At 37.8% G+C, this 288,358-nt stretch overlaps 2 protein-coding genes across 3 annotated transcripts; one reads left to right on the top strand and one right to left on the bottom strand.

Annotated features, from left to right (window-relative positions):
* The first annotated feature begins 64,048 nt into the window (after positions 1-64,048).
* Positions 64,049-83,883, top strand: PJA2 (praja ring finger ubiquitin ligase 2). Its single transcript, XM_080362818.1, has 8 exons — positions 64,049-64,249; positions 67,559-68,585; positions 70,094-70,279; positions 71,681-71,866; positions 74,600-74,711; positions 81,840-81,954; positions 82,253-82,365; positions 83,545-83,883. Exons 1-8 carry the CDS (start codon positions 64,051-64,053, stop codon positions 83,674-83,676), a joined length of 2,070 nt encoding a protein of 689 aa, XP_080218944.1. The 5' UTR covers positions 64,049-64,050; the 3' UTR covers positions 83,677-83,883.
* Positions 83,884-128,175: 44,292 nt separating this feature from the next.
* Positions 128,176-287,981, bottom strand: FER (FER tyrosine kinase). Of its 2 annotated transcripts, XM_080363145.1 has the most exons (20): positions 287,946-287,981; positions 276,564-276,636; positions 274,205-274,463; positions 269,878-270,051; positions 267,325-267,424; positions 253,359-253,542; positions 250,700-250,837; positions 249,601-249,720; positions 242,874-242,996; positions 239,277-239,466; positions 214,659-214,751; positions 208,092-208,295; positions 204,430-204,552; positions 187,447-187,503; positions 184,459-184,574; positions 182,752-182,846; positions 168,248-168,371; positions 135,917-136,071; positions 132,313-132,435; positions 128,176-128,490 (listed from the first exon to the last, which is right to left on the bottom strand). In XM_080363145.1, the coding sequence occupies exons 3-20, from the start codon at positions 274,409-274,411 to the stop codon at positions 128,348-128,350; spliced, it is 2,469 nt and encodes an 822-aa protein (XP_080219271.1). In that variant the 5' UTR covers positions 274,412-274,463; positions 276,564-276,636; positions 287,946-287,981; the 3' UTR covers positions 128,176-128,347. The 2 variants fall into 2 exon arrangements, with proteins under 2 accessions (XP_080219271.1, XP_080219272.1); XM_080363146.1 differs by lacking the exons at positions 128,176-128,490; positions 132,313-132,435; positions 135,917-136,071 and adding an exon at positions 160,477-160,564.
* Between the last annotated feature and the right edge of the window lie 377 nt (positions 287,982-288,358).

Genomic DNA, 288,358 nt, shown 5'->3' with positions numbered 1-288,358 from the left:
TTTCTTTGTTCTGAAAAAATACCTTAGCTAAATACTTAGCTGAAGTGTAAGACTTACTTGTATTTCCTTTGAAATATTAGGTCCATAACTCTTGTTCTATATCCTTATTGTAGGAATAGCCCATTCTGAGACTAAAGACCAGATGAGCATCTTTCGGTCAGTCAGCTAATATTTTTCTTTGATTGGGAAGCTTAAATTATGTTAATGATACTTGTGATTTCTGCAACCATTTTTCCATCATCATCCAGCTGTGAAGGAAATGGGAAACAGGAGAGGTGCCCAAGGATTGGAGGAAAGCAAATGCCACTCCAGTCTTCAAAAAGGGCAAAAAGGAGGACCCAGGTAATTATAGACCGGTCAGCCTCACCTCTGTCCCTGGGAAAGTAATGGAACAGCTTATCCTTGGTGCCATCTCAAGGCATATCAAGGATAAGAGGGTTATTAGGGGCAGTCAGCATGGCTTTACCAAGGGTAAGTCATGCTTGACCAACCTCAGAGCCTTTTATGAGAATGTAACAAGGCGGATGGATGATGGCAGAGCGGTGGATGTGGTCTACCTTGACTTCAGTAAAGCCTTTGACACAGTCTCCCACAGCATCCTAGTTGCTAAGTTGAGGAGGTGTGGTCTAGACAATAAAGTGAGGTGGGTTGCAAACTGGCTTAAGGAGAGAAGCCAGAGAGTGGTAGTCAATGGTGTGGAGTCTAGTTGGAGACCAGTATCTAGTGGAGTACCTCAGGGGTCAGTACTGGGGCCAATATTATTCAATATATTCATTAACGATTTGGATGAGGGAACTCAGTGTACTATCAGCAAGTTTGCTGATGACACTAAGCTGGGAGGAGTGGCTGACACGCCAGAAGGCTGTGCTGCCATCCAGCAAGACCTGGACAGGCTGGAGAATTGGGCGGGGAATAACCTGATGAAATTTAACAAGGGAAAGTGTAGAGTCCTGCATCTGGGCAGGAACAACCCCAGGTTCCAGTATAGGTTGGGAAATTACATATTAGAGAGCAGTGTAGGGAAAAGGGACCTGGGGGTCCTGGTGGAAAACAGGATGACCATGAGCCAGCACTGTGCCCTTGTGGCCAGGAAGGCCAATGGCATCCTGGGGTGTATTAGAAGGGGGCTGGTTAGTAGATCGAGAGAGGTTCTCCTTCCCCTCTACTCTGCCCTGGTGAGACCCCATCTGGAATATTGTGTCCAGTTCTGGGCCCCTCAGTTCAAGAAGGACAGGGAACTGCTGGAGAGGGTCCAGCATAGGACAACAAAGATGATTAAGGGAGTGGAGCACCTCCCTTATGAAGAAAGGCTGAGGGAGCTGGGTCTCTTTAGTTTGGAGAAGAGGAGACTGAGGGGTGACCTTATTAATGCTTATAAGTATATAAAGGGTGAGTGCTACGAGGATGGAGCCAGGCTCTTCTCGGTGACAAACAATGATAGGACAAGGGGTAATGGGATCAAGCTGGAACACAAGAGGTTCTACTTAAATTTGAGAAGAAACTTCTTCTCAGTGAGGGTGACAGAGCATGGAACAGGCTGCCCAGGGAGGCTGTGGAGTCTCCTTCGCTGGAGACATTCAAAACCCACCTGGACACATTCCTGTGTAACCTCACCTAGGCGTTCCTGCTCCAGCAGGGGGATTGGACTAGATGATCTTTTGAGGTCCTTTCCAATCCCAAACATACTGTGATACTGTGAAAGGACGAGTGAGACAAACAGGCATCACTCATATTGTCAGTTTCAGGCTGCCTTTTAAATTATACATAAATTAAAGAAATCCTGTCAGCAATTATATAATTCATTACACTGCTTGTTCAGTTTTTTTTTTTCCTCTTAACAGTGTCCTGAGTGGACCATGATTGCACATAGTTTGACTCAACCACAATGACAGGCTGTCTGTTTTCCTTTAGCCATATGAGTGAGTTAAAAACTGCAGTTCAAACATCAAATACTGTCCCAAAGACTGGCAAGCACTAGGTATTTCCATGCAAAAGAACCTTCTACTGACCCTATGTAAGATAAACTACCTCTTTGAAGGTTTCATCCTAATGTTTCATAGTGAGATACTAGTTTAAACGTCAAATAAATATATTCTTTTAACCTTTCCACTGTTTGTTAGCAACACTTTCATAACTGTGCTGCAGACTTGATATGTGTGGGAAGTCCAAAACTTCTGTGTACCCGTCACATTTTGTGGCGATGAGTCGTAGCCCCTAATTGCAGCATGTTCTCACAGCACTGTGCAGCACAGTATCGTTGTATCAGTGTTGTTGACATATCTGCAATCTTATTTTGATGCAAGGTCTACAGCTTGCAATACCACACTGCATGAGTACTCATCTTTTAATTCTTTTAATAGGACCTATTGTTTTGTCTGCTTTTCTTCTTCTTACTTTGTCTGTAAGTTCACATTTCCTATCATAGAATGGAGAAGACATGCAGAGGAAGAGAGTAATCCCAAGGAATAGAGGAAAATGCAGAATATTAACAAGGTCACAACAGTATGGTACACTATTTTAATTCATAAAATGTGAGGCAGTCTAAATGCTTCCTGACACATCATTCTAATGACAAATACTATAATAAGAAACATAAATGATACCAATTGTTCTATTCACTTGACAAGGATTATGAAAGCAGAAACAAGTACAAAATTAATCAGTTCTTTTTGTATAATTGTATCCATGTAGTGGTCTTTAGACATGTTATTTAGAATGACTAAATAACAGATGTAACTTAGATGTTAACAATAATTTTAAAAATGGGGAGAGATTTTCCTTAAGTTGATTATTCAATTTTTTAAATAAAAACCATTAAGGAACAAGATTATTGCTAAATCATTTTCTGTTCATTTCAGTATAAATTTTTTTCTGGCATAGTTTGTTGTGTTAACTTCCTTCTTTCCAGGAAAGGCTTCACTGGAGCAAGAATCACATTTAACTTGAGAGGACAAAATTGATCAGAATTTATTAATAGGTTTCTTACCATGCCTGCTAGTATGCTGCCAGACTGTTCTTCAGTATCCTACATATGCTAGAGCGCATTTTTATTTGTACCCAATCATGTTTTATCCTGTTTTGAAGACTGCATAGAGCAGAATTTTTTGGTTTTTTTAATAATGATGCTATTTTCAATGTAATCCATGTGTCAGAATGGGAACTTTAGTGGGACAGAGTATAGCAAGCAGAGAGTATGTGCTCCTTCAAGCAGCCCCACTACAGTAGCTGCTGACACTGAACTGATTAAGAGCCTTTTAACAGTGCAGTTGAGGCTTACCGTGTGCTCATCATAGTCACCTCTTCAACCTCGCTAGCTCCTGGCTGTATGAATATTGTAACTGGTTTATGATGTTTAACCACAACCCTTGCTCAGAAGACAAAACTCTGGTGGCTGTGAATAGCCTGTCCATGTATATGTACCACAGCCCTGGTGCTCAAGTGCTCCAGGCACTCATGCCTGTCCCGTTTGGCCAGCTGTACTCCCTGAAGAACATGCAGAGCTCTGGGTGTCCTTGGGCCTCCCCTCACACAGCATGAAAGGGAAAGATTACCTGTGCCTGAAACTACAGTATGCAACAGTTTTGAGATGTGTGTGTCTGTTCAGCAAACATTTAAAGGCCATAAGCCTGCTGCCTCTCCAGAACTGCCAATACTCGAGTGATAGAAGTATGCTGTACAGTTCTGCAGAGGAGCACCTTCCTCTATACCATTTTTATCTAGTGATAATGGATGTCTTTATGTTAGGATAGCAAACTTACATACATCAGTTCTAGAGTCAAAAAAACATATCTAGTCAGAAAGAGTTCGCTTAACATTTGACTCCTAGAGCTAAGAAATATTTGGTAGGTTGAGTAACACTTCTTGCAACATGGAACAGACTGATATGGGTAACAGTTTGCTGTCATCTTGCCTGTGTCTTCACCTTCTTCCCCATGCACTATACGAGGTAGATGAGACCAAAATAAAAAGGAGCCATGAAAGAATCAAGCATCTTATCTGTTGTTGAGTATAATCAGAATAAAAGGAAAAGGGCACATGAAGACATTTCATATTGCTAGCTGAAGTTTTAAAGGCTTGGGTCCAGAATGCCTGCAGGTCCCAGGCATATGATCTTTTCCCTGGCCATATATTCCCTTTTCATACATGTATCAGGTTGATGATAAGGCTTATTCTTGTATAAGTAGGCAGTTTTTGAAAAACAGTACTCCCCCGTCTTATTTTACATTGTAAGAATATGCATAAGGTTTTCACCTTGACCGCTACAGTTTTTGATCAGATTGTATTATAAGCCTAGGCTATAAGGCTGTAGCTGTTAATGCAGTGTTTTGTCTCACACCAGGGCAATCACACACAATAAACAGTGGAGTGAGGTCGCTGAGTATTCCACATCCCTCCTTATAGCAAAAAGTGAGCAAGGAAGAGCTGCTAATGTCTCTCACAGGGATCCCCTGGGATGCGGGTGCACATCCTGTCCAACTACCATCCTTAGTGGTCACTTGGGAGCCATAAAGAATCACAGAATAACAAAATACTTTAGGCTGGAAGAGAGTTTAAGAGACCTCCAGTCCAACCCCCTGCTCACAGGAGGGTCAGCTGTGAGGTCAGATCAGGTTGCCCAAGGCTTGATCCACCTGGGTCTTGAAAACAAGCACAGAGAATGCACAACCTCCCTGGACAGCCTCCTCATGGGGAAAAAGTTTTCTTCCTTTTGTCCAGTCTGAACGTCTGTGGCTGCCATTTGTGTGCATTGTCTCTTTTCCTCCTGCCATGCACTGTTGTGAAGATCCTGGCTCCATCTTCTCAATAATCTCTTAATAACTATTTGTTGTTATTTGGTCCCAGCAAAACCTTATCTCCTTGAGGGTGAAAAAGCCCAGCTTCACTGCAGTTGATCAATGTCTTTCTTGCATTTGGGGCCAAACAGCTGCACTGGATACATACCTGCTGGACTCAGGAGTGCAGAGTAGAGGGGGATGTTGATTTCCCTCCATCTACTGACTGTGCTCCTACCAGTGAAGATGAAAATTATGACGGACTGTATTCCTGCATGGGGTTCTTCCTTCCCAGGTGCAGGACTTTGCACTGCATTGTTTCATTTCATGAAGTTCCCATTGGTTATTTCCTACAGTCTGTATAGGTCTCCATTCAATGGCAGCTTTACAGTCTTATCTGTCTTCTCAGCTTTCCGAATTGTAGGGTATGAAACTCATACAGCTGGGGAGGCTGGCCATTTTTACTACTGCAAATAACAGCCCTTTAAAGAGAAGCTCTTAACTCACATGCATTTCCAGTTGATGAGGACTCATAAACTTGTTCAGAGCACAGCATTCCCCTTACAGATTTGCATAAATTCTCCCTGTTCTTCTACACAAATGACATGGGACCTAGTAAGTCATATTTTTATTAATCTGCATGCAGTGCAATTTTTATTAATCTGCATGTGTTGCAATTTGGTCAATAAAATAAACTTTCTCCTCATTTGTCAGTAAGGATTTAATTTCAAGCACTCTGCACTACCATAACCTTATAAAACTACAAGCTAGAATGGCAGTATGGGGAATAGCTATCCATTGTTTAATGGTTATTTATATGGAGCATCTCATATAAATCAATGAAAGCATTAATGTAATTAAAAAGATTGCAATCTCATTCTGGAATTCTGTTATATGTACATGATATTGCATACAAATTTTAAAAGTATGCTGCAAGTATTTTGGTTTTGGTAGTGGAGGGAGGGGCCTATAGGAGTGACTTCTGTGAGAAGCTTTTAGAAGCTTCCCCATGTCCAGTAAAGCCAATGTCAACTGGCTCCAAGACAGACCCGGCCCTGGCCAAAGCTGAGCCCATCAGCAATAGTGGCAGTGCCTCTGGGATCACATAGCTAAGAACGGGAAAAAACCTGCACAACTGCAGCTGATGAGAGGAGTGAGAATATGCGAGAGAAACAGCCCTGCAGACACCCAGGTCAGTGAAGGAGGGCAGGAGATGCTCCAGGTGCCAGAGCAGAGATTCCCCTGCAGCCCGTGGTGCAGACCATGGTGAGGCCAGCTGTTCCCTGCAGCCCATGGAGGTCCATGGTGGACCATATACCCATCTGCAGCCTGTGGAGGACCCCACAGCAGAGCAGGTGGATGCCCAAAGGAGGCTGTGACCCCATGGAAATCCCATGCTGGAGCACGTTTGCTGGCAGGACTTGTGACCCCACACGGCACCCACAGTGGAGCAGTTCAGGAAGAACTGCAGCCTCTGGGAAGAACTCACATTGGAGAAGTTCATGTAGAACTGTCACCCATAAGTGGGAAAGAGTGTGATGAGTCTTCCATCTGAGGAGTAAGGAGCAGCAGAGAAAACATGTGCTGAACTGACCACCAACCCCATTGCCCATCCCCCTGTGCTGCTGGAGGTAGAAAAAAATCAGGACTGAAGTTGAGCACAGTAAGAAAGGATGGGTGGGGGAAGGTGTTTTAAGATTTAGTTTCCTTTTTTTTCATTATTCACTCTTGATTTGATGGGTAATAAATTGAATTAATTTTCCGAAGTTCAGTCAGTTTTGCCTATGACAGTAATTGGTGAGTGATCTCTCTGTCCTTATCTCAACCCACAAGCCCTTAGTTATACTCTTCCTCCCCTCCAGCTGATGAGGGGAGTGTTAGAAAGGCTTTGATGGGCACCTGGCGTCCAGCCAGGGTCAACCCATGACGGTTATCACAAGGTTACATTGGTGTTTCAATAATTTCTGTCTTAATCGACCCAAGATATTAATCCCTACATTTAAAGAGTTCATAATATTGACGCCAAATCCTCCTTCTTCAGAGAACCAGTTCCTACCACAATAAAGGCAAGTTTCCCTTTGTTATCTACAAAATTTCCCCTTAGATCTCCTTCATCTTGGCTCTGTCAATTAAGAGCCATCTACTTGTACTTTTCTCATCTTGGTCTCCTTTTGGTTATTCCATGACTATGCAGAACTACTCTTTACTTTGTGATTTCTAACATATTGGCAGTTTTCCCCTTTGCCACTTTATTTAGTCCGTGCCTCACCTCTCAGTCCATATTCAAATGGTATGGACCACAGTCACCTTCTCCAGTTTTGTAACTTCCTCTTGATGCTAATACTACTCTGTTGAATCAATTACAAAACACTTACCTCTCTCTTTTATATTCTAACTTTCATTTCTTTCTAATCTATCACACCACTTTGTCATCACTTTCTGCACACACCAAATACACTGTTGTCAGTTCTGCAAGGTTTTATCTTGCTATGACTGTTGTTTTTTGGAAGTATTTTATGGAATTTTGTATTAATGTCACTATACAAAAATAAATTTAATTGTTACATTTTGTCATTTATGCCTGAGTGAGTGTGTATGATGAAAAAAAACCCAAACCACCACCAAGAAACAAAAATAAAAACCACAAACAACCTGAATTTCAAAGTCTTCACAGGATTAAGATTTTTGGGATTTTTTAATTACATATTTTAAGAATTACATGCAGTGGAGGAACTAAAAAATGTGGCTAAATGAACTGCATATATGTATAAAGTAACCCAGTATGCTGAAATAACAGAAAATAAATTAGATATAATCCAAATTAGTGAGGATTATTATTATAGTGAATTAATAGGCAAAAATGATAAGAGTGAGTCATATAAATCTTATTTTCTATCAATAGCTCCAGCAAACACTTAGCTCCATAGTATTATAAAACCTCACTCAACAGCATTAAACAAATAGGTGTGCTCAAGGTTCTCTTGCATTTACATTAGAAGAATGGAAAGGTATGTACTGCATAACAATGCATGTACAGTAAGCCAAAAGACAGACAATCATAGGCAAATTTAAATGTCTAAAGAAAAACAGATGTTCAGTGGAATAACAGGAAAGATACAACTTCAGACATGTAGTATAAAGAGATCAAGACTGCCACAAACAGGAAGTCCAAAGAGGATGCAGAGATGGCATACTTATAAACAATAATAGCAATCCTTGAAAATATGAGAAAGATCTGTTTCAAAATGGGAAAATCTGCTACATTTGATTTTTTTAAATACTGTGACGCAATGAGCAAAAATACCACGTTGAGAAGATATTATGGTTCACACCCTTCTCTCTGGAGGTGGAGAACAAATTAAATGGCAACTCACCTCTTCAGTAGCAGAATGATGGTAGGTTGAAATGTGGTGCTCTCTCCCAGTTGCTCTCTCACATCAGGTGCTTCAGAGCATGTGCCTCACAGAATTTTTCAACTGAAAAGCCTCAAGTCTCCTCAGTAAAATCCCCCACCTTCCACAGCAAATTTTACATTAAAATCTCCTTCACATGTGGGAGATTCTTCTCTTGACTGCTTTAAGGATCTATCTGTATCATATGTTGCAGCTCCCTAAACTTGTTACAGAGTAGAGAGGAAAAGGAAAATGTAGGTTATATTGAAATAATCCAAAACAAATATCATAGCTGTAGGTTTGGTGATGGTGGAATTTATTACTCACATTTTCTTTTGTTATTGTCTCTTTCTTTGGAAAGGAACATTATACATTAAGACTTCACTATCCTATCCCCTCAGCACCCTGTTTCTCTCACCAGAGGTATGTGGTTCTTCTTCCACGCTAGAGTCAAATGGCTCAAAAAGATTGATTCTTTATTTTTGGTAAGAAATCAGAATGTGATTGTGTTGCATTTTTCTCAGAATATTTCCGTTTGATGCCTGGATCATGTTATTTTATTTCTTCCTTTCTGTGTCCCCATCACTAACAACAGAAACCCCACCTGGGTTAGAGTTTCTAGCTCTTTAGTAAGTACTATAGCAAAGGATGAGAACTCCTGAAGCAGAAAGACTTCTTCCCTACCAGCACCAGAATGACAAAAGTCACAAGACTGGCTTAGAAGAAGTGGAGTTTGCAATTTGTCATTTGCAAAGTTACAACACAAACTATTGAATGCTATCATTATTCAGTAAGAAGGAAATATAAATATATCTTAAAATTTAAACATATTCCCAAGACTGCTTAGAATTGCAGGGAAGCAAATGCCACCATTACCCCCAAATTTTTATTATGCCAACATGTTAATGGCTAACAGATCATCATAACATATTTACCATAATCAGTCAGTGTGTTATAGAGATATCTGCATAATATACACCATATCAAGCAGGTAGCTGCTACAGGAAGGTGTTTGTTTATATGGCTAACTAGAGCTTGCAACTTACTATTTTTTAGAATGACTCATACTGTGGCTTTGGAGTCCAGGCTTTATAGAACATACCTGCTAGGAATCTGTAATAAGCTGTCTTTGAGATACAACATAATAGCTTTTTCATTTTTAAACAGCTTCAAAAAAGATTTCCTGAGTACCAAATGCTTCATTTAGTAGTGCAGAATTTACACTTTGACCAAAATGACCAGTTGCTCGAAAGTACTTTTCAACTGATGCATAACAGTGAAAGAAAACAAGCAAACCAACAGGAAATTATCAAAAAGAAGCATGTTTATGTAAGATATCATTATGTAACTACCTGTTTTCACTGTAATAGCAAGCCACATACCATAGACCATCTGCATGCATAAAATATTTCCACCTACATGGCATGAGGCTTTGATAGTCCTTTGTGGACTCCTTTTTGGTTTGAAGTGTAAATATGATCTAACTGCTGTGCTTTCACTTTAATTTCAGTGGTGCTTTTGTCCTGAGCAATTTGAGTTCACTGTCATTTCTTCTAAATAAACACATTGAAAGAGATTTGCTTTTTCAGGATCACAAATATCCTAAACATGGGATTTACAGTTTTTGTATACTTCACCTGTTTTATAGATGAATAATGATAAGACTTGAGCCTACTTTTAGAATATTTCTTGTAGAAGTCCACTAGAAAGTTACACCAGAAGGTAGTGTGTCACTTGACAAGGAATTCCATACAGCAATGTAACAAGAAGTCACTCATAAACATAGCTTTAGTCTTTATGGGATACAGTTGAATTTTCCATTACAGTGAGAGCAAGACAGAGGTATTTGGTAAGAGTCAATAACCCTTTCACACCACAGAGTCCAAACATTCAGCATTTGAGGGCAAGAGGAAATGGCCATAAGTCATGCCAGAGGAGGTATAGATTGGATATTCGGAAAAAATTCTTCACCAAAAGGGTTGTCAGGCATTGGAACAGGCTGCCCAGGGAAGCAGTGGAGTCACCATCCCTGGAGGTGTTTAAAAGATGTGTAGATGTGGTGCTTAGGGACATGGTCTAGTGGTGGATTTGGCAGTGTTAGGTTAACGGTTGGACTCAGTGATCTTGGAGGTCTTTTCCAACAAAAATGATTTTATGATTCTGTGATTTTATGTTATGGATGCCTGGTTTCTTTTCACTGGTTAATAAAAGATTTGGTACACTAGCCAGGAATGCATAACTTTTGAGACGTTGAAGTGCTCAGACTTGCATAGGAAGTCTAGGAAGAGTTTCATCATTTTCTTCAGTCTTTCTCTCTGCTGTGGAATTGACTGTCAAGTATTTTTTGTTCTCTTTCTGCTTGGTGGATTTTCCGTGTGTTTTACACAGTAGTGCATGTTGCTTACCTTTCCTGAATATATTCAGTACTTTTCTTGATCTAAACAAAGGAAGTGATTATAGCCACTGTTATTTTCTAACAGGTAGTTTCATCAGATTTGTGTACACCGGTACAGTGTTGCAGTAGCCCAGATGTGAAATCCTTAAGGGGCCATGCTTATAAGAACAGTCCTAGCCTGATTTTAAAATGAAAGATAAAAACATGGAAACATTTTTCCTGATCTAAGAGTTTGTAAAAATCTGTTTCACAAAGTCTGTCTCTTAGATATGTTTCTTTTGACAATATTTGAGTTCCAGTAGGATATATGAAAGGTGTATAAAAAGAAAAAGGATTTAACCATGTTCTTGAAAGTGCTGTTATGCCCATCATACGGAGATAACAACCTTCATGCTTTCTCCATAGGACTGAAGTGTCTTTAGGTGTATCAGTAAGAACATATTGGGCAGACATAACCTTAATCCTAAAGCCAGTCCCTCTGTCTCCGGCAGCATTTATTCTTCCCCTTTTTGGCAGAACTACAAGGTTAATTTTAAAAAGCCACTGTACTGTATCCTGCAATCACAAGAAATTTCCACAAAGTAGATGAGTAGAAAGTGGAGAGTTCAGCAACCTCTGTATGTATGTTTTTATGGGAAAAGATTTTTGTTTCTGAAATAAACTTCAGGAATCAATTTTCAGTGGGTAGACACCTGGATGTATTTGTCAAAATTGGACAAGAATTATAGCCCTGAACATACAAATCAATACCTACCTACAAATGCCTACCTAGCATGTGACATTTTCAGTCACTTATTTTGCAACAATGTTGTTCATGCGGTTTTGTACATACATCTTTTGTTGACAGACATCAAGACTGACAAACACTTTTAAACACAGTTCTACCAGACAGTTAAGAATTGTTTATCTCTGCTTTCAGAGCGAGAATATGAACAATTCTCCCCTGCAGCCATCTTCTTATCAAAAGGCAAAAGTATGGTTTTAATTTGTGTTTACAATTTCTGCCACATTAGTAAGATTTCAGCAAATTTGTGAAAGCAGATCAGAGAGTAAAACCTTTATTTAATTTTAATACTAATATTTATAATCTTAAAATAATAATAATAATTTATTTGCATTCCTATTTTTATCCATAGTAGGCTCAGATCAGTGGTTTTCTTCACAATGAGCAGTACCTTAAAGCACAAGCACCTCTAGTGACTTCTGTGAGGTTTACCATGTAGTATAGCTCAGTACAGCAAAGCAAAAATGTTACAGGCTTGTACTATGCCCACAGCCATAAATTCAAGGCAGGTGCTTCTGAAAGTAATCATAAGCAAATAATCACTTATATTAGTTAACATCAGGAGAATGTTTTCAAAAGTATAATTATGTATCTATTATTATGGAGTAAGGAAATAGGGGTACATTTTGGAAGAGTATCAGAAGTTAGTGGCATATTTCCAACTGGAACCTTTAGCATTTTAGAGTCAATCATCTGAATGAGTCTGAAGAGGGATCACCAGTAGAAAGCTTTCTCTATTATAGATCTCACTAGGTTTGTCAAAAGGACATGGCCTCTACGGGATGAGACCATATATGCAGTTTCCAGGAAGACTATGGAGGTGTGACAGTGCAACCTGGGACAGAGGTCTACTATTGCCTTTTCTTCAGTGATTTAAGTTAAAATTGTCTTCAGCAAGTCTAACTTTCCCCAGATTGAGGTGAAATGGAGTAATTAAGTGCAGCTGTCTCCCTGAAGAGTTTTGTGCTGTCTGGGCTTAGGTGAGTTCAAATCGAGATGAGAACATAAAAAGAGAGCAGTCATAATGAATCAGACCAAGTATCTGTCAAGGTTTGATTGCAGGGTGATAATAAACTGTGGCAGATGATTTGTTAACTCCCTCTCACCCCTAGCCTCCCTAGGCCCCTCCCTCCCCACTAAATACAGATGATAGGAAGGCAAAGAAGGACAAAGAGAGAGTTGGAAAAAATTAAAAATATTTGACTAATGCTACTAATAAAATAGAGAAAATAATACAAAATATACAAACCCAATCTCGAATTCCCAGGCAAAGATCAGCACTGCTCCAGCAGCAGCAGAGCCTGCACCCAGAAGTCCTGGGTTGGACTCTGCAGCAAACCGGAACTGGATTCAAGGATGCAGGGTCTGTCACTAGGCCTCAGATTTGCAAGGACGGCAGGCAGGGTCCTTCCCAGATGTCGGCCATAGCCAAAGAAGGAAGAAAGGGATGAGATCCTCGTGATTTCCCGCTTTTATATGAAGTATCACCTGAATGGAATGGAATACTTAGTTGGTCAGCTTTAGTCACCTGTTCAGTTTGCTCCTCCTTGCGCCACTCACTTACAGGACGTGCATCCTTATCTGCAACCTGCATTCCATTGCTATGTCTACCAAAACATGTATCCACCTACAGAAAAGTGCAGTTACTAAGAAGACTTTAGCTGAAAGGAAAATTCACTAAGAGAGAAACTGGTCTTGTTTTTAACAAAACCAGGACAGCATCCTGTCCACTTAACCCAGTCTCCTGTCTCAGGCCTACATCCTAGACTCAGATATAGGGATAAAACAAGAACAGAGCAACTGTGCAGTGATAACTTCCAATAAGAGATCCTTTCATCTAGTGCTTGGCAGATCAGGAAGGCAAGACATTCCAGGGTATGAATTGTTCTTCTCATGCAAAGTCAAGCACTTGATATGTACAAAGTAAGGGCAAATTTGTACAAATTTAACACAAGTAAACAGCACCCTTGAATTGACTTTTAATAACTGTTAAAAATTACCTTAAAACTAATGCATGACATCTTTTCACCTACCGAGAAAAGCTTTTTGTTTCCTGCATATTTTCTCTTACAGAAGACATATATCCTTAGATAACCATCAGAAACAGCGCTGAAAGATTCTGAGCTGCCAGTAAGAGTCTCTAGATTGTACGTTTAGGGTAAATCATAGCTTTAGATACAGGAGATCATATTTAGCATAGACTTCATGTGATTTTTAGAAAAGTTCACTCAGAGAGCAATTGCCTCTTGTTGGATGATATATTTAAGTCCTTTATTGTTTCCGACAAATCACTTTGCTGCCAAAGCATTTGAAAAGTTCTCAGCTCTTCCGTGTCCAAGGTGCAATATATTTATCATTCAATCCTTGAGTGGACTTCAAGATATAAAAGTTTTTCAGGGTCATCTTCTAAAATATGATTATAAAATTATTCAAGCTTATAAGTTTATTTATGCAGTTATTTTTCCATGTCTTTTGTGTAAACTAGAAGTAAAATATTTGGTTAGGTAAATATTGGAATTAAGACTCCAAAGTCTTGTGCCTCAAGATATATGTTTGATATAATACATAAGTATAAATATACATGCACAGCTGGATGTTTCATATCGTTATTAAAACAGTGTGTGATCTTTCCTTAAAGCAAGTTACTTTTCTATCAGCATATCAGAAGCTAAGGATGGAAAATGAAGCTACATTGTAACAATTTTTTTAAATTTCAGAGATACTTATTAGTCTTGTCTTCTTTCCAATCAGATTTAAAAATTGTAACAAGTAAGCTTAATTACCTTGCAATAAAAGCAATTGATTTTCTTCAGAGACTTAACCATAGCGATTCAAAATATCATTGTAAATCTATAACATATAACAATCACTGAGACTCATGCTACAAATGTTAGTAGGGCTATTCAAAGCATAAATAGATGACTGAATAACTAATAGAGAACTGTCTAACACAAAGTGGTAATTATTCTTATTTGGACATATTATAGTCTACAAATATAACAGTAGAGAAGGACAAAAAACCACACTGTAGCATTTTTGTATTGTGATTGAGAAAATATTTTCTACACAAACAGAAAACACCTAAATCACTAAACAAATAAGAAATTCAGGCATTTCCATGGCTGATAATGTACAGTATTCCTGTGTTGTTGGCTACTGTACGGAGCCAAAAAACGGAGTAGGAGGACAGCATGGATAAGTAAGGAGCTTCTGTCAAAACTTGGGTGGAAGAAGGATGTTTATGTGATGTGGGAAAAGCGACAGACCACCTGGGAGGAATACAGGAAACTCTTAGAGTTTGCAGGGATGAGGTCAGGAAGGCCAAGCTCCACTTGGAATTAAATCTATCCAGGGATGTCAAAGACAAGAAGAAGGATTCTTCAAGTACATCACCAGCAAGAGGAGGGTTAGGGAAATCATAGGTCCACTGCTGAATGAGGTGGGTGCCCTGGTGACAGATGATACAAAGAAGGCAGAGTTATTGAATATCTTCTTCACTTCCATCTTTACTGCTAAGACCAGCCCTCAGGAATCGCAGACCATAGAGACAGGAGAGAAAGTCTGCAGAAAGGAAGACTTTCCCTTGTTTGAGGAGGATCAGGTTAGAAATCGTTTAGGCAAACTGGACAACCATAAATCCATGGGCCCTGATGGGGTGCACTCACGAGTGCTGAGAGACTTGGCAGATGTTATTGCTAAGCTGTTCTCCATCATCTTTGAAAGGTTGTGGAGAAGAGGAGAGGTGCCTGAGGACAGGAAGAAAGCCACCGTCACTCCAGTCTTCAAAAAGGGCAAGAAGGAGGACCAGGAAACTACAAGCCAGTCAGCCTCACCTCCATCCCTGGAAAGAAGATGGAACAACTCATTCTGGACATCATCTCCAAGTGGAGATGGAAAAGAGGAGGTGGAGGAAAAGAAGGTTATCAGGAGTGGTCAGCATGGGTTCACTGAAAGGAAATCATGTTTGACCAACCTGATAGCCTTCTGTGATGGTATGACTGGCTAGGTAGATGAGGGAAGAGTAATGGATGTTGCCTACCTTGACTTCAGCAGCGCTTTTGATACTGTCTCTCACAACATCCTCATAGGTAAGCTCAAGAAGTGCAGGTGGGATGGGTGCACAGTGAGGTGAATTGAGAACTGGCTGGATGGCAGAATTCAGAGGGTTTTAATCAATGGGACAGAGTCTGGCTGGAGGCCTGTAGTTAGTGGGGTTCCTCAGTGATGGATTCTAGGTCCAGTCTTGTTAAACCTGTTCATCAATGACCTGGATGAAGAGACTGAGTGTACCCTCAGCAAGTTTGATGATGATACCAAACCAGGAGGACAGGCTGACACACCAGAAGGCTGTGCTGCTATTCAGTGAGACCTGGACAGGCTGGAGGACTGGGCAGAGAAGAACCTGATGAAGTTCAACAAGGGCAAGCGTAGGGTCCTGCACCTGGGGAGGAATAACCCCAGGCACCAGTACAGGTTAGGGGGTGGCCTGCTGGTAAGCAGCTCTGCGGAGAGGGACTTGGAAGTCCTAGCGAACAACAGGTTGACCATGAGCCAACAATGTGCCCTTGTGGCCAAGAAGGCCAATGGTATCCTTGGGTGCATCATGAAGTATGGCCAGAATGTCAAGGGATGTTATCCTCCCCTTCTACTCTGCCCTGGTGAAGCTGCATCTGGAGAACTGTGTCCAGTTCTGGGCTTCCCAGTTTAAGAAGGACAAGGAATTACTGGAGGGAGTCCAGCAGTGGGCTATGAAGATGATGAGGAGTCTGGACCATCTTCTTATCAGGAGAGACTGAGCGAGCTGGGTTTGTTCAGCTCTTCTGGAGAAGAGAAGGCTGAAAGGGAATCTTATCCATGATATCTAAAGGGTGGGTGTCAAGAGGATGAGACCAGACTCTTTTCAGTGGTGCCCAATGATAGGATAAGGGGCAACAGGTTTAGATTGAAGCACAGGAGGTTCCATCTGAATATGAAGAAAAACTTCTTTACTTTGAGGGTGACAAAACACTGGAACAGGCTGCCCAGAGAGATTGTGGAGTCTCCTTCTCTGGAGACATTCAAAACACACCTGGATGCCTTCCTGTACCATCTGCTCTGCGTGAATCTGCTTTAGCAGATGGGTTGGACTAGATGATCTTCAGAGGTCACTTCCAAGCCCAACCATTCTGTGATTCTATGATGATTTGTATCCTGAAGAAAAAGAATGCTAGTGTAGGATGGAAAGGCTCAGGTACACTACTAACGTGTACCAATACAGACTTCGAATAAGTGTAAGAACTGTGGATCTTTCATTTTCATGGACTTTGCATATTTTGTCACTTAAAGTTAGACCTTGAATCAGATTCTTATGGCAGAGATTCTCAAAAAAGCTCATTGGAACTTTCAATAGTGTGTTCATGTTTACTCACACAGCTACTAGATTTGCTAGATTTACATTTGCAAATATATGAGTTCTGAGCATATTCATGGAAAATTACTCGTACAGACTGATATCAAAGTACAGTACAGAATGGGAACTCTTAGCCAACAGTCTTTCAGTGCACCCTTAAGTGTACTGCTACTCAGATTATCTTTAATCACAGAAAATGAAAAGAAACAGCTTTTAGCAGAAACCATTACCCTCAAATAAGAAATGAGAGAAATGAAGGGCATGACAGAAGTCTTCTGCTTTACTGTTAATTACTAGAGAATTAAAATGTTGTAGAAAAAGTGCTTCTAGGAATAGATCAATAGAATAGTTTTTTCCACAAGAAACAGAAAGAAAAAGCTGGCCATGACCTTCTTTTGTTTGTAACTGATGCAATCATTCATATAATGAGCTGCTCTTACAGAAAGCAGTGTACAAACCTCGCTTGTTTGCTGTTAAACACAGAATCCTGAAGAGTTGTAAAATCTATCTACCTACAATGAGGAGGCCACATCTAAATCTATTTTTCCTTTTTGAACCTTTAGTTCTTATCTAACAGTAAAACTATATCAAGATGTTTATTACCATGGATGTTTTTGTTTTAAAATATGTTTACATGAAGTGCAAGTTTTGTAATATTATATTTTTTCAAATAATTAGGTTACTAGCTTTTGAATTATACAGGACCCTTAAAAACATAAATTATATACAAATAATGCTGTGTTGACCAACCACATATGAGACCTTTGTGTTTATAATGGATGCATGACTGATAAACATAAAAATCTGTTTGCAGTGATTTATCTCTGGTGTACATGGCCAAATGTCTTTATGATTCTCATGTTGGCCAATTTTTAGGAGTGTGTCCCCAAACACAGTAAATCGACAGGCTCTTGCTACCCATGGCAACATTAACGTTCCTATAATCTTTTAAAGCTTTTTCATCTGTCAGTCTAGATACTGTCTAGCCAGTGACAGACTCTAGTTAGGTACAGCAATAATTCTACAAACAGTGTAGGTGTCCATCTGTGTCTTTCAGGCACAGTATTCATAATTCAGCAAATGCACTTGAATGAATTTTAAAGTCTCTGTGGACCAGAATGAGAAAAAGATTGCTGGGAGAGGTTATGTCCCATATTATCCTAACTGATACCATTGGAAAAAAGCAGGCTGTCAGACAAGCAATCCATCCTTCAAGTCTAAAAGAGAATCAGCAGGTTTCTCTTCAGATCTTCATATTGGGAAAAATTACTATGACTTTAAACAAAACTTTTCAACAATGTATAAAAGCAGATGAAGAAAAGATAAGATGGGGGAAAAAAAAAATAGAGCTTGCTTGCTTAAAAAAAAAAAACAAACAAGGAAGCTTATTATCAACAGCAGAAAAGGTGTGACAGTTATTAGTATTTGAAGACAAGGGGAGAGAGAGGTATTTGGTAGCAGGGCCCAGATGAAGCTGAGTAATTAGCTGGTGATGGCTTTTGGAAGAAATTCTAATGCATCATAAACCAAGGAGCTCTACTGAGTTGCTGATTTTCAGTCCAATACAATTAGAATATTTTGTTTTCTAAGCGATATTGATTCACTGCTATAGTTCAGTGGCCCAGGACAAAAGTGTATTCCAGTACTATTTTCTTTCGAAGTCATGGGGAATAAATTACTGTTTAACATTCCCTCATGAAGTAGATTACCTTCCACAGTCACATCCAGTGAGCAGTTTTCCTTGGGTAACAGGTAACCAGACCTTTTCATGCACATACCTCTTTCTTTTTTCTATATCCATGGTTTCAGTTCAGATGGAAATTTTTCAAGAAATAACCCCACTGTTTTCCCCTCAGGACCATCACCAAAATCTGATCTACTCCTTATTCAGTGAAGGAGTAAGAGGACCAGCAGCTTTACTTTGTTATGCATCTCGGAGTAAATGCTTACCTGTGCTATCCGCAGTCATGTATATAATCACCATGACTATTTGTTCCTATAAACACACTTAAATCCTAGTGGGTCCAGTCACAGCTAGGTAAATGTTTAAATATTTTGTTGGTGCTGTCCACCATGTTCTGTCCCTCACAGAATTTAGCATTTAGATAGATCTACTGGACAAGAGAGGAGCCATGGAAGGGTTTAAAATGTAGGATATTGGCACCCATAACACTTTTTTACAGGTACCAAGAAGAAAAAAACAAGAAATATAGTGAATGCTAAGCTTCAAAAGTTTATAGGAAATGTTGGAAATCTGTTTCTGATATTAACACTACGAGATAGCACTGGTAGGAAAAAATAATTATTAATCTTTTAAAATAGTATATCAACAGATGTCCTTTCTCAACTCTTCATTATCCATATGGCAGCCTTTCCTAAGTGTAAGCGTATTTGTCCATATGCAAAAGCAACCTCCTTAGACATTATGGGCTATCAAAGCATGACAGAAAAATGAATGTATTCTTTTCTATGCTCTCTTCCCTTTAAATCTGCTTCCTCAAAACAGCAGATACTTCCAAGGGCAAGTTCAGGGACTGGCTTCTCATATTAATTACCAGTGTCCTGGGTGAACCTAAAGGCCAGTCCAATCTACTGAGCTGCAAGTGATTTATTTTATAATATGTGACATAACCAAATATACTGTGTAATTACAGAATGTTTTCTGATGTAATTTAGTTTCAGCTGGTTCTGTATTTAATGAAAAACTTACATAATGAAGAAGTGGACAAACTGTATGTATGTAATTTGCAAAACTTCCAAAAAGTTAATAATAATGAGCACTACAATCATATTACACTCAGGAACATGAAAGGAATACTAGATTAAAAATGGATTACCACATATGTATATATATTTCATTGCATAGAACAAAGCAAAGAAAAGCAGTATAAGTTCTGATATGTATTTTTGCTGTGGAGACAGTTTACCCATAACTCAAATGAATCTGTAGCTCTTTCCTATGGACAACCCTGTGCAGACTGTTCCTTGTACAGTCTATATTCTGCAGTCTAATGCAATTCTTAGTTGATTTATTTTCAGTTATGTTCACAGATGGAGGCACAAGCTGATCTCCTGACTTTGAAAAATTTGATGTTCATTTGGAACGTGAGAAAAAGCTAGTGGTACTGTGATAAGGCCAAGACAAGATTTTAAGATGCTGACATACAGCTTTTCTGACTCACTGGGAAGTCTGCAGAGCCAGAGAGACTATGCAACACAACACTCAGTCTTAACTGTGCTTTCCCCTCAAGTTGGCAAGCAATGCAAGATTAAGCAGAACAAGTGACATCCAAAAAGAAGAACACATAGGTAATTATGCAAAAGCAAATCTCACTCAGTAGTGGTAGTACTGCTGTCCTCCAGAGATTGCAGCTTTGCAATTGTATGCACAAAGGATTCAAAATAAATAGCCATTCTCCAGGAATTTGCAGGCTGAAGACAGCACACAACACATTGTACAAGCCCACAGTCAAAGGAACGACGAAGGCACCTTCTTAGAATTATCTCCTAAAAAAAATGTCTATTGTAATGTCTCTCACAAATATTCCCAAAAAGAGATATTCCAAAATACAGAGCAGAGTTGGGCCAGTGATTACTGGCTTCTGCCACCTAATCACAATGTGCAGCTGCACATAATAATAGTGAAATTAATTTGAAGTTTATCCATGCAATAACAATGTTTCCTGGAAAATGTATGCATATTGCTTCAGATCAAATATGTGAACAACTGGTCAGTCTCCAAACAGGCAAGTTCTACAGCATTAGTAACAACTGTTTATACAAAGACAGCCTTAACCTCTGATAAAATATCATGTCTTCTTTCAAAGGAAAGGGCTACAGTGATATATTCTGTTGAACAAGGTAGAAAGGCTATGGCAGCAGTGACTAAAGCAATAAAGATCAATAAAAGTGACAGTACAATTCCAAAATGAATATGATTTTCTGGTAGAACAAAATGGCTCGCAAGAGATACTATAAAATGTAATTGAAAGTTCTGTATATGCCTACATTAGGGGCTTAATTCTTTGGAAAACACTACAGTTACTCTAAATGGCAATTCATGTTTAAAAAGTGTTTAAATTAATAATTGTTCGGTTCTGATTTATGAAAATTCGTATTATGTTTCAGAAGTTACAAGAATAAATTATTTTTGATTTAAGAGAAACAGAAAGTAAAAGAGTTGTGCAAATCCTTGTTATAGGTTAGCTTGTGCACTGGTTTGAAAGCACATGTCAGTACACATTGATTACATACAGCTGATTTTTCTATTATTATTAAATACACCTACTCCTACAATGTTTACTCCTACTGCTCCACAGCTAGTACTACCACTGATGATAACAATACAAAATGGAGAAGCACAGTTTTATTTAAGCAAACAATTTTCTGTTTTCTTTCATTGTACTTCTATTATTCTGGCAATTTAAACAAAAGAATGCATAGCTAATTGATCCTCTCGCAATCTGAAGACCTATTAGGCTCTAAGCTTAGTTGTATGTATTCGTACAGGCAATAACAGAAATCCTTTATTTGAAATGTTGACTTCTGAGAACCTGAAGGCAGAAGAAGGGCTGACAAATAATGAAAATTGCTCAAAAATCATTAGGTATTATTATAAATGGAAGTCTAGCCTGTCTATTAGAATGAACTGGTCATATACAGCCTTATATTAAACAAGACAATTGTCATACAAGCAGTGAATCCAGAAAGCATACTCTTTGTGCTATTTCTGTCAGCAGAATTTAAAAACTGGGGATGCAAAATAAGAAAGAAGGTAATGAAAGCATTAGTTAAAATTACGTTACTTAAATAAGGAATGAGGCTAGTTCTCTCGTGTACAGAGGACACAAAAAACAAGCCCTAAGGAATCAAGCCGCCTGCCTGGACCTCGAAGGGAGGCCAGAAGCAGGCAGCTAGAGAAGGGCTAAGAGCAGAGCCAGACAGGGTATTTCACCGGCAGTTCCGCAGGGGCTGCCCGTGCCCAGCCGGGGTCTGCAGCAGCACTCCTTTGCTCACCAGCCTCCAGCAACTTCGTGCCACAGGATGACAGACAGAAAGCAATGCAGAAAAATGCCTCAGAGGCTGGAGGTATCTGCACAAAGAAATTCAGAAAGATAAGATTATAGACTAGGGATCAGATTTTGTCACTCTGTGTCTGGAAAGCATGTAAAGCTTTATTCTCAAACTGTGAACAGGTTTGCACACATTTGGTAGAAAGCTTTCTTCCTTCTGTATTTACTAGGAACAAACTCCCAGTCAGTTTTGGTGAGGATGGTGAATATTATACCTTGCTGAGGTGCTCAGAGTCCTAGACAGCTTTACTAAGTGTCAGAGAATAAGAATCTGTTTTCACAGATTCACATAGATCTTATTATTTACCCTTGTATAATGATACTTGCATAATGGTCCCAGTTGTAGTTCACATGGCATACCTGCTGAGATCACTAATGCAGCATCTCAATGGAAATTCAATTTAAAAGGAATCTTTTATATGGCATCTGTGGCATACAATTTAATTCTATCAAGATTAGTTTACTGTCAGCCTCACTGATAGTACTGATAGTCTGACTATGTCAGCTTTATGTTTTAATATATACTTCATTTAACTTTTAGGCCCGGGCCAAGATAATCAAGAACTTTCTAGGTAAATTACTAGTTCCCAGTGGAAGAATAGTCAATATATCTACTTGATAGCATAGTTCAGGGGAAATGCAGGGAACTGGAGTTTATCTGCTTTATATCTGGATAATACAGTATTTACCTAATTTTAATCTATAACAAGTCTATAACTTACTGATGTACTAGTGCTCTTTGACACAGCATTATAATCAGGCTACTATGTTGGTAGCTTCACACTCTCTCTTTCCTCCTTTTGGACAGCATTCTGCTCTAGAAACACATGCCTGTCATAGCTGTGAGGGAGAAAAGGTTTGTGAGAGGGAAGAAGAAACCCCCTTACTGCTAGTAATGCAGACAAGTAAAAGCTGGTTTAACTGCTCGGCCTAGGAATGGAGAACCAAATCCAATTAATATTACGTGGGGATGGCTTGAACAGCACATGGGACAAACAGACAACACGCTTATTTGTGTACCACCCAGAGTTGGTCTACAAAGTTTGCTGAGGTCATGGAAGCAAATGCAACCCTGTCCTTTGGAGACATCACCTTCTTTTGGATCAGGTCCCAAGCAGAACAAATGTACTCCTTTAAAAGCTCTTAGTAGGGCTCTCTTATTTTCTAAACACAGCCTCAGAAAGAGAAGTGTCATTGAGAGTTCACCCTATGCATTCACTCGTGACAATATACGGAGCCTGATAAAAACCATGTTGGGAGACAACACCGGAAGCCATACTGCCATCTAAGTCATCTAGCTATGTATTTCACAAGATGGCACAAGTCCTCTCTTGTTTTCTGCTGCACAATGACGCAAATTCAGCAGCTTTCCCACCTACGTACTCTGAGGATTTGTCCTAGATCAGTCTGTAAAGAGTAGAACCAGCTCACCCAGAATCAGGCAGCAAGTTAGGATCGCCTTTCAAAATCCTAGTTGTAGATCAAGATATTTAGACATCCACACACACAAAGTCCCACTTCAGGTGTATCAATCTTCTACCACAGGGCTCTAGTATCTCAGTTCACCAGACAGTGCTGCAAAGGGTTTAAATGGATCAGTGACTTTTCTTGGTCACACAGAACCTGCTTGCAGTGGTATTTTATGGAAACCCTCAAGAACAAGTCATTCATTTCCAAGTTTCATCATATGGTGCTTTGTTGGCCTGGAGGAACTATACACATTGTCAATGATAGGGTGAATTTTCTTAATGGTACAAGAGCACAAGGCTGTGAGTTAGATAAAGCAACTGTTCAGCTGGAAAACCTTATGAAAAAATACTAGTCTCTAGGCTCAGGCAAATAATTTGAAGAAATATAGAACTGGGAGACTTTGCTGAAGAAATAGACATTATGATTTGAGGTTAATACATTTCACAAGAGTTTTACAGAGTGATTCTGACATTACAGAAGTTTTCAAGCTGTTAACATAAAACAGTATTTATAAGATACCTTTGAAATGTTTTAAAACGTGTGTTTGGAAACATTGATGATTTAATATATTTGATAATGACAGTGCAGTAATTACAAATTATTTTGCTTCCACTGAAGACTATGAGTGAACACGACCTAGAAGGAAAAGCAACTTTACAGCATTCAAAAGGAATAAGGAGCTATATCCAACCAGCATTACTTCTCCTTCAAATCCTTTAAGACTAGATTCTAGTGCCTTGTGGGCTCTAGAATGGAATTCCCGAAATATTGTACTTTTAAAAATATTTTTTCCTAAATGTTTCCAAAGCAGTTTATAGAAGAAATTTTGAAAGTTATCTAAAGCAGTAAAGCCAAGCTGCAGAGTGTTGGGCCCAAAACTACTGCTTTGTGAAAAACATGGTCTGAAAAGCTGATCCTGGGCAGGTTTCATTAAACCAGCCACTGGCTAAAACAGAGAAAATAACCACTTGAATGAATACATGGCAGAAGGGGAAAAAAATACTATGTTATTGCATGCATGCAATTGTTTGGTGTCATCCATGTATGTAAATAAAACAATAAAGGTAAAGCAAAATATGGTTTTGCAGCAATCATTAAGGTCTGGAATAAATACTGAGAAACACATTAAATCTATGTTTCCAGAGGATGTTCAGGTGCTTTTGTAAAATTAACATTATATATAAACACAAATCAGTGTTTAAGTGCCAGATGGTTAATGAAGGCCAGCCAGGCAACTTCCATAATTCACAGTAATGAGTATGGTAATGAACCTGCATTATAAACTGAACAACCGAGTGATACATAGTGCCTACTTGAAGTAACGAAGCATTTGGAGTGTTTGATATTACTGAAAGGTGTTACATTTCCACACACAAAAAAAATAGACAGGGAATATAAGTGATCCATTTTGTTAAGTTTAATGAAAGGATCCTCAAAGTTTTTTACAAGAATTATAAATAAATTTAATCACCAACAATAGCAAACAACGAGAATTAAAATGAAGCAACAGAAATCTAAACATGAAGTTAGTTCTACTAATGCTTCCAATAATGAACAGCTTTTCCATTCCAGCATTTTCTGTTTTCATTGCCTTCCCAGTGGCAACACAAGCTCCTACTGCTTTTCTGGGTCTTCATTTTAATGAAAGTTTGGTTTGGTACAACTATGATAGCCGGACATCTAGTACTCATCTGTGATAATGGATTGATGTAATGATATCTGCATATGCAGTTACAAGATTACAAGTTACCTGCAGATTAGTCCTACAGTTGAAACAAACCATTCTCACTGTGGCCTCTGTATGGTTACACTTTTAAAAAGAAAGCAAGGTTGAATTCTTTTCTCTGTTATTGACAGGGACCAGACTGGATCACAAAATTTGTTTCAAATACGCAGGAGATGGCTGGGTAAAAGGTGACGCTAAGACACAGTTACGGGTTAAGAAAAGCAAAGTCCTGTTGTTCTACCTGAAAGCTGATGACTTCTGTAGGTAGATCCACTTCTTCCATTCACAGATGTCTCTGGTGGGAAATCTATACTCTCCAGCTGTCAAAATGCTATTACCCTTCCTTACACACAAGCTTTTGTCTTCAGACCATGCCCGAACAGCTGCTTTCGTCTTTGCAGCAGATGCCTTCACCTTGACACTTTAGTTTTTCAGACAGCCTTTTAGCTTTCTGAAATGCTCATGTGGTCTGACATACCTGTTTTGCTTTTCCTTCAGAGTAACCTTCAAAGTAGCAAAACTGCAATAAAACAAAGGCTTCTTCCTTTCCTCATCTTCATGATTTTAACATCTGTTTTACCAGCACTCACATCTTCATTTTCAGGCTAGTTGTTCATGCTAGGTATGTCTTTTAGAAGAGATAAACCACAAGGTGCTGGCATTTTCATCACTCTACATCATTAGGTTAATAAACAAAGGTTCAGCAGGTCTATACTGCTGCCAGTTTCTAACATTTTAAAACCATATATTCATGGAAAAGTTTTTTTTAAAAAAAGAAAAAATAGTTAATTTTTTTTGGTTTTTTTTCTAAAGTCTGGACAAAGTCTTCTATTTGGGCCATAGAAATGGGGACTGAAGTGTAAAGTTTTCACTGGATTCAGCAAATCATCTACCACAGATTGAAATTCTTACTTTTTCACTGAAGTTCTTGCCCTACATCTTCTCGATCTCTTAAAGGTGCTGAAGCTTTTGTAATTAATCAGTTCATCATTTTCATGCCAACAACTTGTAAACTTTCAGGGTCTATTTGGTCACCTCCTTACGCCTTGTACAGGCATCATTCAGCTGGAGCCTGCTGATTTTTCTGGAGTCTGCAGCTTTTTCTGCAATCTGGGCTGGGAAGAAACATGCTTGACAGCATTTCACTAAGAGTCAGTTTAGAAATAAAACTGCTATTGAAAACAGACTAGTGGCATTCTGCTTCTTCCAACAGCCCTGTAATCTGCCTCCTTTTACTATTCTACATTCTCCTTCTTATCCTTATGTCTTGCCGAACAGATGCCATGACACTGTATTGTCAATAAAAAGCAGTTTGAGAGATGCCTATATGAAAATACGAGACTTCTGCAAAGTGGGAGCTCTCAGAAATGAGAGTTCAAGATTACCTTTGTATTCCTTTCACAGAAGGGTATCAGGGTGAAAAGATTTTGCTTTCACAGCCATATGCGTAAGATTAGACACCTAGACAAAACCCCATTTGTTTAAAGAAGTGTCAAAGCAAAAACAGTAGAATGATGAACTTTGTGCAATATATTTGCTTTAAGCATATTCTTCTTCCATTTCCTTCTTCCCTTTCATTACTATTATTGGGCACTTCAGAAGTCAATTTATTTGTCTACCTCATTAGTCCTTTTCTTGTATTTCATATTGTATTTCAGTCATTTCTGTACATTATTGTCTGCTGTTTGTATTTGCTTATTCTGCACAGCTTGATTTCCATTACCCAGTTAGTCTTTCTTTTGTTTCAAGCCATGTGGTTTCCCTGGATTCCTTTCTGGATATTCATTGCTTTGTTCTTTCTCAGCATTTCTACATGAGTCATTCATTTGGTTTTCAATTCTGTTGTTCAGGCGTGGTATATATTTTAGATGTTTTATATCACAAAATGTTCATAATTCTACTTTAAAATTGATGACTGTCATTATGATATTAATTTATTTACCTTTAATCTAGATGTACCGAGAACATTTTGAATATTAGTAATACGAATTCAACCATTATTTGATGGGAAGAGGATATTATTGTGTCAGTGTTACTAACAGACTTTGAAAATGCTTTTTCAATATGTTCCATACACAAACTATGTAAATAGGATAAATCAAATTTGATGACTGTAAGATTTCTATGCAACAAAAATACTAATCTTCTGTGGGAGGAATAATGACTGGTTACTAGTAAGACACAAACCTCTGGGACAAAGCTGAGAGACATTTTAAAATCCTAGAAGTAACAACCTGCAAGATTTCAATAGCTGCTAAGAAAATAGTCAAATAATAGGAATAACACATTACTGCCTAAAATAGTCTGGAAGTAACTTCAGACAGAAAACTTTATCCTGAATACTGGAAGGTTGGCTTTGCTCTCTTCCTTTATTGTACATGTCATTCTAACCTTCTTTCTCTTTGCCTTTTTTCTCACTCATCCTTTTCTTCCCCTCCTCTCTCCTTTTTCTCCTCAACATTTCTCTTTTTTCTCTCATTTCACTTGTCTGTATTGTTTTCAGACTCTCAGTACTCCACACATCTTTTATCTCATTCTGGTGTTACCACAAGGGGAAAACAAAATTAATACACTCTACAAGCAGGAACATCTAAGACATCATCTTGAATTAATAGTTTCAGAAAAGGATCGCTCGAATTCATAATATTATGAACTATGTTCAGCATAAATCTTCTTCTGAGTTTTTTGGGGGGGGTTTTGTTGTTGTGGTTTGTTGTTTTTTTTTTTTTTTTTTTTAAGTTGCCAGAATATACCTGTGTTGTCTTCTGGTATACATACATTTTTCCATTTAAATGTAAAAATAATATTTTGCCTTATAATTCTAATATACTTAGAGGATTATATATAACTACAACAACTACTACTAAAGCCTTTGTCTAATAAGTTTTATATATGTAGAATATGATACTTTATAAAATATTACATATAGAATTTTAAAGAAGTACAATTTCCCTCATGGAAGACAATATTAATAGTGCTGCTACTGTTGTTACTATGTGCAATGGTCTTGCAGATCCTGGTAATACCAAGATCTATATAGTTACAGAGCAAAGAAACTGCCTTTGTTTTGAAGAATTTGTAATATATTCATTTCATTCAGCTATATATAGTCCACTATAAAGTTACACAGTTTATATACTCAAGATGATTTATGAATAAATAATGTTCATACAAAACAACACCAGAAATATAATTTTAAAAGATAAATCCAATGGGATTTTTGTCTCTCAATGGGATTTAGGGTCTCTTGAAATTCAAGATTTGCGATTATAAAATCGTATTTTATTAAATGGCTCACAGTTATGAATTTAAAATGACTTGTCATTATTTCTTTTCAGTGTTATTTGTATAATCAGGTTGCTTCATTTGAGGGAAGTCTGGGACTAACTATTTCTTCTTTAACGCCTTCCTGAATACTCTGACACACTCTGAAAACATGATGTTTCTATACCTTCCATGGATTTTTGCTCAGACCTGTGTTTGTGAGAATGGCATGTGAGATCAGTACAACGGTCTCATAAAGACACTGTTATTTTTTGAAGAGCATTAATTACTGTATATATCATTTAAAACATGTAAAATTAATTGTGAAGGATACAGGAAAATGAAAAATGGATTCAGAATATAGAGACTTTCTTATGTGTGATTTGTGAAGGAGGAAAGCAGGGAAAATAAAGATTGTTTTCTGTCTTACAATGATTAGATAAAAAGCAAGAATAATTACCAGCTCAGTGGGTAGGCTGGTACAAAGGAAGAAACACTTATCAAGCAGTTGTTTTTCCAGCTTCAGCAGAATGTGTACATAAACACACATACCCACCCCCCTTGGTGAGTTTTGCTATCCTGTAAAATCTAATGAATTATCCTAATGGCATATTTTGATACATATTGTTCCATATGATTGGTTGATGTAATTTCAGGTTTTATATTGTCTAAGACTTAACTAATGGCTGAAATTCAAATTAAGTATAAAAAGGTAGGTATGGAAATGATGAGTGTGTTTTCCCAAGTCTTTCCAGATTAAGCTTGTTACCAGCATGAAATACAATGATGACTCCATTAATAATTCTTAATAATCTTGAGTATAAAATGCAGACTAATATGGGTAAAACCTAGTGAAATAAAGCTTCTGTTTCCTCACTTGGTATTCTAGTTTGTTCATGTAAGAGATTACTTATTTTATCAACTATTTATTCAAGTAAATTTCAGAGCAGACCTACAAGTTTTCTAAATCTAGTACAGCGTAAACACATTAATATTAAATAGCAGACTATTTTCTCTGAAATTGCTTGGTGTACCTTACATTCTTTGTCGAAATGCCCTGAAGGGTTTCATAGGTATTGCTCACAGGAAGAGGACCTTACGAAAACCAAGTTACAGAAATGCAGACTTGGTATCCAAGACACGAATGACCAGACCAACACAGACCAACATAAAAGACCAAATACGGAATTGGGCTTGTCAAGTCAGATAGTTCACTGTCTACAGTTTAATTCATTAATGTATGTCTGTTGGGAGTCAAATTCCTTCATAAGTGTTGCACAGACTTCTAAGTCTGAATCCATCAAAATACTAAGTTTTCTGTCTCCCCTATCAGCCAAGCTTCTGAAGTTTCAACTTATATATATAATTCTTGTTTATATAATTCTTGTTTATGTATAGAGTATCATTAGTTTTAAGATTAGGACAGGACATTTACAGAAATTAACAATGGAAATATATCAGCAAGTACTGGAGAGGAGGAAGCAGAAAATTTTAAAAGTATCCATCTTCTAGTCACTTCCTCCCAGCAAGAGGCATAGGGGCCATAAATTCAAGGGTTAGTATCAAGAGAGAAGAAACACTTCTGAAATTCATGGTCCACATCACCTGGGTACCAAACCATTCTTGGAACATGTTTGCTCCCCATTTTCTGTTCCCTGTCACTTAAACCATGCTTTATTCTCTTTAGAATATTGGGTGCAATATAAACCAAAGACTGTACCTGTACATACTCTTTATTCTTTTTTTTTTTTTTCGTTTTCAGCTCTATAAAATCTTTCACATCCTGTAATGATTTAAAGAACAAAACTATTTGCTCACTAAACTGTATGGTGTAACACACAGTTAACAGACTGTCCATGCTCCATGCTTCTTTCAATGAAAGATCAAATCATGTACCTAATGCCTTTTTCACTGGCACTAATTTTAAAACCAACATGGGAATACTATATGACATTTTACTGCTATTTGAGTTTGTTATTCTCAGTGATGCATATCCCATCTTGCATTTAAACAGATCTTAAAGGTTAAAAACACTCAGACTCAGTATTTATTATAGCAAAACACTCATTAGCTGAATTCTTTCAAGGTATTAATTTGTGTAAAAATAGAGGGTCTGTATGGTAGGGAAAACAGATGGGTGCAAAGCATAAGACAGTAATCCTCAAGCAGATGAGGATTTCCCAAACCAAAATGTATAACCTGTCTTCTCTTGATTCACCTAATCTATGGAAATTTGCAATGTATTCAGCAACCAGTAAATGTGGTCACAATAAAGATGGATGTTCCATGTAAGGGCATGGCAATGCTTATCCAGATGCTGCAAAGCTGTCTTAATTTGTGGCTCCTTTAGACCAAGAACAAAGCAGATTGCCTGCAACCATAGCTACTAGTTCAAATGTCAAACTTCTATCTTAAATGTATTATGGAGGCAGCAGCAGCTGACAGACAATCCAAGTATAGAGGATAAGTGGATAATGGAAATTCCAGGAGAGATCCCTTGCAACAATTGAGGAAAGCCAAAGGTGAAAAGAAATGCTACAGTCACTTGGGTGTGAATGTGAGTACTGCTGTCAGATTCTGCTGTCAGCAGTGCAAATTCAGTAATGTTTCTGTTGTCTTTCTGTTCCCCTGCCAAAAACAGACTTTTTTTTTTCCTCTTTTTTTTTCCTTTATTACTCAAAATGTAGACTACAGGAAACAACATCAAGCTAACATCTGACCATTCAGCAAAAATGAGAAATGCATCCAGGAATTCTCTGTTAACTGCCTCACATTGAAATGTACAGGAATTCTACTGTGTTATCCAGGTAAAGCAGAAAGCTAAGTCTCCTTTACATATGGAGATCCTCCATGAACAGACCTTCACAAGTCAGCACCAGTGCCTAGCACGATTACTGGGCCAGGTGGCAAAACACATAATTTTGTGTACCTTTATCTTTTGTTCTGTTTTGTACTGCTTTTGGATGGGATAATACTAATGGAGAGATCTGACTCTCCCGTTGCTTTGGAAGGTCAGTTCTGTTTCTACAAATCACCTTTGAGGGTGCAAGTGAAGATTTATTTACTTCTTATATAAGCGAAGCCAGATGACAGGAGGAAAATTCTAGAGAGAAGTCCCGCTGTGAAGCATAGGGGTAGGACAGAACAGTTCAACTAGAGAGCATCATTTTTTTAAATGTCACACTGACAGCTGGGGTGCTGAATAAGCTTGTTTGGGATATGAGCTGCCATTTGCATGTCTATGTGCTTATGTGTAATTTACATAGTGTTTTTGAGATACATTACAATTTGCATCACTTTTTCTAAAGTGCTTGCAATATACTAGATGAAATAATTATGTTTCTTTTCTGAAGGATTATTTTAAACCAGTACAGTACTTTATTTATAATTACAGAGAAAAGTAAGAAGTAAGGCATAAAGTAACTATATGAAACACTGTTTTGTCAGAGTTCTAACATAGCATTTGACCCTGGTGAACAATTCCTGCTCATCTTCCCTATGGACTAAAAAACTATTTTCCATATCCCAGGTTGCATTATAACAAAGTCAAATATCCTTTATATGTGTTAAAATTTGCAATGTCTCTTTTCTACTGGAGTTGCAATGCTCTGACAGTAGCATCAGTTACTTCAAAAGAAAATAAAAGTACTCCTGTAGCAAATGGCTTAAGGAGAAAAAATGTAGTTGAAGATAAATCTCCTTTAACTAAGAGAATACGTCAGTGTACCACTTTAAGCAGTTAAGGGAAAGTTAACCATATGAAGCTTGGCTTTAGCTGCCTTGTTTCAGATACCCAAGCTGGCTCATACAAAGCTAGTCAGGGCACGTCTGTAACATATTACAGCAAAAGTATACCTTAGCTTTGCTCCAAAGTTCATATAGACTTTTGAAAATAGCAAGGTTATAGAGTCAGTTTGTTTACTGACATAAAAAAATATACTTTTTTCCATTTCAACACATTCAATTTGGCTACCTATCACAAACAGTTGAAAAATGTATTTCACAAGCTATCTGCAAGCTGAGTAGTCTGACTAGATGGTGTAACAAAAGAAATAACATTTGAGAGACAAACAATTCGCCGTCTAGGTTTCATTCCTATAGATTTTTGAAGTAAGCTGATGACAGACTGGTATGATAGGCACATATAAATAAAAACAAAGAATTCTCCCACCTTAGGGCACCAACTGATCTTCCTGTAACTCAGTGTGGAAGTAGTCTAAAAGTCTAAATTTCAAGTGTTATTATTACCCTTTCCTCCATATCTTCTGGAAGTCTAAATAGCACATGCTCACTTATGCAGACCTCTTTCTGTCATATAGATAAAATTATTACAGTACTCCACGGGTTTTACAGATACTTTTTGGCTACATATTTTTAGATTTGCATAATCTTCACAAAAACCACAGGGAAATAATCCTTTTGAAACTATTTTGGAAGGCCAACCTGGGAAAAAGAGTGGAGTTACTTAAAATTGCTCTAAAAATTTTTCAGAAAGCTAACAATCTTGTAAAGTATCATATTACCCAGCTCTTTTCCTTGATTAAACTAAACCTTTCCCAAATAAATTTTAATTTATTAGAAACATAATCTATGAATCTTTATATAATTGATATTTACAGTAGATTAGGGACAAGGTAGAGTCTGCACTTATTTTAGATTTTAAAAACTTATGTCACGTTTCTGGGAAACATGCCTGCTTTGCACATGCTCCTTCAAATTTTATAATAATTACCTGCAGTGAAATCAGTGAAGACAGTACTGAGTCACAAGGACATCATTATTCGTGGATAAGAACATGGACAAGAAGATAGCCCTTTCCAGAAGCAACTTGTAGATAATGCTTTTTTTTTTTTCAGTTCTCTCTCCTTCGTGTCTACTTATAATGTAAGCACAACTTAAGAAACCAAATATGAATTCCTGAAACAAGTCCCAGTAAAACCCCTCACAATATTAAGATACAATGTTAATTTTTCAGAAATCATGTCAACAGCAACAGCTGTAAAAAACTAGCATTTGTCATGTTTTTCTGAAGCCAAGAATACAGATAGCCTATTAGTTTAAGCGTCATGCCACTATTCCTGAGTACAGCAGTATTATTCAGAGGGAATTAGCTGTAACTATGCCAGTAGGAGGGTATTTGCATGATGAAGGGAGTACAGATGTAAGAAAAGACTTTTTAATGCTTTGGGAACTGAGAATTTCTTAGAACAAATCTGTAGGAAAACACGTGCAAGAACTGCTACTGGTGTGCTTTCTTTCAAAGGCAGAACTGCATCTAAGATTAGGATACCATGTAGCACACCATAAAAATATAAGAAAAGCATAATTTACTGTGCTATTTTATTTAAACAGTATTCTTGTACAGTGGTTGTCCATTTTCCAGGAAGGCTGTTCTGTTTATTTTTTTTCTCACTAAAATGCTCAGAAAATGACTTACCCTTGAAGGATGTCTGTGGAAAAATTTGCTATGTTCTCATGAGCAGACACAGACCTAGTTGGGATATTTGGTCAAGAGAATAACTGGAGGCTAAACACCCATGGGGAAATTAGGAACAAATTGTTAAGCTCTTAGGACAGCACTCTGCAGCTTTCTTGACTTTTTGTAACTTCTATCCATTTGTCCTTTACTGATAGCAGTAATCCGTGGAGTGTAAAGTATAACCTTTGGAATGGTATCAGTGCTGGGCACCACGTCTGTTACCTGACCCCTGCTCCCAGTAGCAAGACCAACATTTGGAAAATGTGGATGGTATGGAAGAGCTTTGCTAACTATGAAATAAAACAGAGTACAGTGCAAGTTATCTGTCAGCCATTTTGGTAAACCATTCCTCAGCTCTAGCTGCTTGCAATTAACTTCCTTTGACTCTCTTTCTGCCTATCATCTGTAAAGAGAAAACACTACACACTGAATATAGTAATGAAAGCTAGTACAAGGTATATATTTCAGAAACCATATAAAATATAATTTAGTGAATTAATAATTCTATCAGACAGAACTGAGGGAGAAAGAGCAATTAGTGGCACTGACATGGGAAAAGGAGATATGGCATACAATACAGCTTGAACGTAGATGGGAAGCTACCAAGATCCAGATGGCAGGAAACACAGAGAAGAAAACGCTGATGTTAACAGCTTGCACAGTCTGCAAAGGAATAAAGAAAGGAAGCAGGTTAAAAAAGAATAAACAGAACCGATGGTAGACATAAAAGTTAGAGGTGGTTTTGAACTGGATTCTGAAAGGTCTGAGGAGTCATTTCAAGGTGATCTGTTTCTATTCTTAGTCCAAGCAGTAAGACTGGTTGCAGAGTTCTGCACATAAGCAGTTGATAGAGGAGTTACAAGGATGACAAAAGAGAACTAAAGGGAATGTAAAGACAAACAGGCCAGAAGATTTCAACACTGTTGGACAGTGCACTCAACAGAAACATGTGCTGACGGTGGTAAAAGAAGCATAGTTTGGGATTCAGGACTCCATTGCTCTGAGGGAAGTCAAAGACAAATAAGCAGGCAGCAGTCTTCTCAGAGTTCTCCTTAGTATTGTAATACGGCATCTTTAGCATCTTCTCGTGTTATTTCCAAATGAGGTCAGCACACCAGCCAGCAGGAAACACCAAATAACTTTTGCCAACTACACACAGTACCCACTAACTGCAGATGTAGCCTATAACTGCGAGAATTACTATTAATCAGATGCCAGTATTATTTAACAGCCTCTGGGTTTAACAACCTATCTCTAGTTTAAAAATACATTTTGAGCATTGAAACAGAATGGCAGAGTTAATTTTTTTCTGAAGTAATACCTAATGTTAGTGTCTAAGCTACTATTTCACACAGTAGTGTCCACACTTCTGAATACAGATATTTCCACCATGTGTTTGTATTGTGCTAAGTCAAATTCAGAAGTCTGTAAGACAGAAAGGTGGAAACAGCATAAGCATTTACAGAAGAGTTAAAGTTCTACTGACACACAAATGATTTCTAGCTCACTCTCACTTTTTAGAAGACTGAAGTTGTGCTGTTGCTTTAATGACATTTACTCAGCTGAAGAATACCATACAAACTTTTCCCTGCATTGAAAAAACACCACACAAAAATATTTTTTAAATAAACTGCTCACCAGTCTTTCTAAAAGAGACTTTCTCCCTACTTGAATACATCGGGTATTTATTTCCAGCTTCCCAGTTTACAGAATTCTCAGCATATTAACTTCTTGGCCTGTCAGCCATATGTCTGTTGACCTTATGGACTGTTGCCTTTACGGGTGTTAACCATATGGACAGATCCCACAGCAGCTGCAGTGGTGGATTACGGCAAAAGCCTCAGAGATAAGGAGTGACATCATGCACTATTGTTACTGTCTTTGCTAGCTCAGCAGTATACATATCCATGCAGCCAAACATTTCATGGACTTCCTTCCCATGTTGCAGTTTTTGCACACATGACCCCTACGATAGTCAGATAATTATCCAAACAGTTCAACAGCAGTGCTAATTCTGATTGTGCTAACTTGACTGAAATCAAATTAGTTTTCTTCATGCAGTTAGAAACTTTTCTTTTTCACAGCTAGCACAGTCATTTGGATTTAGTTTGGGAATAATAAGATAGCATCCTGGGACAAAGTTAATGTTTTTCTTCAAGTAACTTCCCAGTGTTTTTGAGTTGGAATGAAGAGAATGTAAGAACTTACTGATATCTTAGCCTTTGTCTGGGAGCCAAGGTCTTTCTGGTCCTTCTATGTGCAGGTGTGAAGCAGCTAGAAAGGGGGACACAGAGGTGACAGACCTGGACTGACATCCAGGCTGATCAGTGTGAATATTCCATGCCATTAGCATCATGCTTTGTATTTAACGAGAGGCAGGTTTTCCAGCTCGGTAGACCCGTTCTGGTTATACTCTGTTCCAGCTGAGTCCCCTTCCGGAGTTCCTTTAGTTAAGCCTTTTGCTGTTCCGCTGTTTTGCAGAGGCCTCTAGGCCTTTCCACAATTTTGGTCTTTTTTTCTCTTTCCCCCAGGATCAGCTGTTCAGGACCTGGGTCCTCTCTTCCCAGGAATGGCTGCTCAGTACAGAGAGTTCATGAAGAATTGCATTGAGCATCTTTTATTTTACATTCTGTTTTCCATTTTATATATAGTAGTAGTAGCATATTAGTATTATTACTTTGTTAAACTGTTTTTATCTCAGCCCATGAGTTCCTTCAATTTTCTGCCCTGTTTGGGGGTCAGTGGAGGGGAGTGAGTGAGTGGCTACTGTGATTTTGATTGCTAGCTGGAGTTAAACTGTGACACTGATATTCATATAAACTGCTTGTGTTAGATATTTCTGTGGTACACTAACAGCTGTAATCTGTATGCGTAATCCTCTTTATGCTGTGATGTAGTACGTGATACAGTATTCCTATCTTCGCTGGACAAAAAAAAAAAAAAAAAGGCAGCTAAATCACTGTAGTGTCATGAAACTGCAGCATATTAAAATATTTGTATCATGCTTTGGATACTTTTCACATTCTGAAAAATATGGATTAAATTGTATTTCCCAAATCCTACTCCTGAAGAAATTAAACTGGTAAATATAAAAAACAAACAGCCTACCACAGTACCAAGTTCACAGAAACGCACGTAACTGCACCGCTGCCAGGGCCTCCCCACACCTTTGCTGCTTTTCTACTTTTGTACAGTGTCCCTGGACATGACGTCCTTCAAAGTTGAAGCCCAGAACAGAATTTCCTTCATTAATATTCTTCCTGGCATCGCATCAGAATCAGTACTTGTAAAAATACACCAGGGATTGTATGATAGCAAGGAAAAGTTTCACTCCTGCAAGAACAAACTGATACAAATTAATGGCTCCTTACAAAAGAAAGTGATTAGTTATTTAAAAATTTTGTTTATAAATACCCCAGTACTGCAGAGCTGCTGAATCACCCCCCCTTTTTCTCTTTCTTACTAACAAGAGTTCTGCATCTTTTAGAAAACCCTCCGCAGCAAGCGCCGCGGGTCCCGGACGCGGAGCCCCGACAGGCTGGAGATGTTCCCGCCTGCTCCGCAGGCCCCGCCGCTCACAGGGCAGCCGCGCCCGTTCCTGCCCCTTGCTCCGCGCTCCCAACATGGCGCCCGAGCCCGGGGGCGCCGCCGGGGTTTCCGGCGAGGCGAGCCCGCCGTGGGTTGTTGCCGTCGCGCCTACCGCAGTGAGGATGAGTTTCGCCCGCTCTCTCACTGCGGGAGGCCGAGGCAGCCCCTCCAGGGCCGCCCGCTCGCACACGGCCGCTGCCGCCCCGCGTGGGGCCGCACAGCAGCGGCGCGGCGCCACCTGCCGGCCGACGGCGGCAGCGGGACCACCGAGGGGAACCAAAGGTCGTTCACTGCAAATATAAAGCTGCTGCCCACGTTCCCGTCCATGGCTGGCTTTTCATTTCCTCGCTGAGCGCCCCTCCCAAGGCGACGCACGTCCATACCGCAGCCCGGGCCTTCCATGCCCGAGCTTGGCCACCTCACCTGCCGGTGCAAAGGCCGCCCATCCCCGCCGGGCGCTCTGCAGCTCTCTGGGGCCAGGGTTTCGGGAGTAACCAACAGGATGAAGCTCAGAGGGGAAAAAATATCCTTGAAAAGAACTGCAGGGCAAGGTGGAGGCACCAAAGCTGGTGGTAAATTCACCTGCTCGGGTGCTTGCTGCCAGCACAGCACCTGGGAGCCCAAGAGGAGCTGCCTCACCTCCTGCAGCTGGGCGCACTGGCCAGCCTTCCGAGGCTGCACCCAGGCAATGCTGGCCAGATGTGGCCGATTTCTTCTGGAGCTGGAGATGTTGACCATTTTACACTGGCTGCAGCTGCTTCTCCTGAGAACTGATTTTGGGGGCAGCCAGCAGGTGTTGCCCCGCATCCCTGCAGCTCAAGTCCTAAGACCTTGATCTACTGCTGAGCATCTTCATCTATGACCAAAACCTCATGGTTTTGTCTCATTTAATAGCTGGATGCTTTGGATCATCATGATAGCCTGTAGGCTGTACGAGATACTTAAAGTTATCCTTTACTAGTAGCTTTTCTTCTTGTAAATGGCAGGGCTAAAATGCATATGGAGGCTCTGCTGGAAACCTTGACAAAGCTGGCTAACAGGCCCATTCGACAGCAGTGCAATTCACCCCTGGATCCTCTACAGATCTACACTATAAGGAAGCGGTGAGATAGCCTTTTGGCATAACATTTGGCTGCTGTTTGAACTCAAGTCTGCAGGAGGCTAGCTGACCATTTGTGACAGGTTGTACGAATACACTGCATACTGAATTATTTGAAAAATATCCTTCACTTTCTAAAACTTCATATTGAACATGTATGACCAGCCATCAGCTGATGTTCTTCTCTTGTACTGTGAGAATTCTCTTCCCTTGGCTCAGTACCTTCAGGCTCCAAGCTCTTCAGGGCTAGGACAAACAGTTATGTTTTGTCTGAAACCACAGAAAACATAAAACAGATAATAATAGATACGAAGTATTCACATTGTGCTTTGTTGTCTGCAAATTCATACATACTAATGAAGTACTCCAGCTTCGTATACATTTCCAGATCAGAGATGCCTGAAAATTATCTCCGTTTTTAAAATACCAGTTTTTCAGAATGAATAGCTCTACAGAAATGTCTACACTCAGGAAAAAAAATGCATTTAGAAATTAATAGATAAGGTGACAGTTTCATAAAGTGAAACGGTGAAATTCCGTTTTGGAAATCAGAGTTTATTTTTTTCCTCTTTCAAAAGCATAGACTATAATTTTTAAATTTTGTATAATAAAACCCCTAAAAGCCAGAAATATACACTGGTTTGCAAATCATTCACAATCTTCAGTCAGTCAGTCAGTCAGTCAGTCAGTCACTCACTCACTCACTCACTCACTCACTCACTCATTTTTTTAGCTGTATAATGTTTTGCTGAAAGGACTTTAAAAGAGTTTTTGCAGGCAGAGTAGATCACCAGGGTCTTTCAAGAACTTCTGCTCCAGTGTATGACTCTTCAAATGTAATTGTTGAGATCTGCAAATGTTGTGAGAAACATAATTTTATTTTATTCTGACACTGTTTGTAGTAGTGGGCTTTATTTTCTTCTATGTTCACTTTGAACAATGAGCTTCTAAAATCTGTAAATTATCTACATATAATAATGTTGCAATACTTTCCATTATTTATTTTAACATAAGAAATAAGACTTGGGAAATTCAGGAAGACAGCCTTTTATGTGATTTGTTGTTTGGTTTCTCCCTAAGGCCTTTTTCTGAAGGCAGATAGCCAGGCTAGTACCACCATATTTAATTTCTATTCTGATTTACACATGGACAGTAGTATTGGATCTCATTCCTTAATGTTATCTCTGAGGTACACAGACCTGAATGCTGTCTCTTCAAATCTGTCCTGTGGTGCAGCTTCTTAACCAGAGCTGACTGGTAACTATTCCATTCCTATGTACATGGTAGGTGGAAAATATCTGAACTTATATGCTTATAAAGGTAGAATGGTTGTTGGTAGACTTCTGTCTTTTGAAATTAGATGAGATGTCATTGCAGTGAAAGCATTCTTTCACGGTTTTGTGAAAGAATTGTATTGTAAACCAACACATTTTATTTGAAAGTGTACAGAGCAGTAAAAAAGATATAGGAAGTTAAGCATAATTTTGCATGTTACAGCAATTGTTTTAAGTGAGATAACTGTGGTTTGTATCCTTATTTACTGGCTTAGTTTGAATAAGCAATCTGACTGGCCAGGGAAGATTATGAACTCAATAAATAAAGAAAATTCAGGCTATGTATATATGCTACTTCCTTTGCCAGGAAAAAAATTAGCTTGAAGCATGTAATGGAAAAAAACAAAATAGACTTGGCTTTCACTGTATGATCTGTGAGTGCTGCAGAAGTTATGCTGAACTTTCAGATTCTGCCAACAGCCTCCTGATGTTTTACACATAAAAGATATGAAAACAGCCAGCAGTTTCTGAAGTATAGTGAATTATCTAGCAATCAATAGTATAGTAGATTATCAACAAACATAACAAGGTGGCTTGATTGGAAATATGCCAATATGTATATTCGGTTTAATATTTTCAAGTTGTCCTACACAATGGACTCTATAAAAATCAATTGCTTTTTTCTCCAAGATTTTGCAAAATTGCCATCTGGTTTGCTAGTTACATCAATAAAATCTTACAGGTGTTGTTACTGAAACAAAATTAACATAAGTAGCAAGATAATTCCTATAATAACTCCTAGACGGATTCTGGTTGGTGAAAAATCAATCTCTAGGAAATGAATTATGCCATCCTATTTAATTTGCAAAGTCACATTCTGAATTTTCAGCCCCTCTGTTAATTATGTTATTTGCATCATTTTTAGATCAGTTGTTCCATAAAGAGAAGAACTGACGGGTCTGGTCTCCAGTGGCTGTAAGAACTGATGCTGAACAAACATGGGAGTTATTCCACATGGAGTGGACTCTACTGCTGTTTTCACAGTGAAGTCTGTCCTACTCACTGCCTTTGAAACACCTAGAAGCTGAAAAACCTCTGAGGCAGACTGAAATATAATAAGATTAATGAGGAAATAAACTGCAGATATAACATATTTAACCATGGAATTTGAATATTTTAATTTTCTAATAGGTAAGCACCATCAGTTTTGGATCAGTTAACTTTCTGATGAAGCTATATCTGACATTTGCAGATTCTACCCTTTTTATAAATTAGTTTTCATTACAACAATATTTGCCTTTCTTAGATTTATGTTAATTAAAATGATAAAAAATTCTGCTTCCAAAACAAGGGCAGACTTTGTCTGCAACTTCAGCCAGAGTATCCAACACATTTCTGCTATGCAGTGTTAAGGAGGGAGGACCTTGTGGTATTTTCTCTGCAGCAATGTTATCAGTGTTAGGCAGTTGTCCTAGTTTCTCTGGGGTGGTAGAGGCAGAGGCTACATAATTACAGGGTGGGTATCTACAAGCAGACATCTAAATTCCTCCTTAGCCATACACATGAAAACGCACTATAGCACTACCTGCACAGAATGGCTTGTAAATATTCGGACAGTCTTGAGTCTGATAAAAACCGCACACTAAAAGGTATGAGAGACACAAATCAATTAAGTGTAAGCTAACTATTTTGGTGGTGAAGGGACTGACATCCCAATCTTAAGCCTGTTCGAAAATCTTAACCACAGTATCTACAGGTAAGATTGTCATTGGTTTAATTATCATCTAAAATAGGCTTATCCCCCTTTGTTAAGCCAGGACCTGTTCTGGTACATATGATAATGGACATACTTAAAAAGTTCTTTACAGTACTCAGATTCAGTAAGGAGAAAAATGCTGAAGTAGTGAAAAATAGATTCAAAGCCCTACAGAGTGGTGCACTGTACTGACCAAGGATTGTTTAACTTCAGCAGCTGAAGATGGACAAAAACTCAGTTCACCCTATCAAGAAAAAAAAAAAAAGAAGCAAATCAATGCTCTGTTGACACAAATACATACAACATCACAAAAAAACCAGACAGTTTTCAAAGTAATACTTTTTTTTTTTTTTTTAGTAGATTCTGAACAACTATTACATACAGGGGTGTGAAAGACATGCTTGCAGCAGCTATACAACTCATATGCATTTTTCCATTTTAGGATCAAGTTCTTCTACCATAGCACCTACTAAAGGAAAGAGTGCCTCAACACATTAGATCTGCCTTCTCTCAAGAAGGGTAAAGGAGTGTCTTGAGTAGTTTTGTATTCAAGGGTGTCAGTAAAAAAGCTGAAAGAATAATTTGGAACTTGGAAATAAACACAGTAGCCCAAACTTTACTGTCAGTTGCACAAATACAACCCCCAGGATCCTACTGAATTTGCCAGAAATGTAGTCAGAAGTAAAAATGCATCAACACTGTCCCTTCTTGAACTTGCATCTCTGTGCTTGAAAGCAGAATTTGGTTCAATACTTACAAATATATCTGCCAGATCACCAATGGGCTAAGACAAACTCCCTTTCCATGATGATTTAAGCTAAAATGCCAGGCTGTGAGCTGGAGATCCTGAGACGCTGTTGCATTTTCCCTTGCGACTGCTCAAGAAAGGTGATTTTTATGATCTCTGAGCTTGGGAAGGGTAATCTTTATCTTCTCAGAGCAGCAGAAATCCTTGCACTGTGCAAATTCAGAAGACATATTTATTAAGCTTTTGACAAGCTTTCAAAAAATTTTTGTCTTTGACTAGGCCAGGATTTATTTTTGAATTTAATCATTACCATGATACCAAATATGATAACATAGAAGACCTCTTAACTTTTCTAGCTCCTAACGGATTAAACTCGTTACTTATCTCTAATGCTTTGAGATCTCTCTCTCAAGAAACAAACACTTGTTAGCCTTAATTTCTAAAGTTGTTTCTTTTTGTCAAAACAGCATACCAAAATTGCATCAAGGTGCAGCAAGGCCTGGCTACTCTGCAAAAGAAGGCAAGCCAGGAGAGCCAAGTGTGACAGCAAGTCAGATGGGAGCAGTTGCCTCACTGACAATGTTGCAGGTGTCAGGATCAGGGCCAGAGATGATGACGACAGTCAAACACAGCCCAGTGTTGACCTGGCAAAGCTGTAGCGCTGAGTCAGGCTTGTTTGGGTCAGGGTCAGATTGGGGGAGGTCTGGGACTAGGTGCAGACCAGCTGTTGAACAGCTGTGGCCCAGTGGTAAAGCCACATCTGGAACAGCCCCATGAGAAAGGAGGGGCAAGCCCTTGCTTCCAGCTTTCTTCACTGCACCGGTGAAAGAGCCCAGCTTGGACTCAGGCAGCTGAACTTCTTCATTCTGCCAACTAAACACAAGAAGAGGAGTCACAACCGTGACAAACTGGACTTTGTGCCAAGATCTGGATACATAACACACATGCATAGACACACTGTGTATGTACTTCAATCAGGTCCAGAGAACACTGACAAAATTACTTCAGCTATTCTGAGCTTTTGTATCAGAAATACTTCGTAATTGTAGTCTGAAGAGCAAAAATTAACCATTTCAGAACAATGGTTAGGCCTTTCCAGTTAAGTTGGTTAGCTTACTATAAATGGCCAGAAGTGCAAATACTTAAAACTAGTTACGGAAACATTTTGCTATATAATCCTAGTATCACTGGTATTTTTTAAGCTGACAAAACCAATCATCCATTTCTCTTAGTATGCTTACAGGATGCAGTGTCACCATTTTACTGTGTTACAATATCACAATTACACACCTAAGAAGTTTGGTAGAGGGGATCAGTCTTGCCCAGCTACAGGTTTTTATATCACCTGTTTTGTTTGATCTTTCATGCCCAGTTTGAAAGTGTGTTGCATGCCTAGGGTGTACCAAGTTCAAAATAACAGCTGGAGCTGCTACAGTAGATGAAGATCTAGTGTAAAAGTAATTAGTTGTCTTTTAATGCCTTTTTTTTTTTTTCCAGGACAGAAAAGGTGGAATGCTTCTGTTTAAACATGCTGCAATTTAGGAAGGAGGTACAGGAAGAGGTTGCCGGAACCACAAGTGTAAGAAAAACAAGAATCTACAGAGTTAGCAGGCTTTGACTTGTTTTGTGCTTAGGCCTTCATGCATATGTTTGAATGCTTTCACAGAATCACAGAATCAACTGGGTTGGAAAAGACCTCAGAGATCATCGAGTCCAACCCTTGGTCCGACTCTAGTCTGTTTACTAGATCATGGCACATCTTTCCTGACAAAGAATGTCTTCCTGACTAAAGTCCTTCAAATTTTAATCCTACACTGTAGTGGTTGATGAATGAACAGGAATTATGCTTGTATATTGATTAGGAGAGTCTCAGGTCTGTAGCTATGATTAGTACAGTACCTGTTTGTGTGGTAGTTTTTCATGGAATTTCATGGTGGCGATTTTGTTTTGGTTTTGCTTCTTGTTGTTATTGTTGAATACAGAGCTGTTTGCTAGGATCTAATCATTTTCTGCTTCAATGTATCACTGCTGAAGGAGGTGAAATAATCAGAGACCTTCCTAGGAAATTAACTTTAAATTATTTTTATTTAGAGAATACTTTAGGACATAGAAAGATTGCATGGAGTACTTTGTTAATGCTTTACAGCCTGGGTATATCTTGGTTCATTATCATGAGATACAAATACAAGTAGAGTGGATTCAGTCTCTTTAAAGAAACTTCAATATGTTTTGGTTGCCCTGCTAATTTTTTGGTAGTTAGGATTTAATTTACTACTGTGAGTTATTCTGCAGAGCTCTGTTCTTGCTAACCCATAACATGAGGTACTTTAGGAAGCCTGAGCTGTAAAAACATGGCTGAACCATTAATACATACTGTATAGGGAATGTCAGCATAACATTGAAACAGGCTTCCTAGAGAGGTGGTTGATGATCCAGGCCTGTCAGTGTTTAAGAGGTATTTGGACAATGCCCTGTGTGCCCTATGGAGAGGTCAGGCAGTCAGACCAGATAATTGTTGTAGGTCTCTTCCAACTGAACTGCTCTGCTCTATTATTTCTGTTCTAAATAACTGCAATATCAAATATAGATTTATTAATCAGTTGGTAATTGCTATGAATAACAACCAGATCTCACCAATAAAGCAACCACTTAAATATTCTTATTCTTTAATAACTGGTTTCATTATTCAGACCAATTTCAGACTATAAGAGCAAGTTCTTTACATATTATAGTTGTGCTTTATCACCCAAGTAGATTATCTACGCAATGTAACCCAGAATAAAATAATATACCATTTGTTACCTTTTTAATTTTGGTTTGTTTTTGGAGATGTAAAAATGTCTGAAATAATAGATGTCCTGTTTAGAAGCTCAGTGGGCTGGATCTTACTGCCATGCAAAGAATAGTAAGTGACGTTAGCTATAAGAAGGAGAAATTATTTTTACTAAGCTAGTTTTAAATATTTGTTTATCTGCAGTACTGTTTCATTGCTTTTAATACAGAAAGAAATGTTTTGTTACATAAAATTGCCATAATGAATTAAGAAAAAACTTAAATCTTTTACAATCTTCTTTGCAATAGTGGCAGGAATCAAACTGGGGAAGCACTCTGAAGTATAAATGTAGGGAATAATCTAGTCATGCTGAAATAATTTTCTTAATCAGTTAAAAATACTTTAAAATCTCAAATTCTGAACATAGATTTATAACTTTTCCATAGGTGTTGGTATGTATTTTTAATTTATACTATATACTATGTATTTATACTATATTTTTAATTTATACTATAACTGTAAACCTAGATGTAAAACTAGATGTTGACATTATCTATATAAACCGCAAGGTATATCTTGTATACTGCTACATACTTGTTCTTAATGTTACAAACAATTCATTTACATGAAAAATCTTTCTGTGTATTTACTTACTCTTTTGAATACAATATGAATGACAGTGTGGATGTATCAGTGATATGGAGGTATCTTATGCAACCATTTAAAATTCATTAGAAAGAAACTGTTAGACTTCCTGGACTTTTGAATTATGTCTTTAATGGAGTACAATCATCAATAAGCAAAGCAAGCCTCCAGGAAGAATTCAGTCTTGCTCCCAGCTGAGGATATAAACTCAAGATGTTTTCATAGTATTCTTTTATTTAGACTGACATTTTCAGGCAAAATTTTTTGTATTTCCATGGAGTGATGGGGTGATGCACCATGAAGAGTATTCACAGAGGCTAATTTTAACCTTTGGTACCTAATTTTTCCTGTTCCCTTTTATGCCAGTCTGTGGGTGTGTGAGCTAGGTTCCATAAGAGTATGATTTTCAATATAAGCCTGACTTGAAGAGCTGTATCCTCTGCTGCTGAGGGATTTAAGCTATATTGATTGCAGAGCTAGTCTATGAACACTAGGATATCTTGATCTTCTTGAGTAACTCACATCATTGCCTCAGAGTATCTGAGTTTGGCTTTTCTGTCCCTCTGTCTGTCTCCATGCCTTTCAGTACTCCTTTCTAATAGTTTTAAACACTAGCTGTTTTTAGAAAAAAAAATGACAGAAGGAAAGAACCCTAGAATAGAATAGAATAGAATAGAATAGAATAGAATAGAATAGAATAGAATAGAATAGAATAGAATAGAATAGAATAGAATAGAATAGAATAGAATAGAATAGAATATAGAATATTTCAGTTGGAAGGGATCTTCAATAATCATCTAGTCCAACTGCCTAACCACTTTAGGGCTGACCAAAAGGTAAAGCATATTATTAAGGCCATTGCCCAAATGCCTCTTAAACACTGTCAGGCTTGGGGGACCAATTACCTCTCTAGGAAGCCTCTTCCAATATTTGACTAACCTCTCAGTAAATAAATGCTTCCTAACATCCAGTCTAAACCTTTCCTGGCGCAGCTTTGAGCCATTCCCAGGTGTCCTGTCACTGGATCCCAGGGAGAAGTGACTAGCATCTCCCTCTCCACTTGCCCTTCTCAGGAAGCTGTAGAGAGCAATGAGGTCACCTCTCAGCCTCCTTTTCTCCAAACTAGACAAGCCCAGAGTCCTCAGCTGCTCTTCACAGGACATGTCTTAACAGCCCTTCCACCAGCTGTGCTGCCCTCCTCTGGAGGCATTCAGGGACCTTCACATCTTCTTTGAATCGTGGGTCCCAGAACCACACACAGCCTTCTTGGTGAGGCCACACCAAGGCCGAATCCAGGGGACAGTCCCCTCTTCCGAGCACTGGCTGTGCTGTGTTTGGTGCCCCCAGGACAGGGTTTGCCTCTGGGCTGCCAGGGCACACACTGCTGACTCACACTGAGCTGCTGTCAGCCAGCACCCCAGGGCCCGCTCTGCAGGGCTGCTCCCCAGACACTGCTCTCCCAGTTCATACTTGTGCCCAGTGTTAATCCATTCATGGGCAGAATCTGGCATTTCTTGTTAAATTCCATGCCAATAATGATTGTCCAGTTCTTCAGTCCACCTAGGTCACCCTCCAAGGCTTCATGTCCAGTGAGACAGTCAACAGCACCTCCCAGTTTAGTATCATCACCAGACTTACTAATGGTGCATTCAACTCCTCCATCCAGTTTGTTAATAAATATAATGAACAGAACTGGCCATAGAATTGAGCTCAGAGGAACACTCTTGGTGACTGCTCACCAGCCAGATGTAGCCACATTTGCTACAACCCTTTGAGCTCTGCCATTCAGCCAGTTCTTCACCCAGTGTGCTGTGAACCCACTTATCTCACAGCTGGACAACTTGTCCAGAAGGATGCTGTGAGGAACAGTATCAAAAGCCTTACTAAAATCCAGAAAATCTACATAGAATCGTAGAATCATTTTGGTTGCAAGAGACTCTCAGGAACATCGAGTCCAACCATAACCTAACACTAAACCATGTCCCTAAGAACCTTGCCTAAACACCTTTTAAACACCTCCAGGGATGGTGACTCTACCACTTCCCCAAACAACCTGTTCCAATGCCTGGCAACCCTTACTGTGAATACATATTTCCTAATATCCAATCTATACCACCCCTGGTGCAACTTGAGGCCATTTCCTCTTGTCCTATCACTTGCTACTTGAAAGAAGAGACCACCACCCTCCATGATACAACCTCCTTTGAGGTAGTTGTAAACAGCAATAAGGTGTCCCCTCAGCCTCCTTTTCTCCAGGCCAAACAGCCCCAGTTCCCTCAGCCGCTCCTCATCAGACTTGTGCTCCAGACCCCTCAGCCTCCACCACTCCAGGTGGAGTGGTGGCAGGAGTATGGGACACATTCACAGAAATCACATTTTATTAGGTGCATGTTCACTTGTTTTCTTCTATGAGGATGAAGTTTATTCTCAACCTTGGTTGTCATGTTTCAACAGATAGATATTAGTGTTCATAAATTATTCATTCCTGATTGTTATATTTAGAATGCACACAACATGTTAATACTAGACAACTAAAAAACTTTCACTGTAGATGGAAGCAGGCTAGAATAACATCATCTAATACCTTTTTTTTTTTTTTTGAGAACTGGATCTGTTAATTATTGCAATGATACGAAGATACTTGACTTTGACGGGAGTGTCAAACAATGTAAGTGTATGTTAGTTGACATATTCCACATGAAGTTGATAAAAAGAGATTTCCCTAAGGAATGACTAATTGTTTTAATAAATGTTCAAACTTCATAAAATACTTGAAAATGGGGAGTCTTCATCACTATACACAATGTGCAGCATGTTTTCTCGGGCCTCGTTTTTGTATTGCACAGTCTGTGCCCTACCTTCATCCCATATGCTGTGCGCTTCTCCTTCGGCTTTCTGTATGCACACAAAATAGCACAGTACTTCTGGCATGAGGCCATTATGTTTTTCTTTTCCCTTGCTCTGCCCCTGTCTTTGTTTCCTCTGTAATATAAGTCTTTTTGCTTATCTCCCTCTTTAGTACAATGGATATCACCTGCTGGTTTGTGTAAACCTTTGTGCTACTGTGTGCCACTCTCCCACACTTCTCCGCAGTAAAACTTGAAATTGCTTTCTGCCTGCCTCTGAATAGCAAAATTTCCTTTGAAATTCAGATAGAAGTGACTGGCCCAGAAGTGAACTCACTCTGCATGATTAAACAACAGATTAAAAGGCTAACAGTAATTTATTCATTAACAGACAACGAATAAAGGCCAGAAACACGAAATCCGGGCAGGAACACCACTCTAGGTGAGCAACGGCGACGGGCGCCCTGTCACCCCGGAGGTGTCCGCCCTCCTCGCACGGCCCTAGAAGCGCAGGTGAGCGGCGCTCCCGCCGCGGGAGCTCACCGAGCTCACCTCAGTCGGTGAGGCCGCGACAAGCTCCCGACCTCCGGAGGTTGTAGCTACACAACCCCCACCCTCGCTAGGCAGCCCCCGGGCAGCAGTCGGGCCGCACAGCCCTCAAGAGGCGGCAGGTCCCGCCCGGAGAAGGCGCCCGCTCCGCTCCGCTCCGCACCGAGGCACGAGCCCCGCCCCACTCCGCCCCTCCGTGGGCAGCAGGTGCAAGCCCACTGTCTCTGTTCCCGCCCCCCCGCCGGGATTGGTCATTGCTTTTTCACACTGTCCATGTATTGGCCGCCGGTGGCGGCTGTAAGGGACCAGGATTGGCTGTAGTGCCGGACGCGGGTAGGCAGGCAGGCGACGGCTGCGGGGAGGCGGGTGAGCTGGGCTCGCGAGGGGTGGGTGCGGGGCCCGGCCCGGGCTGGCCCAGTCCGGTGGCTCGGGACAAGTCCGGCCCGGCCTGGCCCTGGCTGAAACCCGGGACTCTGCGTGCGGCCGCTGGCTGGGGAGGGAGGGCGGTAGTGGAGCCAGTCAGGGCCGCGCCGCGGTCGTCTTCAGCCTTCGGGGCGGTCGCTTGGGCTGCGGAGCGGCGGCTTCCCGTAAGGAACAGGCTCATGGGGCGCGGCCTGGCCCGGCGCAGAGGCGGCCCCGGCAGTCTTGTGCCTGAGGATATGGGCCTCAGCCAGTGGGCGAAAGAGAGGCCGAGAGAGTTCCGCGGCCGTCCCTGAGCCCGACGTGTGCCTGTGCGGGAGGGGCCGCCGGTGCGCGCGGGGAGGCCAGCAGGGCACGCGGCTGCGGCGCAGGCACGGACAGGCCTTCGGTTAAAGGCTTTTCCGCTTCTTGTGTTTGTTTGTTAACGAGCACACGCCACAACCACGTGCCGGTGACTCGGTGTCCCGGGGCCCAGGGAAGAGCCTGCTGCGCGGTGCGCAGGCCGAAGGGCCATTGGCCGTGGCAGGTGTGGCCGTGTCCGGCACGGCAGCCTCTGCGCGCAGCACAGCTGGGCGGCCTGGGTGTTTGCTGCGCTACCTCAGACAAAGTAAAGCTTCATGTGAGCAGGCTCTCCTCTGAAGTTTCCTTGAAGTCAGTTATGAAGCACTCACAGTACCTGTTTGTTGGAGGAGAGGTGGTCTGAGCTGGCTGTGAGCAGAAACACCCTAAAATTCAGGGACAGAAGGAACGTGTCTTGGGCCCAGAGTCCAGAGGAGATTTGTTAAGGTTCATCAGCCAAAAGTATGCGTTTTCTTATGAGCAAAAATGCATTGGCCTGTAGTAACACTGTGCAAGATGGGTTTTGCACCTAGGTGACAGCGTCCCTGTGGGTGTTTCCTGTGTGTGCTTTGATGCTGCCCCTTTAGTAGGTTCTTTTGAACTGCTTGTCTTCAGCTGTGGTGACTGGTAGAACTGGGATCTCTCACGATACTGTGCACTGCAGATGCTTGATTGGATACTGCTGGTGAATTAACACTTTTATGAAGAATATGTGTCTGTTTTACAGCATTTTAATCTGCATGGTGCGCAAAGATGTAAAAATGTATAAAATGTTGGTATTATAACTGTGATGCTGAGTACTTTATAGGATGTGTTTGAAAGTTTAGAGGCTGCATTTAGTTCCTTTTTCTATACCCAGACATGTTCAGACACTTTGTTTTTGCAGTGTGGTTCTTGATTTGCAGTTGTTTGTATACACAGTTAAGTGATTTAGAGGAATGATTTTTGTTTAAAATTCTGTTACACTGTATCTAGAAAAAAATAAATTATGTCCTGTAGCAATAAAGAGTGCTGTCAGACCGTTATTCTGTGTTAATGCATGACTCATGAAGAATACATGCTTTATAGATGTAAATTTCATTTAGGAGAAGTATGCATATTTAAGTTTGTGTAAGCAAATATATGTGATAAAATGTTTATTTGTAGCTGAGTCAGACTTGCACAGAATCAATTTCCTGTTCTTAACGGCCATTAAAGAAAGGAGAATGTCTGGAAAAAGTTGTTCAGAATAATAATTATTTTGAAGTTGTGCTAAAATGCAGGATCAGGGAACTTTGCAAAATATACCTATGTTTTTATTTCTTTTGCCAACTCAGTGAATTGCAATGCAGTGTAGGTATTGTGCAAAAGTCCTTAACAGATAAAAGCCTCACCAAAATAGGACATATTTATGAATTCTTGCCTTGTTAACCTAGCTATTCCCATAAACATATTTACTTCTGGAAAAGCAGTTTAGCATAGCAAATGAAACATATGATGTATTGGATGAATTCAGCAAATACTGTTATGGGTATTTGTAGCAAAAGTTTAAACTGGCATTGCTACTATTTTCATATAGTAATCTCCCTTGTGGTCCATAGTACTTGTTGGTTGTTTCTATTCTTGGTCTCTTAGGAAGGCTTCAATAAAACAAAAATTATTACTGTGCTCTACAGCAGTAGAGACCAGAATCCCATTGCACTGAGGACAACACATTTGTAAGGCAGGCAGTCCCTGGCTTGCAGTTTGCAGTTTAAGTAGTGTTTGGTATCTGAGGCAATTGGAGTTGAGGATGCAAATGAAGTTGCAAACATAAAATTTACAGTTCAATGAAGGTTTATCCTACTATTTCTGAGCAATGTTTTGAACAAACAAAGTATGGGGAGCAAATTTGTTCTAGTTCATTTATTCCCTGATATGTTAATGATCCCCCTGCGTTTTTATGGATAGGGCTGTAAGTCTGATAAAGTCCACTGCAGAGTTATAATGACACCTCAGGACTCTGCTTGTATGTTTAGTCGTGTATTACGGCAGATCCAAAAGGTTTGCTTTGCATTCGTTTCAGTTGGCAAATGTATTCAAAAACTTGAGATAATACCTTGAAACTATATCAAAGATATGGAAACAACTTTGAATGTGGGATGAATATAGGTGAACCCAAAATTCTGGAGAAGGGGGATGCTAGCTAACCTCGGCATTCTGTTCAGAGCATCAATGGAGAAGTGATAGTTTGAATGTCTTTAAAAGATGCACTAACCTTAGCTTAGGATGGTACTTTGCATCAGTGTTTGGAACTTCAGCTTTGTGTATTTGATAGCCTAAAGTTAAATGAAACATACTTCAGGCTGTTTATCACAGGAACATCCTGAAGTGCTTGGAGTAGTATACATTTAAAATAGGGGCACCTATTTGAGTTGTTAAAGTGTAAATTATACTAGGTGTTGCAAAAACCTTGGTTCTCTTGTAGGCCACACCTGTCTGGCTATATTTTGGATGTTGTGGAGCAGGATTACAGCTTATTTATATGGGAAATGAAGATAATTATTAATGACCTTTTAGTAATGAGTGCAATACTGCGCAAAGGTGACAGAATCGCTGGCCATGTAAATTGCTAATGGGTCTTGTGTCATGGTGGAGAAACATCTTTAGAAATTCTGCTGCCAATGGTGTTAATAATTCTGTGTAGTTTTAAAGCAGCTTTTCAAATTTGATTAATATCAAGTGTCATGCTTTGATACTAGGCCCTTACACAGCTTTTCAGGTTAACTAAACATGTGACTGTGGAAACAAAGAGAATTCCAGCTGGTTCATGTGTGTGCCTGTTAGTATATGCTTACACGTATTAAAACATGACTTGAAGCTTGCAGTTGTTCAGATGCTAAAATGCCTTGTGGTTTTTATGTATTGCTATAAAATTGGTAATATCTCTCTGCTGGGTGCTAAGCAGTGAAAAGAAAATACAAGGTGATAACTGATTTGAGTATGAAATTATGCAACTTGTTGATACTATAGAAAACCATAATACGCATATTCTGATCCTGAAAGTGGATTGTGGATGATTACTCAGATTAGAGATAACTGGTTATCCTGAAATGTCCTACCCTGTTACCTTACTGTCAGAGGTGAAATGTTTGAAACCATCAGAAAGGAAGTTTCCATAACCTGAATTATTTTAAAACAGTAGCAAAACCTGTGTTCTGCTTTAGTGTCTCTGTAGTTGACTTTTTATCTTAAACAGGTATCTTCATCACGTGTGACAGCTTAATAATTATGGTGTAAGATTTTGAGCAGTTCTTAGGGTCAGGAATCTGCATCAATAAAAAAGGTAATGGTTCTGTAATATATTTCCAAGATTTAAAAGCAACCACTTTTCACTACAAAGGAGGTGAAAAAACCCAAACTACGAAGTATTTGTATCACACCCAGCAAAACTGGTGCAATTCCATACAGCATATCAATTGTATAACCTCTTAGAATTTTTTTGAAAAGAAAAAAGTATGTAAAAGTGATAGAGAAGTTGATAGGTAGAGAAGTGGTGATTTATCTTCTAAGTTATGTAAAAGCAAGCAAACAGTGATTGGGAGTCACCTTCTAGGTTGTATTTAAGTCTACACAACACATGTTTTGATAAAAAGCATATAGATTTTTCTCTTCACCCTACATAGTTATGTATGGTTGTGGTTCTAGCCCTGGGAGCAGAATAAATATCTGAAATTCTGCAGGGCTAGTTGAGAGAAATAATGAATGTCTGGTAGGGACCTCAAACAGTTATCCTGTCATGTTTTTCCTCTTTCCCTGTCCTTCCTTACAGTGATTCTTCATTAGATGTTTGTTTGAATCAGCATTGCTGATTGGTATTCTTCAGCCTCCCCAGGCAATCTGTTTAACTGGTATGATATTCCTAGTGGTAGAAATGTTACTCCTATGTCATTTCCATGTGTTGTTCCCAAGTGTCAGGGAAGTCTTCCTTGCTGCCATCTAAGATGGATCTTTTTTGAATTATGGTACTTAAAATGTTTGTAGAGAGCTAGATCTGATTTTAAACAGCATTGGTCAAGATAGAAGGGTGACTTTTCCTCTCTTATATCCTTTAATGCAGCTCCATATGTTGTTGTATGCCAAAACAGAGGGAAATATGGACTTGTAACTTGTGGTCCTCTATAATACTCTGCTGCCCTTTTGCTTAGCTGTGCATTGCCAATTATTCCCCCTTTGGTTTTCTTCCTCGGATTTTTATTTCTACCTGACAATAATATCCTGCGCTTTTCTTTCTAAGAATGATTTCACTTTCTTCATAGGTATATTAGAATCACTTCACATCGTTTCTAAAACTTAAAATTCTTGAAGGCTCAACTGACTTCAAGTGAGCTCTCCTGTCTGTTGGTTGGATCAGAGGCTTTTGTTACCCTTGTATCCAAGATAGAGAATTCTGCTTATGAAAGTTTAAAGCAAGTGAAAGTGTAAAAGTTTAAAGCAATGAATTTTTGCTGTTCTTCAGGAAAAAAACCCGAACAACTGCTTCTAAAAAATTACTTGCATTACTTTTTGTGGTGGATGAGGATTCATTACGTGGCTTTGGTTAACTTTAATACAGGCAGTTATGTAAGATGAAAGACAAAAATATATCTTTGGGTCTGATATTTTGCTGAATCGGATATCTCCATCATGTAAGACTTTCACGTACCTGACTTTCCACCTTGGAATTCTCTTGTCATTGCTAATTTGCTGTTTGCCAGGTAGGAAGTGCCTATTCTAACTTGTTAAAGTAAGTTGAGGACATCTGCACTGGTAAAAGTGAACCTTGTCTGCTTAAACTATAGAAAAGATTTGGTGTTTTGTTTAGTACTGGCTTCTGTTTGCTGTCTTTCAGCTCTAGAGAGGTGCTTCCTCCTCCAGAAAGTTTATAATTGGAACTCAAATAGAAATGCAAAATGTGAAAGTCATAGGCAGAGGAAAAAGAGAGGACAGATATGAGGGGTTTTGGTGCTTTTTTGTTTTTTTAGTGGGAGGGAGAGAAGGAGATGGACTACCAGTACAGCTTTTATTAAGAATAAGGACTGAATTTCTGGATGTCTTCTGAAAAGCAGTAAGTAAAAATTACTAGTTTCACGCCCTTAATTTAGTACACATATTTAGAATATGAAAACTTTGATGTTGGGGAAGGAGAGGTAAGAATGTTCAGCTGATGATTAGCAGCCTGTAATAGTGTTCTGTTTTAACAGAACACATTGCTACAGGGGCTACTGGTAAAGTTAGGCGTTTTATTCTTAAAGTTATAATGCTAACTTTCTAAGGGATGGTGGGACTTGTTCTTAATGTTAGTACACGACACATACACTGTCTTGATCTTTAAAAGCTTCTAATACTTCTGCTACTTAATCTTCCTGCTCTCTTGGGTTGAGATGTAGTGTGGAAACTCTGCTGAAGCTATTAATCAGGATAAAAACTGAAAAAGCAATTATTGTAGTAAGCCAGAGCTGGTGGCTGGTAGGACAGATTTACATGTCTTACCAAAGCCAGGGTTGAGTCAAAGTCAAGGAAGACGAAAAGTGATGCATTCAAACTATTTACAGTTTTGTGTAAGTAAGTAAATAGATCTGCGCTAAAATTGGAGCAAGTCAGTGCAAATAAACTGGAAATAATGCAGAAGTTTAATATGATGTTGGAGCCACTAGATCATCAGAGGACAGTGAAGAATGAGTGCTGAAATGGTTACAGATCAGTGATGCAGGGGCTTTGGCAGCAGAATTTTTGTGATTCCTGCCTTGGACTGCTTACATCTTGCTTGGTTCTACAGCCTCAGCTGTGCTACTGCAAGTATCTGCTGAGCTTTAAAAAAAAAAAAATGAAGACAGAATTAGACCCTCAAAGAAGGGTATTTGATAAAGGCAAGTAAGTTCATGCAGTCCAATTTACAGCTTGAGAGACAGCCAACTGCTGTAACTGCAGCTGCATCAGAGCAAGCCTGCCTAACCGTGGCTCTTTGGCTGATGTGAACAAATGGCAGACATCTGTGTAGAGGGATTGTACCGGTGTTGGTTGGAACAGCCTGGATGAAGTAACAGCAACCATGCAGGATCTTGAATTCTAGGAGGATTCCTAAGGAACTGTATCAAGATGGTGTTTTTTTAGTAACTCACCCAGTCAGACACCTCTACATGGGACGTGATGACTAGGCTCCACTTGTGAAAGGAGTTCTGGACTTGAAACAATTTTGTGTCTCTATTTTTCTTCATGGGTTTACTAAATACTAATTACCCTGTGAATATATGTAATGCATCCATTCAGAACAAACATGTAGAGTTTCCTGCATATACTTGAATTCAGTATTGTCTGTATAGTGCCAGCACCTGTTCCCTTTGAAGTTTGGGAAAATTTTTCATAATTTGTATAATGCTGTGAATTGTATATGCTGATTATAGGAGATAATTAATTGAAATTAGGAGTATGCAGACAACATCCAAAATACTAATCCACTTGCCTCTTTTAGACTGCATGTTGACTAATGCTTGGATAAATACAGAAACTATTTATATTGTATGCCTTAATGGATTGTAACATTTCGGAACCTTAGTTTTGCATTTGTGGCACAAAATGCATCAAAAGCTTCAAAATTCCGAGAAATACAAAAGGGAAACTGTTTAGCATGGAAGTAGAAGGAAGCTGTTGTCACCTTGCTGGTGTTCATCCATTCCCTTTTGGTATGTGGGGAAAAAACTCAGATCAGTATCAGAGTATTTTGCAATGATCTTGTTTTTAGGGGTCTTTTCCTTTTAAAGTATGTGTGTGGAGGTGGATGCAATTCAGATCGGTGTCCACTGAAGCACTGTATGTCACAAAGGTAAGACAAACAGTATTCCTCACTAAGGAGAGGAGGAAAAAGACATGAAGTTGTTCATTCAAAGTTGTACTTCAAAGTTGTCTTCAGATCTCCACTGTTGAAAGATAAAGCTTTTTTTTTTTTTTTTTTTTTCTGAAACAGCATTTTAGAGTTTCTGTCCTCTAAATTTTTGGTTACTAACCATTTAGATTTTAAGCACTAATAATATGCTTCATACACTATCACCAAGCTTCCCATATTAAAATGCTACCAAAAATCTGGGAGATGGGGTCTGTTCAGTGATCTCATTTTTCTTCTATCTTCCCATAGTACAATCTCTTACTATTCTTTGATCTGACTTGGTGTTCCTTGGAGAATAGGAATTTGTCCCATGAAAAAAACTCAGTGGAAGGGCACTCTGGAACTAAGTCCCTCCCCTCCCTTTCAAGCCCTGGGGTGCACTACCTTTAACGCTTCCCTGCTGTTACCTGATAACTGTCAGTGCGATGCTGCTGTGGTTTCCAGTCCTGCTGCTGCTGGGAGCACCCATCTGGTTCCCATCCTCTCATCTGGCTGCTGGAGCTGCAAGCCTGTGGGGAGCATGTGTGCAAACAGTACAGGGCAGAGAAGGAGTGAACTGTCTTATAAGTATCTGGACCTCATTTTGGTACTGTATACACTTTGTGTCATAAGACCATCTTTTATTGCTATTTTACTGTTGCTAGCATTGATTCTGGTTGTATCAAAATAGGTTCAGGCTAGTAGTGTAAGTATAAACATGTTGACACCACGTGTGCTTGCACACTTTTAAGAGTTTTGTTTGGAGTGACATAACAAGTGTGAAAAGCCCAGTGTTTTTTTTGGAAGTTCACAAAATAGCAATTTGCTCTGATTAGTGTATTCATTAGCTCTCTGAGTAGTTCTAAATGCAGAATCATTTTTGTCACTGAAGTGGATGAGGTCACAAACATTGTTTATTCACAAAGGTATTCAGATATCTTTAACTGCCTGTGTGTATTTCCAAAGTTAGGAAAGTGGAAAAAATACCCAATTTATATTTGCTGAAAGGATGCTTTACACTATGGAGATTCCAGAGACCTAAACTGGTCATTTTTTTTTGAAGGCACAGCTTGCTGCTGTTTCAGTCGTTAACAAAATCATCAGTTTCTGTAATCTGAGAAGTAAAAAAAGTTTATTTTCATTTCATTTAAAGCAAATTCAGTGGTAGGCCAGCTGCCAGCTTGTTGAACTTGGACCACAGGCCAATTTGCCTTCAAGCAAAGAGAAGGAATTACAGTAAGTAAAAACATTGACTTAGGGGAATCTATAGCTCAAAGAAGACTACAAAATAACCTGGAAGGCTAATGAAAAGCCAATATTTAATACCTGAAAAATAAATCCCTGAAGCATATTCAGTTTTTTCAGTGTACCTGTAGCTGAGCTGATATTGATTATGGAAATAATCACCACTCTGTTCTCAAATATCTTAACAACCTAAAGTCACTGCTGAACCTAAGACTTTGCGGAAGGAACTTTTCGGTGAATAAATCTGGTCCTTTAGAAAAAGTTTGGGGTTTACTTATGATATGGTGTACTTGTTTTGTCTGGGATAGAGTTAAATTTCTTCATAGGAGTTTGTGTGGGACTCTGTTTTGGATTTTTCTGCTGAACACGGTGTTGATAGCACAGGGATGTTTTAGTTCTTGCTGAGCAGGGCTTGAATGGAGCCAAGGCCTTTTCTGTTTCTCACACAGCTCTGCCAGTGAGGAAGCTGGGGGTGCACAAAAAGCTGGGAGGGGACACAGCTGATAGATACAGCTGGCCCCAACTGACTGAAGGAATATTCCATTCCATATGGCATCACAGTTGGCAATAAAACAGGGAGGGCAGGAAAGCAGGTTGGCGACGCTGTCGATACTTTGGACCTGTGTGGGCATTGGTGGGTTGCTGGTGAGGGATTAAACATTTTTTGCATCACTCTTTTTCTTTCCTTATGTTTCTTTTGCTCTTTTTTCCCTCTAAAAAAATTATTGAATTGTCTTTATGTCAACCCCTGAATTTTTCTCACTTTGACGGTTCTGACTCTCTCCCCTATCTCTCTGAGTGAGCTGCCTGCCAGCATTAGACCATTACATGTGACTTTCTGATGTTCAGATAAATCCCAGATAGTGAAGGTGAGATCTAACTGAATATGCATTGTTATGAGTGCTAATTTGCCACTATATATGTAGTTTGAACCTTATAAACGTAATGAAACATTTAAAGCATTTCAGTGTTAATCTGCCCACAGTGGCAAGAGAGGGAAATTGTGACAGTAAAATGTTGTTTTAAATTATTTAAATGTTCATCTCCCTTTTGGGGATTTTTCTATGCCTTTCTTCCGTTAACTGAAATGGACTAATCTCTCCACCATCCCAAACCATGGTGCTTAGAAAACTGAAATTCAAATTTCTTTTTAATTCATCTGCTCCTGGAAATCTTTCAATACCTGCAGGAAGAAAGGGATGTGGAATATTGGTTAAAGATTAAGAATATTGGATAGTAATGTTTAAAAGATAATGTGAATATTTTTACATGCAACTTCTGAGTTGATAAAGGATATGCTTTAATTATGATTCGGAATTAGTCAGGTAAGGGACGGGGTTTCAAGAGTGTGAGCTGTTTTTAAGTTTCACCCATTTGAAAGCCAAATGCATTCATACACTTCTGGAGTAATGCAGATCTTTTTATTAAAGATGGTAACCTAACAGTAATTGTGTCAGTATTTCATGCTTTTACTTTTCAAATATTGAATGTGTGATCTTGTTCATGCCTTGTGGAAGGAGAAGTTTTCTGTGATTCATAGATGTCAAAACAAAAAGAGCAGCTAAGTAGGATAAAGGAGATTTGTTTTTCCAGGTGTTGTTGAGACTGAGACCATAATATGCATACAAGTTTTTTAAGAACACTGGGAGAAATCTGAGAAAGTGGAAAAATAGGTGAGTTATTAAAAGATTGAAAAAAATATTTTTTAGAGAGCTATTTGAAACTCATTTACATGTCTTAAAAATTTACATGTCTTCCTCCCTTGGAATGACAAACACTTGGGACTGTTTCCCCCACCCCAAATTCTCCCCTTCCTACCTTCTCCCCCTTCCCCACCTTGCCCTGCTCCTCCCACTTCCCAACACTCCTGTTTTCCCCCTGTAAGGTATATAATAGGCCTCGGAGATGACTGAATGTGTGTATGAATTATACCAAGAAAATAAAATTGGGCATACTAAGATCCAGGTAAATTTGATGGAATGCTTAACTGAAAAGGTCTTTGTGAAGTTTCTAGGATTGTGGGATTTTTTTTTTTTTTTTCAGTGGAAGTTACAAAACTTGGTTGCTTTCTCCTTAAACTACAGAAATTGCTAGGTGTCTAATGGAAAGTTTTCAGTATTTCAGCTCTTGGAAGAAGAGCAAGATCTTGTTCAGATGTTCAGAACTGCTTTAGATGAATTTTGATTTATTTACTATTTATTTATCTATCTATTTCTTTTTACTGTTGCATCTATGGACTAGACTCTGATCCAGCAAGGTGGTGCTATCCAGGTAGATCACAGCAGTTCTGGAAATCGTGAATAAGATGAACCTGCCTGCCTGTCTGGCAGTTGACATTGCCCTGTTCAGGAGTTAGATGCCAGTCATGGCATATGCCTTACAGCTGCACAGGTGGTGATTTGTGTGAGCAGTCTTGTAGATCTAGATCATGTACTCCTTGATCCCAGCAAGTTGCTTCTCTTGTTTCTAAGTGCAGGGTCTGAGGGAGTCAAGAAGGTAGGGGAGAACAAAAGGTAATGGAGAGGAGAGTAAAAGGAGGTAGGTGTCTGGGTTTCACAGCATGAGGACTGGGATCCTGTTGGAGGACTCTGCCTGTAACTGAGCAGGTAATTCTAGTGGTCCTAAATCTGGTTCTATAAATTAGAATGGTTTGAGATTTATATGTAGGATTGTGGTCAAGGGGATGGATCTTTTCTGAATGTTCTACTTATAGTGCTAGGTTGTGAACACATGCATGCGTGCACCTACTGTTAACTTTGAGCACTGTGTTACTTCTGGACAAATGTTTCAGTTTTTGTGGGAGAGGATAAGCTGGTCATGCACTTTGGATTGATTTGTTCTAGGTTCTGAGGCTTTCTGTGTTACAGCCTCTAGTTTGCTGGCTCTACAGAGTGGAGTCTTCACTGCAGTGTTTGTAGGAGAGGAAACCTGCTGCTCTGCATTAAGGCCGTGCTTGGCAAAGACTGCACCTAGCTTTTTATGCACCGAGCATTTTAGGAGACGCTTTTTTTTTTTCTTTTCTGCTTTATGACAGCTACGTAATGCTCATTTGAAGAATTCAGGTTACTGTATTACCCTTTTGAAAGGATGGAGATGTGCGTATAAACCCCTTTAGCCTGAGAAGTGAGTAACTAGCCTGCTACCCCTACCTTGATTATTTAGAGACTAGTGTGTTGCGTCTCTGAGACTGGTTTGTTTCTCAGAACCGTGTTTTGTCAGCAGGTATTTGGTGTGGTTTGAACAGGCCTACTAAACTGAGCCTCTGAAAGAATATACAGCAATACGCACTTCTAAGATTGGGTTAGCCTGGAAGAAGAACCTGAGAGAGGATATTATGTGTCTCAGGAACTTGACTGCCTGAAGAGTTTCTTGTAAATTGGTCTCTGGATTCACAGACATGATGTACCTTTTAAGAACTATTGAATACAAGATGATACTCTATATGAGAAAATTATTTGGAACAAAAATTTAGTGGATTGCACGCAGCTTCCAAGATTTTTGCATGCCATGAACATCAGTTTTAAACAATAGGACACTTGGATTCTGAAAGTTTGACTCTCTTGAGTAGACATCTGTTTTTGAACAATAGTGGCATTTTAGAGAACAAACTAAAATTCAGATTTGGGCACTTATGTTGTATTTTTACCTTTTTTTATTTCAACCACTTGTATTACCATATTTGAGGGCAGATTTCTCTGTTGCTGTGCTGATTTACTAACCTAACTCTTGGATTCTGCTCTGCAAGTTCAGATGTGGCTGCTCATTGTCAGCTCCCTCTGGCAATTTGCTAACCAGTCATGTTATAATCAGTGGAAATCTAAGAGTTCTGAGAGCTTGCTTAAATAAAAACAACTTGCTCATTGACTTTTTAATGATATTAACTGGCTGACTAATTAAGAAAAACAAATTTAGTCCTCTTTCCTTGCACTAATTGCAAAGAGGTTTTTTCTGCAAAGATGGTATAGAGTTTTCACCTTTCTGAAGATTGCAGGAGTACTATAGTTAGTAACAAATTGACCACTTTAGCATCTGTTGTTTAATGTGGGATGGGCAGGTTTGGACAAATACCTGAAAATATTTTCAGGGAAGATTATAGGTAACCAAAGTGCATAAAGTTTCCTAGATAAATGAGAAAAAAGCCCCTGCCTCCTGCCATTTTTTTTCTGCGAAGGTTGAACTGAGTTGTATCCCAGATCCATAAAAATAAGCAGTGCCACCATATTGCAGCTAGTGATGGACATGTTTGGACTTCTGCAGTGTTCATGGAACTTGGCTATGTTTGGAGAGATTTCATCTGTGGAAAGAAGAGTGAAAAGACGACATGGCTAGGATTACACGTTTTAAGGGAGATGTAGAACCATATATGTAATGTGGTGAGTTATAGCACAACATTTTTGTAGCAAATGGTTTCTTAGAACTGGCTAAAGATGACAAAGTGAGGCTGACAGCATCAGATAAAAGACCCATCATAATTTGCTTAAATGTTGCAATTTTAAACAATGTAAATGTAAGTACTTGCATTTTAATTTTAAACACTGCAAGTATCTTCACTGTTGCTGTTAGTTCACCTGGGAATGAAACAGTAATATTTTAGAATCTTGTGGCAGGTGTTTTATTTTAAGTATAATTTTGTTTGGTTTACTCAACTTTTTTTTTTCCATGTCAGGCTGAGAGAGAGTGATTATTTTTCTTTTCCTGGAACTTGCATTTTTTTTCTACTACTCATGTTGCTGTGTTTTTGTTGTTTTGTTTTGGTTTTTTTTCTTCTTTTCTGTGGGGAAGATCAGGCAGCAAGTATATGAACTTTTCCTCAGAAATTGGACTTAAGTGCAGGTTGCTAGGAAATGTATAGAATTGCTATACAGGCAATTGTCGACCAAATTCTTGTAGGATGTTGTGTTTGAACCTCTTAAGACTAGCTTCTACTAGAAGCTGTAGCTTACAATAGATGGCTTTCTTCTGTTTCCTTCTTCATTAAAGCGTTTAAGGGATCATGTGATTTGAGAGTGCAGCTCCCAGAAAAGTATTTTTTTCCTTGAATTTTATTTTTCATGTTCTGTTAGGTAGACAGCAACACAGTTAGTTTCCTCTATGTTGGTCCTAGCAAAATGAGTTTCAAAAGTGATGCTAGGTCAAAAAAAAAAAAAAGTAAAAATCCTGCTTGGACTCTTTGCTAGTTAGTACATGTGTGCAGTTATATCTTCTAGGCAGCCACATACTGCAACTACCAGCCTTACTAGTGGCTATTCTACTCGAAGCTGCATGAAGTAACTGCTATTAAATGATGTCTTTGCATATAGATGTTTTCAAGAGTAGTGAACAGATTGATTTCACAGCCAGCAAAGAAAAAGCTTTCTTATTTTTCCGAAGTTCAGAAAATTCTGTGTTAATGGTTGCAAACTTTCATAGCTGATACTATTGCTGTATTAAAATATCTCTTCATTATGATGTTGACAGCTTTCCCCCACTGTTTTTCCAGGTTTCCTTGTATTGCTTAGCCCATGTTTTTTTGGTGGAAGCATTAAGATCCGTTAAATGGAATACTGCTGTAATAATAGGAGCCGTATGTGGGCAATTGCTTTATATGGCCATGCCTGAACATACTATCTGATGTAAAGAATAAAGCCATCTCCCTGGGACTTGCGACTTTTGCTTTAGAAGGTGTGATTTGATTAATTGTACTTTTCCCATCAGAGGGAGAAGCTGGCTAGGGCTGGCTGAATTGTGATGCATCACTTGAAGGTTTTTCCGTTATAGCGCTTGCAAATGTTTTTTGCAAGCTGACATGTTGTCAGAGCCATGTGCAGAAGTGCACCACCTTAAAAAAAAAGTCACGTGACATCTGGACTTGATTTTCTTTTTTTTTTTTCTTCCCATAAAGTATGTTATTTACTTCAAACATGTTAAGGTGGGGCAAGATAGGTATTTGTCAATATTATTTATTGTAGATGAAAATTCTGTTATGTGCTTTCATCACATGCCCATAGCACTTGATGTTCTTAATAATCGTTTTGTTAGCGAGTGGAGCTCAAGACTTTAGAGCAATGGGAAATCCCTTGCCAAGAAAAATCATATTTAATTGTTGGGAAAGAGTGAAATTCTAAAGATGTATTGTTGTCTAATGATTCTCCTGGTGTTTTTCTTTCCTCTATAATCTCATGTAGTAATGGGTCAAGAATCTGCCAAACCTGCCTGGCTCAAACCAGCAGGAGGGTATCAGACTGTGACTGGTAGAAGATATGGAAGAAGACATGCCTATGTTGGCTTTAGACCTTCTCTGAATGGCCAAGACAGAGATGAACATCAACGCAATGAAGACAGCAAACGGTTGGAGTTTGAGGATGTTCAGAGAGAGAATTCTTTATGTATGTGCATATCTTTGTGTAGGTGCTGTTTAATTACAAACTGGGATGCTTGGGGTTAGAGGAGGAAGGCTCACAGAGAAATCTGAAAGTGTAAGTGGCTTTACAGAATGAAATTTAGCAAACTCAAAGTATAATCTATTTTAGGCTGTTTAGTTTTTCCTGAGGAAGGGCATTCCTGAATGAGTTAATGCATTCTAACCAACTAGAGAACTGTAACATTGTATAATTCAAATTATTTTGTCTTCCAATCAAATAATTAATCACATTTGAAAGCTAATACCTATTGTAACCTTCTGTTTGGAATGAGGCAATTAAATAGGTGACCTATCATGGATGAAGTTGTTCTGTCTTAGTCAGCCTTAGTTTAGTTACAGTGGGAATTAGTTTAAGTTTATAAAACATCTTTAAATGTTCTCTTTGAATTTTTTTTATACCAATCAAGCCACTTCCCTTTCTGATTTAATGAGTATTAAGCGTTACTGTTTCCCAGAATGTCTTCTGAGATTTTTAGCATCTGAATAAAAATTTCATAGATATATATGAAATGGCATGTTGGATTAGAAACATACTCCCATCTCCTTGAGTGTATGAGGTTTTCTGCTTAAAGTTTGATACAGCCTCAAATCTTCCAAAGTTGCTCAGTCCTGCACTTGGGTCACAACAACCGCAGGCAATGCCACAGGCCTGGGGCAAAACTGGCTGGAAAGCTGCCTGGTGGAAAAGAATCTGGGGATGTTGATTGACAGCCAGCTGAACAGGAGCCAGCAGTGTGCCCAGGTGGCCAAAAGGGCCAACAGCATCCTGGCTTGTATCAGGAATAGTGTGGCCAGCAAACTAGGGAAGTGATTGTGCCACTGTACTCAGCACTGGTGAGGCCCCACCTTGAATACTGTGTTTGGTTTTGGGCCCCTCAGTACAGGAGAGACATTGATGTGCTGGAGAAAGTGCAGAGAAGGGCAGTGAAGCTGGTGAAGGATCTGGAGCACAAGTCCTATGTGGAGCAGTTGAGGGAACTGGAACCTGGAGAAAAGGAGGCTGAGGGGAGACCTTATTGCTGTCTACAACTACCTGAAAGGAGGTGGTAGCATGGAGGGCTTGGTCTCTTCTCCCAAGTACTAAGTGATAGAACAAGGGGAAATGGCCCCATGTTGCACGAGGGGAGGTTTAGATTGCATATTAGGAAAAAATTCTTCACGGAAAGGGTTGTCAGGCATTGGAACAGGCTGCTTGGGGAAGTGGTGGAGTCACCATTCCTGGAGGCCTTTTAGAGACACATAGATGAGGTTCTTAGGGACATGGTTTAGTGCTAGACTTGGCAGTGTTAGGTTTACAGTTAGATTTGATGATCTTAAAGGTCTTTTCTGACTGAAGTGATTCTATGATTCTATAAAGTAGCATTTTTTTCCTCCTTTTATAAACTATTTTGTATTGCTTTATCTTCCTAATTTTCCTTTTTTTAAAAAAATAATAAGGTAGAGCTAATTAAACTTTGGCATATACCATTGCTCCTTGGAGATTGTTATGTGATGTAGATCATCTTGGAGTGTTTTAATTTTTTGTAATTTTAACACTTTCATCTAGTTAAAGATTCCTGTAAAGCAGTGTTGACTCTTGCAGAGATCTTCCTTCTCTCTCTGTGATGCTACCATCTCTCTTGTTTCAGTTCCTCAGAAATGAGCATGCTGTTATTTTAGGGGTAGTAAGAAATATGCAGTTTGGAGTGTATTATCTCCTTGTTCTTAATGCAAATGCTTTGTATATAAATTCTGAGTGACTAATTTTCTATATTAAATCTAATAACACAATGCCTTTCCTTTCATATTTTCCTTTTATATTTGGTTGTGCTTTTTTTTTTTTTTTTTTGGTAACTATGAGTCTTCTAATTTCTTTGAGAAATATTTTGGATTGCTTTATTTCCCTTACCTCAACTAGGTTACTTTTTTTTCCCAGTCTATACTTATTTTTTGATAGGTGGATACTGCCTCAAACATGCTGCAAATTTCCTTGCTAACTGACTTGACATTTTATATATACAGCTAAGTGACTGTGTAAAATGGGGAGAAGGACGTATCCTTAGAAATACTGAAAATCTGACTGCACTTGGTCCTTGACTGTGTGTGAGCAAGAAGGGTGGACTGGGTGATCTCCAGAGGAGCCTGCCTGCCAGCCTCAGCTGTTAGCAATTTTGTGAAGGACCTTTAAGTTTTTAATTAGATAAAATGTAATGTTACAGTATTGCTTCCTGCAAGACAGACCCCTAGTGCTGAGAGGCACAGCTGTCTTAAGAGTTCAGTGCCATGAGTTCACCCACCTAGGCATGAATTTACTATTTAGATTAGATTCCTTTTTTTTTTTCCTTTTTTTTTAACCCTGCAATACTGATTGTATATGGTTTCCTACCTCTGTCTGGTTTTCACGTAACATGCTAGGGAATTGCTTCGGTTAACAATGCGGATGGGTTGGTTTTTTTTGTCTAGTAGTTAAGTTTCCAAATCTCTTAATAACAACTTAAAAAAACTAAGTATGCTCATCTAGTTATGCAAGCCATTGTGTGTTCAAAAATAGTTTGGAGTATTGCCTTGGTTAGCAGTTTACAAATTACTTTAACTAAGCATAAATTTAGTAGCAGCAGGATAGATGTTTTTACCTTCTTTAACTCTTGCTGCTGGATTTGATATTTATTGCCCCTTTACGGAAGAGGTGTTCAAGTGTAATATAACCAAACCGAATTTGGGATGGTGGTAACTACTGACGACAATTCCAGATTAATCTCTGCTATTATTTTCTTATGAGGAGTTGCACTCACAGCTGCACATACAAAATATGGTGCTATTAGTATGTAATTTGTAGTAGCAATAAATGCCTTTACCTATGTGTGACAGGACACTCAGCTTAGCCAGTTAATGAATGAATAGTCCAATTTTTAACTTCTGGAAGAAAATGTAGCTTTTTTTAATCTTCTAGTGTTTTTTTTCAGGTTTACAGTTCTAATCTTAATTACCTTTTATATAAACAACGTAAAAATGCTGCTTATGAACATGTTCCTTTAATACTTGTTTTTTTCTGTCACAGGCTGAGCTGAAATTGCATCATTTAGATCTATTTATATATACTTAGTTTATATAAATGAGAACGTAAATATATCAGTGAAGAATTACTGCATCTCTGGTAAATGTTTCTCTCTAATCAAATACCACAGCAGTCCTAGTGAACTGTCCTTTCTTTTTCATGAGTAGTTGTTGTAGATGAGAATCTTTTATTTTATTTTTTATTATTCCAATGCATTCTTTCTTACAGCTTTCCGTGAAGGTTCCAGTCCATTGGTTCAAGTTTCTTCTGGTTTATTAGATGACCCTTTGTTAGAAAATACTGAAACTGGGGAACTCGCATGCCGAAGTGTATCAAACCGAACCTCTGAAGCAAACACATCTCCATTTTGTCTGTTCTCCTTTGGTCTGGAAGGCAACCAAATCTCAAGGAACTTTATGAATTCTTATGAACATTCTGAGGACCTTGCAGAATACATGTCTGGAAGACATAATGATTTGAATGGTCAAAATGCAATTGCTTTTGTAAATATTGACTCTTATGAGCCAGATAGCAGTGATGGAGAAGAAGCATGTGTATTTCAGAAAACACTAGATGACATGGTTTCTCAGTTAGTAAAAGAATCTGTGCCTGATTCTGGCATACTGTCCTCATTATCAGCTCTCAACCAGTGTGTTTCCAGAGAATGTTGTGAAGAAGCAGGATTAATGCCTTCAGTGAGGTGTTTTGGCACAGATTCAGACTTCGCATGTCCAAACAACAGGCCATTTAAATCTTCTGCTGAAGATGAGGGTATACCAAGAAGTAACTGGGGTGGCACCAATCATGAAACACAGCAGATAGAAAATATAGTGGATGTTGAAATCAGAACCCCAGTACCAATTGCTAATGTATTAAATATCAATGATAGAAGGACTGAACAAGGAAATTCATCAGAGCTAGTAGTGAGACCTAAAATAAGAATGAACAGTACTGGAAACCACTTGGAGAGAGGAAGTCTTCTCCCTTATGATGATGAAGAGGAAAGTGGTTCCTGGAGGAGAACTGAAATTGCTGAAGCCCAAAATGGCCATGCTGAGTATGCCTGGAGAAACAGCAAACAAGAGATGAGTTCTGGTGTGTTTTTTGACTCAAGACAGTGTGAAGGTCACCGAAATAATATAGAAATAGACCTAAGGAAAAATTCAGCAGCTCAAGTACTAATAAATGTTCAAGGCAATGACAGTTCTTGGGATGAGTTTGAGGACTGCAGCGGACACTTCTCGATGTCCCACAAAGATGAAGACAGGTAAAACTTCATTTTTATGTGTAAATTAGTATTGAATTATTTGTATTGTGTGAATCTGAATAATTTGTTAGCAAATGGGACAAAAAAATCTCAAGCAATCTCAGAATATGATCAGATAACAAGATGCTAACTTTCCCTTTCAGTTCTCTGTCACCCTTCTGGTTTGAGTTATTGTTTGTGGATAAACTTTAAAGAGAACCGATTTGGCTAACATAGAATATCGTTGTCAACTGTGTTAGAAAACATTCCTGGATTGTAAAACAGAGAACTAAAATGAGATATTTGAATATTTGGGCTAGTCTTACAGTGTGCTTAGACATTAAAAACAAACCAACCAACCATCCCCCCAAAAAAGAAATAAACAAACAAAACAAAAACAAACAAACAAAGCACACACACATACAAACAAACAAAAACAAAAAACACCCAAAGAAAAGGTTCTAGAATGACAGTTTTCAGCTTTAGTTGGTGCAACTTAAGTTGCATTAGACTGTGTGTCAGAATTTAACAGATTTGTTTTCTGGTGTAAAGTAATACTTTAAAATAACCCAAAGTTAATTAATATTTTCATATCCATCACTTTCCCTAATTGTGAAAATTGTGATGGAAGAGTATTTTCCTGCTTCAAAATAAAATGCTTCCATATCTTCCATGCTTTGATTGATGCACAGCCATTCTGGGCTTAGCAGATTGAAAACTGAGCTGCAGGTGTTGTGGATTGCTGTGTAAGATGTGCCCTGAGCATGTTTGCTGTTCACATATTATTAGTTTTCTATAACTTTTTGGAGTGACACCACTAGCTGACTGTACTTTGAATTTTGGTAGGTGTCAACTCTCACCGTTAGTATTGAGAGAACTTTGTAAGTGGTATTACCGAGGGTAGCAGTAGGTAAGTTCATCCTTGAGATTCTGTTAAAGTCACTACTATCTTTAAGCTGCCCACAACTTGTTATTTACTGCTGTTTTCTGTGTGATGGCTGAGCTAATTCTGTTTGCAAAGCTCCCTGTTTAAAGGAAGTCATCTGTTGTATCTTTGTATGATTAAAAAAAGGACTGCTGTATAGGGCTTAGAGGTTATGAGAACTGTTTTGTTTTGTTCTAGGGAAGGCCAACATTGCTTATCATTTCTTAAATGAGTATTAGTGTTCTCAGTGTCACTGCCGCTGTTCTCTCTTTGTGTGCTTGGAGAAAAATGTGTGTAGTGAGTCTGGGTTTATATTCCTGAGTTGTTTCATGTACTCTGCAAATGTGGAGTGGGAAGAGCTAAACATTTTTGCAAAGTGGGATAGGCAGAATTATTTCTTGGGATTTTTTTTTTTTTTAAATCAGCTCTTTATGTATACTTCCCTTGTAATACATTATAAATAGACTATTTTTTCTAGGAGAAATTCACTTTGTACCATATTGAGATTAATGTTCATAGAAATGCAGGAAATCACAGAATATTTGTTCTCTTTCTTCTAAAGCAGTGTTTAAATTAACACCTTGTTGCCTTGTTTAAATTGCAGCTCAGATTGCAGTGATGGAGAATGGTCTGCAGCTGTGCTTACCCATTTTACTGCTACTGAGAGAGGCCAGTCCTCAAGTGATGAGAGCTGGGAGACTGTCCCAAGCAAAGAGGAATGTGGGCTGGAAGTGCAGAGCAGCAGCAGTGGTGTAGAAGAGAAGAATACAGACTTCTGTTACCAAGGACGGTAGGGTTTTGTTTTATTAGCCAAGTTCCTGTAAGTTCTGACAATCAGCAGTAGCACTTTATCCGTGTGACACTACACAGAATAACATAAATTCTAAAAGTTACTATGCTAGCAGTAATCAACTTGCCTTAATCAAAATAATCTGAGTAGTTGTATTTCAAATCAGGGAAAAAAAAATATGTCATGCAAACAATTCTATGAAAGACACAGAAATAATGAGAGAGCATTGACATGTAGTGTCAATAGGGATAATAGGCTGGTTATACTGACTTTAAAAAGCTGGAGTAGTCAACTTAATTGTAAAGACATGTATGTTACATGCATATCATCTGATACTGCTTAGTACTCCTTGCAGAGCAGTTTTTTTCTCTTTGTTTTATTGCTTCTCATATTCTACTGTTGCTCTTTATTCTGCAGCCCTATCAGTGATTAAACTTGAACTACTTTGTAGTTGAGAGTTATTTTTCCAGTCATTCAGTACTTTACTTTATAAAATATATCTGCCTTTGTGGCAAAGCAGAATCTGTAGCTATAAATAGCCAAGTAAAGATTTTTTTTTTTTTTTTTTTCTGAAAAATCTAGTGTTGACCTTGTAGCCTTAGTTTAGGTCTTTATAAAGCAACAAGCCATGCCTAAGTGTTCTTTCAGCTTTTACTGTCAGGTTGACAGTACCTATTACCAAGCAGTCCAGGTTGCTATTGCTCCTTTTTTAATATCACTCTCTCTTGAGGTCTGGCGAATTAGTATGGCATTATGAAAACTCTTCTGTTTCAAAACAACAATAATGGAGATATGTACTCTTTAGCTTTCTTTCATGTGAACAGACTGCAAAGGTACCCATTTCTAATATGATTCCTGTTTATTTGCCCTTTGAAAAGGAAAGTGGGACTCACAGCCTCATGGCTCTAAACATCCAGGTGACTTGTGCTCCTCTAGGTAATGCAGTAATGAGAGGAGTCTTTCTCCTTATGCAATTAGCTTCTCTTGCAAATAGTATCTCTTAGCACTCAGGCTAGGCTTTCCCATTAAGGGTGTTCCAGGGTGTCAAGAGGGCCTTTCTTTTAGTGCCTTTAGAAACTTTTAGATGAGTAAGACTCTTCAGTGCTAACTTTACTGGCCCTGTCAGGGGTACTGCCTGTACTAGAGAAAATGCAAAGCAAGGTACTTACTGTACTGCTGGCCTTGAGCATTAGACAGATGATTCTGCAATAGAATCATGGGAGTCTGGAGCCAATACCACTGGGAGTTTCTTGGGTTTTTTGAAGAGCAAGTGCTGAATTCCGAATCTGTGGCTGCAGTCTGGAAAACATGCAGCTTTAGCCTGTGTAACATGTGTTGCTTCCATGTGTTCATAAATTCTCTGATCTCTTAAGTTTTAGCTTTTAATTTATTTATTTGAAGGGAACAGACATTATTGGAAGAAGGAGAAATTCCTTGGTTACAATACCGTGAAGAAGTAGAAAGTAGCAGTGATGAGGAAAATGATACAGTTGGTGATTTTGTGCATCCTGGGTTCTTCCTGTTGGATGGGAATAACAACCTTGAGGATGACTTCAGTGTGAGTGAAGACCTGGATGTGGAGTGGAGGTATGCCTTTGATAGCTTTCCACATTAATTTCAGAGGTTTAGTAGTTACTGTTGTGCTTTATATGAAAGATGTCAAAAATACTCATGGTTATCAGTATGCAGTTGTTTCAAAGTCTGAGAATCTGAGTTTTAAGTCTTAAGGTACTTCAAGTGCTGAGTGTCTTCTAATGAGAGAAAAAGGATGTAGATTTGCCAAACTACACTATGATCTGAGAAAATTCTAGTGCACTAAATATTCAAGGGATGGGTGTACTTTTCAATTAGTTTTTAAGTATAAAGTGGTAAGTATAGTGGAAGTATAACAGAAGTAAAACAATATGAATAACTGACATTCAAGTCTGCTATTCTATATTTAGTCTTTTCATCTTTTGCAACTGGCGTGGATATTAGTATCTCAAAGAAAAATAAAATAGTATTATATGTGCTTACCTAATATTGTAGTTTTGAGTGCTTCACTTGATTTTCTGTTGTTAGTTTACTGAAAAATATTACAATATATTTATTACAAAAATTCTGCAAGTACCAGGAAGAAAGTGATCACAGCCACTTGCACAGCATAATTCTAGAAGACTTTAATGCATTTGCTTTAAATTAAGACTGAGTTAGACAGAATGCTTTCTAGTGAGAGACATAACACTTGCTTTCTTCTGCTTATTAAAAATATTATAAACTACAGTGTAGAGATAAGAAAAACACTGGTATTTTGTCCTTGTGAAGTTATATTGTGAAACAGCTGCCAAGTGATGAACTGTGACACACAATATAATCAAAATTGGAATGCTCTTTGTAAAACAAGCTTAATAGTGTACATATGAAATTTATTGGCTGAACTTTATGCCCTTTTACTCTGGAGTGGTCAACAGTAAAAGCTCCCATTATGTTCTTATGAGGTCTGTGTTGTGTAGAGTGTACCGCTGTACTGGGGGCAGGTGCAGGCAGGTGGGCTGCAGGGTGGCCTCTGTGAGACAAGGCTGGGGCTGCCCTGTGTGGGGCACAGCTGGTTCCAGACAGCTCCAGTGGACCCACTGCAGGGTGGTACCTTGAGGGAGGTGTTTCAGAAAGGGTAAAAAATGCCACACAGCAGGGTGTGTGACAGGAGTGTGGAAGATGTGAGAGAAACAACCCTGCAGACTTCATGACGAAAGAAGGACAAGGAGTTGCTCTAGGTGCTGGAGAAGAGATTCACCTGCAGCCCCTGGAAAAGACCACAGTGGAACATGTAGGTATTTGGTGGAGGAACAGTGGAGAGCCCACGCTCTAGCCGTTATTGAAGGACTGCAGCTTGTGGGAAATAGCCACACCAGAGCAGGTTTGTCCTGAAGAACTGCAGCTCATGCAAGGGATCCCACACTAGAGCAGGGGAACGGTGAGAGGAGGAAGAACTGGCAGAGAGGAACTGCTGCAGACTGACCACAACTGCTGTTCCTTGTCCTTCTGCCCTTCTTGGGGTAGGGGGCATAGAGAAGTCAGGAATGAAGGAGTGAAGTTGAGCCTGAGAAGAAAGGGGAGCAAGGGGGAGGTGTTTTAGTTTTTGTTGTTTTCTCACCATCCAAATCCATTTTTGAGAATATATTTATAGAATCATAGAACAGCCTAGGTTGGAAGTGACCTCAAAACATCATCTAATTCAACCTTTCGTTTAAATTAAGGTTCCCCCTTAGGCTGAACCTGTTTTGTCTGTGATGGTGATTGGTGAGTGATCCCCCGGTCTTTGTCTTGATCCATGACATTTTAGTCTTATTTACATGACTGTCAGGTCGAGGTGGGGGTGTGAGAGAGCAGCTGCATAGCTATCTTGCAGCCAGCCAAGGTCAACACAACATAAGCATCTCATGAAGGTATATTCACACAGTTGTTAACAGGTGATGTGCAGTAGTTTGATGTACCTAGCCCTCATGTTATAGAATTGTAGAGTCATTTTGGTTGGAAGAGATCCTCAGGATAACAGAGTCCATTCATAACCTGACCTAACCTAACTCTAGCACTAAACCATGTCCCTAAAAACCTCATCTATGTGCCTTTTAAACACCTCCAGGGATACTGACTTTACCACTTCCCCAAGCAGCCTGTTCCAATGCCTGACAACCCTTTCTGTGAAGAATTTTTTCCTAATGTCGAATCTAAACCTCCCCTGGCACAACTTGAGGCCATTTCCTCTTGTCCTATCACCTACTACTTGGGAGAAGAAACCAACACCCTCCATGCTACAACCTCCCTTCAGGTAGTTGTAGACAGTTACAAGGTTCCCCCCCTCAGGCTCCTTTTCTCCAGGCTAAACAGCTCCAGTTCCCTCAACCACTCATCATTGGACTTGTGCTCCAGACCCCTCACCAGCTTCATTGTCCTCCTCTGCACTCTCTGTAGTACCTCAATCCCCTCATCCAGACCATTGATAAAGAGATTAAACAGAACTGGCCCCAATACTGGGCCATGGGGAACACCACTCGTGACCAGCCACCAACTGGATTTGGCTCTGTTCACCACAACTCTTTGGACCTGGCCCTCCAGCCAGTTCTTTATCCATTGCGGAGTACATCCATTCAGGCCATGAGCTGCAGCTTCTCCAGGAGAATGTTGTGGGATATGGTGTCAAAGGCTTTACTGAAGTCTAAGCACACAACATCCACAGCCTTTCTCTCATCTACCAGTTGGGTCACCTTGTCATAGAAGGAGATCAGGTTGTTACTGTTTACTTTGAACTGAAACCCATTTTTCCTAACTCATGTTTTTCAGTCTACTTGATGAGTTCGGTGATGGCCTAGGACTCGCTCAAGCAATTCCTTACATGGATCCTCAGTTTCTCACATTTACGGCACTAGAGCGACGCTTACGAGAAGCTTTGGAGGTATTAAAATATTCTTGGTGGTATATAATCAGTGATGTTGTGACATAAGTTTTTACTATTGAATACTTTTTCAGCATCATCTGAAAATCAGTATTAGGGATTAAGGAACTTCCTTGACAATCAGGAGAATCAGGGAAAAAGTTTACTGTTTTAGCTTGAAGTTTCAGGTCTGCAAGCCTGCAAATAAATGTTGGAAATTCCTTTTAGTGAGGTAGTGTGGGAAGTCATTGGTCAGTGATACTCCTCTTATAATATTATTGTAGTTCCTCTTAAAGGAAAAATACTGATTTCTACTGGTATACACATATGCCATTCAAAATATTCTAATGAATGTTGCTGGATTCCTTACATAAAATAGGGAAGTTCATACCTGGCACTGTGCCTATGAATTGTCCCAGTGTTTGTGGTTTGTGTTCGGTTAGTTGGTGATTTTGATGGTGTGTTTTTTGACGTGTGTGTGTTTTGTTTTTTCAGTTGTTTTTTTGGTTTGTGGTTTTTTTTTTTTTTTCCCTCTTTTTTGGAGGGGGGGGATGTATGTTTAGGTTGTTTGTTTTTATTGCAACAGTAAAATTGGATAGTTTTTTTTCTTCAGTAGAAGACTTTTCTATGTTTATCTTGACTCCATGCATTTTAAATTTAGGATAAAACCAACCAAACCATAAACCAACCAACCATAGATCAAAACCAAACCAAAACAACAACAACACACCACCATCCAAAAGCAAAGAGGCCTTTTATCTTGTTCTAATCTCACTTCATTTGTCTAGCTTTGGATAAACCAGAGCATTTGTTATTGAGAACCAACATGGTACGATCTTTGTCTTTTCTGTGTTACATGATGTTGGTCGCTGTCAGAGTGAATATTGAGCTAGCTGAAATTCAGTTTGATGCAATGTGACAATTTTTGCACTTCAAGAAATCTCTCTTGCAGGGTGTTTGTCAAAATAAGAGTTGAATGATGTATAGGCATATAGTATGGTGTTGAAACGATTCAGTGTTTTGCATGTGACATAAGTTTAAGTGGAGTTTGACTACTAGCTCCTAGCTAAAAGGGTTGAATAGGACAGACTGTATGTCATAGTGTGCTTGCAGACAAAATACCAAGATTGACATAAAATGTTTTCTAAAGCTTAGTCAGTGGAACAATCGTAGATATTTTTTTTGTTGTTGTTTTTGCTTTGGGATATCTGCAAAATAAATGATTTTGTGAATAAACTTCATGGGGATTTTGCAAGGGCATGGAATGGTTGTTCCCTGAAGTTAGCAGTCATTCATTTTCCAGATATTTTGCATCCCCCAAGCAGGAGGTTTTGAGTGCACAGGAACAGGCTATACCAGTGTGCCGAAAGGCTAGCTGGCGGGGAAGACAACCGGCTTGGCTAAACAGGGAGATTCTGAATGAAATCAGAAATAAAAAGAGACTTTACTGACTGTGGAAAAAAGGGCTGGCTACTTATGAAGAATTTATAGAAATAGCTAAATCATGCAGGAAAAAAATCAGGGAAACAAAAGCGCAATTTGAGGTTAATTTGGCCAATTCTGTCAGGGATAATAAAAAGTCCTTCTTTAAATATGTTAATAGCAAAAGAAGGGGCAAGGAAAACCTCCATTCTCTGTTGGACTTTGAGGGAAATATAGTAAACAAAGATGAGGAGAAAGCTGAAGTACTTAATCCCTACTTTGCCTCAGTTTTCACCAGAAAGACAGGTGGCCCTCAGGACAACTTGCCTCTGAAGGTGGTTGACAGAGATAGGAAGCCAAATAGGCCCCTTGTATTCTAGGAGGAAATAGTTGGTGATTTACTAAGCCATCTGGATCCTCACAAGTCTATGGGACCAGATGGGATCCATCCTAGGGTGATGAGGGAGCTAGCAGAAGAACTTGCCAAGCCACTCTCTATCATCTTCCAACAGTGCTGGCTCACTGGGGAGGTCCCATATGATTGGAAATTGGCCAATGTTACCCCAGTCCACAAAAAGGGCTGCAAAGCTGACCCTGGGAACTACAGGCCTGTCAGCCTGACCTCGGTGCCTGGCAGGGTTATGGAGCAGATCATCCTGAATGGAATCACACAGCACCTTCAGGATGGACAAGGGATCAGACCCAGCAGCATGGGTTTAGGAGGGGCAGGTCCTGTCTGACCAACCTGAGCTCCTTTTATGATCAGGTGACTCACCTGGTGGATGAGGGGAAAGCTGTGGATGTGGTCTATCTGGACTTCAGCAAGGCCTTTGACACTGTCTCCCATAATATACTCCTGCAAAAGCTGGCAGCCCGTGGCTTGGACAAGTGCACTCTCTGCTGGGTTAAGAACTGGCTGGAGGGCCGGGCCCAGAGAGTGCTGGTGAATGGGGCTGCATCCAGCTGGTGGCCAGTCACTAGTGGTGTTCCCCAGGGGTCAGTGTTGGGTCCAGTCCTGTTCAACATCTTTATTGACGATTTAGATGAGGGGATTGAGACCATCATCAGCAAATTTGCTGATGACACCAAGTTGGGAGAGTGTGTTGACCTGCTGGAAGGCAGGAGGGCTCTGCAGAGGGATCTGGATAGACTGGAAAAGTGGGCTGATTCCAATGGGATGAAGTTCAACAAGGCCAAGTGCCGGGTGCTGCACTTTGGTCACAACAACCCCCTGCAGCGCTACAGGCTGGGCGCAGAGTGGCTGGAGAGCAGTCAGACAGAAAGGGACCTGGGGGTACTAATTGACGGGAAGCTCAACATGAGCCATCAGTGTGCCCAGGTGGCCAAGAAGGCCAACGGTATCCTGTCCTATATCAAAAATAGCGTGGTCAGCAGGACAAGGGAAGTGATCCTTCCCCTGTACTCTGCATTGGTGAGGCCACACCTGGAGTACTGTGTTCCGTTCTGGGCCCCTCAGTTCAGGAAAGACATTGAAGTGCTGGAGCGGGTCCAGAGAAGAGCAACAAGACTGGTGAAGGGACTTGAGCACAAGACCTGTGGGGAGGGGCTGAGGGAGCTGGGGTTGTTTAGTCTGGACAAGAGGAGGCTTAGAGGTGACCTCATCACTCTCTATAGCTACCTGAAGGGAAGTTATAGCCAGGTGGGGATTGGTCTCTTCTCCCAGGCAGTCAGCAATAGGACAAGGGGGCATGGGCTTAAACTCTGCCAGGGGAAATTTAGGCTGGATATTAGGAAGAAATTCTTTACAGAGAGAGTGGTCAGGCATTGGAACGGCCTGCCCAGGGGGGTGGTGGACTCGCCGTCCCTGGAGGTTTTTAAAGTGAGGTTGGACATGGCACTTAGTGCCATGATCTAGTAAACAGACTAGAGTTGGACCAAGGGTTGGACTTGATGATCTCTGAGGTCTTTTCCAACCCAGTCGATTCTGTGATTCTGTGATACAGAAGGTCACCATTATTCATGATCAAGTAACGTAATGCATAGTCTGCACTACTGTTGTCAGGCTGATCTGTAAAAGCAATCCTCAGTGGCTATGTAGGTGACTACAAAGGTAGTTATTCTCTGGTACCTGTGGTACAGGTCACTGTGAATGTTAAACAAGAATGAAAACCAATTTTCTTAATTTGAATTAGCAGAAAATGATAACTGAGTAATAAAAGGAACAGCTGTATTGACTGTGACTAAGTGGGCAACACAGGTTTTGGGTAAGAATTATGACTATTTCTTCCAAATATCAAGCAGATTATATAGAGCACCTCTTTCCAGCGGGAAGATGGTTACTACAATTGTATGGAAAATATGAGCAAGGATTACCAAAAACTGTTTGTTTGTCTTATGTGATATTGCAAGTATTTCTGCAAGTTGAGAGAAAGCAAAAATGGCTCTGTAATGTCCCTCTATCCAGAATTAATTCTGTTTGCTGAGATCCTGTCTTTTAGTGACTACAGCAAGATGTGGATGGGATCAGGATGTAACGTTTTCTGCTTTATAGAAAATAAGACTTGCAAATGTCTAGTCCAGTTTAATCTTTTAATAGAATATGATGTGACCCTGTAACTGATTGGCTTAACACAGACTAGGAACTTATATTTCTGGAAGGACTTTCAGAACAGCTTTTAAATACAACTTCCGTGGTTTTCAGACAATTGTAGATGATGTTGAAGTATGTTCTGCACATTTAAAAATGTAAAATCTTTCATTGAAACAGTAAATACAGTGTTACAAAGCCTTCCTTATCTTTGGTACTGTGGTCACAGTGCCTGTTCAGATATCAGAAATGTGGCAAACAGCATTTTAATTTAAAAAAAATTATTTTTAAAAAGCAGATTGAACTAACTTTTCAAGTTTGGGTAAGAGACAGTGCCAAGAGTCTTTGTGTTCTGCTAGAAAACTCAATTTCTGATTTTTCCATTTACAGGGTACATAGAAAATGTTTGTAATATGACAGTTTCTTCTGTAGTTTCTTGCAACTGTATGTATGAATCAAATAGGGAATTAAAATTAGTGTGAAGGGGTATCTTAGTAACTAAGGTCAAAGAGATCACGCTTGAGAGCTTTTTGAAGGAACTGAGAACAGAAGCTGGCTGTCTTTCTTCCTCATGATTGGTACTTTATGCTCCTCATCCCTCTCCCCAAGAGCGAAGGGGGTGATGTCATCTGCTCTTGACATAGTTCATTTTGTTTTGGGATCAGAACTTGTTCTGGTTTTGCTGAGCATTTTTTGCAGGATAGTTAGGTTTGTTTCACCAAATACCTTTCCTGCTTGTTCTACTGCTTTTGTTCTCACCTTCCAGAGCCTTCTGCTTGCACGTGTATTTTCTTTCTCTGTTTGGACAACTAAACCCCAAGCTGGTTTATCACTTAACAGTTACATATTATCTATATATTTATAATTTGCTTTCTAGCTGGCTAGTTGTTGACAGTTATGCTATTTTGGTATTTATATATGGCATGCAATATACCTCAGCATTTGCTTTGAGTTTACATAGTAGTATTTTTTTCACCAGAGGTTTTGTAATGGAGAAGTCTGAACTTTGACTAGCTTTAAGTATGATTCTGATTTGATAAACACATTTGGTTGAGTTTAATTATAACATTATTAATAATCTAATGACCATGACTTTATTCAACCTGTTATTGATGTACTTGATCTACCTACTGAAGTTTCCCAAAATTCTCTCACCTGAAATAGTAGATTCTTTTTTACCTATAACAACATAATTTAAGTTCAGAAAAATTTCTGAAAATTTCTCTAGCAAAATAATTCACTGTAGCTATGAATCACTTGAAAGGGATGTGATGTAATGCATCCGAAATTCAAGTGTATCTTAGTGGGGGAAGACATCTGTCCCAATTAATTGTGACACTTGGAGAGGAGAAGTAGGGAATATGTTATTATTTCTAAAAAAATTTTAAAATTAATAAAAAAAAAAATATGCTACGTTCTGTAGGACTCTGGCATCCTAATGTGTAATAACTTGTATGTGTGATTTTATATATATATATATATTTAAACTTTTTACTTCCATTTGTTTAAAATAAGTTACCTAGATGTGAGTATTTGGTTTACTTAATTAGTATAGAACAGGCTGGGTGTCTTTACAGTGTCAGTGACTTCATTTATGAATATTTCCTGTACTGATTCACACACGAGGAGCTCAAACCCCTATAAGCTGTAGCACTCCTGTTTTTAGCAGAATCCAGCTTTCGGTTTATGGTACATGGAGCAGTAAGCAGCTGCACGAGTACTAAGAGGAAGGAAATAAAGGTATCTTTGAAGTTATAAAGTTGTAAAAGTGTTAAAACAGACATTTCTTTGCTCTGGTTTGGTTTTGAACATGTGGTATTAAGCATCAGAGTAATTGTGAGGCTTTCTAGCTATGATGTTTCTTTTGTATAGCTTTCAAAAGCAAACAATACAATGCTGTTGTAAATTGTTTTCTGTTTAAGGCTGCTAATGCTAGATATAGACACAGTGGTTTGACACACGTATCACTGCAACCTTCTGTCTGCCTCAGAGCTTATTTTTCCAGCTGTAGTAGTTAATCTAAGCATAATATTTTTACCTACATATTTTGTTACAGCTGTAACAAAATACCATTACAAATACTGAAATCACTTGAACGTTAGTCAGGCAGTATTGTCTGCTGTAGCAGAATTAAATGTTTTTAAGCTGTTAAATTGGAGGAGCATACCTCTTTTGCAGGTAAACTTGGAGCTGCAGTAGGGATACTTTCTCTAAAGTTTAAGAGGAAAGACTACTGAAGATGTCTGTAATCCAGTGTTTTTCTAGTATATTTTTGGTGTTTTAGTTAAGCCTACATCACAGAAGTGTCAAATTATTTTAAACTTCTTACCAAGGGAGTTTTGTGGCCATTAGAATTAAGATAATTTTCACGCTGATTAGAGAAGTAGTTGTACTTGAGGGCTGTGACTAGTTCATTCATGATATGAATTCAGTGCTTCTGTATTTGTGGCTCTTCAGTTTCAGTTTGTTCTGCTGTTCAGACACCTATATCTAGTACATTTCTTAGCAAATATAACAAATCTGAATTCTGTGTTGCTCTTTTTTTTTCGTAATGGAGATCCTTTCATTGTCTTATAGGGTTGAATATATGATGTAAACATCAAATATGTCTGCTGTAGCATCAGAATCTTAAAAGATTTTTGTATGGTGAAAAATTTAATTTTCATAAGGATGACTTCAGAGCACTATGTCTGTCTTAAGTCATTATACAGATGAGAAACATCTGTGTGGATTCATTTTTTTTTTTTCCCTGAAAGCTTACCATAGTAGTGTAGCCAAGGTATTCAATATTTTGGTTTGTACCAGAGTAATTCAATAGTTGAAGCCAGGAAGCACATTGAGACTTTTGTTATTAGAAAGCAAAATGTAATTGCAGTTTTGTATTAGCAAGCTTTATTATGTGTTTTTACTTGCTGCCTTTTCTGAAATTTTATAAAGTGAGCAAATGTGCATTAGAGAATGGATTATGACTCTGTCCTAATACTTTAAGAAGGCTTAAAAACCAAGGTGTTACTGTTTTGACCTTCAGTGTTGTCTTATTCCTTACGTAAATGATGTAATGGTTAGTCTGACAGACATAACTTCCATTTAAGAAAGTCATACTGTTACAACTGGATTCATTTCCTTGCTTGTTTTTACATGGAATGTAAGAGAACTTGATCTCTACTTACCCTTTTCAGACTACTCTGGCACATTTAGAGTCCCTTGGATTTGACGGTGAACAGACCTATCCACCAGCTACTAAAGAAACCATAGATTGTCTGCCACAGACTATCATCACAGATGACTACAATGGTATGGAAAATAATTAAGAATTCCACAAAGTTGTTAAGAAAATTATCTTTCTGTAATACCATAGATGCAGTATTTAAACATACTTAGTGTGTCACAGGCACTGCTGTTCTAAGACCTTTTGAATCTTGAATCAGACTGAATGTAACTTTGATCAGTTTGGTAAACTAATCTTTACTGGAGTTAAGTGTGATTGTATTTTGTAATTATTGGTGATGCTGTCAATAATATATATATGTATTTTAATTTCAACTCAGATGGAAAACAAGATGGTAATTCTTTTTCTTCATCCTGGATGTAGGCCTAGAGCAGTGCACTATCTGTTTCTGTGAATATGTGAAAGATGAAATCATAACAGAGCTACCCTGTCATCATTTGTTTCACAAATCCTGTGTAACTCGTTGGTTACAGGAAGTAAGTACTACAAGATGGGGTTTTTTTCAGGGAGGAGATTGAGTATTGGCATTCTTCTGGGAAGAATAGTATATAACACTTAAAATGTGGGATGAGATACCATGAAATAACTGGCTGTTAATTATACATACTATAGAACTAAATTCTAGTGCAAGTGAAGAAAGTAACTTATATCTGTACTCACCTGAAGGGCAATTTCTTCAATAGAGAGGGTATTTTTGTGAGGAAGAACATGGTCTGCTTTTGGTAAGAATGAGAGAGATGGATGAGTTATAACTTGTTTTGGTACAAGAAAAGCTTTCTTCCCTGTCATCATACCTTGAAGTAAAGAATATGGCTTTGTTTTCTCTGAGAAGAGCAAAGGAACTGATCTGTCTTGAGAGTATGTCAGACCCATTTATAGAGACAGCTAAGGTTGGTGGGAGAAATAACTAGAATGCTTGTAGATGAAAATATTTACTGTTGGTAAATCTGTACTGGATTAGATTTCACTTTCATAATCTGTAATCACTTTCTTTCCAAGTGTCTTAAAAAAGTTTTACATCATACTGAGACTAGACTAAAATAAGTGTATTTCATTAACTGGGGGTTTCTCCTCGCACTGTTCTGTAGGCACAGTATGAGCGTGGACTTGCTAGTTCTCAGTGAGCCTACAGTGTAACACATAATTTCCTGAAGAGGTAAAAGAAATATTGATTCAGACTAGGAAGGTCAGATCAGAACACCTCTAGCATGGGTTGCTGGTAGGTTTTTAAGGGTTTATAGAGTTGATTACTATGCTGATATTGCTTGTATTGTATTATTGTGTTTTTCTACTGTCATAGTAAATTATTCTTGCTGAATTGTAGGACAAAATACTTCCTGTTAATTTGGCATGTCCTTGTTTGCATTTAATCTTTGTCTCAAAAAAAAAAAAAAATCCCACCTGTAAAATCAATTCTTTGAGGAAGACCCTGCAGAGAGCCTGGCGTATCTACTCTATAACTGGTATAAATGCAAAATTAAGCTTTCTTCTGAGATTGTTAGCTTTTTCTTAGCCTCAGGTGGCAATCCAGTCAAATCTGACTATAAGTGCTTTTGTGAAGACATTAAATACTTTGTAAATAATAACCTTCAGTTCTTTAACAGCATTGAACACAAACTGTGCAAATTTATCTTGTTTTCTCTTTTTTTTTGCAGTCGGGAACATGCCCAGTTTGTCGTCATGTGCTTACACCTGTGCTTCCTGAAGCAAGTGCTGCCACTGTTTCCTTTCTGCCTGGTCATGATTCCCTGTCCTCTGTTCACAGCACTACAGGAGCTTCAGAGTAGTCTGAAATTAAATCTTTGCCACCAAAACAAAAATGTAAATTTTGCCTGTTTAATTACAATATGAAAAACATTATGTATAAAATATTATATGTAAGATTCTATCTATATTATATATTTCAGTTTAGAAAGAGGGTGCTCTATATTATAATAGCTTCAATTTTCAAACTGTGAATTGGAAGAATGTGCAGCCTTTTTTTCTAGGCAGAATGTTGCTGGTAACTGAAATGTCTAAAGCTTATATTATGAAAAAAATTCCAAAAAAATAATGTGACACTTTGTTCAAGGTCTTGCAGCTACACTGGAGCTGAAGTTTATGAAAGTTACGCTTATCTGTTTTACATAATATAACTGAACTACTTGTTTCTGACAAAGTTAGGACCACTCTGACTTTAAGATGAGATGTTCTGTTTTACCAGCAGTGGTAGAATTAGATTTGACTGGAAACAAATTGCATAATGGAACAATATTTCTTACCAGTTTATTCTACAATAAACTTTTTCTTGATGTCAGTGCTGTTAAATTGCTGCTGTCTGAATTTTTTTAATGTGCTAGGACTACTTTTAAGCTTGTGTCACAAATGTATATGAACTATGGAACTTAAACGTTTGAAGTTTTAAGTTCATAAGAAGTTGCCTCTGTAAGAGCTGGGTGGCTAGTTCCTTCAGTTTGTGTTTCCATTCTGCTAATTGGGTGTCCTGCATGCATGCATGCTCTCTTTTTAAGATATATTTATATATAACAGGGTTGGGGTTCCTTTCTAGTGCAGATATAGTTTAAAATATTTTTTACTTCTGGACTCTGAAAAAGGTTGTAGAACCTTCACACACTTAATTGAAAAATACAGCTGAGTATTTGGGTAATGGTTGTAAAGTTATTCCAGAAATTTAAAAATTGGAATGTTTCTGGTATTTGCAGTGGGTTGTGCTACACTTAATGTTTTAAAGGAGAAAAGATTGGTCTCTAGAAGATATCTCTATAAATAATTCTCTAGTATATGCGAAAACATTAAGGGTCATAAAGTTAATTATTCCAGGACAGAAGGTTAATATTTGGATGTGTGTGTGTATTAATGGCCACACAAAAGCTTTTCTGTGGCTGTTGGGTTGACACACAGTTTCTAAAATGTTGATACATGAGAAGAATATACGAAGGCTCTAATTAAATACTCTTACAACAGCTACAGACTTTTACAGTAACTTTGAAATTAAGCTGAATTTAGCTCTTTGAAAAGTGATTTAAAAGAGTAGTCTTCTAATAGTGGCTCTCTGGCTTTTCAGTTATGATTATGACTCCCATCGTAGTGTCTCATTTATTTACAAATAATCTTTTATTAGCAGTAAAAGACAGTAATTTTCATGTTTGAGGGACATACTCCATTGTGTGATGTACTTTGCAGTGTAACTTCGTCTGCAGCAGAACAAAGAATTGGTGACAGTTGCCATGAGTCTGCTCCTGAGGTTTTCAGTTATGTTTTTCCAAAACTTAGTATAAGGAACACAAAATAGAATACTGGTGAAAAGTATCAAATGTGTAGCTCCTTGATGGCTTATTTTCCCGTTTTAAAACTTTATATTCACTAAAGTAGGCATCAGAACTTAGGGAAACACAAGTAACATACACTTCTAGGCATACTTGCTGGCAGAAATCATATTAGTCCAAGAAGTGCCATAATCTTCTACATATCTGTTACAAACTACTGCTCTGGAAGGTGTGTGATCCAGATGATAAATAATAATGCAACCTCTAAAGGTCATATAAGGTGCATATTTCTCTTTAAGAAAAAGTGGAAATGAAGATATATTACATAAACACTGAACCTTATCACCCTCATCAAGCTCCAGACAATCGAAACAGTTGCTAACGCACTTGGCCACCCCACCTCCTCTCCTTCCTCGCCTATCCCTTCTGAAGAGTTTATAGCCATCTAATGCAGCACTCCGGTTATGAAAATCATCCCACAGTGTTTCTGTAATGGCAACTATGTTATACTTTTTCTTTTGCACAATGGCTTCCAACTCATCCTCTTTCTTGCCTGTGCTGTGTGCTTTGGTGTAATACAGATGCACTTCACTGGACTATTGATTCTGCCACCTCTTTTTAAGGAGAAGCCCTAATTCCTTTATGGCTGTTTTCAGGAAGTTTTATGGTTTCTAAAACATCAATAAACTTTCTGTCTTTGCTGCCATGTGGATTTCCATCTGCTACCTCCACTGAGATGGTAGACTGAAGGAAGTCAAGAGCACATCATCCCTCAAACACTGACATCCCACCTCCAAGGCTTATCTCTAGAAAGCCTGGTTTTATCCCTTTCTCCCTTCAAATCAAGTTTAAAGCTCTTTCAGTGAGCCCTGCTGCCTCCTACATGAAGATCCTTTTCTCCCTTTGAGACAGATCTACCCTGTCACCAGCAGGCGTGGTGTCATTTATACTGAATCATGATTTAAAAAAACAATAATATTCTGCTGGTTACACCAGTTTACACTGGAGGGACAGAGGAGAACGCTTCTGCTCCTGATCAGGTAACCAGTCATCCCAAGGCCCTGAATCCCAAGCTCTTGATTGCCTTTGGACTTCTTTTTGCAACTTCATTGCTGCCTACCTGAAAAATCAATAATGGATAATAATCAGAAGGGCCAGTCAGCTGCTAGAAGTAGAAAAAAAAAGAGAGGCAAAAGCTGTGAGCTCTAGTTACAAACCTGGGATGCAGGTGGAGGTGAGTGGCCCGGGGAAAGCTCTGGAGCTGAAGGTGGGAGCAGCAAGGGCTTCCAGAGGGGTGGATCGCCTTCGTACATTCTCCAGCCACACTCTTCTGTAGGAAGACCCTAGAGAGGTTTTTCCAGCTGCGCTCTGCCTGGCCTCACCATAAACAGAGCAAGTGAGGTGCCTCTTTTTGCCAATGTTTGTGCTAGCTGAAATAGGGTATCTGGGTAATCACAAAACCAGTTTTGGCAAAGACCTTTTTCTGGACTTTCGATGCCATACAACATCAATGGCTTGCTTGCTTAATACAAAGCTCATTAGATTTTGTGTATGTCACCATTTAAGTAAAGGGGGAATTAAAATATTACATTGAATTCACATTAATCCTTTCTTGCTCAGAAAGCTTAGATCATAGAATCACAGAATCACTTCGGTCAGAAGAGACCCTCAGCATCATAAGGTCCAAGCATAACCTAACTCCAGCACTAAACCATGTCCTTAAGAACCTCGTCTAAATGCCTTTTAAACACCTCCAGGAATGGTGACTCCACCACTTCCCCAAGCAGCCTGTTCCAGTGTCTGACAACCCTTTCCATGAAGAATTTTTTCCTAATATCCAATCGGAACATCCCCTGGTGCACGTGGGGCCATTTCTTCTTGTCCTATGAGTTGTTACGAGGGAGAAGAAAACAACACCCTCCATGCTACAACCTCCTTTCAGGTAGTTGTAGACAGCGATAAGGTGTCCCCTCAGAGTCCTTTTCTCCAGGCTAAGCAGCTCCAGTTCCCTCAACCACTCATCATTGGACTTGTGCTCCAGACCCCTCATCAGCTTCTTTGAACTCTCTTTAGTTTTTCAATGTCCTTCTCATGCTGTGTGGCCCCAAACTGAACACAGCGTTCAAGATGGGTCCTCACCAGTGCCAAGTACACTGGCACCATCACTTCTCTAGTTCTGCTGGCCACACTGTTCCTGATACAAGCCAGGATGCTGTTGGCCTTTTTGGCCACCTGGGCACACTGCTGGCTCATGTTCAGCTGGCTGTCAGTCAACACCCCCAGATCCTTTTCCTCCAGGCAGCTTTCCAGCCACTCTTCTCCGAGCCTGTAGCACTGCCTGGGGTTGTTGTGACCCAAGTGCAGGACCTGGCACTTGGCTTTGTTAAACCTCATACAATTGGCCTCAGCCTAATGGCCCAGACAGTCCACATCCCTCTGTATGACCTTCCTACCCTCCAGCAGATGAACACTGCCACCCGATTTAGTGTCATTTGCAAACTTACTAAGAGTGCACTCAATCCCTTCTTCCAGACCATTGATAAAGAGATTAAACAGAACTGGCCCCAATACTGGGCCCTGGGGAACACCACTAGTGACCGGCCACCAACTGGATTTGGCTCTGTTCCCCACAACTCTTTGGGCCCAGCCATCCAGCCAGTTCTTTATCCATCACAGAGTACACCCATCCAGGCCATGAGCTGCAGCTTCTCCAGGAGAATGCTGTGGGATATGGTGTCTAAGGCTTTACTGAAGTCTAAGTACACAACATCCACAGCCTTTTCCTCATCTACAAGTTGCGTCACCTTGTCATAGAAGAAGATCAGGTTGGTCAAACAGGATCTGCCTTTCATAAACCCATGTTGACTGGGCCTGATCACTTGGCTGTCTTGTAAGTGCTGTGTGATGTTACTCAAGATCATCTGCTCCATGACCTTCCCCAGCACTGAGGTTAGACTCTAGTTCCCCAGATCCTCCTTCCTGCCCTTCTTGTAGATGAGCATCACATTTGCCAACTTCCAGTCAACTGGGACCTCCCCAGTTTGCCAAGATTGCTGGTAGATAATGGAAAGTGGCTCAGTGATCACCTCTGCCAGCTCCCTCAGCACAGTGGGTGTATCACATCTGGCCCCACAGACTGATGGGTGTCCAAGTAGTGTAGCAGGTCGCTAACTATTTCACCTTGGATTATTGGGGCTTCATACTGCTCCTCATCCCTGACTTCTGGATCAGGGGGCTGGGTACCTGGAGCACAACTGTTCTGAGCATAGAAGAGTCCCTTCTGAAGACTTTTCAGGAAGGATGTGAGGGAGAACAAGGCAGAGGCTTTACAGACTTTGTCAGGTAGCATTGCAGAAGTTTTATTATATGAAAAGGCATCTTGGTGCTGGAGGCAGAAGTGTCTCTCTGGCACTGCACACTAGTCCACTTTACATGTATTTGCTGCTGCATTTTGTCTTGCAAAATATTTGATTTCAAAAGTCATGCCATTTTGAGCCTTACGTCTGTTCTGTTGTAAGCTTGGTTTAGGTCACGCTGCTTTAAGGACAGCTGCTGGAGTTGTGACTTCTGACTTAGTCCCACTAGCGTACCTCTTTTCTTTGGTACCTGAAAACAGATGGTTTGTGCACAAAGATCTTTAAAGGTGGCCTCTGTTGCTGATTGTAGCCATGAGCAACTTAGCATGCACCATTATGGGATAACACTCTAACAGGTAATCACAACATACTGCTTTTATACTGCCCAAACCATGCCACAAATGTGTTTGAAAATCACGGAACTAGCATTTATCTGAGGAGACATGGAAAGATTTATGGAACACAGTGTGGAAAACCATATGATCACAGGTGCAGCTATATGATCATGATCCATGAGGAGGCAACTCACCTAGGGCTTTCCATCCCTTCTGCCCATGCTGTTCCTCTGCAAGTGCGATCTGTTCCACATCACTCTGTAGTGATGGAAATGGCTCATGTAGAGCAACAAGGCTTTGCTCTATTCCCAAATTGAGAGAAGGAAGGAGAAGGCTTAGCTCACTCATGCTCAAAAAAAAAGATTTGAGCCAGAAGCCAGTTTTGTGACTTCCACTCAGGAACTTCTGTGCCCTTCCAAGAGCACTAAAAGCCAAAAAAGTTGTTTTGTTTTGGTTTTGTCTCAGTGCTATGTTGTAATATGTGGAATGATGCATAAACCTTATTGTTTTGCAAGTCATTAAGCAGATGGATTAGAGTTTATATTTGTGTATTTAAAAACTGGTGGAATTATGTGATGGCTGTGTGGACAATGTAGTTTCAGAATAGCTAAAAGCAATCTATTACATTTTTACAAGTCTCAGCATCTGCTTGCACTATTACTAATGTACAGTGTGCATCTGTGCATATATGTACACAGGAGAGAAAAGTAAAATGTCAACAAGATTAGAGAGCAGTGGAAACAAATGGCTCATTCACTTAAATACATACTTATTTCAGCTTCAGTGCAACAAGTATCCCTAATAATCTTTCATTGTTAGTTATATGTATGTGTTTTTGCGTGTATCATAGCCCTCAGAATACCTGCATTTTTTTATTGACTGGTGTCTCAAATTTTTCAGACCAGTGCATATATTGAATTTGATACTTTAAATGAAAAATGAGTGCAAGACAATTTCAGAAAGCAACTATTTTATTTGTACTAAAATCTTGAGATACAGTAGACTTTTATGTTTTTGTTTAAACTTTTATGGCTAGACTATATACTTAAGTGTCAGTCTACATGAACGCATTTGTAACTCGTATATGTAAATACTTAGCTGGTTATTCGAACATATGTGATATAACTTCATCCTGCTGTAATTTTAAGTGTGTTTTACATACCTGTTTATTCCACAATGCTGTCACTTGTGTATTTATTACGAGGGGCTTTGTACATTTCAGTAGCAGCCAGATCCTGAAACTGAAATTCAAGGCAGGCAGAGGGCAAAATCAGGTATTTTCTTGATTTATCTGCATATTGGATAGGTTTTTATATGTATATAATAATAGGCAATAATTGCACTGGGTGTCAGACAAACCTGCTTTTGCTTGGTCAGTCTGCCTCTGAAGTAAGGATAGTATCTGCAGCTGTATGTGTCTCAAAGACTGGATTAGTCATAGAGAACTTGTGTTTTCCCTCTGAAGGAGGTGACTTAGACAATAATCTTTAATGTATTTTAATGCATATGATTTACCAAGTCATCTAAATTATATAGCAAAATCAAATTCCAGTCTCATGAATCTCTGAAAAAATTACCATCTGTGACTTGCAGTTCTAACAGCAAACATGCAACCCTGTGAACACATGTGAAACTTGGTCTTCAAGAGATTTTAAAATATCAAGCATGTGCTCAACATACCCTTTGACAAGCTGCTTTTGCAATCTGCTGGAAACTCATTGTGATAGTTCCACATTTTGCCCACAAAGCCAGTGAACAAAACCCACTGCTGCACTGAATTAAACAACAAGCACCACAAATTAGTGCTGAATCCCCATCTGGAAAACATGCACTGGCCACAGGCCACTTCATCACAATTTGTAAACAACAAACATTTATGAAAGGACAACATCATCAAGAATAGAAAGAAACTGAGAAAACTACATTTTAAACGCAGTGTTGTAACATGAAAACATTGGGGGCACAGTTGCATTTTCCTGCATGATAAACTTTGAAAGGAAGTTTCTATTATCTGATTTACTATCAGGATAACAAAATAGGTTACTGAAGAGAACTGAAAAAGCTCCTTACTACTGGCACTGGTAAATCCTAACTTTTTGCATACTTTGACTGAGAAAAATGTGATAAAATATTAATTTAGTATTTGCTTGAAACAAGAATATAATTGGGTTTGAATGCAGGAAACTGCAAGCTTCAATTTTTTCTGTGCAGTTCTGGCATATTGATTACAGTATTAAGAATGGAAATATAAGAGACCTACTTGGTAATGAGGTTTGTTATACAGTACTGAGCAATATTGTTTGTCTTTGTTTTTAACTCTTGCTGCCAAACAGTGCAGTCACAGAAATGGTCCTTGGGGTTTATGTGTGATTAGGTTCTCCAGCTCCTCAGCGCTCCTGCCACAGTGGGCTTTCCCATTTCAGCTGCTGAATCTCCTTTCCACCCATAGCATCATCCTTGCTCAGAGGAACTTGTGGTTAATACCTCCCTTTTAACCCTCCCTTGCATTAGAATTGCTCACAACAATGGTATTTTTCCATCTCCACTCTAATGTATTTCAGCACTTTCATAGCTTAGTTTGGACTAAATTAATCTCCTGTTAACTTTGATGATATAAGGTTTACAGCAGGGTTTACCCTGGGCTAGTTTGTCAATTCGATCTGCCTAGACACTGGTTCTTCCTTTTTTTCCTGTTTTCCAGCTAAACAGCTGGATCCAGTTTCATACTGCTATAGCTGATGTGCTCCAGGCTGAGAGCTCGTTGCAGTGGCCAGTTGCTGTCTGACAGTTTGATCCTATTCCAGGTTACAATGTAGGGAGGTTTAAACTGATGCTGTACTTTCATTTCCTTTTTTTCTGTTTTGCACCATTGGCAATGTCATGTACATTAATGCTGTGTACAAGAGTGATGTGTTCCCAGTGTAAGAGGTTTCTAAATGACATGGTTTCTGTTCTCAATACATGAACCATTTTTACTCAGCAGTGTTCATAGTCATTTTAGACAAAACAGAATGGAAATGCTTTAAGGAATTTTTACATTAGAAAATCTGCAAAGTGTGCAGCAATTACTTTACAATTCACATATGCTTTAATAGTCAGTGCTGTGTTAAGTCAGGTTTGTGAAACAGGTTTATGTGCTATAGGCTCCTTTCTTCATTCTCTAGGTCTGGGACAGGACATAACCTTTCTGTCTCTCCCTGCCGTCTGAGACTGAATGCTTTGTCTTCTGTTTTGTTCTCATTTGTATCACTCAGGTACTGCCTGGTTAATTAGGTCTGCATTTACAGGAATACTATACCTGAAGTGTGACTTCCTAAGAGTGCCAAAAGAGGAGAAACTACTATTCCCTCTTTTCCCTATTAAAAAACACATTAGTCACTGCTTCAGAGTAGCCTGAGGAGCAGGGGTGCTTCACTGCTGCATAGTGGCACAAACTAAGTCCTTGCCACTCCTTTAGCTCAAAAGTATTTTCAACTATTTTCCTGGGCACATCTCATAATCTTTACCTTCACAACCATGAAATTAGACTAATAACCCTTACTTAAATATGTAAAGCACAGCGTTGATACTACAGTAGTTAGAGTACGCTATACGAGCATTTTTATAAGAAACGATAGGTCATGCTCATCTAGACTTTGACACAATCAAAAAGGCTTATATTTACAGATATATGACATTCTATTATTGACTTTTGATATCAGTGCCTAATGTTATGACAAAACATGTCACTTATTGCTGAAAGCCATTTTGAACCCAATAATTTGAAACAAAGGGAATATAATTCCTATTTGTTTCTTTGGTTTTGTTTTCTTTTAATTTCAGAATACATTCTTTTCCAGCAGATGCCTCCAAATTAGAACAAGGTCACAGAACCAGGACCCAGAGATATAGATTTACAAATGGATAGATTAATTCTTTAGAACGTTAACCTCTGCAACATTGTCTTTAAGCTTCATGTGAAAGCGAACCACCACTCTGGGAAGGGATTGGGAAGAGAAATCAGGGCTTTCTCTCTGACATTTTTTTGTTCTTTGACTCTTTTGTTCTTTACTGCTTAAAAAACCCTTGGGCTCAGCTTTGTGGCACGGATTTATGTATTAGCAAGAGGAATTCCTTGAACAAATGGACTTTCATATGGATGGGTTTTGTAATGATGAGCAGAAAAATTCCTGAAGGACCAGGTCTCTTACTGTTTGCTGATCTAAAACTGATCGTAGATCTTCCCAAGTCAGACAGTGGCCTCTCCATAGGCTCCCTATGTGTTCAGTGCAGAGAGAATGGCTTCTCCCAAAGCCTTTTTGGGTGGCTGCTCTCCATCTCCACGCTTTCACCAGGTTAGTGTAGACTGCAGCAACTTCATTTAGACATCCAAGTGAAAAGTGTATCGGCAGCATCGAACTTGGGTGAGATGGAGAAAGTGCTGTCTTCTGTGTGTCTCCCAGGGCTGCAATGAATGTGCACGTTTTGAGTGAGCTCTACTGTCTTTGTTCTTGTAAAGGTGTTTTGATATGTGGTATGGCTAGTGCCTGTTAGCATTATATATGAAGATAATGTAACATCAGCCAAAACAAAACTGAAGACTGAAGAATGTGTCACTGTGTGATGTGAGTTTAAAGTAGCTTTGAAACAAAAATATTTTTCTGTTTGGACCTTCTTTGCAGCCGGGTTTCCCACTTTTTTTTTTTTTTCCCACAAAAGGAAATTTGGGATTTAAATGGTAATGGAATCCTGCCCAGAGCTGATCATAGTTACAAGGTGCTTAAGCCTGGGTTCAGGAAGATGTCCTTCTTTTATCTGTTGTTCAATACAAACATTCAATAGATTGTTTAAATGTCAGTTGTCCTTTCCACAGATTTTTACCTCTGCCATTCACCTTCTCCTGACATCCCAGAGAAAAGTAAAAGAGTGGAGCAGTGATTGCTAGGAGGAAATACCAAGAAGGTTAGGGGCAGGGGGGGGAAATAACAAACTGCAGTACAATTTCTCCTTGATGTGAGGCAATTTAGAAACAGTTCAGAGACTCTGAAAAACATGATTGAGTACAAATTCATCCTGTGCACTGGTATGTGTTTCCACATATTGCATCCAGTGAGAGATATATGTGTATATATAATGATTCATGATGATATATATCAAATACAAAATTAATCTTAAAAAATACATACTCTATTCTCATGTTATTACTTTGCGTGTGACTGTAATATTCTGTTCATTGCACCTATGCCCATTTCTTGCTGTTTATGTGTGGAAGTGCTTTCTCAAATGAAACAAAATAGTATTTTTCTAAATAGGGTGCACAAGAAAATATTAAATTTTTATTATTTGTTTACTGCAACTTTGTTGGTGTTATTGGTCTGGTTGGTCTTAAAAGAATTTAGATAAATTGTTCTTATATTTGTAATGAAATGAAAAGAACTGAACCAAAGTCAGCCATGTATTAACTGTATTGATTTCAGTCTGTTTATCCTTACTTTGTTGTGGCACATTTTGTCTGTGTGTTTATGCACTAGACAAATAAGTTTCTGCAGGTGTAGAAGAGAGATCATACTGTCCTTATAAGAAACAGTCCTGTGGTGAGCACCATCAAGAAAAGGAAGAAATCATTGTGCTGAAACGTGTAAAACATTTTGCTGCAAGCAATGAAAATGAGAGACATCACATACCTATTATACCTCTTGTAAAAAAGTGGCAGAAAGTTAAAGGCTTTCTGTTAACCCTTTGGTTATTGTCATGTTTCTGAGCACACAGACATGTATGAGGTGAAAATATTTCTTGACAGCAAAAGCGATCTCTCAGGAAAAATGTAAGACATAAGACAGTGCAAACATGGGTATAGTATTTATCTGTCACTGTCCTCTAGCCTTTCCATCTTTCCACTATACTGTACAGTGTAGAAATTGTCAATATTGGATTTATTTATAAGGTCCCTGAAAATGCATTCAGGATTTGAAAACTAGATCTTATTAGTTTTGGGTGGATATATTTTTTCAGAAATAGTAAAGAGGAGCGAAATACGATAATCACATAAAGTATATTATCCTCAGTTGTGGATAAGTGGACAGTGTTTTTGTTTTGTTTTGTTTTTGTTTTTATTTTAAGCTGTGGATAAGCGGACAGTCATTTGCCCAGCACTGCCATAAAGGAAAATACTGGTTTAATCTGTTGTTTTGATTCCCACTGCATTATCTAGGTTGGTCCTGCCTGGCCAAGCGAGTGACCTTCTATGATGGAGTAACTACATCAGTGGACAAAGAAAGAACTATGGATGTAATCTGTCTGGACTTCTGTAAAGCCTTTGACATGATCCTCCACAACATCCTTTTTCCTCAGGTGAAGAGATATGGCTTTGATGGGTGGACTGTTTGGTGGATGAGGAACTGGTTAGATTGTCACAGCCAGAGGGTAGTCTGAATGGACACAGTTAACAAGTGGTCTCCCTTGGGGGTCTGTCTGGGGACCAGTACTATTTATTATTCTTCATCAATGACATAGACAGTGGGATTGAGTGCACCCTCAGCAAGCTTACAGATGACAGCAAGCTGAATGGTAAATGGTACAGTTGACACAACTGAAGGATGGGATGCCATCCAGAGGGATCTGAACAGGCTTGAGAATTGGGCCTGTGCAAACCTCATGCAGTTCAACAAGGCCAAGTGCAACCCCCAGTATCAGAACAGACCGGGGGATGAAGGGCTTGAGAGCAGCCCTGCGGAGAAGGACTTGGGGGTACTGGTGAATGAAAAGCCAGACATGAGCCAACAATGTGCACTTGCAGCCCTTGGGGAGCATCAGAAGGAGTGTGGCCAGCAGGTGGACAGAGGTGATTTTGCCCCTCTGCTCCGGTGAGACCCCACCTGGAGTGCTTGTGTCCAGCTCTGGAGCCCTCAGCACAGGAAAGACATGGACCTGTTGAACAGGGTCCAGAGGAAGCCAGAAAAATGATCAGAGGGCTGGAACATCTGTGCTGTGAGGACAGACTGAGAGCTGGGGTTGTCCAGCCTGGAGAAGAGAAACATTATTGCAGAATTTCAGTACTTAAGAGGGGGCTATAAGAAAGATGGGCACAGACTTTTTGACAGGGCCTATCGTGACAGGACAAGGACTAACAGTTTTAAACTAAAAGAGAGGAGATTCAGGCCAGACGTAAGGAAGAAATTTTTTACAATGAGGGTGGTGAAACATTGGCTCAGGTTTCCCAGAGAGGTGGTAGATACCCCAGCCCTGGAGACATTCCAGGCCAGGCTGGACGGGGCTCTGAGCAACCTGATCTTGTTGAAGATGTCCCTGCTCGCTGCAAGGGGTTGGACTAGATGACCTTTAAATGTCCCTTCTGACCAAAACCATTCTATGATTCTATGATTTGGGGTTTTTCTCTAATCAAGTACTGCTTCCTTCCTCCACTCTTCCTGTATTTTGTCCAGTCATGAGATTATTTGGGGGCTTCCTATTTTCTCAGCTTTTCCTCTTATGTTCCACTATCTTTTTTTCTTAAGCAGCTATTTTTTCCCTGTGTCAAAATGTTTCTCTCCAAGCAGCTTGCAGAGCAGCTGCCCCTTTAGCGTGTCCCCAGAGGAGGCTGAAAGTAGAGGTTTGGATGCAGCTGCCCAGTGTGTGCTGCAGAACCCCATACCCATCTCTCCCTCTTGCACCTGCCCCTGAGTGCTCCCAGATGTGAAGCAGAAGGGAGAAGCACAGGCAGTGCTGTCATTGCCAGCAGCAGCTCCAGAGTTTTTACTCACTGAGGGGTGTCTGCAGACCTTGTTAAGTTTCTGGGAATGGGCTGGTTGGACAGGTGACTCTCTAAATTGTCAGTACTGTGAAAATAATGAAAATAATGTTGTAACAGTGGTGTTTTGGTGAAGTGCTAAATCACTTGGCAGTAAGGGATTTTTACATTTAGACGTCAAATCAAATGGCTGAATCCGCTGAGTGGTACCATATTTCAGTGAGGAGAGTTCGTATGAAAAAACACAGTTAAGATTGCTCTTCCTTTGAAAACTCCCAGCTGGGATGTGGGTAGGAAAGCCAGATCCCTTTGGCCTAGAGAAGGGCTGCTGTGGAGCTGCAGGAGCAGGGGGTGGCCCAAACCAGGTGTAGTGATGAACCATTTACCACCTTCCCCCAGCCTGAGAGCCAGTGAGTAGAATATGTCAGCAACAACAAAAACAGCCATACGTGAAAACAATGACAAAGGACATCATCCAGCATGGGAGAACTTCTCCCTGTTGTGGTCATCACTGCTCTGACCTGAATGCTCAGTACTGCATCTCATGAACTTGATAACAGAAAATCATTAGTGGAGGAGGTCTCATAAGGCAAATTACAGCACAAACCACCCAGAACCATAATAAAGACTTTGAAAACTATCAATGGGCCACAAGCGAAGTCTTGTTATTGGTCCCTTCCTCAACACATGCATACACATACATATATGTAAACACAGCTCAGCATTAGTGGGTCTTGTATTGAAATTACAAAATGCTATGTTTTTCCTTCCTTAAGATTAAATATAGTTCAAGTGACTTGTTAAGTTCAAACAGTTCTGGATTTTTAAATAATTGTAAAGTACTTCAATTTTAAAAAGAAAAAAAATCTAGGCACCTTAGCTCGCTCTCTTTTTTTTTTTTTTATGGTTTCATAACAGGTGCTGGTAAATAATTTCTTTTCCCTTTTCAATACTGAAGTTGCTACTTAATGCTACTGTCTGGCAGTGACTTAGTGGGGTTTTTTGTCTGTTTTGTTATTTAAACTCTCTGCTGTAATTTCAACAACTTTAACATGTTCATTTAATCTCCAAGGACAGAAAGAGTGATTACTATTAGGAAAAAAATAGTACACTCCTATTTTAATTAAAAATATGCTGTGATTGTTTATGCTGGATATTACTTCTACAGTTTGAGTTAAATATGAAATGAATTTGTTTAATGAAACTTATTAAAAATGTAGATTATTAATGTGAACACTCTCCCCCCTCCCAAAAAGAAAAAAGGAAATTTTTTTTTGTTCTAAAATTTCATTGAGGACTGAAACCTGTTTTGTTTCCCATGTTACTTATGGTTGTTTTGAGCATGTAACTCACAGGTGCTGTAACATGTGTTCTATAGTAAAGCTTCCTCTTAATTTCATGGACCACAACCTGGGAATTTCTACTTATTTTCTTTTTAAGTTTTATATGGCTGGGGACATTAGCTACAGACATTGTTTTTTTTTCTTTCAAGGAGAAACTTTGGCAAAATATCCAGCACAACATCTAAAGTTTTCAGACACTGCTTCCTCATTTCCAATAGGTAGCCAAGCTGTATGGTTTAGAAATGGTTTAGTGGTAATGCTCTGCAGACATAGCCCCACCAGGCCTCTGAGGAGCACGCAGGAGTGACAGCTCTTTTGCCTCATAAATCAAACTCCTTAGCAGGCACTGCAGTTTGTTTTTCCCCACATGAGAGTCCTCAGTCCGAAGTTACTCCGTGTAATGATATGAAATGTGAGACAAACCTGGTCCCTGATGTGATGCTGCCATTTGTACCTGCAGTAATGAATCTGGCACAAGTCACCTCAAATCTTTCCTTGTCTAACTACTTCATTGCTCTTGCCAGTAACCTGCCTCAGCCCTGGATGTTTGGCAGCTCTCACTACTCCACTGAATACCTGCAAATTCCAAGGAACCATCCATCCTCTGTGAAGGAAGGAGTGAGGGAAAAATCTGTGCTGCATGTATGAGAGGTCCAGCACAGCATGGGAAGCATTACATTTCTCACCATGAATTTGAAAACTATAGGCACTTACATCCTTATTTATGAATTGCTAACCCTGAGAGCTCACGTGCTTTTGTTTATCATTAGCAAAGCACACTTCTGAGATACTGTCATTCCAGTTCTAAACAGAGAAGAACTGAGTCATGGGAGAAACCATTTCCCCAGACCTATACACTGAATTGTAACAGAATCAGAATTAAAACATCCTGGTATTCATCATCTCAAGTGTTGCCAAAGCCTTTCATCTGCGTCTTTTCTTCTTTCTGCAGTGCTGTGGATTCCTTTGGCTTCACACTTCTTGCTGTTGTGCTGTTCTTTGTCCCAAAGGTATAAAACTGTGCTTTGTCCCTCCACTTATTACCTCTTCTTCTTCCAGGTCCCTTATCTCCTGCTTTGGACCAATTGACTCATTCAATTTTCCAGAGTTTAGCATAATCAAAACTAATTATTATTGTACAGCTCTCTATATGTTTTGGGCTGAAATTGTGACTTACTAGTAATGGCACATCTCAACTGACAGAGAAAACCAAGATACTCGACCACCTGAAGTGAGGTGATCTTAACTTCATCCTGTCCAGACTGTTGAAGACATCAGGGAGTATTGCTAGATCATGCTTTTTCATACATTTTCTTTTCCAAGCAGGAACTACTCTTGTTCAAACACTTTTGGCCTGCTCTGTGGCTTTTTTCTTCTTTTATTTTTTCTGATTATTTTTAATAAGCAAAAATCCAGTGATATGACATAAAGAATAGTTTGGATCCCTTGACCAGTTATTGAAAAGGTTATAAGGCAAAATATTAGCTTTTACACTACTTACATATGGCACCCCATCCTCTCTAATATTCTCTGGTAGTGGCAGTCCTAAGGGGCACAGAATAAATCTGCAATCTCAGAAGCAAACCAATGCAATTGCTGAAATATTGAGAGCTAATGTAATGTTCCTTGTTTTCAAAACCTGTGTGCAACTGATGGGCTTTCCTATGGTTTGTTCCACTAATGTTCTTGTCTAAAATCACACCTTGCTCTAAATGACTCTTGTGGGCAGGTCAGTAAGTGCTACAGCTGTACCTTGTGGTATTTGCTAGTACATATTTTGATCAAATGCAGGAAATATGTAATTTACAAAGAACTAAACCCAGAGTTTCTTACAAGTCCAGCTGAAGTATATGGGGTCCAGCTGAAGTATACCTTAGATCAGCGAAATGTGTTCGCACATCTCAGGATACCAAACAGATGACTTGAAGTGCAGTTTATTGGTTATTGCTTTGGAAAAAGTAGCCGTAATTGTTAATTGAGACTTAAATCATCTCATAACTAAATGATGGCTTTAAATTGTAATTTTCACTGAGGTGTTGGGCAAGTGTGTGGAAGAGTTCATGTCTGAGTATGTTTCTAACGCTGTCTTTCGGCCTAAGAACAATACACTGGCTTCAGAAAGGAGGGCTTACTTTATCAGAACTGAAACACAGTGGATTTGTCTTGCATCTCATTTTTTAGGGTGGATTTGAGGCCTTTTTGAGGATGGATCCTCTTGTCTAAGCCCCATAATATCTTCACTTTGAACAACCTGTGGTATAAGCCATCTGCCACAGTGACAGTACCCCCTTTTATTTTAAGTAGTCATGCTGACATTGGTGCAGCTACTTGCCAATGAAATTTGAGGGCTTGCTTAATTTTTGTTTGGGTTTGTATAAGGAATAGAAACAGAAGCCATTCCTTGCATACGTAACAAACATGACTGAATCCTACCATGCGATGAACAATCCTGCTATCTTCGTCTAATTTCTTCTTCTTCACACCATCCCAAAACAAAGCCTTCACCAAGGTGGCTCAAACTTAGGCCTTTGTGACAAATTGCATTGTCCTTTACTACGTACAGCTTGTATTGCAGTAGAAGCTTTTATTTTCATCTATTTACCAGCATACTTACTACATACATTTAAGTCCTGGAGTATGCATACAGAGGCTGTTTCCCACAGCAAAACAACATTGATCTCCTCATACAGGGTAATTTTTGTTTTCCACAGCATTCCAGTCAACATCAAAACTTTGTCAAAAAGCTCATTGATTGAAGTTAAACTGCACCCTAGCAGCTATGATGCTGTCAGTCACTGTAGGCTGCCTAGAGGTGATGCTCAGTACAGAAATCCTGTGCAGTGATCACTAACAGACCACTCACTTGCTCTGACTAATGCTGGAATAGCCTTCATTTGAGCAAAAGTTGACAAAAGCAATTTTTAAGAGGCAAGAAAATGAACAATTGTGTTATTTGATGCAGCAAGTTCCTCAGCTGATGACACACACCTTAGGCCACAAATAGTACCTGAAATTCCAATTCAACATTTCAGACATGTTACTGGATGGTGTAAATGTACTAAAGAGGCTGTTTTACTGTTCCTTTATGATCTATGATCAATAGAAAACAAAAGAAGAGCACATCCATCACAGTCAGGGGAATCAGTAATGTTTTATGAAGAGGAAGAAAAATTGTGCGGCAATATTTCTGTAAATATCCTGTGCAGCACAGCTGGATCAAGTTATGCTATAAAGAGATAACATGAAAGAACATCTGTGTTCACTAACTTGATCTTGCCCTCAGGACAGATAGGTGCTTCTATATCTCCTGTCTTAGCCATCCCTCCTAAATATGCAACTACAACTTTTAAAACAGGATATTAATCTCTAACACAGGTAAATCATGCTGCACGTAGAAGCTGGGAGGGGTCATAACAGGACAGGACCTAGACTGACATGCAGGCTGGCCAATGAGATATTGTCTACCATTAGCATCATATGGCATATGTAGCTGGAGCTGGTTTTTCCATCTCTCTCTCTCTTACCTTCTGGTATCATCTGAGACTGGGCTGCTCTCTTTTCTAGGACCATCAGTTTGGTACCACTGTATTTGAGTGTAAACTGCTGTCTGGGTCTTTGTGCTTCTGGGATTGGCTGTATGGGACAGGAGTTTGCAACTGCTGCTTTGGGATGAGCTGGATATCAGCTGCCGAGCATCTGCATTGTGCATCACTTATTTTGTATATATAAACGTATATATTTATTTTTTCTTTTCCCTTTCCCTTTGCTATTGCATTTAACTGTTCTTATCTCAACCCATTATTTTCTTCCTTCCCTTTCAATTCTCTCCCCCATCCAGCCTGAGGGAGTGGGTTGAGTGAGTGAGCAGCTGTGTGGTACCAGTTGCCAGCAATGACACCTTCCTGAATGCTTTTGTCTTGCTGTAACAAAACTGGTGCTGGTGTGACTAGAGCAAGGGACAGCAAAGATTCATAGAAACAGAATATGTGTCCTTGGAAGGTACAGCTTTACTTCAAAGAGGACACTGAAGAGGCAGCATCACAATATTCAGCACAGATATTATTTGTTATTAGATGAAGTTAAAAGGCTGTGCTTCTGGACACACACTTTCAGCCTTCTAACTCTTTCAGCCTTCTAACCTTCCCCGGCTCCTGTTTGTTTACTGTTTTGCCAGACTCGAACCAGGAACTTCTCTTCCCAGGTGAGCTAATTGAATGCTGTGGTTTTTGATCTTCATTCTTATTTTGCACCTTAAAATCTTGTTCTTAATCTTCCATAGGATTACTCATTCACTTGACCTAAAATTTAAGCTGGCTATAAATATAGTTGAAATGCCTCTTCTTGCACAGGAAGCAATCAGCAGAAAAAATTGGTTTTAATCAGAAATTTTACTGCAGTTGGGAGGACTTGTGCCACATTATTAATTTTGTAAGAAAGGCAACACACAGGTCATCCAGGCTGCTCCTGTATATTTCTGGGGAAAAACTGCTAAATTTAACTGCAGTGTCCAGCAGCTATGTCCAGAATAAGGGATGCTTTAGCTTTCAGGGAGCAATGAGTTTGGTTTTGTAATACTGCATTGGCTACAAGGGACTGTAACTCTGGTTGTTCTGTTTTGTTTTCAGGCATGCAGTATTTTACTTAAGTGATTTTTTTTTTTTCCCTACAGATCTATTCTGTCCCTGTTGGAAAGTGAAAATGTGGAATAGCATGGCTAGAAAAAGAGAATGTGGAGGATAATTGACAAGTAGCTTTGTCAATCAGAATGTAAATAACTTCCTGAGAGAAGTATTTTCATTGCTGATTTGCAAAAGTGAGAAGGTGAGAACTGAAATGTTCTGGGCAGCTGGAGTTGCCCTCCCCTGAGGATGCTGCAGGAGCAGGGAGAGGTGAAGCATAAGCATGCTCTGGAAAACATGTAGAAGGCTAAGGAGAAAAGCTGGGAATGATTCAACAGCAATAGATGTTTTTCCCTGTTTAAAATTTATTTCAGCCTACTTATACTTTTTTTTTTTTTTTTTTTTTTTTGGTATGCAGCTTTTCTTATTTCTTTTCATGCCTGTAATATTATTTTCTTCCTGTTTCAATATGTAATGCTAATGTCCCACTATACTGGACATTGTATGTACGCATGTAGATATAACCTTCTCAGTGAGAGGGTAGGCAGTGGTGGAGCAAAAACCTGTTGAAGGTACCAGGCAGAACACTGAGGTGGGAGAAGTTAGTGTAAAAACAGTGCAAGAGCACACAAGTAATTTTCTATAACAAGGTCAAGTCTACCATTCACTTTTAAGTGCATCATCACTATTTACCAGGCATGGACAACATCTGAGAACGCTCTTATCTCACATGTAAAAATGAACTTCAGCTGATCAAGGGTGATTTGTTCCGCTTTTTCCTTTTGAATTTCATCTATCACTCTGCAGGACGTGGTGGTCTCTCTTCTCAACCAAAGCATTGTCTTGTATTAATGTGAGTTTGTACAGGGGATAAAACTAGCCCTGCAGGAACTGGAATTATGTGATTAACATAGGACAAAAAACATCGTTGCTTTGAGTTTTGGAGAATCTGATAACATGCCTTTCTGGAGTACATGCATTTCTGTAAATTTGCGTATTGATCTTTCAGACAAGTGATGGCATTTTATGATAGAACACTCTCCTTTTTCTAAATTTTTTGTCTATTGTGGCCAGAAATACAGATTAAGCAGAAACTGGGTTAATGGAATCATTTAATACATTCCAGACAATCTATAATTTACAATGCAAGAAATTAGAAATTCTCACATTATTTTCCCTCTCTTCCTTGCTCATTTTGGCTGTTATATTGCCCTTTTGCACGGTACAGGAAAAGTTCAAGGAAAACCAGGTCTTCACATTTGTCAGCCAGAGTATTTGGCAGTTGATAGTTATGGTCTGTAGACATTGCTGCTACAGACAGTGTTTCAATAAGACGTTTGGGTGTAGCGGGGAAAATGATTGTACAGTGCACTGGAGGTCAGAGAAGGTTTCATTTGTCTCAGTACTTTTGAAGTGTTGTGTACATTTATAGCAAACCTCCTTCAGGTTTGTGCATGTTTCATCATTTCCTTCTTCCAAAATTAGATGTTCTTCCAAGAACTGGATGGTAGATACTACCAACTAAGCGTATTGCAGTAACATAGCACCCTAAAATACCACTCCATTTTGCTCTAAGTTGTCAGTAATGAAGAGGAAGAAGACTGGTTTGTAAGGAAGAAACATGGCAGACAAGTCAGTTTTTCTTATTACAAAGTGTTGCTCTGGTTTTCTTACAATTATCCCTAGGAAGTAACAAGGGTCTTACCTTGACCCTTCAAGAATTCAATTTCAATGGGTCTGAAGAGGTTCTTTGTGTTTAAAACCTGTTTTGATCCATTGTCACATGAGGTATCTGAAGTCATATAAAATAATTCTGTTTTCAAAAAAATATATAATGTGAAAGGAAAAAGCTTAGTTGTTGAAAAAGAAAAGAATTAGGCAAGGCTGCTTACCCACTGCTTTCACCAATTTGTTCTTTTGCCTTTTGGTAACCTGTAGAACAGGGAGTGGTTGGAACTGTTCAGCTGGGCTCACAGGTGACACCTCAGTCTCACTGTGAAGGACAGCAGGGAAGGGCCAGCCCTTTATCTTGTCCACCACTGTGGCTCCAGTGCTACAGACCTGGCACAGCTTTCAGGAAGCAGATGTTCAAGACATCAGAAACCGTTTATTCTTACAGCCTGCATAATGTGTATTTTGCAAGAATGTATTATCTATGTGGGAGCTTTAACTACTATTCTCTGCTATTCTTGACTGGCAGTTTAATGATGCTGGATCAAATCATCGTGAAAGAAACTGGGCAGGGTTGGAGGAGAAGAACTTTTTCAGATGAAAGGCACTAGTATGTGCAAAAATAAAAGAGAATTAATAGAGGAATAGCTAGGAAGAACCTTCTAATCAGAGCAGCAGTTTTAGAAAAAAAACCCTCCGAGATGAATAGTGAGAAGTTTAAGAACATTCATTCTTTAAGACAGATCTTGATGAGTTTATGAACCAAACTAATGACTTGTGTATGTGGGAGCTGAAAGTCAGAGTCAGGAGGGTCCTGAAATTTTTATTCTTCATTGTGCTTTCAGTGCAAAGGTTTAAAGTCTGATGTGTCCTTTTAAAGTTTCCAAACTGTGCATGTAATAGTATTTAGCTGGAGGTTATTGGTGCAGTTTGTATTTGGATTTGATTATAGTACAAGTGTATGTTTTATGGTGTTGATGGATATATCCAAATTGTGTAGGACTTGAAAGCACAAGCACAAGGACATGACAATTTTCATAATGAATACACTAAACATTATAAGCAGTATTTAAATTAATACTCAAAAATAATACCTTATCCATGGTAGCACAGATAAGAGGATGATAGAGTGAACAGACTTACTGTAGTTCGTGTGTATTTTTGTATTTTAATGGGTTTTTCTCAGTAGAACCTTTCATGTCTCAGAAGTGGGAATTTACTTTTCCTGTTTAGTTGTGTGAGATCTGAGAGCTTTTGAATAGTGGTGAAGGAAGAGACTGTTGTGAAAGCATTTGTTTGAGGTATCCATATCTATTAAAACAAAACAAAACAAAACAAAACACCAGATATGGGATATGGGAAGGGGGTTTCTATTTGCAAGGAAAATGTTTCTGGTACAGTTGGTAGGTACTAGGGGATATGGACAGGATGCATGGGGAGTTACAGGGGTAGCGACAAATCAGTTGCCTTGAAGGGTCCTTGCCAAGTGAGAGCCCTGGCTTGCCTGGGCTCTAAGAGGAACCTGCAATGTACTTGCCAGGCTTGAAACCTGAGCATTGAAATAACTTGCCATCAATAGCCAGGCTAATTGCAGCAACAGCGAGGGACAGACAAACAGACCAAAATACTAAAGACCACTCAATTACTTGGCTTTTGTAGTCACCAGATATACTGTGTTTGAATACTCTGCCTGTTTCAAAGCAGATTTCTACTGTGAATGAGCCCTCCATGATCCTCCTGACCTTGGCTGCTTCATCGGCACCAGTAGGAACGAGGGACACCGACTGAGGCAGCTGGCACTGCTTTTAGCATAGTGGCAGCACTCTGAGGACCCACCCAAATTAAATAATTCCTAGGTGCCACCGCATTTGATAGTGGTACAAAATTTACCCATTCCTAAATTCAAAACCAGTTAAACTGTAACAGCATTTTTTGTGAAAGAATTGTGTCTTTAGCATGCAGCATCAGAGAATGAACATTGTTTCAGGGTGGGAACTGACCCTCATTTGGCCTAGTCCATATGGATTTAATGGTGACACAGAAGCGATGACGGAGTTGCACCTTCCCTTCCCTCCCCCTGAATTTTTTCTATGTGTCTCTGAACAAGAGCTGGCTAAGAAACTCAAATTAGGTGCTTTCCTTAGACCTTTGATCTTCGCAAACAAGAAATACAAAAAAAGCCAAGACACAGAGGACATTTACAGAAAAATTTCTTCCTGGTTAAGGTTTCTTTTCTGCAAGTGTTTCACTACTCTTTGGAGCTACATTTTGCTGAAGCTGGACATCTGTAAAATTTGTAGCCACAAGTCTTATGAACAGGTGAGGGGTGTGCGATGAAGAGCGATGGATGAAGCCATGAGGACATCTGGAGACGAGGCTGCCACCTGGTTGCTCTGAGCCCAGGTGGCCTTGATGAGTCAGAGCAGTCTACCTGCTAACTACACCTGCCCTGCAGGCTGGCCTCTCCTCCCAGGGCCCTGGGCAGCCACCAGACAGGGGCCTGGCTGGTGGGAGCCTGAGCTCAGGGTACTGGCTCTGCCATCTGTTGCCTTGATTTGGTGTGTGCTGCTGGCCCGGTGGCATCACCATTTTGCCAGATACTGCTAGCAACAGTGCTGTTCATGCCTAGCGTAGTTAAATTGTGAAGTACAAATTTACAGGGAAGATAATACTATGTGTTTTTAAAAAAAACCTTCAAATTTTTGCACTTTTACTCCGCCATGCATGTTCAGTGTCGCTGAAGAACAGTCCAGTCATCTGAGCTTGATTTAAAATGTTAGGATTTTGATAGGAAGGTATTAGAGAAGTTCTGTCTCCTCTTGCTAACCTCTATTAATAATAAGTTCTTTGCCTTTTTTAAAACTGGATGTGGAGCAAGATGACAGCCATGCTCTTTGTGAGTGGGATTTCTCTCAAAAAGAAATAATAACCTGTCACAGGGCTCAAGCACTATAGCAAAGACTGAAAGCAAAGGCAAACTTGAAAAGAGAAGTGAAATCTCTTTCTGAGTTAAGTGGTGCCTGTGTTTTGGGAAAGAAGAATAGACAAAAATTGTTGTGTTTGAATATTTGAATAATATTTTCTACTGAGTGTTCATGTGAGTTTGTAACACTAGGATGAGTAAGGAGGCAGCTGAGAGAGCAAGGATTTATGGAAGCAGGGTGGGACATCAATGCAGTGTTACACGAGTGCTTCCAGCCCTTTTCCATTGCAAGCTTTGAGAAGGGCTGAGCCACCTGAAGGTGGCTGCGTTCTGGTGCTGACAACTCACTCCCATCTACCCCCATGAAAGTTAATTGCCTTCCTTTTTGGCTGCAGTAGTCACTGAGTTCACAGGAAACAGTGAAAAGCCTTTGATATGTTGCCTACGAATAACAAGAAAATTCGACCTGCATGCAGTGACAAGACTTATGGGAGGGAAAGGTAATGGTTATAATATCCCTGGTCTCCTGTCCCTCCTGTCTGTGTTTGCCTACAGGATGCCCACAGAAGAAAAATACCTAATTGAATAATGTTTGCCCAGAAATCAACTGTAGATCCTTTGGGAAGCACAGTCAGGATGTAGTTTGTCAAGCGTGTCTCTTGTGATTGCAGTTCTAATGACAGCTCTGCTGACATGCCTTTCATCTAGAAAAGCTACATTGTCTTGTATTCTCCCTCTGTTTGAACTCTAACTGTGAGGATTGTACTGAATTGTGGAATAATCTTTGCTAATGCATAAGTAATACATGCTGACTTGATGGTTCTATGTCTTACAAAAAACATGGTTTTATTAGGGAAAATAAAGAAACTGTTAGTAAAAACTACAGCTCAATACAGGGTTTCACATTCATTTTGCTGCTTTATTGCCTCTCACAACCATGTATAATAAGTTGGTGACTACCTTCTTAAAAAAAAAAAAGTAAAAAAAGTTTTTAAAAAGTGTGCATGGTATCCCACCAGAAGGGTCTTACTAATACAAAAGATTACTCACTACTTGCAACTGATTAGAACTCTTGCTGATTAGGAAGGAAAATATTTGGTGGTAGATACAGGCCGACTTCTGAGGACAAGACCTAAATATTAACAAAAGCATCAAGATGCCATCTGGAAGAGGTGGGGTGGAGGTCCTTATTCCAATACTCTGTTTTCTTATATTTCTGGATATTTTCCACTAGCTTTTACCACAAACATTTCCTACAGAGCCATCTAAACCCCGTGACACACATCCCATCACACTACCCATCAAAGGAAGCAGAATACAGCTGACCAGAGAGGGGAGTCAGGAGGTTTTTTTGGGTGCTTATTTACAAGCTTTTCGATAAGCTTGGTGTAAAATTGGTCTGCAGCCTTGAAGGGCAAGGTGACACACATGTTTTTGCCTCCTTTCTGCCCTTCCAGCCCTGCAACACAGACCAGCTGTGCAGGTGGAATTTGAGTTTGAGCACCAGTTCTTACAAGGCATCCCGTGGCCCACAGGCCTGTGCTTCACTGTACCTCTCAGCTTGTCTATGCACTGTAGATTACTTATACTACCAGCCCTTTTTTCTTTAAAGCTGTATTTGTGACCAAGCTGCCTGTCTATAGGCTATTTACTTATAAAAATAAAGTTGTCTTTTAAAACTATCTAAACCTTTGAATGCTGGTGGCTGATTTTTACTCCTCAGAGTTTGCATAGATGCGCAAATGTAGGCATTCAATGGGTCCTTATTCTACCCAGTCATAAGCAGTAAACATCTCAAATGTCTGAAAATGTTAACTACCTTTTTTTTTTTCTTCCCCATGAGCAATGGCATTTACACAGTTGGAGAAGAATGGGGGTTGGGAGGGGTGCAGCTACAAACCCTGTTTTTCATGACATCAAGAGCTGTCAGAAAAAAATGGTGAAAGAGCATCTGTTTTCAGATTTTACTGGGAAGGTGAGGCTTGTGTTTCTTATCAGGTTCTGCATAATGCCTCTTACTAGCTTATACTAGTTTGCCCCCTAAATAAGTATTAAGGATTAGTGCCAGCTATTCAGGTAATAAAAACCACACAAGAAATAATTTTGATCAGGAGGACTAGCAAGGCACCTGTCCCAAGGTATCCCTAGCCATTGAATAATTCTGCCTTGTTTCCTGAGGACTCAGTCTCCTCTCTCTAGCTTGGCGAGGTCCTGAGCCATTCCCGTTGGCAGAGCTGTCACAGCCAAGCCACTGTGATGTGACCTGCTCTGAATGGCACAGCAATTCAGCCTCCTGTAATTTTTCCACTTGACATGTGGCAATGTTCTGTCTTGTCTTGGAAACAACAGCAAAAGAATAAGACTTGGAAATGTATTTTCTGAAATACAAATTGGTCCTTCTTGGAAACACAACCTTGCTTTCAAAAGTGAGGATGTAGACAACTCTCTGCTTGCTGCATATGTAGTGTCAGTGCCCTGTAAATACCATAATTCCCACTGCAGTCCTAGATTATGGAGCATTTCTCAAGAGGCTCAGCAGAAATCACAGCAAGAACAGGTTCATTCCTAATGAGGCTGTGGTATTATTTTTGAGGGAAAGAAAGCTTCCAACATGAAGAACAATGTTTAAACTTTAGCAACAGACTGATTCTTATCTACAGCTTTCTTTAAAAATATGTTTTAAGACCACTTAGGTAGCAGGTATGGAATGAGCTTGTTTAGAAACAAGGTGCTTAAGACATGTTTGTGAAGTCTAGATGTTAAAAAAATCACAGGTGATCTGAGAACAGAAGGCAAGCACAGCTGAATAATCGAGAAGCAGAATGCAGAAGTGAAGACACTACCTGCTGCGATGAGCCCCTCTGTGTTGCTCTCAGCACAAGGAGGCAAATGAGATCCAAGCATTGCCCTGTGTGTGCAGAACTGAGCTCTGCTGCCTTCTGAGAAGAGCAACTGAACTCCATCATTGAATCCCATGTGCCCTGTCTTCAGCCCTAGGGCAGCCGAGGAAGAGAAGGGCTGCTCAGAGCTAAAAAGCAAGTGCTTTCACCTCTGTTTGACCATGCCATCTGAGATGGCTGCCAGCTGGAGGGCAGTGTTTCAGCAATGGGTGTTGTCACTTTGGAAACTGCAACTAGAACAGCTGCTGTGCTTGCTTGGGGTTACAGCTGTAGGTATGTCAGTAGCATAAAGCTCTGTTTCCCAGCTGGATCTTCCCAGCTTCTGGCAGCAGCCAGGATCCTTAAATACATTATCAGGTGGCTGCTTAAGTGTTGGGGAGACCTGAAAAAGGCAGTGTTATTCCATGCAGTGTTGCCATCTATATGGCCTCAGTGCCAGAACTAGGTGCCAAGATCTTTACGTGGACTTCTTGGTTATATACAGATGTGATGCTCCAGGACTTCATCGCATCCCATGTAGTTGAAAAGAGGGAAGTCACAATATGAAAACAGTGATATAACAGGACTGTTGGCTGCTGCATTTAATTTTACATCTTTCTACCATCAGAAGCTTGAAGTGCCCAAAAAAGTGGTTGTCTGTTAAAACCTGTGCAGAGAGGATTATTGGTGTTTTGCTGAACTCATTAAAAAGTGCAGAGACACAGCAGGCCTACAGCAATGTCATAAGGCCTGGAGCTGTGTGCTGAATTCTAGCAGCACGCACGGAACGTGAAGCCTAGCAGTTACTCTATATGCTTCCACAGGTGAACTTCTTTTTCTTCTAGCATATGTTATTGCTGAATATAGTCCCCACAGCCTCCATCACTCCTGCCACAACTCTCTCCTACATTAAATGGACGCTATCAGAAAAAAACCCTACCCTCACAGACATCTTTGTCCCAGATCAGAGCAACAATGCCACTCTCATTCCGTTCCTGCTTGTCTTCCAAGCACATCTAGTAATAAGAAATAGCAATGTAAATGCCAGAGGAATCTGATCAGGCACACCTAGGAACCTCGGGAAAGGCTTCCTGCCATTCGGTGGAGGAAGGACAACATTTCCTACCTGAAGGAGAAGGGCAACTGAAGTGAGATTTATTTAGAGCCTGTTGTCAGTAGAAAATATACATCTGAGTGTAAATGTTCCCCTGTAAAGACCATGGGTGCTCAGTCTTGTATTTTCCACCTTTTCTTCCTTTTCTTTCTGCTTGCTTTCTCTGCTTTGTGAGGAACCACAACAAATATAGCTTTGACATGCCCATTTTAAGCATTACAGTAGCCTATCTGACCTCAAAAGGCCTGTCATGGTGCAGCTTTTCCTGGAGGCTATATAATGGATGGGTCATTCTCAATAGGAATATGAAAGTCACAGATCATTTCCACACAGGAACTAGAGAAGTCACATTGTAGATTGAAAGACCAGTGGAAAGTCAACAAAATGCCCTTGGGCATGTGCAAATAACAGAGGTCACTAAGTCTGAGAGAAACAGACGTAACATTGGAGTTTGTTTTTCTGCTCCTGCAATGAATTATTTTTGTTCAATATAAAAATAAATACTTGCCATTTTGCTGAGATTAACAATTTTAGGGGCCAGTAACAGAGGAAGTCCAAGGCTCAAGCCTTGGACTTACTCATAGCTGTCACTATTGCAGGCTCCACAGGGTCTGGGTAGGTTGATATTCACAAGCTGTTTCTGACGTGGGTGCTTGACTATGGTCTGTGTCTTGCGAGCCACTTCCCAGGCATGCTCACTCTGTTGGTGCTTGGGCATGAGTACTATATATAAAAGTTCGGTACATTAAACAACATCCAGACAGTAGTTTGTCTTTTAACATGTGAAAGAAACTCTAAACAGTTTCTAAGAAGAATGCAAATGTTCTTACTGCAGACTATATGCAATTCATTACTCATTTTGGTGAAATGCACCTTGCTGTGCAGGCCAGCTGCTCATTTATAAAATTGATTACGCATTCCCTAAAGCCTTCTCTAGGGAACAGGTACATTGCGTCCATCACCACCAAAAACTTCAGTATGTCTGTGACTGTAGAATAATAACAACCAAGAGTAAAAGCAAGACAGGCTGTGTTCCAATTTTTGATGTTTGTCAAATTTTGCTTGCTCAAAAAGTTTTAGGAAAATGCATTTCTGACATGTAAGTTGTCGTTAACATCATAGCAGGAACACCCCAAGTTGTCTTGGAGAGTCAAGGCTACTTTTCTTGTGAAATAAGGTAATAATTATGCTGCTTTATTTTTTTTTCCCCATAATAATCAGGTGCTTGGTTCAAGTAATAACATATTGGCTCTTTGATTCTGTTGCTTCAATCTGACTTCACCATCATCTCTGTGAAGTAAAATTCACCTTGCTCTGCATAAGGCACTTCCTTTCAAGTGAGAAGTTCTGGGGAAGGGGGAGATATTGCAAGCAGGCCTGAAGATGACAGGCAGCACCTGACCTCAAGCTGATTCAGAAGCTACTGAGCTGCCTGTCTTGGGGTGCCAGGAGCTCACACTTGGCACAGGGGCATCCTCCCCCCACTGTCTGTGACTGTGGCTTTTGAGCTGGCTGTGCACATCACCTTTCTCTGATGGAAAGAGGCTGCAAGGAACATGGGAGGAGAAGGGGTCCTGCCCACCTGGCTGTGCTGCGAGCACCTCTAACACAGACTTGGCTCCCAGACCTTCTGCCAGCCAAAGATAGGACTGAATGTTGAAATCAGGCTGTAAGAGATGGATGGTGTGTTTGCAGGCAACCACCAGGGTTTAAAATGCCTTATGAATTTGTGGTGATAACACTGTATGAAAGACAATATCCAGCAGTCTATTGTTCTCTCTGTAATATTGAATAGCTGAGCATAAAACTATCTGAACATCGGCTTTTCTACAACTCTATGGCAATTTTTTTTTCTGAAATGTATCCTTAATGAACTTTCTTCCAGGGTCAGCTCTCTTTTTTCTGGGACTGGCTGTTTGGTGTGATTGTGTTTGAGTGTGAACTGCTATGGGTTTTTTTTCTGGGATCAGCTGCGTCAGATTGGAGTTTGTGATCACTGTTAAGGGACAGGCTGTGCGTTGGTCCCTGGTTGGTAAGAAATTGCATTGTCCGTCACTATTTTTTTTTCCAGTCTTATGAAACTACTCTTATCTCAACTCATGAGTTTCTCCCTTCCCTTTTGATTCTCTCCTCCATCTCACCTGGGGGGGCCGAGGGGAGCAAGCAGCTGCATGGTCCTAGTTGCCAGCTGGGTATAACAAAACTATAATGAAACTGCAGAAAAAAAAAAGGCTGCATGGATTTATCCATTTCCTAGTTCTAAATTAACTTAAATCTCCTATTTCACAGTGATCTTGTAATTAGCAGGTTTCCGACAATAAACAATAATACTTGAGTGACAGACTATGGCATATGTTGTTTATGCTTTCCAGTCATCCATAGCTCCTGGCTTCTGGAACTGCTTTCAGGTGGTGTCTTTCAGCTCAGAGAAGAGTGGGACAGATGCATGGAAGGATACAGGATGCTGGACAGGAGCCACCAAGCTCCAAGTCAGCAGTGTGCAGGCTGCTGACGGCTACAGAAATCGGTTGTTGAAAGGGCAGGTCGAGCCCTGCCAGAGAAAGGTCAGGTGCTGCCTCCATGCCAGTTGAGTGTCGCACACACTTTTCTGAATTAAGCCCAGCTGGGAACCCCAAAATGGGGCTCGATGCTTTCCCCAGTTCAGCAGCTACAGCTGGAGTTGGGTCTGCAGAGAGGGGTGATTTACTTCGTTCACATGGACTTGGTAAAGCTTCCCATGCAGCCATTAAGGCTGGGAAAGCCCTGGTGACAGCTGCTGCGCAAGGACTTTTCTCCCTATCTGCATCCCCCTGTTTTGATAACAAAAGCTTCACAGGGTCAGAGGAGGGAAGTGCTTATGTCTGGGTCTTCAAAGAGGAATTTCAGTGCTTGTAGGAGGACTGGTTAACCTTGAGGCGTGGTGAGTGTCCCAGCGATGTTTAGTATTTGTGTGTTTTACTCAATAGCTGTTTAATGTAAACTCCTCTAGGATGCTTACACTCAGAGAGAAGCTGGTGCTGCCCTTATCCCTCCACCCCCACCTGAGGAATGATCCTACCCGTCTGCTTCTTTCAAACAGTGTGTGTGCAGCTCTTTCACAACACAGAAAAATTTCAGTTTCATGGGGCTGGAATGCTGAAGTGTCATTGCCCTCACGACCTCCACTCTACGGCACTTCAGGTGCACTGCCTCATATTTAAAATTTCTCCTTATGTCCTGTGTTGAAAGCCTGGCAACCAGAGGCTGGCATATCCTTTTGAAAGGACAAACCTTCCAAAAAATAAAAAAAGGGGAGGGTAGAAGTCAACAACTCTGTTCCTGCCTGGATTAACTCAGCATGTTTTAGAAGATTGAACAGCTTCAAAGGTTCCTTGCCCTGTATATATTTTTTTTGAGTCTGTTGAGTCGTTACAAGAAGTAGATGATTGTGCCATACCCAGCCCCTTCCCTGCAGGCTTTTGTGTCCAAGTGTAAGTGGTGGGGGTGGGAACTGGTGAGATTAGGAGGTGTCTGTGGATAACTCCACTGTTCAGCTCTTCCAGGAAACCTTATAATTGGTTATTGTAATATTTTGAACACTTGTCAGAAAAGTGCAATTGTCCAAAGAGCCTCATGTAAATGTCTATTGAAGACTGAATCTGATGGGTTCAAAAGACAGGTGCTTAGACACTAGTTCAACGGAAATTATTTTTGGCCCTGGAATGCAAAGCAAACCTGCGTTCCTGTAAAGGAAAAGTGGAGATGAAACATACTGTCTTGTACAAACAACAGCTGAAACTCTTTGTTGGAGACTATCAAAAGCATAACTTTTGTCTGTAATTTCAGCTGCTGTAAGAAAAGGCAGCCATGGCTGATAGCCTCTTCAAAGCTGGCCAACTGCTTCTAATATCAGGGATTTTTCATAGTTTTACTTCTTAAACATTATTGCTATTAAAACAAAACAAAACCAAAATGCATGCTAAGCTTGACAGAACTACTGAGAGGGGGAGAGCTGGCTAAAGTAGCTATTGAGCAGGAATCCTATTATGTACATCACAGCAAGAAAGCAAAATTGTCTGCAAGAAACCCTGCTAGGGCAGCTGTGTCATGGGGGACCGGCTCAGAAACTCCCCTAGTTTTAAAACCAAAAAGAGGTTTTGAGATAGTGCCTGTTGCTGCTGATCTCTGTATGCCTCAAGTGTGTGAGTCACCTGTTTGCCATGAAGTACTCAAATGCCTTCTACCCTGATGTAATGGTGCTTGCCGTCCTCCCCATTTGCTCTCAATGCCAAGTGAGGGCTTTATACTGTGGAGAGGAGGAAGGCATTGCCCTTGTCACAAGAGCTGCCACTGACACTCCCATGTGAAACAGGTGGCAATTTCTGAGTCTTGGCAACTTTGTTCCCAAATGTCTACAGCTGGGGAGAAATGCTGAGGGCTCCACATGTGGAGACCCAACCTTCAACCCCAAATCAGGGCAGGTTTCATAAGGGAAAGGCCAGGAGCTGGCTAGTGGGTGATGCTGGACCATGCATGTGGCAATAGGAGAGAGAAGCCATGTCCCAGGGTGTTCTTTGGATAGGGCTTACTCGGGAGGTGTCCTTTGAAGACATCTCTGGGTTAGTCCAGAAGGTAAGAATGAGAAATACACAGATGTGTCTCAGAAGCACTGAGAGGGCCTGAAAATGAAAACCTAGATGGCTTACTGTACCTCCACCAGTCGAAAATCTGCATGCAGTAGACGGGGTGAGGTCAGAGGCAGTGACTAAACCTGAAAGCTTGGATTTATATAGAAAACAGTACTTCTGCTTCAAATGCAAAACCATCCACTGAGGCTTCTAAGTGAGGGAGCACTTTGGTTTCAGTCCCTGTGTCAAGTAAAATTTAATCTTTCCATATGATTTAGACTAGAAACAAGCCATATATGGGTAAAAACTTGGAATTGCATTACATATGTCACTTTCTGATTGACTTTTTTGCATCTGCTTTTGTGCAAATAGGCCCATTTTTGTGCTATGCAGCTGATTAAGAGATTGACTTTCTGTCTTCCCCAGACTTCAGATGGACTTGACCACCCCTGGTAAACCAGGTCTCCCTGGGTCAAGTTCATCTGAAGTCTGGGGAAAGACAGAAAGTCAAAGTATCTCTCAATAAATCACCTGCATAGCACAAAAATGACCCCTAGTCAGACCCAGACATTAGAGACATGACTGTCTGGGTCCATAACTATGAGTGAAATGGAAACTACCTACTTCCTCCATATATATATATGTATATATATATATATAATGTATATATAGAGAATGTACGTATATATATGTATGTATGTATAGATATACACACACATATATATTATATATAGAATATATATAGCTAGATCTATGTCACTGCATTTTTTTTCATTTAGAAGTCAGGGTTGTAGAGTATTGGAAAGGATTTATTGAATCCTCAGGGCTGTAAGTTTAGATGAGCAAGGGTATTTAGGAGTCAAAATTTCTATGTAAGGGCTCAGTTGGTCTAACTTTACAGTAGCTGTGACTTCTAAGTGGTAGTGTTAAAAGGATGGGTTTTCATAGCTGCTGACTGCACAGACTAAATTTTAGCAATTAGATTGCCCTGCTTATCTTTTTGTATGCCTTCTTTTTAGTGAATTAGACTTAGCAATGCAAGCTTGTAAGAGATGAAACAGAAGAATATTTTAATACACTCAAGCCGTTGCTAATGCAATCTCATTTCTCCTTCATCTGTCAGAGAACTAATACATCATTAGTTGAAAACGTGTGTCACAGATGCACGCTTCTTTCCATTACAGTGTGGTCAAATACCAGTCTCTTCTTCTGAAGATTCGAACCTAGCTAGTAGTTTGATTTTACTCTTTTCTGACTCATGTTTGCAGAATATTAGGTCATTGAAATCTACACAAGCTTAGTTACTAGAAAATTAGAGCACAGTGTCTCACTATTCTGTATTCTCAACACAGAGCTATTTCTTCAGTCCAGATGCATTTTCGCAGACGGTTTAGCAGCAGTGCTTTTTTAGTGTAGGAGACTTGCAAGGAACTGAGGGGGATGGAGGATGAGATGAATACTGATGAACCTGCATTAAAGAGCTCAATGCATTGCAGGGTTAGTGGTGCCTGCATGTGTCACTGACTTGTGTTTTCTCCATGGTTATCTGTATCACATCCTCTGAGGTGAAACGTGCACAGTTACAATTCACTCCATATCAGTGATGTTACTGTATGTTTGCATTTCTTATAATGTGACTCAATCTAGCTGCAGAGTAGCCTCAGTGAACATGTGTGAGGGAGATCACACAGGCCTTCAAACCATCTTCATATCAGAAACTTCTAATTCTGGCACTGCTGGAACTTCATACTCAGTGATATGTGGTGATCCTTGGGGTCCATGCTGAGCAAGTGTGACTTACGGCAGGTTTCCTTAGACCTGTTTTGTTTGTGGGGGGGTAGATCCGCCAAACATCTTAAATATAGGAATACTAGTCTTTTGAGCCCTTTACCTTCCTTGGCCTGAGTTAAGCTCCTGGAGTGTGGAACCAAAGGAGACTTAGGGACTCAGGAGCAACATTCATGGAAGTCAGCAGACACAGTGGGCCACCAAATGGAATATGCTGAAAAGGAAAAAATCCACTACTGTTCTTCCACTATCTCTCCAAATCCCTTGCATCGGGCTGAAGGCAGGCACATACTTCTGCTCTGAGTCCTCAGCTGTGAGACTTTTCTGTGTCTCTGAGCAAGATTAATGTCTCTCCCTCACATAACAAAGAGAGTGTTTCTGCCAAACTTCAGTGGAGGTTTTGTACTTGAGTATCAAAACATCTTTGTACATGCAGTATTTGCATTTGCATCACTTGCAGAGAAAAATAACTGATCTAGCATGCAAACGTTGGGTGATTAGAGAAAACTGGATGGCTGCAAGCACTGCTATCCAGTATCAACACTTCTGTGTCCAAATGACTTCTGTGTGGAGTTTCACCAGTTGTGCAGTACCTGCAAGGTTAGTGCTCACAAACCAGCTAGGCAGGGAAAGTCCCAAGTGGAAAACTTGAACTGAGATATGAAATGAGGTGTTATGGTTCTGGTGTGTGTTCTCCTGCATGGGACCGCTTCACTAATGCAGACTGTTAGGTTTGCTAGGGCAAGATGTGCCTAAGTGGTTTAATGGTGCATTTTAAGAATAGGGGGATGCTATGATCTGCCATTTAAAGGCACCCTTAGGTACTTCATGTCCTTTAAGATCTTCTGAGAAAACTTATCAATCAATTTAATCTTTTAAACTCTAAGTCCTTTAAATCTACTCTGAACTGTAATCTATTCTGATCACCTCGAAGACTTCTTTCTTTACCCTTATTCCCAATTAACTGCTGTGACACTTCAAATGAGGGAAGTTGGTGACCCTGTGCTGCTTAATGTTTGGCAGTGGCAAGTTTTCAAACAACATGTTTTTATTGTTTGGAGGCCAGGCATCACTGTGCAGAACAGATTTATTTGTAGTAACCTTTTCTAAAATTATCCTGCTAATAAATTAGTCTCTCAGCAGAATTGTACCACAGCTACATGCAAGCCCATGTTGGTTTGTCCTCTGTTTTAACACATGCTGGTAAATTCAGGGGATGAGCTTTGGACCTACACCTCTCCCATCCACGATTATTGGGAGATGGTGGCAAAAACCACCTCAAAGGGTTTACAAGAACAAGTGTTAGTATTTAATTAAAAAAAACTCCCAACCCAAAACCTAGGTACCTCAGTCCCATGTATTAATCAGTGCCATATATCTGCTTATTTGCTAGCTCCTTCAGTCAGGTACCAAGTCTTGCAAACGGCAGAGCTGTGCCAGCACGCAGTGTGCTTAGTAACCCTGTATAAGGGTGCGGGTAACAAAAACCTGTCTTTCCACCCATTGTTGGCTGTTGAAACAAAAGTGCATCTGCAGGGAGCATCAGGAAGTAGAAGTATTTCTTTCAGTGGGGTGTTCAGACTTAACATTAGCCATGAGACTGCAAAAGATTTGTTTAAAATTTTTAAGGCATAATAATTCTGATTTTTTTACCTCAGTCATAATTTTGGTATCCCAGTCTTTATCTTAAGAAGGAATTATGGAAATCAAAGCAATTGTATCAAAGTATGGTGAAAATGGCAATTGTTATGGAGATTTGTTTTATTCAAAGTAAAGCATAAAGTAGCTTTAGACAATCTGCTTCAAAATGCAACCTGTATTTAGACTGTAACGTTTTTTAATATGTAAAGGGAACAGAGCACTAGATCATATAAAAGTAACAGTGTAAGGCTAGGGTATGCCTTTAGATTGCTGCATTGTTCTTAACCAGAAACGCTTGTAGATTTTGCTTTTCTGTTGGAGCATAGAATATGCAGATACATACAGAATATGTCTAGCTTCTTCACACAGTTCAATATGTGCTGTAACATCCTGCAAACTGCAGAGCTCCAGCCCTCAAATTCTCAGCCTGTTTCAACATCCTTTCCCTTCTGCCCACTCATTCTTTCAATACCTTCTGATATACAAAAGGTAAACAAAAGTGACAGCCAAACTGTGAGTGAGGATCACACAGATATTAACTCCAGAAATTGCTGAAAAAATTCAAACAAAATCGATTTTTTTTCTCTTTGTGAAATAGAATACTTTGAATTGTAGCTGTTCCCAAGAGCAATGCTACTATAGTTTGTCTTTTGCTTGATTATAGAAGCAAGTGAATAAACACAACCTGTAAATACCAAATAAAATGAGACAGCTTGATACAGATATTTTACATTTATTGGAAGAGTACAGTAAAAAGGGGACTGCAGACTCCTTAGTGGTAACTGGTCCATAGGAAAAGACAAAGGACTATTAAAAAATGGTCTGCAGTTTACAAGAACACTGAAATTCTGTTTTGTAACAGCCTAGGAAAATAAAAAGTTAGCTAGAGATCAAAAGTGTAACTTTAAAGTGTATAAAAAAATTGGCAAATAAATAAAGTTAAATTGCAGATCTATTTAAAATTATAAAGGACAGACAACTGGCAACTGTATTACATAGTTATCATTTTCAGACTTGCTTAAAAGCCAGATAAACACACAAATGTTGTTTCTTTTTTTTTTTTTTTTTTTTTTTTTTTTTACATGTGTACTTTCGGGAAGAAGCACCCATTTCCAGTGTTATGTATTATCAATCTGTTTCACAAATAAATTATTTTTAAACAACAAAGACTATAAAAGGTGCTTTACCTGATATTAAACTTGCTGGTGCATACTTTGGCACAAAACTGAACAGAAATCCAAACATTTTGCAAATGGTATGTGTGCCCCACTCAAGGTTATTACTGGCAAAAGTCTTGCATGTGCTAGTGAACCAACCTTTCCTCTTTCCCCAACACTCCTCCGTCTTCAGCTGCTTACAATCATACAAAAGTAAAGTAACACACGCAACTGAAAAAACAGCAGTCCTACAAATTTTAGTCCAAGTTCTATCTCTGGAAGTCATTTGAATGTGCATATGACTACATAGTCCTTTAACAGAAGGGACAACACGGGTGTTTATTGCTGGCTTTCACTCCTCAAAATTCCTTTGTAGGAGTCTGCCTCCTCCTTGTGTCCTGCATTATGAGCCTATGTAACCAAGTTTTTCCTGTTATATTTTTTTTTTAGCATTTTAGTGAAAATTAGGTGGGAAGCTTGGTGGAAAAAACAAGTTAATTTGTCAATTACAGATAATAATACAATCGACAGCGGAAACAGATATGTTTCTTCTAGTTGTTCCGTCTATTGAAGACTTTGAATCTGTAACAATGCCAAGCAGGAGTGGAATGAAGGAAAATAAATGCAGATTAAAAATAATAAAAAAAAAATAATGCAGAGAATCCCCATTGAATAACACATTCTGCAGTTCGTGATAAAGAAAAAAATGTCACTATTTTTCCCTAAGCAGTACAGCTTCAGGTAACTTTTAGGAATCAGCCACACTCAAAGATGTGGCAAACTTCCAGTCTCTGGTAGGTTTATTAGTGACTCATAGTGAGTGTAGGTGTAGTGTAAAGAGGGCCCATGTAGACTGTAAGACATTCTCTATGGCATCCTGGCTGCATCCATGCTACATACCAGAATCGCTGACAGCACCTGAATTGGCTACTTGAACTCAGCAGTTCCCTTCCATGATAAGCTAAGAGGAAGGAAGGAGCAGTTCTACTTTCCTGATGAGTTCAAGTCAAATACAAATATTACTATTGCAGAGAGATCTTGAGTGAGGAATATACTGCTGTTCAAAATGCACAACAGATTTTAACTAAAACAACTGCTTTAGTGATATTTAAACTGCATTAAGCTGTATCAATTCAGACACCTAGTGAAAGATCAGTTCCTTGTAGACTTTTACTGACTTAGCAATGCTCACCTTCTGAAGTTCCAAGTCTAAGCACTTCATGGTGGTGGCGGGGGTATAATTAACAGTACAAGTAAATGTTATGTGATGTACAGAAGGCAAATTTCTAAAAGCAAAATGGATGACAATAATGAAAACTAATACTATCTGGAAAGTTGTGTTAAGAACAAGGAAGTTTACAATGAAGTTTAGTTGGAATTAAGTTGTTGCTGTTAACTTTAAATATATTGTTTGGACCTGGTCTGACAGCAAAATCATTCCTTTCTCAAGGAGCATACTTAGCTTTATATTGCTCCCTAGCAGGAGTACGATGCTCTGTATTGTAAACTAGGAAGTCAGGAATGCTGTTCTTCCAATGTCTTTTAAGATGTGAACAATTCATGATACATGTAACAACTAAGAATGTGATTTGAACAATGTGTTTCACCTTGATTCATAGTTACTTCAATTTTCATACAAACATGTTGCCATAGGCATCAAGTTACAGTGTCAAGACAATATTTTTGAGTCAAACAAACAAAAACCAGAATATTTGAACTTTTCTGTCACAAGATTAACTTTTTTAACTATGTGAAAGGGCACCATCTATGGTACATGGAGCCATCAGAATTAGGAAGATGCAACAGGCCAGATTACTACAGCAGAGCTCAGCTAGAACTGTAAGGTTACTGCACCCCTTATTAAAGAGCAGAAAGATTCTGTAAAATTGAAGCAGAAGATCAGAGTAGCTTACATATCTAAGGATTATGTATTACCACTGCATTTAACAATTACGGAATTCTTTATATGTTGAGAAAGACAGAATTGACTATACAAATGCAGTAAAAGGGTTTTTTCTTTTTTTAATGGTGGAAGATTCTAGCTCATACTTTCAACATAAGTAATCTAAAAGGAATCACTGATCAATTTATTTATTTATTTATTTTTAAGCATAATTGCCTTAAATTAATGAAGAGTTTCAATGGATAAGCATGCGCTGTCTCTCTAACCATACTCAGAAAACATAATTTGTTATCTATAAACAATTGTAGTTCTAAAACTATATGTTAGTTCCAAACAGTAGCAGTTTAGGAACACTTTCTTCCAAGCCTTCTTTGCTATTAGCAATGTGAGTCCTATGTCATCATACCAGTTCACAGGTCATATTTACCTACTAACACAAAGCCAGTCATTGCAAGTTTTATCTACAAAACATTCAATTCTGGGAGGATAGAGGAAGAAAGAATGTATTTCATGGCTCTTCTATGTTTTCACTTTATGACCTCAGTCAACTATATTTGAGGCCCCTATTCATCAATTTTCTTGCGAGTTTTTGATTCAGAGAAGGCATATGTTATCTCAGATCTATAACCGGACTACTCTCTCATACATCTGAAACAGATGCCAAATAACCATGCATGTAGCCAGCAATCTAAATAGTCCTTCATCTCACAAAAAAACAACCTCCAAACCATCTGAAAATTCTAATTTAAGTTCTGCCTAGATGATGTCTGAGAAAAAGTTGTTCTCAAACAGCTAATAATGTACAACTTCCTGAAAATGAAACAAGTCTGTTTTAACACCCAGTTTCCACACCTGGACATACACTTCGGTTAGAAGTTTAGGTCAAAGAGACACAAGGACATAACAGGCATATAGGGGTAACTTATGATTATTGGTGGAGGTATCATTCCCTTAGAGAGAACAGTAAATAAATCTCTGAACCATCCTGTTTTATGGATTAGTAGTAAGGCTGAAATACAGAAATTAGTTTTGCTTATTTGACAGAATACCAAAACCAAATTGGCTTCTAGAATCAAGGGTGTGAAATTATGGGGGATTAGCTGCTCATTTAAAGACAATATGTAGCCTCTAGCTCCTGTTGTATATGGTGCTTATTATAATGAACAACAAGACCCAGATGACTGAATGTGGAAGTTAAGGAAAATGTGTGAATTACCAGGCAGAACTTGCTGTACTTTTCAATGAGAGAGTCTTCCCTTCCTTGGTCTGACAGTAAAGTTGGTTGTTAATAATGCATTAATACACAAAGCTGAAATGTATGTAAGAACTGGAAATCACAGGTGCATTGTCAGCTTTAGGAAAGAATCTGTAGCAATACTTGAAAAACTGTTCAGAATGTGACAAGTAAAAGGATTCTTCTGTTTAAACTTGGAGGTTTCAGTTTGCTTGTTTGTTTTGATTTGTTTTTTTAGAAAGGAAAGCTATCTTAGGGGAATTCTAGTACAAGATTACAAAAAACATGCTTTACTGAAGTTACTCTTAAGGAAGCTTGATAAGTTTCTGAGATTGATGCATTTTCTTCTAAGTTGTTACTGATGATTGTTTAAGCACTTCTATTCTCACAGTAAACTGGCAGAAGAAAACCAGAAGAAAACATCACTTTTGAAAACTCATGGTTGTCTGGAACTTGAGGAATACTCGACTTGGCCTTTATTTTCTAATTACTAATTGAAGTCCCATATTCCTGAAAGTGATGGACTGCATGAATATGATTCTAAGAAGAAAAAAATATGTACCTTGGTTGTCAGTAGAGGAATTATACCCTTCATACTATTCCCTCCACATACTCTGACTTGCCTAGCAAGAGTACTTAAGAAAAAAAATAATTGGTGGACTCTTAATAGCAAGCTATTTTATGCTCAGTCATAAAGATGTCACAAATCCAAGTGCACTGGCATAACAAACATTTCTATTGCCTACAAACAGGACAGCTATTATAGAGAGTGGATTATCTCAATTAGCCTGCTTCTTTTTATTCCATACTTAGAATGAGTTATCATGACTTGTGACAACCAGCCATTTTCAGAACTACTGCTCTTGAATATCATCTTTGATGACACTGTTTACACACTAACTTGTCTCTTCAAAGACTTCACTGTTTCAAGTGCATCAGTGGCACTGCCCTTTAGAGGAGATGACAACAAGAATAATGGAAACAGGATTAGTAGTTAATTACTATTGTTAATATCCATGCAGCAGCACACCTGGGAAGGGGGGAGATAATTTTTAAATGCTTTTGAGAGTTGGTTACGCTGTCACTTCAGGAAAGTGGTTTTATTTTTCTTCAGTATCTCTACAATGGGTGCAAAAGACATTAAAAAATAGTTATAAGAGATAACAAATGGATAACTTCAAAGTCAGTTTTAGTAAGGTACAGTAAGCTTTAGTGATGTGCTTGTAGGATATGTGTAAGTGTAAAAGCTGGTCAAAGACATGGATGAAAAAATATTCAAGATTAATAACTTAGTATTTCCTTACCCAGTTTTCTGTTTCTCTTCAATAAGATCAGGCTTACTTTATAAACTGCAGTTCTTACTGATATCTGTCTGGTGATGCATGTTCCAATAACAACTTCCAATAAAAATACTAGGCAACTGTACAAAAAGGCAGATTTTTGTTATGAAGAAATGAAATATAACTGTAGTTGCTAATTGAAAAAGTAGTTCACTGATTTAATCAGAAACTCACAAAAACATTTCCAAGGAAATGTCTTGGGATGCTGACTTTACAAGATCAAAGTCTGCTGAAGAAAGGTTTGTTTTCAGACAAAACTATTTTACTTTCCATAACATTGAGATGTTTAGGAATCCACATTATTTCACTGATGACTGACTAGGAAGCTAACATGTGTGCTTCATTTTTACTGAAAACAAATTAAGGATGCATTTTTTACACTCAAATCAATCTTCTTTAAAATGATGAATGCAATTCCTTGGAAAAATAAGAAAAAAACTGATAAGCTGTTGAATTCCATCTCTTGTAAGAGGCTGAGGTATTTCTACTTGATCCTTGACAGTATTCAGAGTTTCTCCTATTCAACAGCGTAAAAAATTCAGGCTCCCCCTGGTTGAGATAGTGCCAGTGTAATAACCTACATGAAACACTACACTTGCAAAAGAGACTAGTTCTTAACTAACTTTTTTTTAAGTTCTCTAGGATAAACACAGTATATAAGCCAAATGACTAGTATCTGGATCTGGCTAACTTACAAATAATGCAAGACTAAGTCAACAAAAGTCCACAGACAGCAGATATGGTGGCTTTGGTTCTTTCTTTTAAATTCAATTGTATGACAGTTTTGTTTGTGAATTCCCCTGTGAGAAGTTTACAAACATTTAAAACCAGTATCTATAGGTATGGATTCCATTTTCTAAGTTGTGTAATTGCAATAACTACAAGGGAGAGATGATGAACAAGTTCTGCCACAAACTGCCAAATTAATGAAAAGAAAACAGTTTAAATAATTGAAGTGACATGCACCTGTGTTTAAATTTATTCTGTAACTATAAACTCATTCTGGTATTCTCCCAAAGAGTTATTATTTTTGAACTGAACTGATGCCTACTTCAGAAATAATAATAATTTTATTGCTGCTGTAGAAATTCCATGTTTTAAAAAGTCTTTAAATTTAAACAGAAGTGTGATATGAATTACAAATGTTAAATATTTCAGAACATATGAGTACAATTTTTATCTTTACGTGAGAGTCATGATGGTGACTGGTTAATTTAAGACAAATAAAACAGTATTTTATTTTATAAAAATAAACCAGTATTTCTTTACTGTCAATAAGGCATATAGCAAAGAAACAGATCATCCCTTTCATAGAAGAATACGAACTCTCCAGAGAAGCTATGAATGGTGACAGAGGAGACACCATTATGCTTACTTGCAGACTTCAGTGATGGATACATAAGGAGCTACAGTTGTATGAATCCTGGATTTTTCCAAATGATTGTGGAACATTCCTTAAACCTTAGTACACCTGTATTTGCATTAGCATACTAACAAATTAAGGCACAAACTTTGTGTACTACTTAAAAGCATACAAATAACAAGAATGTTTCCCATTGCTCTTGAAAAACGTCTTTGGGCTACTTGGACGTACAGAACTAAGTAAAAATATGCAGTATGCTTATAAGGAAGTTTAAATTTATGCCACCAAGTTTTCCAAGCACTATACATTCATAGGTAGGTATATGCTTCCTTAGCTCCAAGAAAAAAAACGCTTAAGAAATGCAAGAAGCACACTCAGCATTCCTTATACTTGGATACTGACAGTTTCACCTCAAATGCAGGTGATGTGCTCCAGCACCATCATTCATTGTTTTACTTGGACACTAACTGAAACGTAACAAACTCTTCTAGACTACATGTGTTTTGGTCATACATATCCCCTTCACATTACGACTCAGTACTACTATAAACACACTTCAGAGAGCAAAAATGTTGTAGACAATAGAAAAGTTACCTGAACAGACATAAAAACATAATGTAGCCACTGACTTCACTACATGTCAATCCCACTGTAACAACAAAATATAGGGCTAATTAACATTTCAGATGCTGTGCTACATACAGTCCCTGTTTCTTACTTGCATTAGCAGCAACTGACATCCTTTGATCTGAAAAAATTTAGTTAATTCTTAGAAAAACTTAAAGCACCTTAACTCTGGAACTCAGATCAGGATACTCTAACTTGTTCCTATTTCTGTGTTTGGCCCTAGAAAATAATTCCAGCTGCAAAGAGGACCCAGAGTAACAAACTGCCTTCCCTTCCTCCCCGCCTCCCCTATTTAGTAAGTTTTCATTCTTTCTAGCAGGATTTATATATAAATATATCTACACAAGGTTTTTCTTCCTGGTGGACATTAAAACTTTTTTGCCCCCAGTCTTTTGGAATCTGATTGCAATGATTTATAAAAGTTAGTATGTTAGTTTTTCTATTCTGCCTTTTTCAGCTGATCAGAGGCTTTAAAAAACCCACTTCTTTATTTTGGTTTCTTCAACAATTTCCTTATGCCATACCAAAATAGTATTTTCCTTTGGACGCTATGCATGGAATGTAATTTTGATTATCATAAACTTTTGTAGGCTCCAGCTGCATTCTGAGAATTATTTCCAATTTAACAAACAAAATAAGGTTCAAAAGCATATATAACGATTCACATTCTTTAACTTGTCTAAGATCAATGATATTCACTACCTGCTGTTAGTAATCCTCTTTATGTTGGCCTACCTCTTTCACAAATTCTTTGGAAGGCAGATGTTTTGTAGTATTTCTTATCATGTGTAGTCAAGACTTGATATTGTATATTTTGTTTCTTAAATAAACATAAGTCACTGTAAAAGAGATACATTACTGAACTCTGAAGGCTTTGTAGGAAGAAAAGGTGTGGCTTAAGTGAACCACATCAAAAGCCAGAAGTATTTACTACAGTATGGTAAGAAATCCACAAGTAACTCAGTTTTCTATGAAAGGAAATTCTGGAATTCACTGTACAGTAAGCACATTTGCATCCAGAATCTAACTGACCTTCATCCTTAATATGAAGTATCACTTAAAAATACCAGTTGCAGAAAGAATTTTAAAAATATATAAATTTCTAGTTGAAATACTTGTCAAAACTGTCTTCATTTTTAAGGCCAACATGTATGACAGTCATCACATCAGAGTGCTGCTGGTGTTGACGTACAGGACAGGGATAGCAGAGTGAGAACACAGCTTAAAATAGAAAACCTCTGAAAAATGTCACTAGCAGTTACTTGCTGTAAAACAGATAGAAGCCACAGTTCCTTAAATCTATAGTATGTGCTTTCCTATTTACATGTAACCTAAATGACAGTATTACTGTGACTGGATATATAGCATTTCGCAGTATATGTCTTTAATGGAGGTGTAGACATCATTCAAAATGCTACACATGTATATAAAAAAATCCCCTTAATTTCAAAGTAATCCTAGAAGAATATTGCAAATAATGTTGTATAAAAGCATAGTGTGTGAGGGGAAAAAATTACTTCACTGGAAAGTAAAGTCCCACACATTGAGTTTGGCACTTGTTTATCACTATGTCACTTTCTTTTTGATTGAAGACAGCTCTTTCTGAATCTCATTGAATTTTGGCCGATTTTCTGGTTTGTAGTCCCAGCACCTCTGCATTATTTTATATATTTCTTCTGGACATTTTTGTGGTGCTGACATTCGGTAGCCTGGTACACAATAAAAACAGTAGATAATGTTTAGCATTGAAAACTGATGCACATTGACAAATCTAAAAAAGAAATCAGCAGAGTTCGAAGTCATTGCATTAAAAAATCTTCAAGATAATACAAGGAAAGTCTTCAATATATAATCTATACAAGATAGATAGTTATTAAGCAATCAAAGCTCAGGTACCAATGACAGTTAAGCTGGGAATGGTAATTTTTCACTATTCTCATCCCTAAGGGCAGCAACCTGCATAGATTAATTTCCTGTATCTTGAGAAGGAGCTACCCCCTAGGTTTTAATTGTGTTCCATTTCCCCACACCACTGAGGAAGTCAATAATAAACATTAAGATGGGAGTTGGGCAAAAATGCCAGGAGGACTGCATGGATGAACAAGGAGGTCCTGGACAAATTCAAACACTAAAACAAGCAATGTGGGAGGGATAAAGGAACATTGTCTGAGCATCCAAGGATGAAGTTAGGAAAAGTAAAGCCCAAATGGAATTGAGTCTGGCCAGGGATGTAAAAGATAACAAGAAAGGCTTCTCTAAGTACAGAGGTAACAAAAGAAAGGCTAGGGAGAATGTGTGCCCACTGCTGAATGAGGTAGGGCACCTGGTGAGGCAGGACAAGAAAAAGGCTGAGGTACTGACTGCCTTCTTCAACTCAGTCTTTACCAGTAATACTGGCCTTCAGAAATCCTGTATTGAAGAGACCAGGGAGAAAATCTGGAGCAAGGAAGATGAATGCTTGGTGGAATGCTTGGATCTGGCCAGGGAATATTTAAGTAAACTGGACTTAAAGAAGTCCATTTGCCCTGATGGAATGCACCCATGAGTGCTGAGGCAGTTGTCTTGATGTCACTTGTGAGGCCACTCTCAATCTTTCATCCATCACAGTAAGTGAGAGAAGTGCCTGAGAACTGGAGTAAAGTAAACGTCACTCCTGTCTTCAAGGAGGACCCAAGGAACTGCAGGCTGGTCAGCTTTGCCTTAATCCCCGGGAACGTGATGGAACAGCTAATCCTGGAAACCATTTCCAGGCACATGAAGGACAAGAAAGTTCATCAGGAGTAGTCAGCAGGGATTTACTAAGGGCGAGTCATGCTTGACAAACCTGATTGCTTTCTACAATGAAATGACTGGCTTGGTAGATCAAAGGACTTCAGTAAGGCTTTCAACACTGTCTCCCTCATGAAGAAGCTGTTGAAGTGTGGGCTGGATGAGCAGACAGTGAGGTGGATTGAGAGATGCCTGAATAGCAAGTCTCAGAGGGAGGGGATAAGTGGCACAAAGTCTTAGCTGGAGGCCAGTAACTACTGGTGTACCCTTTGGGTCAATACTGGGTTCAGTCCTGTTGAACATCTTCATTAATGAGCTGGCTGATGGGGCAGAGTGCACCCTCAGCAAGTTTGCTGACAACACCAAACCGGGAGGAGGAGATGACAAGCCATAGGGTTGTGCTGCCATCCAGTGGGACCTGATCAGGCTGGAGAAATGGGCCAAAAGGAACTTCATGCCGTTCAACAAAGACAAGTGCAAAGTTCTGTATCTGGGAAGGAACAACCCCAGGCACCATTAGATGCTGGGGTCTGTCTGGATGGGAAGGAGCCTGGCAGAAAAGGATCCGGGGGATCCTGGTGTACACCAACCATGCACCAGCAATGTGTCCTTGCTGCAAAGAAGGAGAATGGTGTCTGGGGCTACAACTGAATTGTTACCAGCAGATCAAGGGATATGATCCTTCCTCTCTACTCAGCACTGGTGAGGCTACACCTCTAGTATTGTGTCCACTGCTGGGCTGCCCAGTACAAGAGAGACATGGACACAGTGGAGAGAGTCCAGCAAAGGACCTTGAAGATTAAAAAGGAGCTGAAGCACCTCTCCTATGAGGAACAGCTGAGAGAGATGGGACTGTTCATCCTGGAGAAGAGAAGGCTCAGGGGGACCTTACTGGGTGCAAAGAAGACAGAGCCAGGCTCTTTTCAGTGGTGCCCGGTGACAGCACCAGAGGCAATGGGCACACACTGAAACACAGGAGGTTCTTCCTGAACTTCAGGAAACAACTTTTTTCCTGTGAGGATGACCAATCCATGGCACAGGTTGCCCAGAGAGGTGATGGAATCTCCATCATTGGTGATACGCAAAAGCTGTCTGGGAATGGTCCTGAGCAACTATCTCTGGAAGGTCCTGCTTGAGCAGAGGAGGTTGGACCAGATGACATCCAGGTCCCTGCAGACCTCAGCCAGTCTGTAACTTTGTGATTCTATGAACTGTTTATCACATGTAGCAGTCTGAGTTAATGACAGGCAGTGGACAGCTAAGTGAGTTGGCACATAGGTCTCTATACCCAAATGCAGCTCTGTGACTCCAGAGTTATTGCACAGGTCTCTGCATCTCTCTTTGTAAAGCAGAGTATAAATGACACTGGCCTCATACAACAGGTAAAGATGAGAAATATTTTTCCTTTGTTCTACTGAATGCATCTGGTCTATGTGCTGGATTAACACATGCAACTTCAAAGGAGAACAGCTGTGCTCTAGGACACTTATAGACAAGAAAATACAAAGCTATATAAAACTCCTTTCCTTCACAAAGTTTCCCCTAGAAACTAGTTTTTCAAAACAGTGACTACTTTTTGTCCTTACAGTGAAGTGATTCTTTATAGTTACGTAGAATTGAAATTATCCTGGTTTAAAGCAAGCATTTAAGTGACTAAATTCACTGAAGGCTCTGACTGATTTTATAACAGAGATTATAAGAGCGGAAAGAAAATTCGGAGAGTCTTAGCTGACTATCCTAAGAGAAGAGCTACTATATACTGAAAACCAACAAAACAGGCTGACAAAATGACAATTCCGCTAAAAAATGAAAAAGAATTGCTGATTAGCCAAGAAGACTATTTTCCACACAGTATGAAGAGCTGAAAATGTATAAACATGCTACTAAATATTAGGATTTTATACATTTCAAGAGATTAGTATTCTCAGTGATTCAAAAGAGACTCTCAGTACTCAGACAGTTAGACTTGTTTTTACAAACACTCTTCTGCTCTGGAAAATATTGGACTTTTTGATTTGGCCTTTTAAGGAGGAAACTTTGATGGTCATCTACAGTGCTTATAGCAAACACTGACAATCTGTATAAATCAGCAAACAAACTGGGTTTTTTTAGAAAATCATTTAGCAGTTTTACTACCTTAGAACCTCTTCATGAATTACACAGCAGCACTATGTAGAGGAAGAACAGTTCTAAAACGCCACTAAAGATGATGAAAATAAATCAAAGTCCTGAAATCCTGCTCACAGTTACTTTCTACTTCAAGCCTTTTGATTATTTTGTAAAAGAGAAATGTGGCTTTCAATGCTCAACTACCTTACCATTCTCCACCATAATTGCTAAAATGTTGTCTGAAATGCTTTAATATTGAAGACAGAGTGATACAGAATTTTTTCTTCTGGCAGTTTAGAATATTTATACCTGCATTAGCATAATCTTAAATAATGCATTCTGGTCAAGCCTCTGCTTTGCACAGCAGTAAAACCCTTCTCTCTGTCTCACCTTTTAGTTCCACAACAACAAAAGTCAGCATGCTATAAGTCTTCTGTCCTTTAAATCACTGGTCAGTATCTTCTTATTTTCAATAAGCTTGTGTATCACACTACTCCTCCCAGAAAGCTTGATACAGCAAAGAAAGAATCTGATACCATTTTTTGCTGAAGTTGCCGGATAATGTGTATGTTATTTCTTTGCTATTTTATACTGTAAGTACTACATCCTGATAGATCTATACAGCATTTATTTGACTCCCTACAAATAACTACCTTTCTCGACTTGTTCTCGTGCTTGTTGATTGGTCATTCCAGGGTATGGACATACTCCTAAACTGAAGGTCTCCCACAAAAGGATTCCAAAGCTCCATACATCACTCTCAGATGTGTATCTTCCTAAGAAAAGGAGAGAAAAGCCACAGCATAATGTACAGATAAATTAATGTTTCATATAATTATGGCCCCAAATTTACTGTAAAGTGTTGCACTCGCAAGTTTTAAGCAGAACCAAGCTGTAGCTACTAATAATATATTCTGCAGATATCATAATCTCCTGTATTTCAAATGATAGATTATTTTATGGTCAATACCTATGAACAATTTAAGATAACTTAAAGTTCTACAATTTGAGAGAGCTTACCATTTCAGTTATGGCTCCTGTAAGGTAAGAATTTCTTACCTTCTTAATGTACAAAAACATTTTTTTCTCTTAATATAAAAGGACAGAAAACTGTCAGATATTTTAGCCCTTGTTTAGAATCACTTCCCATTAAAAAGATACTTCAAAAAAATTACCTTTCCCAGTTCCCTAATATACTATGGCAATGAGTATTCTGAGAGGAGCTACCATTCACAGTTTGTAAGTGCAAAGAGGGCCTGGTTATCAGGCTTTAAGAAACTGTTTTCTGAAAAGGAAAGTATAGTTGCTTCAACTTGCTTAATTTGGATCCTAAAGAACTGATGTGCCCAATCATTTAAAGAAAAAGAAAAAAAATCCGGCCTGCTGGTCCCATTATCTGTGACTAGCAAAATAGGTAACTGAATTCCAAACTTATTTGTGTAATAAGAGCCTTATATTATGGGTGAGAGATCTTGGAGCAGTTATTTCTATTGTCCTGATGGATTCACATTAAGAGGGATGGATTCACATCAGAAACTTAAGCCTCCTAGCCTTTTGCAGCAGGATCTGTGAAAATGTTACCTCTGAAACCCATTTTCAACATTACCTTCACAATTTTTCATGACTCTTTCTCTTTGTTCCATACCATTATGTTGCATATGTGTGTCTTTATTCTTTAAAATACACACTTGCTTGTGAATGTATTGTTTCTTCATCTCTAATCTTTAAACAAAATAAAGCTACTTCTGACTAGAAAGAAGGAAAATACATGTAAATTATAGTGCTAGTTCGTGATATGACAACTGCTCTCATGTAAGAAACTTCAGTTTACTGTTAAACTAAGTATCACTTCCAGCTGCACTACATTAGTTTGTGTGCCTTGCGGATGGCAATTATGGACAGTCATTATGCACATTGTAGTAAGATTAGTTTTCTTGTCTATGTATCAACTCTCTTCAGAATTTGGCATCCAGTAATTTTACACTTTTCATTGAAACCATTCAGCAGATACAAGACAGGTGATTAGTTGTTTTTTGTTTTTTCTTTTTTAAAGTACAAATTCTGCATAGTTAATTATCTTTTCCACCGCGATATATCTGGGAAAAAAAAAAAAAAAAGGCCTGTTCATTCACAAAAAAAAATCCCCTCCAGACAGAAATTTATTAACATGACAAACAACTCAAGATATGTACTGGAAAAGTACATATACTGAATGTGTATTTTAATTTTGAGAACTGGAAGCAAAAATACCCTACACTTGGCCTAAATATATAATTTTAGGAGCTTTTCAAACATTTTTTTTCCAGTTCCTGGAAGTGACAGAAATTATTTTGCTCCAAGCAAAAATAATGACATGGAATGGTACTGAACGGCAACCACTAAATGAAAGGTTCAACCTCACTCAAGTTCCAGTAGCATCCGGATTTTGCTTATGACTTCAGACACACCTTCCAAGTCACTCCGTTTGCCCTGACTGTGTTCCTAGATTTCGTAACTTGTGCTTTCTCTCTCTCTTTTTTTTTTTTTTTTTTTTTTTTGGTGACTGCTATTAATTTGTCACATACACTGAAACAAGAAGTGACTAAAAAGTGAACTCTACATAGTTTCTTAAGCATTGTATCATTCCTGTAATGGCCAAATAAACCTATTCCAACCCCCTTTCTTTTAACCCTTAAATCTTGCCATTAAGAACTGACATGAACGGTAGTTGCCAACTAGTTCTGAAATTCTGCAGATTTAGTTCTAATTCACTCTGATATCCTTAAATACCTTCAGCCTTACCTACACAAATTAATGTAATATTTATGACTATACTATTATTAATATTAGGATGGTAAATAGTAAACCACAAACCAATTATTTTTACTTGCATCTTTCAAGTGAGTGGAAAAAAAAATACTTCAAAACCACACAGAAATCTTCTATGACATCTTGAAAGTTGACTGTTAGAGTGCTGAACACAAATATTTGAGAGAGCTTATTTTACAAACATGACAGAAAATCACTTAAAGCTGCTTGAGTATATATGCATTTTAGGAAACACAAAATAAGCAGATGTTAATCAACTATCCTCTCCTGTACTACGCAGAAAAAAGACTCAAAAGTACAAAGCAAAGATGTTGTCCCAAGAGCCTGTTTCCCACTGGACTGCATGGCTATGAAGGACAGGTTTCCATCATATATAAAATAAGCTGTACACACTTCTGAGATAACAAAAATAAAAATTCAAAACAATTTTTTATAGTGGAACAAACATCTAAAATATAAAAATGTGTTCCTCAGTTAACACTAACAACACTAACACCTCTTAGAAAAATTGATAATATGGGATCAACTACTGTAACTGAATTTGTTAGCCTATCAAAGGGAAGATCTGCTTTACTGGCATTATCGCCTGCAAAAGTGTTAATGAGAGGAAGCATTTTACTATCAATTTTAAGTCACAAACTTAGGATTTCCAATTCATGAATAAAAAAAACCTTAAGAGATTGCAGAAATATTTCTAGACATTTCCAAGGAAGAACTTAAGAGTATTTTTTTCTAAGTACTCAAGTATAGAACTGGTTAAGAGAACTACATTCAAAAAAGGGCATCGTTCATTTAATATGCTGCTTCTTCACAGCCCACTTTACTTAGAATAACTTATTTTTCTAGTTTCATATAAGCTAAATCCAGCAGCTTCTGTTTCTGTTCTGGGAACATGTAGTGTGGACCACTTCCCTCAGTCACAAATGAAGGAAATTTTTTGCCTGAGATAACAGCCTAGAAATATATAAAAAATGCATGTAGAGAAAAACAGCAGTTAAAAAAATATATAAATCAGTGATCAGACTTTTCCCCAATGTAATGATTTATCTAACAGAGTGTTGTAGTACGTTAACACTTTCCACCATTTTTGAAGAAGTGCCAGAACAAGCACTGTCATAAATATGCAGAACTTGCCATTCATTTTGCTAACAATGACGATTTAGATGACTGACTAGGTAGTCAGCAAAATAACCAAAGCATTATTTTATTGCTGCATAATAGCAATTTTGATGTTGCTGTCAAATTCTTTTACGAAGGCAAACCAGTATTTAATATATAGCTTAAGTAAGACTGAAATACTAAAATTTTCTAAACATTATATAATTTGAACTTCGCACTAGGAATAAGTATATATACTCAAATATTGCCCAAAGTGTAGTCCTGGTGCTCCTTACTTTATCTTTGATTTTTTTTTTTTTTTTTAATTGCAAGATACAGGTATGTCCTTACCATAGTTGAGAGCTTCTGGAGCAGTCCACTTGATAGGTATCTGTTTTAGGCCTGATGAGGAGTACACACCATCATCCTCTTGCCGTGACATTCCAAAATCACTTATTTTCAAAATGTTGCTTTCGCCTACCAAGCAGTTCCTTGCAGCCAGGTCTCTAAGTTAGAACAAGAAATAAACGCCCACATTTTTACACATTTTAAAGCACTTGAAGCCATTTGAAGTGGCTGAGTGCCCCAGCCGAGATGATGGCACCTCTAAAGAAAAATATTTAAGAAAGGGTAAAAAAGGCTGCATAGCAGTTGTGGAAAAGAGAAGTGAGGGAGGACAAAAAAAAAAACATGTGAGAAATAATGAACAGTAAGGTCAGTGAAGAAGTGGAGGGAGAAGGTGCTGGAGATGCCAGAGTGGATTCCTTCCTCTGCAGCCCTTGGAAGGACCCACTCTGGAACAGTTTGTGAAAGACTGTGTTCCCTGCGAAGGACCCATGCTGGAGCAAGGGAATAGTGTGAGGAAGAAGCAGCAGCAGGAAGGAGCTGTTAGGGACTGACCTCACCCTCACTCCCCACTCTTCTGTGTCCTCAGCAGGGAGGAGGTGGAAGAGTCGGGAACGAAGAAGTGAAGGTGAGCCTTGGAAGAAGGGAGAGGTGGGGCAAAGGTGTTCCAGTTTTCATCTTTGTTTCTTACCGTCCAACTCTATCTTAATTTGCAGTAAATTAAATTAAGGTTTCTAAAGACCCTGTTTTGCTGTGACAGTAATTGGTGAGTGATTTGCCTGTCTTTATCTTGACCCATAAGCTTTTCTGTCTTATTTTCTCCTGTCCTGTTGAGATGGGGAAGTCAGAGAACAGCTGGATGGGCATCTAGCAGCCAGCCAAAGTCAACCCACCACAGCTGCCCTCTGAGGTCATAGAAATAAACTCTCAGATTAAAAAATCAGATTTTATACAAAATAAAAGAGAATTTGAAGAAGGACCTTGAAACATGTTCCCATAATTATGAAAGACAGTGAGAAACCAGAGAACTGGCCCTATCTTCTCTCTGCCCATAATCTTAGTATTAGAGTTCCTGTCAAAAATAAAAAGCTGCACCATAATACACAAAAAGAAATTTGGCTCGGTGACGGATAAGAAGCTCAGAAAGTCAACAGCCTTCCTCATCCTCCCTCCATCTGTACATTTTTTTTCAGATTAGGAGAGAGGCTGTAGTAATACCTGATAAAAGACCTACCATGGCTTCTCTGCAGCATACATTTGGAGTAACCATACATACTGCAGTTGCCTGGGATAATGCTAATTTTCAAAGGAAGCTGGGAGGGGCCACACCTAGAACAGCTGACCCAAAACAGACAACGGGATATGAGCTACCAAGTGACATCATGGTCAGTGTAAAGTGGGGAGCTGGCCAGGGGAGCAACTTGCTGCTGGGGGCAGGCACTGCTGTCCATGTTGCTCTTTGCTTTCTCCAGGACACACAGCGTAGCATGATCGTGGTTGAGTATGAAATGCAGGCCAGCTTTTCGCTCCTCTGGGATCAGCGGTACTGAAACAGCATTCATGGTCACTGCCAGGGGGACCGCTACATGGGAGCGGGCTAGGCACTGGTGTTGCTGCATGGTGAGCAACTGCATTGTGTACCCCTTCCTTTGTATATTCTTACATTGTTGTTATTTATCTTTTCTCTTTTGCTGTTCTGTTAAACTGTTTTTACCTCAATCCTTGAGTTTTGCCTGTTGTTTCCAAATTCTCCTCCCCAACCCACTAGGGCAAAGGGGAGGGGTAAGGAAGCAGCATGTAGCTCTAGTTGCCAGCTAGGGCTAAACCACAATACATGCTATATTATTATCATACTATATATATAACATTTAATTGTTTCACTATGTGGTAAAATACTGCATAATAAAATATTTATTGTTATTCCCAACTTAATGTAATAAAATACATGAATTTTTTGAAGGGAGAAAAATGTTAAGCAACCTAATCAAATCTATAACATTAGAAACATCATGGGAAAAGTATTTTTAAATGACATTTATAATGTTTAGTTTCAGCTTAAATAACTAATATGCTCACAAATGGCTTGTCTTACGTGAATATTCCACAGTAACTACATTAGTGTTAATGTTTTGTATTGAAGCTGTAGCACAGTTTTGAAGTGAATCCCCTGAGCACTTAATGCACATTCACTGGTTTTGAATAATGACTTTGGTGCACATAAACTAGATTAGTCTTGGAAGAAACTAACCTAGAGCTCTGCCCATGATGTGCACCAAATTTGTTTCTACAGCTTAGAAAGAAAGCTCTGAACCAATGACAAACAGTTTCAAGTGCTATGCATGGTGGGGACATCCACGACAAAGGACTGAATGGTATTTAGTCTAAAGTAAAAGTCTTGAGCCACACATAAAGATGTTAAAGGTTGTGTATTCACAACTACCTTGATCAACTGTTCAATATTGATATTGCATTACATTATTTTATATTTAGACAAAGCCTGTGTTTGAGCATAAATACTAACAATTGATTCAAGACTTTTAACATATTTGACTCACACAGCTTTTCTACCACTAGGAACATCTATGGCTCTTGAGCCTGATGCTACAGTGATAGAAATGTAGTTATTTTTGCAGTTAGAGAAGATGGACCACTTAAAAACAAGTCTGAAGTCACAGTCTCCAGCTGAAGATATGCACAAATGTATAAAACAGCTCAATATGTACTACATTACATAGTTCGATGTTAGCATGTGGTATTGTTTGGTGAAAATAAGAAAGCTGCAAAACAAAACTGAACTGTTATTGCTTATACTTAAGTCTGTAAAATGTATCAACATGAAACCTGAAGTACTGATAGCTTAAGTTCCAATCATACTTCAGTCATTTGTTTTATAATTGTTTTACTCAATATAGCTTACATTTTGTGACAGGCACATAAGGAGTGGAAAAAAGTAGTGAGGTTACATCTCAAAGAAAATTTACAGTTTATTAAAATCATGGACATCCTCCTACCTGCATCTGACCTAGCATTTAAACATGTTCCGAGTCAGATAAAGAAAAAGCTATATACTGAGCTGTCTTACATTTATTCCTCATACTTAAGTCTGATTATTAGGGAAAATACACCGTAAATTGTACATAGTATGACACTTGTCCACACAGATTACACTCAATTCACATACTTTTTTTTTGGTTTGTATAGGACAGTCTTTTTTTCTTTCAGAGTCATCTAGAGGAAGTGTTTTTCATCATTATTAAAAATTTAGAAAACTACTTCTATGAAAATCAAATGGGTATTTGGTAAAGATTGTGATACTATGTTTAGCATTTATGTAAATTAACACTAGATATTCTGAAAGACCACAGACACATGAAACAGTGGTTTCCAACCTGTCTTTTAGCTGTCAGTGGGTCACAGAATGATACTATTCAAGCTGCCATGCTGCACACAATTGCCAAGGGAGGAAACATAGGCCACTGGTTAGCTAATGGCCCACAACTGGTGCGGGTGGACACAACTGTCATGTCCACCATCAATCTTTCCAGGTAAATTGTTTCTTTCTTTTTGTGTCAGTTTGTATTGAATAGAGAAGCATTTTCATTGCTATCTTCCAAATAATTTCAATAAAATTCTATGAAATAGTGAGTGTCAAGCTATTAACAGTAAGACTGAAAAAATATTCATTATGATCAAGTTTAACTTATTAATAAAGCCACAAATAGCAAAGTAAATATAGTAGCACTGGTTATGAGTCTCACAGTATTAATATAGTTTCCTACTTTTAGCTCAAACTCCCACATTTTTGAAGCTATGATATTATCTATTACTTTAAATATGTCATTTGTGTAAATAAAGCCTTTGAACACTTAGTATGTTTACTTCTGAATTAAGCAAATTTGCTTTTTTTCTTTTTTCATGTGTAAGGTACGTTCTTTCTCCCACTTACATAGCAAATAAATAAGATGTGAACTTTTCTTTTCCTTTTTCCTTCAGTTTAGTCATAGTGTTTTTATAAGACTTTGTAAGCCCCCTTTCAGGCACTTAGTTTTCCTTTCACCAGTCTTGTGAGGAGTCAGTTCTTGGAGTACATAGAAGCCAACCATGTTTAGCAGATCCAGTGATATTTAAAATCATGCTAAATCCTGCGGAAAGTTCTGATACTTTGCACTTGTAATAACTTGTAATTCTGTGGAGTTAAGCAGCATTAGTACAATTTCATTCTCAGTGTTACACCACCAGCCACTTCAGACTCTGCAGTTACATTCACTGTAGATGTATTTTCCAAGTTTGTTTTTCCTTGTTATCTTACTTCTAATTTCTTCATCATGCCTATTTGACTAACATTTATTATTTCATTCCTCAGGCTTATAAATGTCCTGAAAGTTGGAGTATCTTATTAGCCTTTCTGCTGTCATTTTACATCTGTTTCATATCCTCAGTGATTTGTTGCTGAATTTTCCAGGTTTCCTTACATGTGTTTGCACACTTAAAAGTATTTTTAAATGCTGAAGGCTACAGCTACTTCAAGCCTTTTAAAAAATGTATTATTATGAGGTTTTGGTTCGGATTTTTCAATATTTTTCAAACAATTTCTTCACTGTTTCTCCTCATGCCTAACAATCTCCTTTAAAAGGACATTCGTATTTGTCAGTCTAGATAATAGAGAAAATTATCAAAAAAGCATTTTGGTCACTGTGACTTACCACAAAACTTATAGCCAGAATCTGAAAAAAGGGCATCAAAAAACATTACTTCCATTGTTTTAAATGAATAACTAACAGCTTTCATTTACTTCCAGTTTCTAGGTTTCTAATTAATTTCAATTTGCTACAGATAAAAGGAAGAAGCTCTAGTATAACAGTATTAAGGGGCTTATTAAAAAAAATGCACATCTTAATCTTCCATATAAAATGCACACAATGGGGTTTTATTGAAGTATGTATGATAGATGAGTGAGGGAAAACAAGAAACTCTGAATATAGGGCTGATGACCAAAACCAACTACAAGGACTCAATATTACAGATAACTTCAGTGTTAAATCATGACACCTTCTAGAGGGACTTTTTAAAAACAAAACAAAACAAAACAAAACTAACTATATTCTCCTTGACTTCTTTTCCTTAAAAAACAAATATGATCTATCTGTTTTCTCTTGCTTCTCCTTAATGTTCCCTAAAGCCAACAAACAGAAGTAGTACAGATAGAATTCTATGGAATTAGGTATCTCTCTGCTTGTGGCCTTTTTCTTCTCATACAGAATCACAGAATGTTAGGGATTGGAAGGGACCTCGAAAGATCGTCTAGTCCAATCCCCCTGCTGGAGCAGGAACACCTAGATGAGGTTACACAGGAATGTGTCCAGGTGGGTTTTGAATGTCTCGAGAAGAGCCTGGCTCCATCTTCGTGACACTCACCCTCTACATATATATAAACATTATTGAGGTCAGTCCTCGGTCTCTTCTTCTCCAAGCAAAAGAGCCCCAGGTCCCTCAGCCTTTCCTCATAAGGGAGATGTTCCACTCCCTTAATCATCTTTGTTGCCCTGTGCTGGATTCTCTCCAGCAGTTCCCTGTCCTTCTTGAACTGAGGGGCCCAGAACTGGACACTATATTCCAGATGTGGTCTCACCAGGACAGAGTAGAGGGGAAGGAGAACCTCCCTGGACCCACTAACCACCCCCCTTCTAATACACCCCAGGATGCCACTGGCCTTCCTGGCCACATGGGCACAGTGCTGGCTCATGGTCATACTGCCGTCCACTAGGACCCCCAGGTCCCTTTCCCCTACACTGCTCTCTAACAGATCGTTCCCCAACTTATACTGGAACCTGGGGTTGTTCCTACCCAGATGTAAGACTCTACACTTGCCCTTGTTATATTTCATTAAATTTCTCCCTGCCCAACTCTCCAGCCTGTCCAGATCTCGCTGGATGGCAGCACAGCCTTCTGGCATCTCAGCCACTCCCCCCAGCTTCATGTCATCAGCAAACTTGCTGATAGTGCACTCCCTTCTCTCATCCAAGTCATTGATGAATATATTGAATAGTACTGGTCCCAGCACCGACCCCTGAGGCACTCCACTAGATACAGGCCTCCAACTAGACTCTGCCCCATTGACCACGACTCTCTGGCTTCTTTCCTGAAGCCAGTTCACAGTCCACCTCACTACCTGATCATCCAGACCACTCTTCCTCAGTTTAGTTGTGAGGATGCTGTGGGAGATGGTGTCAAATGCTTTACTGAAGTCAAGATAGACCACATACATTGCTCTGCCATCATCTATCCACCTTGTTATTTCTTCATAAAAGGCTCTGAGGTTGGTTAAGCACAACTTCCCCTTGGTGAAGCCATGCTGACTGCCCCTAATAACCCTCTTATCCTTGATATGCCTTGAGACGGCACCAAGGATAAGTTGTTCCATCTCCTTTCCAGGGATAGAGGTGAGGCTGACCAGTGTGTAGTTACCTGGGTCCTTCTTCTTGCCCTTTTTGAAGACTGGAGTAGCATTTGCTTTCCTCCAGTCCTCAGGCACCTCTCCTGTTTCCCAAGACTTGGCAAGGATGATGGAAAGCAGTCCAGCAATGACCTCAGCCAGCTCCCTCAGCACCCGTGGGAGCATCCCATCCAGACCCATGGATTTATGGATGTCCAGATTGCCTAACTTCTCGCTAACCCAGTCCTCATCAACGAAGGCAAACTCCTCCATTGTCCTGACATCCTCTGGGGCCTCAGCGGTACGGGGCTCCCCAGGACAGCGTCCAGCAGAGTAGACAGAGACAAAGAAGGCATTCAGTAACTCTGCCTTCTCTGTATCTTCTGTCACCAGGGCACCCACCTCATTCATCAGTGGGCCTACATTGCCTCTGGTGTTAGTTTTACCTGCCATGTATTTGAAAAAGCTCTTCCTGTTGTCCTTGACCCCTCTCTCAAAGTTTAATTCTAAGGAGGCCCTAGCTTTCCTAGTTGCCTCCCTACATCCTCTGACAACAGCTTTATATTCTTCCCAAGTGGCCAGCCCCTCCTTCCATGATCTGTCAACTCTCCTCTTCCACTTGAGTTTGCCCAGCATTTCCCTGTTTAACCACGCAGGTCTCCTGGCTCCCTTCCTTGACTTCCTATGTGTTGAGATGCTCTGATATTGAGCTTGCTCTGATCTTGAGCATTTGCTATTTGCTGCAGTAATTCCATAAAAACAGAACTTATCTTTAACACAGAAAACAAGAAAATATTCCTTATTTCACACTGTGAAAGCTCTACAAACTGAGCACAAAATACACAGAGTTTCTACAGAACAAATCCATTAGTAAAAGAAAAGCCAACTCTTGCTATTTAATACCAAGATCATGCAAGTTCCTAGCGCTATTAGAAAAAAAGCATCTCCCTCCCAACTACTAAGGAATAAAAATTATTAAGTAAGTTGAAAATTTAGTTTTTAAGCACTGATGTGCAGTCCCTATAAACAGGACATTTACTAGAAATCATTAATACGGGTTGAAAATGTTGAATGTGCAACACTCGTAAGACTTTTGTTAAAAATCCAGTAGTCTGTTACAGAGGAAATAGAAGCAATTTCTCTGTGCTAGGAGTGGTTACCATGTGGATTCATGTCTGTCAATAAAGACATAAATCTCAGAGATTTTTCTCTAAGGACACTCTTATACCCTCTCCCTGCTTCCTTCCACTACCCCAAAGGAACTACATAAGAAGTAAAGCCTAGCATTTAAATGGAATTCCATCAATTAAAGCAAATCAAAACAAGAGAGTAAACTCCTCATTACTAAACCAGCAGGACAGACTGTCTCACTGAACTAATTAGCCATTTTATATCCCCTCCCTGGATCATGCAGTTAAAACACTCTTAGGTGATAAAAATAAGTAATTAATTAGTGAACAGGATCAGTTTATCTCCTCTGCACATTTAATTCAATGAAAGGTCAACAAAAGAAGGGGCAGCAGGTCTACAAGTGAAACTGTTCTTTTTTCATCAACTGTAAGACACTACCTTTCCTTCTGACACCTGAGGTAATTTCCAGTGGTGTCTAAATCAAAACACACTTATTTCAGAACTTTCTTGATACACAGATGCTGCTACTTTTGCTATATGTGGAGAACATTGCAAATAGTATGTGCTTAATAAGAGACTGGGAAAATACTAGAGGGTCAGCAGCACATCCTTCTATGCCATGTTTTTTCTCCCCTTTACAGTTTGTTTTACTTATTTCTTCATATTATTTCAGCTACCACATTTGAATAATAATGGAGGAATATTAACTACAATGATAGTAATTTCTATCCGTGCCTCATATAATGTAAGTCCATCTTCATCTTCACAGACAAGCAGTGCTAGGAAACCAGAGAAAGTCCAAGTAAGATGCAGTAGTGATTTCTCAATAATGTCGAGTGTTCTGCTTGCTATCTGCAGTTTTGGATATTGCTCAGGTCTTCTCAAGTATAAAATAAGCAAATTTTTCCACCTTTCAACATCAGTGACATTGAATTACTTCCTCTAAAGCACTTTGCAATTTTCAGATGAAGGACTTAAAAATTTTGCAAAATGAACTCAAAAGAAAAAAAGTAATCAAACAAACTCCAAATAATTGTATTCAATAGGTGAACACAAGCACAAAAACCACCTTGTATCTAAAATGCTTCTTTTTCACAGAACCTTTACTTCCTCCACCTGTAAGAATAAAATGTGTCTTACGTTCCAGAAATAGTCTGCATTGCACTGCTCAATTGCATTGTTATGATAGTAAGAACTACCATATTAAATGATTTATACAACTTGGTGGAGATATACCTGTGAACTAAGGTTAGTAAGATCACAGTAATCGAAAGGCAAACTTCAAGTAAAAAAGGCCAAAGAAAAAAGAAGAAAATATAAAATCCCAATAAAGCTTAAGCATCTGAATTACTCAAATACACTGTAAAACAGTCTAACTAAAGACTGGTTGGTAAGTTAGGAAACAAAGAATCTGTTCACACATGTCAGATTTCTCCAAAATAACTAAACTACAATCAAATACAAAATGTGCTCCTTAGATACTGGGGGGTGGTATTAAGTGTTTGTAAAAATGCTGTGAGGATAAAAACACTGTTGAGGATCACAGTGTTCCTACTTCAAAATACCCAATAGCTATGCATTATTATTGTCATGCCCACCCTCAAAAAACGTACTAGGTAACTGTTATGTTCCTGATTTTCTCCAAGTGCTTTGCTCAATATATGATATATTGTGGCAAGGTCACAGTAGATGACAGAAAGCTACTGCCTGACATTTAGAACTGATATGGTTCACAAGGACACAAAATGTAATGCTTCATCTGTTGAGCACTGCACAGCTTAGTAGAGAGACGACTGCTTTCAGTGAACTTAGCCCTCAGTCCCACCCCACAAACCTTCACCCTATTTATATTACTATGGATACATTTTTTGAATAAGTGACAGCTGTCCTGGACTGCACAAACACAGTAAGAAGAAACTTCTTAATTAACTGTTGTACAGAAAAATATGTTCACATTTTCTGCACCAAAGTTAGTTACTACAAATGTCTTCAAACACACACTTGAACAAAAAATTAATATATAAAGTCAGATAAAAAGTTTACTTGTTGTACAGCCATTTCTGATGAACAAATATAGTCTGAGAATCAACAGATTTATATTCATTTTTATAGTCTGTGAAATGGTCAGTTGTTAATGAACAAACATACAATTACAGTATGATGTACCTGGAAGTAGGTACAAATATTGGGCATCCTAAGTTAGATATATTATTTAACAATTTTTGTAGAGGAGTAGCAGTACTGAGTTTAGGACTTTGAACAGAACACTTTCCCCTTGTTTATGTTTCAGAGTCAAACATTCTGTTTTACTTCTCAACCACGACAGAGATCACTCATACTTCAAAGGGCATGAAGTGTCCCTTTGGATGTACAAAAGAGAAGCACAAATGCTGCTTAATGTTACCACTTCCCACAGCTGTAGTTCTGGTCTCCTAATACTTGCTGTTTGGTATAAACAAGTCTAGATCTTAGAGCTGAATAACTGCACTAAGTATGAATCTTAATTTTCATTAAAAAATAAACTGTTAATATGGATGACTGTGAAGAAGAGATTGGAAATGAATTTGGAGATAAAGCGGAATAAAAAGAAACACAAGCTTCCTATTTTCTGAACGTTTTGCATTTTTAAGTGATGCAGTTTGTTTTGGGTTTTTTGTTTGTTTGGGTTTTTTTGTTTGTGTTTTTGTGTGTGGGTTTTTGTTGTTGTTCTTTGTTTGTTTGTTTTTTTAAAACAAGATTGGTAATTCTATATGGAAGAGAGTTGAACTGGTCCAGACGCCTGCCCTGAAGAGTGACAAGGTCACTCCTGTATCTTGGAGCTTTCTCTGTCTGCTCTGGGTACAGTGTTGCTAGGCAGAAACCCAGGCTACTGTCACACATTATACGGCACTTTTCACAGAGTTAATAACAGAGGAAAATGAAGCAATTGTAAACATATTGTGCACAGCCCAGGGATGGCTCAAGGGACTAGATAGATACATTGACACATAATAAAACTTTTATCTTCCTTGAGTTTTTTTCAGATAAGGTACTATTTTCCTAGCAGGCCATGGTTTCTGTACCAGCTATTTTAAAAGAGATAAAGATAGGCACAGTAGACTATTAGCAGTTCCTGAAGACAATCAGAGCAGTAGTCTATGAAGACAGAAATGAAGCAATGAACTGATACATCATCTATTCCTCCCATCTTTTTCCTGTTTCTGAGGTTTTCTTCACATGCCTGCTTCTGGGACAGAAACGTTCATATCAGCAGCATCTATTAATAAATGCTTTTCATCTGCATGGTTTCTCAGCTTTTCTAGAACTTAATATTTATTGCTTGTATTTTTTTTAACAATTATTTTAATGAAAACTGCATCACAGTAATTTTAGTCTATAGCATTGATATCCCAGTAGATTTTTATAACCCAATTTTTCCTGCCCACTGCTGATTACATGTAATGTGCTGAGCAAAATGTGAGGCTTAGGAATGCCTAATGCCTTTTTTTTTTTTAAATCCCTCTTGTACTTCATTTATATCTTGAAACAAAGGTTTGCAATTCAGTTTCTTTTTTTGTGCCTATTTATTTTGTTTGTTCAGCAGGAAAGCTTACCTTATCTTTCTCCAATGTGAATAACTTAACAGAGTACATTATTACTCCCTCCAATTTTATAATGATACTAAACCTCATATTGGTAGCTGTTTTTTTCCTTTCTGAAGTTATGGGAATGAAAGATTTTTAAAAATTTTAAAAACGAAAAGTTAATATGGTACAAAGAAACAAAGCATCCAGCCTAATTAAGGTATAAGAGACTACATATTAATGAAAATAATACACAAGGAACATGAAAGAAGAGAAAGTAAGAAGAGAAAGAAGGAAGGGAGGGAGCGAGAGAGAAGGGAAAGAGGGAAGGGAGGAAAGGAGAAAGGTAGGAAGGGAGGAAGGAAGAAAGGAAGGGAGGTATGCCTGCTGGAAACAATAAAATTGGACTTAACCCGTAAAATAGAAATTAATATATTTCGAAAAAATAAGCCTAAAACCAGAAATTCCATAAAATACAAATACTACTAAGCAATTACGTGGAAAGAAAAATAAACTAAACAGGTATGAACTCTAGTTAAATACAAGTAATGGAATTAAATTGAGCATAGGAAAATAAGAGGTCATGACCTGCTAGATTGTGAGCAAGCTGCCTAGAAAATTAAGAAATTCTAGTACTACAGATTTTGCCAGCTGGGTAGAGGTGGGTTCCTCTGAAGTCAGATGTCAGAATTTTAAGTCACTACTACATTGTCTATATTATTTGCATCAAAGCCTGTATCCAATGCATCTTTACTGCAGATCCTCCATTGAAAATATTGAGCTTATGTGAACTTAACTGCTACCAAAAGTGTGGTGGTTATGGAATCTCAGCATAAATACTAAAACTTCTAGACAATTCTAAAAAAGTTGCTGAGCTACATGGTTGCAATTTTGCAATTTTCCACTGTCAACATGAATACAATACTGTCCATAACCTGCAGAAAGTCCAGCAAGCATGTACTGACAACTAGTGCTTCAAAGCACCAAATCCCACTTACAGTCCTTTTAGCACATCAGAGACCGACAAGACCTCATGAGTTGCCCACAGCAGTATTTGCAAGGAGGTGATGAAACAGGAACTTGAAAGATGGAGGTTTTAGTTCTAATTATTTTGTATCCTCTTCTAAGATAATATTATAACAGGGCATGTTCAAAATGTAATTTATCTTATAGGACCAGAGAGACATCTTGATGCCTAGAGTAAAAGCTTCCACACAGCCAGAACTCTGGGTGGTGGACGCAGCCCTCCAAGCCCCAGGCTGCAGGGAGCACCTGGTGCTGCGCTCTGATGCCAGAAGCAATGGCCCTCTGTCCTTCAGTGCTCTCTTAGAGGAACTGAGCTGCCAAGTGGAGGAGTTACAGGATGAAGTGAGCAGGCTACACAGTGTCACAGAAGACAAAAGGGAGATAGATAGGACTTCTTCTGAGACGCAACAGTTTGAAGATCCTCAGACTCCACCCGCAGCAGAGATGTAGACAGTGACCAACACTAACACTAAGGTAAGTGCAGCCTCTGGAGAAGATGAAGCTCGTGATTTCTGCCTCCCACGGGCATATTCCCACCTTACCTAAGGGCTTATAGCAACAAAATACAGTCACCATCCTCAAAGTGGAAAAGGAGCCTGATGTACCTTCAAGGAAAGGATCTGAATCACCTGAACCTAAGCCATGCAAGACCACCAGGAAGAAGTGGTCAGTGATCATACTGAGCAACTCCGTGCTGTGGGAGACAGAGGAACCCATCTGCTGACCTGACCTGTCATTGCGAGTTTTGCAGCCTGCTGGCACCGTGATCCAGAATGTTACAGAGGGACTGTCAAAGCCTGTTCAACTCTCTGTCTCCTCCTTGTTGTTCTTCCATTTGGCCTTCAGTGACACTGCCACAGTGTACCTAGGCAGTATTAAAAGTGACTACAGGGCTCTGAGGGCAGTAGCCAAGTACACATGGGACTAGGTGGTATCTTCAACCCTGGTGGTGAGGGAAAAGGTCACAAGGAGTAGGGCACTGATGGTACAGGTCAATAATTGTCTGTGGAATTGATGTTGGCAACAGTTTTGGGTTCTATGCCACTGGACCATGTTCACAGATCAGCACCTGCTCAGGAGAGATGGGATCCACCTCACAAAGTTGCACAAAGCTATGTTTAAGAATAGGATGGATGACCTGGGAAAGAGAGCTTTCACATAGGAATAAAGAAGGAGGGAGTCACCAGCAATGCAGTGAGGCAGTGATGAACAATGATCAGCAAAGGGCCTGGGGTGATGGGATAGGGTGAGTGCCTTCTTCAATTCAGTCTTTACTAGCAAGACTGGCCTTCAGAAATCCCATGTCCCAGAGACCAGGGAGAAAGTCTGGAGTAAGGAAGATGTATGCTTGGTGGAAGAGGATCTGGCCAGGGAATACTTAAATACACTAGCCTTACGTCCACGGGCCTTGATGGGATGCATCCATGAGTATTGAGGGAGTTGGCTGATGTCACTTGTGAGGTCACTCTCAATAATCCATTATGGTAAGTGAGAGAAGTGCCTGAGAACCGGAGTAAAGCAAAAGTCACTCCTGTCTTCAAGGAAGACACAGGGAACTGCAGGCTGGTCAGCTTTGCCTTAATCCGTGGGAAGGTGATGGAACAGCTAATCCTGGAAACTATTTCCAGGCACATGAAAGAAAGTTCATCAAGAGTAATCAGCATGGATTTTCTAAGGGTGAGTCATCCTGACCAACTTGAGAAACTTCTACGATGAAGTGACTGGCCTGGTAGGTGTGGGGAGAACAGTGGGTATTGTCTACCTCAGTAGCCTAAGTAAGGCTTTTGATATTCCCCCGTAAGAACCTCAGGAAGAAGCTGTTGAAGTGTGGGCTGGATGAGCTGACAGTGAGATGGATTGAAAGCTGCCTGAACAGCGAGTCCCAGAGGGAGCTAATCAGTGGCACAAAGTCTAGCTGAAGGCCAGTAACTACTAGTGTACCTCAGGGGTCAATATGTGCTTCTGTCCTGTTGAACATCTTCATTAATAACCTGGATGATGGGGCAGAGTGCACCCTCAGCAAGTTTGCTACGGTTTCTTTCACCAAGCACAGCAGTAACTTCACAGCAGTTCCTACTGGCAGCAAATGTTCCCCTCCTCTACATGGCTTAGCTCTGCTGGCTTCTTTTCCAACGTGAAAAGTTTAAATACTCCTGAACATAGGACTTAGAGAAGGAGGTAAGAAATATTTTGCCCTACTGTTGTAAGTAAGCATGTCTGTAAGCATAACCATGACAAAGTAACTGTAATAATACAGTATTATCAAAGGTAATCGTAATTATTAATGGTTTTGACTTGGGAACATGACTTTCTCCTGCTCATTAACACCATTTCCTACAATAATTCTGTGTATAAATAGAGGTCTTGGGCCTTCCACAGTAAGAGAAAGCAAAACAAATAAAAATTATGGAAGATAAAAGGGTGGACAGCACCAATGGTAACAATCAAGTATGTAGAACTTAAAAGCAGGAAGTCCACAGTATTAGTGTTATTACGAAGCTATTTATAAAGCAAGAAGCAAAAAAACCTCCAAACAAACTACGCGATTCAGAACAATAAGGAAAGTACAGCTATGAACTGGAAATTACAATATATCCTTTCAGTATTTCTCCATAGGCTTTAAAAGTATGCTAGTGACACTGTAGAATCACAGATAAAGAAGTAATTTTTACTCAGGTTTCTTAAAGGTAAGAATAAAACCAAGTTTATAGAGGTATGCCTATTAAACTAAAAAGAAAGACAGGTTAGGTAATTTGGAAGGGATATTAGGTAATCTTGTCATGCATGATTTTCAAATGTCTATCTCCTTTGTCTTATCAAGGCAAATAAGTCAGCTGGCATTGCAGTTCAACATAATATCACAGGTGTACATACGTACATAACCTATTGAAATTAAATAGAATTGAATCATAAACTGAGGGAGTTACAGGATTTTTTCTTAATTCATTCCACCACCATCTTTTACATACAAAAGCATAAACAGTTCCACAACAATTATCTAACATGTTAAATCCCTGCAATATTCAGAAGGACAACAGCAATTTTAATAGGGACCAGAGACCAAATTTTAGACTATCATACCTTACAAGGCAGAAGATTTTAGAAGATTTTCTTTTTCCCCGGTAAATATTTGGGCTTTTGATCTGTAATTAATTGATAATTGTTAAATTTTGAGAGTTCAGTTGATCCTACAGTTCCACATACCCCCACATGGAGCATTTTCTCTTTCATTTTCTCATAGATGGTTCTCACTACAGAAACTGGGCATTTGTCAAAGTGAACCAAATGATAACTGGCAGAGTGAGACTTCCTTTCCATGGTACACCTTGCAATCTTGTAATTATCTTTTCTTCCGTTGTTTTTAAAACTTATCCCATGGTGGTGGTAGTGGGGTATCCAGCTGGAAAGACTGAGATCACTTCCACTGTCACTACAGGAAGCCATTTCTGACTGCAGCTGCAAAAGAAAATATCTGGAGACATTGCATTTCTACTTTTTAATTTTACCCTTCTAGCCTGTTTTGGACTTTATGATCACATTACCAGTGAAAAGATGTGCATGCTTCTCCCACACCTCTGTTTCTTCGAAAAATTTTTAGCTAGAGTATATGGAATATTCAGGGGAAAGAAGGGTGAAAAGCAGCTGTGACTGCTGCACTGTGAAGTGCGTGGAATAATTTTTACAATACACGATTTCCAAAGGACTAAAGTTCTATGTCCTTTGGATATACAAGTCAACTGTAAGCTGGATTGCTTAAACCATCATTAAAGCTGGATTCAATTATGAAAACAAATGCCTGGGAAGAAACCGGCCAGCACTACAGAGAATAAGTATGACAGAGATGAGATGAGACTGGAATATGAACAGATAAAGAAGTTGGCATTGTGATCCACGTCATCCTATCTTTAAATAAAGAACAAAAAAGTACTTTGTGTACTGTTAATAACAGTCAATGTCTGTTTCTTTCCCAGCTATTTCCCGTAAATAGGAGCCACAGTATGAAATCCTGATTCTGCTAAAATTAACTAACTTAATGAAATTAGGATTTAACCCATTGTTTTTAAGCTGAATTTTTACAAACATTTTACTATACTTTTTTCCAACTTTGTTTAGTTTTTCTAAAAGCGCATATAGTGTCTTGAGAAAAATTCTACAAAACTGCTCTGCATATCAGTTAACACAGGGGAGTGACACATAGAAGAGCAGGACCCCAAAAATTGTCTTGGTGACAGGAGAAAGCAAATTCCCTTTTTTCCATAAGGAGTAAAAATGTCAGCTTCCTTTAGAAGCACATAGTCAGTGTTTGTCGGCTGCAACCTTAGCAACTATGGCAACCAGCACCCTAAGGAACATATTCTCCAGTTCTAAATGCTAGTTTTCCCTAACTCGGCTCATGTTCACTTTATGCACTTCTCCCCATACATACACAAATACAGACTCCAAGTGATAGAATCTTCAACTTCTGGTTTCAAAATACTTTTATTAGATCAACCAGTAATAAGTCTATTCTACCTTTCTTACTTTTATTCACAACGCTGTTTGTTAACTTTATTGGATAATTTAAATCAAGCACTCTTTTTCCTTTGCTTTTTTGTTATTCAACCTTCTCTGTTCATCAGTTTTGCCTATACTTTTTTTTTTCTGTGAGTTATTATTCCATTTATCACTTTCTAATACCAGTGTCCAGAGCTGCATGTAGTATTCTGTTCAATATATCTCTCTGTTCCCTTACAGACAACCATATTTTTTATTTTCTCTGTTTTTAGTATGAGGATACTTACTATACCTCTTTAAGTGTCTCTGCAAAAGAGATACAAATGATACAATATACTAGATATGAAATTCATTTGTCTTGAATATTAGAATAAAAAAGAAGCATATCATTCATCGGTGAAATGAAAGTTGTGTATATAGTCCAGAATCTTAGGGGATATACTTGAACAATATTTCAAAGTTGGTAACTATGCCCAGGGGGGTTTTAATTGTGTTCAACAGGTACATCTACAGGTAGGTACCTCTGATTCAGTGCAAGAGAAGCAGATGAACAGACTGAAGTAGCTGGTGCTGAGACTCCTCAGATTTCCATTACATCCAGTTACAGAGGTTTACTTGGGATTAGATGTACTCTCATTCTATGTGCTAAGCTTGGTCCCACACAGTGTGCAGCAAAGTTATCACATGAATTTTGGTTTCCTCAGCTGCAGGCTTCTTTATGGAGCACCATTTTGTCCTTTCTCCTATCCCATGCAGGTGTCAGCAGCACATCAGAACCCCTGCCAGTACTGTTTACAGAAGATTCTCCATTATTTCTACTCCTCCTTTTAGCATTTTTGAGTTATGCCATTGTGCCTGATGACTGTCCTATCTTCCAGATGCAGGTCTAGACTACATATACTGAAAGGAGCTCAAGACACCAGCAGAGGTGAACTGTGTAGTTTTTAAAAATAGGTTAAAACTATCACAGAAAAATACTGGCTGTCAAATCTAAAAGATCACCAAGCACTGTATCAGTTGCCATAGAATACTCCTGAAGAGGAAGGTGAAACACTTCAGTGTAATAGCTACTTAATAGTTAAAAAAGCAACAACTGCTCATTTAAGGAAAATACATGACTTTATATTTGACATAGAAAAATCTTCCATAACTTTTACAGTCTTCTAAGAGTTCTGTCTGCCTGACTCCCTCTGGAGCTTACAATGCTCTCTTGTGGTAGGAAAGGTGGTTATTTACTTGCAGACTCATAAACTAGTTTCAATTTACAACTCAAGTCCAGCTGTGTTACAGAAGAATCATGATATATATAGAAGTTAAATAAACCCTTTGAAATTAAGATACATCAATAAATAACCAGGATAAATAAATATATACATAACCACTGTAATATTATTTCACACTTGAGTGCAGTTGAAATAAGACAATAGCAGCATGGGAGATTCTGTTATCTCAGTTTTGCCATCTGTTTATGACACTCAAGATTTTCCATTCAGGAATATGATAATCCCTGATCATTTTGGACTGGAGATATTAAACTCATATGTACGACTACTATTTTATCTAAGCTAGCTCCCATAAGGATTTTTTGCAATTTGAAAGGGTGCTCTCAGTAAAAGAAAAAGAGAAGGGAGAGGGACCTCATAATTCTACCCATGACCCTGCAAGGAGGTGTCCTGGTTTTGGCTGGGATAGAGTTGATTTTCTTCCTAGTAGCTGGTACAGTGCTGTGTTTGGGATTTAGTATGACGATAATGTTGATAACACACTGATGTTTTAGCTGTTGCTAAGTAGCCATGGACTTTTCAGCTTCTCATACTGGCCAGCCAACAAGTAGGCTGGGAGTGCACAAAAGGTCTGGAGGAGACACAGCTGGGACAGCTGACCCCAACTGACCAAAGGGATATTCCACATCATGCTCAGTATATAAAGCTGGAGGAAGAATGAGGAAGAGGAGGATGTTCAGAGTGATGGCGCTTGTCTTTCCAAGTAACTGTTATATGTGATGGAGCCTGGCTGTCCTGGAGATGGCTGAACACCCGCCTGCCCATGGGAAGTGGTGAATGAATCCGTTGTTTTGCTTTGCTTGCACGCATGGCTTTTGATTTACTTATTAAACTGTCTTTATCCTCACCCAAGATTTTTTCCCATTTTACCCATCCAATTCTCTCCCGCATTCCCCTGGGAGGGCAGCGAGCGAGCGGCCGTGTGGGGGTTAGTTGCCGGTTCGTGTTAAACCATGACAGGAGAATAAGAAACTAGTCCAGATAAACATGTGCAAGAGAGGAGAGGACAGTCTGCACAAGGAACAAAGGGAAAAAAAGGGTGGCAGGAAAGATTAAAACCCCCTTGTTTAATCACTTGTAAGCTTACTCATACTGAAAAATCCTGCCCAGAAATAACTCTAAATGCAAGAAGCCTTTTAGATCAAGTATTTTTACTTACTCTGCCATCCTAACTCCTATATACACTTTTTCAAGACTGGGACTTGGCCCTTATTTCACTGATCTGTTTTTATTTCCCAGAACCCATGAGATTTGGTGAAGTATTTGACATCCAGCTTTGCCAGGAGCTTTTTCTGTCAGGCTTGAGTGATTTAGCTTAAATCTGTGAACAACAAAATATCAAACATTGATTCAACGTTTCTTACAGCTCCATGTACCTTGATGATCTCCCTCAATCTTTCAGATCAGTTAACATGCCGATAAGACTTTCTTCACTGCCTGCTGCCTTGCATAAGGGATTCTGAAATAGCCTTTGACAAAGAGTAAGTCCCTATTTCAATCAATACTCACAGTGATATAAAAATGTTTCATAAAAGCATATTCCTGCACTATAATTTTGCCAAATGAGACAGAAACAGGCTGAGAACTACAGAGCAATGACAAAAAGTGAGAGAAAGTAACATGCACTTAGATTACTGTATGTTTTATTTTACTCATTTTCAGGAACTGTGATTCCTTTAAGATGCACTCAGTTTGTTCATATTTTTTTTTTGTGAGAAGTACCAATTAGAGCTGAATTTACTTTTGAACTGAGCTGTACATGCAAAACTTCATGTAAGTTTTTCTGAGCTTTACAAGAAAAACATCTTGATTCTCAAAGAAAGATCAACAATAAGCTGGAAACCAGCATCTTCTTTGTTACTTGGTATGTAGAAAGATATGCCACCTACGATCATGCAGAAGTTATATATTCTCTAAAACATAACATTTTTCAATTGCATAAAGTTTAAAAATAACTTATTTCAAGAAGGCACACTAAAATCCGTTTTACATTCCTCCTTCCTCTGTTTTTCGATATGTACATAGCCACATACCTTCTCTGAATGTAATACCTCAGTGATAAAACTTCAGCAATGTAAAGCTTAAAGGAACCTCTGAAAAACTTACTGAGGCACTGGGAAGCACTACATTGAAGTAAGGTATATCATCACTAGTACTAGCTGAAAAAAATAGCGAATAAAGATTTCGCCAAATCCAAAAAACAGGTGTAAACTAGTACGTGTATATAAATATCTATATAACTGTGTATAAAAATTAGAAAAGTGAAATATGTTTAGTTTCATCAGGAAAGCAGTTTGGGAATACATTATTCATTATCATTGACATGCAGCCTAAGAATTTTTTATTAAAATGAAACTAGTTTCCTGTCTAAGGCAAATAGGGTACGTTCCTCTTTGGAATGTCAAGAATCAGTATTAGGAAGCCAATATAATACTGAACCAATACATTATATCTTAGTGTAACATATATTCCCTTTTCAAGAAACATTAATAAGAATTTTAGGTTATAAGAAATAAAATAGGAAAAGTTCTGCACTCTAAAGAAAACAGTGTACATGAAAGCATTCTTTGGCTTTACTAAATGAACACTGACACACAGCGTACCCTCTGGTCAATGATCTATGCTGAAAAGAAGAACCTCATACCTCAATCCTGAGGTGAGAGGCATTTAGTTGACTGCATTCTTCCTCTCCTCCCCTCCCCAATCCACCTTCTTCTGCTTTTGTACTAGTCCTATCATCTACTTTATCATATACCACTAACAAGTCCTTTATCCACTGCAAAAATGAAGTCCTGCAGTCCATCTCTCCTTTTGGTACAGATTATAAAAATATAGTTTAAAAATTCTGTGGAAATACCACTACTGGTATAGTCAGCCACAAACATTGTTTGCATCTCTTGGTTGTGAAGTATTTGGTATTTTATGTATCTGACAAGGGGATGTCTGAACTTCCTAAGTAGATTTAATACGAAACTTTGAACTCCAAAATACAGTAAATGGAGAAGAATTACTGCTGCACCTTCATGGCAATGGCCACAATAACTTGTTAAATAACATGTATTGATGTATAACAAAAGCAGTCATTATCACCTAAGGTCCTACTACTTTTCCAGTTGAATTTAAAGACATTTTTTCTATTGATTTCAGCATGGCAAGTTGTATTTAATGCACTTAGTTAAACACTCAACATTGGTTTTGCAATATCTCCTGCACTTACACATCAGTCGGTGAGATCAGTTCATTTTTCACAATAGCAAAATTCTTACTTCAAACATAGGAAGCAAACCATTATTTTATTTTAAACAAACAGATAGCCAGTGATAATTTCCTTTGATATCTCATGATACTTTCAGATTCGTACCTTACCATTTGCTCCTAATTATTAGTCTTAAAATTGCAATGTTCTCCAGACTTCACTTTTATTACAAATCCATTCAAAAAGAGTGTTTAAGGCATAGATAGATACTTCAAGAAAATGGGTAATGAAGCTCTTCCTAAAAGAACATGTAAATATTTATATTGTTCAACATTAGGTTGCATTTTTCCTCTCCGGAACATATTAGGGAATTTCAACATTATCTGCAAATTATGTCTTTTGTACTCAAAGAAATTTGTATACACAAACTAGCAAAATCTGTAGAAACACATCTGATTGGCATACTGGAACTTCTTGTTCTACCTCTTAAGAGTTCAATAGTAAGTCAGAGAAATTAAAATTCTTGTGGAGAGCAATGAAAGCTAAGAGAATGTGGAATATGGAACTCTTAAAAATGAAAACCCTGAAATTAAATGAAGATATGAGGTAGAAATGTCTAGATGTTGTAGATGATAGCAATCTAATCAGGGTTGCACACATATAAATAGTAAAACACTATCTTTTCTGTACTTGCTTCTGCATAAAGTATGTAGGTATGTCCTTTGACAATAGTTCCAGAGTACACTTTTATTGACCTTGTGTAACACAAGACTTGTTATTTCTCTAAACAGTAGATGTCACTAAACTTTTTACTTTAGTCATAGAAAGTAATCACATTTCATCCACTATTCTGCATTGCAACAGGCCTATGAGAGTAGAGAGAATATTATTTATATTTTGTAGAAAAGCGATATGACTTTATGATCACCACAATAACTGTCACAAACACTAGCTTCAATATCTTGTAGTCTCATTTTTTACTTTTCACTTTTTAATTAGAGAGAGCCTGTTGCTCTCCTGCAGTGAGCAGATTTATTGTTCTAAAAAGAAGTTATTCAAATTATTTTGTGTGAATAAAACTTGCAATTTCCCTGTATTTATCAAGAAGAAAATATTACTGCAGTGAAATAAAAACAAGCCTAACACAATACTATAACACTCAAGATGCTACAGCTTATTAAATGGAGTAAGGGAATCTAAGAAATTTTGCTACATTTTTTGAATCCCATTTTCTTTATTTAAAGCAAGGCTTACTCATTTAAGAGAATTTTCTGTATCAGGGATATCTCATAAGAAAAAGATACAGTGACTCAAATCGACAAAGAAAAAAAAAATCTTTCATAATATGCATCTTCTGTAACAATAAAAAAAGAATTTATTCTGATTTCCTACAATAAATATCACCCTTTCTACAATTAGCTTTTGACATTCAACTCTTCTCTCTACTCTCTATAAAACACTACATTTTTGAATGCAATAACTTAATTTTGGTTTTACACACAAGAACAGCCATCTCACAAGAATAAAATAGATACGCTTCTAAAAAAACAGATCACATAACTATATGCATCATATATGATCTTTAACTATTGTATCTTGAAGTATTCTGAACATACACTTTGTGCTGTCCTTGTGGGCCCTCTGATAAGCATAACCTCTAATTGCTAACTGAAAGATGAGGTATACAAAACAGAAAGCAAAAGCAGAACCTGTTATACACTTCTAGCTGTTGTGAAAAATAACATTATTTGCAGCTTCTCCTGTGTTAGTAGTTAATGGTGAAAATAATAATGGCGGAACTAATATATTTGCAGCTTCGCCGGTGTTAGCAGTTAATGGTGAATTCTATCACCGCAGATATTTTTATCACAATAGTTTAATGTCAATATGGACACTGCATTTTTAAAAATAACTAGGTCTACAAAATAGTTCAGCAATAGCATTCCAAACAATTTATCTATGACTATCTTTAGTTTAACTCTTCATGACATTTAAAATCATCATCTTAGGAAAAGTGACCTACTGAAATCTCAGAAGTCTGAAATAATTAGGATATTTTCCCCGTTTTATGAGGAACACACATAGGATGATATTCAAGCACAACCTAAACATGGAGCACTAGGGAAAGTTTATCATAAAATGAAAATATCAACCTAATTGAAACCTTTAACAGACACTTCAAACCATTAATAGAAAGAACGATTTTTGCCTGATCAAACTGGATAACCCCTGATGCCATTCAGCTGACACATTGACTGTGTATTGGCTAGATGTAAGATGAAACCTGAAGGCCATTTCAGTTAAATAAGATGAAAAGTTATAACTGCCTTATCATCAAAAGAAAATTCAATCACAGAAAGGAAGAAACTTCAATTTGCCTTTCCAAACTGGGAAACAGCAGAATCTAATATCCTGTACTAAACTGGCTTCTGGGAACTATTAATTATTAATATGAGCCTCAGAACTACCACAGTTAACAACTTTTTTTTGTACTTGTGTTAATAGGTGCCTTGATAATTGAATATTTGAAGAGTAGCAAATGGTATAGATACTTGGTACTGGAAATTCCCAATGGCAAATAAAATCTGCTCCAATAGCAGCCGAATAAAGTAATGTGTTATTCTTAAAAAAACCAAACCAAACCAAACCAAAAAAAAAAGGATACCAGAACTATCAGTTCTATCATTAATGTGCTAATAACTTTAAGTTTGTATAATGATATGTGTAGCCTACTGCTTATTTATGTAACACAATAACACCCAAAAGCCACATATATTAATATATATTTCCTACACTCTGATCAGTAACTCCCTTGGTAACAGAAGCACATCAAGCATAATTCAGGAAGGTATGAAAGACAGCTTGGCCTTATTGAGATACAATGATATGTTGAGATGCACAGTAAACAAAAATGTATTCAGACATGTCTTATATGTTACTCTGACCATCCAAATCCATTAATCTGTTACTCTAATTAAAAGCCTTCTGCACTTGTGGCAAAGTTGAATCTGAGATAGCTAATTTACTTTTAATAGAGGTTGGGGTGAATTTCAAATAGAGCACACAAGGGGAAGCACTATCAACCTCTACAACAAATATATACAGTCTGAAAGGAAAAATTGTATTTCTCTTCCTTTTAAAATCTTTTGTTATTCAGCTATGCCAGAATTCAATAGCTTAGGGAAACAGAAAATAGATTGGAAGAGAGCTCACTATATACTCCAAAGCAACTCTTCTTTGTAGTTCACATCCACTTACACCACAGCATATTTTGAATTCAACAATCTCTCTAACTTATTATAATGATTTTAAAGTATACAATATTTGTAATATTTAATTTAGTGGGCTTGGATATTTACATTTCCCTTGTTTTTTTCCCTTAATACTTTCAGATCAGAATCACACAAGCTCATTAAAGAAAAAATAGTCGTGTTGCTCAAATAAGATTTCAGACAACCAGAAGTACCAATTCAGAACTGATTCAACTTTAATTGTAAGTGGTTTTCTCTAGGATCAAGCCACATTTACCTGTGTGAAAGTGGAGAAGACTGTAAATTTCACACACACAAAAAAAACCCCACACTACCAACAAAAAACCTTGAAAGCCCTTGGAAACCTATTTTTAAAAGCTGAAACCTAGTACATATTACATCCATACATTTATATCTATATGGCAGATAGAGTGAAATGTAGCAGTGTTCACCTGTTCCTTCTCCTAGATGACAGCAGCTGAACAGCACTGTATTATTTATTTTAGGGTTGGCAATACTGCATTTTGAAGAAACACAGTAATGTGCAAACCATGAAAAATAAACTCCTGGAGCACTCGAAAGTATTGACACATTTGTATTGATAAATGCTATGGTCCAGAATGCAGTTTTAATAGTCATTGATGTAAAAAGGATCTTGTGCAGAACAAGTACCTCAACAGCGTGGCACCTTTGGAGAGCAGAGACAAGAGCCCTAACACAGCATTAGCAGAGTGTCAGCACACAGTGCAGCATTTAGGCAAGTGCAGCACTCTCTTCTTGCATGAGAAGCGGAGTGCCAAGTAGCGCAATGAGGGGAGTAGCACCATTGTTTTGGCAACAGTCAACTCTTCCTTAATTTGCTTAGCAACAACTAGGACTTCCAGGAGCTGTTTTTTCCAACTTAACGTAATTTTGAAAGATTTAGCAGACAAATCCTCAACTACCCATAACAGAACTGGGAGAATGAGGACTCCTGCAGTCTTCCTGCATACTTGCAACCAGGATCATTTGTCCAAAAAACACCATGCATTTGTAACGGTTCTTCCATTAGTACCTCTTATGATCAATAAACCAAATAAAAAATAATACATAACTTGTGCAAAACCCTCAGTTCTATAATTGCACAGTGTCTTTGTTAATCCACTAAAGTCAGTGGAAATACTGGTTTTAGCAGAAAAAAGTTTACTAGTTAAGAGGCAACGTGGAATGTTGCATAAAGCTTGTCCATATTAAGAAATGAAAGCTCAACACATTGTCCTGTAATGGACCAATCAAATTTAAAGTTTGACTGAAAATTATTTTATAGAAATGACAGAAAAAATTGTGAGGCTTTTTTTTTTCCCCCCAACACTAACAGCATACCTAAATAAAGAGGCTTAGAGAAAGTAACAGTTCATCAAAGTTCCCATTTGTGGTTTTAACTTTAAATAGAATGGAATAATTTCTAACACTTGTATCGTAAAAAACACACTTTGAAATATCATTTTATATAAACCAGAGACATCATCTTATAAATAAAGCTTGAAACTACAATTATTCATTACATTTACATGGTGTTCCAACTGTACTACTGAAAATAATTCTCTGAAAGACTTATTTGTTGAAGCATGATCAACTATTATTATTAATAATAATAAGCTACTTTGGAACAGAACCAAAGCAGCGATTCCACTGAGCACTGAATTGCTTGAAGCCAGAGAGAAGCAGGTACAGACAAGTATTTAGCTTCTGTCTTCTACTGGATTTAGGCAGAGAAACGAAGCATGCAGGTTCTCCCCTCTCCTTAGGAAGGTGACCTGCTTTGGAGCTAAGCCATCACTCTGCTGCTCCCAGAGTCTTGAATCACTAGAGACACACTAAACTGAACAGCACCTATGCTAAACTGAGTAGGATTACTTTTCATCCTTTTTGTGGTAGCTGAACTATTGTCTCAGGAGGAAATGGAATGTTCACAGCAAATGAAAGACTAACTTAACTACTAAGTATAGCTCTTATGGCATTCATGGCTGTGAAAGAGTTCTGACACCTGTTTCCAAAATTCTTTATGTTAGTAGTCACCAGACTGAGGACGAAAAAAAGGTCTGAGAGCAGAGTAGATCATGTAAACTAGATTAGTAACAGGGAAGGGAGTATTTTCCTAGCAATTTCTGTGTAATTTATAAAAATGGTAGCTATCTAATGAAAACTACAGAAATCCAGAATTAATATCAACAGAACCAGCATTTCATAGCATGAAGCTGAACCTGACAATTTCATGTAGGATTTGTAATAGCTAGAAAACTACGGCAAAACCAAGCAGCAGTAATATGACTGAAAACGGAAGAAACGGACCACAGAACATGATCATCTTACCAACTAACACATTTTCTTCAGTTCAGAATATGGGAGACTTCCAGAACATAACTGCTTCAACCAAAAGGAAAACTAGGGAATATACCTGGAATGTAGTTAATCTGTACTTTCTCACACACATAATGCATATATTGAATATATGTCATTTGAATCAGATACCAACTTTACAGCACATTTGGCAGATTCATAGTTGAAGCCTACTGGTGGTAAATTTAGTAAAAAAAATGACATTGCGAATGTTCATGAATTAATCACTTATAAAATTCTAACATTTATTATAGCTGTCTCCTAATAATGCATCTTCAAACTTGTTTAATCACAGAAGGGTTTGGGTTGGAAGGGACATGCAGAGGTCATCTTACCTAACACCCCTGCAGTGAGCAGGGACATCATCAATCAGCTCACGTTGTTCAGAGACCCATCCAGCCTGGCCTGGAATGTCACCAGGGATGGGACATCTAGCGCCACTCTGGGAAACCTGGGCCAGTGTTTCACCACCCCCAATGTAAAAAATGTCTTCCTCATGTCTGGCTTGAATATTCTCCCCTTTAGTTTAAAACCATTACCCCATGTCCTATCTCAACAGGCTCTGCCAAAAAGTCTGTGCCATCTTTCTTATAGCCCCCTTTTAAGTACTGAAAGTCCACAATAAGGCTTCTCTTTTCAAGGCTGAACACCCCCAGCTCTCAGTTTGCCCTCACAGCAGAGCTACTTCAGCCTTCTGATCATTTTCGTGGCCCCCTCTGGCCCCTCTCCAACAGGTCCATGTCTTTCCTGTGCTGAGAAAGCGCACATTGTCAGTTCATGTCCAGTCTTTCATCCACAGTACACCCAAGTCCTTCTCAGCAGGGCTGCTCTCCATCCCTTCATCCCCCAGCCTGTATTGATGCTGGGGTTTGCCTGGACCCAGGTGCAGGACCTTGCACTTGGCCTTATTGAACTGCATGAGGTTCACATTAAATTATTTTAAATAAACAAACTGGTTCCTAATGGATTTGTAAAAGCTCTTAAAAAAGGTAAAAATCAATCTACTTCTCAAGTAAAGCAGTGAAACTATGTGCAGAACACTATCAAGGAGCACAGTAGTTAACAAAAAAAATCCATTTTTGCTAGTGTCAAGTAGAATTATATAGGTATTACTTGTAGATAAAGGTACAACAACTTGTAGATAAAGCTATAACACAATTTTCCACACAAAAATATTTTCAAGACCTAACTGTTTTTCTGATTTTGAAAGGCTGTACTGAGTACTGAATGATAAAAACAGAGAAAATTCTACACATAATTGCTTCATTCAGTATTAAAATAGTTTTCTAATTGAGTTATATGATAATCTGTATTATTTTCATTGAAAAATGATGGTGGTAAAGAGGGGGAAATAAAACAAACAATAGGTATGTCCAAATTCTCTGAACTGGGTAGTTGCAGCTTCTCTCCTGTACTCTCACAGGACTGGTTTGGGAACTAAAAATAAAATAAGGACAAATGCATTCATCACATGAAAATCAAATACTGGAAAAGAAGACCACTCAAAAATGCTTATTGAACCAACTGAAATTATCACATCTCCATCCTTCTCTTGTGTTTCTAATTAACAGGAAAAATTGAACTATCTAAACAATAGCACATGGTAAAAATGAACAGAAGGAACCAATTCTTCAACCTCATATGAATTAAATGAAGATGAAATGACTACACTCTTGTGTAGTCAATCACTCTTTTAATTTCTTTTAATAACATCTTTTCATGCAGCTTTTTTTATTTTTCCTTTCAGCCCACTCATTTCTGCTCTTTAAACAGAACAAAGAGAGAGCAAAGAACAATCTGGACACCAGCGGATATAAAAATGCCGATCAAATAATCACTCATATGACTTAACCATTCTAAGTCTGACAGATTTTAACTTTATATTTGTACCTACTGAAACACCACAGCATACACAAAAATAGAAAACAAAGAGCAGGTAATTTGTTGCACTGGCCCCACTACTGAAAGTCTAAGGTAAAGTATGACTCAAATAGCAATTTCAGAAAGCCAGTTCAGATTTAGGTAGAACTTTAAAATATAAAAACTAAGAATAGCTACAATTAAAAAGTGGCTTTAAAAATAATTCGAATAAACTGCTAAGCAGACTTTATTTTCATATTAACAGATCACATGCACATAGTACTAAATTATGGTCACCTAAACTACTCAAAAAACATGTGAGGATTCTGAACAAATCTTTAAAATAGCAAATAAAATACTGCAGATAAAACCAGCATGAAGCAAACCAATTCTGTTTTGCTGCAAACTACATAATAGAAACCATTTCTAATTACATATTACTGATCCTTCTTAAGTAATAGTAATCAAAGCCTATGGGATTTTAAACAAAATAAAAAAACCATTCTGCTGATTATTCAATTTTCTCTCTAGTTACTTCTCTTACTCCTCTTTTACTCGAGAATCACTTTCAGTTGACGAAGTTTATGACAAAAAAACCCACTTTTTTTTTGTTCCTTTGAAAAACTACTGATCTTTTTACATAGTGCTAAATCTTCTGCCTATTATTAATTAAACAGTTCCATTCCAATCTACACGCTCTCAACATTAAACTTACCCATGACTAACTGGTCTTACCTGACCAAAAAAGGAGGGAACAAGGGCTCCCAAATTCCTTGTACGGACCATGCAGTCACAGAGCCGCACTTTCAGTGTTCGGGTAAGGAAGGACTGAAGCGCCAGTGGGGCTCTGAGTCTTGAACACCTAAGAATTTGCTTACAAAGCACTAGCCAGTTTAACTTTTCCCTGCTAGATTGACATTCCCTTGTTCAGCGTATTGGCGGCACAGCAAGTACCCATCAAGTAGCAGATGCTCTGTGTGTCTGTGGCAGGCAGGGCTTCCAGACAGATGTATCTGCAGGCAGACCCCTGGATTGCCCAGAAATATAGGATAAATGCTCAAACTCCTCATCCAGTTCTGGGCCCCTCAGTTCAAGAAGGACAGAGAACTGCTGGAGAGAGTTCAGCGTAGGGCAACAAAGATGATGAAGGGAGTGGAACATCTCCCTTATGAGGAAAGGCTGAAGGACCTGGGGCTCTTTAATTTGGAGAAGAGGAGACTGAGGGGTGACCTTATTAATGTTTACAAATATACACAGGGTGAGCGTCACGAGGATGGAGCCAGGCTCTTCTCGGTGACAAACAATGGTAGGACAAGGGGTAATGGGATCAAGCTGGAACACAAGAGGTTCCACTTAAAATTGAGAAGAAACTTCTTTTCAGTGAGGGTAAGAGAGCACTGGAGCAGGCTGCCCAGGGGGGCTGTGGAGTCTCCTACTCTGGAGACATTCAAAACCCGCCTGGACACGTTCCTGTGTAGCGTCATCTAGGTGCTCCTGCTCCAGCAGGGGGATTGGACTAGATGATCTTTCGAGGTCCCTTCCAATCACTAGTATTCTAAGATTCCATGATTCTATACTAAAATGCAGTTTGGTTTTCAGTAAAATACACTTTAAAGCTTTATGAGCTAGTCTTCTAGAGTAAGGATTTGCCAATTAACCTGTACTAGTAGCTCAAAAAAACCCCACAAAACACTCAGGGGTGCCTCTGTCATCACTGCTAGAATTACTACTCTTGGTTGATTGTTGTCCCGATTCAGAAATTCTGTTTATGGTTACCAATCAAATTCAGAAGAATTAGCTCTTAAATAAAATAAGCACACACTACAGGCAACCACATAAAAGCAAAAATAATATTGAATATTGGAGAAAATAAGACTGGTAAAATAATACTGGGAATGCATATTTTGATATATTAAAATGTAAAAAGTATGTTTCATTGAAGTATGATGCTTTCCTGAAGATACTGTTTGCTTGCTTAGTTGCACTTTAAAACTGCAGTTTTCTTCAGGATGAATCTACAAAAAATTTTGGGTTTGCCTTTAAGGAAAGTGGTAGATATCTGTGACAAACTCCTGTGACAATATGTGATAAAAATAAACAGATTTTGTGAAGCTTTTGAAAGCTAAAAAGTAAATGAGGGAAAGAAATCTTTCCCAACTTGTATCACAGTATGTGTAACTCAGGCTGGGTGCATTGGCAAATCTACAACACTAGCTAAGATTAGATTACAGCTATTTTCCTGATTTGAGATCCATATGACATATTTGTATTCAGCTTTCTAACCGAAAACAATGAAACAATGAAATCTTCACCTGGTAAGACATTTTAACATGTATCTTCTCTCTGAAATACATTCTCTGAATCACTGTTACCTTTGTAAATACACCTTAAGAATAGCTTTTCCTATTCACTGCTAACTGCCAATGCATCTTTCAGAGATACCATGAAGCCACATTGCCATCTGTAGTAATTAGAACAGATCTAATGCACACAGATGAGCAGGGATAACCTTTTTCCAGAGTAAAAAAAAAAAAAGAAAATAAAAAAAAGGAAGGTAGCAATAGCACTTCTCCAAAAATAATTGTTTCTAAAATTATTTACATTTAGTTATTCAGCTCTACTATTTTTCCCCTTGGTTTTATTTTCTAAGAACGCAAGAGTTCTAAAACGGCACTTCTGATATAACATTGGTCTGACAGTTACAGAAATTATAAAGCAATAGAGCATTTATGAGGCTAGTGTAAACCACCAGTGCTATTACTTGGTCTGATTTTTCTCTGATTTTTATGCTGTGATTTTCATGGTAAACAGAGCCGGGCTGAAACACATTCTATCATGACAGAATGTTGGGACCCTAGTCCTACTTTTACTCATGGTGTTTACAATACTTGTCTGGGATTTCCCAAAAGGAATATTCCTTAGTTTTATATTGTGCATTAGGTTGTTGTTTTTCTTTCAGCATTACTGATCATGATCTTGTAGAAGTGTTTCAATTAACTTGTGCTTCAGAATAATTTTCCAAGTTTTGGAAACAGCATAAGATTACTGCTCTATTTAAGCTTCCTTAAGTCAAGTCAAACACACAAAAAAGAGCAGATAACATATAAACAACACTTACAAATAGTAAGTACACTGTGATATTCTGAGAAAAAAAAAAAAAGGTGGAAATTAACTACATTCCTTTTGATACAGACTGACTATAAGCAGCTCCATAGCAGAGTCAAACTGGAGAAGAAACAACCAAAAGGAATGGTAGGAACAGAAATAAAGTACCCCAATAGCATAATGCCTGATAATCTTCCATATTTTAGAGAAAGTAGTTCGGGAATTAATATTTTAATATACAGACATTTTCTGCTAAACCAGTGGATTTTCTGAAACATACTTGAAACGTAACATAATTTCTTTGTTGGCCATGCAAGTAAATTTAAACAGGATATAAAGCCTCACAGATTGCTTTTTGCCATGGTTCATTGCCAGCATATGAACTATGCTCCTTATAATGCTAATTACTACGGTGACTTATTTTGAACAAATGAACAAGACAGTTTTGAATTAGACATGCAATAATGATCTCCTTTCAGAAAAAGAAAGCATGTAGTCTTTTTTAAAAAAAAATTCTAGGGATCACTCCTGTTGAGAATAAACACCATATACATTTAAAGATGTAGCATTTCCAATGATAAAAATTACAATAGTGAGAAAAAAATATCTTCCTTACCTATGTATACAATTTTTTGATTCGAGATAGGCCATACCAGAAGCAGCATCTAATGAAAATTTCACCAGCTGTTTGGTTTTTAGCTCATCCTTTTTTTTTCTTAAAAAGGACAGGAAATCACCTCCTAGAAAAACAGACAGGTGGACAGTGAGAAAAGATAGATAGTTTAGCTGTCATTAGGGGTGCAAGACCAAACAAAATGCAACTATTAGCTGTTCTCCTCAACCTATTAGTTTAAGGTTAGCCTAAGGAAAAGACAGAACTCACCTTTCAAAATCCACTTTCCCTAAGTTCTCGTAAATACTCGGTGTTTTAAAGTGGAATCTGCACAGCATGTTTTTGATGTACCCAAAATCTTCACCAGTGTACACTAAATATGGACTCATATGAAAATTGTCAACAAAAACAGTTGATAATTTGTGATAAATATACTTCTCTAATCACAGAATAGTTGCTGTAGGGGTTTATAAAAACTATTAATAAAGAGGTTAGGTCGTATTAGTTACACAAGAGTCATAGATCTTTAACTGATCATTTGCAGTGGTGTTTCTTAAATTCTACACTGATGTTTCTGGATGTGTAACACAGCATTTTACCTCTTTGGGCCACGTTAGCTGCACTTTTGACACTAGCAACTAAAGGCAAACAACTCTTACTGTAACTTCACAGTGTTCTACCTTGGAGGAACAAAGTTGCTGTCCTCCTGTCTTAGGAGTGGAAAGATCAGCATGGAGGATTTCCAAAAGGAAATTTGTGTTTGCAAAAGAAGTTTCTGAAAAACTAACATCCCATCATGCCCCTTACTCTCAGGCTGAGTAACAGACAGATAGAGAATCAAGAGCTGACTGGATGCTCTTAACTCTAAAGTAAATCTGAAATACCTTCCGTTCTACAAAAGACAGTTACACACATCTCCAAAACCTGACACAGCGAATCTTGGGATACTGAGATTTAAATTATAATGAGATCTTAAAAGAACAAAAAACTATTGCAAACTGGACTGGGTAACAATCACCCTTCCTTTAATCTGAGAGGTTACTGACATAGTATGGTAACTGACAAAAGGTAGGTATTGGCAGAGAGAAGAAAGATAAACGCTACGTTGAAATATGTGTAATTTTAAATACATTTTAACAGACTTATTCTGGCTATAGCAGAGAGTTAATGATTTTTAAGGAATTCCCCCCTCCAACACATAAAAACAAGCTCATGCAAATTATTTTATTTATCTACTGAGAACTCATTGCTCTGTACATAGGAATCATCTTTTGATTAGTATGATTACTTCAGTAAGATTAGTAAACCAAGGAAGCTTACAGAGAAAACAAATAAGACCATCCTAAAAAAACAAAAAAAACAAAACCAAAACAACAACAACAACAACAACAAACAAACACCAAAACAAACACTACCCTCAATCAACCAATGTTCCAATATTGAAGACTGAGAATTTATAGCCCCTTTCTGCTGGAAGAACCGAAAACAGAGATAAGCTCAGTTTGATATACTACAAAAAGAGATGTCTTCTCACACAGCTGTACTAAAAACGAAAGAACAAGTGCTAAGAAAGTTCTATTTATAAAAAGTATTACAACAACATCACAGTGAATCTAAACTGATATTCTTCACAAATTATACAAATTCTTCGTACAAATGAGTTATTGCTCTCCACAATCAACAATTAAAATCTGTTCTCAAATAACAAGATACTATATTCATTAATAAAACAGCACAGTATACCTTGAGCTGTGTACAGTATATTTTATGCCTATCATAAAAACACAGTTTTACTAAAATTATCTTAGTCTATCTCAGAGTCTCAATAGTGAAAAAACTCAGCAGAGGTGTGTTTTCACTAGCAGTTCCATTTTATCTGTCCTTGCACAGAGGTAACAAAAATCTCCTTTAAATAATCTGTTCAATACTGATTTGGAAGCACTGTTAGTTGCAGACAAAATAATAGAGCAAAGTGATACACATCTCATTCTGTATAAGATATGTAATTTTAAACTAAATCGTGATTATCTTCATAATTGTGATAGCAACATAGGCTTAAGTACCTTTCCTTTAACTAACAGAATTACTCTTACTAGTAAATTCTGACTTTTCTGAAATTTCTGACTTTTTTCCTACTGTGGTTAATGTTCCAGCTATTCCTCTTCACAGGAAGGCATCCATGTGAGTATGTTCAAAGCTGAGTTAAGAGGATTTCACTACAAACTCTCCAGCATAGGACTGTAGCTACGCAATACCTTCATGTGCTTCTGAAAACAAGCTTAAATGTAAAAAGCCCTAATTCACTATTTGTAGCACACAGCTGTTGGTAAAAATTAAATAAACAGACCAATCAGACTATGAAACAACTGAAACAAAACTACATGACTACGTAAGAGTAACCAATGCTTTCTCTTATATGTGGATTTTCCATGGTATTCTACATGGCTACCTGTTATTCCAGTTAATGGCACACAACACTACCAGGAAATGAGGCTTGCTTCAACCACTCATTTTAAGTATTATAGAAATAATTAGACCATCATAGTATTATCACCAAGAAGAAATCGACTGCCTGTTTGGCTTTACAAGAGGATAAATAACAGTACTGGAGTGTCTGCCTAATACAATAGAATTATTTTACTAATTAGATGACAAAATGTAGTACATAAGCAGAAGCGCCATGAGAGCAGTCTGCTATAATTGGATTTCTGAAAACAGCCCTCCATGTATTTCACTGTGAACTATTTCCCATTATATGGAGAAATTTTAAGAGAGTGAAAATACCACATATCAGCACCTCCTAGTGTTGACCATACTTTATAGCATAAAGTTTATGCTGTACATTAAATAGTATTTTATAGAAATATAACAGTTCACTTAATGGTGCACACAAAAGTAAGCTTATGTTTTCCAAGAGACAAAAAGTCCTATTTGTGATCCACAAGAAGAAATCAAAATACAAGAAATGGCAAAGAAATATGTTAAACAGTTTTAAAAATAGTTAATTATGGCAAACTCTGACTTTAATGGGATTTATAATCAACTATGTTCTCCTGAGCTGGTGCTCAAAATGGTACCTACCTACTTGTTCTAGGCACTCTTGGCATTATTCTGACAACCAGTATTGTCACTGAACATAACTAAAATATAGTTTTGAAATTACAGTGGGAAATCTCCCACTTATTTATTTCTAGATATAGAGACATATATTATCTATATATATCTGTATATGGTATCACACCATTTTAATGATGTTTTATAGAAATATTAATAAATGTGTTAACAACAGCAATTATTAAGAATTCTGTAGAACTCTATATTTTAATACTTACACATAAGTTTTAATAAATTGGGAGAATTTCCTTTATTAAACAGCCTTGTTAAGTAGTAGTTTGTTTACAGAGTCTATTTAACTCTTCTTATATTTCTACACACATTGATCATGCAGATGCAGCATGCTTCTGGCCTTATCACTTAATGGTCACCTAACAGAGGAGTACCATGATTCAATATTCATAACTGCTTTATAAGCTATTATAATATTATTGAAATGACCTTTATCTGCACCTGTAAGTATTTATAAATTTGAAGATTCGTATGGTCAGTCTTTTGACTAACGTAAAGAAATCTGGAGTTTGTTTATCACTCAATATCTTAATCCCATATGTATTATCAATGAAACCAATCCAAACATAGCTACTTAAAACTATGAATTTAAAATAGCAAATATGCATCTATAGCAATTCTAGAAGGCAGTTTTTTTAATAAACTAAGTGGCTATTTGTCAAACTATTAAAAATATAAGGCTTTAGAGATGCTGAAGAATTCTTTTGCCTTAAAACAGTATGCCTTTACTTTTTAACTAATTAATCATTACTGTGTAATTCAGTGTTTTCACTATATATATATATATTTTAAATTTTTTGTAAGTAGTAACAAAAACTGTAAATAAATCCAAGATTTTTCAACTATCTGCAGAGTACTATTGCAAAATCCACTTGAAACTTCATTCTTCCTCCTAGGCAAAGCAAATTAAAACTGCTAGAAGGGAGGGAGGGAGGAAGGAAAGAAGGAAGGGAAGGAGGAAGGAAGACAGGCACTGAGAGCCAAGGACAGCAGCAACAAACAGGTAAACACAGAGAAAACACTGCTTGCACCAGGACTGCGATGCAGATGACTTTTTAGCAGAACACCCGTGATTACACCACAATGGAGATGACTTGCAGAAAATAACTACAATGCAATAAAATGAAGGTGAGAAGGTTACAACACATTATATGTGCTATTTCACTTCCCTTTAATGGGATGACAGCCCACAACCATACTATGTTCAAAACAAGAAAACTATTGCCAATGGTCAGTAACCTTGCCTTAGATTTAAGGTGGATCAAATAAGCTAGAACATGAAGCCAATGATCCTACCACAGTAGCCACTTATTCCCAAATAGCATAAAAGACTTTCCAAAATCAAGTCTGTCATTATCTGTCAAGAAGAAACCAGAAATGATAGTGAGACATCAACAGCCAGTATCCCTTATACTCTGTGTTGCACCACATAATCCTGTCCACACTGCTTGGACTCTGTGTTTTGGTATTGTGGCTAAGAAGATACAGGACTACAAGTGAGTGGGCACAACCTACTTCAGAACTTAACTAAAAGCAAAATAATTTTCCCCTAGGAAGTCTCCCATTCAGTTTTGTTTCATTAAATCTTATAATTGAACTATGCTTAAAACCCCATTATCATCAGCCATGAAACGGAATCCAGAATAGAAAGTCATGATTATCCATGTGAAACAGGACATACATGAAGAATGGAGTGGTTTAATCTAAAGAAAAAGAATGAACATTTCTTAAGTGTAGACACCTTAAATAATAGATATTTCTACTTAAAAGTTGTTCCAGGTAAAGCAAAAATAATAACATGAAGGAATACTAACAAATAAAACTAAAGAAATAAGATGCGTATAGAAGTTCTTGTAGCTGACAAAACACTTGGATGATCTTTTATGTTTGGTTGTTTTTATTCAGTTTTCAAACAGATTCATCTACTTGCTGATTTATTTTTGTACAATCTTGATACAAAATATAGTAACATCAAAGCCTAAAATATTTAAAAAATCAAAACTGTGGTTTCAACTGTTACAATAAAAGAAGACTGTATAGTGGGGCTTTGGTCTTGTTTTATCAAATAGAGAATCTCTAAGCTGAAATGCATTTTAAATCACCACCACCTACACTCCAAAGAAGGAATCTGACCATTTGTCCTCTTCTCTTAATATCCTCACAGCTGGAAATCATGCAGCAAATAGGAAGGCAGAGGCCCGTGTGAATGTACAAGACTGAGAAGAAGAGAAGAGAGGAAGAAAGAGCGGGGTCTGTATGTATGCATGTGCGTGTTTACCACATGGATGAAAGGGGAGAGGGAGAAGTTGGACACACACAGGGAAAGAAGGAATCCACGGGAGGGTGTCTGGTTCATAGGGTGATATGACCAACAAGACAGAAAGTAGCAGAGCCAGAAGCATGGCAGGTTGCAGACAAGTAAGGGCAAACAAAAATGAAAGATGGAAGCTTACCTGAGTGCAGGAGGAAAGGATAAAGTGAGAGACAAAACCAAAATCTAGAGAAACGGACATGGGTCATATTAATATTAGCACGGAGACAAACTGTAGGGCAGACAGAAGGTGGCTTCAGCAACAGCTGGGTATTAAGCCAGACAAGTTATTACACTAGAGAAAAAAATAACAGAATTGAATGGAAAACAAAACCAGGCAGTCACTATCACTGTTAAAAATCCGCACCCTATCTCTAATTTGAATTTGTCTAGAATTTGACTCACCTTTTTTTTTTTTTCATTCATTTTTGAGAATGTGCAGTAAAGATTCAGGATGTGACTAAGCTAGAACACAGATCTGAAATGTGCTGGCACAAGACAACTACTGAGGATACACAATACAACCAAAGGGGCAGATCAAACAAAACTTTTTTGAAGTTTTGAGGGATGTCTAAAGAGAAGCAATTGGAAAAAAAAATACGAATGATCTCTATAGATGTCACTGCCTCCAGATGAAGGAAACTGAAAAAAATCCCACCATACAAAGTAGAAAACACAGCAGCTGAACCACATAATGTGAAACTAAAGGTTAACCTTTTTTTCAGCACAGCATTCCAGGTCTGTGTATGAAATCTGCTGCACCTCAGAGACGGCAAGGCTAACCTCAGGCTCAGGTAAGCCATAGGGTACTTCAGCTGCTCTTAGCATTAGCTCTTATTTATTCAAGATGATAATTCATTCAGCAGAAAAGCTCAGATAATATGGATATTGCACATCACATTAACAAATAAATTATACATACCTCAGTCTCAGCACTGAAACTTTGGTTATAAATGGGCTCATTGGCTTCAGTGCAACTAACAGCAGAAATACATGGAGTCAGCTGTGATTTGGTGCTATACCCTAAAGTATCAGTACAGACAGAAAATAAGAGTAATTCCACAGAAGTGAGTTAGGATTTACTACGTTGTACTAGCTCTATCTCAACACCAGTTATAATGCATCTGTAGGTATTTCTCCAGTTTATGCCACGTAGCCTTCTTTTCCAACAAATGCCAAAATAAGGGCCTGACAGGTCAGGCAAAATACTAAAGCTTTACTTGGAGATGTTTCTGACCTAACAAGCCCTGCAGAAGTAAAAAGTGCTATAACACACAGGAAGCAGCAATGGAGTCACCTCACTCTCAGAAGAGATGGAGTAAGCCAAGCTGGACCAAAGCCAAATGCATGTAGGATAGCAAGAACAGGGTGCAGAGGTAATCATGGAGCTTGGGTTAAGAACAGCTTATCAGATCCTGCTACAGGCTCTTTCCAAATGTGTCTGGGAGCCAGCATAGCTGAAATCAAGCAGTGCCGCATCTGAGTTAATAAAACCCATCACCTCTGAATTGTTTCTGCATCAATGGCACAGGCAATTTGCATTCCAAATGATTCACTACAAATCTGAACAGGTTACCTTATCCAATTGCAAAGATGGATGTTATGACCTTGCTGAACTCCACCTTGAAAGCTATTAATCGCTACATATGTCTAGATATAAGCTGAACATACATAGCTGAAACCCAATTCAGACAACCTTACCATACTATTAGATTACTGGATGTTGTCATAGCTGTTTATACAGACAAGCATAGCTCAACCTGTTTCCAGCTACAAGTGTTCACTAGATCTACTCTAGAGTATGTCAGCATGAGCATAGATAGAACAAGGAACACAAACTCTATGTCCAGTTAAGTAGGAGGTTGCTTTTTTTGCAATCACCTATCCATTATCAAATAGGAATCCTATGGTGGTATCAGGAATACACACTAGTATTTCAGAGAAATGTCTACAAAGCTATTAGTATCAGAGTGAAAAATGTCCAAAAATGCTCACTGGGGGGATGTGCGGGAATCACGTCCAGAGCAGATCACTAATAGAATAGAATATGGCCACAGAATGGATTTGGAGACAAGAAACAATTCCTGAAAAACTGTTCAGAACTGTATGAAGCAAGGATCTGATGCAGAAAGGAGATCCAGTTTTCATAATATCGTAATACATAATAAACTCATAATGTATATATATATGCTAGAGGAAGCTAAATTTTAAGGCTCAACAGACAAGGCAGATCCTTGAATTTTCTGAATGCCTGACTTACAAGAAGAAAATTCATTCAAAATATTTCTAGTGATGTGATTTTAACTATGTTGATTATAAAACTGTTTAAATAGATAGAAACCTGAAACAGAAAGTAGACAATCAACTTGTGATTTAACAGTCCACAAGTTAAAAGGAGTAGGTCACAAAAAATGTGACTACAAGCTACTTTCTAAAACCTTGAATAAACTATTGGAACATATAAAGCTTAGGTTGACAACCCGTGCAGACTCTTTTTGATGGAGGGACAGAGGCACCTTGGAAGGTTCTACAAGATAAACTGTTGAAATAGTTGCACGAAATGGTAACTGCACCACAGCATTACATGCCTATCTTAAGAACACTCAATTCTAAAAGACACAGTTCATGAACATGCAAATTTCCTACCTCTAAATTAAATTCTTCTATCAGAGCAAGCTAAAATTCAAGTCAATTGAAATGAACGTAAAGAAGAAGAAAGAATCTTGTGGCTTGGGATTGCTTTTTCCATCTTACAGATTACATTTTATTTTCATTTGCTTTTCCCCTAAACCTAGGAACATAAAAAAGCATTCAAAGTCAAAAGAGACCCCTGCAATATGTTTTTGCTTACATGGGAAATTGCGTGATAAAATAAGAGTAAATTAAAACAAACTTAAGTGATCTTGAGTGTTTCAGTGAATTAAAATCCCTTATTCTCAAAGCAGAAACACCATAATGAGATCCATGATCAATAAGAGTATCGCTAAGTTGGGATCAGGAACATAATAGCGGAAAAATGCTGTGTCGACTCTGAAAGGAGAAAAGAACAGGAAGCAGGTTTTGTCAACTTCTTCACCATTTTCCTGATAATACTTTCTACACCTCATTAAAATCTGTCATCCATTTTTCACAGGTTATTAGTCTAGACTCTGGCCAGATTACAGATAATGCTGGATGTACTCCAGGTAGTCTCTCTGATCATCATATAAATTTGCTAAAAGTGAGCTGTTACGAATACTTCTTATGCCCTGTATGGCCTTAGGAGACACTGGCAAATTGTTCTTTACCTGTTACCAAAATACATTCTTTACCTGAATCTTTACTCGAATACCAAAGCAGCTCCTCATAATTACTTCCCACTCTTCAGTTTTACAGTCAACAATGCAGGATAAAACACACACACATATACAAACCCCCAAAACAAAAACACTGTGAAAACAAGTACAGAGCAAAGAAAACTGAATAAATTAAACCTGAAAAGTAACAGTAAAATGCCCTGTTTTTTAGATTGATGTGGCATCAAAGGAAAATTACGTGCTTTCTTACAAAGTATCATAAACCTTACTTCTACAGAAAGCTCTGCTGTTTCTCACGTTGGAAAACATTTTTGATGAAGGCTTGTCTACATTAGAAAATTCCAGTGGTTAAGGCACAGTCTCAAACATGCAGCGACCCTCACTGAACAATTTTAAGACTAACATGCCACCTTTACTGCACTGCTGCTCAGTCAGGTTAGTCAAGTCCATATGACAATACAAACTCCTGGCTCTATGAGCATCAGGCATTTGACAAATCTCAACATAGAGTGTTTCTATTCCCAAAATTCTTTAGCAATTCTCACTTTAACTTCTACCTTAGAATAAACTGAGTACTTAAAATGCATCACAAAAGATTATTAAAATGTTACTGTATTACGTTATGAAATAGTGCAGTATTCACATTTTCAGAAATTAGAAAAAAACTCCATCAAATAATATCTTTGCAACACACCTTATCAAACCATCTTAGCTGGCATTTCATTACAAAGCAGTAAGAAAAAAAGGAAGTATGCTACAAGGAAAATAACTTACAGCAAACTACAGGATTATCAGAGTTCTTCATAATACTAACTGGTTCAAATAATCTAATTTTTCTAAGCAGAATTTTTGAAATGTATGAAAATCTTCCACAGTATACATCAAGTTAAGAATTGTACCCTTCTTTTCCTGGAGCTCACCTGAATAATTTCTACTCCTTCAATGCAGCATTTAAAATTCTCTGCATGATACTGCAATTACAGTAAGACTTATTCAACTGTATTGTAAAATAAAACTTTTTTTTTTTTTTTTGGCATGGAGTTTTCATTAGCTTTGTGCTATCACAGCATCTGAAATCTGCTTTTAGGCAGAGGAAGTAGAAGAAGAAACTGGCAGTCAAACACTGTTTTTCAGTAGCCTCACTGGATTCAGAATCAGCAGGGAGACTTAATCCACTGTATTCTCTCCAGGCATTGCTGCAAGATAAAGCTCGAGCTTATAAACAAAGCTTACAGGCTCCTTATCTGAATAACAGATTACTATTAAAACACAGTCACCCACTGGATGCATCCCACTTACTATGCATATGCTATGCAGATGATCAGCAAATGCTCAACAAATTAGATGCAGCTCACTGTGCAGAGAACTCTACAAGAAATTACAGATTCTGGATCTCACATCTTTTGCTCTCTGGCTCAAGACATCACACGATGTGTCCAGCAAGCCGCAATTACTTGCACCTCTGTATCTAGAAACCAACATATCTGGCATCCTACATGAGTGTAGAGGGCAGGCACATTATACTATTCAGGACCATCCTAAACTAAGAGCTCTAATAGAATATGAGAAGTAGAAGCTAGGAACATGAAATCAGAAAATATAAGCAAAGGTAAGTGCAGAGCAAAAGAGAAAGCAAGAGAAAGCAAGAGAAAGCAAGAGAAAGCAAGAGAAAGAAAAGTCCAGCTTCTAGGAACACAACATATATGCAAAAAATCAGCATATAAACGCACGGGGTGCTCCTCAAATTTTCTTTCTTTTTAATAGTCTTGATATTCTCAAGCTAGTCACTATGGTTGTTGAGAAATAGTCACTATGGTTGTTGAGAAATAGTCTTAACTACCAAACAAGAAGAGGAAATCTTTGTGAGAAGTTCTCCATTAACAAAATGATGTAAGACAATTTCCAAATTGACTTGTTTTCTCAGTTCTTAGTCTACTAAAAAATTGACAGAAACAAAAACTATACCACTGTGAAATTCAGGTTAATTTTTATTGCATGGTAGTTGGGAAGCCACACAAAACCACCAGTATTGGGCGCTTGTACTCATCTGGCAAGTAGTTCTTTTTAGTTAATATTTTAATGTCATTTAGTTAAAAAAGAATAAAATTAATTCTTTGCAAGAGTGCTTTAAAGGTTATTACAAATGTATCCATTATGCAATTACAAATCAACATTTTAAAGCCATCTACTTTGCTAAATTGCTTTTTCACAGCATCTAGCTAGCATAATTTAAGCCTGAAAAAAACCCATTTTTCTATGGCTCTCTGTTAACTTACAACTATATAAAATATTTATAAGAGAAAATATTTAGGACTCATTGATTCCATTTCAATGGCTACCTTGGCAGTTTTGGGAAGGTGAGAGGAGGAGAGGGAGAACAATTTGCTTAGGATTTCAAAAATAATTTATTTTATTTTTTGGTAACTCTCCTTGTAAATTTCTGAATGGCAGTTTTACATCACATCTCTTCTATACATGTAACTTTCCATGTTTATATGAAGGACACGTTGGTGCTAGGCACATTTGAGCTTCTGTTTATATATGACAGGGAATATTTTAACTCATTTCTTTTTTATCAATTAGAAGAATAGCTTACAGAAAGCGATAATATATCTAAATTATACAACAAAGAAATACTGTCCTACACAAAATAGAAGCACATACCTCCCAAATAATGCTCTTCAGAATACTAATTGGGGATTTCTTATTAGTAGGTAGGCACTACAACTTACTGTTGTTATTTATCTGTGGTATACATGTCACATATAATAAAAAACAGTTGGCTGAATATGCTCATCTGTATTCAGATAGACTATTTATTATATGTCTTTAACTGGGCAATAATATCATCTGCTTACCTAGAAAACAGGAGAACCCAGCTCTTTAAAAAATATTCCAGAGGTGTGTTTCCTATATTAAAATGCATATTGCCTGATATATGCTTATTATAATGTAAAAAAGCAGCTTATGATGGTCACTGGGCACATTCTATTAGACAACTGTAAAACACATCTTTGTTGAAATATTTGTCATGAACACTGAGTCTTCAGAAGAAATTATCTTTCACCAGTTTACTGGAGTCCCTCAACTTTATGTAAGAATCACGCTCAGCTGAGTTTTTAAAAATCATAAAGACCCTTACTCCATCTAGGGGATAAAGCACCCTAAGTCCATGTCATCATCAATGGTACCATCATAAAAATATGGTTACATTAACAAAAAAACACAACTTATGTCTTATCAGGCCTTCTCCTTTCTCAATTTAAAGGACTGTTTCTTCATTAGATGTTGTCTGAGAGGCTAGAGCGACTGGGGTATCCTCATCCCAAGTGGCTTTGGAAAAGATGCCACATTCTGCTGGGTGATGTTCCTCCCCTTCCCACTTGTAGAGGTTCCTGCAGAAAGACCTGCAGGACAAGACTGAGAAGAAACTTGGCCCCTAGCAACCCAGCCAATGGCAGGGAGATAGGATCTGTTTTTCCACATATGCATCTCTCAAAGAGAGATTATATAACAGATGTGTGCATTACCTGAACATATTTCCCTCATTTTTTGGCAAGTGGTGGACTGTGAAAAACAAAACCATCTGTGTTATTTTTGCATGTAACAACAGATGCACAGATACTTAAATACGCGTCTCCCACCTTCTCTATTGTTTTCATTGATGACTTTATCCAGACGCATAACTTTTAATCCAATTTACATTTGCAAGAAAGGAAAGAGATTTGTCTGCAGAGATAGTTCATAACAGAATCAGTAGCAGAGCAGCACTTCTCTACACAAAGTGCCAAGTTTCAAAATTCCTTTTTATTCCTGAACAAATTAAGAATCTGAATTGAAATTTGAAGCTGGAATGAAAATCAGAATTAGCCACTACTCAGCCACACCATAGCTGTCTCAAAAGACATAGCAAGTGTGTAGCCTACATGTATATGGAATACAAAAACAGTAGAAAAAGTGAAAACTTTAAATAGAACTCAGAAAACACAGGAGAAATTCCACGTTTTATGTAAATATATCTAATTTTTTCCTCAGGGAAAAAACTGTCATTTATTAATTACACATCTTCTCAGCCATACATTTACAGAATACAATTCTAAGCTAAAACATACTGTTTTCATGAATTAAAAAGAATTTCAGAGTTAAATTGCACTAACACCTTCAGGCATAAACATATTTAAGACAAAAAGCAGATACTGAGAAAGTGTTGAGTGCAAGTCTACAAGCCTACTACTATTCTGTTCTTCAAAGGGTGGCACTAAATACCAAATCAGAGCACTAATAATTATTGTTTTAAATAATTTCATCCAAAATTGCTATTAGAAAACAGGAAAGCAGTAACACTGAATTACTGTTTCTCTGAACTGATCTAAGTAGTGTTTTGTCTTTCCTGTGCCAACTTCTTCATGGTTGGCATCCTATAATTTCTAGCTGCCTCGGTCAGTCTCGTGGTGTGCTAGCCAAGGTGTAAAATAATATAGAAATGTGCGTTGGCTTGAACATAGTGCAGTGTTTAAGACGGCAAGCAAGCACGGAAGCACACCAGTAAAACAGGGTAAGAATGAGGAAGTTTCTTGCAAATTCAAAGCCAAGAGACAGAAAATTTTTTGGCATCCAAAAACTGGGCTGCAAAGCAGAAATGAGAATCAGAGAAAGGTTCTCACAGTTTTTATTAATTGATGTACATTTCCTCTAATCGTATTAGTATATTTTTGCATGTAACAATGGATGCACAGCTGCTCAAATATGCATCTGCCACCTTCTCTATACTGATGGCTTTTAGTCCCATTTACAGTGTATTAGTGTGTTTCAAAAACTTGTCCAAGGCTGAACCAGAATTATAAAGGCGCTAAAATATCATGATTTATTTTGATCACCAGCGATGTCTGTAGAAGCTGATTGCCAAAGCATGCCTTAAAACCCAGGAGACACTGCTTTTAAGTCTCTATTTTAATAAAGTTAATCACATATACAAATATAATAATCTAATATAATCTAATTAAATAAAGGCAGAAAATTCCAATAGGTTAAAGATTTCCTCAGTGCTCTTGGAGTAAAGCCAGTACTCAAGAATTACAAACAATAGAAGTCTTCATGAATGAAATGGTTCTTAATATAGCTTGCTATAAAATTTTAAAGACAAATCCACTGATGTATAAAACAAATACAGTGTTGCATATTAATCAGTACTAACATCTACATTTTACAGCTGCTGAGAAAATCAGTGAAGAAGTAAAACTGTCCAAAAGCTGTTATCATCCCAACAATTTAAAATTCTCTCCAGCCATGGTGCATAAGATGTACTCAAGATTCCAAGAATAAATCAAGAGAAACCCATAAACTGAACAATATATTCTGGTAAAGAAAAAAAGATTTTTGCCAAAAATGATACCCAAATCTGAGTAATTAAAACTGAAACATTGCCAAGCCATGTAGTTTCTTTAAATACAAGCATCTCAGCAGTCAACATATAACACTATAGTTAAAGGAAGTACCATGTAACATCTTGTCAGGAAGAAAATGAAGATAGAGCTGAGATACCTTTCAGCAAATTCTGTTGTCTTCAATAGCTACAGAAAAAGTCACAATAGATTTGTGGAGCTTACTCTACCCTAAAGCTAGTAGAACCTAATATTTCCAAAGATTTGTAGCACAGGTGACTTCTGAGATCAATCATAAGAATGCAGATAAAGACAAAGAAAACAATACATCTTACATTACGGAAACAATATCTATAAAAATATGCTGAGAAAAAAAAAAGGAAAAAAAATTACCTGGAACAAGTTCCATAACAATATAAATAGGCTGTCGTTGTGTGCAAACTCCTATAAGTTTTACAATATTAGGATGATCATACTGTTTGAGTATTCTGCAAAACACACAGTAAGTTTATTATATTAATAAACTTTATTGTACAAACTTATTAAATATTATAGGAAAAGATCTTAAACCCTTAACATTATTATAATTGAACATGTTAACATTAATGTTATCATAAATAAATAAAATCAGTGTAACAGATAATCATAATTCTGTTCGAAACAGAGGGCATTTTGATTCACTAATAAATCTAGATTGAACACTGTTATTATTCTTACTGTAATTTTACCATTTGTCTACACAACTTTCATCTATGTAACTGAAATAAATATGGCCTGACATGCCTGCAGTTTCTCAAGAGCCCTTGTAATTAAATAGCATTTCATTAGTGGACCAGAAGCAGAGCTACATCAAATAAGTATGTAGAGCATGCCTCTACACTTCCCTGCTGCACTTTTCAATGCACACTCATTCAAATTTTACTTCAAGAGATTAATGCAGTAAGTTTTAGAAGAATATAAGAACAGCAATTTTAATTTGGGGAATTAAACACAATCATTTACATCTTACATGATACTATAATAAGAACACTTGCAACCTAAAACATCATGTTATGATTTGTAAGTGAAACAAGGACAAGGAAGAATTCTACAGAGACCTTGTAATTTAAATGTTTCATCTACTATTTGCCGATTTAAAGCACCTCCTCTTTCTAGGATCAAGGATAAAATACTGACCTACCTGGTACATATATGTTTAGTAAGAAATAACACACGTTCATTATTTTTTTTTCAGACTAGCAGTGGCAGGCTGCTTAATAAATGAAACATTTCTGCAGTTGCCAAGTTACAAGCTGTTTAGAATTATTCAATAGATATGGTGGCTGATCTTCATCACTAAATGTAGACAGCATCTTTTACTTTTCCATATTGATCATACTAGTTTGGAAGTAAAAATGAAAACATATGAACTTCGTAGCAAGAGGGAGCATGTTAATTTAAACAATCGTAAAATTATCTCAATACACCCTTCTGCCCTAAGGTCTCAGAACCTCATATCTACATCAGCTTATACTGAGAATACTTAGCATATTGCTGCGTGATTGTCATTTGAAATGTAAGCATGCAATCACACAGCATAAAATATCTCTACTGAGTGAACTCTTCTTATGAAGAGAAAATTACTAGATGGGGTCTATGCGGTAACCTTGCCACATTTGACCAGCTCTATTAATCATGCATGTAAGGCATGCATGTAAGGCATGCATGTAAGGCAGGACTAATGACTGGTATTATCGCATTTAAATTAACAGCATCTTCCAGTCTTCTTATCCCAGTCCTCAAGGCACATCTCTGAAGTCCTAAATAGAAGCACTTACAACAACAAAACTGTGTTTTATACGCATAGCTTGCATTGCCAAAGAGGCAGTTTCAGCAAGTGCAGATGCTACTGCATTCACATGTTAAAAATACTGATGTTTAGTTACCAGGGCAACAGTTGTGGAATGTACTAAGAAAAAGAAAAAAACGGAAAAGTTTGATTACTGTTTTGTTGAATTTTTCTGAAGATCAGATTTTGTAAAGCCATCCAGAAACAAAACTTGGAAAACAAAAAAAAAGCATATAACAAACATATATTTCAAGTAAGTATAGAGAACCTACCTGGCTTCTGACAGAAATTTTATTTTCAACTCCTGAGGAAGATCTTCTTTACAAGTTTTTACAGCAACAGGTGTTTTATCCTTTAATGTTCCCTTATACACCTCACCAAAATTACCCTGAAATCAGGGAAAATAAGTCATTCTAAGTAAATAAAATCTTCCCAAATCTCTAGAAAATAATACAGACAGCTAACGTAACTGGCACAGAACACTGAAATGTGTTTATGTAGACAAATGAGGTTTTCTTCCAGTTACTAATATAGTGGAGTTCACACAGACATAGTACATCTATTATATGGACATAGTATATGAGTTCTACTTTGATCTTGCTGGTAAGAGGAAAAAAATACATTAATTGTGTAACTGCAATTTTCTCATAAAACCTCTTAGCAAATTCTAAAGTCAACGTACACTGATAATAGTACTTATTGTTTCTTATTCTTACTTTCATTTTCACACTATTTTATTTTATCAATAGTTTTTAACTAGCAGTCTGTAAGAGACTAGTTTCTGTGAAACTAGGACAAAACACATCGATGTATCATAAACATTCTCATATATACAAGAAAGAAAAAATACTAAGTAAGAAAAGTGAAAACACTGAATATTATTTTCTTATCGAAAATCAGAACCACCGCAAAAAAATACATTGTTGTGTCTGCCCTGAAAAAATTACATGATCCACAATATTTTTAAAGCCAAGCTCAGCTCTGGTCTGTAAAGGCAAGTATGTAAGGCCACACATTTAGACAAGACTCTATAAAGTAGTGCCTTTCATATTCAGATTTTTCAGATCTTCAAAAACATACCCGCCGGGTAAGTTGTTATTTTTTTAGCTTTCATAGAAGAAAACTGAAATAATAAGGATCACAGGACAAACTCCATCATATGTATTTTTTACTTAAATAAAAACAAAACAAAAATTAATTAGGACACAAATTGAAGGAAGAAAGAGATTGTGGGGTATATAAAGAACAGTGGCATCAATGACAAAACTCAAGTGAAGAAAAAAGATCAAAACTGAAGACTTCATACTCTTAGTTAAGTTTTGTATTTCCTAAAGAATAAATAAAATTCAATTTTTAGTTTACATCTGATAACAGTATTGCCAAAGGAAGACAGAAAAAGGAAAAAATAAATTCACAGATGGAAACCAGTAATGTGCTACTAGTAACAAGGGAAGAAATTTAGGCCTAAACACAGATTTCCAGTATTATATATACCCCAGGATAAGGAAGACATAGCTGGCAAGCAAGGTGTAGGATCTATGACAGCAATCTGCCCTTCTAAAATAGTGCTTCTAGAGGTCAGGACAATACCCCTGATATATAAAATTGTATGAGGTGCCCAAAGGTAAGAAGTTGAGTCACTCCCAATGCACTTCTACTCCAGCCTTCTGGTCAGATGTATCGAACAGTGATAGCTGAACGTAGCATCAGGGCTACTGAAGTACTGAAAATACCTTTTTTTTTTTTAACTTAAAATATTTTATTGTATACATATGATTTTTAATATAACATGTTCATTTCATACAACTTTTTTTGTGTGTGGGGGGGGTATTATAGAATTAATACTGAGTGAATAAACAGACCATTCATTTCTGTGGTAAAGGAAAATCTTCATCTTTTCTGAAGTCTGCATCCTCTTATGCATTAAGCTTTCCGAATTTTCCTCATCTTTTCCAGGCCAGCCAAGATTTTATAGACCCTCAAGATTTCTCACTTCCATGACAAATGGTTGTAATTTATTTAAGATTTTCTCATATGGACACTGATTGTCCCATCATTCTTTTCTTCTGACTATATGTTTTTAGAGATGGATGCACAACCAATTTATACTCTGTTCCAATAATGTTTTTATCTTGTTCTGTATTTTTTAAAGAACATATCTTTCCATAACTTTTTTCAAGACTTCTCGGTCTCTTTTGAATATTAAAAATGTTTTGTGCCAAAAAAATACAATGCACATGTAAACTCAGTTTACTAAATTAACCAATTTTCAGATTGCTCTAACTGTCTTTACTCACCAAGACTAATTAATTTGTAATTTTTATCAGGACAAAGCTTTTTTCTTCCTTGACACTATTCTGTTTAAGAATGTGAAGCTGTCACAGTACCTACATTTTATGCAGACACAGTTCTGTCTACCAGTAAATAATACTTGTCATTACCTTACACTGCCAAAGAGATTTTATCCTGGGTAACAGAATTTTCTGACTATTTTATTCCCCTGTTTCTTCAACAGTTTATCAGTTCTTTTAGCGTGTATCAGAGTAAGAAGGAAATTACTGCTTTCATTTATCTCCTCCTCATTTAGGGCTATTTTTCGGTTTTGGGAAATGTTTTGGAACATTGTGTGCAGAGTGGCACTCACAACTGTCTTTGTAAGTGCAAAGGTGCTAAAAATATAACTGAGGTACGAGGCTTACCTGATTTTAAAGACTTAAAGCTCCTAAGCAGAATTTGTGATATCAGCTACACTATACAACAATTCATTTAATACATATATGATTGTGAAGTTACCTAACATTCAATAAATCATACAAAAGCAACGAATATTAGTTTTAACAAACATTGATCTAATCATCCTATATGAATTTTTATGCATGCATAAATAAATAAATTGATACATAAATGTATAAACATAAATCTATTGATATTTTTATTTATAAGTTGCAACAACATTTTTATAAGACTACCCAAAGTAAAACAGCCACATCATGTTGTATAGAAATCTAGTTAGCTTAAAAGGCTACCAAAAGAGAAAAATATGTATGCTAATTAAACAGTTTCAGCACACGTTATAATTTACCAGTAAATATGATTTGCATTTATTTAAAGTGCAATGCTGTTTTGTGTATTCAAGTAAAAGAATTGACATAAAAATTGCATACCACAGTAATTTAAAAGAAAAAGTAAACAGAAAAGGTGTAGGCTTAATGATCAATACATACTTATTTAAATGTTACTTAGCTCACTTGATCACTTACTTTGCCCAGTAATTCTCCCAGTGTGACATCTTCATGATTAAGAACCCACTTCTTATCCTATGGAAAGAAAAGAAAAATTTTCAGTCTGTGCAAATATGTAAGATAAAGTTTCTATAAGATACATTTCAGTAGAAATGGATGTAAAGAAGCATTATATTCAGACCGTTTAAACAAAAGCATACCAGGAAGTTTCAAATCTGAGTGTTCATAAAACAGAGTTTAGAAAACTTCTTATACAATCAAATACTGAAATATACTATACCGCAAATTTCTGTCAGAAGAATAAGCCTACAACATGACAGGATGCACATAGATCGAGCACTATGCAAATTTTCATACAGATTCTGGAAATGATATCTAGCACTGCTTTTAACAATTACCCGTGTCAAAACCAAACATGAAAACTTCATTTTAGCATACAAAATAACTTATTGCTAGATCTCCTCTGTGTAAATGAAAAAGAACTGCTTTTTCTAGTTATTAACAAGACACATATTTGCATATCTTACATTTTCTGTGGTAGTTTGATATACTACAGGCAACTACTTGAAGAGATAACATAACAAATACCAGTTAAAGTATCTGCTCAGTGTTGATGACCAACACTACAAATAGTCTGCAACAACCTGAAGACATATAAAAAACAACTATAGACTTCTTGCTACACAGACATATTTAATACTCAGCTAACATATTACAGTAGGATATTTTAAGTCTAACCCATATTTACTCTTTTTCCATTTTATTTTTCTGCTAGCACCTCATCTATCACCTCACAAACACTATTACTGCTGCTCATGTTAGTTGTAAGGTCCTAAGGATTCTTTATTACTAATGAAAAGGCAAATATCTAGACAAGCGTATGTCAATTTATTAAATAATTTCTCATTAAAGCTCACAGAAAACCAAGCCAAACACGCTGGCTTTGAAGTACACCTAATATATCAGATTAGCAGGTTTTCTGTACCATGGAGGACCTCTAGTGATCCTGACTGGAAGACTGGTGTACATCAAAGTGTCAGTGACCAACATGACAGATCAGGCTTGCACAGCTCCCTGGGCCACAGGATGAGCTCAGCCAGCACACCACAACAGAGCCCACAGGCAGCTCCCACTGGGTACCACCAATTATGTCACCTGCGTGGCTTTGCGTTATTCTACCAGAGCTCCAAGAAGTTCTCATGTGGACATCCATTCTGTTTGCCAGTAGAGATAATGAACAGAGTTGTTCCATTGTAAAAAAGTCCTGTTACAGCTCAAACAACCAAAATGTGAGAATTTCTGCTACAGGCACGGACTGCCCAGCATGCTGCATGTGGATCCGTGGCTCATTCAATGCTACACCACCCAGGGCTCACACTATCTAAAGGGATGTGAGATTGCCTACAGTGCTCTCCCCCTGCAGAGTTAGATCTAATAGACAGTATTTTAAATGATACCTTACAGATACTGAGTGCATTTATTACTGGGATCATAACAGCACCGCTTGGTGTGAAATGGGATTTTTCCAATGTGTATAAATACCTGATGGCAGTGAATGAAGGGAGCAAGACTCTTCTCAGTGGTGCTCCACGAGAGGACAAGAGGCAGTGGGCACAAATTTGAAAAACAGGAAATTCGTTCTGAACATGGGGAAACACATTTTCAGTGTGAGGGTTGTCAAACACCAGAACAGGTTTACACAGAGAGATTTTGGAGTCTTCATCTGTGGAGATATTCAAAATCAAACTGGACACAGGTCTAGGAAGTACACAGCAGCTGAACCTGCCTGAGCAGGGGGGTTGGACTAAAGAATCTCAAGAACACCCTTCCAACCTAAATGAGCCTGTGATCCAAAACCAGAAAAAAATCTTCTGTATGTAAACAGACCACAGAATCACAGAATTGTTTCGGTTGGAAGGGGACCTTTAAAGTTCACCTAGTTCAAACCTCATGCCATGGGCAGGTCTTCAACTAGATCAGGTTGCTCAAAGCCCCATTGAACTTGAACACTTCCAGTGATGAGGCATCCACAACTTCTTTAGGCAACCTGTTCCACGGTCTCAGCACCTTCACGGTAAAAATATTCCTAGTATCCAATCTAAACCTATGCTAATTCAGTTTAAAAAGCATTTCTCCTTGTTCTGTCACTACAGGCCATCCTAAAAGGTCTGTCCCCATCATTCATAGAATCATAGAATCATTTTGTTGGAAGAGACTCTCAAGATCACCGAGTCCAACCATAACCTAACTCTAGCACTAAACGGTAACCTTAAGAACCTCATCTATATGCCTTTTAAACACCTCCAGGGATGGTGACTCCACCACTTCCCTGGGCAGCCTGTTCCAATGTCTGACAACCCACTCTCAAGGGTGTTGGTCTCTTCTCCCAAGTAGCAAGTGAAAAGACAAGAGGAAATGGCCTCAAGTTGTGTCACGGGAGATTTAGATTGGATATTAGGAAAAAAATTCTTCATGGAAAGCGTTGTCAGGCATTGGAACCTGCAGTTTTCTTTCTATGAAAACTTTCAGTCATCTGTTATACTAGTGTAACCCAATGATTACATTATCATGGTTCTGCCACATTCTTCACAATAAAAGGATTATACAAAGTTGATTTGGTTTGTTACTGAAGTTCTCATTGTTGGTTTAGAAAACAAATCTTCATTGATGAGCATACGCAATTGTGCTACCCTCATAGTATCTGTTTCACAAAGTATCACGTGAATATTCTTCTCAATGGTACATAAATGGAGAGTTTGCTGCTTATGAAAGCTTTTGAGGAAAGATATCTTTAATTGCTTTTGTTGGTATACAAACTACATCTCAAATTTCGGAGACTTATCATATTTGTCACTCCTTTGGCTATGTGGCTGAGCTAGCAGTCTGAAAAAGAGGGAGTTGATGCTTCAATGATCCTTTCTGTCTCTAGCTGGAATCTCTTCAGAACTGTTCTTTTACTGATCATCATGCACCACCTGCACAGACCTCAAAAGCAGACACCTATGGAAAATGATTTAAACCCTTGGCATATTGCACTCCTTTTGATCACACTTCTCATCATACATTTACTCGAAACCAAGAACATTCGCCAGATGATCCATATGAGATTAGCAGAAGATACATATTATAACACAATTAACAGAACAGAAAGTGTAACCCAGAATTTCTATCATTCTAATTGCTCTTCCCTCAAGCACAAGTTTTTCAGTTATCCTTGTGCTTCCTGGTTTCTCTCTCTTGGGTTTACAGAGAACCTTAAGGACTATGAAAACAGTAATCATTTTTCCCACTGGGAAGTATTTCCTCCTTCTTCTTCCTCTTATGTAGCCTTCACTTTGTGTGAGCATTATCATTGAGCTTCTGGACAAAAAAGATGGCATATACTACATCATACTACATAATATTCTTCTATTTGAAAAGTAAACTCATTCAATTGAGAATGCTACAGGACACATTTAACACTGTAAACCCTATGCAGAGAGAAGTGCCTAAACCCTTGCACTAGCTATGCCTGTAATTTTCTAAGACTATAATTTTTTCCTAAGGTACATGACTCCTCATACACTGAGAAAAGAGGCTAGAAACCTAACTGAGGTCTTGGTATTCTGTGATGGTAGTAAAGTGTCTCTGACTATGGCCCCTAAGTCTACCTGTGAATTCAACTCTGAAGCTGCAGATGGTCCCTCTATGCCACAGCACTGAAAGCATTTCAAGTAGAAATATTAAGTTAGAAAAGGCTGGAGCTTCACAAGCATTACAGTTTTATCTAGTATCTTAAGGCACCAAAGTAGTTTCTTCAGCAGATAGTAAGAAAGAATCTAAGAGAAGAGATGCTGTCATCTACTTCATACCAGTGTACCATTCTGGCATTAAAAAGAAACAAACCCAATTTTCTAACTTGCAATGAGTTAGCTATCCATTTAAATAATGTTTCAGAACAAATAGTCACTGATTCAGATAATTACCTTTAATTAATAAATTATAATATGAACAGCACTGCAAGGTGGACAGTGACAAGGACAAGACTGTTTCTACTGCAAGTATATTGTCTCACTGATCCTGTTCAAATTGCACTGAATTGATATGTCATCACTCAATATTTTTTATAGCTTCCACCAACTAAATCAATTAAGCAGACAAAGGAATGGATGCATATTAGCATATAATAAACAAAAGTCAGAAAGAAAGTAATATTTTTTCTATCTGATCATAAACTTGACGATCTTCTGTGAATGCTTAATTCTGATTGTGAATAGAATGTATTTCTCCAGTTGTCAAATGCTATTAATCTACAGATTAATTAGGTGTGTGAAAGATACTGAAAGTTACAAAAGAAACGTGACAACAAAATGGGAAATAAAAAATAATCTTTAGTGTAAGTATAGATAAACAGACACTGTATTATATGAATTACATGAATGTTATACTTCTTAGCGAAGCACAGCAACTGACTTGGCTCAGCTCAGGCAGAGCTTCAGTGCCTCATGAGAGATAACCCTTTACCAGAAATGAGGAACTACTTGGCAAAACATGCTTTCGAGGTTCTCTATGGAAGAATACCAAGTAAATGTCATGATAACTAAAGGATAAGAAGAAACCACCTCAAGGTGGACACTTGGGAGGAAAGTGAAAGACAAGCAACAATCCTACTGAGACTGCTGTGGTTAGTAAACAATTGTTTCCACGCCTAGGAAACAAATTAGTGTCTTCTGAAGCCACATCCTCCAACGTATTTGTTCAACGGTGTTACCGTTCCTCACTTATTTTTCCTTGTCAGTTACTGAGCAGCCAGAGTGACAGTGTGTAGTCACCCCGAGGCTGAGCAGAGAGGGGACCTGTGGCTAGCAGGGCTGAGGCTCACCAGCCATGACCGTCAGAGAGGGAGCAGAGCAGGCCAGGGGGACAGCCTCAGGTTCAGATAAACCAAGTCTGAAGTGATAAAGGAGGCCCAGGGTCAATCTGGGAAGTCAGCTTGTGGGTCATGGGCAGGGTGAAGGCCAGGGAAGGGGAACCAGCATCAGACACAGCTGCATGACCGGTGGGAAGGTTGATGGTGACGAGGCAGGGCCAGTTGAGAAGCTGACCAGCGTCAGGATCCAGGACCAGATGAAGGGGGAGCATGATCAGGCACAGGCAGGGCTGTGAGGCAGCAGGAGCTGGGGCTTGAGGGGCTGGGCAGTAGAGTCTTTGACAAAAGTGGCTCCCACAGCACAGGGTTTGGCTCTGCCTGGGAACTTCACCCCAAGGGGGTGAAGCCTCCAGCTGAGGGCTGGAAGGAGTAACACTCAGCTGCATTATCATATGTTGGTTCTGAGCCCTGGCTAAGAGTGGAGATGCTCTGAGGGACCTTACTGAGCTATAGCTGTTTACTAATACTAAGAGTCCTGTCACTGCATCTAACCTTTAGAGATACTGCTAATCTGTTGGCCAAACACTGAGAAACAAGTTGTCAAATAGGAAATTCTCTCAGTGAAGAACCTGGTCATCCTAAACACTGCTACCCTTCCTCAAAGGACAGATGTTAGCTCTCATCACACTGAAAGTTTATACAAACAACGATTTGGTAGGGAGTACCTTTTCAGACTTTCTAAGGCTATACAAGATACTTGTTTGCTTTCAATAAAGACAAACGTTTTCAAAGAGAAGCGTTATTTCAAGAGTTATCTGTAACTCACAAAAAACCCCATCCAAAAAAAACACTAATTAAAGAAAGAAAACTTTCACCTGTGAAAAAGAGCATTAAAAAATAATCAGAAATGTATCTTTATATTTGTAAAATAAAGTATTCTGGATATGAGGAGATGTTAGTAAGTTTCATCATTCCCTGGACCATGGTAAGTTTCAAGCCTTGAGCTATCAGCAGGAAATCAACTGTGCATGGGTCCTTTCTTCACTGGAGATGCAGGTACCGGAGTTGTGTGGAATGTCACAGAGGCCACAGTATGAACAGCACGTGGTCGCTCTACAAGATGCAATCTCATTTTTCTTTTTCTGAGATATGAGACCAAAATACTGTCACTATTACCCTAAATTTCTTCCAAACATGTAAGCTCAAGTCTGAAGTGCAGTTTTCCTCCTGCATATCTCTCTTCATTAGCAGAAACTACATCAAAGAAATCACAAATGATTATGCCAGAAAGGTGGCTTATAAATTAGTTGCAGTGAATTGTAACAGCTTTCAATAAAATGTAAAACATAACCCAGAACAAATACTTAGTGTTCAAATTCCCCTAGCATTATTTTTCTATAATTTTCAGTAACAATTTCAATCATTAAGAACTCTAGAAGGGTAATTTTTCAAATTAACAAGCAACAGTAAAGAACGTTGATACTAAACATTCTAAAATCAGACATTTTGGGACTTAGATATGAATTTATGAGCCTCAGCTTAAATGCTTGGTTTTAAAATTCTTAAAGTTTCTAATAGGAGAGAGGAAAAAGGGACAGAAAGAAAATGCCACCTGTACTTTTATTCAGTTTCAGAGTACTATCAATCAAAATTGAGATTCTTAAGTTCTTGAAAACTCTTATGCAAGATTAGTAAAAGAGGAAGAGCCAGCAAATCCTGATCATGTTCCATCACAGTATGAATAAATACGACTTCTATGTTATCTTCACTGTTATCTACTTATCTCATTTTCTCTGCCACATTATTTACTCTAGCTAGTTCAGAAAACATTAAAATAATAAAGCTAGATGCCTTAATATAACTGAAAACAAAATGCTTCCCAACATAAGAATCTATTTGAACACAGCATGGGAAATTTACCAAAAGCCTAAATATCCCTCTCCTCCCCCGACTCCAGTAAATTCTTCATTAACATTCCTCTAAAAAAAACCCCATAAAATAGACAGATATTGCCAGAATCTCATGAGTACAGTGCATAAGCATGCATTATGCCTGTCTTTTCATGTTGTAAGCAGAAAAAATACATTCAGAAAAATATTTTGGAAAGTAATATTTGCTCTCCTTCCAAATGAAACATAAAATATCAATATGAATTACTGCAGCTAAGTGCAATTTTTCCAGAACAACAAAAATGGAAAGTCAATCTTTCATTTTCAGTATTAGGGATAATTAGAGTAAGATTCTTGTTAATGGCTAAGAAAATGATAATCGCAGATAAATTTTCATCACGTGTATATTCCAATATCAGTTATCAGAATTTGATGAACCAGAATAAAAAAAAAAAAAAGAGTAACAATCGTGTACATGTAGATACAGCCCATGAATGTGGAAACGAGACATTATCTTCCTGAAGAAGTACTATTTTTGACACCACTTATGCCAGTATATATAATGTGCATATTAATGCCATGAATCATAAACTGTGTGTTTCAAGTCCTTCAGATAAAGCATAGAAATAAAGGTAGCTAGTGGAAAAGATTTTTCATAAGAACAAGTGAGTTTTACAAGAGGGGTTTTGTAAAACCTCACTGACAACTTCTTTAAAACTGTTTTAGAGATCCATGAGCTGTAAAAATTGTTACAGAACCTGTTCTGCATTACTATCAGCAGTGTATTAAGCCACAGTGATGAAACTCAATGTGAGCTGTAAAACAGAATAATAGTGCAGATAGGTTTACCTCCTTGGAAAAAGTACTATTTCATCTGACCTGTTATTGTTCCATAAAAAAACTCTGTGAAGTTGAACCTTTCGGCTAAACCAAATTCTAAATGGCCATAAAGCAAGAGGGTAGAATTGAAATTTGCAAAAGCTGCTATGCAGTGCATAAATTGCAGAAGTGACCTCAGATTAATCACACAGCTTTTCTTTGAGTATTCTTTCTTGAAGATCAGTAGACGAATGACCGTAGAAGTCAATATACATAACCAGTTTTTCTTCACTTGTTTTTGAAGGACATGCAGTATTTCCCTAAGTTTATATCTCTTATTCACCAAAGGACTAGAAAGATGCTGAGGATCTTTCAGGAAAAACATAGAAAATAAAGAAAAAGGAGAAAAAAACATAACTGAGAAAGGACAAGACATTAAATGTGTAATCCTTAAGCAAAGGAAAAAGGAAATCAAGTTTATGTCAGACCCATTCTGTTTCAAACACATTCAGGAAATGTATAGCATTCCTCTCCATTTTTATATGGTATATTCAGCTCCCAAACCCAAGTACTCTGAATCACCCTGATAACAAAACACATGCAAACTGATAAATTATCTGCCCTTTATCAGATATGCCCTCCAAAAGAGTGACAGTCTTCTGTATGCTCTAAATAAAAAAAAAAAAAAAAAGGTGTGATAAAGTAGTTTTTCTCTTAAACATTTTGCCTGATTTAAAGAGAGTGGAATGCAGAAGCACAGTCTTATTATGCATGCAAAAACACACTCAAAAGGTTAAAAGAGGCTGAAATACTTTCACATATGTATAAACACAGTTTTACTCCCACTCATGTGCACGAAGAGGTATGTATAGCTGGAGTTGAGGGTCTACAGTTGTATATAAAGATGTCCAAAAGACTCTCCTTGAACAATGTAACATACTTAGCCACGTATTTTGTTCCACCCTGACTTACATTCAAAACATCCAGTTGTTTCCAGTTAGATGTTTTCTTCTTGCCAAGGAGATAAAACATTTAACTCATTCTTTTGGCAACATCCACATACTAAGGTAAACTCTCTGCAGGACTGTTTCTTTATATATCCTACAGTACTTCCAAAATAATTTCTAAATTACAGTGGTTAGTATGCAATAATTTTCAAAGAGCTGCAGTTCCACATCACAGCTTCCACCATATTATGATTTTGTTCAAAACAAAAGCTACAATACTACATCCTATTCTACATCCACTCATTTGGCATTGGCTTCCATAATCTTCAGATAACATGTTAAAATGACTGAAATTCAATAGAATTAACCTGGCAAAATTTTAAATAAGCTGTTCTATTAGCTTAATTTTTGAATGAACAAGCATAGGAAAAAGGCAAAACCACACAGAAAGGAAAAGAGAGTGAGAACACTACCTCTCCCTTCATGGGAATCCATGAACCACATGCACCAACCTGTCATTCCATATGAACACATGTGGTGGCAGATTTTGATGTTACATACATAGTAAGCTACTTCAACATTAATATTTAATTATTGATTAAACCTATATAAAATTTGGTTTCTTATTAACAACAATGTCAAAAAAACAAACTATAAATCTGCATTTAAAAATTGTAGCTGAATTAAGAATATTTTTCTTTCAGTAAGTTTAAGGACCTGCACAATGTCATAGACAAAGATGAAAAGAATAGAAAGGCAAACACTTGATGACAAAACAGCCTCAAAAAATAAAATGGAATCAAAACCCATATTATATTCCCTGCTACCACCTTTACCAACAATCCTGTGTTTTTCTGGTATCTTCTGGTCTTGTTATAAAGAGAAAACAAAAGCAAAAATTCTAGCTTGTATACTATGTGTGTCTTAAGCAGATTTGTAGAAAGAATCTATACATGTTAATCATATCTTCGTCATCAGAATGCAAAACATTTCTTGGCCATTATTTTGCACCTCTAAGGAAAAAGTTGTTTCAAAATTCTAAACAATAATGTATTTTCTTTCTCCCAGAATAATTTGCACAATGTAGACAATGTATGCGTAGATCATACAGTATTATTCACCTATGGTAAACACGTATAAATATAACACACCAACTACCTTATTCTCCCTTGTGAGAGAAAAATGCTCTACAAATTTCTGCTGCAGTATCCTTGTATAAAAAGTGACAGTCAATCTCACGACTATTTTAAAATTTAGAGCAGTTTTGACTTGTAAGTTACTGACAACCAATAGAGAGGTTCACTCTCCATGGCTCCTCTTTACAACATTTCACTCCTTTTTAACATTTTGTTCCACTCAAACTGGCAGAAGTTAAAATAGTTGGAAGAAGCTACCATCTACTTCACAGTACCTCATTGTGCATAACTATAATTCTGGAAAGGTGTTTAAGAGAACAGAGTCTGACCTTATTCTATGCTGTGCTTTTTAACCTTTGAGAGCCTATGGTCAACTAAGGTTTCATACTTGCCAGCCACATCCTATGAAAATACTGTAAACTCAAAACATCACTTGTGTTAAAGTCACATTGACTGCACTAGTAAAAGCAAGAAGAAAAATACGTATAAGCATATACAAAATTTGTAACTCACATAAAAAAATAATTATTATATAATATTGGAATTCCAAATCTGTGAGGCAGTCAGAATCTGTAAAAAAATCAGGATGTTACTTCAGCAGAAAAGCAATTTACTACTGCAATCCTCTCCAATTGCAATAAAATTTTATTATTGTGATATATTAACATCTGATTACAAAGCCTCTGATAAAGATGTGGAAAAGCGACAGTGCAGAGCCTCAGTTTTTACAAGTGTTGAATAAAGGTCTGACTTATACCCAAAATACTACAGAATACAGTTAATACTTTGATTTTCACATGTATACACAAAATATTAGCAATAAAATTTGGTAAATTCAAATAATCTTTGCTGAAGGATTCTTTAACTGAAGTAGTTTATTCTCCTATTCATCAGTTTTTGTCAAAAAAAACCTTCTTCCAATTTTTTTTTTCCATCTAATATGTTTTTTTCCCTCCTAAGACATACTTTTACAAAATTTTTTGTAAGAACAGCTTACTTCCATCTCCTCCTTCATAAATTTTGGTTCTTTTTCCTAATTCCTACTGTTCCAGTCATGTTTGAAATAATTCCTTTTGCTCATTTGCACGTTTTTATATGAATGCACAGAAACCAGGAAAGCACATGCAGCCAAGGCATAATTACATAATTAAACTAAAGTACCTACTGAAAATCAGCTTAAATTCTGTTATACTTAAAAAACACTGCCAGTTTCCCTGACACATGAATCACAGGCCTTCTGTGTGATCATAATACCACTCAATGGTAAATAAGCAGCAAAAGATTAATTTCATGCTTATGCAATACAGTCATTTTCTATAACTGCACCTTCTATGTGTTATAAATGCTCTTTTCATTGTGGATTTAATTTCTTTAAAGAAAATAAAAAAACCCCATATTTTAACATTTTAAAATGCATATATTAGACTTTAATCATGCTCACAAGAATTACAGCTTTGGGTCAAAAATTGACCATGACCACCAGATGCTTCTTGCCATTCCTAAAAGCCTAATCAGATGTGGGGCTACCACACAGGTAATTCACAGTGGGATCCCGTTGGAAGGTACAAATCTAGCCTCCATAAGATTGTAATAACTGCGTAACTCACTGCTATAGCCTGCTTCTTCATTTCAGCTGAGGTTTCTGCTCCTGAAGAGCTGTCCTAAGGTCAAACAAACACAGAATGGTCTTCCCAAAAGGCAGCATCATTACTGAAGTTGTTTCCCGTTTCAGCACCTTAATTCCTTCCTATGATGAGAATCTCTAATAGAGTGACAGGACTACTTTGTGATAAACTTGAAAGTCTCCTTGCTAAGTCTCTTTGCTTTGCTTCAACTTCTCTCAGCAGGCCTAAGAAGGCTTGCCTTGAAGTGACGCTATTCAGCAACCTTCTTCAATTCCTCCATGTCAGCTCTGCTTAGAAACACATGCCACCTGCACCACAAGCACGTGTTGTCTACAACAGTGAACTTCAGCTTATTTTTGCAAAACAGAGCAAAACCAAACAAAACACCTGAAAAAACATCCAACACTAAGGGGAGTCAAACAGCAAGAAAACAACTTTTGGTCAGCTTTGCACAGTTAATTGTAGGTTAACTAATTGCTAAAGGAGAGAGTATTAGTTCTGCAATACTACTAAGAGGACAAAACATGAAACAAATAGATTGTTCTTCCTTTCTGTCTTTGAAAGCTGAGCTCAAAGACTACTAAATATGAACTACAGCTCAAATTCGTTCAGTGACTGAAAAATGAGGGTCATGTCATATTTTTCAGTGCATTTTTATGAAAAGATTCTCTCTAGCTTTATGTTCTCATTTAAATTTATATTTCTTCATAATTTCTTTCCATGTTTAACTCATTAACATCATTAACATCATCTCAATATTAACATCATCTCAACATTAACTCATTGCTGTCTTGCAAGACAGCACCAGATGTGCATGGAATCCTCATGTCATTTGCAAACTCATTCATCAGCATTAGAACCACTACTATGAAATAAATATACATATATTATTTTTTAACACATTTCATTCATCTCACTCAACATTATTTACAGTTCATCATTTTCTCATGTACAGAAAATGTTTCAGACTGTTTCACAGTCTTCTTTATCTCATCTAAATAGAGCCAGAATTTCTAAATGCAAGTTACTGGCAACGAGTACATAGCCCAACTCGCCTGACGAAGTAGCAGTTATTTTTTTTTCATGAGGTCAAATTTTGAATTTACTACAGAGCAGCCAAAGACTAGGACTACATTAGCACTAGTGAAATAGCTGCAGATCTCCAGAGTGAAACAGTTGGTGATGAGGACCCAAAACATACATTTTGGGGGAAAAGTGTTATTTAAGACTAGATCTCTCCTAGTTCTGAAGACTGAATTCCCTCCCATCAACAACCGTGTATCTTCCTGTGTTGTTTAAGACTAGATCTCTCCTAGTTCTGAAGACTGAATTCCCTCCCATCAACAACCGTGTATCTTCCTGTGTTGTTTAAGACTAGATCTCTCCTAGTTCTGAAGACTGAATTCCCTCCCATCAACAACCGTGTATCTTCCTGTGTTGTTTAAGACTAGATCTCTCCTAGTTCTGAAGACTGAATTCCCTCCCATCAACAACCGTGTATCTTCCTGTGTTGTTTCAGCTGAAAGAAGTACAGTTTGAATTCTTGAAGACTGCTCAATGATGGAAGCATAGCATCGTAAGTGGCACCGTGCAGATTAGCTTCCGATAGAAGCGAAAACATTAATGCATACATATCCAAATAAAAATAATATTCATTATTTCCTTGATGATTCTCTGTTCTTGAAGTCAAACTGAAGCATATCCACAATGTAAAAATATATTTCAGAAAATTTAATAAACTCCACAACATGAGGTCAAAGATGTTAGAAATTTAAAATATATTTTATATGGCTAAAATAGCATTTCTACTAAAGAAGTCCTTGAGTATGCATTGAGGTTCCGCAAGGGCTTTACATACCAGTCATTCCATCAATAATAAATTGAAGAACATAACGTGCATTTTTTCAAAAAGGTTATAAATACATATGAAAGTTTTCCATTAAAGAAATCACTTGCACTTTTTAATGACTTCAGTTTTTCGAATTTGAATTCTATTATTACAGCATCATTAAAATTTCAAGCAGGCAGATTTGGTCTACATGAAATGGGACACAGGACAGGCCTTTTGCGACACTATTAAGAGTGTTCCTTTCAAGGGCAGCGTCACAGAAGGTGAACGCTAATTTTACTAATATGGTAAAGGAGGATGAATCACTGTGGGAACGAAGGAAAGCAAAAACAAACTATGTAGCATATTTTTTTTTCTGCAAAGTTCTCTGCCATATTTAACTTTCACTTTCTAAATAGGTTATTACAGGGACAGCAATTTGCATAAATAGATTAAAGATTGCACGAAACATCAAAGGCTGCTCTGCAGATGTAATATGTACAAAGGAAAAACAGTCTTTGCAGATGTCAAATGAATTTAAGGAAATGATCAAAGATATTCTTATAATAGCACATGATGCATAAAATACTCTCAACACTAGGTGTCACAGTGTATATGTTATTTCTGAAAATAAGTTAAAATGTCCCCACTTTCTCAGATAGAAACCAGAGCTCCATGCAAATTAAAATGGAAATAACACAGCACTCTTTTCCTTAGTTCTTAAATACTTTTTTTTCCAAAAGCTAGTTTTTGTCAGGTGGGAGAACTAAAATCACCACAAAACTGTAGCTCAGACTGAAAGGTATTACAAACCAAAACAATTTAAGTAGTTTTGAACACAGCTGCTCTAAAGCAATTTAAATCACCCAGATAACTCAAATTTCGATAGTGTCTTGTTCAAACTGCTGGTTATAAAGTATTAAGTATATTATACATTGGGTTTAGTTTACACAATGTGTAAGCATCTATCAGACACTCAGTCATATTTCACAAATTCTTGAAAGCCCACATACAATATATGTAATATATATGTTTTGGAAAACTATAAATTTTCCTGTCACCTAAAACTCTTCTTAGCACTAACAGTCAGTATTACCATGGACATCCCTTCCATTACTTCACATCACCCATCAGAATGAAAGTTGAAAAGTTCATCAACCCTAAAGGAAATGCTCTTGAATATTAAGACTGATGCACACCAGCTCGAAGTATCTCATATGACAAAATAAATGAAGCCTGATTAGACTTTCTAGATAGATGTCAATTACTTGCAGCACTCTGGGAAACCTGAACAGTCAAACTACTTTTCTAGTTATAAAACTAGTGTGAACGTAAAGGGAATACTTATATTTCAATGAATTTTGGTTAATATTAAGACTAACTCAGGTCAACAAGTCCAAAAGGAGTGGTCTTGCATAATTTTCCCTTTGAAAATACAAAAGACAAAAAACTGACTTTGTACCCAGTGACAGCAGAAAAGCTAAAAAGTATGTCTTAAAAATTGTCTTCAATCTCTTTGTAAGGAGGTTATGATACATCTGAAGGTAGTGCCAGTGGTATGGATCCAAGTCCTGGAAGGGCCCACCACACAATCATACATGTTTCACGGTTATCATGAAGGTATTTAAACTATTCCCATGTGCATCTACACTTCAAAGGCCATGAGATCAAGTACAGTAATGGAGAAATGATCAGGAAAGTCATTTGGGACCATATTTCTTCCATAGTATAGGTACTACAAAAATTCTTTGACTATACACAGTTACACAAAACTATGCCTAAATTAAAACCTAACTTTATTAAAAAAATGATAGCAATATGAAACAAAAATGTCAGGAATATGGAAACTCCAAGTCTTCAAAGTAAACAGCAGAGAATGAAGAGATGACATACTACACTATAGTTTTATATTTGCTAAAACAGGGCTCCTCTCACAGTATGTATACTACACGAAGGCAGGAAAAAATATCCAGGAAGCAGCATTAAACATTTAAAACAAATAGAGCATTATAAAAGACAAAAATTTGCAAACAGATCTAAAAATATTTCATTTCGAGTTTGACAGCCCTTTATTTTTAGCTTAAACAGTTCATATCAAAATACAATTATTCATACACCAAAATTAAGGTCCTATGCTTTTTCATGTGTTCTACAGTGCATTTAACCAATATTTTACCTTCTAGTAAGTATCAATTTAGTAGTCAGCAAGAAATTAACATAAAATGTGTATTTAAAAAACCTCATTTTAAAAATTTTAAAATTATATTAAACAGGTAAGCATAGCTAAATGTAAAAAATTCATGTCAGTTATGAGGAAGGGAATATGCTTTAAATTTTTAGGGTTATTAGAAGAAAATAACTAGGACCTTGTTGTCAGAAACTAACTCTGAAATAAAAAATTGTTGTGCTTCCTAAAATTTTGTAGAACAAGGTGCTATACACATGACTGAAACTAGTTTATTTAAAAAAAAAAACAGAATTAACAATAAATGCCTTACAGTTAAAATGCAAATATTTAAGTGGAAAAGAGGTGAGTTATCAATGTGTCCTGGTTTTGTTAAGAAAACAATCAGTTCTCTTTTAGTGAATTTTTCCTTTCAGCTAAGTTCTTCTAGGTAACTGTACTTTTCCAAATTTTACCTGCATGTTTTTCAGACACTGTGCTTGAAGCGAGCAATGAAGTTCATGTTTAGATTTACTGCTATGACAGCTAAGAATTCTGATAGCATCCCAAAATTAAGAGGGGAATATTTGCCAGGAGGGGCGGACAGAACAGGTGACTAAAACTGATCAACTGAGTATTCCATCCCATAATCAGCATACCCCCTATATAAGATGGTGATCACGAGGGTCTAGCTCTCTTCGACCATAGCCGGCATCTAAAGAGGACCCTCTCTGCGTGCCTGTGATGTATAGGCCTCAGGCCCTGCAACCCTGAAATCCAGTTCCCAGTTTGCTGTGAAATCCCGCCCAGGACTTCTGGGTGCCGGCCCTGCAGCTGCTGCAGCCGCCAGCTCCCAGCTCCGCTGCCACTGGAGTGACACCAACTGCATATCAAGCATTCAAGATTGGTTTTGTATATTTTGTCTATTTTCTCTATTTATTAGTAACATTAGTGAAGCCTTCAAAAACCCTTTCAACTTGAAGTCTCTCCTCCTTCCTCCTTATCTTCCTTATAATCTTTCCAATCTAAAGGAGAGGGTGGAGAGAGGGTGAAGGAGTAACAGAGAGCATCTGCCATGGTTTATTGACGCTTTGCTTTAAGCCTTGACAGAATGAAATATTAACTAACTAGACATTAACTGGAAAACTACTGGAAGAAGCCAAGGCGACTCTTAAGCTTACTAAACAGTGATAATGTATAATATTTCCATCCCTTTTTATTTCCTTCCTGAAAGACTTTTTGCAGTACGGATTTTTTATTTCCAACTTGCAATGATGCTGGAATGGCTATATTTTTTTTCATGTCTGTACAACTTATTTCTGAGATATAAAATAGCAAGAAAACAGAGTTGTCATAACTCTTCCAAATTCATAAGAATTTTACCACTTCAAGAACACCATTTATTAACAAAATTTCTTCATCACAACTTTATAGGCAATGAACTACTACTTTCAATTACTTGGTAGTGAAAATCAAATGGAAAACCAAGAAGAAAAGTAGGAGGATATTTTGTGAGATGCTGAATGCCATTCTTTCAAGATACTAAAGATTTATTTTAAGGATGGAAGGTTATTTTAAAAGACTCTGTTGCATAGAGCAGAGGTTGAAAAAGGTCAGAAAAACAGAGTCACAAAACGAGCAAGAATGAAAAATCTGAGAAGTTGGCTAGGAACATTTAATAAATAACAATACAACCCCCCAAATTCTTTTCAGTTAAACAGAGTTCTTGGAATGTACACTTTACCTTAACAACGGGATTCAGCAGAACAACACCTGATTTCTTTGTAATAACTTGCTTTGTTGTGTAATGATGTTCTATAAGCTGAGGAATAGTTGGAAATCCAGTTCCTTCAAAACGATACTGATTCTGTATGGAGGTAAAAAGAAATATTTTTTTTCTCTACAAGCAATATCTCGAACAAGAAACCACAAAAATGCATCACCAAGCTTCCCTCACTAGAAACACAACAAAGATACATTCACCTTTACAGAATTAGATTTCTTTCCTGATCTATTTAATAGCATTGCTACTGAATTAAATGGAATGATAGTTAGCAATATGATAAATTAATAAATGCATAATTATGGTATCATTCATTTAAGGCAACATGATAAAATAATTTATTTATTTAAACTCTTAATTTAAAGACATAGGACAGAGTGAAACAAATATATTCTAAACCAGAAAAAAACAACACTAACTTCCTAATTCCTTAAAGTTCTAACAATTACAGAAAATAAACCAAAAAATAAACATCTGTCAATACAATAAACAGGAGATAAGTAACACTATCTTACTCAGATATTAGCACACTTACGACATTTGATAAAATTAATAAAACCCTGGCACAGAGTATGATTAGTCTTTAATAAGGAGTACATACTAGAAGAGTTTACAGCAGCTAAACCGAAGATAGGTCATGCATGTAATTCATAGAGGAGTTGGGCAAAAGAAAATTACTCCCCTCCTTCTTCATGAAATTATTTTTTTCATATGCCCAATTGAACACAATGTAGATAACTGAATCTGTTAAGATTTTCTTAGAAGCACAAAGCATTTTCTTAGTAAAGACTGATATGACATATCATTCTTTCAGGAGTTAAGGGGCAAAAAATGTATTTCCATTGCTTATCTTTGCCCATACATGTGATGGGGAAAAAAATAGTAAGGAAGTGTTTATTTCATCCTCCGGAATGTCTTAAATTATACAGTGCAGCTGACTGGGAAACAGGATAAAGTCTTGATCCTATTCAAGACTCAACACCTACCTCTGCCCAAAAGAGAGGAACTGCCATAAGCCAGCCTGACAAAGGCAACAATAAATATATACTACAACTGAAAAACTCAAAGCACTGACCATGATTCAACTTCATTTACACAACCAGGCAACGAAAACCTCTACCACTGGCAGGCAGACTTTTTTCTTTCTAGCCCTCAGGGTTAAATTCCTTGCACAATACATTATAAGTTTATCTTCCTTAGAGGTTAAAGCACTAACTTCCTGAAATATGTTATTGCTGTTAGTAGGGACAGCTTGGTCATGTCAATCATTTTTAACATTCCTGGTTCTCCATCATAAAAATGTTTTCATAATCTGAATACTTTTTGTTGTTTATTTTGCTGATGAACTTCATTCACTTATTAAATAGTGACTCAGTTTTCACTGACCAGTAACACTAGCTCCCATTCCTTTCAAATAAGGTCCCTCATATTTCTGTACTGATGACCCAAAAAACCTGATGTCCTAAGAGTCTCTCTAGCACAATGACCAATATTGTCTAGCATTTCCTCATCCCAGAATCAGCTGCGTGCCCATATGCTACCATCTATATAAGACTTTCAGGGCACATAGTTTTGTTTGATTCTGTGTATTTACTTGGGATCCTGACCATTAAAATCACTAACAAAAAACAATTTGAAAATAGCGCAGTGTCAAAAAAGCAGTGGTGAAAAACAACAGTAGCCTTGAATGACTGCAATGAATTTTGATGCTTAAAGCTGAACAATGAACTGTTTTATCACACAAATAGTTTTACTAAGATTAGCCTTTAAAATAATAGTAAAACCAGAGAGAGAACACTTAAGCAATTAAAGGACCACTGTTAAAACCGGTGTATGTCCCACTCTGGCACTCAGTATTTGATTTAGAAGAAAAATTTTATATGGACACATATTTTGTCTCCATATGGGGAGCTGCGAGGGATCCAAGAGTGTGATTCGACCAGTCACAGAGACCTGACACGACATTGTTCAGTCTAATGTAAACAAACAAATTGCACTAAACCCTCCTCAAACTTCCCTACCAAAACGATGAATACAATCCCTTTTGTTTTATGACCATACCAGTCTAACAGTCTACTAACTCATTCCTAAGAGTTTAATAAGCTTTTCCTTTTTTTACAATTAATGCTTTTCCCACAATAAATGCAGAAAACTCACAAACAGACAGATCTAGTGACCTAAAATAAATAACTTTTTTATTTTTTATTTTTTGGGAGGGTGTATGTGTATAAAAACCAATACAAAAAGAGTCAGTTTGTAGGCAAGGGTGGCCTCAAAGTAATACTTACTGAAAAAAAAACCCACAAAAAACAAACACCAAAATCACAAACTTTTTTTACTGATCTGAAAGTCCAGTTACATTTTTGGAAGATTTACTTGCCACATACAAAGATTTACAGAAAATTATTTCAGTCACACCAATGTTCATTTATTTCTGCTGTGTTGGGATCAGGGAGCTCCAAGCATCTCATAAGACTGTGTCTAGTTACAGGTAATTTTATTGCTCCTATTTTCTTATTCAGCACTCTGACATATCAAAGTACTTTAAGGTCATAAAATCAAAATAAAATAAACACTGACTTTGTGTAAAGGTTCACTTCTACAAGGAAAAATTTAAGGAAAAGTTTAAGTGAAAATTAATGAAAACTCCAGCTGGACAAGTGACCATAATCACTGATCCTACAGAAGCCTTCCAGTTTCTTTGAAGTTTGAAAAATATCATAACCTCTCACTAAAAAAGAAATAAATCCAGTACACAATATTGACCTCTCCCAGGCATGGTATGTTAGGTGAAGATTTAGATGAGGAATTCCCTCAGTGTAAATATCATTATGCATCTAAATTCAAGAATTTTTCTGTAAAAGGGAGATTTTATTAAAACAGACTGAGCTATGTTTCGGCAGCATTACTTAATCAAAACTGAAAATTATTTCCTGCTATGTCATATTTCAAAAAGAACTTCTAGTAATCTTATGAGAACATTAAAAAAAAAAAAAAAGTAATCCACTAAGAGGAATAAAAAGACATAAATTGGATAAAGGCATATTAAAAAAATGCATAGTGTTAAAAATGACCAATTTTTCCTAAGTGAGAGCTGCAACGGGAGCAATTCTGGTCCTTAGAAGCAAATAAGTTGTGCAACACTCACAAGCATTCCTATTATACTGAACAAAACAATAGCCAACTGTATAGAAACTAACACAAATTCTTTTCTTCTCCACAAATGTTTCCATTTTTCAGGAGGATTCAATGCAATCTTTAAAGTCTGAATTCAAAGTTGCCTAATGAGCACCAAGTATGAAAATGGATTTCAAAATAAATCAATGTATATGCCTAAACTATTAGTAACAAGTTCTGGATTTCAAAACATTTACAGAAATATCTTGGCTTTTCAATATAAGATAAAAGATGTTAAATAACCTCATTATTTACATTTTTCTTTTGTTTTCCAAAATGACCTTTTCCCCTGATTTCTTCACTGACGGAAATATTTCCAATAGCTTTCACATTTTCACATAAAGGCTAAAGCCATTTGCCATAATAAATTATGTAGATCCTACATTGTCTAGCTAAAATTATAAACTTCCTAACATTGAATATTCAGTACTATATCAGAGACGTACATCAGCATATTGTATGATAAAGTGTCTCCGTTGTCCATCTGAAAACACAGAAAGGACATATTCACCAGGTTTCCCGTGGCTCTCTCGCACCAAGAAGTCTCCTTGCTGTTTTAACAGCTCCTGGGCTTCTATTCTTGGAATGGCACCATGATACCAGTCTTGCTCAGCCAATGGTTTCTCAGTGGTTGATATTACATCAAAGAACTTTGGAAAAATATTGAAAAAAAAGGTTACTATAACAGATCATTTTTAGAGTTCACTTGTACGAGAAAAGCATGATAAAACAACAATAATTTCTGTATCTAAATTATTTATTTCGATTAACAAATAAAATTTACACAAAAGGCATCATGATCATGTTCTTTCCTATTACCTAAATAACTAATACATAAAAACCAGAAGTTTATGTAAACATCCATAAAACCATCTAATATTTTTCACTTGGCCTGCTATTTTTCCTAATCCATACTGACCAACTCTTTCTCACACATTCTGACATGCTATTAATAACAATTCAAAATGAAACATTTCTTTATCTAGAAACTTCTCAGACACAAAATTATAGGAAATTGATTTATAAAAAGCATTTGCATTGGATAAACTGTTTTCACAGAATTTACCAATTGCATCCCAAAACAATTAATAGCTCTATGAGATATTTTTCCTAGGGTTTACACTGTAGCACAGAATATACACCTGGGTATATTGTGCTTATGAACTTGAGTATAGAGTTTTCAAAGGCAAAGATATTGCAAGAAATTATTTTTACTGGCTATAAATAGAAGGTAACGAAATTCAAATTACAATTTCACATATTAATTTTAACAAGCTTACATTAAGAAAAAAAGGAGGAAAACTTTATATTTTGTTCAATGACCACTTCATATTTATTTGTTACGGCTAGACAGACAAGACCTTACTTAAGCTGTATGTCATTTTAAATCATTAGTGCCAGAGCTTATAGTAATCCTCACTGCCACAGTGGTAAAGCTCTGAACAAAATAACACAGTGCATACCATCTCATGAGTTGAAGAGATACCTGAATGTGTCCCAGGCAAGCCTGCTGAAATGCATTTCAGATAACAGCACAAAGACCCACACCACAGCTAAGTACAACTGAACAGATACAAAGCGTACAACTCTGCATTTAACCTCCCCTACTGCTTTGCTGTGATGAAAAAAAGGTTTGCTTCGTATCATGAAGGATGATATGATATTTCCCCTATGGGGATGGGGAAAGGGAAACACTCCATCAGTGCATGTAAGGGAAAAATTTGACATGGTGCAGCTAAGAGCACAGTGGAGGCTATCTGCACATTTAAAGTTTTCCTGGGGAGACATTTAGGTTAAGGTGACTTACCTAGCCATAAAACACTAGGAATAATCTCAGACTCTCAGTGTGGGAATGAGCAGATGCAAGAAAGGGAATCTATTCAGATTTTCTTGTTTCAAACTGTCTGTAATTCTTTAGCACTTTCATAGTAAAGTTTCTGGTATAAAAATGCCTTTGTCCATCAGTTCCTGCCTGCCTTGCTAAGTTATACATCAAAAGAAGGTCTAGCTTAGTCCCAGATCGTGATGGAGAACTGGAGAACATATTTAAGAGCCTAACAGAATCCCATATTCTCAAATATCAATACTGGGGTATAGAGCCCTGAGACCCTATCAGGGATAATTTCAGACATGAGATTTGATGCCAGCACTCTAACCAACAGACTCATCACTACAAAGAGCAAGTATGCTCTGTTACAGATTCTGCTCTATTAGAGATTGTGATCTAGGAAACGCTATGTAATAAATAAGAACAGCCTAAACAGAAAGTACACAGCCAAGAGCTTTTAGGAGTAAAAGTTGTACTCCACAGTACTATGTTTATCAGTAGAGTAACATACAAAAAGCCTAAGACACTGTTTGGTCAAGAAGGCAGTCATATAGTTCAGTTTCATCAATTTAAATACATCTCAGATAAGAGCTGTCTACCAATGTTAAATGAAAAGAAGCCATTCTATTTCAGGAATTCCTAAAAGAAAAAAATAAGCTTTGAAAATGTTAGACAACATTATGTACTCGAACATTTATTGTTCAAAGATGCCGAGTTTGACTCGCAAGAAAACCCAGGCATCTGATATGCTATCAAGAAATGTTAACAGGTTCAGAGTGGGAAAGCCTTTGCTGCAGAAACACATTTCTACTCCAGAGGAAATGTTCCTAAGGAAAAAGGACAGTTCAGGGTCAATAAATTAGTTCATAGTCTTCACAAATGAAGCTTTAAAAAACATAAAATATCCGACATGTAACCCATTTTATAGCATACTAAAGAGGAAGCCACCAGAAAATAACAGCTGTTTATGTCTGAACTTGGTCAAGTCTGAGTCACTGTTCAGACCATCATGATCACACCCAGAATAAAACATCTTAAAAGCCTTTTTCACAGAGAAAGAGCTTATGGAATAGAACCAGAACACTTTAGACATTGCTAACTACAGCATTGATTATGACAATAACGTCAATCATCCCTCTTCCTTTAAATTTGTTTAAACAAATATTTATTACTTCAGAATGAAACAATGAAAATTGCACAAGGTATTCTCTGCTGATTGTCTCGTATCTTACATCACCTTTACTTTTTGTCTTATACTACGGAGTAATCATAATCTAGGTGGTTCCTCTGATGAAACAATCGATAATTATTCATGTTTGTGGTGTTATTAAAATTGCACTATTTTTATGAACAAGACTTCCGCCTCCAACATATTTTCTGTATGATACAATATTCACTCTGACTGGCTATGGAAGAAAACATAGCTGAAAGCCCTGAAATAACACTACAAATGTAAGATACATAATAATTTTAATATTGATTTCAACTCAGTTTACACCACTTAGTACTAATGTTTCTATTGGATTTCATAGTTAGAATTATATGGTTTAAATATAAGAAAGGTTAGTCTTTAAGGAAGACAGAAAGTAAAGCTACCCACACAAAATTAATCTCCCATCTCTTTATTTTAAACTTTACTGAGTTCAAATATCACTAAGCAACTAAATACAACTAATTAGACACCTGAAAGAACAAGTTTGCCTTCTAGGCCTTGATGTTTTACAGTTTTTTGCTCATTTATATGTACACACAGAAGCACTTAGTGATTCGACAGCTTAAACAAAGAAATATTTTTCTAAGATTTTTGTTTTAATTTCACTGGAAGCTAAAAATAAACAATTAAGCCAAGGGGTGTGTGCCCTTATATACTTCGTCACATTTTTCCTTCTGAGAGGAGGGAATTGCCCTCATATACTTCGCCACATTCCTCGTCAACCTAGTACTGTCCTCTTTACTTATTCTGAGGCCCCTTCTCTCTTCCTATTTAACAACCCATTGAAACAGCAGTTTTTTTCCAACAGTAAAATGAAGCAGTCCCCAGCTGCTGCCCTTCTTCTAGAGAAAAGTTGAGCAAAAAGCAGAGTACAATTTCTAACTCCAAATAATGACATATTTTTTCTATTTACAGTCAATTAAAAGATCATAACAATGAGAATGGTATTTTATTAAACTAACAGCTTACTCAGTATTGTATTTCCACACATATATTCCGAGCTCAAACTTTGTGCACTTCCTTAATTTCCATCTTTAAGCAAACTAAATATTTTGTCAAGATATGTTTTCTCTAGCAGTGTAAAAAAGGGGCACAGACACAGATAAGGAAGTAAAGCAACATGCTTAGGTTGATAATTTGAGACAATTCCCTGTGAAACATCCTGTCTTTAGCCTCAGAGTACATGACTCCTTCCCATACGTTAATAAACTATCTGAAACCAACAATAATACCACCTATTATCCTACAAACAATAAAAATCATCCTATAAACAAAAACAGATGTCTGTGCCAAGCTCAAATGCCACAGTGCCAAAAGAATAAGCAGAACTGCAGAAGGTGGCGTTCATGAGCCAATTCATTCCATTCATTCCTAACACTGCATTACAGGTACATGAAAGTTACCCTTTTACTTGTGTTTCCTCTCCTCATTCGATTAAACTTATGTATCTTGCTAGAATAGAAAACTGGCTTGTATTTTGTCCAAGAGAAGCCACTTGAATCTTCAACCTTGCTGTTTTCTCTTCAAATTATACTTTTTCCCGGTCTTACCCTCTACCTTCTTACTCTGAGAACATGTAAATAATTAAAGTACCGACACAAAAGTAACAGTTAAACTTCTGGCTGCTTTTGGAAGTGTATGGTTTCTCCACGACTTTCTTCAGATGAAAATTTGTTTTATCTAATTAGACACAAAAATCAGCTTCTCCCACCAATTAAATACGGGATGGTGTTTTCAGAATAGTATTACATTTAAAGCAAGATATGGCTCCACTTTTAAAGTTTCAATATACTTAAAACATATAACATGAAAACAGGTAATTAACATAATATTTTTAGTCTGCTCTCTCAGAGAATCAGTATTTGCACTTTTACTACTCTGTTTCGAGATCCTTTCTTGTATTGGTCTATTTAAAACAATAACAAATTCTTTAATGTATGTTATTATTAATTTATAATACACTTATAATAACTTCAAATACTCTGGTGGTAACAAATTTTAAGTACCAGTTTATACATACAGCAATAAGCATGGTTATCAGGAAAAAGCCAAGCAGTTGACTACATTAAGACCTAGGTATTAATTTGTAAAGCAAATTTTAGCTGTATAGGCATGGTTAAGTTTTCCAACATACAAAAAATTGCTAAATCATAACACAAAGCAAATATGAAAATTGATCGGTTTATAGAATCTGACTTTGAAGCTCATTTAAGTAATAGGTAATAAGACTACACCTGTTATTCAGATTTTACTTTCTGCCTCAATTGACCCAATTCCAATATTACTTCTCCCAAACATATTCCAGGGCTTCAGCAATCCCACCTACCATATATCTGCATGCAGGTTTACACCGTCATCCATGGATATAGATTGGAATGAAAATCAAAATAAGGCACACAGGCTATTTTAAATGACACTTTAATCAGAGCCAATGCAAATTTTAACATTGGCTTCCCCTGATTTAATCTTAAATGTTCCGTCTGGATCTTCTTTTGAAGTTTTTTCTCTGAGGCAGTTTTAGGTAGTATATTTTTCTTTTTAAAAAAATTTATAACAAGTTGTATAATACACACAAATAGAGAAAGTTGAAGGCTATGCCTCACTTGCACAAAGAACAGCAGTCAGATCAATATATTTTTTAATATGCTTTTATCACGAAAAGTTGCACTTTTACATCAATTAGAAGTTTTGTAAACGAAAAGCCATGATAATGTAAAGACTGTTTACCTTGTTTACCTCCTAAGATACTTCAATATTTTAGCAGGATATTTCCTATTACATTTCAAATATGCCATGCAACTTTCACATTTTTCATAAGAACAGCCTTCCTATTCTAATTTTATCTCATTATCATATATATTATTCAATTTCTTCTTCACTATACAATTTTCCTATGTATATATACATATATGTACGTGTATATGTGCAATTGTAATCTCTTTCACACATTCTGAATATTGTATAGCTTAATAAAGTCTACCAGGTCTTTTACTGGGTCCTTGGAAGCAAACCTGTAGCATAAAATAGAAGGCCCATTAATTCTGAAGTTTCCTCAAAAATGCTATTTTGACCTAATGTTTCACGTGACAAGATCACAATTAAAACACAGTTTAAAAATGTTCTTTTTTAATTCTGTCCAACTTTTGGGGGGCTATTTTTCTTGTTTGTTTTTTGGTTGGGGTTTTCTTGTTGTGGTTTGTTTTTGTTTTTGGTTGGTTGTTTTTTATGTTTTTGTTGTTGTTGTTGCTGGGAGGGTTGGGGTGATCACAACTTCCACTTCAGGAAAACACAGGAGGAAGGTTTCCAAGTAAAATCTGGCACCTAAGAAGGTAGTAGCTTTCTAACTAGTATTCCAAGCTTTTGAAAACAAACAGAGATAATACAAAGGCAAAAGAAACAAGAATGTTTCTTCATTTATTAGGGAACCTGAACAAAAGCCAAATAGAAGTAAGAGATACCTAACGACCATTTTTAATGGGGATCAAAGCAAGAGGTATAATGTCTAATTACTTAAGTAGTACCAGTAATTGAGGAAGCAGTAGTAGTAGCAGTAATAATATGCATATATACTGATGCCTTTATAACAAGTATGTGGAATATGATTATTGCAACAACGGGTTAAGATATGAATGACCATCTCCTACTACAGAATATGATAACGCAGTTCATTTCCAGTAAATCAGACTCACTGGGGAGAATACTCTCAAAGTATAGCACCTGTTTGGCAGATGCAAAGAACATACAAATTACCTTTTTTGGCCTAAGTGCAACAAGTTGTTCTGACATACTATTATGCCATGATATTATCAGGTCTGCTGATCAATCAGAACAGTGTTTTTATACAATTATTTTAATATAATTTTTGTCCATGTGGATGGAAATGTATGATGCTTCATAAAAAAAAAAAAAATCCTACTTATACTGTAAAAGTAATAGAATGTAGTATAACACTACATTATTGATACTACTTACTGACGATGAGCCCAACACGGATTTTGGAGACCTTATAATTCCAGCTATGGAATGACGTATGGTGTCAAATCTTGAGACTTTGTCCTTCTTGTCCTAGGAGAAAAAGCAGTACCTCTAATGAACACAAACAAATCAGTATGATAATTGAAGTACTGGAGAACATGACATATAGTCTCCTGGATTTTATTTAAATAAAAGACAGGGCTTGAGCCTGCAGTGATACAAACCAGAAAGTGTCTACATCAGTAGGATTAAGATAACTCTTATTAATTTAACCACTGACAAATTCTGTCATTCTTTATATTTTGCTGCTTTAAGTAGCACTATTGCTAACTATAAAGAGAAATGAAATTCTTTCGTACCCTAAAAACAAAGGACATAATTCTCAGTTCTCCTGAAATTTGAAACCATATAATAAAAAAGCTCACATGGTAAAACTCAAAAATATATACACACATTACCATTATTTAATATATGCTTGCCTTGTTTGTTTTATTTTGGTTTTTTGTTTTCCTTTTATTAAACATATTTTTCCCTAGCAACACACTACTTGTAAATATTAGTACCAATCAGTGTAAATTTTATGATCCATTTATTTTCTGGAACTACCATAAACCTTAGGTGCAGCCACTGTCTGGATTTTAAGTTCAGTAAGAAGAGGGCTCTAACTGGAACACTGAAACAGCCTTTAAGCATCTCTAGCTCAGGATAAGACAACATAAATTCCAAGGTGGTCATAACCTGATTTAGTGCAAAGACTGTATATTTCTCAATCTCTGACTTGCCATCAACTCTCAAAATTAACATCACAGAATATTTCAAAAAATACCACTTCAGTTTATTCCCAGAATTCCAAATAAGCAACAAAATCTATTCATTCTGTCTACTGAATATACCAGCGTTTGAAAATTACTCCCAAATAGTATTTAGTTTGCAGGATATAAGTTAAACTTTGTCTTAGTAAAATAAATTTCTTTATTTTGGTAGCAAAACTCTGCAATGTGCCTTAATTCGTGTGCTGTGAAAAAAGAGTGCAAAAACCAGTCAACTCGTCAAAACACTAATAAGGAGTTTATTACTCACCAAAATACTCATTAACTATGTGTCCACTTACCCATCGAAAACATTTTTATCCGTCTTATTGGACTCAAGTGATACTGCATGCCAACTACTTTTTTAAAAATAAAAAACTTTGTGCTGAGTCCAGACTTTTATTTTTATAATATTGATTAATTAAACAGGATACACATACATACACACACAAATCTCATTAATAATAGAGGGACACAGAGTCTAATTCTGCTTGCATGCTGAGTGTGGAATGATCCATTCATTTCACACATCTCTTCAGAAGTAAGCCATGAGACGTAACTGCAATAAACTGTATATTTCTTACATGGACAGGAAAAACTGCCCCTAAACAAATTTGCGTTTTGTCTTTCTATTTCACACTAATAGCATGCTTATCTAATGACAACACCAAACTACAAGCAAGGTTCTACATTTACCAGTTTCTCCTTAGTGAATAATATTTTTAACAAGAGGGGTTTTTTTGACTGAAAGTACCAGAAAGACTCATGGACTGGGACCTACCAGTGTACTTTGATAAGCACAACCAAGTGATATACAGAGGCTAATAGTTTCATTAAATAGAGTGAGAATTAAAATGCAGATATAAGGGATAAACTTTGGCTTTGTTCAGAAAGCACATGCTCTGTTCAAACTGCAATATATTTATAAACACTGTTCAGTGTTTTCATAGCACTTTCCCTCTGACATACTGAAACTACTCTGTATCTTACAGCAATGAAGACTCATAATCTGCACAGGAGGCATTATCAAATACAGGACAAATACAACTGTAGCCCATGCTGAATTTATTTATTCCATTTGAGAATTTACAGGGCAACCCGAATAAAACTGAAGAGCAGCAACAGCGGTCTTTCAGTGTTTTGTGGTTTTTTTGCCATTACGCTCCTGAAGACCACCTTAAATGAAGCCATTACATCCTGCAGGAAACCAGTTTACACTGAGATCACTGTATTCACCAGTGTGAATATATATATATATATTTTTCGCAACTAGTATAAGAATACAAACCAGAACAGCCCATATACTTTTTTTTTTCTTTTACAAATGTATGTGTACAGTCTGATTAGTTAAGTCAGGGTGTTACCTTAAGTCTGCTTTCCAAAATAAAAGGAAATACATATCAGTGCCATAAAATACACATCAGTGACGTCCACCCTCACCACGTGAAATTTTTAATCTCTCAGCCAAGGCCCTCACAACTTAGAAGAATATTTAGTATGTGAAAGGATTATCTCAGGATATTACTTTATTTATAATTTCTGAAGGAAGCTAACGGAGAGCTGTGTGTCCTCAGGACACTATATTTCCACAAAATACCAATTCCAACAAACATCAGACATCTGATCAATCAGCATAACCATGCTGGCTATGTAGTCACCATATACGCTTCAGACAAATTGTAAGACATGTTACTATTTGACTAACAAACTCGAGAAGGACACTGGGAAACAATTAGTTCTGCATCAGGGTTGTTGTAGAGGGCATTATGGAGTAGCATATTGCTAGCATATATGGTGCAGCTACTAAAACGTATTAGCTGATTCAGTTTCATTTTGGTTTAAATGAATTACTTTCAGAGATATTAGCAAAATGGTAGCATGATTTGTCACTTCCTTTATTTTATATTAGACCAATTTCATTACAAAGAAAACGAATCTGTGGACTATAATATTTTATGCAGTTATGAATTACTGCAGAATAAACTGTAGTTAACCATTAAGAAGCTAAATATGTATGAAAATATACACTGTTATTACAGAATATTTTTCAATCTATTTCTTTTACTGTTTTCAAATGCACCTGTGGCACAACAGCACATCATACAATGTGCAAAATGAAAAATGCATTGACTGATATTTCTCTTTTAGGACCAGCTACATTTCTAATCACTCTCCAGAATTAATAGAAATAAAGCTCCAATAGAGTTGGGACTGGTGCTTAGAATAGGTCATGAATTTTCTATTTATTGGACAGGAACACAGCAAAACTGCTGAATATCCAACTGCTTACCCTGGAATGGTGCAAGATTGATGAACACAAACTGTTTTATGGGTGGGACTTCTTGTCATTATCCTTTTTGGTAAATAATGCAAAGCACTACTGCTTTTCACACAGTATCACAGTATCACAGTATGTTTGGGATTGGAAGGGACCTCAGAAGATCATCTAGTCCAATCCCCCTGCTGGAGCAGGAACGCCTAGGTGAGGTTGCACAGGAACATGTCCAGGTGGGTCTTGAATGTCTCCAGAGAAGGAGACTCCACAACTCCCCTGGGCAGCCTGTTCCAGTGCTCTGTCACCCTTACTGAGAAGAAGTTTTTTCTCAAATTTAAGTGGAACCTCTTGTGTTCCAGCTTGATCCCATTGCCCCTTGTCCTATCATTGTTTGCCAACGAGAAGAGCCTGGCTCCATCCTCATGGCACTCACCCTTTACATATTTATAAACATTAATAAGGTCACCCCTCAGTTTCCTCTTCTCCAAACTAAAGAGACCCAGCTCCCTCAGCCTTTCCTCATAAGGGAGGTGCTCCACTCCCTTAATCATCTTGGTTGCCCTACGCTGGACCCTCTCCCTGTCCTTCTTGAACTGAGGGGCCCAGAACTGGACACAATATTCCAGATGGGGTCTCAGCAGGGCAGAGTATTTCCATATAATATAAAAAGGATTTACTAAGACAAATAACTCTTTTATTGAGAAACTGATTGATACCAACTACTTAAAACGATCTGATTAGAATGCTCTGTCCTTTTCCACAAACAACTTGTTTTGCACCCAGCAGTGTTACAGTGTACACCTCAGACAGCCTTTTCATTTCCAGTTCTCTTTTTCCTTCTTAATAGCGGAAACAATTAGCTCAGCTCTTTTAAAGAGATGTCATAGCAGAAGACAACCACTCTGGCACTCTTAATTTTACTTCCCGTTTTCTCTTCTGAAAGATGAGGAAAGGAAAAATAAAGCATAAGAAACCAAAAAGTGTAAGGTTCAGGCAAGCTGAGAAACACAAGTGAAGCACTCTCTATTTTGCTTGAGGATTTCCTCAGGTGCATGTTTATACACGACATACAGAAAGCCAAGCTGCTGTGTTTTCTTGTTCACTTTGGAGGATCTTGTGCAATGTGAGGTCCTGTTCATTTTAATGGATCTTCCACGAGAATTTATCTTCTATGGTCATGCATAACAACTGTTAGGGATTGTGGACAATAATCTCCCTTTTGCCAGACATACAGTTCAGTCACTGAGCAAACACACCACAGATCTTAGAGCCCATGAAAAGTAATAGCATACACCTAGAAAAGTGACGCAATCAAAATGATAGGCCATAAGAATCATATTCACAATGGTTTTTTTTGAATGAATGTGAGCAAGACAAAGTAGCAAGGCAAAAGATTTCGTTTGAACTGCATAATGTAAAAGCCCAAATGAGCTTTTTAACTGTGTAAGTACAGAAAAATGGCTGGATCTTAGATGGTATTACAAAAGAAAAATAATCTGAACTCTTTTTAGTAAAGCAAGGAAGTAAGAAGCTGGAGAGAGATCTAAGATAAAACAGAATTGATGCTTCTGAGGGATAGGCAAATTATAACACTTTCTCTACTGATCAAAAGGTAGAAGATTAGCAGCAAGAGGGACAAAGCACAATGCAGCATATATTGAATATTGCTATAAACACTAGCCAAACATGTACATACAGATGACATAAATAAACCAAAACTCCAGTAATACTCCATTTAAAGAAAGACTGCCTAATGAGTCAGATACAAACCACCAGCATGGATACAGAAGTTGAATATGGGACTGCAAATCAAATTAGAGAAACTTCACAGGAAATTATGAAGAGGACTCTCCAACTGAAAGAGAAAACAATCTCGGAAAAAAAAAAATGATATTTCAATTAGAATAAGATAAACAGTAACTAAAAGACGAGCATGATAGTACTGTTTCTGAGATTTGGCTGGGGAACTGGTCCTCAGAGATTCTAATTAAAACCGTTTCAGTACAGTACAAGAGCTCTTAGATGAGACCAGAAGGGAAGAATTCCTCGTAATTATTGCAAATGATAGGTTCAATGAACTTACAGATAAAAAAGACAAACCAGACAGTATCTGCCAGAGCAATTAAGATGCTCCCTGTTTGTAAAGTGAATGCTAGATCCATTTCTGGTTTGAAGATACAATTTCCCTGATGAAAAAGGTGTCAGAACAGCATCCAGCCTAAGGGTTCATATTTAGACAATAGGGAGAGCAAGGAATTTTTTTTTCCTTTAGAAGGCTACAGAAGTCTGGCATGGGAATGCAGTTTTGCGATTTACAATCAGGAATTCTACAAGGAAGCCTTAGAGAAAATAATTTTCTGGAAATGATCCTCAGCATTAGTCACTGCAGCAGTGGAGATTAAAAGTTATCTAGGAGAGGCCCCAAAACCATATAATAAACTTAGACCAAGACAGTAATTCTGGCCTGCCTATTGATTAGTAGGTATACTAACCACAAAATCATTGTGTGCTTGTTTTATAGCTATTAGCACATACTAAAGGAGATGTAAATGCTGACCCTTACTAAAACCTGAACATACAGTCAAACATGGCTGATGTCTCTAAAGTCTAGATTTGATTTCAGAAATAACACTAATCTCATACCTCAAAAGGCTTTTCTTTTTTTTTTTTTTCCTCATCCATGACACCACTGGGTACCTCAGAAAGACCACATGTAGAAAACCACATAAAGAATCACGCTATCTTTACCAAAGAAAACAGGGTATTTTAAACTACCAACATGGCACTCACACATGGAATGAGCTGCTGTCTGAATATGAACTGAGCAGATAATTTATCTTTGAAGCACCTTTCCAGAAATAATAATATATATTTTCTTAGCTTATTGTAGCTTAGCTATTGTAGATATCTAGAATTGGGAGACACAACGGTGCAAAGCCATGAAGATGTAACAGACTTATTAAAAATTAAAACATTCAAAGCTAATTAAAGATCTATCAAGTACACAGTAAAACCAAGTAAACAACACAGCTATTCAAAAATCACTTTTTGATATGGTAACATTTTCTGTTTTAAACATAAGTAACAGCTTCCAAAGCAGCAGAAATTATGTGTAATTGACTCACACCTATTGTGAAACATTGCATTGGATGTCAATGAAATGTTCCACCTTCTGACCTGGAGTAGGCAGCCTCAAAAACAAGACTTACTGGTATGAAATTTAAGAACATCTATATTTTCTCAGGCCAGAGACACATCCCAGGCCATGCCAGTGGCCTATGGGCCTGTAAAAAAAAAGGAGAATGGCAATTCTTCAGAGCACATATTTGTCCTCTGAAAATCTGTGGTATCAGATCTGTCTTAGTATTATGAGATGTGATGTTTCCACATGCAGAAGTCATTGAGGGATTTTCCTTCCACAAATTCTTTCAGCTGCTTTATGAATCTATATAAACTATTACAGCCCACTGCTGTAGCAACCAGTTGCACAATCTAATTGCATGTTTTTGAAGAATATGTTTGTTTGCTTTCAATCATCTGCCAACTGGGTTATTTGATGGCCCCTACTTCTTGCTTCTGAAGAGACAGTGAGCAACCATTATTCCGTATTCACCTTCTCCATGTCACCCCACACATCGTATACATCTTTGTCACATTCCCCTTCAGTCTACTTTTTGACATCTGAAAAGTACTATCATTTATTCACTAATTCTACAGAAGCTCCTCCACATATCTGAGCACTATTTTGCCTTCATGAATTTTCCTACCTCATTTTTCTAATTTAGGGAGATGAAAATCAAAGGGGTTGCATGCAGACAGACTCATCTATGTCATATATAGCAAAAGAACCAGCAGCAACAGACAATTTGCACTGAGAAAAACTCCGTTTAGCTACTAAAAAAAAAAAAACAACACAATGAGGACAATGACCAAATACTGAAACAGGTTCCCCAGAGAAATGTCCATCACTGGAGCTGTTAGACAACAAGGCATTGTGCAGTCTGATGTAACATCAAGTTGACCCTGCCTCGAGCAAGAAGCAGGACTTCAGGTCTCCTGAAATCTCTCCCAGCTTAAATTATTCTGCAATTCCACAGCATTTGGGAAGGAGCTGCACATCAATGTATACAGGGACAGAATGTTTTCTTCTTTATTCTTGGCTCCTTTCCTGAAAATTTCTAGCATATTTTCTAGTTTTGACAACTAAGTAAATAGTGACCTGATATCTTCCGGAACATTTAGACTGCATTTTGAGCGGTAACTCACAGTTCGTTATGGGTATACGTGAAATCAAGCACTGTTACTACAATGTGGTCTGCTGGAATGTAATTACACAATATGATACTAATATTAAAAAACAAGACTATTAGAAATAATATGTGGATTTTATAACCAGTCAAATAATTCACTTAACTTACTATCAAAAAAAAATTCCTTTATTTCCAAATAAAGTTTTCTGCTCTTGTGATTACTTATATACCAGAATCTTGAGGATCCACATTAGACTAGAAAGTAAATCTTTTTGTTCACAGAAACTGCAATAAGAAAGACCATTAAATAAGAGATGGGTGAACCACTTGGAGATAAAAATCTGAAAGCTTCTGGCATATTTTACTTAGGAGAGCCTCAGATTTCAGTAAACTGTATAATTTTTCTTTTTTTTTAATGGAGCACGAACACTATGATTGACCCTATGCTTTCTTTTTGAGCGATTATCTATCAGAACAGAACATACAGTTAAGTTCTCTGCAGTATGTTTTCTGTTTTAATTAGACTTTCAGAGGACCAATTTTTCAAGCTATGTAGGAAATTTCAGAGAAATGTCACCTTCATCTTTGAAATTATTAGTAAATCTTCCAAACATACAAATATGTATTAAAGGTCTTTAAGGAAGTAGAGTACCTCTTAATGGGGGACAGCAATAATGTTTCCAGAGACATGGTACATTTTAATTGCTACATACTAAACAGCATTTTTATTTGGGAAAAAAAAAAAAAAAGGAAGAAGAAGATAGGATTTTTACTTCACTTAATTATCATCAAGAATGTCAACTGTACTCTAGAGAAGATTACTAAATGTACTGCACCTAAGCTGAGGCACTGAGATCCTGTCCAATAGCTATTTTTGTGGAAGGAAAAAGGAGCCAGACAAAGGCTTTTGCAAGACAGACAGAGAGGTCCCTGAAATTCAGTAAGGAATTCCTGCTTTGCTTAATGAATGTACACCACTAAATACTAATACACCTCTATACATATGTCATGATGATGTCAAACAAAGGAGAATTGATTTCACTAAAGAAAATTTTAAAAATTCAAACTTCTGAAAGCTTAAAGCCAAATATAGAATTAATACATATGTTTGAAAAATTAAGTTTAAACGCCATTACCTTATAACAGGGAAAAGGCTTCGACCCTGCAAAAACCTCAGGCTGTTATGTAAATGTACAGCTATTAATTGTTTCACTGATTTCAAGAGCACTGTTATTAATCAATAATGCTACTATTAACCAAAAGTACAAATATCTTATGAATCCTTATCCTATCACTTTACTAGTTTTAAGCAATCAAAAATAATTAAATTTCAGTCTGTACAGCACATTCTGTAGGTGAAATGGAAGTACCTGGTCATAACATGACATTTCTCCTCCTTTATTGTCATTGCTACATCAAAGGAAGGGATCCCCTAATAGACACACAAGGCTCCTCTTGCTATAATTCTGTGTAAGCTCATGAAGTTGCAACAGGAGAACATAAAACAGCCTGCACTGAGCTCCTAGTTGACTGCAGTACTTAATGTTCACAAAAGCAAGTAAATTAAAAAAAAAAAAAAACAAACCCATGATGAACTAGCTGCTGGTCAAAATCACCACCTGCCAAACGAACATACGGAGTTTATGGTTTCGCAGTTACATACACTAACAATACTGGAATAAACAATCAGTGAATCAATGAGAATTCATGAATGTGACTTGAAATTTCAGGAACATAGCCATAAATTTAAAAACAACATAAAGCTCAAAATATGTTAGGAAATAAATGTTAAAAGACCACAAAACATGCAAAGCAAACCAACTGTGAGGAAATATAGTATTTCCATCATTCAAATATTACAGTTTGCCAGATAGCTATGAAAAGCACATGCTTTATTAGCTAGAAGTAGATATGCATCCACAAATCATTTAAAGTTAACAACTCCTAGGAGCATTTTTGATGCAAAGAGGCTAGTATTATTCTGTACTTTATTACTGTATGCATCCAGCTGAAATACTTTCAGGTGTGTATGATGCAATTCTACAGAAGAACAGAGAAATAACAGTAATGTTAGAACTGTTGATCCAGAGTTGTAATCAAGATCAACACTATAGCTGTAATTTGAAGCAATGAAGCCTTCATGTGAAATATGTTTTAAAACTAGTTATATACATGCATACACACACACACACATATACACAGAGGTTGATACTGCAATCCTCCTTCAACTTAAAAATCAAAAAGTAAAACTGGAGTCAGAAAGAAAATTCTTGATAAGGCAGTGGAAGAAATTGATGTCTTTTAAATACATGTGTTATGCTGCACAACTAGTATTTGGAAAACTTTGTCTCTATTTGATTAAAGTGTGATAAAACATCAACGAATCAGTTTTCCTCCACCAAAGATAGACATTCGTGTAGAAAATGAATTCTATGTTCTGAAGTTTTAATGCACTAATTTTTCCACAAAAAGTATAAAGACAGACAGTGGTTTTGGCACTAGTTAGTAAATGACCATATTCCATAATAGCGTTCCCTCAACTGAATAGTAAAGTTTTAAAAAAGTTAACATCTAACTCTTCACACAGGGCAGCTTCTACAGAGGAAAGATTTTGTGAAAGACAGCTATGTGGACTAATAATTTGACATCAGTAAGGAAACTCTGGCCTACATTTCGCATGAGGCATGAACAATTTTACAGTGCAAGTGGCTGAAGTATTAATACCAAACTATGCATACAATGCAAATGTGCTGGTTCAGCTTGGAGAGCATTAATTTTCACAGGACGATGGGAGGGGACACGGGCAGGACAGTTGACCCAAACTAGTGAAAAGGATGTTAGCTACCACGTGACATCATGGTCAGTGCAAAATGAGGGGCTGGCTGGGGGAGGAACTCGCTGTTTGAGGGAGCTCGTTGTGTGTGGGGAATCGCTGGGGTCTGGGGTGCTCTTTGATTTCTCTGAGATCAACAGCATAGTGCAATCATGTTTTGAGCACAAAGTGGGGTCTGGGCCTTTGCAGTACAGGATCAGAGCTCATGGGGGATCGCTACATGGGAGCAGGCTGGGCATTGGTGTTGCTGCATGGTGAACAATTGCATTGTGTACCCCTCGTTTTGTGTATTCTTACATTGCTAACTATCTTACATTGCTAACATTGATAACTATCACTATCGTTTATCTTCTCTTTTTTGCTGTTTTGTTAAATGGTTTTAATTTCATTCCATGAATTTTGCCTTTTGTTTCCCGATTTCTCTTCCCGATCCCACTGTAGGTGGGGGAGAGGTGAGTGAGTGACCACATAGTTCCAATTGCCAGCGGAGGCTAAACCATGACAGCACCAAACAATTAACTCAGCAGATTAAGTAGGTATAAATACAACTTCCAGGTAAGTTTTATGTGAGGTTCCAGACCACTGAACATGAAAAATGTTTCATGAAATGGCCAAAAAACCTCAATTTGTAATGGTCTCTGCAACTATCAGTAGCTGAACTAAGGAAATGATGAAGTTCACCCACAGCTACCACCAGTATGATGGCGAATCCCTGAAGAGTGTTGCACATGCCCAAGTATGCCACCCAGAACTGGAAATTATCTTTACTAACCACAAACTTAAAATCATAGTAATGTTTCCCAGTAACTTACGTATACTTACCTACCCTGCAGACTGAGAAACACAAACCATTCCCCTTTCCTCAATACTAGCAAAAACCTGGTTATTTTAAACCTCCAAAATTCCAGATAGGAAGCCAAGCCACATCTCAGCAAGGCACAAAGCATTAACTGTTTTCAATCCTTGATTCCTGAGCTGCACAGGCAAAGCTCATCTGGTCCCATCAACTACAGTGGCATAAACAACCTGACAGCAAATCTGACTTGCAGTTTGTAGGGAGGGGATTAGAAGGCATAAGAGAGAAAATCACAGCTGTGAGCTACAAGCAGGCAAATTATTGCTGTCATTGAGGCTAGTCAAAAGATGTTCCACAAAAATACAGGGAATACAAAGCAAAAGTAAGGGATTAATGAGAAGGACAGTTTGTCCTAGTGATACTGAAAACAAAGTGTCACCTATTCTCAACTCAAGGAAAGGTTCCCTCCAAAGGGAGATCTTCTAATGAGGACTGCATTTCTTCAGAATTCAGCATTTTGTATCCAAGATAGAAGATAAGGGTAGACAACTGAAGCAACTAACTAGATGATGTACCAGCTGCATAAAGTGAAAACTGAAGCTACAGGAGCAAGTAGTCTGTGTTATCAGCCAACAATGCAGAGCACTGTGCCAGTTGGGGTTTATGCAGCCCAAAAGATAACCAAATACAGTATTTATAAACATAGCAAGAACTGAATGCAGCAATGCTGTCCGTAACTGTGCTTAGTGTACAGGTCAATTACTTTAATTAGAATGCATTACTCAGTAACAGAAGAAATGATGTTGTCTTTCCAGATCTCATTAAATATATATTCAAAAAGCTGTAATTTAGATTGAGTTGCTTTTTAGTCACAGATACACACAGTAATGCATGCTAAAGAAATCTGTCTGATAACTCTAGTGGTGGAGTCCAGATTTCAGGCATTTATGCCCAAGAAAGCCTAGTCCCTGGAAAAGGGTTAGAGGCATTGAAGCAGCTATACACTGAAGTGCCAACAGCTGCAAGGGAAACAGTGGCCAGAAGTCAATACGTAAGGAAGGAACAGAAAGCAAGAACATCCGTTCTATATTGCAAGGCCTTGAAAGCCACAAGAGACTGCAAGTCCTTCCAGGGTTCACAAGACACCAACAAACTGAATATTCGACAGCTGCAGACCCCCAGGCTGTGAGCGGGGGCTTGCAACCCAACTTTAGCAGAGGTCCATGCCAATGTAGAGAAGACAGTACTCCATCTGGAGGGGGGTGAAGGGATGGAACCCCTAAGTTTTCCTCTAGCCCCAAAAGAAGTTTCTCGAGCTCTGTGAAGAATCCAGTCTCCCCAGTCACCCACTAGGTGAACTCACCAGAGGTGTGCTGTCTATAAGATTATTATCATACTGTTCTACCCGGTTTAAGGTAACGTTTACTGGCATGTGCCTTCTCCACACTACCATCCAAAAAACTGGCAACTACCAATGAAGATCCCTCTTGTGATTCATTGCCTGGCTCTAATGAAGCCACCCTGGCAAATGCTACATCAAGTGACGTGAGATAGCATTACATTTTATGTAACCTGACAGGTTCTAAAGCCTTTTTGTGAGTCTATTGTGAGAGGATGCATTTGTTTTATGACAGTAAAACCAAGCTTCATGGACTTAACCCTGAACAGCTTCAGTCAGATGAGACACAACAGGTTCTTTGCCAGATTCACATTTACGCTAGCTGCACTAAAGAATAAAACTGATTCTTTCATAACTGGAAAGATTTTGTAGCATGACTAATTAAAATTTTATCAGGTATTTCTGCTTGACAGATAGCATAGTCAGAATATGATGTTTGCTTTTGTTTTTCACAGATCCCTGCATTAGTTTATTAACAAAATCAACTTGCTTATTAATAAATAAAATGATAGAGCAACTTTGTGACAGCTGCAACAGACAGCTTCTGCAGCATATCTGAGGTAGGCTTAATCACTGATCTTTGCAAGGTGCAAATTTAAAATTAAGCTTTTATTTTCTATAAATAATACAGCGCTGGCTTAACTCCTAGAAATATACTAGTATTTTTGTTCAGAACAGACATGTGTAATACACAAATGCTCACTACGTTTCAAATAAAGGGAACAGCAAACCAACAGTGTTAGAGATTTTTACACATTAAGTAAACATTCAAACAGAAGAACAAAAATAACAACTCAGTGAATAGGCAGTGTTCAAATTCTACTCTGAGTAAAATCAGTGGTCCACTGAACTCATATCATACCTCAGATCACATTTGTATAAATAACAAATATGAAGAAGACTATTCTGAAAATACAGACATCAAGGAGCAAAGATTCATTGTGCAAGTCTCAGTAAATGGTACTAGAAAGTAACAGAATTCAATCCCACCCAAGGTGAAGTTCATAAATTGTAACTAGCACAATTAACCAAAACAAATTAGGTAGCATTTCTCCTGCAGAATTACAAAAAGACTTCGAGTTGTTACGCTCAGTGGTCAACAGGAGTCTTTTGTATCTTTCAGTCATTACTCATTATAAAGGGTCTGTCCAACAGTGTTCCCTCCTAAGAGTTTATCAGTAGTACCTATTGAGCATCCTCAACCTGCTTGTCAAGTGAGAGACCAGCATTTTCTGTTACAGAAGAAACATTTTTTGGTCTCCCACAAAAAAGAATCACTAATTTCTACAGATTATGCATATAATTATATATGACTCAATGAGTCACCTTCTTAATAAGTATTTTGAAGAAAGTAACTGGGATGATACTTTAGTCATCTTGGTTGAAAATCCTTATTTCCTTACTAATTTTCATCACATATTATAAAGCTACATTTCATTATCACACTGTTCCTGAGAGACTTCAATGCCAAGATCAAATTGTAGATACAATGAACCATATAAACAATATTAATTTACAAAGGATACATATAAATCCCACAGATTAAAGCAATCACCATACAGAAGTAGCAAGCACCTGAAGTGGACCAAAACCCTCTAATACAGTGCCACAGCTTTGGATACTACCACACTGGCTCTCAGTCGAGCTCTACTAATAACCACATTAGTGACCTTAAAGAGGATGTTTCCTCAACAAGAATAGTCTTAGAGAAAAACTGTTACATATTTCAAAAAGCTAACTCATTGCCCCGTAAAAAGATTTCTTGAAGACAAATAATCCCTTATGTACTTGTCACAGATTACTGTAGCCTGGAACTTCCATCAACTATCACTAAACAAGCACAATTACACTGTAATGAGATCCTGTTGGGTAGAAAATGCTCACAGTTCCCACCTACAGGTTTGTCTTTTTGCCTGCCCCCTCCAGAGACAACGTCTCCCCTTTCTGTTATAAACAGCAGCTAACTCTTACAGCAAACTAGTTAACATAAGAAAATCGAATTTATATCAGCTATGAACCTTCATTTTCATTGGAGCTTCCCTTTCAGAATAATGAAAGACTTGTATATCTGTTTATTTTCTTTTTTTTTTAGCTCAGAAGTTTCTTTTTACCTTTTTAGTACGCTCTCTGAATATACCTTCCCTCACTTAAAAATAATAACAAAAAATCACATCCTGTTTTAGCACAATGGTATACAAGCGACCTCAGTGTAACACCTGCTCAGTCACATCACTTTCTCCTGTATTGTGACATTCTCTGCTCACCCAGAATAAATTCAGTATAACAATTAACAAGTTCAACCGCTCTAGAGAGCTGCTAGCACAGAAGATGAAATCTTCAGGTTATCACGATATAGAAATTGTCGAGACTTCCATTTCTCTCTCTCATACCTACAGTTACTTGTGTTCATTTTCATCACAGTCACTAAGTAAATGCTAAATACAAGTTTTCAGAATGAGATAATTTCAGTTCTATTAGCCATTGTGAAAGTCCACACTGTTACTACGTTTTGGCAAAACCAGGTAAATTTAAAGGGAGAATAATGGAAGTTTGTACTACATATAAACCCAAACACTGAGTGATTGTAGTTCATTTTGAAGCCAAGATCTGGAAATAAAACAAGTAATCCTGGGGCACATCAGAACCAAACGTTTGCAGATATAGCTCCTAATACTTTAAATTCTCAGGCTGTATCACTTATATCATGTATTTTTCTTTATTATACTATTTATGCTTGGATTTAGCACCCAACACATCACTGAGGCACCATCTGTTGAAAAAGGCAAAGCCCCCTGGAAATATTCTCTCTCATGGAATACTGACAACATGTAAAACAGCACATGCATCTTTAGATTGTCAGGTTGGCTCCATTTCCTCATCCTCACATTCAACTCATCTACAAAGCAACAAATTAAAGCAGTTATTTCATGTGGCAAGCAGGTTAGCATCTATCAGAATATTAATGTCCGGGTCCTGAGGGCCTCAGCGGTCCTGACCAGCCTCACTGGGAGATTCGCACCACCCCTGACCACGTGCCCACCATCTCCATTTCAGCTCAGCCCTGGGCACCAAGTCCTGGCCTCACCTGTATCACAGGTACCCATCTCCAGCTTTGTCTTTGGCCCTGCCTCCCAGATGAAATGGCACCCCATCAGTAAGGGCACTGCCCAGCCTGGGATCATCATCTCCTGGATCACACCTCGTCTTCAAGCAGCTGGTTCTCGCTGCATCCTAATAACCGTTCAGGACTCATTCGCTATCGTATCTCTGATACAGCCTATGCAAGGAGATTTTAAAGTGTGATCAAACCTCAAAGAAATAATTTGAAGAGACTTTTTCCCTGCAATTTTGATTCCTGTGATTCACTAAGACAGGAAATATCTGTAACCTCATTTCATTGAAATGTGATGTTTATGAAACTTAATAAAGCTGCTAAAGGCTAATAAGAAGTCAAATGCCTGTTGAAACTGGTTTTAATAAGTCCCTAAAAGGATTTATAGAAAATAAATTAATTGACTAAGAAATTTACTTGCTCAAGTACTTGCTGACTAGGAACAAAAGGACCCATTAGGAACATCTGGTAATCAGATGATCTAAATTCAGCATCTCTCAAACGTCAGATCTGAGCCTTTTTCCCCACAACAACCTCCTCTGCTTTCTGTCCAGGCAAGAGAATCAAACTTTGAGGCAGGCAAGTAATTCTTAGCTACTCTATGCTTAATTAGGGTTTGTTTCTTCTTCCTTTTTTTTTTCTTTTTTTTTCTTTTTTTTTTTTTTGAGTTGTACAGATATATAACCTTACTTTGCTTACAGAAAAATTCTGCAGTAACTTCCAGAAAACAAACCTGCTTTTGATCCACACAATCATACAGGTCAGGAATTGATTAAAAATAGAAGTAATTAATCAGAGCTCCAACATGCCCCAAAAGTAAAGGCCTTCATTCATTTTTCAAGAATGAAAATTTTCATGCATCTTGGCTGTGATACTTAATGCTTCCCCTCTTCTTAGGACGAGGACATTAGTTTCAGAAACTCCTGGAAAACTACTAGTATCTTCATGCAAATGACATTGCCCTTCTCATACTACCTTAACACAATAACCAAATAAATATAAGTTTCTTGTGGCCTGTTCCTGTACTTCCCCAAAAGGAAGCCAAGATAAGTAATCCTGGAATTTTTTTTACTAGATTACAGTGACTATCACGTCTCACATGGGACTTTCACTTTCCCCAATGTTAAAGATTTTTTTGACCCAAGAACTTCAAAGTGTCTGTTGGAAAGTGTTAGTATCTAGTTTTCTTTTTGGTTTAGGTCATCCATGACATCCACATGGGACTGGCAGACATGAGTCACAGCTTGATGTCAGGCAGGATAGCTTAAGCAATATAAAAATTGCATTAATGTCGATGTTCAGGCACCTGGATCCCAAATTGACTAGAAATGTTCTGCATCTATCTTACCGCAGGATGACCCAAAGAAAAAAATACAGTGATATGTGAAACATGCTATTTCATTTGCCCTACTGTTGAAGATCAACAACAGTGAAAAATAAAAAAGGAGGAAAAAAAATTATCTGGCCTGTATCTTAAGGGTCATGCTCTGAAAAATGGGTCAGATCACCATTCTGCTTTCTTAGTCTGTAGCAAGCAAGATGTTCCCTACACAGCTAAAAAGAGTACAGGCCACAAAGAAAACCGTAAAATCATATGCTTCAAATCTAGCAATAAACTAAGAGTATCACTAGATTAAAACACTAAATTTTAATTTCAATAAATATTTAATAGTTGATTTTAAAGACTTTTAGAAGCACAATAATTGCCTTTAAGAACAAGGGTATTTTTTGAACAGCCACTTAAAGAAAAGAAAAAAAGGAGACAGATGATTTAAAGCAGACAAATTCCATCACATTATTTGCTGTGTGTTGCCTAGAGGCTATGAGAAGTTTATAATCACACTAATTCAGTCTCATCACTATAAAAATAAAGGGAAGAAGCCAATAGTGATAATTCTGGAGAAGAATTATTTATTTCCTCCCAGCACCCAGAGAAACATTCCAACGCACACTGAAACATACAAAGGATACCAGCATGTGATTTCTGTTCAAAGGCAAACCTCTGAGTGACACTTTCCTAATTCACAGAGAAGATTTTTACTGAAATAACAAATCCCCAGTGGGTATGCAATGCTGCAAGACTACTATGATGAAGGCTTCTCCCTCAAGGAAAATTGAAAGCTCTTCAAATATTTTTGGCAGTTCAAGAGACACGTATGTACTTATCTAAAGTAGATACACTCTCCTTCACGTGGAGTGGATAAACAAATTCTGCGCTTAAAATATTCTGAGATTTTTTTGTTTACTCTGAACAGGCTACCTCTCTGAGTTCTTCCCAAAGTTCACTCACACTTCTAATTTTGCCTTTGCTCAAGGTCAGGTTATTGGTCAACGCTTTTTGATAGATAATATGCCAACTTTAAGAAATATATAACTTCTAAGCCTTAGTCTACAAAAATATTATCTTGCTGGACAAGATGTCCAGCACACAGCTGGGTAAATACACAACGCAGTGGGTGAGCCATTGGCTGAAGGGCCGGGCTCAAAGGGTTCTAGTAAATGGGGTTATGTCGGGCTGGGGATCAGTCACTAGTGGGTTCCACAGGGATCCAGCTTAGGGCCAGCACTCTTCAATGTCTTTGAAAATTACTTGGATGCAGGACTTGAGGGATTGCTTAGTAAGTTCGCTGATGACACAAAACTGAGGAGAGTTGTTGACACTCTCGAGGGCAGAGAGGCCCTGGAGAGGGATCTGGACAAACTGGAGAACTGGGCAATCATCAGCCACATGAAGTTCTATGAGGGCAAGTGCGAGATTTTGCACCTGCGACACAGCAACCCCTGCTGTACATACAGACTGGGAAATGAGGTGCTGGAGAGGGATCTGGGGGGTCTGGTTCGATGGCAAGTTGAACATGAGCCAACAGTGCCCTGGCAGCCAAGAGGGCAACCGTGTCCTGTGTGCATCCAGCACAGCATTGCCAGCCAGGCGAGAGAGGTGATTGTCCCGCTCTGCTTTGCACTGGTGCGGCCTCACCTGGAGCCCTGTGTGCAGGTCTGGGCAACACAGGATAAAAAGGAGATAAGCTACTGGAGAGTGTCAGGAAGGGGGCTACAAAGTTGGTGAAGGGTTTGGAGAGGAAGCCGTATGAGGAGCAGCTAATGTCATCTGGTTCATTCAGCCCAGAGAAAAGGAGTCTAAGAGGAGACCTCATCATGGTCTACAGCTTCCTCACAAAAGGAGGATCAAGGGCAGGCGCTGGTCTCTTTTCTCTGACAGAACCCAAGGAGATGGCAGGAAGATGTGCCAGGAGAGATTTAGGTTGGACATTAGGAAAAGGTTCTTCCCCCAGAGGGTGGTGGAGCACTGGAACAGGCTCCCCAGAGAGGTGTCACAGCTCCGAGCCTGACAGTGTTCAAGAAGAGACTGAACAACGCCCTCAGACACAGGGTGTGAACTGTGGGGTTGTGCAGGGACAGGAGTTGAAATTTATGATCCTTGTGGGTACCTTGCAACTCAGGACATTCTGTGATGCTATGATTCTACTGTTAGGTAACTGTTACTGTTACCTCAGAGGTTTCTAGGCATGTTCACTGGAAAGACAGTGAGCCTGACAGCTCCATTGTCCTCCCATCTTGTATATTCTGGACCAGTCAGTAATACACATGTGGGACAAAGTATGACTGAGTTTATCTGTATATTATCTTAGCATCTCCTTTTCAATTGTTCTTCCTCTGATGTATGTCTGTCAGACAAGTAGGACTTAAGAAGCGAAGAATCAGAAGCTACAACATACTCACTCTGAAAGCAAGGGGAACAGAGTTCATCCTCCACGCTTCCCAGAAGTGTCTGACATTTGGAGCATTTTTGCTCCATGTTAAATACTGGTTGTAAGCCAGAAACACAGGTCCCAGCCAGCAAGCTTGTAAAGTGGCCCAAAGCAAAGATCACTTATTTGAACTTCAGCTGTTCAGGCATCCAATAAATGTAACTGTTTATTTCCAAGTCTTTTATGAATTAATAGACATGGTTTCTACAACATGACTGCACTGTCAGTGTTTCCTCTGCTGAGAAAGATTAGAGAAAGGGTAAGGATGCCAAAACTGCACAGACTTACTTTGGCCCTCTTTCTATTGACAAGGTACTTAAAATCTTGGAAGAGCACAGTGTAAGCCTACAGGGTTTATAAATATATAAATTGTGAAAGGCTCCCCTACCCCTTCCTAATAGATGCTCTTATGTAATCTTAATTTTATGTAAATGTCATGAGCCAGAAATTAGTAGAAAATTACTTACATGGACAGATAAACAAGGGAGCTTTTTTGCTGATGCATTACAAAGCATAGGAATTCCTCAATTTTTCTAAGTCAGTAAGAAAAAAAATAATTATTTTATCCCTACCATCAAGCTTTTTGCTACTGCTGCAATGGGCTGTCACAGAAGCTAACCATTTCCCTGTAGCTGTTTGAAAATAAAGATCCCATACAGCCTGAGACAGTATGGGAAAATGAGTCCCCCTAGAGCATAGGTACATCTCTCAATGGTTTATGTTTCAGGGCCTTATGATGCACCATCTAAAACACATTTAATGAAGCATCTTTAGTCATATATCCAACTCTTGTAAATGCCCTTTCGTATCTATGTAACTGACTTTAAAATTCAAAATGTACAAATCAATTAAATTTGTCAATTATGATTTTAGTGAGAATTCTGAAAACATTTGCCTCAAACCCAAACCGGCAGAGGATGACTCAGAGTAATTTACCACAATCTTCACTAAAAGCTGACTTATCCTACTTTCAAAGCAATTGCTGAGAACAGCATCTCTCTGAAGCCTCTTAAAAAGGAATGACAAATAGTAAAACCAATCAGATATGCAGTGAACTTTTATATTTTTTTTTCCGTTTGGATAATTCTGCTACAACAGATAAAAACAGAATTCAGAGATGCAAAATCTCTCACTAATACACATTTTCTGTTACTCCATTGTACACAGTTTTAAGCAATAGTACTCTTCTGGAAAGGTGTTTCAATAGTTAGATGCATCTCACTGGCTGTATCATGATATCATGATGCTTCAGCTTTGTTCTGCTCTGTGTACCTTTCACAAGTTCATGTCACCAGAGACATTATAGTCTTCTTCCTGACTCATCCATGCTCCAGAGCCTTTTATACTAACAACCAAGCTGGATGGGATGTCCTTTAAGGAGAACACTGTTTATAAATATGTAAAGGCTGAGTGTCACAAGGATGGAGCCAGGGTCTTCTCAGTAACAACCAATGGTAAGACAGGGAGCAATGAGTACAAACTGGAACACAGGAGGTTCCACTTAAATATGAGAAGAAACTTCATCACAGTGAGGTTAACAGAGCACTGGAACAGGCTGCCCAAGGGGGTTGTGGAGTCTCCTTCTCTGGAGACATTCAAAACCTGCCTGGACACATTCCTGTGTAACCTCATGTAGGTGTTGTGCTCCAGCGTGGGTATTGGACTGGATGATCTTTAAAGGTCCCTTCCAATCCCTAAAATTCTGTGATTTTGTGATTCTGTGAGTGTACGGAGAAAGCACAGTGACTTTGTACTCTTGCTCCATGAGCAGCGTAGCTGCACAGCTCTTTTAGCTGGCTCACATGCTGTTGAAAGCCATGCATTAAGGTCTTTCTACACTACAGTTGTATTTTATTATTTGTAAAAAAGCCTGAAAATATCAGGAAACCAAACCAACCAAAAATTTCACATTATTTAGCTGTTAGGTAGATGGGCACCCACATTTTTACCTCCACATTTCCGTGTTTCATATGCCTTTTTAAATGTATGTAACGATGAAATATTTTGATTATGCAGTCAAAATTAGTCTTTTGGCACTGAGCTCCACCTGCTGACAAGTATTTCAAGAATTGCAGAGCCTGCATGCCAAGTCTCAGCTTTATCAGTGATTCCAATATAATGCTGCAGTATACACAAAATAAATCTATATGAAACATATGAAATGCTAACCACCATAATTGTACTTAATTAGCTAAGTAAATGGTTAACTGGCACTGCAATATTCCAAATATTCCTGATGTTTTTGTTTCTAATCAGATCATTAGACATATAAAAGTTGTGTTGTCATTTTCTTTTTTTTAATTATGGTGGACTACTGCCATGGTCTGTTGATCACATTAACAGCAAGAATAGCATATATATCTTAAAACAAATGACAGGCCATACATCTGTTAATGGAACATCTAAACAATGAAAAGTGAGCTCAAGCTTCTGGCTACTGGTTATTTTTCATAAAGTGACATAATATGTAACAATTTGGATACTACAACATTTTGGAAAAAACCCACAGCTGTTTACAAGGAATAATCAGTTAACTATGACTACCCATGATTCTCCTGACTACATAGTGAATGGTATTACAACTGCGAAACTCTAAGAGGCTTAAATATATTATTTTAAACTTGTAGTACCTTCAGCATTAAAATTATCAGTCTTGCATGGTTAACTCTGTAGAAAGGTATAAATGCTAGAAAAAAGAAAATGTGTTTTATTTTTCCACATACAATGCCAAAATTGTTAAATCCAATGCTCAGGAATAGTCAAAACCAGAACTTCTAAATCTTCTTGCTATGCTATCATGAATGAACAAACCAGAATCATGCAGCAATTTCCTTTTTTCTTAAACTGTGCATGAATACCAACACACAGCTAACAATCTAGAAACAATGAAATATATTGACCAAACCAAACCATATGGAAGACACTAACAAAATATGGAACTTCCTACAGTTAACAGAGGCAAAAGAGAACAAGAAAACAAAGGAAGTTATAACACACGTAATGTAACACTGTCTATAAAAACACACCAAATAGCACTTTAGAATTTCATTCCTTGTTAGTATTCTATTGTACTGTTACCTAATGTAAGAGATGCAAAAAAACCCTATTTGCAAACTATTCCGCTGTGGAATCACCTGTATTTACATGATACCATATAAATAATTAAAGAGACATGAAACTTGCCAAAATTGTATTGTATATCGTATTTTTAATTTTAAATCATGAAATCATGAAAAAAAATCCGCTTGTGACTGAGTACATGAAAATTTACTTCATATGCATGCTCACAACACAAGCTAATTATAATTTTGTTATTCTTGGGATAATAATTTGTAAAACAAGTGGTTACAATGAATTTATGAAAAGGGATAAATAACAATATTCGAGTGTAGCATCAACACTTAGATGAAATGCTTTTAGATAAGGAGGAGAAACCTAAACAGATTTATAGCTGAAGAAATGATGGAATGGCTGAATGAGACCAGGATGAGCAATCAGCAGCAAGAACATTTCATTTCTAATCATTCACTATCTGTATAATTTTAGGGAGTTTTACTAAAAAAAAAAAAAAAAAAAGGCATTATAAAAATCACTAGGATGCTTACTTGTACTAACAGCCCATCAGCTTATTATTTTTTCATCTTGATATACAGTCAAGACTGCCATATCAAGGTACGGCAATTTGAAAAAAGTTTAATACAGACTGCAGTTGTATGTACCACTTTCAGTCAGAACATCAGCTTCAAAATTAAACAAAACCTAGGTGGTATTTGCCTGTCTTAAATAACTTGCTCAAGGAAAATCATCCAGCATTTAAGTCATATTCCATTATTTTTCCTGTTGCATACAAATTATAAGACTAAATCCTCTGAAGCCAAAATAGCAACGTTTTTCTTACTCTCAGCACATTTACTGTATGCAAAAATGTATTTCTTGCATCATTAAAGAAATCTCAGTATGTACCTCCTCCAGAAAAAAAGAAGAAAAAAACCCACATAAATTATCACAGATATCTTTTATCAGAAAAAAAAAAAAAAAAAAAAAAAAAAGGAGCTCAGAATTCTTCACTGTGTATTGTACATATATGCAATGATTATTTTCTACCACCCATTGAAACAGAGATTTGGACACCAGAAGACAGATTAGTTATCTTGAACTGAGGTGGAAGAATGCCATTCTCTTGATGAAACTCATCGTTTCATCTAACCGTTACAGACAATATTCACTAGCCCAACTACAGGATATTACATGAAATAACTAGCAAGATAGCCTACCCAAAAGATTCCAAGCCTCCTAATCTTTCACAATCATTATCCTGATCCTTTGTTTCTCCTTCTCCATCTTTTTGTGCCTTATCATCTCCTCCTAGATGACAAGCATACAAGCTTGGTTAAATAATCTTTTGTACCAGAGAAAAAGGCAACCACCTCGTAGTGCCTTGTAAATATTAAACTGTGGTAATGGAAGTGAGAGAATATTGACAATGAAGTATAACTGTAGAATGGGAATGAAATTAAATAACAAACTTAGTTCCACAAATAGAGGAAACAAAAGCATTCCTCCCAGATACAACCATTTCATTACCATTTACCTGAGCTACTGCTCTGTGGGCCAAAAGAAACGGCAGGCTGAACCTCTAAAGAAAACAAGTAACAAGCATCTCGTCTATGTCAAACACAATCCATAAAAGCAAAGACCAGTGTTTGTCCCTTTAGTAAACAGGTACTGTTTGTTTGCTTTTTTATGTGGCCTATCGCTACACACAGCTGCAAACAATTGAGAGAAGGAAGTCACACAAAATACCAGCAAAGTTCTTATATAAATTACATTGGGTCTCATCAATAGCATAAGAAGTTCCTTTTGATTAGTAAGAGCATATAAACATTTTAAAATAAGTTGCAAAGAAACCATTGTTTGTTTCTGTTCTAAGAAAAGACTAAATACAGGATATAAAATTCATTTGCCAATTATACCATGTGTGCAGTGATTCTAATAGCTTTTACTGTTAGTGTCCTATCTATAATTGTGAATGTAATTTCTTCAACACAACAAATGAAAGTACCAATAGTTACTCAGTCACGTTTACCAAATATGTTTAAGGATTTACATTTTGCTTATAAAACAGTCTAATGAGGATCTAAGCATCAAGTATACAGAAGATCAAACCAAGTCTACAGACGTACAGTGGATGTTACAAGTTATTGCAACTTAAAAAAATCACACAACTGAACTCTTTCTAAACAAGTCTCCACAAATCTAAAGTGGAGTTTATTCACTTCAGTCATCCCTGTAAATACCTTGAGACTCTGATCCCAGGACTAAAGTATAATAGCAAGGCTGTACAATTCAGCAAAACAGATGTCAAACTCACCATAGAGGTCACTGATCTGGCATCTTCTTCATAATTCACTACAGGTGGTGGCTCTTTCCCATCATTCTCTTGAACCTTTTGTTCCAGTAGTTCTTTCTGGGCTGCATATTTTGCCTCAGAGCATCTTAATTGCTGAACTGTTTGCTTAAGTTCTTCAAGTGCTTGCTTTTGGCTCAGCAAGAGTACAATACTGCAGAGAAAAATAACAAACAATTTAAAAATCTACATGATTTAAAATACATACTTTGATTCATAAAAGCTAAAAAAAAGGGTAAAAAAAAGCATGAAAATTCCTCAACAGAATTATTTGTTCAAAGGCACAAAGACATAAAGCAATTCTAGAAAATTTTCAAAGCTACAAGACAACGCAAGCAAACACCTACTTTGCCATTTTCTTTTCTCAATATATGACAAAAATCATGTAACAAATAAAGATGAAAATATTATTTTCTTCCACTCTTGACAGAATTTATAAACACTAAGATTCACCATCCTTTAGAAAATAAATATATTTTTAGATTATGATTTCCAGTTATGAGAAATCTGCTGCTATCCACATAGGTGTAATAATAACTTGTACTATTAAACTCACCTTATATCCAGTATAAATTTGTCTGGCATCAAGTTACAGATATCTGTTGTCTCTTCTGGACTGAAAGGTCCTCTACTGCATAAGTATTTCTGGACTGCAGCCTAAAATTATTCTTATGAAACTAAATAAATTGAACTCTATGAGGAGCTAAAATATTTTTTCTCATCTTCTGCACATTTTTATGGCTCTTCTCTGAATACCCCTCATACCTCTCACACTCCTGAATACTCCAAGATAGATATAATTCAGTCATTACAGGACAAGCAAATAACTTAAAACATCTATAGATGCGCAGATGATTATACTGTCCCCAAGAACTGCAAAACCAAAGATGGACAGAAGCTGCCTAAAAGACAGAACCATCCACAGTGCAATACAGATACCCTTAAAAGTACTCAACTAGAGCCCAGCAACGTGGTTTATAAAGAGATGCAGAATTCTCACAGACTCCAAGAACAGATTAAGGAGGTGGAGGGATCAGAAGTATGGAGAATGAGGACAGTATAAAGAAATATCACACTGTTCTGTCACCCTACATACTCAGGATAATCCCATATGACAGATCCTCCTGCAAGCCATACCCTTGGAGAAAAAAATATAAAAATTAAAATTTGTTGATATTGAGATTGTTCCTTCACAAACTGATGCTGAGCAAAATTACTATTCAAATAGGTTCCAGAGACCCATCTTGTCATAAAATCCCCATCATCAGGAAAAGATAAAAATCATATCCCTATAGACAAGCACTGTAGTAAGTAACCAAAGAACAGAACTCCATAGAATCAGCAGAATGGTCGTTCATATAAAAGAATAAGTATGATGTATCAAGACAAAACAAGAGGACATGAAACTGAGGTTTGGCATGAGATCGCACACATTTAAAAGCATCACACAAAACCAAAAACAATTACCCTGGAATTATCCTCAAGTATCTGGAGGAAATGTTCCTTCATCTGGTCCTTATTATGAGAGAAAAAAGAGATCACCCTGTGAAAATGGTGGCCTTCCACCATCCTCAGGGCTTTGGTGAATACACATTGGCTAGAAGGACAACATGCCAAACACTAAATTGTTTCAACTCAACATCATATGGAGGTAACAAGAATACCCTGCAAGTTAAAAGTCACAAGTTATTCTCTTTCATGAACTGTGGCAAAATGGATTATCCTCTAACTGGTTCATACAAAAGCAACAGAGAATGGTCCCCATTCCATCTATGCAGGAGGAATTAGAACCCATACAATTATTTGCCTATGGCTTGTATAAGTGCAAACTTAATAGTCCATGTGGCTAGAAATAGCTCCTAGTAACCTCAGAGTGACATCTCGTGTGAAGAATCCTTGCAAGACCAGAACAGGGCAACAGGTTGGGAAGTGATTAAAAGGTGACGTCAGAAATAGTGGTACTGAAGCTGTGTCAGAAAGAAGTGAGGAGACAGCCGAAGTCCAAACTGGTTCAAGTGAAGAGCAGAAACATGATTTTGCAGACTTTTATCATAATTTTGCCCATATAAAGCAGAAAAGGATATTTCCTCAGCACTGAAGGGCAAATCTCAGCACCTTGGGTGAAGCTTAACAATAATATAGAGTCCAGAGCTCTTGCATTTGGAGTGGACATCTTCACTTTCTTTCCTGACAATACACTTACAGCGCAACAACTGAATGATCTCTGACTCAAGAGGCAAACTTTCATTTATTGGTCGACTACCTTTAATTTTGCCTTGCAGCACATGCAAAAACATCCTGATTACTGCACTGCAGTTAAAAGACAAAAAGGGTGGAGGTAAGCCTGCTGGAGGTAAGCATGGTCAATGACAAATCAAAACTGGGGTGATTTCAGGGAAACTATTATCTTACAACTAGAAACTTAAGACAGATTTCCTGTCTTTTATTAAGACCTACAGGTACTGGTGGAGTTTGAATTGAAATAATCTCAACACCACAAACATCTGCCACAGAATCAGTCAAAGAAGCCTGCTCACAGCGATAAACACAGGGAAGTCTTACACTATTTTTAGAGACAGATAACTGACAAAGAAACAATACTGAGGGAGGGAAAAAAAAACATCTAGTTAAAATACAGTTTCTCTTTTAAGTAACAGACAGCAATGAAGGTAGGTCAAGAACCAAAAAATTGGAAATCACAATGTGAGTACATGTGAACTTCACCAAAGAAAGAACAGGAAAGCATCTAATCAAAACATTGATATCATATACGTACGTAACATCCAATAACATCCAATGTATCAAGTGACAAGATGCCTACAACAAAGACTTCTTCACTCAATGAAGACAAGATTACCTGAGGACTTGCACTCCAATTCATCAGTATTGTAAGCTAATACTTATCACCAAGTTATTAAGGATATGATTGATTGCAACAAGGATCACAGAAACATCACTATAAACAGAAGGTTTCTTTATCAGTCGTATAACTTCAGTTTAGGCTGCAACATGAATATTTTTTCTAAACAGATGTAGAAAAAAACCTGAAGATTTCACCCAAGAATGATTCTTTATAGTAATGCTTTATTTATGGCACTGTAAAAGACTCATTAATCCCTCAACTTTATTATCTACTATGCAGTACTACATGGTATCAGATCTATGTTCAGTTTTGTAAAGGAAATGCAACAAAGAATGAACTTAACCTGATGAGTTCCAAACATATTATTGTAGAAGAGTATGTTTTGCACATGACTGAAAAAGTCTTTCACAAAATTACATCTGCACAATGAACTCCATCAACCAGAGAGGCAATCTGAACTGATTCCTCTTCTTCCATTCATCTGAAGTTAAAACAAAGGCCCAGTTCTTGAGCCATCTCAACACTAAGATGAGTTCTCCAATGAATTAAGATCTGCTGTGGGTTGTTTTTCACAATAATCACTTCTCACAGAAAAATAACAGGATTAGTGGAAGTTATTTCTTATTGAAATCTTAGGAACTGCAAGATAGATGCTTTTCCCTGAAATTATAATATATGGAAATTTCATGTCAACTTACTCAGACTTCTTTTCACAAGTCTTAGAGGACTCTTCTATTTTTTTCTCCAGTTCCAACACAAGTTCCTCTTTGCTCAGAAGGGTTTGCTGTGTTTGCATCAGTTCATCTATTACTATTTTCAACCTGTAAGACATAGATTTCAGAAATGCATATTATGAATACACAAACTGTATATATTTGGGAACATAGTATTTCTTTTTCCTGAAGATGAAAAGAAGCATTATGCTTTAAACCATCTTAATCAGTGCTTAGTGATCATTTTTCATGGGTATACCTCCATATTAAATTATTACCTCATACTACTACAGTTTCCATACTAGCCTCTGTATACATACAAGCTTACACAATGATGTGCGGCCTGCCAGCTCTCCTATCAATAATTTTTTTTTCCAGAATGTGTGATGAGTTCTGTGAATTAATGCTTTCATAATAAATTGCTAAGTCATGAGATGCTTTATGAATGATGAAAGCCTTCCAACTCCTGAAGTACATATCAAATGAATACATGGAATTTGTATTTGGACTGTATTCATCTCTAGAAACACCAAAATACTAATTGGTATTTTCTGTTATAAGAGCGACCTGTATATTTTTCTCTACATCTTTTTTAAGCCACATAATGGTTAATTCAAAGGAAAAATAAAACTTGTACAAGAACACTCAACACTCACAGAGAAGGGCTTATTGCACATTAAAACCATTACTGACAGTTTGCAAGTTTGCTGGCAAACATTCCAATAAGCAAAAAGTCAACAAATGTACAATAACATTCGCACTATGAACAATGCAGATAAATTGTTCGCATAATGATGACTTATAAAATGCATATAAAAAATATATGTTGACAGTAAGCAACTGTTAAGCCAGGAGAAACTTTTTTTTAAGATAAATATATAAATAAAGATGTACGCCTTATTTCTTCTTGGAATTCATCTGGTCACCTTTAACCATCTCACTCCTCTGTATTTTCAAGCTCAATTTCAATAAAAAAAGCTACCAAGGTAAAGAATAGAACAAAGATGAAATACATATAGTACTTACCACTACACAGATCCATTGCCCAAAACCATTCCAGACTGGGAAGTGACACAGGAAGTCAACTGAGAGTAATTTACATGTATTCTAGAAGTGTGACAAGCAGGTCAAGGGAGTCGATTCTCTCCCGCTACCCTGCTCTCTTGAGACTCTATCTGGAGTACTGTGTTCAGCTCTGGGACCCCCATGATAAGAAGGACATGGACATGTTAGAGCAAGTCCAGAGGAGGGCCACAAAGATGATCAGAGGGCTGGAGCACCCTTCCTACAAACATGAGTTTGGGGTTGTTCAGCTGGGAAAGAGAAGGCTCTGGGAAGACCTTATAGCAGCCTTCCAGTACCTAAAGAGGGCCTACAAGAAAGCTGGAGAGGGACTTTTTACAAGGGCCTGTAGTGACAGGACGGGGTGATGGCTTTAAACTGAAAGAGGGGAGATTTCAACTAAATATAAGGAAGAAATTCTTCACCATGAGGGTGGTGAGACACTGGAACAGGCTGTCCACAGAAGCTGTGGATGCCCCATCCCTGCAAGTGTTCCAGGTCATGCTGGATGGGGCTTTGAGCAACCTTGTCTAGTGGAAGGTGTCCCTGGCCCATGGCAGGGGGGTTGGAACTAGATTATCTTTAAAGTCCCTCCAAACCCAAAACATTCTATGATTCTATTTCTAGGAGCCACATTCCATGTCCATACATACCAAACTGAATTGATTCTAAATATATCATTAGTTCTCTCTCCTCCTCATATATTTTATACAATGTTGATTAAATATATTCTTTATTCAGACACTCCTGGATCTTATCTTAGAAGACTTAAACTACTATAAAAAAAGCCATCTAGTGAACGATAAAAGTTTATTTCCCAGATGAACAAGCATCTGCGTGTGTTCATTTTGAGGTAACAGAAATACTTAAAACATTTTTCTCACAGTAATATCCTCACAACTCCTTCTTTAATAAACATATTTATTGTTTTTAAGCTATCACAATCTGTACACTGAACTTCTCAAAAATGAAAATTTTCTTACACTGAGTCTCCAATTTAATGTCAACTAACTTTTAAAATACTTTGCTAAAAAAGTGATAATCCATTTTGAAACTGTAGATGCTGCTTTTTGATCAGCTTTCTAACAAAAATTGTAATCAACATTGTATTGGCTTAATAATTGATGTACAGAAAGCAGATGTTATTTTTAATAATCGAGCACCAATATTCAAGGAATTAAAAACAAATAAATAAGATTGTTCATCACTGCAAAATATGAGTTTATACATGCAGAAACAACATACTAAAATATTTTACCATTTCAAAAACATCAAGATTTCATATTGTAGCATCAGATTGAAAGATAAAGTTGATGTATATATCGTCTGAGATATATATGCATATAACATCTGAGATATTTTAGGATATTTGTATTTATTTTAGAGAAAACAAAGCAAACCAACCATATACACAATAAACTAACTTGTGTTCTTGTATTCAACCTCTTTTTTTTGGTTTGTTTTAAAAAGTAACTTTTATTGGAACTAGCTAGAACTGACATCTCTGCATCTGCCTTATATAATCTTGGTTGTGGATTGTGAAAGGAAGTTTCTTGTGGCCTCATATTTGCCTCCTGGATAAAATCAGATTACAAAGGACTTTTTATTACTAACCAGTTAGTCACAATAATCATTATCAGTTTTAACAACCACACAATCTCAAACTGTCAGGTTTCAATTGCATGAGAACAGATTAAATGAGATCAAAAAAGCAGACAACTTCAAACTAAGTTCTGGTTACCTGGAAATCTGCCTTTCATACTTCTTTAGTCATTAGCACTATCCTGCCTCAGATATTAATAAATTCTTGTGCTTACAGAACTTATATTTCAGAAGACCTTTTAAATTTTAAATATAGATATTATTAATACATATAATACATATGCCCACTGACCAACACTTACTTCATTCTGGTTGCCTCCTCTTAATTTCTAATGCATACATCTTTGAAGCATAACCTTTTACTCTGTTATACTTTTTAGAATATCTCAATATTAGTCAGTGACAATGATCAATATTTACTTAAAAGGTTAGCTAGTTAACACTGACTTCTAACTGCCACTCTGTCAAAATTCTATTCATAAATATAAACTTACATAAAAATCTAAAAGTGAGACATTTTTTCATCATTTCCTTAAAATATATTTTATGAAAACTTTTAAACAGTGATGTATGTAAAGCTGTCATTTTTCCCTCACATACTCAACAGAACTACTGATTCAAGCAAATCTTATTGATTTTGAATCAATACACGTCTTCAAATCTATCAAAAGTCTTTGAAATAAATCAACTATGTGTACTGGATTTATAATATCTGGTAGACACTGAAGGTAGTTCTCTGCAGAAACATGATGATGTAGAATCCTTAAGATCTAAAGTCATGACTATAATACTAAAGATGAACAGTCAAATTTGTATTGGTTTAGCACATATAGAAAACTCATTCACCTATGGATAAAGGACGGAACATACTTCTCTCACTTGCAAATTTCTAGTCATACACAGTAAGTTGATGCAAAGACCTGTGGTATTTTTTTGGGCTGTAGTGCTTTTAAAGCAAGACTATAATAAAATATATCTAAAACACAGTTAACAAGGAATCCGAGCAAAGGCAGTTACAGAGAACTAAGTTCTAAAAGAAAGTGTTCTCACCTGCACTAAAAAGCAATAAACAAAAAGACAAATAGGATAAGAACAAACAGTTTTTATAGTGTCAGGAGCTAGTGGAGCTTCACAAAAATCTGTACTGCTTAATATGTTTGTAATAATCCAAATAAAAGGACAGTTTAAAAAGTGACAAAGAATGCTGAACTGAACGTACAATGATATTTGAGGCTGGGGGAAGAGGATGAACATGAAAAATACCAAAGGTTTATTCTGGATCTTGTGATACTCAATAACTGCACTGTCATTTGGAAGATTCATTTCAATGCAGAATGGAAGAGGCAAATATACAAGGGAAAAAAAAAAAAAACAAAGCTTTACTTTGGTAGTGAATGGCTGCAGAGTGGCCATTATCACTCAGAAATGAGACCTTGTAATTAGAGTGGATGCTTCCATGAAAACATGGGCTTGATACACTGCAGTGGTCAGAAAATCAAAAACAATGATTCTCTAGCATTTGTTAAAAACAAAGCAGAACAAGAATACAGGAAATCTCATTATGCCTCTCTCTAAACTATGCATTTGGTTAACTGAGTAATTCTGGAAATTCAACGCAAAAACAGTACCGTAACCTTGAAAACATTCAAATAAAGATGACAAGCTTGATAAAACATATGAGCAATTTTTGTGAAAGGACAGACTAAAACTAAAGATGTCTCTGAAAAAGAGATCACAAAGCAGGAGTATGACAGAAGCTTACAACATCATGAGCAGAAAAGAGTAGATTGTTCTTGTTCTCTTCCAAAACAAGAGCTTAAGAGCCATAAAATGAAACTAAGAAGTAGCATGTTCACATAATATGAAGTTCATCTCTGCAATTCTTTGACCAAAAATTCCATGGACATTAGATACTTGTACATACTGAAACTGACTGGACAAACTCAGAAAAGAAAAATACTTCTAAGGCTACTATAAACTAGCCTCACGGCTATTATAAACAAATACTACTGTCTCAAAACATTTCTGAGCTGAAAATTACAGGAGGCTGAGAGATCTTCTGAGGAAACAGCATTGCACAATCATCCTATTCTTGTTCTCTTCCCTAGACTTTTCCATCTTGGCTAATGCAAGAGAGAAGAAAGTTGGGTAGGTCAGTCTTTGGTGTGACCTAATACAGTTAAACTTTTTTTCTCAAATTCCTAAACCTATAGCAGCAACTGAACACCTTAAAGATAGCAACACTTAAAAGAGCTAGTTGATTCCTATTCCAAAAATAATATCACACAATAAGATTTCTCTCTGAAATTCACAAAATAATTTAAAGTGGATGATCATAAGATTTGTAACAGGACACACTGGAAATTATATTGAAAAAGTATATATGTCGGCAAATATCCAGACACATTTATAAACACAAATATGCATTTCATCAGAAGCATTTAGGAGAAAACCAGCATTTGATCTCTTTCACTCAGATATGCTGATGTCTTATTTCTAAACAATGGGATACAGAAGACAAGCCAAACAAGAAGTTATTTATCTTTTTGAGCTATGGAAGGCAGAATCTTTGAAAAACTGTAATATCTTATTTAAAGGGAGATGAAATATATATGTTTTTATTGTTATTATGCTGAAGTACATCTAAACATACAGCATTTACATAGTTAAGCAGGAATAATCTCAATTTATTAATGATGCAGAATATATTATAAACAGAAACATGTTTAAAAGGGAGAGGCTTTAACTGTCAAGGAATCCTTTCATAAGAAAGTTAAAGCTTCTTCAGGACTAAGGAGGAGTCTGACAAAGGAGGCTGAAACTTTATATTAAAAAGGTTTTTCCAATATCTATTAAGGAATACACTTATTGAAAGTAACCAGATTGCACAGGAAAAAAAGGTAGGAAGATTAATGACCTTGAAAAGTAATTAATAAAACCCAGAGATTCTGTCATATTGAGGAAACACAGTGATTAAAATAACCTGCAGAAGACATTGCAATATGTTTATATTTTAAATACCTCACTGTTATTAGGACTCACTATGATTTTGGTATTCAGAAAACTTACAAAAGCTAAAGATCAGGGATTGATTAAGCGGACAAAAATTTAAAAAAACAAAACAAAACAAACCCCACATTATTGATGTCTTATTTGGATGTCAGGTTGTCTAAAGGAAAAAAACTTCAAATAAGTCAAATGGACTAAAATACAGTAGAAACAACAAAACCAGAAACCAATTATTCTGAATTCTCCATTTTAAACTGTTATGATCAATATGAAAAAATACACAATTAATAGTTGCAATCTCACAAGTGGCTGCATTAGACCATTTATGTCAAAAGTTGAGACTGATAATATAATAAGAACATAAAAGCCTCAACAGGAGATTTGTTCCCCAGTAACAAATGATTAAAGGTGAAGCTGGTAAAAATAATGAAAATATTTAATTAGGCAATATATTAACAGAATACAAAAAGAGGTACTTTATTACCCTGAATAACTAAAAGTTCCACAAAATGCCACACAAATGCTACATCTCTGTTAGTAAGTTAACGGATTTTAAAGGTTATAATAGTGAAAAATAATTTCTTTTGAAAAACGAAAGCAAACACTCACAAAACAAGTGAAATAAACATATTCCTGAAAGTTTTCTTCATGGCAATTTAAATCACTGACAACCTCACTGTACACATTAGTTTAATCAAAAGATTTCAGTATTTTCCCTAGAGTACTGAATGTGGAAACACTTTTGGGAAGATGTTCCCAAGGAGGATTCATGATGCATTTGGGGCATCATATGACTTAACTGGCAAGGAGAGGAACACATACTGAAAGTGCTGGCAGGTTTTGGAGAGGACTGAGGAGGAGTATTTCATGGAATGGAAAAACAAAACCAGCATGAGGTAGAGTCTATAGCATAAAACATTATTTTTAGAAACCAGACCTTGAAAATAAGGACATAGCTATGAAATTATCTGAATGAGCCTAGAAAAAAACCACTGAAGAGCATTTCCAAAGGATGAAAGGTTTGTAAAGAAAGACTTACGTGGCTTGTAAACTTTCTGCAGTTAGATTATTCCACATGATCTCATTAGCTTGAAGGTTTTCATTTTCTTCTAGTAAAGATGTATCAAACTCTATTTCCTGTTCAACAACTTCTGATGACCTAATTCAGTAAATAAATGTTATATTTTCAAATTAACATGTAACTTTGAGTACATAGTAAAGAAAATCATTATGTTTGAATTATTTTAATAACTAGAATTTAGTTTAAATTATATATTAAAATAAAGAAAAGGTAGCAACTGGAGACATATTCTTTTTCCTTTGAATAAAGAACAAAGTCTTAAAATTATACCAGATAATAAGATTACATACAATTCTTTGAATCAAGATCACACCTTAACCAAGGTTTTCAAGGGTTATCAGTGTGAATGAGTCCACTCGCAGCTGATCCTGCTATAAACCTGCAGGTGACAATTATCAGTTTGCACATAACAAAAATATTATGCAAGAAGTCTTAGGACTATCTCTGCATATACTAATGCAGAGTAACAGTTCAATAAATGCCAAATATGGGGTTTTTCTAAAGTAAAAAACCTTCTTGCATTATCTGTGTTTCAGGCACTGCTCAACGTGCAATAGCTTCAGAATACACAGAGGTACCTACAGTTCACTTTGAACTTTTATTTGGACAATAAGAGAAATTGAAATAAGAAAAATAAGAAATAATAATAAGAAATAAGCTGAGAATAACAATAAGAAAAAGCTGAGAAACTTAGTTTAGCACAGGATGCAAATGGCACCCAAATACACAGTAATTTAGCTCACACAGAATCTGGACTGTCATGTATAGTCTGCTGTCAGCACCAAAGTTATGGCTCTTATCATATAATAACAGTAACTGGGTTTTAGGGATGGAAGTATAAAGAACAGTCAGGTTAAAAACCTGACTTTCAAACAGCTTTCTGTACACACAAGTAGAACAATTTTCAAACTAGGATAAAGCTTCACCAGTAACAACAGATAATAAAAGGAACCAAATAGAAACAAATTCAAGTCTGATCAGTAAGCAGTGTTGCATTTTAATGCAGGGTGTTCACACGAAGAAACATGAACATGCACACCAAGACAAAAATGTATACCTGTGAGTATCTATGAAGTCATTATACTCAGAGTTAGGGTCTATCTGTTCAACTGAGGTCTGGATCTCTTTATGGACATTCACAATCTCTTCTGTTACAAGACTGGTGATCTGGCTATACTCATCCAAGATTCCTTTTCTAGAGAGGAAAAAAAAATCTAGTGTATAACATGGCACTCAAGGCATAGATGGCATTGAAGATGCTTCAAACTTTCAATCTGCTGTTTCTACAAACTCTTGTTGCAACTGGCTAAAAAGGGAAAAAAATAAGAGAATATATTACTCAAAGAAATAACAGACCAGCTGTGGCCTTTTCTTTACTGACTGGCTGAGTGAGAAGTCTCTAAGACAATGTTCCTTGTATTGATTTCAGCACATCTACATACAGGGCGGCTAAACTAATACCTGTAGAGATTACAAGAAAAATGAATGCATACAGCTCATCGATGATGCTCTTCTTCACAAAGGACTTATCATGCTTGTTAAAACTCACTAAAGCTTTTCATGTTTTGGCTGACAAAATAAATATTCTCTGGCATAAGGCAAAACAAGTCACAAAATAGTGTACATTTCCATCTCCACTTCTATTTTGGCATATTTATTTTATGATTTGGTCAGTCAAACAAAAATAAGCATAACTCACAAGTTAGCACAGATTTATAAGAAAAAACAAAATCAAGCGAGGAGTTCCTGGAAGAAAGTACAAGCCACCCAGCCTTGTCTCTACCTGCTTCCAAGAGTGGGGAAAAAAACAAGTGAATAGGGCCTGGTAAAAGAAAAGGGAGGATAGTGTTTTACTCTTAAGAGCATCCAGTGACACATCCCCAGAACACTCTCCTACTCTCTTTAATTTTTAGCTTTCCATAAATGACCCCTCATAATAATTTCCTGTTTCATTTCTATCTTTGACAAACTTGCTAGCTCACCAGGCTTTGAAGCATAGTGAGATTTCTTAAAATACTGATTAATTTTGGCTCGCCCAGAGGAACACATAGAGAAAAAAGTATCAGTAGATTTTTCCAGCATAAGATCTCAAGTTACATTTACTCTGTAAAAAAAAAAAAAACAAAACATTTTATTGGATTTTTTCTGTACTTTTTTCTGAGGAGAAAACAGACAAGAAAAGGCATTAAGCCTTGCCTTGCCTGTAAGCAACATGTGTAAAAACATTAAAGAAAATGGTTCAATGAGTGTGACGAAAAGATAGGCAAATGACAACTACAGCAATGCCGTATCAAAGAGTAAGGCAATTTATGTCAATTATCCAAAAAAAAAAAATCATTAGCAACGTTAATCTACATTTCTTCAAGTTTACCAAACTAATTAATCTGCAAAAACAGGATTATTCAGGAATTATGCTTCACACAGATGGCCACACCAAGCTCGAAATCTGAAATCACCAACTCTTTTTTTACCCCAAAGATACTGAAAAGGAGTAATTTTCCATTACATTCAGATCTCACAAAAAATGTCTATGCAGTTATAAAAATATTTCTAACAGGTTTTTACTCCAGACAGAGCATTGGTGAGTGGGTTCAATAGGTTCTTGCTCCATCATAAAACTCTTCAGTGAATTATTACGTCTCACAATTCTGAAAAATCACCTTAACTACAGCACAAGAATTTAACTGTAGTCGTTTGGTTTTACATACAAAATTAAGATTTAAATGGCTGTACAGACACTACTACAAAGGTCTATTTCATTTCAACACCTTCACAAGAATCACAGGAATTAATATGATACTGCAAAGAGTGGTTAATGGTGTCTGCACCGTGTAAGCATGTAAAAGCATGAAATTCTCAACTCTCTCTCATTTTCCATATGTTGAAGTCAAGATGAACATGGACTTCAGGGAAGAGAAGAAAATTAGTTCAAGAAGAATGCCTCACATCTAAATGAAAAATACCTACCAAAAAAAAGTCACTGTACTTTCTTTTAGGCTAAATGATTTAAATAACACCCCACAGAAAGACCTACAGAACAGACTCCCTAACCAATTCCCATTCTTCAGGAAAGACAGAGAGGCAGCATAGTGGTTACACACCACAAAAGAGGGCTTAAAGTCCTCATTGTCTCTTCCCCAAGGTTATCAGTTTGCATATCTTCTGTAATGACGTAAAAAATAATCTTTCAGGACAAAGGTAATTGTATTTTTAAAGCTGGATTCCTTATGGTGAGATCAGGTTTATATGATCCTCTTACCTCTCCCACATATATGATTAACCACACATCTGCCTGGCACTCCTCCACAATTACTTTCAAGACAGTTGGCTAGTTTAAGTCAAGTTTGTTGCTAGTGGAATCTCACAAAAGTAAGACTACCAGAGAGGTAACAAATTTGCTGTAGTATACCACCTGAAGGGCAAAGCATGAGCTAATTTACAAACATTGCAGTTCATCCATAAGATCTGGAAGTTTTATGAGAAGATGGTGTCTTGCTAGAATATGTAAATAACCACTCAGAACTACTGTCTGCATTATTTGGACAGACTTTTCTATGCACAATTATTGTCAACTGAAAGATGAAAACACCTTTTTTGCTATCCTTTGATATACAATTAATTAACCATAGTTTATTATTTTCAAATAATCCTGTATTTTAATTAGACTATTACACATAAAATTCCATAAATTAAAAATACATAAGAATACATCTTACAGGGCTTTAATCATTTCTTCTTGCATCTTCTGTAGTGAATCAAGTAATAGAGGAAGTGTAGTATCATAATACTGGTGCTGATGTAACTGTGCTCCTTTCAGGGCCAACACATACTGATTATGCAATATATGAAGCTTCATAGTGGCTTTATCACATCGATCTTTGGCTTTCTCAGTCTCCTTTCCTAAGAGAAAACACAAAAAGAAAAATGCACGTGGTGATTTAAAAGTATACAAACTTGTAGATTACATAAATCTAGTAGGTTTAAGACAAGTTTGCACCTTTTTCTACAGTAGTCAGTTCAAGGTACTTCTCTGAAGAAGGTAAAATCTGACCATTTTCAGGTCATGAGTAAGACCAAATGTCTTGGTTTTCTTATTAAAAGACTAGATAAGAAAAAACTGCTGCATTTTTTTTGGAGGAGAAATGTGAGAGCTACTTCAAGAGGTCACCTATTCTATTCTTTGACACAGTAATTGTGCAACTATGTGGCATATGTTTTTATGATTTTTCTAAGGTCTACAGCGACAGATAACTTTGCAACTTCCTAGTACCATCCAGGTCTAGTGCTACATTAGCTGAAAGTATTGCCTCCACCTCTCTGCTTCTTCACTCTCCAAAGTAAACTTTTCTTGCTTTAAACTATTACTTACTTCATATGTGGCATGGGTATCAAAAATAGATTCTACCATCTTCTGCAATCCATCTTTTGTGAATTAGATTACACACCCTCCTCTTCTGGCCAATATTCTAAACTCCACACTATGGACCTACAGGTCCTCCCTTATAACTTCTTTTGTCTTCTTGCAGTTGACTGGTTCATAATCTTACACAAGTGCAACTTCAGTCAAAACTCAAAGCCAAAGAATAACTTTACATTCCAGATACTTCTAGTTCATTAAAAAAAAAAAAAAAGAAAAAAGACATATTGTTTTTAATGCCATATAAACATGGCATCACTGATTACCTTTGCTTTGGCATCTGACCCTGCCAAATAACACTATTTTTTGAGACTCAATTCTCAACTTATGAAATTATTCTTAACTCTGTAACTGCCCTGGAGTGTATTTTCAATCCCTTCAAGGCATACTGATGCCTGGGAATTTAACAGACAAACTCTGAAACAAAGTAATGAAACAATGAAAGACTACTCAATCCCAACATACATTCTGCAATCTCCCATAGGACATATTATTCTGACAGGACATCATTAACAACCATTCTTCAAGCAGCTTTATGCAAACAGTTTTGCACCTGTACTATAATATTTGCAACTTGTTCTTGCATTGCCCTTGTCATTAAATGTTATGAGATTATTTTGACATGATTCCTTACTGGGACACATAAGCTCTTACTCATATCCTTGTTATCTTCTGGATATTTATGAATTGTCTCATTACTTTTTCAGGAACTAAAGGAATTTAAATGGATCCTCTATCTGCAATTATCAAGTGCAGATTCATGATTACCTACACAGATAAAAATACATTAACTAAACCAATCTCATTCAGACTACTACATTTCTTATAAACTTAAAATAATTCAAGTAATAAAAAAGATTGTATTTAGCATTTCTACGACCCACCACAAAGTAGCTGAGAATAAAGAAAAAGGAAGCATTCACAGCTAAATCGCAGAACAGAGGCTTTAGAGCAGACCTTAAAAAGCTGAAATTGTGTCAAATGAACACACAAAGGTTTGTAAACACCAATAAATTAAAACATGCTAAGACAAGTAAAAAGCAACACACAAAACAAACAAACAAACAAACACAACAAAACAAACAAACGAAAACAGAAAAGCCTGTAGAAGAGTAACAAATTCTCTTTCCTATACACTTGAGTCAGCTAGTTTGTCAGAAAATTTAAAGGACAGACACTATATAAAAGAGCTGGCAGGGAAAAAAACATTATTTTTTTTTGGATGTGTGTTCACTATGCAAGACCATCAGAGATTTACAGGCTGAAATGGCTCTTTATGAAAGAGTCAATGAATCTCTCTTCTGAGGTGCCAGAAGAAGAGGTTAGAAAATAAACAAAATAAGAAGAAATTATGAAGATTGGATGGTGTTTAGCCTTGGAACTTCAAAGGAACTGGAGAATGTTTTAGCTGAAGTATTACCATTATTTTTGACAAGAGGAAACAGGCACTCAATGGAGTGCCCTAGAAATATCAGTTGGCTCCTGATACATGAAGTGATAAGGATGATGATGAAGGCGATGTCTGAAGGAAGCAAATAGGGGAACAAAGTGTGAAGAACCAGAGGAAAAAAAAAACAACTTTGAAATGTACTGATTAAGTTACAAAATAGTAAATTAGAGTGTGAATATTTAAAGAGATGCATATAGGAAAAACCTATTCAAGCTCAGTGACCTGTTGTAAGATTACTGAATGCATTCAGGAACGAGATCTTGGGCTTAGCAGAGAAAGATCGATGGAAATGTTAAGTCAGTGTTCAGCAGCCATCAGACAAGACGTTATTTAGCAAAAGACCAGACAGTGTTATCATGCCACTGATTAAATCCACACAAAACAGTATGCAGCTCTTTCACCTTTGGGAGGACATATTTGAAATGAGAAGGGCATCAAGCATCAGAAAGGTAGGAAACACAAGGAATTCAGAAGGAATGATTACAGTTAGGATTCCTGAAGCACCAGGAGACAGAGGAGCAACATGTGAGAGAGAACACACAGTGAAGAGATCTCCCCAACCTCTTTCAATGTAATAATTGTATGGCATTATATGGAAATGGTATGTACTTCATTAAAAACAAAGGACATTCTTCAGCTAGCATGTTGCTAACCCATGCAATCTTCTGGTCAAAGTTATTATAAGCATGAAAAACTCATCCGTTTTAATAGTGAATGGACATGTATACACAAAAATAAAATCCTGAAGAGCTACTAAGATAGCACTCCTGACTCAGGAACTCCTTAGGTAACAAATCACCATGAAGTTGAGACAGTTGTCTATCTCTTTGTTCCCTCATATGGCTCTCTAGATGTTTGCTGCCTTGCCACTTTCAGCTACATTTTAAACAGAGAGTAATAAAAATTACTTTAATAGGATATTATGTCTGACATTTAGTTGAAAACAATCTAATTCCTGATCTGATTTAATATGTGGAAGGAACAGATTTCTTACACTATAGTTCAGCAAAACAAACAAAGTTACTCTGCACAACAAAGAAAAGACACATCTCCAGAGTTGTCACCTGAGAAGTATTTTTCATTTAGGAATGAATGAAACAACCCATTCTAAAAATTTCTGTAAAAATGTTTTGGAGGCACAACAATCTCAACTCTTTCTAAAGCTTTTGCCAAATTTAACAGATTTTGTCTTTGGCAAAAAATCAAAATACATGTTTCATAGGAAGACTGTAATTTTTTTATTTCCCCAAAACAAAAAGAATCACATTGCACTACTTATTTCTAAATTAAATGCAGATCAATTTGGAGGAAAACAAAACAAAACAAACAAACAAAGCAACCGGTGTCATACCCAGAATAACATCCCAGAATTTAGATATCACCAAACATACATGTCTAACACCAGTATACCAATATAATGGGACAGTATACAATCCCGTTTTCACATCTGTCTTAAGGATTAAATCCCTTTTTTATATACATAATTCCTCATCAGAATACCTCCACTAATTTCAGAATAAATTGAAGTATCCTATACACTCAATTTCTAAAGATAGTAGGCTACAATGTCAGCTTGGTCATCTGTGAATAAAGACATACAGACCATAAAGTCTTCCTGAAGAGCGAAGGGCACATGGACATGGGGAAACAATGGAAGGTGACTAAAGAGCGTTTAGAGAGGAAGAGGTCAAGTAGTAGTTACAGCATAAGGATTGGATGAAAGAAGATGATGCAGCTGGAAGTCAGTGCTAGAAGCACCAAATTTTGCTTGCCCTGGTGCATTCCTTTGGGAGATACACTGGCCAGGGAAACAGGACAAGGGAGATGAAGTAGCAGCACAGAGAGAAATGCTGGATTATTTACTGGGTTTATTGTACCTTTGGCCACTCCTACTCAAGCATGCCCTAGGTTGACCATTTGCCAGCAATGTGCCCCTGTGGCCAAGAAGGCTAATGGTATCCTGCAGTGCACTAGGAAGAGTGTGACCAGCAGGTTGAGGGAGGTTCTCCTCCCCCTCTACTGTGCCCTGGTGAGGCCACATCTCGAGAACTGTGTCCAGTTCTGGGCTCCTCAGTTTAAGAAGGACAAGGAATTACTGGAGCTACAAAGGTGATTGGGGGTCTGGAGCATCTTTCTTAGGAGGAAAGACTGAGAAGGCTGGGTCTGTTCAGCCCAAAGAAGGTTGAGATGGGATGTTATTTAAGCCTATAACTATCTCAGCGGTGGGTGACAAGAGGATGGGACCAGACACTTTTCAGTGGTGCCCAATGACAGGTTGAGGGGCAATGAGCACAGACTGAAGCACAGGAGGTTCCATCTGAACATGAGGAGAAACTTCTTTACTTTGAGGGTGCCAGAGCACTGGTACAGGCTGCCCAGAGAGGCTGTGGAGTCTCCTTCTCTAGAGACATTCAAAACACACCTGGACACATTTCTGTGCGATCTGCTCTGGGTGAACCTGCTTTAGCAGGTGGGTTGGACTAGATGATCTCCAGAGGTCCCTTCCAATCCCAGCCATTCTGTGATTCTGTGATTACATAATGCAATATTATCTCCATATGTCATAGTTTAAGATCTTAAAATATGTAACTTGCACATGCACGTCCTTAAAATACACCCCCTACCAGCTTTCAGCTACCAAAAATCAGCATGTGTCAAATTATACCATGTACCATGAGTACAGGCTTCTGACCTATGAACCAAAAGCCTTCAGCAGTTAAACTAAACTAAAAATTTACACTAAAAATTATCACAATCAGACAACTAGAGACTTATCAATACTGTCTCTCTTTCAGGAACCTCATTATTGGCTATACTATTCAATTTTCCTGTCTGCCCTGAGGACTAAATTCTTTTGCTATACATTATTCCTCAGCAGAAGACCTCAGCTAATTGCAAAATAAATCAAATTATCATATACACTCAACTTCTAAATACAGCCTTTGGACCTATAATTAATACAAGAAACACAGCTACAGTATTATTTCCATATTGTAATTCATTTTTTAAAGAAGAAAAAGGCAGTGAGGCAAAGTACACAGTTGTTCTAAATGTCAATTAAGCACAGAGAAAAACATCCAATTTTATTTATCTGTAGAACAAATTTCATAAATAGATCTAATTATAGTTCTGCTGCTATCAGTTGTTGACAAAACTCTTTAATGTTTATAGAAACTGACTGTGTATACAAGATGTCATGCCATAAACAATATTATAAAGCTTGCAAAATTCAACTATCAAAGTTTGACATTTGCAAAGAAAAGGATAGCATTCTTTTTAAAAAATTCTAGAGAGTCAAGTATTTTGGCTTCTAATAAACACTCTCTTAAGGTTTTAAACCATGCAGTACAACAGAGTCATCTAGAGAAAAATGTTTTAGGGTATTTTCTAAAAAGGTAGATTTACTATTCCAAAGTTCTTACCATTGTATGTATTAGTTTCTTCTAGCCTAATATTCACCTACAATGGAAGAACAGAACCTGGATAGGACAACCAACTGAGACAAACTCAGAAAAAATTCAGCTCATAATGTTCACTTATTCTTTTTTTAAATAAGCATCAATGTTCAGTGCAAATTCCTCAAAGAAAGTAACTTTCAGGAAACAAATAATGCAAATACAGTATATTTTCAGACCTATTTTGGGTTAAAAATAAATAATTACACTGAAGAGCTCAGGTTTTTACCTCCTTACAACTTTTTCTGACTGTCAAGGTTCATATTCCCTTATATGTTCAGTACAACCAAGGGCAATCAAGAGGGACTTCAGGGCCTTGGGACAACTGGTTAGGGGAACAGGAACACAAGTAGTGTTCTCCTCTGCCCCCCCCTCCAGTTGCAGGGTATGATGAGTGAAAAGATACAGGAAGACTGACCAGATCAATACCTGGCTGCAGGACCAGTGCCACCAGCAGAATTTTGGGGTTTTGATCACAGGTCAGTTTACAGGACATATGGCCTGCTGACAACAAATGAGGTACACCTGTCTCAAAGAGGAAAAAAGGTGTTCTGACAGGAGTTAGCACGGCTCATTGAAAGATCTTTAAATTAGTTTTGAAGGGGTAAAGGGAGAAAACCAGGTTCACTAGAGAGAAACCAGGGGATGGCATGCCAGCATTTGGAGGACAAGGCGCTAGCAAGGTGCTAGCCTGCTGTCTCAGTGGCAGCAGGGAATAGAGACCCATGTGAAAGCAAAGAAACAAAGGCTATTGATGTGTGATGATCCACAGAAATTCCTGAGAACAGCCACTTGTTGCCCAAAAAAGGTGGCAGGATCAATAGTCCAGATGAAGTGCATCCATGAGAATGCACACAGCACAAGCAACAAACAGAAGGAGCTGGAAGTCACTGTGAGGCAGAAAAACTATGATGTTGTGGACATCACAGAAACACGGTGGGATGACTCTCATAACTGGAGTGCTGCATTAGATGGCCATAAACTCTTCAGAAGGGATAGGCGAGGAAGAGGGGGAGGTGGGGTAGCCATGTATGTCAGGGACTGTTTTGATTGTCTGGAAGTTGATCAAGGTGACAGCAGGGTTGAGTGTTTATGCGTAAGAATCAGAGGAAAGGCCAACAATGCAGATATCCTGGTGGGAGTTTGTTACAGACCACCCAGCCAGGATGCAGAAGCAACTGAATTATTCTGCAGGCAGCTGGGAGAAGTCTCACAATTGCTAGCCCTTGGTCTTATGGGGGACTTTGACGTACTAGATGTCTGCTGGAAATACAACAGACAGGAAGCAGTCTGGGAGGCTCCTGGAGTGTGTGGAAGAACTTCCTGACACAGCTGGTCAATGAGACAATCAGGGAAGAAGACCCACTGGACCTGCTGGTTGCAGAGAAAGACTTGTGGGTGATGTGATGATTGGAGGCCACCTTGGGCTCAGCAATCATGAAATGATCAAGGTTTCTATTCTTGGGGAAGTAAGGGGAGGGTCAGCAGAACTGCTACTTTGGACTTTTGAAGGGCAGACTTCAGCCTGCTTAGGAGCCTGGTTGGCAGAGTCCCTTGGGAGGCAGTCCTGAGGGGCAAAGGAGTCCAGGAAGGCTGGTCGCTTTTAAAGAAGGACACTGTAGAGGCGCGGGAGCAGTCTGTCCCCATGTGCTGAAAGACAAGCCCACAGGGAAGATGACATGCCTGGCTCAAGAGAGAGCTTCAGATGGAATTCAGGAATAAAAGAAAAATTTATGACCTTTGGAAGAAGGGACAGGTGACTCAGGAGGACTACAAAGATGCGCTGAAGTTATGCGGGGAGAAAATTAGAAGGGCCAAAGCCCAACTAGAGATGAATCTGGCTACTGCCGCAAAAAGCAATAAAAGGTGTTCACCTTCTCTGCCTCAGTCTTTAAGAATAAGACCAGTTGTGGTCTAGGTACCCAGGCCCCTGATCCAGAAGACAAGAATGGGGAGAAGAATGAAGCCCAAATAATCCAAGGGGAAATGGCTAGTGACCTGCTACACCACTTAGCCACACACAAGTCCATAAGGCCAGATGGGGTCCACACAAAGGTTCTAAGGGAGTTGGTGGAGGTGCTCACTAAGCCACCTTCCATCATTTATCAGCAGTCTTAGCTAAACAGGGAGGTCCTAGTTGACTGGATGTCAACAATGGTAACAAAAACTGTCTAGAAGACCTCCTAGAAGTATCCATTATTAAGCTACTTGCTTTTTAAGTTTGCTTTGTTTTTATTTGATTTGTTTCTTTGGGACCTTTGAGGGTGGAAGAAAAATATTTAAAGTATAAAATCTTAGAAAACACAGAAGGCTCAATGCTTGTCAATGTCTAAGCATGCTTGAGATTCTCTCTCAAATATTTGTATCTTTAAGTGTTTGCTCTTAAGAGACAATAACTATCAATTGCTTTTTGAGGAGGCCTAACTGAAAAACTAAATAATTTGTAAAAACAACATAAATCTGTCAGAGCTGGGCATTTTTTGGAAGGTCTACAATTAGAAATAATTTCTTGTCTGGTCTTCATAAATCTCAGAAAAAGTCTGTCTGGAGCCCAGTGTACAGTATTTCAAGAAAGACTGCCTCCTGCCTCTCACTCTTGGGAACTTTAGTGATACTGATACATATGACCTTCAGAAGTAATGCCAAAGTGTTCATGAAAGATGTAAAAGAGATTATTGTAACGACTTAGCTCACAGTGGACAAATTAACTTTATGGCTTCATAGCTCCTGGCATTGAAATACGACCTTTGGCTTCAGTGAGCAGTGAATGCTGTCCCATGAAGAAATACTAATGAAGATAAGGTCCATCTGACAAAGAAGAATGTAATTTTATTATGCAAGTCCAGTTTTTGAAAATTAAATTGATTTAATTTCAAAAGCAGGCAGAGACACAACTGACATAAAAACAGAGGGTTATCTATTCCCAATAGAAACATAGTGAGGAGCCTTAAGCCTTAAATATGCTAGAACTGTGAAAGCTGAAAAGCGGCAGAATAACAGGACAAACAAAATGAAAATGAGAAGGAGTAACTGAAGACCTTTGCATGAGTAATTTGGGGGAAGAAAATCTCTATACATAAATAAAACTATGACTAATGATCCCAGAGGAACTTGGAGAACAGAACATATATCAAGAATTCACATAACTGCCTTGGTAGTTCAGGAAGCCTGAAATGCAAATCCATTCAAATTCGTGAGTATGGCTACCTATAGGTTAAAACAGCAAAGATAATGTTATAGTAAATGCAGGCAGCAATGATACCGCCAGAGGAAACATGGACAGTAAGAAAACTGATTACAGAGCTCTGGGGGCAGCCATCAAGGGCATGGGGACCCAGGTAGTGTCCTACTCAACCCTGCCAGTGAGGGAAAAGTGTGTGAGGAGGGCACTGACAATACAGGTCAATAAGAAGCCATGGAGCTAGTGTTGACAACAGGGTTTTGGGTTCCACAAACACAGGACCTGGTTTGCAGACCACCATCCTTGGAAGATAGGTCACACCTCACCAAGCAGGGTAAAAATATGTTTGCCAATGGGATGGCTGGCCTCATTAGGAAAGCTTTAAACTAGGTGTGACCCAGGAGGGAGAGAGTGACCTGCAATCCTGAGGCAGTAATGGCCAAGATTGCTGAGCAAAGGGCATGGGCTGGTGTGATGGGAAGTGATCATAAAGTCAACAAAATGGGCCTTGCTTAGGGTCACCTTCATGTGGGCAAAGAGGTTCATACAAGGCACCACTGTGGAAAAATCTCCCCAAATCCTCTCCAGGAACTCAAAACACTGAGCCTGTATACAACTGCATGCAGCATGGAGAATAAACATGATGAGTTACAGATCTCTGTGCAGTTGCAGGGCTATGATCTTGTTGGGATCATGGAAGTGTGGTGGGATGGCTGCCAAGACTGAAGCATTGCAATGGAGAGACATGGGCCCTTGGGGAAAGAAAGGCCAGGAAGACGAGGAGAGGGAGTTGCCCTTTATGTGAGAGAGTAGCTGGAGTGCATGGAGCTCTCTCTGTGGATAGATGAGGAGCCAATGGAGAGTTTATCAGTTAGGATTAAAGAGGCAAGGCCTCAGGAAAAGCCAAGAAGATTGGCTCCAGTGTTGTTGTAATTTTCTGTATTATAACCTTACAAGAGTATCACAGCATTAGATTTCAGAATTTAAAATGGAAAAAAGGATAGGAGTATCAGGGTTTTTTGTTTTTTGTTTTTTGGTTTTTTTTAATGAAGAAACAATTATCCTCTGAGAAAATATGCAAATCTTCAACATGTAATAATGTTTCAAACAGAAATAACACTTCTTCCTTGGTTTGCTTTAGAATCTTTTATTTTTGTAAATATCAGCACTGAGGTATAAAACTGTCGATGCATATGGTAATCTGTTAGACATTTCCCAATGTTTATGATAGCAGTCTTTCAAATAATTTCCCACAACTGCATTTAGCTTTTCATCTACATATTTTTCAGCTATTTCAATAACAGAGGTGATTTCTGCATATTTTGCTGTCTCCACATTTGTTTATCAATAATAAACCTCCCATAAAGCAATATCTTTATTTATTTCAGCTCTGGAGACACATATTTTCAAAGAGCAGTATTTCACTGTGCCCAGAAAAGAAGACTTTTGTACTATTTGTTTGTATTATTCTACTAAATTCATTCTTTATACTCCTAAGTGAGATGACCGACACTTTCAAAAGGTTTCATTTTAAAAACTTTCTTTTTTTAAGCAATAGAATATTTTTACAGTAAAGAATTCTAAAGTTGATTTAAATCTGCTTCCACAGACTCTAAGGGGAGGGAATACTAGTAGAACGCCAGCATGATTTTTCTCTTAAGTGAATTTTGGTAAGGACTATGCACTTCTTGAATTAAAGTAAACAATTTAAAAACCTAGATATAACAGAAGAAAAGACTACTCTTACAGTGATAATGTCAAGCAAATTCAGTCAGACCTACAAGTGCTGGTCTGTGAGGACTGAGGAGAGCATATCCTGGTGCTGCATGCCCATGCTGAGTGTAAAGAACATGCCCAAGCTCGTCCCACACTCCACAGAAGTCACTGAGATCTCTTGGCTCTGCACTCCCCATGGTTTCCTGCTCTAGAAGCTTTATTCTACACACAAGAAACAACCCTAGCCCTTGCAAGCACCAGTAGTGTCTATTAGTTGAAATGCTTACAATAGAGAATTAAGTTGAAATCTACAGAGCTTACTGACATCTGTGAATAAGACCAGTTCAGACAGTGTTTCTTGTTTTGTCTTAACATTGTGAGAGTTTCAGTCAAAAATAAACACAAAATTACCCAACTAGGAGTTTCCCTGTTCTCAGCAACAACTAAAGACAATACGTGCCATCAGGAAATGTAGTATTAATAGTATAATCACAATTTCACAGGAATCCCAGAATGAATGCATCAGCTGTCTAATAGAAGTACTTTCTGGCCACTCAGCTATTACAAAGAATAGTAAGACAATAACTTAATTTAAAGAAAGCTTTTTCAACAGCTTCCTTATTTATCATAGATACAGCTTGTGCTGTTGTGCAACTTCAGTACATACCACAGGAGTCACATCAGTTCTTAAGGATTAAATCACAAGAGTTGCAGGGATCAGGAAACATTCTTCCAATAGATGCAATGTTGTACAATGTGCTAGGTGTACTATTAATATTTCTAATCTCCTTTAAATCATGTGGTCAGGGAATACAAGCCAATCTAGGAAAATCTACTACAATTTTTTTATGCTGCTGTAGCAATATAACATGAAATTATGAAATTAAATACTTTGAATCAATACATTTTTTTTTCCTTTAGTATTTACTTCAGATCCATTCTGTCACATAAGAATGTTGCAACATAGTTTCTACACTCAATCAGTAACTGACCAGCAACAAGAACACACTGAACACCTGTAACAGATCTGTTTACATTAAAACTGTAAATTTTGCTAAAGAGTATATTGTATTAAAATCCAGTATGAACCTCCCAAAGCTATACTGGCTCTGTTCCAGCTTGCAATATTAACTGACATAAGAGCAACTATTTCACATTTAAACGTCTAACACAAAAATCAGCTACAAAAAAAAAGTTGCTAAATTGTTAAGAACTAATGCTTGTTAGTTGTTTTCTGGGTTTTTTTTTTGTTGTTGTTGGTGGTGGTTAGGGTCTTTTTTAATGTCAGGAAATGAGCATATTATTGTTTATCATTTTGTGTATTCATCATTTCCATATTTAAGGTTTTTTTTATATATAGCAATAAGTAGTGTTTAATCAAAGATATCAAGGACGAAAACACAAGAAACCCCAAAGACACACTCTGAACTACACTTAATAAAGATGCACAAGTCTGCAGACACAAAAATAATTGTGGAAACTGAACTTAAGGGGAAGCAGCTACTGATCCAATCAAATGAGATTCAAAGTGTAATGAGATATCACACTTAAAATCAGCACAGCATTGTAGGCTCAGGGTTGTACATGAACTGTGAGTGTTATATTGGAATGCTGTTGCAAGTTTACACCATTTTTTCTCACTATCACACATCCAAAAGATTTCAGAGGGCTGTTCATTTAATTATGGAAAAGCTATATAGTAAGTTTTTATCCTCTATTTTGCCCCAATGACCCCAACACACCCTATGACCCCAGCAAGCCCTAATGCCCCAATTCTGCAAAAGACCATGCTCTGCATTCCCAGCACATACTTCTTTAAAAAAACAAAACAGAACAAAAAAAAACACACACACACACACAAAACCCCACACAAAACAAAACCAAAACCAACCAAACAAACAAAACCCCACACACTTGCCAGTCCAGAATAAACTATTGAAATCAATCTGTCCATAGTCCCTGTTGCTGAAGGATGCCTTATCAGAGAGGCACTGGACTAGTTCAGTTTGCTGATTTATTCTCTCTCAACTTGCTTTCTCTCACCATACATTAAAGAAACAGAAGAATTAAGAAGTGGAAAAAAAAAAGGCAAAAAACTATCATCCAGCTGAATAACATCAGCTAGACTGCCTGACACCTGAGGTCTCCATGCCCAAGCACAATCAATCAGGCTGCGTTTGTGGAAATTGTTGGTCCAGAAAGGAGCAGCAACACATGACTAGATGGGTAAGAGCTAGAACAAACAAGATAAATCATTCATTTCTGACTGAGACAGGATTCAGACACTGGTGGCCACAACAGGGCAGCACAATCCAGCCTACGGACCAAGTGGCAGCCAAGGCTCAGTGATGGACCCTCTGCAACACAACTCTCCCAACTGCTTCCCTGATGCCCAAGCAGAAGCAGTGCTAACAGAGGGTTCCCCAGAACAGCTCCTAAGCCAGCACCTCGTAAAAATTAAGTATGAATTACAAGAAGACAAATACTAAATGGAAGCCCGAAAGAGAAGGTCAAGGAAAACCACAAGAGAAAGAAGTGTCTTAAAAACAGCTTGTGTTTGCTATCTATCTAAAGAAATAATAATTTAGTTAATCAGAACCACATCAAAACATTGCAGCTGCTGACAGCCAAAACATTCTGATTTCAATGAGAAAGCTTGGTTTTTCAGGAATGGAGAATGATCTGAGCTATAACAGTAAGATGGGATAAAAAAACCACACTAAGATCATGACACTCTTATATTTTCCATGTTACACATTTTCTACATTACATATTACGTATTCCCATGTAAAGTAGTTACCTGGGGATAAAGTAAGTAACCAAATCAAAGTTATGTGTAGAAAAGCAGCTAAGGAACTAGACAAAGTGAACAGAGTATGTATATACATTTCTATGCAAATATGAACATCAGTAAAAGAAACAAAAATTGAAGCTAAAATGTTCTATGTATAACTTCTATTATCCAACATTATTTTGTTGTTATACTCACATATCATCTACTGCCCCAAATTTTAGACAAATTTAGAAAGAAACAGTCTTTCAGTACTAAAAGCTACTATATTGCACTGCAAATTATAGCACAACAGAACCAAGGACGATAACTGTCATTTTAAGTTTTTGTGTCACTGCCTCAAGATAGATCTTGGAATTATATACTGTCATCCAGTTAATTTTCTCTAAAGAAAATTTTAAAATCTTAGAAAGGCACATAAGAACAATTACTAACAACAGATTTCAATACATCATAGAACAAAGGCTCTTATCTAAAAATCCATGATTTTTTAAGAGTATCACCAAGTACACATAATGACAATTAGCTTGTCTTACTTCAAATACTAAATGAGCTTTTATATTGTAATCAACTTGTTCAAAACAAAAACATCACCCTGTTTCACTGTAAGAGTTCTAGCAGGTTTGAAAAAGGCACCAATAAATAGACAAAATTAACACAAGCCAGTCATACCTTTAGCCACAGCTTCTTTATACTTTTCTTTGGCAGAATTTACTTCCTTTATTAGTTGTCTATAGCTAGATTTTAGTTTTTCTAGTTCTGTCTTTGTGACCTTTAAGAAAACAGAAATATTAAAAGTATTTAAAATACTTCTCAATATATAAAAAAAACATACCATTAGTGAAAGATAGTTAATAGGATTTATTTTCCAAAGTAAGGATGTTACCACTTTCCATTGGCTTGAGACAATCTTAATAAGATATTACATGGTGTAACAAAATCAAAATCAATAGATGTGTGGAATGAAATAAGAGGCTTGAAAAGCAACTAGAAAAAGTAACTGCGCACGAATCAACCTGGTGTATGACTTAAATCCCTAAAAAAGAAAATAAAGTTGTCTCTTCTATCCCCAACATTTATTCATTGTGATAAAATCAGTGCACTGTTCAGAAACAAACACAAATAATGAACTTGCAAAAAAAAAGCTAATAACGAATGGGCCACTACAATATTAAAAAGGTGGCATGTCAAGAAAAGTAAGAGCTCTGACAAAAAAAGAAAAATACACTCACAATGGGGAATCGTGGAAGAGGAATTTAATATAATCAAAGTGCTCCCCTCACTGAATGCGCAGAAAAAAAAAGTCTATTATAAAGAATAACTGCTCCACTTGCAGCTGGCATGAAGAAGGCTGGAGTTCACAGCCCCAACTTTTTCGTGAGGCAAGGACCAGATACCACTATTTTCACCATCAAGAACATCTCAAAACTTAATGAAATTCCTGAAAGAACCAACAAGGTCCTATCTACACCTTCTATTCCTGGGCCAACTGTGCAAAATTTACTTTAAAGGCAGGAACTTTTCCCACATCAATCTCAAATTCTCATCTCTTATTTCTACACACTATAAGTTATACTAACAACTGTTGTTATGATACACTAATAGGGCTGATCCAGGAAAAAAAAAACTTTATGACAAACTTGTATTATAAATACAAGATAAGAAACGGAGAAAACAATGAAATTAGGAAGAAGTGAACACAATTGAGACATAAGTAATAAGGAACTACTTCTCTTACAGAACACTGGAAAATTAAAGGTAGGCCACTAGCATTACAAAATCTTTGCATTAAATATAAAATATATTTTAGTGACTCTTAGACGGTGTTCTACCAACAGACAAAAACACCAAGAGCACCTCTGCTGCCAAATAACATATAAGGAAATAAGTTGGTCAAGTGTTCCCCCAAACACATTTATAAGACCAAAAAACTAGCATAGTTGCATAGCCATTAAAATGAATATGGTCTGTAATTAATCATTTAGCGAGTGCTCAGTACGCATGACTTTTTTTTAAAAAGCCTATTTTTAAAAGACAGTTTTATTAGAGATTTTATTACAATGAACTTATTAACAGAAAAAACATGTTTTGCACAGTCTCTTTTAAAAGTATACCTGAACTTCCAGCAGTCTTGTGTCATCCCACCTTTCTTACATGTCCTTCTTTTTGCATCTCTCTAATTGTCTATATATTTAACTTCTATTATTTATAATGTATGTAGTTTTCCCTCTTCTTCCATCCTGACTATTTTGAGATGTACCAATCCATAAGTGGCTATGAGTGATTACTTGGCTTGGAAATTTTATCAGATAAGATAGCCTACTGAGTACACATCAAATAGCATGTACTCTCCATAGTCAATACCTGGGGAAGACGCCCAGATCCTAGCATACTATCGAAGTATTCCTATTACAGCCAAACTCGATATATGTTTAGTACTAGTTTAAAGTTCTTCTCATAACCAGCCAAAGAAGCTTACTCATCAGTACATGACATTTGTACTGTTCTACTCAGATGTTATATTTTTATTACACTACTCCAATTCTCAAATTCTCTGCTGGAAGAAAGAAGAAACAGTGCTTTTCCTTCTCTCAGTGGACCTTTCAGATTATCAAGATGATTTTTGACAGTTGCAGTTAAACTTCCCCCAGAGCACCTGAATGAAACTGTAATTTCTGTCAGCTTTACTGACTAGAAATAGTGCTTTCAACATAAACAGGACAACTGACATATAATAGAAAAAGCCCTGAAGAGCTCCACTTGCAGCCTTAATGTTTGGTTTACACTTGATTTATATTTTAGAATAGGGACTAGAATCCTTTCACCACCCAAAACAGTATGGAATGTCAAGTGCATTCATCAACAGAAGTCTTCAGTGCCCTGGTCCCAGGGATGTCTGGAGTGGAGTGAGAACAGGAGGAGAGACAGAATAGAGAAGTGTCACACATAATCATCCTCTACTGGAACAAGAGTATTTTCAGTGCTATCTGTCCATAGAAATTCATATAAAAGAAAGTTTTCCATCTCTCCCTTGTCAGCTAGCAGAGAAGAGAACATGTGGAGGAAATAACTAGAATTTAAACTAGATATTCTATGTATCACAAATCCCTACTTTCACCATAGCACTAACAAAACCAGAGGAACTAAAAAAATCCACCCTCAATATATCACTTTTTAAACATATAACATCATAATAAATTTACAAAGCACAGTTAAATAAAATACCTTATACATCTCAGCTTCAATTTGTTGATGAACACCTACATAACTCTTCTTAACTTGCTGCTTATCTTTGATCATCATTGTAAGCCTATGCAAAGGCCCAGAATTAAGATCCTCTGCATGTGTCTTCATTATTTTGCTCAGTTGTTCTGTTTGCTGTACCACAAGTAACCAAGACTATTAAAAAAAAAAAAAAAGAAAGAAAGAAAAGCACTTACTTATTCCAGCTTACAAATTTACAAATAGCCAAATGATGAACATGGTTTGTGGGAAAAGATGCATCCCTGTTTAAAACAATTCATTTAAAAAGGAATTTTAAACTTACCCAAATTCGCTTGAGATCTTGTCAAGGAAAGTTCTTCCTGCTACAGCAAAATTGTGCCCCGAACTTACTCATTCAATCATAAAAAACACCAGAAACAAAAATACAGTTTTGTATGGTCACCCTTCATCACTGTCCTAGCACTTCTGAACACCGATTAAAGCTTTACAGCGTTTTTTGGAATAATACATCCCCAACACCCCAACAAGTATATTTCTCTGCCCTTTTTTCTTCTGTTTCCCAGCCACAGCCACTCTGCTCAAGCTGACTTCTCTGTCCTTGTTGAAATAACTCCCAGTTATATGCATTTGAGTGCTTGCTGTTTAAGAGGATACTATTTGTTAGCTGCTACACACAACTGACAGCATCAGAGTCAGGCCAACAGTATCAAAGGATAAGGTGCTAACAGGTTAAGAGACACAAGCAGTTTATCATCCATCATAGTAACCCAATGTCCTTGTGTACCTTACTTCAATAACTTCCTTGGCCATTCTGCCAGTCAGTTTCCAGGATTGCTTAATGTGCTGTGTGTGGCTTAGAATTTTGATTAAGAACTATAAGGTGAGCAGAGAGATTGCAACGCAACACAGATACAAACATTAAATTAAAGTTCAGTTCAAATAAAAGCATTTGTTACCCTAAAGACCCCTGTCACACTTTGTTGATGGAAACAGTATTGATAACAGTATTGATAACTCCTTGATCTCAAATGCTATGCTATATGTAAAATTTCAGAATGACTACATGCCGTATAATTATCAGGTTTTGAAGGCAGCTATTATGCTAGTTTTGCTAGCATTTATCTTACTCTTACTGAAGACAGAAATCCACCTTAGATCATAAAAACTTAGAAAATTAATTTGTTTGGTCCTTTGGGGTTTCCTTACATCTCATATGTAAATATAGATACATATTAATATATCTCCACATGACAATGCTACAATGCAAACTGGATTCTAGAGAAGGAAACAAATGACAGTTAATTCGTCTATATATTAAACCATGTTTAATATTTCCTTTAGCATGTAAACATCCTACAGACTGGCATAGAGGATCTCAGACTGCTTGAAGTGTGGTGTTGTAAGAGGTCATGGCCTAAAGTTTTGCAGCTATAGCTGAAAACTATTTCATCTCTCCATTACAAATATTACAAAGCTGCATAGGATAAAAACATCATTAAACATCCGTCTGAGACCAGTGGGTCTTGTGGTTATAGAAGAATTCATTAAGAGCACACTTAGAGCTGAAAATGTAGTCAGAGTTCTTAATTTTCTTTACAGCTGATTTATGACTGATGAGACAAGTACTGTTTGAATAAACCCTGAAATTCACAACAGAAGTATTTTTCAACAGGTATTCCAAAGAAATACTTAGCTTACAATTCACCAAATGAACCTGAATAAGTCAGAAACACAATGAAAAATTCCCTTTCCATTTAAAAAAAATCATTTGCACATTTTCCTGTTCTTTACATCCCTCTTTCCATACTGAGAAAACACTGGTTAAAGAGGATTTCTGTGTTTTGTATGATTATATTTCATTATTTTAAAATTTGAAAAGCTACAGTGAAAAGCTATACTTGAGGAAAGGCTTCAAATATTGAGATTTATATGGAACACAAAAGCAGCTGGGTGGGGATTGCAGAGAAGGCAAAACATTTCTTTTCACAGAAAATGATCACAATCCATCAAAAGCAATAAAATATAATATTGTTTGGTTTAATAGTATTTTTTAGAAATATACGTACACAAAAGAGCTGTTGGAAGCACTTAAAAATACTGCTTTTCTAGCATTAGCAGCTGCTGCCACTACACCTTCCAGCAAGTTTGCTTCCTCTGCATACAAAAAAATAGGACAGACTTTCCCAAACACTGTTTCTCTCAAAGGGCTCACTCTTGCTGTACACTTAAAAGATTAGACAGCTTGGTATTTGGTTTTGATGATAAGCAATACCAAAAATTTAATATACAGGTATTTTAAGTCTTGAGAGGTGTGAGATACTAGATTTATGTCCCATAATATTTGTGTCATAGTTTGATTGTGTACAATGTCAGGGTGGAAAAGTATCATGAAAGAATAAACTAGAATGAGATGAGTAAATTAATCAATAATTCAGACATTTTAACTGCTAAAACCAATAAGAAACATGCCACTACACAACTGTAAAATCCAAGGTGACAGTGAAATTTCAAGGCAAGCCCATACAAAAGATCTGTCAGTAGCATATGGATATTTTTGCTGTTATACAAAGATGCAGAGATCAAGGATGGGGCTTGAGAGAAAAATGGCACATCCTTATGAGGGGGAAAAAAAAAAAAAAAAAAAGAAAAAGAACAAAAATAATTGTGAAAGAAAGAACATCTTGAGTGCCTATATCCAAAACGAGATTTCAAACTGTGAGATACATGCCCTTCTACAACCCGAAAAGGACATGGCTTAAGTCAGATCATCAGCTTTTTAAAATTTGTTTGCACACAGGAAGTGTCCATGTCAGCGACATGAACCGTCCTAGACTGAATTAGCTACATGAAGGAAAAAGATTGCTTACACTTTAAAAGACTAAATATTCTAATGTCTATGCTCCTTTGCTGTTCTAGCCCTAATCCACTCTGTTTCATTGCCTAAAATAATTGTAATACAATTTAGCTAGCATATAAGAGCTGTTCCAGAGGCCCAGCAATAGCGAGAATTACTAGTCATAGCACCAATAATTCTATACAAAACTTTAGGATCCAACAATAGAAAGCTTGAAGAAGAATACCTGACTTCTGCCAATCTCAGTTTAATGCCGATGTTTTAACATTTATTTAGCAAACTCATTACAACTGAAATAGCAAGCTCTATAACAAACTGTGTTCAAGAAATGTAAGCAGGTGAAAAGCATTTCAAATACACCACAAAAACACATAGATAGAGGAAGGAAAAAAAAAAAAAGATTGTATGTCAATTTACAAGAGAAGAATTATTTTGGGGGACGGAAGCAACAACCAAATTTGTTACAGATAAACACTGTATGGTGCTACTTTTGGGACACCTGAAGCAGGCAGCTATAGCAGTGCAGCTTTCAAGCCACACACACCCTCCACATACTTTAATCCAGCATAAATCTAGACTGCTGCAAAAGGAACAGTCATATTCCTTAAAGCTATGCCACAGCTAGTATTCAAGCAGCCACCCCATAAGCCCACTACATAAAAACAAACTTGTCCAAAATTTAACTTGACCCAAAAAGGGTGTTTTCATGCAGGGAGGGGAACAGGATCCATGCCAGACTGAAAGGACTGTGTAACTACTGCAACAGCAGAAGTGCAAAAAAATTGAATAAACCGTTAAAACAGAACAGTTTTCTCTAGTCAGGAAGGAATCCAAGTCAGGAGTGAAGCTTACAAACAGGTGAAATAGGGAAGTTTGCTTCATCTGGACCTTTACTGGACTTGCTCTAAATCTGAAAACCAATGATGTGGGGGAAGGACAGCTTTGCCTTCAAGAAAAGCCAACACAGTTATTTTAAATGGATACAAAATGACTTCACAATTATGAGAAACATCCTGAATTAATGTTTTGTTTTCACAACGCATGCTGCAGTGTGAATAACAGCTGGAATGCCAGGCTTTGCCTCAGTTTCCTGGCATTTTTCTATTTCTGTCACAAATTCTATACAACATAAACAACAGTTCCTATTTTACTGTCTTAAAAGAAAAGCTTACTACAGCATACTCTACTTTCAAAACACTAAACAAAGTAGCAGGTTCAACCCAAGAACCTAAACCAATGAATATCAGAATTTAGGACTGATTCTAGTTCAGCTATTTTTTCCACAGCAACACTGGAGCTCAACTTCTGCATATTCCACTGAGGAACTAAAAGGAGTCCATTCTAAATACTGTAGCAACATTAACTCTCAATAAGCCGAATGAAGAGGAATCCAACTCAAACTAAAACAAACAAAAATAAATCCAGCACTGTTATTTCCAAAGATATTCCAAATTCAAAATACTTCAGTCTTACCTTCGACACATTGCTGATATAATCCAATTGACAAGTGCTCTCTTTATCTACTTGATTACAAAGGTTCTGTAAAGTGGAGGCATACTCCTTATCACTTTTTACTCGCATTGCCATAAATTTCTTCACTGTTTCCAGCAGTCGTAGTTCCCAGTCTTGCAGTTTTAATAAAGCATCATGAGAATACTTCAGGTCACCTCCAAACCCCATTTTTTAAGGCACTATATACCACACAGGGGAAAACACAGGCTCTTCACCACATCTGAAAGCAGAAAAAGATTATTGAGAGACATATTGAAAGTAAAACTTACTGTGTGACAAAAAGCAACTATTCACAGAATCACAGAATGTTAGGGATTGGAAGAGACCTCAAAAAATCATCTAGTCCAATCCCCCTGCCAGAGCAGGAACGCCTAGATGAGGCTACACAGGAATGTGTCCAGGCAGGTCTTGAATGCCTCCAGAGTAGGAGACTCCACAACCTCCCTGGACAGCCTGTTCTAGTGTTCTGTCACCCTCACTGAGAAGAAATTTCTTCTCAGATTTAAGTGGAACCTCTTATATTCCAGTTTGAACCCATTACCCCTTGTCCTACTGTTGGTTGTGACTGAGAAGAGCCTGGCTTCCTCCTCGTGACACTCACCCTTTATATATTTGTAAACATCAATAAGGTCACCCGTCAGTCTCCTCCAAACTAAAGAGACACAGCTCCCTCAGCCTTTCCTCATAAGCGAGATGCTCCACTCCCTTCATCATCTTTGTTGCCCTGCGCTGGACTTTCTCCAGCAGTTCCCTGTCCTTCTTGAACTGAGGGGCCCAGAACTGGACACTATATTCCAGATGCGGTCTCACCAGGGCAGAGTAGAGGGGAAGGAGAACCTCTCTCGGCCTACTAACCACCCCCCTTCTAATATACCCCAGGATGCCATTGGCCTTCCTGGCCACAAGGGCACAGTGCTGGCTCATGACCATAGTTAGTTCATGCCTAAATCCTGAACTAACCATAAGACAAAACACATACATATACCTCCTCAAAATCAACAGAAATGAGGGTGAGAGCACTGCTTCAAACACCTGTCTATGACTGGAAGAGATCTCAGGCTCAGAACTGTCCTCCAGTTTCGATCTGCAAAATGTACCTAACTTACAGTAGAGTTATGAAGGAACATATACGAGCATGTAAGACAGATACTAAAAATCAATCCACACATTTATTCAAGTAAGTATAGCTGACAGTATCATCAGGTTATAAATGACAACTACACTGTTCCACTCCTTGTGACCTGAAAACACTTGTTTCTGGTGTTTACTGTACTAAGAGCACAGAAAAATCCAAATAAAACATCAGCTCTCAGGCACTGCAGCTGTGGAAAATGGTTAACTAGTTAGAAGCTAGTTTGCTCCTAAACACTGTGTTAGCAGGCCATTAAACTTGCAGATTCAGACTCCCAAAAATCAGAAAATATCTCAAACCAGGTACCCATGCAACCATCCATTGCTCCCCTGCAACACACATTAGGCCAGAGTCCTTAAATTTACATGACAGTCCAGTCTTACTGTACCAAATGGACACCATTTGATCAACAGATAAGAAATGCTGCCTCATGAAGTCCTGTAACACAACTGCAGGTCAAAGACACCTGTCTGAGCTAGCTCTAGAACACCTGGATCTGATAAACATGCAGCACATGATGGAAAATCTGAACCCACACATACAAGTAATTTCCAAAGACTTGCATAGATTCTGTAATGTGGGCTGTACCCTCTTTTCTGTGTATACACCAAAAATGTGTTCCTATAGTAATCAGCTTCAAACTAGGTAAGATAAACTTACATAAACTGCAATTATAGCCCTGTACTGCAGTGCAGACACAGTCTGTGTACTCCTTATTCGTTAATTCCTGCACACCAGGAAAGTCTTAGCTCTTTCAAACACAGAAGTACCAATTTCTTCATAGCCTTTAAACTGTCGCTTAAATTAGCAGTGTTAACAGTCCACGAGGCGAAGCAGGACTAATAATCTTCTTTTACACAAAGAACTGGGACACATAAACTAATGTCAACATTGTACCAGCTAATACTGGTATGTACAAGGCTTAAAGACAGACTTTTCAGAGTGCCTAGCACTTTAGCATTTTAAGTACTCAAGAAAAAAAAGGAGTTATTGGCTTCAGTTACCACATAAAATTTCAGAAGACTGTGCAAACTGGAACCTAGAGTGATCTCTAGGGCAGCCTGACTCCCAGGACCATTCCTCTCTTTCTGCTTTACCTACCATTTGTTTACACTAACCATATACTCAGAATATTTTCTATACATATATCTGATGTGAAATGTGTCAAATATGAACCAGCTCCCATACCTTAAATAATTTTCCTCAAGAAATGATCTTCTGGTTTTCACTTTCTGAAACACACACTTATTTTCTGGGAACTCTGTGAAAGAAAACAGATTGAACAACTTTTTAAATTATTTCAGCATTTTCAAATACATCACAAAAGTTCAACTTAGGTAAATTGCTTTGCTTTTTCAGATTATTACCAGAAGACAGATTTTTTTTATTACTGGAAAGAGACAAAAGTTCAAGAAAACCAAAACAAGACTTTTCAAGTGACTGTAAGTAGTAGTATGCTGTCACTTCATATACACAATTTTGAGGGAAGAAATAATTTTGTCTCAACACATACAACAAATGTAACCAAAGATTACTTTTAAGTTATTGGAATTTCTTATGACACAGTGTATTGTAGTCAGAAAACTAGATCATTTCATGTATTTCTGAACTTTGCCCTTGAAAAAAACAATAAGAAAAATGAAAGCATGGAAGACCAAAAGCCGGTATAAGAAAGACAAATTCAGTAGTGGTATTTTCACTAGACTGTAAGAAAACAAGTGGCAACATAAGAAAGAGACCAATCAAGGCACAGAAGTGTCCTATATGGCTCTAATTACTCCAATAACTAGAATAGTAAGAGGTCAGAAAGTTAAGATAACTGCAGCACTAAAATTCCAAGTTGGCAACTCAGGACTGCCATCGAAGTGAAGCAAGCTGCAACAGAAGCCTGTATCTTTGAGGTTTTGTATTAAGAAAAAAACATATAAAACATAAAAAAATAGTAAGAAACAGGCTTACAAGTGAAATGTATAAGCTACATCTGGACCAATACTAAGTGCTCACTCTCAATCTCATGCCAGAATGTGTCATCTACATTTAAAACTTTACATGGGACACTCAATATTGGTTTAGCAATGCTCTTGTAAGAAAAGACACGTTAAGCAAAACTGAAAGACACTGTGTAAGGGTAAAGAAAAAAGAACTATTTTGCAGATCTCCATTATTTAAAACAAACCACTAATCATGGACAAATTTGTAAAATCTTATGAAGGCAGAGTTTCAGTTCATATTCAAGCAGACATTATTAAGTATTTCTTTCTGGTTACTTAGTGACATTCTAGAAACAAAGTGTTGCCTAATATAAATACAAAGCTTCAATTCTCCATTACCAAAAATAGAAAAGACTGTACGTGATGCTTACATTCAGTCACTGCAAAGAAAGAGCAGCTATGCAAGCAGACAAGAAAGGAGAAAAAAATGCATCATTAATAACAGATTAAAAAAAATACTTGTTGCAAAATTGGAAAGTCTTCACCAGCAAAAAAATTACAAGTAAGAGCAAAACATTACAGTAAATTTGGCTCCAGTCTTCCCATCACAAATACAAACCAGCTGGAAACACCACAATATCACTGGACAGGAATATTATTTTTAACTCCTTTCCTGGTTCAAATGGGACTTGTGAAAGTAAAACATATGCCACCATCAGCACCTGGGCACATTCAGATTTCAAGCAGATGTTAAAGAACTGCACATGGTAAAACAAACCCTTTCCTAAAATTCCATTTATTACTTTAAAAAACAGATAGGAGCCACTCAAACACAAGCAAGCAGCATCTTCTGGTCTCTGCACACAGAAAAAACACACCTTTTTTAAAGAACTACTCTATCACATATGTTAGAATGGAGAATTTTGTCAATATAAAAATAAAATGCAAACCTAAATTTTCTTCAGAATTCCAAATACTATTGACTTTTTATCTATGTTAATATTTTCATCTGCATACAGGTCATCAGTAGAATTTAAAACTGGTAAAACAAGTACTGGTCTAATAGGTAGGCCTATATCTAGGTAGTACACGGAAGTATAATGAAAACTTGCCAGTCAACTACACAGCCATCTGCAAGAGAGCAATAAAATCTGACAAAATTCCTGTTACTATTTCTGAGTTCAAATGTAGTAGAATCTGATAGTTACAGACAGCTTGCTACCTCAATGCAATAAGTCACTAGATAATGAAGAAATAAAAGATAGTACTAAAAGAAGATAAGGGCAAAGCAGAAAACCTAGATGATCTGTTGTTTTCTGAAATTATTGCCAAGACAGTCAAATCCAACCCCACACCAGATCCTCTTTAGACTGGTGATATATAACGCATTCTCTTAAAATTAAGCACCAGGCGAGCATTAAAAAATATCACATTAACAGTAAGAATTCACCAGAGCCAGGCACTATTCAGCTGAAGTGTTAAAGCATCTAATATGAAATTGTCAAACTATTAATTCTGCAAAAACCTAGGCTTAAGGTGACCTAAGTAAAGAGGAATATAGAGTGGAAAATACATAATCTTTTTCCAGAGCTTGACAAGGCAATCAAGAGAAGCACAAGACAGTCTGACTTCCATATTGTGTAAGGATAAAACTATGCTGAAGAATTTGTAGACTGGAATAATAAGGAAAAAAACAAAACAAAACAAAACACTGCTTTTATAGAGGAAAGTCATGCTTCTCAATTTGAAGAGTTCTTTGAAGGTATTAAGGATCCTGTGTGTAAAGGTGTTGGAAGTGACAATGAAAAGAAGACTTCTAAAAAGTTCCTGCTGATGCCTCTCATAGGAAGCTGTTACAGCAGTGAAGACATGGCAGGGTAAGATTTAAGAAGCAAAGATCCACAGAGGAGAGAGTCAGAAGCCTCACTTGCATATCTGTCATTTCATGTATCATCTGTGCTTGTTTGCAAATTATACAAAACTATTATGAGCAATTAAAACTAACATGTCATTAAAAATTTGCAGTAGAACCCCAGAATATTGAGCAAGAAGAATATAAAACAGTAGATGAAGTCACATGTCAGTAAATGCAGTATAACACACTGGGAGAGAGAACTCTACATTATATAACACCACTACCAGAAAAATGTCCGGTAGTCACTGAACATACATCTCCAAAAATATTTTTTCAGTGCTTTGAAGTGCTCAGGTTAGGAAACATACAGAATGTCAGACTTTTTTTAATGAAGGGAAGAGAGAATATAACATATTCTTTCTCTGCTGATATATCCATGGTGTTCCTATACCTTCAAATTATTCTATCTCATGAAGAACATAAAGGACTAAAAAGATATAGGTAATTTCTATCAGAATATGGAGCAGTTTCTGCACAAAGAAAGTAAAAAGACTTTTTTAGCTCACAAAACAGATAAGTATGATGGGGTGCCAGATCAAAGTACAAAAAAAAATAAATCACGATAGCACAAAGTGACATGGCATGTCAGACAGCTGAAGTGTTTCCCAGAAGAACATGGAAATACCAAATGCAATTTTTAGAAGTTGTTCTTAAGGACTTCTTCGCCTAATAAATAATTAAATGACAGAATTCAATGCCTAAAGATACTTTTGAGACCAAGAAACAAACAGGTTCAAAAATTATTATAAAAACTCATGAAAAAACCATATCAGTTGAACAGCAGAACTTTCATCTCAAGATGTCTCTAAACTGCAAAAACAGAGCAGGAACTATTATTCTATGTTTGTGCCAACAGCTCCTTATCTGCCAGTAGCAAGTACTGAGTTAGAAGAACCTGATCGCATACAAACATACTCGCACAGTGCACTCTCGCTCTCTGACCCCTGCAGCTGTATGAAGACCACAGTTTCACCTAACAGCTCTTGCAGCTGTGATCTTATTAAAAACATAAGCAAAAAAGAAGCAGTGTGCTCCATCAAAGACTAGGATTTACCCTTGTCAGTAGTATTAAAAAAAAAAAAAAAAAAAACAAAAACAAACAGAAAACAACTCTTAGACCCTTTGCCTAGAATTACAAGACACACTTCCTGCTTTGGATGTATAGAGATTTCATTTACCTGTTGGAATTCTTTTCACACGTGCAAATGGTAGCAATAGACATGATGGAAGTAAGCCACTAACAATCTTGTAGGTGTAAGGCTTGTAATATAAAGACATGGTCTAATTCTTTCCCCCTCCACCAAAGAACCACATTATACGCACCTATAGCAAAAAGATTTTTGTCAAGACTTGTTTTTCTCAGGCTCTCTGATCCAGTATTCCCCTGCCCTCAGTACGAGGAAAAAGTTTCTCCACGACCAAATCTTACCTTCCTCACCCCATCACTGAGTAACAGAGAGACTAGGCAGTTCTTTGAAACCTGAATATCCTATTTTTTTACTAAGAAATCCTAATTCTTTCAATCTTCCATTTTAAATATATTTCTAGACCACTTCTTTCCTCTGAACACCCTCCAATTGGTACCCATCTCAAAGAGTTCAGAGCACAAAACAGTGGGGTGCTGTAGGACTCACCAACTTTGAGAAGAACAAAGATATTGCTTCAAATTACTTTTGCTCCTGCCCAAGTGCTTTAACCTCTTCTCAACAGTATGATGCTGTGTCTTTCAGTAGTTTGTGATCCATAAACGCCAGTTGCTTTTCCATGGCACTGCACCTTACTCTGTTTCTTTGCCCATTGTGCAATCACACAGTCCAGTGTACAGTCAGTACATCGCTTTCATGCTCACTGACACCCTGCTTTGTTCCAGATGACATCTCCCAGCTGCCAAGATTATTCTAAATAGTCATCTCATTTTCTACCACACCTGCAGTTGTTCCTCGCTCCCCTTGGCCTGAAAACTTCCTTCGCATGCCTTTTATTTTATCATCTCAGGCCTCCTGTGAAAAATGTGCAACAGGAAGAGCTGCCATTTGCTACTGAACCATGCACTAAGTGCTCTTCATATGTTTCCAGAAGCACTGTATTACCTCTTGAGATTTAAGGACAGCCACAGAAAACCAGAAACCCACAGGATGTGAAATACTCTTAAAAGTCTAGAGGCAGTTTAATTTTATCCCATGGCCCAACATCAGCCAGAATTTCTTGCTGCAGCCAAAACAATTAGATATAAAACCTGCCATTAGTATATAATACATGACAATACTGGTCTCCTCAGGAGAAACATAATCTAGTCCTAAGTATTTATTGCTCTTTGAAAAGAAATTCAAAGAGCAATCAGGGTGTTGCTTCTTCTTTCCCCCTTCATTAAACTAATTATATCCATATGGTTTATTAAACCCTCTACTTAGTTAACTCATTGTTCATTCAGTCTTCTTGAGGTCACTTATCTCCTTGGCACCACTCTGTCACATTTAATGCAGTTTAATTGCACAGTATTCCATAAAGAACAGCAGACCATGAGAAACACAAGCCCATAGAGAGCCCTGCCTGTTCCCAACAGCTGATATTCCAGACTATTGCACTGCAGGAAATATAACATACTGTGTGGTTCAGTGAAAGGTGTTGCGTCAAGTTGCTGTTCCTGAGCTGAATGACTTTTCCTTTGCATGCTGTGTATCCTAAAAGATACTCAGTGCGATAACTCTCTCTGTTAAATGGGATACAGTTACTCTTACTATGAAGGTAGAGTCACCAGAAAGACAACTGAACCATGCATTTGCGCCTTCTTAAATGCTTGAAGTGCATAACAAATTTTAATACATACCTTTTACAAATATTCACCAGGCCTAACTTTTCAAGATACATGAAGAAACCTATCCTATCTTTTTATATCCAGTCACTTTTGTTTGGGTAACATCAGCCTTCCCAGTCATAAACAACACTCCTCCTTCACAGGTATTAGTATCATTTGAAAATGTATAAATTAATCAGGCTTTAATTAATCAATGTTATAACATTAAAAGTTGTGCATGTTTAGCCTCCCAGGTCTCTGGAAAAATGGTCCTGAAGTGCACATGAGCAAAAAAAAATGTATGCTTGAACTCTTCCCATGGAAATCTATTTGCATACATAAGATTCAGCCTAACTGATCTTTATTGCAACAGATTTCTTTTACCCCCGTCTTTCATTCTGTATATCAAAAGTATTCTTTCCAGGAATGATACCAAACAGTTCATTTCTTATTTACAGGGCAAATGTTCTTCAAGACATAGCATGATTCATGGATATTACTCAGAAGAAAAAAAAAAAAAAAAAGTATGGTAATAATGTTTGTATTGCAGGCAAGGGTTACGCAGGTCCCTCAGAATTCTTGCCTTACTGCACTCTGAGACAGTTGAAGAGAATTTGGCCGCATCTTTAAACCTGAAATCCCAACTTAATCTGCAAAATTCTGTAGAGGGGCACAAACCATCCTGTTTTAACAGTCAAATGTTAACAACCATCTGCTTAATCACTGCTTTGAAAATGGCAGCTCCCACCCACTGAAATCAGACTTACCACATCCACACTGCAAATCCCTGCATCTCCACTAGGCTCCTCAAGCCTGGCTGGTTTTACTTCGGTGGTGAAACACTAGAGCACAAGACATCACCGTGTCACAGCCCACCAGAATTATGTTTTCACAGCATGATACGCTGGGTATGCAACACATGCTTTGTGGTATCATGAAGCCTCAGGTTTAAGGACACAAGGCATACAGGGCTAGGATACCTCTGGAAGACTGTTCTGCATAAGACACAAATCTGCTGTGGTGTGCATTGGTATTGTGGCTGGAGCAGAGCTTGAAGAAAACAACCCTGTCAGCTGTGGGCAGGTTCCCTTTCAGAAGTACCAGCTGGCTTCAGAAAAGCAGAGTTAGAAAGCATGCAGCATGTGAAACTAAGAGGCCATGGAAGAAGACAAGAAGTAAATCAAACTGAGATTTTGACCTCAATAAGGATGTGTGCAATTACCTCCCCACACAAAATAGAATCACTTAGATAAATTACATGATCTAGATGCCAGCTAAATTTGTTAAAATCTGGTAGTTTAAGATTACTTAACACATTTGCTGATGAGAGATTTCCCACTCCAATTTCAACATTCACCTAATCCAAAAGGCAGAACTGCATATTGTTACAGACCTTTTAACCCTCTATAATACTTTGCTTTTTGGCTGTGCACTTCAACTGCTAACACTTTTCTGTATTTGATGAATCAAGCATTTCCTTTTATCTGGTGAACTTCCTTTATCACATCTGCTGAACGGGTAAACAACTATATTATGAAAATTACAGAAAATATATTCTCCTTGGGAGAAAACATACCATTCACAGTATCAACATCCAACAAATATACTCACACCAACAATAAACAAATGTGTGGTTTTCTGATTCCATGCTTTGTATGTTTTAATCACTAAAAAGGTGCTCCAAAATTTTGCTGAAGGGATAGTATAATTGTTTTAAAATATCCTTATTTACAGTGTTAAAGCTGTCGCATTTTTTAAATTTAGCCACTTCACTTAATTGCACCCCTTATTTGCGGGTTATCTCAACACTTACTTGGGATACAAATGCTGTGGGGTACTATTTTACATTCATGAACATTTTAAATCAGAAGCCACAACTATGAAGTCACATGCTATCTGAAAGAAAACAAAAACGTTAAAGAAAGCACAATCCACAAAATCTGTATTTTAACAGACATGGTGGCAGTATAATATACTAAACAGATTCTAACAAACTTCTTCAATTTAATAGCAGATAGGACAAGCTTTAGGTATTAAAAGGTTAAAAAGACCCTACTCTTATTTGTTTATAAGTCCACCAAGGGTGAATTTTGTGATTTACCAGCCCACTGGCTAACATCCTCCAACAGCTGAGTCATTATTAATATGTTATTTGTTTGAACATTACAGCACTAAATATTCAATAAAATTATTCCTGCCTTTATTAAATAACCATTAAATCAATGCCCTTTCTCACTCCAATCTGCTTTGTACTGAGAAAAACAACTTATTACTGCCATTCTCAGTTCAAACAGCAAACATCATAAATGTGATGATGAACCATATAAGTTACAATACACTGTCAATGTATGGAATAAAATTTTTCCAATTTTTCTAAAGCAAAAAAGTTAGGCACAGAGCTGGAGAAAGCAGCAAACCTGGTAAATCAAGTACTAAAGTTAAGAGATTCACAAATTGAGGATGAAAACCTAAATGCCACCCTCTTTGGAATATGCATTATGTTATCATGTAAATACTTCCACGGTGCTTTTCTCCATAAATGCCTGACTCATTTATTACAGAGGACAGAGTGCTCTAGGGATGATTCAGCATTCTGTCGGAGGGGCTCATCTCCACGACTCTATCACACTCATTGCTGTAATTGTATGTCTCCCGGTTTCTAAACAGGCAATTTCAGGGAAGGAAGGGCTCATGATTAATGCACTTTAACACTATTCTGGATTCTATTTCTGCTCCTGGCAAAGAGTGCTTACATAATATGCAACAACTCATAAACTTTTCACGGGTTGCCCCTACTTAAAACGTAATTGATTTTTCATTAGGTCTTAATTATGGCAATTTATTTTGATGCTTAAGCTTAATTTCTTAATGTCTCAGCTCCTTATGTTAAAATAATAGCTTCCAAAACCATAATATGAAAAAGAAGGCGGTGAGATCAAATGATGACAATTACAAGAGAGCTTGCAAAAGCACTGACTTGAGATCCAGATCTGAATACCATATAGCAAACTTCCTTATACATGATAAGCTATTAAGTAGTTATTCATTAAGTTTTTTCATTACTAGCACTTAACAAGACAGGGTTCCAAATAGACTACAGTATTGTGCAACCAATATTGTAAACTATACATAAAGGATAGATTAAGAGTATACTTAAAATGCTTTTATTTCGCCCTTAACAGTTGAAAGGTTCATGTGATCACTTCAATTGAGAGCTACATCACAGAAATGTCTCACAGTACACAAGTACTGCTATTACTCCATGTCACCCCACCAAGAACATAAACACAAGATTTGGCCCAAGTAGTAACTCTCCCCTCAGCAGAAGAGTAATCACATCAGAAAGCAAATGTTATACAGCAGAACCATGCTGCATATTTACATGCACAGTATTAAACCCTTTACTTCCCTATTAAAATGGGGAATACTCAACAATTCCAAGACTGCCTTTACTGCATAATAAACCTCTCCACTAAGTTTTCAAAATACATTTTTATAAGGCAAATAAATCAACACCATAATTAAGACAGTACTAAGTGGATAGTTTTATCTTAAGATAGGAGCATATATGCAGTTTACTTCCTGCTGGAATTAACTCGGGTTTTCCTCCCTGCTGCTGCTGCAGCTCCTCCCCTCCTCTCTTCCCTCCTCTCCCCTCCCCGCCCCCCAGCAAAAGAATCCCCTTTCCTATTCCTAGACCCACTTCCCACACACTGTAAAAAACTCCTCCCTGAGAAATGATGACCTCATGCTGCTTATCCCATCTCCTCGTACGGAGCAGCTCCGGGCTTGCTGCCAGCTTTCTCCGCCTTCAGGCTGACATGGCAGCAAACCCTCCTTCGCCCCGCGGCTTCCCCGCCGAAAGCACTGAGAAGCAGTAGCAGGGGGGCAGGAAGAGGGGGTGTCCGCACGGACAAAGCGCAGTCGGACAGACGACTGCCCCACAATAGCGTCTACCACAAACTCACTCGGCGTCAGTAAAGCACCTCTCCTCTCCATTGCATAAAGAACCAAACTGAACATTTTTGGTAGGGAAAGGGATCCTACCTTACCTAATGCAGTGCAACCCCACGGAGCTGCTCGCCCATATCAAATCTCTTCATTCCAGTGAAGCAAATGTTACCTCTCCTCCTCTTTTAAAGAAGACATGCCTTATATTCCTCTGTATCACTCTACTTCAAAATCAACCCATCACTTCTTTGGCCTGTCTTTATTTTCAAGTGTCTCCTCGGTGTGATTTCTACATGATGACTTTATAGGCTCACAAGCCAAATATCAACTGAAGAAGAACCTTCCTTTGAAAGATTTGGTTGTGACATGAAGTTACAGTTGTAGGAAAGCAGGAAAGGATCTTGTTGATGGTTAACAGAGCATTTGCTCAGTTAACAAGTAACCTTGTGCAGACAAGGTTTGATCTTCTCCTTCAAAGAAATATCCCCAAAGCTCAGTTCCACGCATGTGTATTTTAAACTTGTAAGAGTACTGACAATTTGCTTCAACACATTAAAAAGGAATTTATAAAAGGAAAGAACGCACATTTGTCTCACCAACAATAATCGTTACGGTAACTCAACATACAATACATCCAAAATTTGCAATTCGCTTTGGCTGTGAGCGGATTAGAAGTAAGAATGTCCCACCTTCTGGAGTCTTCCAAAGACTGGCACATATATGTAGTAAACTGTATCAGTGATCTTTTTATTAGATATTATTTAGTAGGTACAATTACATGAAAATAATACCCAGTAAATTCTTTTGGTCTTAAAGTTTCAGACACTGCCCAGGGTTTTCTTACATGGCAACTTGTTAAAAGCAGCTGTGCTAAAATACAGCAGAGCATCAAAGTAACTTTGTGCACCTTTGTTACAAAGTGGGGAAAAGTTACATGAGCTAATTGGAAAGCACTGCATCTTTCTCAAAAACAAAAGACAAGCTGGCTTCTTTAACAGTATAACCCTAGGTGTTCACATAGGATATGACACAAGGGTGTATGCTCGTGTAAGTTCAAACAAAATAGAAACATACTCCAATGTGAAAAGGACTTTTGATGCACTTTTATGTATGTCGTTCTCAAATACGAAATATGTGACCACTTAAGACCACGGCAGACAAGAGACCCAGAAGGCATTAAAACGCACATGAAAAAAGCCAGGGCAGCAGCATTAAAGGACCTTTCTATGCAAGCTCTAAACAGAATGTGTAAGTTAAGAAAATAGCTGTTATACAGGATTGTCACGAGAGAGTAGGAGGAAGAAAAAAACAACAACAACAACAACAACAACAAGAAAAACAAAACCCAAGACAAAAGGGGCGGTGCATTTATTGGAGCGGGGGGCGCAGATCACAGTTTCAAGTCGTGGCTGGCGCGACCTCCCGTTACTCGCAGCAGCCACAGCCCGGCCACCCGTGGCGCAGGCGAAGTGCAGGAGGGGAACAGACATGCCGGGCGCCGGTGAGGAGAGGCGTCACAGCACCCTCACCGAGTCAGCCCTTCCCCCGCCCCGCCTCCGAGCCCAGACACCGCGAGGCCGGGCCCGCCCCGACCCCTCGCAGGCCCCCGCGCCCCCGGCCCGACGGCAGCCCCGGGGGCGGGGATCCGCGGCCGCCGCGCTGCCTGCCCCGCCGGGGCGGAGCCGCCGCCGGGCGAGAGGCGCCCCTGACGTCTCTCCGCGCCACTGCCGCGTGAAGCGACCGGATGCCGCCGCCGCCCCCTCAAAGGAAAGCAAGAACGGCGCCGGTGCCCGCCCCGCCCCGCTCGCCCGCAGGTAAATCCCCGCGCGGGGCCTACCCGCCCCCTGCACCGGCTGCCGGCGGGGCGGGCGGGCAGAACACGGCAAGGGGTGAAGGCGGCCGCCCCGTGGCCCGGACGCCGCTCCCGGAGCGCGGGCACCAGCAGCGGCGCCACCGCCCCGCGCACGGCACCTTCCTACCTGACAAGCCGAGCCCCTCCGCCACCGCGGGCGTCACGGCCCCGCCAGTGCCACGTGACCGTGACCAGCCAACCAGCGCCAGACTCCCTGCTACCTCTCCGCCAATCCGAGCGCTCCCCGCCTCCTGGTGACGCGCCGCGGCTGGCGACCAATCAGCGAGAGAAGATGCACCACCGCTGCCGCCCCCCGGCTGCGAGGGACGGCGGGATTGGAAGGGGAGCCGTGGCGCTCCTGGGGGGCGGGGTTTCCCCTCCTCGCTCCGCCTCCGGCGCGAAGTGCGTCCGTTTCCCGGCAACGATTTTCCTTAAAACTTCCTGTTTTAAAAGACCTGCCTAGAAACACCTTAGCGTTAGTGGCGAATGGGCACTTAAGACTAGATTCGAGGTTAAATAACTGGTAAGGAATATTTACAT

The sequence above is a fragment of the Nesoenas mayeri genome (assembly GCF_963082525.1).
Source record: "Nesoenas mayeri genome assembly, chromosome: Z".
In the NCBI taxonomy this organism is placed as follows: domain Eukaryota; kingdom Metazoa; phylum Chordata; class Aves; order Columbiformes; family Columbidae; genus Nesoenas; species Nesoenas mayeri.
The sequence above is the reverse complement of the archived record's forward strand: the minus strand, read 5'-3'. Positions and strand labels throughout refer to the sequence as shown.

Excerpts from the sequence above, each read along its gene's own strand:
- PJA2 (XM_080362818.1), top strand. The coding sequence starts at position 64,051 with ATGGGTCAAGAATCTGCCAAACCTGCCTGGCTCAAACCAGCAGGAGGG. Across the intron at positions 74,712-81,839 it reads GCTTACGAGAAGCTTTGGAG|ACTACTCTGGCACATTTAGA; the intron begins GTATTAAAATAT and ends TACCCTTTTCAG. Across the intron at positions 81,955-82,252 it reads CATCACAGATGACTACAATG|GCCTAGAGCAGTGCACTATC; the intron begins GTATGGAAAATA and ends TCCTGGATGTAG.
- FER (XM_080363145.1), bottom strand. The coding sequence starts at position 274,411 with ATGGGGTTTGGAGGTGACCTGAAGTATTCTCATGATGCTTTATTAAAA. Across the intron at positions 187,504-204,429 it reads TGCTGAATCCCGTTGTTAAG|GATAAGAAGTGGGTTCTTAA; the intron begins GTAAAGTGTACA and ends TTCTTTCCATAG. Across the intron at positions 182,847-184,458 it reads AAATTTCTGTCAGAAGCCAG|AATACTCAAACAGTATGATC; the intron begins GTAGGTTCTCTA and ends TGTGTTTTGCAG.